Raw genomic sequence first — 288,358 nt, forward strand, 5'->3', positions numbered from 1 at the left:
ACTGAGGGGTGGAGCTTAGTTAAAGGGATAGTTCACCCAAAAATGAAAATTTGATGTTTATTTGCTGTGGACCATTGACATTCTATCTACAATCTGAATTAGGAGTGTCAATGGCCCATTTGAGAGATAGGTGGCGGTAATGCACTTATTAGTCTGCGATCTGCCATAAAACAAGAAGAAGAAGAAGACGCGTCATGCGCCGGCTGTTGTGTGAACGCGCTCAGGAGAGTTGGACGGGGCGGCGTGTCAGAGGTGAAAAAAAAACTATTTAAATACTGTTCAATTTCTTGCACAGACCGATCGTTTCGTGTCTTTAGACCTCAATGTTTCATCACGGGCTGCAGGGTTTAATTTGGTTTTGTCTGTGTATGTTTTTTTTTCTCTCAAAGCCTTGAGTACCTACCATTGACTAACATTATATGACTGACAGACTGCAACGGTTTGAGTTAAAAATCTTTGTGTTCTACTGAAGAAACAAAGTCACCTACATCTTGGATGCAGATAAACAAAATTTTCATTTTTGGGGGGGGGGGGGTGAACTATCCCTTTAAGAGCAATCATCAATTAATTAATTATAAAAAAATTTAAACTGTTGGAAAATTGGTCCAATTTTTTACAACAAATATTATATTCGTAAACTAAAATTACATGCTATTTCAGTGTCCAAGTAAAAAAGATGGCAAAATATTGACCGCGTTAAAAACACAATTTGTCAAGAAAAACCCTGACAATGACAAAAAGGGAAAATTAACAGTTTACCCTTACGATGTTTTTGCATTTGTTAGGAAAACGCAGTTGTTTTGTATTCCCTTATCCAGACGGTTACAACAAAATAAATAAATAAATAAAATCATGTGAAAGTAATTCCCTGTCATGTTCGTATGTGTTTCAGCATAACAACATTGACATTCTGTAACAACACAGTCAAAATGTATCTATTCTACAAGAGAAGCGGCACCAGACAAATGTGTAAATTAAGACAACAATGTCATGCTGCTGTGAGCTCCTTCCAGGGAAATGAAAAGTTGTCAGGGTTCAATGATAAGCTACAGGCCTGATCCCTGGAGAAGTGTTGCATTGAAGATATTAAAGACGATGTTTTTTCTCCCTCTTGCCTTCCGGCCAACAACATCTCTGCCAACAAACACTTTTAGTGCAAATTGCAGTGCAAGGCTGGCGAGGTAATTCGCACTTACAGATAATAAAAATTATTTAGCTAAACCTTAAAAGTGGTGCAGGAAACCAAGGTAGAGTGTTTATGTACCTTAATTTTTGCAGAATGCATCTGTAAGACTATACTGTCAAAGGATAATTGGATCACTTCCATATATGACTCTTATGAACACTATGAATCATTTAAAGCGGTGACATCATACATCTTACTGTATATAGATTGCTTATGGTGACTCTCATGCAATTATGTCATTACTGACAGCAGGAAATTGCTGAAGAAATTGCATCCACCTGCATCAAATGCCCCTCTGGATGCCTTCAGCTTACTTTCAACAGTGCTCATTTCATAGAAAGCATTCAAATCTTGAAAGGGGCGTAGTAAAGCAGCTTTTTTGCATAAAGCTGATGCTGATTTTCAGTAGCTGACATGGTGAGCAACAGGTGTTTTTGTAGTCTTGCGAATCAAGATTTAAATTTATGATTTAAAATTGGGATAAATATTATCTGTTAAGGGTTGTTGTATAATTTCATGCATTCAAGCCCCTAAAAAAATCCATAAAATGCCGCTATTGTGTCTTTGAGCAAGACAGCTCCTCTCAGGTCGCTGCAGGTGGACTGACTTTGGACAAAACTTTGGGAAAAGTGCAAGCTGAGTGACTAAACTGCAAAGGAGTACTAGTGAGTTCTCTGCTGTTAACTCTCTGCAAGTGGGTGCCATTTATTATGCTGCACAAACATTTTGTAAGTTCATACTGAGACCAGTGGGGGATAAAACACTTTTAAGAAGTCCTTTTTGGCAGTAAACAAACCAGGCCTGAATTAAATCAACTTAACATGAACTCCAAAAAGTGAAGTACAATAATGCACTTATTTCCCTGCAGACCAACTGAATTAGTAAGCACTTACTGCCACATTTATACTATGATAAGAACAGGTGTTGCACCCACATACTTTGTTTACATCACTTTGCAAGGTCAAAGAGTACAAGCAAGAAAAAAGGAAATGGAAGAAAAACGTCAACAGCTCAGAATCAGTTGCTAAATGTCTGAGGGTGAATTGTGTTCATTTTACCACCTTTGAGTTCTGCATTCTGCAAAGCAATGTCATGTAGTAATTATGCACTCTTTTGTAATGTGACTTAACTTAATAAATTAGACAAATGGGGGGGACTTCAACAAAGCCAACTTCAGAACAATAGCTCCAAAATACTTTCAACACATCACCATCAACACGCGTGGTGATCGTGTACTTGATCACTGCTACTCTCCTTTCCGGGACGCCTACAAATCGCTCCCCCGCCCACCTTTCGGCAAATCGGACCACACTTCCGTTCTGCTCCTGCCTGCTTATAGGCAGAAACTGAAACGAGAAGCACCCGCCCTCAGGACAATTCAATGCTGGTCGGACCAATCAGACGCTATACTACAGGACTGTTTTGATCACGTGGACTGGGACATGTTCCGGGCAGCGTCTGATGACGACATAGAGGTGTACTCAGATACTGTAACGTGTTTCATCAGGAAGTGTGTAGAGGATGTAGTACCGACAAAAACAATCCGCATCTACCCCAACCAAAAACCGTGGATTAACAGCGATGTTCGAGCAGCCTTGTCAGCGCGGACATCTGCCTTTAAATCCGGAAACTCTGACGATCACAAACAAGCCAGTTACGATCTCAGGAAATCAATCAAAGCTGCCAAACGACAATATAAAAACAAAGTTGAAGAACAATTCAAAACCAACAACGCAAGAAGCATGTGGCAGGGTATCAACAACATCACAGATTTCAGAGGGAATAAACCAGCTACTGTGAACATTGCCGCCTCTGTACCGGACGAACTTAATCACTTTTATGCTCGTTTCGAGGCTCACAACACCGCCCACACAGAGCGCGCTCCCGCGGCTGTGGCAGAAGAGGCGAGCGCACTTTCCTTTTCTGTCGCAGATGTAACCCGATCCTTCCGACGGGTGAACATCCGCAAGGCTGTGGGTCCCGATGGCATCCCAGGCCGTGTGCTCCGAGCATGCGCATTCCAACTGGCCGGGGTTTTCACAGACATTTTTAACCTTTCCCTCTCTCTGTCTGTGGTTCCCGCATGCTTCAAAAAATCCACCATTGTGCCCATACCAAAGAAAAATAAAATCACATGCTTGAATGACTGGAGGCCCATTGCTCTGACACCCATCTTCAGCAAGTGCTTTGAGAAACTCATCAGAGACTACATCTGCTCTGTGCTGCCTGACTCACTGGATCCCCTACAATTTGCATATCGCAGAAACCGTTCCACAGACGATGCTATTGCCTTCACCCTGCACACTGCTCTCTCCCACCTGGAAAATAAGAACACCTATGTGAGAATGCTGTTTGTGGACTACAGCTCAGCATTCAATACCATAGTGCCTGCCACACTGGTTGAGAAGCTCCAGACTCTGGGACTAAACGGATCTCTGTGCAGCTGGATCCTGGACTTCCTGACAGGCAGATGTCAGGTGGTCAGAATGGGCAACAACACTTCATCCCCGCTGACCCTCAACACTGGTGCTCCTCAGGGCTGCGTCCTCAGCCCACTCCTGTACTCCCTGTACACACACGACTGTACAGCAACACACAGCTCCAACGTCATCGTCAAATTTGCTGACGACACAACGGTGATAGGCCTGATCACTGACAACGATGAGACGGCCTACAGAGAGGAGGTGAGAACCCTGACTAAATGGTGTCAAGAGAACCACCTCTCACTCAACATCGACAAGACCAAGGAGCTGGTGGTGGATTTCAGGAGACAGAGCAGAGAACACACACCCATCACCATCGACATGACACCTGTGGAGCGAGTAAACAGCTTCAAATTCCTCGGTGTTCACATCACTGAGGATCTCACATGGTCCGCTCACACAGATGCAGTGCTGAAGAAGACACACCAACGCCTCTTCTTCCTGAGACGGCTGAGGAAGTTTGGAATGAGCCCCAGCATCCTCAGATCATTCTACACCTGCACTGTGGAGAGCATCCTGACCGGCTGCATCACCGCCTGGTTTGGAAACAGCACTGCTGGCAACCGCAAAGCTCTGCAAAGGGTCGTGCGAACTGCCCGTCACATTGTTGGAGGTGAGCTTCCCTCCCTCCAGGACATCTACACCAGGCGGTGTATAAAGAAAGCTCGGAGGATCATCAGTGACTCCAGCCACCCGTCCCACAGACTGCTCTCTCTGCTGCCCTCAGGAAGACGTCTCCGCAGCATCCGATCCCGCACTAGCCGACTGAGGGATAGCTTTTTTCCTCAGGCTATAAGGCTAATGAACAGTCAAAACTAACACACCCTACAGCACACTCCCACTTTACAATATACCACGCACTGCACTTTAATTCCACACAGTTCAAACTGGACTACCAGTACACTACTGCACAAATACAACAATCTTTTTGCCAGCACTGGATACCATCCAATGCACATCCATGACATTTGCACATCCGGTTTATATATAATCTGCTGCATCTCGCATATTACTGTGTGTATATAACGTAGAATGTGTACTGCATACTGTGTATAATGTGTATCGGTAACTGTATGTCTGTCTAATAGTACACTGTGTGTACTGAGTATATGTATGTGTATATTACACATTGTCATCTGTATAAGTCTGTACGTATGTATGATAATGTCTATATGTAAATTGTTTTTGCAGTGTCTGGAGCACGCTCTCAAGAATTTCACTCACGAAGGCACACGTGCTGTGGTGATGTGACAATAAAAGTGATTTGATTTGATTTGATTTGAAATGGTAACAAACACCAATATAACCCCGTGAACACACTACTTAAAGTGTGATTTCAGGTATGTCTCTTCTGTATCTCATCTCAATTATGTTCATATAATAATAATAATAATAATTATTATTATTATTATTATTATTGTGTGTGTGTGTGTGTGTGTGTGTGTGTGTGTGTGTGTACATTCAGTTTTAAAGCTGTATAGATGTTAGATGTGTATAAATGTTGGGACATTTTTTAACTTAACTATATATTTTCAACATTTATATTGCCTTCCAAAACATGTAAGCTGCCCATACTGTATGCACATTTGCACCCCCATACCATCAGAGATGCTGGCTTTTGAACCGAACGCTGATAACACGCTGGAAGGTCTCCCTCCTCTTTAGCCCGGAGGACCTGGTGTCTGTGATATCCAACAAGAATGTCAAATTTGGACTCGTCTGACCATAGATCACTTTTCCACTTTGAAACAGTCAATTTTAAATGAGCCTTAGCCCACAGGACACGACTGTGTTTTTGGACCATGTTCACATATGGCTTCCTTTTTGCATGATAGAGCTTTAGTTGGCATCTGCAGATGGCACGGCGGATTGTGTTTACCGACGGTGGTTTCTGGAAGTATTCCTGGGCCTATTTAGTAATGTCAATGACAGAATCATGCCAATGAGTGATGCAGTGTCATCTGAGGGCCCGAAGACCATGGGTATCCAACAAAGGTCTTTGGCCTTGTCCCTTATGTACAGGGATTTCTCCAGTTTCTCTTGGAGAAACTTCAAAACTTCATCTTTTGATGATGTTATGCACTGTAGATGATGAGATTTGCAAAACCAAAAATTTGAAGTTGAGGAACGTTGTTTTTAAAGTATTCCACAATCTTTTTATGCAAGACTCAGCAATATATGTATGTTTACATGCTCATGCACTACAAATCATCCTGCACTGTTGTACAGTATTTGTGAAGCATTCGTATAGTTTGTATTTTTTACATTTATTTACATTTATTCATTTAGCTGACGCTTTTATCCAAAGCGACTTACAATTGCTATATATGTCAGAGGTCGCACGCCTCTGGAGCAACTAGGGGTTAAGTGTCTTGCTCAGGGACACATTGGTGTCTCACGGTGGATTCGAACCCGGTTCTCTCACACCAAAGGCATGTGTCTTATCCACTGCGCTACCACCACCCCCACCCCTTTTTATCTTCTATTTTTTAGTTTGTATAGGGTAATATTTATGTGAAGCATTCATATAGTTGTATTTTTTATCCTTTATTCTTTTAGTTTGTATAGGGTAAATACTTATATATAGTATACTTATAGTTAAATCTGTCAGTAGGTTAGTAGTGTATAGGTTTATAGTGTTTTTTACTTCATTGTTGTATGTCTGTATTTATGTAGCACCGTGGTCCTGCGAGACACGACATTTCGTTCCACTGTATGTCCCCACATGTAGCGGAATGACAATAAAGCTCAACTTGACTTGACTTGACTTGACTCTTTCAGAGATTGGAGCTCCCAGCTGAATCTTTTTTGAGACCTTTAGCAGGCATCAATTTTGAAATGAGCTCATTTAGAGGATAAAAGTATAGAATTTCTCTGTTTAAAAATGTATGTTCTCTATGTTCTATAGTGAATAAAATATTGGCTCATGTGATTTGAAAGTCTTTTAGTTTTCATTTTATTCAAATTAAAAAACAAAAAAACATCCCAACATTTCCGGAATTCAGGTTATAGATAGATAGATAGACAGACAGACAGACAGACAGACAGACAGACAGACAGACAGACAGACAGACAGACAGATAGATAGATAGATAGATAGATAGATAGATGGATAGATAGATATGGCAATGAATCTGTCCTCAATGGCAGGAAGTGGTGTCCCTGTGATGCGTTGGGCGGTTTTCACCACCCTCTGCAGTGCCTTGCGGTCAGCAGCTGAGCAGTTCCCATACCAGACTGTGATACAATCGCACACAGTAGAATCGGTAGAAGTTCACCAGGATGGCTGGAGACAGGTGGTTCTTCTTCAGTGTCCTAAGGAAGAAGAGGCGTTGGTGAGCCTTCTTGACTAGGCTGGATGTGTTGGTGGTCCAGGTCAGGTCCTCCGAGATGTGGGTTCCCAAGAACTTGAAGCTGGAGACACGTTTAACAACCATCCCGTTAATGTGGATGGGGTCATGCGTCCCACTTTTCTTCTTCCTGAAGTCCACAATAAGCTCCTTTGTCTTGCTGGTGTTGAGGAGCAGGCTATTGTCAGCACACTATGCAGCCAGGTGCTGTACCTCCTCCCTGTAGGCAGTCTCATCGTTGTCTCTGATGAAGCCAATCACTGTGGTGTCGTCAGCAATCTTGATGATGGAGTTGGATCCATGCACAGGCCTGCAGTCATGGGTGTAGAGGGAGTAGAGAAATGGGCTCAGCACACAGCCCTGTGGTACGTCGGTGTTGAGTGTGATGGTGGTGGAGCAGGTGTGGCCTGACCTAATATGCTGAGGTCTGTTGGTCAGAAAGTCCATAATCCAGCTGCAGTGGGAGGTGTTAACACCCAAGTCACCAAGTTTAGTGATCAGCTTGGAGGGAATGGCGGTGTTGAATGCTGAGCTGAAATCAACAAACAACATCCGTGCATATGTGTTGTTGTTTTCCAGGTGTGTGAGTACCGAGTGCAGTACTGTGCATACTGCATCCTCAGTGCTTCTATTGCTTCTATAGGCAAATTGGTGTGGGTCCAGTGTGGGTGGGAGGAAGTTCTTGAGGTGTGCCAGGACCAGTCGCTCAAAGCACTTCATAACAATGGGTGTGAGTGCTACGGGGCGGTAGTCATTCAGGCACGTTGGGGAGGAGTGTTTTGGCACTGGATGTGGACTTAAAGCATGTTGGCACCGTTGCTTGGGTGAGTGACAGGTTGAAAATGTCTGTGAAGACCTCTGCGAGCTGCTCTGCACATGTCCTGAGCACGCATCCAGGAATGCCGTCGGGGCCAGCAGTCTTGCATGCATTGATCCGGCTCAATGCTATGCAGACATCTGTGGAGGTGAGTTTGAGGGTCTGATGGTCTCCTGAGAGTGTGATCTTGGTGGCTGTCTCCTTGTTGTTGTTGTCAAAGCGAGCATAAAAGTCATTTAGCTCATTAAGGAAGGAGACGTCTGTGACCGTCAGAGTGGAGTTGCATGGCTTGTAGTCACTGATGACCTGGATGCCCTGCCACATGCGCCGGGGGTCAGAGTTGGAAAAATGCTCCTCTACCTTTAGCTTGTAGCAGTGCTTGGCCTTCTTGATGCCCCTCTTCAGGTTAGCCCTGGATATGCTGTAGGCCTGAGCGTCATCTGATCTGAAAGCAGTGTTGCGGGCTTTCGGCAAGAGCCGCACTTCCTTTTTCATCCATGGCTTCTGATTAGGGTACGTTGTGATCTGTTTCTCTGTTGTAACACTGTCAATGGAGGTATTGATGTAATCCAATACAGAGGTGGTATAGATATCAATGTCCGTGTGAGACCCACTGGCAGCCTGAGAAGCAAACATACTCCAGTCCGTGGAGTATATTTAATCATATATTTCATCCCAATATTTCAATATAAGCCATTATTCAGCTATAAAAAATAATTACCAGAATTTAAAATATCGGTGCATCCCTATTTAAGCCAGAAACATCAAGAGCACTCAACCACCACAAAGCAACACACCTTTCAACCTACAAATAGATTTGCTGTCTCTACATATTAAACCCGAGATGAGAGAAAGTGTTTAAAAAAAAATCTAACTTTACCTTAACATACAAAGAGCACTTATAAAAAGACAGAAAACAACTGACCTCTAACAAACCCCCGAGGCTAATGCTTGCTATTCACTGTCTGTGGTCTGACTAGTCTGCCCTCATTTTACACTCTTTCTGCCCGGCAGCACGTTGCAACTGACCTTAACTACAAAATCATAAGAACTAGTCATCTTTAACTCCCCACAGAGGCAGCGTGGAGCCTGGCCAGGGTTGCAGTGACACCATCACACCTGCTTCTACAGCGGGTAGCTGGCAGTTCAGTGACTCATAGTCAGATCGCCAACAGTTACGACGGAAAAATACTTATCTATGCCAAAAACGCAGATACAGAGCCACAAGAGCATCTCTGTGAAGGTAAAAAGTGAATTATGTGATCTTTTGTAGTAGAGATGAGTGGATATAGTAGCTTTGTCAGGCTTTTGGGATCCACCGTTGCAGCCATTTTGCACTATTCTGAAAAGATTTCACACATCGTAAGAAGTTTATGTGTACATGAAGAGCTGGAGTTACAATTTTCACGCCACAAAGCAAGAACTAGTAGATATCCACAAGTCTGGTTTATAGTAATATCTACATTGCAACGTGTCAGTTGAAGTGAAAGTGCTTTGAAATGCTTTCTTCTTTTTTACTGTCAGATTTGCCCGCCTGTACACCTCAGATGTCTCAAACTAAACCTCTTTCATGGAATGAAGAGAGCATTTATTGCAGTTCCAGTCTGAAAGGGAGGGATAAATTGTCAATATGATGTCTGAGGTATTTTCCTGTCGAAAGAGTTTAATGGGAGAGCTTGTGGGGAGGCTGATGGCTGGCTTGTGTATCTGACTCACAGGCGTTACACAATGATCAGCCCACGTGTGTTTGCAAAAAAGCCGGACCGTCACACGCATTGCTAAATGATTCCTCGGATAATCGCACGAGACTCCAACTGAGTGCATTTTGCCTCAGTGTAACTCAAGCTTATAATTTCAAATGGATGCAGCACAAATTACAGCACAACAGTGTCATTCTCAAATCTATGCCATTCAGATTTCTTTGAATGCAGGAGAACTGAAGGAACAGCTGGAGTTTAGAACTCTGCCGTTATTGGTAGAATGTGGTATGTACAATGAAAAATACCAGAATTAAAAATTATAATACACAGACATTTTAGAAAATTGGCAGGACAGCATCTTCAAACATTTTCAGTTAAAGGCTTGCAAATTCACTGTCTTGTGACACATCGTACACTTAATTGCTTAGAAACCTTTAAAACTGACTTGCTAATTTGACTAGATTGAAAAAGACTGAACAAAATGTCATTTCACAACAGGAGAACACCGAAAAAAAAGAAAGAAAATTATGAGGTAAAAACTCTCAGACCTCATTTTCAGTATCTCGTGTTGGCAGCCATACCTTGATAAAGTTAGAATTAAGAAAGCTATCAAAAAAATAGCCCTAAATATTCAAAATATTATGGCTGTCATTGTGAACATTTACAATAAATTTATTAAAATTATTTTTACAGCTAACAACAGTTAACAGTTCAACAGTTGATTCAAGTTGAGCTAATGAATCAACAAATGCCATATATGTATATATTGAATTAATTCAATTGTGATACATATGTAAATACATTTATGCAGCATCTGTGCATTAAGTAGTCTTTATAAATTATGCATATATGCTGTTTTAGATGCAAAATTTTCCATGTGGACAAAAAGGCACCCATATCCACTGATTACCGACCTCTGGAATATATGCAAAATAGCAAGACAAGCTAATGCTTTTTCAGAGATAACCCAAAACTCTCAAAAGTTCTTGTGTTTGAGAGACACTGACTGTGATAAAGATCGTGACAGATAAAATCAGTGTGGCAAAATGTCATCTTTTTAGTTTTAGATGCTTGAGTTGCCGCAGGGGTTACAGAATCAGATAAAGACACATCCTCTTATTAAAGATTCATCAGCCTCTGTCACCGAATGAAACTTGCGGCAATAATTCATTGTGGGGCAGAGTGAAAGAAAAATTATTGTTATCTCAACCCAGCACAGACAAAGGTGCCAGTTTTAAACTCCCTCAAGGAAACAAGCATTCCCTCCAGATTATGTTGCTGTTTCCCAGTTCTCTTTGTTATTGAGAAAGAGAGACAGGATGGCTCGGTGGGCAGCCAGTCCATGATTTACTGTTAGTCTGGCCTTTGTACCTTTCCTGTATAGCAGGATTGTGTAAAACAGCTTTCATTAAAATGACAAAATAATTGTTTTTCTACAGTACTTATAAAATGCATCAAATTATCAAATTGTCTGTCTTGGCTGAGTGTCATAAATGCTTCATGCTCAGGAACATTAGACCAGCATGAAGAAAAACAGAATAAAGAGCAACAGTGACCCCTGGAGTTTAAAAGGATACAGGTGGGAATTCATCTCTGTGCAATCACTGACACAAAGCAGGTGTGGTTTTATTTATAACAAATAGTGTTATTTCAGGGGTCAAGCTTTGGCTGGTTAGCAGCAGTAGTTAACCCCTGCTGGTAGATTCCATAAAATACATTATGTGGCCAAAAAGCTAACCATTCAAAAGTAGCCATGTTTTCCAAATTAATTGCAAATATTTTATTACAGTATAGCTGATGTTTTACCAGTTTTTGAAGGGTTCTCAATAGCATCAAATGTACTTACGGGGCTGTGTACTCTAATACCTTTGCGTACCTGTGGTGTAAGACCTCTTGGTTTTCACATTAAAAGACTATAGTTCTTGTTGATCCAGTCTCTTCTGGACCTTCATGTAACTCCTTTTTTCTCCTAAATTCAAAAATAGCAGTTATAAAGGCTAAAACATTATTATAGACTAAAATACTCAGATACTCAGCAATACACTCTACAAAGGTTCCAAAAATTAGCTTTCATAGCAATGCCATAGAAGAACCATGTTGGTGTTCCCTCTCAAGCTTTCACGAGACATCACAGAGACATTTCTCCGTTATGGGAACTCCTTCCCTTCAACCTTTCCTGAAGTCCTATTGGCTCACGCCAGTCCAAATTAATCGCATGCAAATACTGAGGACCTCAAGAGGCAGTATGAAATGTGGTGCCTGCGACAATTACATCAGAATCTTTTCCTTCACAACTGATTCCTGTTAGAAGATGACGTCCTACTGCCGTATTTGCGCGGAACCAAGCGACCCGTCGGATAGCCACGACCACTGCGTCGCCTGCCTGGGCCTGGCCCACGCGGAAGCGGCTCTGGAGGAGTCTGACTGCATGCACTGTGCAGACCTGCCGATGCGTGTGCTGAAGACTCGCCGGAATGTGGCCCGTGGCCTCCTTGGGGTGAGGCACACTGCCGCCAGCAAGCCACTGGTGGGCCCCCCTCCCCTACCCGAAGGTGAAAGCGACAATTTGGCGCGAAGCCAGCGTTCTCAACGGTCGCCTCGATCCCCAGTCATCTTCTCCGATGATTGTTTCCGTCCCCCTCTGTCCATCGCAGACTTTGTTTCCTTCAGCCAGGAAGGCGAGGAGGACTCTATGTCCGTTTCAGCCTCAGAGAAGGAGGACTGGGCTGAATCGGAGCGGGATCGCTCCAACAGTGAAGGAATCACGGACCTCCAAGAGGAGCACATAAGTGTCATGAATAAGGCTGTCCAGGAGTTGGAGCTCTCTTGGAATTCTCCAGGGGAGCCGGCCAAGAGCAAGCTAGATTCCTGGTACTTAAGGTCCAGCCGCCACCAAGTTGACTGGAGAACATGCCGTTCTTTCCCGATGTCCACGATCAGCTCGTCAAAACATGGTCTGCGCCACAATCGGCGCATGTCCACTCAGCGACGCATTTTTTTTCTCCTAAAACTGTTATAAATGCTAAAACATTATTATAGACTAAAATACTCAGATACTCAGCAATCCACTCTATAAAGGTTCCAAAAATGAGCTTTCATAGCAATGCCATAGAAGAACTATGTTGGGTTCTCCAAAGAACCTTTCTGTAAACAATTACTAAAATAACCATTTTAGTTTGAAGTCAATAGTCAATATTTTCCCAGTTACATTTTTCAAGGGCTCCTAAAAGCTTGAAATGTACTTACAGGGCTATGTAAGAACCTCTGTGGTGTAAGATCTCTTGGTTTTATCTTTGAAAGACCAGTTCTTGTTTATGCAATCAAAAACATTGCAAAAATAGGACAGTTACAAATGGCTAAAACATTATTTTAGAAACATTATTTTAGCTTCCAAAAATAGTTTTTCACAGTGATGCCATAGAAGAATCATTTTGGGCTCCCCAAAGAACCTTTCTCTGGACAGTTATTAAAAGAATAATTTTTCTTTGCATAAAGTCAGTATTAGTCAATATTTTACCAGTAACATTTATCAAGGGCTCTTAAAAGGATGAAATGTACAAGGCTGAGTGCACCATTGCTTTCAATGGAAATCCTAATGGATAGCTTTCCTCGGGTAAATTAGACCTCTTCATTTCTTCTTGATCCAATAATTTGAACCTAAACGCAAAGATAGGACAGTTACGCAAGACTAAATCATTAGACAAAAATACTGGGGCACCTTTTTTTCATTATAAAAACTTTCTGTGGAATGGAAAATTTCCATGGATGTTAAAGGTTCTTCATGAAATCATATATGCCAAAAAAGAACCTTCATTTTTAGGAGCGAGCAGAGATATACCATACTCTCTACCTCACCATCAGGGAGCTGCAAATTGATTCGCAGGTGTCTATAGCCATATTTAGACGATAATTGTTTTACATGGATACGTCATTTCGGCATTTATATGAGCTAGCAGGCCATTTTATAGCTGTGCGAATCTGAATCTGTTTTTTTCTTACATTACCCAGGTAAATGTTCTCAGCTGAATTGTTTTTTGACAAACACCAGGGTCGTATGGTTAATTCAGTGTATTATCATCTCGGAGTTGACAAAGCGGAAGTGGCACAATAGTGACTGTGAAAATCCTACAGTAACTGGGTATATTTTACATGTTTGCAGATAATGAGAATTTGTGTGCTTGGCGCATGCAGTACTGAATCTCCCTTTAGTCAGAGCATAAAGTGGTGTTATTTTAGTTTTATTTACACACTAATATTTTAAATTAGCTACTATTTTTATATATTCAGTTTTTATTTTAGTGTTTTTCCTATTCTTTGTCATTTTTATTGTTTTGTTCCATTTAGCTTTAATTTTGTTGATTTAATTTTGATTTAATTTAGTTTTATTTTTTTCTTCTTATTTTCTTTGATTTTTTTTATTTATTAATTATTTTCCTTCTATATTGTTATTTTAATTTAAGTTACTTTTCTAACATTTCTCTTTTTTTTTTAATTAGAAACATTCTGCATCAACATTCCAAAGTTTTTACATTAACATTCTAAAACGTTTTCATCTATATTTTATTTGTTATACTTTATTTTAAGGTGTCCTTGTTAAAGTATAATTATACATATAAGTATTTAGTAATATTAATTAACTAAAAGACTTTCAAATCACATGAGCCAATATTTTATTTACAATAGAACATAGAGAACATAACAAATGTTTAAACTTTTAAAATTTTACACTTTTATCCACTAAATGAGCTCATTTCAAATTTGATGCCTTCTACAGTTCTCAAAAAAGTTGGCAAGAGGGCAACAAAGGGCTAAAAAAGCAAGAAATTTTGAAAAGATTCAGCTGGGAGAACATCTAGCTACTAAATAAGTTAATTGACATCAGGCCTGATTAGCTACAAAAGGGATGTCTTAGAGAGGCAGAGTTTCTCAGAAGTAAAGATGGGCAGAGGCTCTCCAATCTGTGATAGAGTGCTTAAAAAGATTGTGGAATGCGTCAAATTGCAAAGGTTTTGCAAATCTCACCATCTACAGTGTATAACATCATCAAAAGATTCAGAGAAACTGGAGAAAACTCTGTGCGTAAGGGACAAGTCTGAAGACCTTTGTTGGATGCCCGTAGTCTTAGGGCCCTCAGACGACACTGCATCACTCATCAGCATGATTCTGTCATTGACATTACTAAATGGGCCCAGGAATACTTCCAGAAACCACTATCAGTAAACACAATCTGCTGTGCCATCTTCAGATGCCAACTAAAGCTCTATCATGCAAAAAGGAAGCCATATGTGAACATGGTCCAAAAGTCCCGTCGTGTCCTGTAGGCCAAGGCTCATTTAAATTGGACTGTTTCAAAGTGTTCCCAAAATTTTCAACATTTCAGTGGAAAAGTGTTACCAACATTTCCGGAATTTGGGTTGTAAAGTGTTACCATTTTATATTATTTTATTCCAGCTTTATTTCAGTTATCGAAACCTATTTTTTTAAGTTAAAAAAACAAAACAAAAAAAAAACATCTTAAACCACCATAAATGAGTTTGCTGGTGTAGCTTAAACCAGTTAAGACCAGCAAACCATTTTAGCCTGGTTTCTATTTAGCAGGGTGAAAACTGGAAAACATGAATGGCAACAGTTTAACCCTTTGATATAACATATTGTTAATTAAAGTAATATTAGCAATCAAATGTGTATTACAGAGGTGGTGTCTTTTAATTATGCAGTTTAAGCTGCCTGATTTTCAATATCATGCTCTCTCTGGACCGTAATGAAGGCAAAATGTACCTGGCCTACAGTATATGAATATGAATGAAAAATTACGATGCAACTCCATCGTTCTTGTGAATTAATTGCCCCACGAATGCCGTTTTATCACGGATGAGGCATGCAAATGTTCTTTTATACACATCACCCTGACAAACAATTAGCATCCAAATGTGCTTATGTCATAATTCTCATTCCAAGAGCCATTTGAGTTCAGTCTGTGGGGAAAAAAAGTCGGGTGACATAGATTTATATTGACTATGTCCTCATAAACCACAAAACAGAGCAAACTGGCAGTTACAAAAAGAGTGAGGGCAATACGCATAACCTTTACATCCTGACAATTCATACTAATGTACAAATTTAGTGCTTCTAATTTGAATATATTGCCTGATAATATGAACTGAATAAGATGCAATGCAAAGTTGCAAACAATATACAGAGCATAAAAGCCTGTTAGTGTTCATATTAAAGTAAACCTCAAACATCAAATGCAGTAATTTTACTATATAGTCTATACACCACCAATGAAAAGTTCTGTTAATATTTTATGTTATTTTATTTGTATTTATGTAATCTCATGCTTAGCAAAGCTGCATATATTTGATCAAAAATACAATAAAAACAGTAATTATGTGAAAAATAATTACAATTTAAAAGAAGTTTTCTATTTGAATATATTTTCAAATGTAATTTATTACTGTGATGCAAAGCTGAATTTTCAGCTTCATTACTCCAGTCTTCAGTGTCACATGATCCTTCAAAAATTATTTTAATATGCTGAATTGCTGCGTAAGAAACATTTCTTCTTAATATCAGTATTGTGCTGCTTAGTATTTTTCATGGAAATTTCTTTTCAGGATTCTTCAGTGAATAGATAGTTCAAAAGGCCTTTTGTAACATTAATGAATTGTATTGTCTGAGTATCTGCATTGTCACTTTTGATCACATTAATGAATGAATAAAAATTAATTAATGAATAAAAGGATTCATTTCTTATTTTATCTTACTTACCTGAAGAAACTAGCTATACATTTAAACTCTTAAAATTCCACCAAGATCGAAAATACATCCATATTTGGTACTAAATTTTGCAAATGCCAAGTAAACTAGCTAAAATTCAGTCTTCAAACCAGTATATTTCCCATAACAAATATTGAAGATTAGCCAAACTCCGTTACCACCATTCCAAGCCATATTCGTCGATGATGGAGTCATTTCAGATCTGAAACTGATTATTATAGCCTGCCCAGATGGATATTGCCTTTGATTGTTTTAAAGCCAGGAAAGGTTACACACAATTCCCCGAGCCGGTCCCTCTCTCCGGCACCCTTTGCTCCAGAGCTAGCGAGAACCAGCGGAGGAGACCTTGACACATCTTTTCTAATATCCATCCCCCTGAGAGCTGTCCCCATTCGGAGTTCAGCCACACTGGGAATGAGAGATGATAGGCCTTATTGAAATCGTTACTTCTCTCTCCTCTGCAATATTTTCACTCAGCAGCCTTGACTGAGAGATTCTTATTGCCCTGCCCCTGGATGAGGGTGAAAAATAGCAATGATAGAAAAAAAACAATAACCCAAAATGAAAAAAAAAGGTGTGCTATTCTTATATGGCTGCCAACACATGCCTTTCGTTCTAGTTTGCTTCCAAAGGCTAAAAACAAGGACCTACATAAAACTAGGAAGAATCTAAATTTGACATTATGTTTCTCTGAGACTCAATGTAAAGTTTTTTTAAAGCACAACAGAGGCTGCCATCCATATCTACTGTTCTACACCATGAAGCTTTAAGAGGACGGGATGAGACAAAGGAGAACATCACAGGAGCCCAATCTGGTGGTGAATGTGTGAAAGCTTGCCACAGAACATGGCATGTTCCTCTTCTCCCTCATTACAGCCACATCAGAGGATGGAACCTGAATGTATCTCCTGATGTTAGCTTAATTACCCTTCCTAATGAATGTATCCTCGTTTCAGAAGACATCTGTTGGAGTGACATTCTCCAGTCACCGCTATTCTAACAGCAAGACAATGAAATGAACTTTCTGTGTCAAGTCTGAACTAACCAGATAAGGGTCACTACTTTGTAGATGTTCCTACATTGGTGGAATGACACACCAAGTAAAATCTCTAAATGTATGTTGCAAGTTAGGGAATCTTCAAAAACAAACAAGAAACATAAGAAAAGTTCTATGCGTTGTGGACCCACCCAGAAGAAAATGAAATTGCTCAGGAGTTGAGTTTTCATAGCTCAGGAGGCTCAGATTCATCTAGGTGTCAAGGTTTGCTCAGATGTTTCTTCTTAAATCCCTTTGGAGAAATAGAAGACATATGAGGCAATTGTTGACATACAGCAAGAATACAGAGTTATGAAAATGAATATGGATAGAAATGCTATGGATAATAAATTTCCTATTGAAGAACTCATATTGAAATCAACATGTTGAGATCTCTTTTGAAACTCTAGAAGAGACACATTTGAGAGTTTACTGTGATATTGTTCTCTAAAGAATTTCATTAAACCACATTTCAGTCTAGGAGAAGCATTTGGGATGTTAAAGAGATCTAATTTGTGATTTCCTTTCCTACAAGCATCTTGTTGCTTTAAAAGCAAACAAATATTGTCATTCTGTTCTGAAATGCTCAGGTTTTGTTCAATTGTACTATTATTTGTCAGACAAAACAACATATACTGTCAATTTTCTGACCTTTTACTCTTGAAAACAGACCTGCACCTCTGTGTCCTACATGGGTACAGCATTAGACAAATCAATGAATTGCCATTGGCTGCCGTGGTTCCTTTTCTGAAATTCAAGAGCTCCTTCAGCACCTTTAACCTTAAAGATTCCTAACAACAAACAGACACCCACACAGGATAAAAACACCATATATAAACAGACACATAAAACTATTATGGATCCGAACTCTGTAACCTCAGATAGTCAAGTGAGTTTACACATACAGAATGTGAGCAGATGGAAAATTCAAAGAGAAAATATAATCTTAGCTGAATCGAGAATAGTCTTAGATGGCACAGGTCATGATCTATATGATCTTCTCAAAAGATCTTAAAGTGAAAAAAAAAAAATATATATATATATATATATATATATATATTCTAGCATCATTTACTCACACGTATGTTGATTTCAGACGTTACAATGAAAGATGCATCATAAAAATGATCAGAAATGCTGTCAACCTGATCACTGAATCATTGAGTTCAATCAACAGTAGACTAAGTCAGCAAATTTATTTATTGAAACAATTTGAGAAGTTATCCACATCTCTTCAAGTCCTTTATACGTGACATGACCCATCCACTGAGAGACGCCAAGCTGGCAGGGGGAGACATTTGAAAAAGATTATATCGCAATGAGATATTTTGGAGCCCTGAAAGCTGCTGTGGTAATTTGCCCATCACTCTGAACTTTATGCAAAACTTGACATTTAAAAGATGAAATGAGGAAGATGCGTGTACGGGATAGAGACTGTGAGACGGCATTTGGACTCTAAATCAAAAGGTTGAACAGCCTCATGGACACGCAACAAGGCCTGAAATCTAAGACACAACAAAGTAGTTTTTTTATCTGTCAGTTTATTAGAGATCGAGTTGCACAGACACTGTTTGAGTTTCTCCCCTCAGTGCCGTGCACAACATGGGCTTGAATTTTCACATACTGCTCAAAAGTTTAGGATCTGTTATGGGGGGGGGGGGTAATGTAATATTTTTATTACGCAAGGATGCATTAAATTGATCAAAAGTGTAAGTGTAAAGAAACTAATTTTGAAGAATCATGTAACTCTGGAGACTGGAGTAATGACTGATGAAAATTCAGCTTTAATATCAAAGAAATACATTAAATTTAAATATGTTAAAATATTTTTGGACCAAGAAAATACAGTCTTGGTGAGCATAAGAGACCTCTGTCAATAACATTTATTGACCCTAAATGTTTGGGAGCAGATGGTCTGTTAGATGGACCGTAAGATGAAAAAACAATAACAATTACTAAGGCGTGCCTTTATGAATGCTACAGCAATTGATTTGAGAATTCACACAGAGTAGCAGGCAGACTACAACACTGATGATTTTACTGATAAACTTAGAATGTAATGGAAAAACTTCCATATAATCTGCAAGCGAGCAAAATGACGAAACTAGAACAGTCTTGTTATAATCCAAAAATCTGTTTGTACTGAAAGTGCTAGGCGTAGATAGCTTCACGGATTATAACAAGACTGTTCTAGCTTTCATAAATCAAAAAGATCTGTTGGTTTCCTGCTGTATTATCATCATGAATATTAAAAACAGAAGAAACTGACTCAGTAAAATATTAGCACAAGATTTTCTAATGGACTCTTGTAAACTAGACTAGTCATCTCTACATTTTAAAGGCATAGTTCACCCAAAAAATGAAAATTCTCTTGTTTTAAATCTGTATGACTTCTGTGGAACATAAAAGATTTATATATATATATATATATATATGTATATATATATATATATATATATATGCAATTATACAATAAAAGTCAATGGCATCCAATGTTATTTGGATTTTTCAGAATATCTTCTTTTGTGTTCTGCAGAAGAATGAAAGTCACGTAGGTTTAAAACGGCATGATGCTGAGTAAATAGAAACCGAATTTTCATTTTGAGGTGAAGTTAAGAAAGCAAGTATTTTAACATTGTTTTGCACACAGAGAACTACAAAGAAAATGCTGATCTATTCAACTGGCACCTACAACTTTCAGGCACCACCTGAAAACCTCAGGCCAGTTGGACTTAAACATCAAGCGTTTGCCACAAATGGCACATTTTCAAACGAGCTAACCGTAGCCACAAAGCCAGCCTTGGAAGATCTGCAGATGTCTGCCACCAGGTGCCTGAACAGCCTGAAACCGATGAGAATTATGGAGCAGACTCTTAAACAGAGACCCGACGTGAGCGTTTTCCCCCTCGGGTGGCGGAAAACTTTTGTTTGAACACGTGGATTCCCCTGCCATATCCCACATCTGCCATCACGAATGAGATTGGCTTTGTTACGAGTGCTCCAATAAACTCCTGGCAGCACTTTGTTTGTTTGCGAGGAGAAAATGAGTGGAATTTATCAGCGGGTTCATCGGCGGGTTTAACTCTCGGTCAAAAACTGTTTGTGTTGCGGATGTTCAAATGTTTCCAAACGCAGATAAAAACTGTGTTTCAGATTATAACTCGCGATAGTTCAATCTCAATTTAGAAATGTGTTTTTGCCTGTAACCTCTAAGAGTTTTCAGGGTTGTAAGATAAGATCAATTGATCAAAGGGATGTTTACGTCTTTATAAAAGCGGAGGTTGGAGGACTGAGGAGGAGAGCGCCAGTTCAAGTGCTCTAAGAGTGTCTTATTTGGAGCTGTAGAATCTCGTCTGGGAGGCGAGACTTGTTTCTGGATTGGCCGGGGCAGATCACATGACCTCTGGCCACCAAGATTAATAGAGCAGCAGAAATGGGGTCGATCAATACACTGCTGCCTGAAGAAAAATAGCATGGTTTCAATCCACCATTAAATTTGCCCTTGTTGAACTGCTGTTGATCAGAAGGAACACAAACGGCTCTTCGGACTCCATACATGATTGTTAAAGCTTCATTCAGTACACACTTCTTCATTCGAGGGTGACTAATCATGCTCCATAAAGATAGATAGATAGTCTGTGAGGTTTATCTAGTGTCTCATTTCATGACTGGCATGTAATTTAGCATATGGCATCGAACTGAGTGGCATGTAGCTAGATCATCAGTTTTTCTTCAAGGCAGAAAAAGAAATTCGCAAGAAAAAGAGGAACACGATTCCCCTCAGGCTGAAAGTCTCACTAGAGCGTGACAGTCTAGGATGCTTGGTATAGACAGCGCTGTTGATACACAGACATGTTACATATCATATATACTTCACAGATTTGTGAAGGATGCAACATCTAGTGTGTACAGTACTAAATGCCAAGGAATTCATGAATGAAAGAAAAAACTATTCAGTCACATTTACTGAACCTCATGTCATTCAAAATCTGTGTGGCTTTCTTCAGTGAAACTTAAAATATTATGCAGTATCTCCAAGCTGCTGTTTAGCATGAAATGAAAGTAATATATAAATCAGGCCTGTGTTGTTCATGCAGAGGCACAATGACTGGATTAATGATGTTATTCAGGTAGTTTTGGCTTGTCACTGTACCATTCACAAGGTGTAGGGCAGTTCTGTATTGACTAGACACACCTGACCATACTATAACACCAGACAACAGTGGCTGAAGCATAGAATTCTCCTTGACATCTCCAACAGCGTTGGCGGCCGTCATTTCTGCTCAATGTGAATTGAATTTCATGAGAGAACAGCACTGAGGCCCACTGGTTCCTTGTCCAGTGCAAATGCTCCCTGACGATGACGCCTGTGCCTGGTGGTGTGGTCAGGTACCCTTGCAGGTCATCTAGCACACAGACCATGCTAATGTAAGCGGTTTCGAATGGTCTGACGTGACACTTGGGTGCCTCTCACTTCCCTTAAACGTGCCTGGAGTTGAGTGGCATTCATAATCCGGTTCCACAGTGCACTGTGCAATGAAGCGGTCATCAGCATGGGATGTGGCCAAAGGACGTTCACTTCTATGCATTTCTGTGACTCTTCCAGTCTCTCCGTGTCTCTGTTGCAACCTGCTGATGACACTCTGTGACACTTTAAGCTCAGTCGCAGCTTCCCTCTGAAAACATCCCATTTGAAGCCTCGCAATAGCCAGGTACTGTTGATAAATTGTTAGGTGTCATCTTGGTCTCATGATGTCAAAATGTGAACAGCATGATGAAGAGGACTGTTTAAATACAAACTGTCATTGAACCAGAATATTTAGTGGTCAATTCAATTCATTGTTGTGGTTAATCACCTCGTTAGCGAACAGCATGTTATGCAATAAGTACATGTGCATTCAAAAGTTTAGAGGTCAAATTAAGTTCACCTATATAGGTTATACAATTTCACCCAAAACTTTTTGTGAGTAATGTGTGTGTGTGTGTGTCTATGTATATGTATGTATGTATATATATATATATATATATATATATATATATATATATATATATATACTGTGTATATACATACTGTATATATAATCTTATATATATATATATATATATATATATATATATATATATATATTTAATGTTCAGGAATGTTCATACATATATATCATTTTTAATGATAGTTAATTTAGGAATCACAACATTGTAATGTACAGTATGAAAAATGGATATTCATATTGAGATTTTCTAGATTACATTCAACAGTATTATTAAAAAAAATCAAAAATGAATTTGTATGTGAGCGTTTGATGATGGCAGAGGTATCTGAATGCAGAAATAGGGGAAATGAAAATGAACAAATAAATATACAATATTGACTGATATATATGCATGTATAAAAAAATAATTAACAATAACCAATATGTTCCTCATATATATATAATTATTTTATAATTCAACAATAGTTTTGTGTAAGGAACTGGATAAAATTTAACCCATTAATGACAAAAACAATCTTGGCAGTAAACAGCAGCAAAAAATAAAAATGTAATTAAATAAAAGAAACACTTTTTGTGTTCCACAAATCGAAGAAAGTTGAGTAATTATCGCACAAAGCAAAGTTCACAAAGCAAACACTTACACGAGAAGTAGTTTTACACCTCAATATATAAACATATCAAGTCTTACTTTACATATTCCTATCTCATGTTCCTGAACACATGCTGATCTTTCACTACAGAGAGAGTCAAAATTTGATGATGTCTCTTGTTTTACATTTTTTACATGAATAGGTACCTTTACCACAGCCAGAAAACCATCAGAGCATGTAGTTCCCTTTTTTCTTAATAAGTTGTCATTTTTACAGTTAACTGGTTCAGCTGTTACTTGGAAATGAGACAATTCACTTCCGAAATGTATGTTTGATTTAAACAGATCATACACACTTGCATGAGCATGCACACACACACACACACACACACACATCTATTCTCACGACAGACTGAGGCTAATGCCTGATTCAGAGTTTCCTCCAATGCTGAAAATCAATGTTTTCTAAGCATTTTGAGATGGAAGAGAAAGGAGACTATAGGGGAGAAATAGATCCCTAGAGCAGAACACAAATACAGAATCCTGGTGGATGATTTCCAATCTCCAAAACATCTGCTTGGTATAAGCATGAGGGGGAATGTCATGCACACTCTTGTAAAATGCTCGTAACACCAAGAAAAAAGGTTTCTTGTAGGAACTGTTCTCTGCAAGGCTTTTCTGAGTTGAATTCATTTGCATATATAAAAATCAAGTTACCATGATTTAAAATCTAATTGTGCACATTTGTTCACACTACATGGATTTTCATTGTCCAATATGTGCTTCAGCTCATGCTCACTATGACAAACATCTTGAAAAGCAACACACTTGCTGTCTCAAACTATTAACTACATCACAAGAAACTCACAAGACAAAACTGATGAAATACCTTGAAACACCACAGAGATCTCAAGACTTACAGCAAACGGGAAACAACAAACTAACTCATCCTTTTGAGTAGTGAAACAAACTCATCCTGACATCACAAGACAACAAGTTACTAAATGTGACAACAAAAATAAACAACAAAGGAAACAAAACTATCAAACAGTCAATTCCAACATATTAAATATTCATGCCCATGTGCATGCTGGGAAGAGTGGGATTGAACAATACTATTTCTGTAGGCCTATTTAATGCATTCATTTAACCCACCTGCTATAAAACAAAAAAATTATCATAATTGAAAAGCTGCATAAAAATGAATCACTTAAAGGTGACATATCATGAAAATCGGACTTTTCCCGTGTTTAAGTGCTATAATCACGTCCCCAGTGCATCTACCCAGAAAACATGAAAAAAACAAGCCAGTACATTTTTTAAGCCTTTCTCTGCAAGCTTGTGAAAAAAAACGAGCCGCCCAGATTTCGCTCCCCCGTGACGTAAAAAGGGGATCTATAATGTTACCGAGTTTTGCAAAGCATGCTATCTGTTCTGTCTTTGGCTGCACTGACCAGCACAGAACACTATTCAGAGTCCCAGCCTCAGAGAAGACAAGAGAGCGGTGCATTTATTGATTTATTTGCTGTATATTACGCTGCAGCCACACAGATCTGATATAAACATGCATTTTCTTTCCCAGCTGTTTACCTTCGCAGACATAACCGACTGTTTTTGTAACTCGTGTATTTTTAACATAAACTTGTGTATGTTAAGCATGTATTTGACAGTTTAAGCGCAATAACACATGAAAGATAATTTTTTAGTGCTCACATGTGCATGCTTAAATGTGTGCACTCTGAAAATTTTAAACTAATATGGTTTAAAACGTATAATTTCAGCGTGATAGACAGCTCATTTGCATTTAAAGAGACATGCGCAAAAACAGCCTGTTTCTGCTTCCTACCAAAATAGACATTTTCAAAATTATATAATAAATGATCTGTGGGGTATTTTGAGCTGAACGTCACAGACACATTCTGGGGACACCTGAGACTTATATAACATCTTGTAAACAAGGGCATAATAGGTCTCCTTTAAAATCTCCTAATGTGCTGTTCACACCAAACAGATTTTTACATTTTACTGCGTTGCTCTTCCATTGTTTCTGTATTTAAATATACAATGAACAGGCATCTATCAGTTCAACTTAAAGTTCAATAATTCATCTCTACCTTGCCCTTGTTTTTCCTCCAGCCCTGCATCAAAAACGTGTTTTGTCGTGAATGACCCTTAAATTGTTAGAACATTGGATTAGTAAGTAAACCAAAAAACTACAATAATCATACATGTCTATGGTTAAAGCAATTCCATAAGATTTTTTTTTTTCTCATTGCATATTCAGTTTTGTTTTGGCTCAGAATTACCTCATACAAATCTAATCCATTGTTCATGTGCAACAACAATCTACACTAGAACGTTTTGTGACTATCAGACAATCAGATTCAGCTCATTTACCAAAACTACACTTAACACCGACAATCAGTGGGCAACTCCTTTGAGCGTTATGGCCACATTACATATTCATTACACCAAACTGTGCAGAAGAGTGCAATTTTTGTGTCCCATACGAGTCTAATCCTGCTGCACATTGTATCTTTGATCTCAAAATTTTTACATACCCAATTGCACAGCTTAAACAGTGTTTAGCATTTAATTGTATTTTTTTTTTTTAGATAAACAACAGCAGAATTAAGCTAAATGTACTTAACTTGCAATATTGAACGTGTGCAATGTGTGCTTCCCAAAACATCAGGGACACTCTGTTCTTGGCGGCAACACAAAAGCACAGAGAGTGACCGCACTCTGACCGGTTAAACACGCAAAGCAATGCGGCAGTTAAAAGAAAACGGCCTCAACCACAAAGCACAGCGGCCACACTGTGAGACAATCTCGCTTTTATGGAAGGAAGGGGAAACATACTATACCCACTGATTCAGCATTACATCTCCAGTCCTACTGCCTACATCCAATGTGTAGATTTTTCACCTAGTGACAGGCAAGCAATTAAAGCCAACAGCCTTAGCCAGTGTTGGCCCCCTGGCAGAATCGGTAATGACAGCACTGGAACAGCAGTGGCAAAGAATGGGAAGAGTAATGTGATTAGAGGCCAGAATTGCAATCTTGTCACATGGAGCAGTCCCTGTATCTCCGTCTCTCTCGGCGGCGACAGAGAACCTGATTTATTGGGCCAGGAAGCCTAAGAACAAAGTGCAAACAGAAACGCAAAGCTAGTTTTGTTGAGTTATAACCACAGAAAATTGCAAACAAGCAACCATTTTTCTCCATGCAGGACCACAGACGATTGCGTGGAGCGGCCTGGAAAGTTTGCTTCGTAGTCACTATACCCAAAACGCAGGTCTGCTGGGAGAGGCGTCAGGAAGATAGCGCTTTTGTGAACTTGCACTCCACAAAGAAACAAGTGTGAGTGTGTATACACGTGTTTGTGATTTATAACCTGAACGGAGAGCGGGTTTCCATAGCAACTGGCGTTATCTCTTTGATAGGAGTTGGCTGACTGGAACCTCGTTCTGCAGGAATAAACCTCACCTGAGGCTCTGAGGCATTTAAAAATAGAAACCATCGAATTAGCGTCCGTATGTGAAACCTGTCGCAGAGCAGAAAACAAGAGCTGCAGAATCTGATCTTAATGTGAGTGAGGTTTGTGGATGAGAGAGAAACTGTGATTTTGGTGTTTGTCGTGAGCAAGCTATCTTGTGGAAAGTCAAAAACTAAATGTCTACTTAATAAGCCCTATTATGAGAAATGACAAAACTCATTAGTGTATGACTTACACTAGCATCCTTCTAGGTTACTGTGGTGAATTTATCTTTGAATCTCCTTGAGAGTGTTCTGTTTTTCTTCCTTATAGCCTAAATACTTCCTGGTGACAATTTTCAAGTTGTCTCAAAGGCTGCTCTGAAATCGTATAATAACCTATTGCCTTACACAACAATTCAATAAACAAAGAGCTAATATTGAGAACCTGACATTTCATAGGCTTCACAATCTTGACTGTTAATGTGCGGTCATGTTTACCATTGTTTTTCGTGGGTGAAATCTAAACAACAAACACATAACAGAATCAATCAATGTTTTGAATGAATCATTAAGAAAATGATTCATCTCATAATAGCTTTCCACCAAAACCCTCATTCACTATTTTTGTTGAAGATAATATTTCTCTGGATACAAACCTTCACAACTACTGTTACATAGTGCACTATATAAGGGAATAGGGGGTAATTTCGGACAAATGAAGGTGTTTTTGAACTAACCAGATGAGTGGATGAATCAATAACCCACACACAATGAATTGAATCAATGTTTTAAAGGAATTGATTGAATGAATGAACGAACGAATGAATAATAAAGACAATCAATTGTTTCGTTCCTGAATGAATAAGTCTATTTGAACAAATCGGTTGAATGAATAAACTACTGACAAAATTAAAAAGGCATTCAAGTGTCACCACCTACTGACGTAGTTATGTAATCTGCAGAAAGAGTCACTGAAAATCCTGTCCACTCATGCAAACAGTCTACTATTCAGTCGCTGTTACGTGTATAAATACTTAAATAAATAAAAATCTAGTAGCTTCAATGCAGTGTGCATCTCTGTCAGAGTGCTTCAGTGGAAGAGCAGAGCATCCGTCTGAGTGCTTTTCCTCCACCCAAAAAGACGAGCAGTCCACTTGGGGTCTCCTCCAAGATTGAACAACTGCAGCACAATTGCTCTGGCCCTTCACAGAGATTACTGTACTTCAGAACAAATGACAGGCTTGTCTGTTTTACGGCTCGAGGGACTGCGGAGGGTAGTAGGTGCAAGATCGGGGTGAAAGAATTGGCCTTTCAGTAGCCTACCACGGGATGCGTGTCAGCGCACATGGATCTGGAGACCCGGCAACTGACTGTGGCTACTTGAGCCAGTGGCTTTGGAGTTAAATCCAGAGTCTAAGCCTTAGGCCAGCATGGAGAGGAGGCCAGAGCTTTGTAGTAGGATTTGTCAGAAGAACAATATAAGCATGAGTTTGTCCTTTGCTCTGCAGGCCCGTGTGGGAGAGAACTAGAGTTTCAGACTCACTTCAGGCAAAAAAGACAGATATTTAGGTCTCAGCGTGCTGGATGTGCATTTGCTGATATTATTCTCTTATTTTCTGTGTGAGCATCTGTGGACATCATGTGGGTGTGTGTGACTCTTGAGGATGTATATAAATACATGGAATCACTTGTGTATTATTAGTACATGCTCTGATTTTCTAAATGTGGAGGTACTGCAAATCTTCTAGTTAAACAGCCAGCATTAAAAGTTTAAACTGCATTTAATTTCATTCCTCACTTGATGCCATTTCAAACACATTTTTGGGAAAACGGACACAAGGTTTCAAGGTAAAACCAGAGGATTTCATGTTCACAGATAAAGTCTCAGATCACTTCCCTGACAGCATTCAAAGTAAGGTCACTTAAGCAAATCAGGAAGTGATGACATAAGTGTTTTGATATTTTCAAAATTCTGTGCATTTGCTTGGATAAGTGTAACTTGCATTGCAGATGTGCTAAACTTGCTGTTGCCATGGCGCTTCACATGACCTCTAAATCTGTGAGCTGCATTCCAAACCGGTTCAAGGATCTCAACCGGATGGCGGTGCAGCAACCCAACCAAGCCAAAAACTAAATCTAAAAGAAATATAAAGGGAGCCCTACAGAATAGCAATTAGGTGGAGGACTCAGCATTGCATTTTATTTAACAGTTTAGGGTAGTCTTTGAGGAAAACACACCGAATCTTTCACAGCATTTGAGATCAGAAACCGCAAAGCTCTTTGGTGGTGCAAACATGGTGTAGATTTCTGCTCTGTGCCTTAGGGCTTTCCACACTACATCAAAATGAAAGATTGAATGCCATCTCCCACTGGAACACAACTGCCGCAGCGCCACACTCAAATGATTGCAAATACTAAGATCAACAGTGTATCTCACATAAATCTAAACATAAAAATGTCACTTGCACTAAATTTCTGGTCAAATTGACTGAATTTGGAATAACACACTAGCATATTGCTCTTACTATTTCTGTAATATCTCTATATGTAAGAGTCTAACTTTATGAAAATGCACAGCAACTACCATTGGGAATGTTGAAAGCCACTTGACCTACTAGACCCAACTGGTCAGTGACCAAAGCCAGTTTCCATTTAAAATCTCAGAACTTTACTGCCAAGAGTTTTATCTCAGCATTTTATGATAATGCAGATTCCCTGTATTAATTCTAGAATAGATATTTGTTACCAGGGGTGTGGTTTGAACTCACAAGGATATTTGTCTATAAGATTTTAAGCTCAATATCTTAACTACTTAAACTGTTTTTTTGCCAGATCGTAGTTGTACAACTTCTAATATGGCTTCAAGTGTGTGTTTTACAGTTTTTTTCAATTGCTTTGGCACATTTTTCGAAACATTCTCTAAACTGTGAGTGCAAATGTCACAACTGTTTGCTGGAACTTCAGAACTTTATTGCATGCCTGCAAAATGTAGTTACTCACCCAAAACATTTCATTCATGCTTCAAAACCTATTTATCGTGTAAGTAATTTGGCCAAGGCCACCAAAATCTAAAGTATTTTTGTCATCGTGTGAGCCACACTGGTCAAAATGTTTAGTTGTTTTTTCAACCATGGAATTTTATAAAAAAAAAAAAAAAAAAAGTGATATTTGTTGAGAAGAGTCAATAGTACATAGAAAAAAAGTATATGAACATTTGCATTTATACAGTACATTTATTTTTGTATGAATGTATTACATGTAAAGTAGTGTGAAGTGTAACAGTGCACTCTGTTACGGTAGTATTACCTGATGTGAACTATGGATGACAGCTATTGTACTGAAATGCAGAAGGCTGCACTTATGTATGCCATATTTCCTATCAAAAGTACAAATTTACACATTACTGTATGTGGGATTTTGATTGAAAGAGACTGTTTCAAAATGTTTGAATTATTGAGGATATGGTCGATCTCCCAATTTTTAGCTGCACCCTTCAGCCACTGTAAGGCCATGATTGACAACATTATTTCATCTGCACCTCTGTCCTTGGCCTCTTCCTCTGTTTTGCCTCTATACACTTCCATGCATCCTTACTCCTCTTCTTCCTCTCGGCTCTTGACCCTGATTGTTTTCTGAATGTTCATCCATTGTCAGAATATGTTCAACACTTTTGTGTTGTCCTCTGTCTATACATGCTTTCCAATTGAAGGGTCATGAAATGCACCTTTGAGCTATTTCAAATAGTTGGTTTATAATTGGTTGATCTATATTCTCTTCATTAGTGAGAGTCAAGATTCACTTGCACAATTCATGGCAAATTTGCAAAAAGTCTAATAGAGATGTGTAAAAAATATGCTTGACAGTTTATGTCAACTAGATCAACCATTTTGCATTTAATGACTTCTACGATGAACTAATGAATAGATGTTTTGAGGGGAAAGACAATAGCACAGAGAACTATATAATACATTTTGAGCAACATGACAATAGCAACTGCTAATGTAGGAAACAGCAGACAAGTGTACATAATCAGTTGCATGAATGTACCAAAGCAATCCCAACTTGTTCAAAAGAATGAGAAACTGCTTTTATGATGTGCACAAGTAACTCGATGTGGAGGTTGAACAAGTAGTTTTGAAAATTTCATTTCTGTTCTGAAAAATGCACCAAAACAACCGAGAAAAACTGTATCTCATCATTATAAGACAAAGCAGACTTCCTGTACTAGCTCAGGTTAGAATAGGCATTTGTTACCAAGAGTGGGGTTTGAATTCACAAGGGCATTTGTTTATTGGATCTTAATTCCAAAACATTAACCACTCTGCCAAACTGGCTGGGACACAATGTTACTACTGTAACAGACCCTCAAATTTGATGATTGACAAGGCCGTCTTACCTTAGACCCGCCCTGAGTGAGCTGTGAGCTGTCCGCCATTCTGTCGACTTGGGTGCCGGGGAAGACCAGGTGTCTCCGATTAAGCGATTGAGGTGTTTTGTTGTTGGATGTAATAATGAATATAGCAGTCGTCATTAACTCCCGACATCTGAGCCGCTGAAGATGCAAGGATTAACGTTACTTTCGGTTTTGAAGTCAATGTGCTGATCCCGATCTGCCTAAATGTGTTTATGTTCGCGCAATCATTTATTGATTTATTTATCAATCATTTTATTTTTCACGCTTCATCTACAGAAGTTAGTATGTGTTTTTTATGAATCTTTGCAAATCGCCTTTCCTAATAACGTATTTAGCCAGTTTTGCGGCTGAAGTTTACAGTCTGCTCATCGCCCCCCAGAAGAGAGGGGCAGTGTCAGCAGAGCTCATTAGCATTTAAAGCAACATAGACTAGAATGGCATGCTGAAAACAGAGCTGATTTTGACAGGGTAAAAAAGGTGTTTTTTACACTACCATTGAGAAATTTTAACCAAAGTATGTTATAGACTTTTCATTAAGACCCTAAAGAATCATATCAACTTATGGAAAATGGGCATTCGATGACCCCTTTCAGTCCAACGCCTTCACAACTCAGCCATCCTGGTATTTCTTGGCAGTTTGTCGTTGTAGAAATTGCTCTTCTAATATGGTTTCAAGTGTCTGTTTTAGCTCATCATTATAAAGCAGATTTCCTGTGCTAACTCATATTAGAATAGACATTTGTTATTCTAATGTCATTCAAACCCCGCTCTCGAGTTGGGTTTGAAACCACAAGGACATTTGTTTATTGGATCTTCATTTCAAAACCTCAATTACTTGGCCATCCTGGTTGTGACACAATATTGCTAGAGTGGTTTTCAAACCTGTCCTGGAGCCTAGCCCTGCACATTTTGTATGTCTCCCTAATCAGACACACCCAATTTAGTTCTTGCAGTCTCTACTAACGAGCTGATGAGTGGAATCGGGTGTGTTAGATGAGGGAGACATACAAAATTTACAGGGCTTGGGGTCCTCCAGGACAATTTGAAAACCACTGGTGTAACAGACCCTCAAATTTGCATATACCCCTCATATGTTGTCATTTAAAATGCTTAATTTGCACACAAACATCAAATTGAAAACATCCACTTAATTACCAGGAGTGGGGTTTGAACCCTTAAGGACATTCGTCCGTTGGAGCCTTAACCACTTGGCCATCCTGGCCCGGACACAACATTGCTACTGTAACAGACCCTCAAATTTACTCCTACCCCTCATATGTTGTAATTCTAAAAGCTTAATTTGTGTTTAAACACCAATTTGATTGCCTCAAACTTAACACAAGGAGTGGGGTTCGAACCCATGAGGGAATATGTCTATTGGATCTTAAGTCCAACACCTTAACCACTCGGTCAGTTGGATTGCTGTATCATTTATAAGATACAAAATTAGCACCAACACTGAATAATGAACAAATGTACAGGCTTAAATATACAGACTTAATGTGCAAATGCTTTTATTTCTGTGTAAATACAAGTTGCATAATGGATGTTGACATGAAGAGTGAAAATTAGCCTTGATCAATGCAGTAGCAGATGTCTAGTTGAAACTCACCAGTTGACCGAGCTCACCAAAGCAAACTTAACACCAATCCAGTCAGTTTAATTTCTCCATTACAACAAGAGTCACGGACAGATGCACTCCTGAGGCTGGAGTCTGTTCCGATCCCCTGTGAGCCTCACAACTCAGATTTTGAAAGAACAAACTGTTAAACTAGCCTTAGTGACACACAGTAGTGTCAGTGAACAAGTCAGTTAAGCCATTTATAAGGGACTCCCACACCTGCTTATTAAAAGACCCTGGTTTCATTGAGCTGTGCTCAATCATTCTGCCTTTGATGCTTGGGGGAAGGAATCTTGCTATTGATCTAAAAATCAAACTGTTCTCACATGACCGCTGAGAAAAAACACTGACCACTGACTAGCGCTGCACGATCACTCACAGATAAAGTGTGGAACAAAATAATTTATTCATGTCCTAAGAGTACTATTCAACTATATCACCATTATTCAGACTCATTTAGTGAATAAAAGCTAGCATTACCTGCACAGCAGTTCACAATCCCTTATTAAAGAGGTAACACCTTTATATTATTTAAAGTAATTGAATGAGGACATTTATTCATCTATTATCATGTTCTTATTGCTACTCTTATTAGGAGCAGGTGCTATTATGACGCACTTCTTCTAAAATAAAGATTCTTCAATAGTTCTGCAAAGAATCCTTTCCTTATGAAGAAATATTTCTTCTGTATAGTGTCCTTCGCTTAGCCATTTGATTCTATAAAACTTCTAACATTTTAAACTCAAACTACTTAAAAACTTCAAACTGGGGTCTGGGGACTCTTACAGAGTGCAAGACAAAATGTCAGACAGAAAGAAATGAATAAACGTTCTGCTTTCTAAATTTCAACAGTACTTTAACAAAGCAGCACAGTGGCTGTATAACCCAACAGATAACAGCTGTTTACTTGGGTTATACAGCAATGTTCTCAGTAGATCTGCTTTTAAACAGTAGTTATTGTAAATTGTTTATTTTTCAGAGCTTACATTTTCCAGATAATATTATAATGAATATTTTTGACTTTAGTTGAATGATGAAGTCCAATACAAGTCAGTTATTTAATTTTACAAACATTTTGTATTGTATATTACAAAATACAAAAAAGCCTATATTTATTTTATTTATATTATATTTATTTATTATAATATAATGTATATATAATTTATTTAAAATTTTTATATTACATTTAACATTATCAATGGGTAGAAAAATAAACTTTAAACAAGAGTTTACATTCTCCAGATAATATTTAAATAAATATTTTTGGCTTTAGTGTAAGGATAAATTCCAATATAAAAGTCAGTTACATCATTTTATAAATATTTTGTATTTATTTAAACCGTTTAAATGCCATTTTACACTCACTTTTTTAGTTTAGGATGTGGGAATCATCATTAGTGCCAAAAACCCAGCATAGGTGTTCTAAAAAAGAATTATAATATAGAAAGAAAAGTTTCTGTGTGGAAATTTTAAAACAAGGTTCACCGCAATGAACTTCAATAACAATTGCTCACAATAATTGGATAAGGATTTTGAAGGAGATGATTTTAAAGCGATATCACAGAGGGGAAAAAATCTATCTGATTAAGTATTTTAGGGCTGACCATAAGTAGAAAAAACTTAATTGGTTATAGAAAGCTCCGTGACTTCTAAAGATTTATTGGTTTCCATGACCCTTCCAGTCCTAAAAATCAAATTCCCTAATATTTCCCAGCTTTAAATGAGCATGGGAACCCTATGAGAAGTTCAGCATCAGACTGTAAAACATGTAATTTACATTAATAATAAACACATTTACATTCAAACTCCCAAATATCTTCACATTCCGATGTGCTATAAAGGATTATCTGAATTGTTACAGGTGTCATGACCTTTCACACAAAGTAATGACTGTACCACACAAAGGCTGTCTACATCTCATAAGTTCAAATGAGATGTAGACAGCATGATAAAGTTTTTCCTCTCTCCCCTGCATAACCTCTGTGAGCTCAGTGCCCGAGCCCGTCCCCTCTGAGCTGTAACTCTGTCCTGTTTACCCAGCACTTTTTCCTCTGGAGACGGATCAATAGAAAGGCTTCATCATCCCGCTCATCAGAGACAGACACCACTAATAAGGCTCAGAACAGCTGACTGCTCACTTTCCACTGAGCGGGAAGGACCAGGGTTAGGAAGATGAACAGTGATCCAAGAAATTGTAATGACCACTCGTCAAAGCATGTAACTTCAACATGAACTGCTACTTTCGTGAACATATTTATAGGCTTATATATTTATCCTTATCCACTTATCCCTAACAATAACATCATGAATGTGTATTAAGAAAGCAAATAGGGTAAGCTGTGATTTTATGTTGTCTTTAGGATGAAGATATTTCATACATTTCTACAAACTTATTTTTCTTCTACTGTGAATGTTGAGAATAGTTCTCAAATGTAACAATCCTCAAACAGATTGTTACATTTGAGAACTATTCTTTTTAATTTGTTCTAGAGTTAATTATCTAGAAATCAGTTTAGCCAAAGAAGGCCCATACTGGAAAATGGAAGGCTAGAGTGCATATCCATTTACAAACATAGTTACATATCCATTTCAGTATGGCCATGAGATGAGAAGAAATTTTATGCACAGTTGCATTGATGTTGAGTGTAACTGTGTGGAAACAACCGGATACTCATTCAGCTGACAAAAACACTGCAGAAGACCAGGGGAAAGACAGTATGTTCTCATGGAGTTTTGCAAAGCACTACTGCCACCATGAGGTGAGGAACAGAGCATGTTACTAAAATTAATAAATGTATATACATCGACTCTTCCTTAAGGCTCAATTTTACAAGTTCGTGACACAAGCAATTACTTTTAACTTCTGAACAAGAATAACCTTTCCTCACTGGGTTTGAACCAACAAGAACATTTAGCCACTGGATCTCAAGCCCAACACTGTAACCTCTAAGCCATCACGACATAGTTCACTCTGAAATTGATTGTTCACATGTTCAGCTGAAGACTTAAACATGCTTGTTCAATCATAAGCAGCTCAAGAAACAACTGTTTGCATCCTAGGAAGATTTTTATACTCTGTGCACCAAGTACAGCACGTGTAGCTCAGCTGCAGCTTCTACCCATTTTCCCCAATCAAAAAATAATTAATCATGGGTGTATAATAAATGAAACCATCTGTTTGTATTGACTTTTGTATTCTTTCGTATCGAGTATGTTGTGATTATCTAAATAAAACCAGTAATTGGTCTTAAATAGGATCAGAAGTCTAAATTTGCTCAGCTGCTCATTAGAAGGGTTGCTAACAAAGCAATTTACAAAAAAATGAAAAGGACATCGTTTGAAAAAATTAATTTTAAACCAAGAACACATTAATTTCTTTAGCTTGTTTCAATTAAATGCACCCCTTTGAAATCTGCGGTTTTAAAACAAGACTTAATGGCCCGGTTTCACAGACAGGTCTTAGCTGAAGCCAGGACTAGGCCATAGTTCATTTAGGATTTTATAGACATGCCTTAGAAAAAAAACAATACTGGTGTGCATCTGGAGACAAAACAAGGGCACTGACATATTTCAAGTTCAATCAGTACAAGTTTTTCAAATAAAACAGCTCAGACTAAGTCCTAGTCTGGGACTAGGACTAAGCCTTGTCTGTGAAACCAGGGGAATATGTTCGGGTTAAGAAGCTAAATTTGTAGAAATTATCATGTTCAATTAAGTTTAAAATCAGCATAAATTGTTTTGTCATTATACTGAAAACTTTCAAAGTGTTGTCTGCATACACAATTTCAAGCGATAAAATTACAAAAAAACGCTTCAAATATGCTAATATGAAAAACCAAGAACAGACAGAGAAATTTGTCTTTAATGTCTTTTTTTTTCTCTGTTAATGGCCGATTTATACAACATCAACAGACAATTTTGCTTCACCAAGAAAAGAACTGCACCACTGTAAGATACTGTCAAAATGGATGCTTTTACTTTTATATTTACTGAATTTAAAAAAAAAAAAAAAAAAAAAAAAAAAAACATTAGTATGGCGTCGCATAACCGAAAACATCAGCAGCTAAGCTACTGTATGACAGGAACTGGCAACTCCATGGTGGAACAGATGAAAGATCAGCACGAGAAGCACATTTCGTCATATAACGTGGAAGGTCTGAAGGGGATTTAGAGTTTAAAGTGATGGTTTTAAAAAGCAGTTTATAAATCTTAAAAATTCCCAGACACAGAATTAACTGGTTGCCAGATGAAACTAGAAAAAAAAAAAAAAAAAAAAGATTGGAAGGAGAAAATCGAAAAGTAAAACCCACTCAAGAAGAATAGCAAGGCAACTGCACCTCAAAAAACTAGGGTAACCACACAATAGCCTTGAAGAAACTATGCAAGAATGGCATCTTTTCAACGTCGTTCCTTCCGATCAGACTTCCGATCCCTCTCGCTTCTGGATGACCTCCTCCCTTCCGAACTCATTCTCTTCCTGTCAGGTTTGGAGTTCTTGTCTTTGGAGCCCTTGCTTTCTCGTCCGCTGCCTTTTGAGGACTTGTTTCCCCTCTCACTCCCACCCTTTCTGCGCTCCCTGTCCGACGGTCTCCGGCGGCGTTTGTGATCTCGGCCATCTCTATCCCTGCCGCGACTACGGGAGCGTGAACTGGAAGATGACGACGAGGAGCCAGAAGAACTGCTACTGGAGCCACTGGAAGTGGAGCTGGATCCACTGGAGGAGGAGCCTGAAGAGGAACTAGAAGAACTGCTGCTACTTCGGCTTTTGCTCTTCTTGGTATGGACTTTGGCTCGTCCGCGAGCCTCATCGGTTTCCTCATTAGCTTCCTTTGTGTCTGCTTTGGCTTCTTGTGGTTGGACTGATGGCTCTTGGCTTTGCTCTTGAGGGATTTCTGGGTCAGGTTCAAGCTGTGTCTGTTGAGTCTCAGGCACCGTGTCATCTTGTTTGGTGTCATGTTCCGTCACACTAGGGGTCGGGACATCCAGTTGAGGCTCTTTACACTCCTCAGGCTGCATTTCCATGTGGCTTTCGGGGGTTTGCTGAGAGTCTGTTATAACGTCCTGCTGAGTCTCATTCTCGGTCTCCTGCTCTTCCTCCTTTTGCACATTACCTACCTCTTCAACTGTGGCTTCTGGACTCTCAACCTGCAACTTACCCTGTGCCTCATCTTCCCTCACAACTTCTGTAACCTCCATCTGCTCTTCCCCCTCTTCTTTAGCCTCACTTGTTCCTACATCCTCCTCATCCTCATCTTCCTCCTCTGCCTTCTGCTCACTCTCCTCATGTTTATCCTTCTCCTCACTCTGCTCCTGCTCTTGATTCCCCTCCCTCATCTCTGAGCTCTCCTCTCCTTCCTCCTCGACTACATCTTCCTCCTCGTCCTCCATCTCTACATCATGCCTGTTACCTGTCCGCCCTACTCCAGCCTTACCCTCCTCTTGATCTTCTTTCTTCATCTCTTCAGCCCGACGGCTATCCTCCATTTCTCTGTCACCTGTCCTCTGGGACTGACGCCTTGGCCGAGCCTCCATTTTGTTGAGTTGCTCTGCAAAGGCTTCACGTCTCTCATCAAACACACCTTGGAAATTGAGGAAAAAAAAAAAAAATTTAAAAATCAATGGTGGAAAAAAGGATATATCTATCTATCTATCTATCTATCTATCTATCTACACACACACACACGAAATCATTTAAGATGGAATATAGCATGTCCATGGTACGTCAATTTCTGTGTTCAATCAGTAAAAAGCACAGCTTGATTCATTTAATCTTGTTAAATACTAGTGGTAGATTTTTCTGTTACCCGGGTCCAACATCTTAAAGCATGGTGGCCAACATTAAACCGATACATACAGTAGATCACTCATTTAATTTAAGAATTGCAATCAACATGCTAGAATAAAATATAAATATTTACTAAATTGTTTGAAAAATATTTTTAGATGGAAACTTCTTAAAAAAAAAAAAAAAAAAAAAAAAGGGAACTTAAACTTATCAAAATTAAACTCACCATTTAATTTTTTCTGAGACTCCTCCAGGAGCTTTTGAGTAGCAGAGCACATTCGCCCAGGCAGGTAGAAGATCGGGGGCTTGGTCTTCGTGCGAATGAACTTGATGAGCTTTGAATTATGTGCATTCCACTCTTCTTGCTGAAACGCATGAGAAGACCATAACGCATGGAAGAGCCAGACCAAGAACAGTCTATCCAAATAAAACTACTGCAGGTATACATTAAAAGAGCTGCTGTCTGCCTGCAGCTGCGAGACATACCAGTTGAGCGAGCTCCACTTTGTGCTCCAGAAGACGCAGCTCTGTTTGTTTGGCACGTCTTTCTTCAAAGAGCTCTCTCCTTTCACCCTCAACTTTTTTACGCTCCTGTTCTGCCTGCACTTCCAATTTCTGCTCAATTTCTTGGCGTCTTTTTAACTGGAGGGGAAAAAAATTAAAAATCATTAAGTTTTAAAATTAAAGCAGCACTTTGTTTCGGATGTGGTTTGACTTAGTGTGGTGTGCAATTCGCTGACTCGGATCTCAACCTGAATTGAATACAAATAATGTAAGTTGGGAATAATTAAGCTCTGAGGACCAGATAAGAAAAGTAATACTCTTTATTCTAGACAAATATAAATCAAAGACACTGCCTCACAAAAGGAAACAAACAATAGGACACAAAGCATATTTTTTTAATTCATAGCATATACCCACCCGCTCTGTGGACACAGTAGACTCCTGCTTAAACTTTTGCAATGTTCCCATCAATAGGCCAAACATGCGCCGGTTCCTGAATGAGCAAATAAAACAGGTAAAAAGAAAAATATAAAGTTTAATTTGTCATTCAAGTAAGTGTGGTGAAACAAGGATATATATATATTTTTTTAACTTTTCAGACAAAGCCCAAGCCAATAGCAGTACCTCTGCTTTCCTCTCTCATCCATTGTCTGATCTTGAATAAGGTCACGGCGCGTACGTTCTTTGGAGGTAGCAACCACAGATGACTGCAACGCTGGCTGTAGATTAAAAAAAAAATAGAGCAAGAATATTTTAAAAACATAAGCAGACAAATCTATGAAAGTGGAAAAAAAACAAAACGTTTATAGTCTGCATACTTTTTTGACATCGTCATCATCCTCAGCGTCGCTGTCATGGCGTGAATCTCTCCTGGCTCGCTGATCCCCTGCCAGCCTAGCTTGGCATAAACAGATTGTAAATACATTTGGAAACACGCTAAACACAAATGAACTTGTTTCATAACATATAGAAATCAGGTAATTGGTAAGTGATACCTCACCTCAAGAGTGCCCCTTCAATATCTCTCTGTTTGGCTGGGGGTCCTACACCACTATCTGAGAGTCCACGCCTGGTAAGGGTTGACAAACATTAAGAACAAATCCAACATGAAATTACTACAGGCATTTGCTAACATAAGAACAGATTCTTACCTCAGCAAATTGATTCCACGCCCCCTACCTCCACCTGGGCTTGTGATGGAAAGTCTCCTATTTTGACCCGGTCTAGAAAAGGCAAAAGGTGGAAGATGCAGAGTTAATAATTATACCTTTATATAAAAGAACAGACCTAACTGTGACTGTAGACTTCTTGCTCAGCTACGTACACAAGCTTCTCAATCACAGTCTAGGTCAGTGGATATTCATTTTTAATATGGCCGTTTCTCAAACGGAAGGCTGCATCCTCCGGAGGTCGCATTTGTAGGCAGCATACGTCATCAAGCCTGGTTTATTTCAGTTAACCAAGCATTATTTGCGAGTCAAAAGAATAATGGTCAAATTTATAACTGTTAATATTCTAAAATAAGATCTTCATGACGCATCCAGTCTACAAATGCGACCTCCTGAGGATGCAGCCTTCCGTTTCAGAAACGGCCTTAATATAGTCACAGACATAGACAACACTAAATATGGATAATTTAGTCATTCCGGACCCAATTAATTGGCGGCTTACGCTTTGGTTGAAGCTGTAAGCCTGTATCACTTCAATTTATTATAAATTATCAAGTTCAACAGCAAAAATAGATTTTTATCCAATCAAATCCTCCATAGAATGAGACCTGCCCCTTAATACCGGTTGACATGTAGCAAATCACATTGCTGTGACTTAGTTAAAGCCTATTGGCTATTAAAAAAGGTAATGTCTTTCCAGTCCTGTCCAAGCAACATGTTGCAAATAAACATGCACACCTGAAGCTATATGGGGTATCTTGAAGAACATTTGTTACTTTCATAAGACAAACAATTCCGGTACTGTTTTGCGTCGCTGTTATCAAAAGCAAAGCTCTTGAAGCAAATCCACTAACACACATTCAAACAAAGCAGGAAGTCCCTGCAGGATTCAAGCATCACCTTTGCAAACGGTTAAACTCTAAACACCCATCTTTGAAGATAACCTTGTTTTTAATTTGATTAACACGATACCGAGGCTAGATTTAAAACCGGCCTTCATTATGAAAAATTAAGGCGGACTCGGTTTTATGAGGCGTGTCATTGTGCTTTCAAACACAAGCTGCAGACGTGCTGCTAGCTCTCCAGCATATTTATTTATGGCGGCCTGGGTGATATACATAGCTGTGAGATATGACTGCACAACTATACAGACTAATTAGTGAAATATGTCGTTGTTTTAACCCCTGAAATTAAACACATGTGATTCTTTAGCTTGCGAGCTAGCCGCAGGCTAAGCTTGCTAATAGGCCCTGGCTTTTTTCCTCCAAATAGATAAGTTACTGATTAAAACGCTTCATTGAATAATACCTTAATTCGCTCGGATCTCTGCCGGTTAGTTTTCGAATATTTTCGTCCACGCTCTTTAAGCTTTCCTTGGCTTTTTCCAGCTGGTCTTGCAAACTTCGCACGACCACCGCCATCTTGCTCTTCGTCTTCCAGCAGTGCGTGGAGCGTCGTGCGCGCGCTCGGCTCAATGAAGGCGCGAAGCACTGATCACGTGGGCGGTCCTGTACAGGTGGCGCGCAAGAACCGCCCCTGTGATTGACAGGATCACTGTTAATGACAAATTAATTCATTTCACTGTCAGACTGTTGGATGTAAATATGTTTTTGTGTCCCAAAGTTAATTTTTTAACCCTTATATATGCAACATTTGTTAGATCAGATTTTCCTATGGCTGATATAACACTTGCCATTTCCACATTTAACAGGGTTACAAAGGTCCCTTGTTTTTCATTCATGAAAAATATTACTAATCATAATAATCATTATTATTTTGGACAGACAGGTTCTTGAAATATCTTGTCTCTTTATCTTGCGTACCACATCTATGACATTTACATACCTATCTATCTGACAGACAGACAGAGAGACAGACAGACAGACAGATAGACAGACAGAGAGACAGACAGACAGAGAGACAGACAGACAGACAGACAGAGAGACAGACAGATAGACAGACAGAGAGACAGACAGACAGACAGAGAGACAGACAGACAGACAGACAGAGAGACAGACAGACAGAGAGACAGACAGACAGAGGGACCGACCGACCGAAATGAGGATGATTTTTATTGAGTTCTTTAATAAATCTGACATGGTTTTATTTAGCAGACATACATAGCACAACAACACCATGACAATGAAATACCAAGAAGCCAAATATGTTTGCATTTTATATCAGAAATTAAGTTTTATTTGACAATAACGATGCTTTAAAGGACAGTAATTTATAGTTGTAACAGGTGTACTTCAACATTACATGGAACTCAATGCAACTGGCAAGATATTGTATAGTCTTTTACAAAATCTCCTGAGAATCTCTCATGATTCCTTTCACGCACATGAATTTTCTTCACAAAGGCTCTTCCATCTGTTTCCAAGTTCTTCTCATTCTTTGTCAGCCAAATCATTTTGCTCAAAATACCTTTAATAGACAGGAGTGTGATTATACTTCATAAGGTCACCTGCACATATTTCAAGGAACACTAAATCTAGCTATAACAGCACCATGTCAGTTACCTGGCAACAATACAAATCATCAGGTTAAGAGCTGACAAACGATCATCATCTCTGCTCTCCTGGAAGAGAAAAATAATATACAGTCTATTTTAGGCAACCTATTTTAGGCTGTCAACAAACAAGCCTTCACTTGTGCAACTGCAACGGAAGCCAGGGAGAAAATAATGATACCCCAGCTTTTAATTCAGGTGTTTACCAGATTGGCACGCACTACAGAGCACCGTCTTGCCAACTGTCTGATAAGGGAATGTGCTTCAGGAAGCAGCGGTTTCTCAAGGCACGCTAGTAATGCATAAAGCCATCTGCCCTGTGAAGATAAATGTGCAATGTACAGCTAAACTGAAATACAGTTCAATAATACCATTACATTTCATAGGGCAAAAATGCAAAACATACAATTTATTAGAGACAAAGACATAAATATTTGACCTTTTCTTTAAATATATCAATGTACATTGGATGTGACACACTAGAGAAATTGAACTTACCAACTGTGGTACAAAGTCTCTCTCCTCAAACCAATTGATTAAATACTCAAGCACAGCTGAAATGGTTGACTGAATAGGGAATGCATTGAAAGGACAATTAAATATTAGAATCTGTGATTTATGTGAATAATAATCACATCTGCTGTCAAATAGCAGATACCTGGTTTAGTTTGCTGACAATGCTTAGGAAAGGTGGGAAGCCAGTCTGATAAAAAGAGATTGAGGGACATCAAATCATGACAGAATGCTCACATTTTGTAATAATAAATATACTCAATGTAACTTAATGTATTCTACTTACAATGACAACCATTATCACAGTGTGTTGTTAATCTTATAAAGGGAATTATTATTATTACCTTGATGTAATCAAGACCTGGATTAACTTTGTCTTCTTCTTTCAGATGGATGTCAAGGCAAACATTCTCACCCAAGCAGAACCTCTTCCATCCATCCTCATCCTCCATTTCGGGCTAAAGTGAGGAGAGGACTTTGCTTTTAAAGCTTTACCTTTTTCATAATTTAATCAAAAATCAAAAGTACAGTAACTGAAGGTACTACATGATTGTAACGTACAAGTATGTTTTATGTGAGTGTAATGTTTAATATCTGTGTAATGTAATGTTTATGTGAGCCTACTGTATAATGTGTGGAATTTTGTATTTGTGATTGTAAAATATATTGTGTGGATTGAGTGTATGCAACTGTTTGTGTTCAATGGTATGTTGATTGTTTGTTGAATAATTGCAAACAGTTCAGTCTCAGGCTGACAATAAAATATCATATGATATCATATCATGTCTTCTGTCCAGATACCAATTGCCTTACCATGACAACATTATCATCCAAAAATTGAGATTTCCAATGCTGACGATGTTTGTTAACACTCTGAAGAAAAGAAAAAAAAAAAAAAGAGTTATATTAATAGTTCTTAATTAAAAAGCAAACAGACAAATGCTAGATACTATTGTAAAAGTACTTACAGGTAAAAGTTAAAATTGCACACCTGTCTGACTTCTGAAAATTTGCTGACTTCTTGTTGCTGCCATTTCAAGCTAGGAGAGAAACCCTGAGGCGCAGCCAGACAACCTGTGATCTGTGAAAAAAATAATATGCAAAATTATCACACACATAGCAAGTTTTACAATTTAATAGGCACTTGTCACACTCACAGATACATTCACAGATTGTTTCTTCTTCAGCTTCTTTGGATCAATTTGTGCCACAACAACATCTGGGCACAGAGACGCTTCCCTCCTGTAAAAAACATAATGTAACTTTGTAAATTACGTAAATCATAATGTAAATCATTAGACAATAAACAAAAATATTAAAAAATAAAAATAAAGAAAACGTCAGAAGGCAAAGAAAACAGAAAACCAGTAGATAAAGCACAAAGTTTTGTAACCAGATTTGTCTTTTTACTTTTGCAATGGAATGACTAAATATGCACAGGCTAAATCATGCATATCATTCAATTTAACTTGAAAAAAAATCTATATTTAGCTTTATTTTGTCTATACTTGGTTTTGCATTTTATGAATATTGATTTAATTTCAAATTTATTTTCTCTTTCAATACGAGTAAAACTTCATATTTATGTACAGTATACATATCATATTTATGTAACCGTATGTAAAGCACAATGGCGCTTAAATAAAGTTCAACTTACATCTGTTTTAAAACCTAAAAGAATAGATGAATAATGACTTACTGGACCTGTCTGAGATATTCTTGAGGGTTTCTGGGCGGTTCGTTTGAGTTATAGTCCTCTGTGTCGTAGGTCTCCACAGGCAGAAGTCTGGGCATTAACTCCTCCACGTCTGACTTCATGTCTTTGTGTTATTTTCTATGCTCAACTTTCAAAAATAAATCAATATTCACGAGTCGCTGCTGCACGTTCTCTATGTGCTCCTCAACCTCTCCATTTTGAAAACATTGGCCATGATGACGACCAATAGATGCGACGGTTACCGTGGTGACTCTTCTTCGTTCAGATGGAAAGACGGAAAAGATGTTTAGTGACATCTGTTGTTTAGGAGAAATATGAACAGGATAATACGATACAGAAGAATCATTTTCAGTTCTATGCATGCAGTGTATTAGTGTCAGAATTGTACGTTTTAAGTTGTCTCCTGGAAGTGATTTTAGGGGCATCTTGATGAGGTAATTATTTCTTCATGAGGGGGCCACGGTGTGTCAACAATGTTATATTATGTCATATAGTGAAATGAAATTAAGCATGGAAATATCCACCTTATTTATAGCCTGATATCTCAAATACAGTTTGTAGACCTTTGCTCAGTCAATCACTCCTATCAGTAATCTCTCCTTTAACAGCACTGAGTGAGCTGATGTGTTACCCATATACATCTTATTTGTCCTATTTAGTTACTCTTGTACTGGTTTACTCACTATAATATCTCAAACAATGTAAATAATACTACTGCTTCAAGCAGTCTAATATCGTGAAACCTCATCTGTTTGAATGTGGCTTTGGTCCAGTGTGAGTTTGTGATGTGGCGTGTGTTGATGTTAATGATTTACTGACAGTAACCTCTAATCCAATCTCTGCTTGTCAGACTGTGATCTCTTTGGATTGGCTCATTCTGTGACAAGACCAAGGGAATGACATTTCGCCAGGACTTTACTTGTCTTTCCCTCTGACTACTGGATTTGGAAATGTACATAAAGGAACTGATCTAATGAGATGAAGGATAAATCCAAACATGGCAGCTGTGCATGCATTCATTTTGTTTCATATTGTCTTTGGATTGTTACACCAGGGTTTGGGTTTGATTTCAGACTACAAACTATGTGGAGACCCCGAATGTGAAAGTAAGATCATCATTTATGTTCATATACTGTAAAAGGAAAGATGAAACTGAACCTGTGATGTGATTGCTGTTTATCTAATGATTATATGGATTCATGCAAAATTATGTGATTCATGTTCAGGTTATTGCTTTCTTATCTTTAAGTTGTTGTCCGTTTCTTTAGGCATGATAAGTCGGGTGCAGGCACAGAGAGACCATAGTGCTAAAGACTGCCGCTTTCTAAACTTCAAAAAAGGGGATATCATCACTGTTTACTACAAACTTACTGGAAAAAGAAATGATCTCTGGGCAGGGAGTGTGAGTACTCTTTTCTGGTGTTTTCTGCATGTATAAATCAATAAAGTAAAATCAATATACAACATTTGTGCTTTAATCTGACATATAAACTCTATTATTTGTTAATTTGTTTAATAATATTCACAATATTTTACATAGATAGAAAAGCTGTCTGGATTGTTCCCAAAAGATTCCATCAAAGTTGATCAACTGTTTATTGATGAAAAAAAGGAAATCCAGGTGCCGACCCAGGTAATGTACTTTTTTTTTTTAGTTTTTAACGTACTTTTTTTAAAAACTGGTTTGTCAGGTAACCTAAAAAATGTGTTTCATGTTATACATCTACATCAACTGATTTAATTTATTTAAAAAGATCAGTTTAACCTCAATACACAGTTACAGCAACAAAAACTTGTTTCTGATAATGTATGTCATAATACAGAAGAAAAGATCTGTTACAACTTCCCTTACATTAGATCCATACATTAAATCCATACATTAGATTACAATCACGTCTTTAAGGCTTGAATCAGGTAAAAATAAAATAAAATCACTTTTTACAGTGTACAGAATCTGACTTAAATAAGCTGGCGTAGTTTGTGTTAACTCCAAAGAAATCTGAATTATATGACAGAATTCATTCTTCCATGTATGCTGATTTGGTAAATATTAATGAGTGTAAATTCTCTCCTCAGGAATATGACTTCATCTGCTTTGATGATAATGGTTTAGTGATTGAGCGCAGCACTGAATTTGATGATCTGGAAGATTTGTCACAAGAAACCCAAGAATCCGATCTCAATGAAGTCCAAGATAAACCTACTGAAACAGAACAGAATGAACCCAGCCAGATTTCTGTTAAAGATGTTTCTGATCAAAACAGCCCCAAGACAACAGAAAAAGGTGGGTCTTCCTGGGTAGGCTCTGCTGTTAGTGGATGGTTTGGCAGGAATGAACAAAGCAATGATGAACCACAGGATGAGACCAGTGAAGTATCCTTCAAAAGCAGAAAAATTGTGATGGATATTGAGGAGAACCATGTGGAGGAGAAGACAGACTCTGGAACTTTTGGGTGGATCAGGGGTGAACTCAATGCTTTTGGGTTTGGAAACAAGGATCTAAAAACTGATATTCAGGACAATATTGAGAACCCAACAAATGATGAAGATACATCATCTCAGCAGTCTAGCTCCTGGATAAGTATGGGTAGAGATGTCATGGACTTTAGTGAAGATAATTCTGAAGCTGCGACAAAACATGAAGCTGAGGAAGTAGATGAAATCACAAACATGGAGGACGATAGCATTCTTAACCCGAGTCAGAACATGGATGTTGTTGACAACATACAGAGAGCTGAAAACAACCCAGATGACAGTGTGGAAAACAAGGACAGTCCTTTGGAGGACAGGAGAACAGAAAAAGAAAAAGAAGAGGAGCAGGCGGGGTGGTACGGAAATATGTACAACAGAATCACAAACCTTTACAGAGAAGAGCAAACTAAAGATGATGAGGATGACAAAGACAGTTTGTCAGAAAGCCCTGGATCTGCTACAAATACTGAGAACATTGAAACCAAAGATTCAGAATCAAGTTCACAGTCCATATTTTCAGTCAACGGCCTGACATCAATGCTTCCTTTTCAGGCAGACACAGTAGCAAAGAGAGATGAGGAAAAGACAGAAAAGGAAGAAGATGCAGGTAAGGAAGACTTTGATGAAGAACAAAATAATAATGAGGATCGAGAAGAAGAAATGTTGACTGACATTGATGAACAGGACTCAAACCCAATAGACACTGATGTACTTACCGTTGCATCTGATAGCATTGAACATCTAGATATAGAATCTAATATGACAGACGACAGCATAGATTCACAAATCCTTGAATCCAAGTCAGCAGATAATTTAAATGAAGAAGTTAAAAGTGAAAACAATGCTGATTTTTTTGAGGGAAAGGTGGAGCAAGATACAAGAGATGTGCAAAGTGATGAGGAAAAGACAGAAAAGGAAGAAGATCCAGGTAAGGAAGACTTTGATGAGAAACAAAATAATTACAAGGATCAAGAAGAAAAAGTGTTGATTGATATTTATGAACAGGACTCAAACCCAATAGACACTGATGTACTTATGGAAACTCAGTCAATGTCTGATAAAATAACGACTTTAAAAGATAGCATTGCATCTGATAGCATTGAACATCTAGATATAGAATCTAAAATCACAGAACACGGCATAGATTCACAAATCCTTGAATCCAAGTCAGCAGATAATTTAAATGAAGAAGTTAAAAGTGAAAACAATGCTGATTTTTTTGAGGGAAAGGTGGAGCAAGATACAAGAGATGTGCAAAGTGATGAGGAAAAGACAGAAAAGGAAGACGATCCAGGTAAGGAAGACTTTGATGAGAAACAAAATAATTACAAGGATCAAGAAGATAAAATGTTGGCTGATATTTATGAGCAGGACTCAAACCCAACAGACACTGACATACTAAGTGAAACTCAGGCGCTGCCTGATAAAACAATGACTTTAAAAGATAGCATTGCATCTGATAGCATTGAACAACTAGATGTAGAATCTAAAATGACAGAACACAGCATAGATTCACAAATCCTTGAATCCAAGACAGCAAATGATTTAACTGAAGAAGTTAAAAGTGAAAACAGTGCTGATGTTTTAGAAGGAGCTCTAGAGAAAAATATGAAAGATGTGCAAAGTGATGAGGAAAAGACAGTAAAGGGGGTAAATTCGGGTAAGGGGGACTTTCTTGAGCAACAGAATGTGATAGATGAAGACATATCTGATGTTGTCAAGCAAGAATCAACCACAAAGGATGTTGATTTACTTGGTGAAACCCAGGTTCTCTCTGATAAAACAATGACTTTAAAAGACAGCGTTGCATCTGATGACATTGGAGATATAGATGGCTTTTCGAAAGAATTTAACGCCCAACATGGTGAAGTTAAGTCTGTAAATAATACAAACGATGAAGTTATTCAGAGCACAAACAGCTTAACTGATTCAGCTGATGATATTTCAGTGGGCAAGCTGACAAAAAGTCTGTCTGATCAAGGCAATTTAGACACTATCAAACAGCAAGAAAATGATTCTAATGAAATTAGCACAGATCCTGTAACTGGTGCTAATACATCTGAACTGTCAGAGTCGGATATTCAAACAGATACTCAGTTACATTATGAAAAAACCCAAGAATCAAATGTTACAGATTTGTACACTGACTCTCATATTGAAACTCTCACAACTGGTCAAAGTGTAAATCCAGATGTAAATCCAGAACCGACTATGGATGCATTATCAGAATATAATAATGAAAAACAAGTAGCTGAAAGCGACCTAGGTATATCAAAAGAAAATGATGAGTTAGTTATAGACAGAAAAGATGAATTAGTTATGAAAAAAAATGAGGCACAATCAGATGAAGTACTACCAAAAGACATCACATTTCATGAAGAAAAGTTATCAGATTCAGAAACTCATGCAACGCAAATGAGCAATGAACATAAACAGGACACAAACATAAATCCTCTTGATGAAAGATCTTCTCATACTCTTGTAGCAGATGAATTTACTGTAACTAGTGAAGAAAATCTGCATTCAGAGCTTGAGTCAAATTCATCCCTAAACGTCACAGATTATGAGATGAATATTACCAGTGAATCACATCATGAATCATTGGTGATAGAAAACTCTGGTATAAGTATTGTTAAGGATACTGATTCAGTAGGTAAATATGAAGATGAGGTTGTAGTTCATGAAGAGCAAGAGGAATCAGATACAGTTTCCAAAACTACAGAGAATTATTTTGAAAAAAAAGAGAACGAGGATGACACACAAATCACACATGAAATTCAGACACAGGAAACACATACAAAAAACCCATCGCTAAACACATCTGATGGATCTATTGATTTAGAAGAAGCTGGTCACGATCCCAATTTACTAGAAAATGCAGACATTAATAATATTCGTAACGCTGAAGACCCAGATGGCTATACAACTTCCACAGAAACAGAAATGACAAATGATTTCTTCTCAAAGAATGACTCAGTTCAGGATGGCAATATTAATACCATGCATGATCAAAATCAAAGTGCTGAGCAGAAAGAAGAGACTGACACAGCAGATAATGAGGATCGTCAAACCGATTCAGAAAGTGTCACGCGAAGGGAGGAAAGTGACACAGGTGCCATCTGGGATCAAAGTGATGATAGTGACATGGCAGTGAAGTCAGAAGATAAAGAAGAACATAGTGATGAAGAACAGCCTGGAAGCCTTGAAATGCAAGACAAAAAAACTGTCAATCAACCTACAGAAACCTCTAAAGAATATACAAACTTACATCCTCATCTGAGTGAACAGAATATTAAAGATCTTTTAGATTTATTTGACGAGCAGAAGCTATCATGGCTGGATTCCAAAATGGGAAATGTTAATGCAGGTCAAGATAATGATGACATTGATGAACTTGGTGACTTTGAACAGCTGTTGGATTACCATATGAAGATGAACACCAAATTGGGACATATTCAACAAGATAACGGTTTTCCTGGCAAGGATCATGCTAAAGAATATCCAGCACTACAAAAACTGTTAACCCTCTTATCTTCTCTAAGAAAGAAATATTCACCAGTGATAACAGATAACAGTTTAGAAAGCCCAGGTACTGATGATTCGTACTGATCATTTTCGAAAATAATAAGAGCATGACAGATAATGGATTTCATAATTTTGGTGAATACTACTACATGGGACAAAAACTGCTTTGTGATGGTAATGTAAAAGTTGTCAGATTTTCTGTAATGTTCCTTCTCTGTCCTCACAGGGATCAGAGAAGATGACTGTGTTCATGAGGCATGTCTAGATGTGAATAAGAATACACAAACTTCCACAACAGAGGCTGAAAATAATCAAGTTACTGAAGACAGAGCTGATATAAATGACTTGAGCAATCCTCAAAATGAGCCAGTGTCTGAGGAAAAGGACCTTTCAGCAAACAGAGCTAATGTGGAGGATGTTCAGACTGATGAGCAGAATATACAAAAGCATGAGGATTGGACATCTTCTGAAACCAAGAAAACTACTTTCCAAAACCACGGTCTTATCTCTGAGGAGTATGTTGAATCACAGAAAGGTAATCACTTTTTTTCTTTTTAAAGGAGTAGTTCATACGGTCCAAACCCATCATGAAAAAAAATAATTTTAAATGGTTACATGATTTCACACATTACAGATACATTGTAGATGACGTGAAGTGAAGTGACATGTGGCCATTATGGTGACCCATACTCGGAATTTGTGCTCTAGTTAAACCCATCCAAGTGCACACACACAGCAGTGAACACACACACACCGTTAACACACACCCGGAGCAGTGGGCAGCCAATGCTGCGGTGTCCGGGAGCAGTTGGGGGTTCGGTGTCTTGCTCAAGGGTCTCACCTCAGTCGTAGTATTGAGGGTGGAGAGAGCGCTGCATTCATTCCCATTCACTGCATTCACCCCCACCGACAATTCCTGCCTGACCTGAGACTCAAACCCGCAACCTTCGGGTTACAAGTCCAACTCTCTATCCATTAGGCCACGACTGGCCCCTTGTAAAAACATAACATGTGTTTGTTGTTGTTTTTATGACAGGTGAAGGGCAATTTCATCAGATGGCAGTTTTTGTTGCAGACACAATTAATGAAATTGCATCTATAGTGGACAAGGTGAGTGTCTCAGGAAAAGTAGCCTGCTAAAAGTAGCCTGTCCCATGTTTATATATATATATATATATATATATATATATATATATAAATCACAATTTGACAGCACTATATTATATATATAGTGCTGTCAAATCGTGATTAATTGCATTCAAAAAATGTATATTTATTATGTGTACTATTATGCATTTATTCTGTGTACATTAATTGTGTAGACATACACATACATACAGTATATGTTTTGAAAATATTTATATGTATTTACATGTCTGTGTTTATATTCATACAATTTATATTACAAATAAATATATTTAATATATAAACATAACATATTTTTCTAAAAATATATACATGCATGTGTGGGTATTTATATATAGATAATAAATACACACTGTACACACATATATTATGCAAACAAAATTTGTTTACGATTAATCGTTACTGCTAATATAAAATGATGAAATATCAGTCATTTGGACAATTAAAATCACTCAATAATGTAATATTTTTTATTAAAACATTGATTTGATATTCAACTCATTCTAGTAGTCTATATTAAAATTATTTTTATTAGCCTATTATTGACTTTTTAATTATGATGTTTATTTTATGTTTATGTCTAGAAAATTACACTTAAATGGGTGTTTTTACCTACATGTGAATCTAAAATAGCTTACACATTCCTCAAATTTTACACGGATAAATAAAACACTTCATATAATATTTTGTTTAGCTCCTGAGGATTTTCTGAACCCACTTTATGTTCAAAATATATTTGATTAATTCATATTAATATATATTTTTTTGTAACCTATTTGTGGAAACCTCCGACGATTACAGTCTATTTTCTGTCTTGACATGTCGCCAAAAAGTGTCCTATTTTGCTGTCAAGGCAATTGATTGATATTGAAAAATACTTTCTGTCTCTACAACTAAATAGCCTATAAAAACCTACATAGGTAATAAATAAATAATTAATGCAGACACAAAGGTAAATTAAGTAGTAATTTTGAGTTGAGTTGAATCCAGACATACTTGAGCTCTGGATCAATGACCTTTGTTTGTTTATAGATATATATTGAACTGACAAACCCACTAATGAAACATACATACCCATATTTTAAACTATGACGTTTCATAACTACCTCATGGGAAATATTTTTGCGTGTATGCTTACTGACTAATTTCTCAGTGTCTGTCTCTTTAAAACTCGAATGGAACGTTGTGGCAGTCAGCAATTGGTGACGTGTGGAAGAAACCATGACCCTTGTAGGGGTGTTCAATGTTGTGGAGTTTACGTTTTTCGCATAAAATCTAAATATTGTTGTTTTATATAGCAAAATACGTATTTTAATACTTCAAATTAATATTTAAACAAACATCACTAAAGTTCGGTTTAAATTGTCGAGACCCCAGATCATATGCTTTACAAATCCTCCCAAAAACACAAGAGTGCGCTCTTCCTCTCAGTGCAGTGCGCACTAGCAGTCAGAGTAGAGCAGCATCCGGCACCATGGCATAACAACAGATAAATTAACAGATTATAGAATATAGAATAACTCAGTTTGAATATAATCATGGCAGACGAATTTAAGGCCGAGTCGGTCGTCACAGAAGCGACTGACATGAAAGGAGCAGCGAAGATTTACTACACACTCGCCGTGGAGAAAATCAAAGATGTATGTGGCACAGTGTGTTTGATGAAACAGCGTTAGTGTGTATGGCAGGTGTCAAATATATTTCTATTAAGTCATCTATCATAGGAGACAGAATTAATTCTAGTGCAGTATTTAATTAGATGTATACTGTGTAAATCGTTTTGTATTAAGTCAAATAGCTGGTTAGCATTAATGCATATGGTACTGTACATGTTGCTCATTTCATCTTAAGTTATCATTGATTTGTGTGATTGTGTTAAACTTATTGATTTATAGATCTACAATGACTTCAGCTGCCCTTTACTGGCCTTGTTTACCAGTTTGTGACGGTTTAGCTTTAGTGTATTGAGAGGTGTAGTGTTTATTGTCTTTCATCTTGGCTTTGGTCAGTTATTGACAGAGGAGGAATGTCTGAGATTGTTTTTTAATCTATTTTAAAACGTTTAAATTGTTAATTTGTTAGAAACCTTTGAATGGTTTTGATTTCTTGACTAAAAATAATGTAGCAGTAAAGTTAAAAAGTGCTCAAATGTTCTTTGCAAAAATGTGTGATATAAATCTTCATTATTATTACTGTTAGAATAAGAAATAATAATGAACATTTATGTGAAACTACTAAAAATTGTATGGTCATGTGAATGTGGTTTTAGGTTTATAGAACATCCTGTTTAAAAGCATCTGTCCACTTTTTTATGTGTGTGTGAAAGAGAGAGGAGCCTTATAATGTGAAAGCTTGTACAATTGTTTAATTTAACTTCTGTGTCTTAGGTTGTGTCATCACTTCCTGATGATATCCAGCCTGGTCCTGACTTATATGGACTGCCATGGGAAGCTGTGGTTTTCACTGGATTTTTAGGTTTATTCACACTGCTTCTGTTCAGCTGCAGGTTCATTCATTCTGTAAGTCATGCATTACCGCTACATAAATAAATGCACATGTTATGAGTGTTATCATTTCACTAAATTAAGTTTTCTGTTTTGTTCTGCAGATCAGAAGTCGACTATATGCAAGTGAGTGTTTTTCCATCTCTTTATCTGCTTTAAATCTATCCTCATTATCTGTTTTAACTGATCTCCACTGTCAGCTCTCAACTGATCCTCTCTGTTGATTTGTTTGCAGGTAAAGAGAAGCAAATGGCGCAGAAAGTGGCCGAACTGCTTGATGAAAAATGCAAAGTGCTGGTGACATTCAGTGAAGTTAAACAGAAGGTGAGAAATGCTGTTATATGCTCTAAACACAAAATATACATTCATACTTGTGTAAATGCACTCTCCTGAATCAGTCCATCTAAACCACATCTGTCTGTCTCAAAAGTTTGACAAACTAGAGTCCACTCTACAGAACAATGGCGTGTCTGCACAAGCTGCAGAAAAAGACAATTTAGAGGTAAAATGCTCATAGTCTCAAATCTTCCTGTTAAAAAACATGCAGTTACTTAGTTTACTAATGTTTATAAATGTGTCTCCCTGTCCACTGGTTACCTAAACCAATTATATGCCCTTAGGTGGCGTCACAGAAGCTTGAACAATCAAATGCACAGATGAAAAAGGAAATTGAGAGGCTGCAAGAAGAGCTGTCCCAACAAAACAAAGCAAGAAAACAGCAAGAAGATCAGGTGTTGTCATACACACATATACACTCACTTTACATATCCAAACTACCCTTTTCATGCTTGATGCCCTTTATGTTGTCTGTATCTGTCCTAAAAGCTGTTATATTTCTTTTACAGCTTGCTGAACTTGAGCAGATTTTAAGAAATTTAGAAGTGGAAGCTAAAGAACGAAAGTCCCAGTTAGAACAGGTATTGACTATATATATGATGCATGTTTCAGTCATATTTTCTTTTAAAACAAAATCACATGTAATTCTATACTGTTATCTGTTTCTCCTGTAGGACAACACAACACTGAAGATCCATGAGATCAACACAGAGCGACTGCAGAAGAACCTGCAGGCGGCCAAAGAAGAGCAAGCAATGCTGCTCGAGAGTAAAGCACAGGTGAGATCTGTTTTAGAGTGCTTAGTTTGAAGATGAACAGATCAATAACATCACTGTAATGCATTTCATGGCTTACTGCCTAAACATATATTTAACATGAGTACCTATGTGTTCATCTCTCATACAGCAGGTGCAGGAGGCAGAGGACTGGGGTGAACGTCTCGGTGAGCTGGAGGAGGAGATGAAAATGTGTGAAAGATCTCATACTGGCATGCTGGAGGACTGTGCTAATAAAGATGATCGCATCAAGGTAAAACACAATCACACCAGACTCATAGAAAACAGTAAACTTACTTTTTTCATATATATATATATATATATATATATATATATATATATATATATGTATATATATATGTATATGTGTGCGTATAGATAGATATATACACACACACACACACACATTGTATAATATATATATATATATATATATATAAGATAGATAGATAGATAGATAGTAACAATGTAAATGTCTTTACTGTCACTTTTGGTCATTAATGCATCCTTGCTGAATAAAAGCAATAATTTCTCTAAAAAATTATAATTTCCTGACCACCAGTGGGTAGTGAATGTGATATGATTAAATAATATCTATTATATAATAATTAAATAAATATTAAAATATTTACTTAAATGGACAATATTTAATCAAACTTTACTCAAAAGTATGTGAAAACAGAATTATTAATTGACGAGGCAATATATTGGTCTATCACAGACAGTCTAGTGCACAACATGGTAAAACTGCATTTCTAAAAGACTGTTTTGCCTTTTCTTATATCAGTCACTGACGGAGTGCCTTTTGAAGATGCGAGATTGGGATTCTGAGGACGAGAGCTGCGTTGATGGCAGCACTAATACAGCTGGAGCTGAGAATGGAGACAGTTCAGGTACAAACTCTTGAGGTTCATTTGGGAATATTGTTAGTTTGATTTGAAGTCAGGTCTTGAAATATCATCTCATACGTTTTTTGTGCTTGCAGATTTCCATCAGAAGCAAAAAGTACAGAAACTTATTGAAGCTGCCAAGGTATTCCTACTCAAATCTGAAACCTAGAGAAACACCTAGATGCCACATATGACTGCCAAACATGCTGTCACGTATGGCAGCTCACTGGGGTTTGAAACACAACCCTTATGTATCAGATTAAATTAATAAAGTCTGTCTACATTCAGAATATGCAGATATGCTGCTAACAGATACAATGCTGTAGATAAGTTTAGTCCTCTTCTTTGTCACAGATGAGTGCAGACTTGAAGTCAATGGAGGAGGACAAGAACAGGGTGTTCGCCAAACTCGCAGATGAAATTAAAGCCAAAGAAGATCTCCGAGGTAAAACTTTGGTTCCACTAAACAGCTGCTGATGCATTAACCTTTTAATTTGATAAATGATTACATTTTGATGGATTGTAGAAAACGGTGTTACTTATTCATCCATAGTGGGAATCTTTAGACACATTACAATTTTATTTTCAATTGATTTGTACTCTTATCTTGCTTAATTAATCATAATATCACAACATGTTTACTTTCCTACATGATTTTATAGGAAAACACCTGTTATGCATATATTATGAGCAATAAAAGTGGATCTGATTTGCTTTGGCCTGATTATATCAAACGTGATCGATCAGACTGTCAAGGAAGACTTGTTTTCTTGTTTCTCTGTATTCTCAGAGGGGATCAAACAGCTTGAGGAGCAGAAGGAGGTGTTAGAATCAGACAGTGCCAACTATTCTAGTGAAAGCCAGAAACTCCAGCAGAAACTCCAGATCATGACTGAAATGTACCAGGAGAATGAACTCAAACTACACAGGTTTGGACCATGGAAAATCTTCATCTTCCGCTCATTATACTTTGCAGTGTCTTTTTTATTGGAAATTCAAATACTAATGCTAATAATTCAATTGTTTCTTGTACTGTTGTTAGGATGTTGACAGTGGAGGAGAAGGAGCGCTTACAGAAGGAGGAGAAGCTCAACAAGGCAGGCAAGAAGATCAGTCTTGCTGCAGAGGAGCTCAGCACTTACAGGTCAGAGCAACTTGAATCGCACACATGAGGAAGTTAAGTTAAGTATGATATAGTATGTGATAAAATCAAAGGAAATGGTCTCTGAGAAGGGCAGGAAACATGATGCAAGATGAATGTTCACCAAAACAGGAAGTTTACATTATAGTCTCTTTCAATATGTTTATATAGACAACGAGGCAAAGACCTAGAGGAAGAACTGGAAAGGACTTCACAGGCCTACAAGAATCAGGTTACACACTAGTAATGCTATATACAGTAGAGTTACAACATCTCTACATGATTTATATTGATAAAAGTTCTTCAGTGACACATGCTGATGATACGCATACTTAATAATATAATGTTTATTATAGCCTAATATTTTTTTAATACAAAATTTACTCAAAATACTTTCATATAAAAAATATCTGAAACCGCAAAATGTGCATTGTCGATTGATGAAATTGTTGGTAGATATTGGAACTGACATTAGGGGGAGACATACATCCATATATCAGTCTATCATTATGATATAGACCTATGTGACTGATATGAGGATGTATAATTCATAATTAAATATTTATTATATAAATTATAATTTTTTCCACAAATAAGACTTGTATGTATGACCAATATGAGAATGTATAATAAATAAAATTATATTAAAATATAAAAAAATACAAAATAATAATTTTATATAAATATTTATTATATGAACTATTCTTTTACCACCACAAAAGAGAGTGAGGTCTCTTAAATATTGATATAATATCAGTTTATATCATGTGAATATTTATTATGTTTGTTCTTTTTTCTACCAGATTACTTCTCATGAGAAAAAGGCTCATGATAACTGGGTAAGTTGTTTTCAGACCGCTTATATTTGATCCATACCAGTCATCAGTAGCTTCATTGTGTCAGATGTTATTTTTATACTGTTCCTATTGTCTGTGTTATAGCTAGCTGCTAGGGCAGCAGATCGAGACCTGGCTGATGTCAAGAGAGAAAACGCTCATCTCCGCCAAAGGTGAGATGGACAACAGAGTATTTTACTGTAGTGTTGTATATACAGCAGAAGCTGTATTTATTCATACATATTATTGCGTTTACTATTGCAGGCTGACTGATGCCCAATTCAAGTTTGAGATTCTTGAAAAGGATGTACGAGAAGGCAGACCTTTATTTAGAGGTCAGATACTTTCCACTTCCCTTTGGCTAGTATATGTCTATGTTGAAAATGATGTTAACCTTGTAAAGATGCATTTCCCCATCTCACAGGTGAAAGATCTCCATATGGACCCTCTCCTCTTAGCCGACCATCCTCAGAAACACGGGCCTTCCTGTCCCCTCCTACACTAATGGACGGCCCCCTTCGACTCTCACCGCAGTTTATGGGTCCAGGCAGAGGTGATATACACACATCCCTCCCTTTTTTAATTCTAGGGAAAAGTCTTCAAGCTAGTGTGAAAAATTTGATTTTTTTTTTACATTGTCAGTCTGTAGTTTAGCATGGTTATCTAGTAGTATCCTGTGTGTGTCTGTGTAGCACATGCATGAATCTTGTTCACTTCCCAAGATATATGTTTGCATTAGGGGTGTAAAGGTTTGGTTTGTGTCACAGTTTGAATATGGTTTGGTAAATAAACGCAGCCTATACACTATTGTTCAAAACTTTGGGGTCAGTAAGATTTAGATTTTTTTTTAAGAAATTAATACTTTTATTGAACAAGGATGCAAATGAATTGATCAGAAGTGTCAGTAAAGATATTAATAATGCTGCAAAATATTTTTATTTTAAATCGATTCATTTCATACTTAAAACAAAACAAATTAAGCAGCACAACTGTATGGAGCGATTTTTGTGCCAATATTTATCAAACAAATCCAGTGTTTTGCAAATAAACACAATCTGCTTTGCAAAGAAAAACTCGACTTTCAAACAAACGCAAAGTGATTTTCAAATACAAAACTCTTTGAGAGAAAATGCAGAGGCAAATATATGTATTGTGTGTTACAACTGTGAGACTCATTTGCCTTTTTATGAGGAAACTTGGCTTGATTTTCTCACAAATGCGACAGGCTGATTTTCTCACACGAGTGCGGGCTGATTTTCTCACATGTGCAATTGAGCAACTTTCTTTTCCAAAACAGCAGATGGCGCTGTTGGTCAATTTACTCTAGTCTCCCGAGACCTGAAACACCTCTTTACCTTTTCAGACCAATATGAGTGAGGAACAGGTGAGTTTCTGTCTTACTAGATCTATAATTAACCATTTAGATGTTTTCACAAAGCGACCCTACTACAGTGTCAGTGAAATTCACAACAAGTGCTGTAAAGTTGTTAACATGATTGATTAGTTCAAAAATCAGAGGTGACATGGCTAAACATTTAACTAGGCTGTCTTTCCCTATAAAATCTGATCCATTCTCCGTACCTCTTATCCTCTGTTGGATCGCGGGATATAGAATATACATATTTAGTGATACAATTGTTCAACATTCAAAACAATGCAAATGAGTCTCACAGTTGTAACACAATGCATATATTTGTCCATACCTCTGCATTTTCTCTCAAAGAGTTTTGTATTTGAAAATCACTTTGCGTTTGTTTAAAAGTCGAGTTTTTCTTTGCAAAGCAGATTGTGTTTATTTGCAAAACACTGGATTTGTTTGATAAATATTGGCACAAAAATCGCTCCATACAACTGTTTTCAACATTGATTATAATAACAACAATGTTTCTTGAAAAGCAAATCAGCATATTAGAATGATTGAAACTGAAGACTGGAGTAAAAATAGAAAACATTTATTTTAAATCGTAATTTTATTTATGCTTTACATTTTCAGTACTGTACTTTTGATCAAATAAATCTTTTGCTTAGCATAAGAGGCCACAAACTTATATTTTCAAAGAGCCCCTTTTATTTTACAGCAAAATGTACCATACTGTAATATCAGAGACAATTGACATTTTATTCAGTGTTGCACAGTGTAGATGCATTTAAAAAGATAATCTGAGTTTTTTATTTACTTTAGGTTAGTTACTGCATATCACTAATAATTAAAGACTTGCAAGATGTTCCATTACTATTTTTGCAGTTTAAATGCATACTAAACCGTGAGTAGCAAATCATCACACAAGTTTGCATTTATATGAGTCTTTTTGTGTTTCATTACCCTCGTTAATATTTTGTTGGTTGTCTCCCTTTTCTATTCTTAATTTCCTCAAACATTTTTATGTGCCGTCTCTCTCCACTACATTCATCCTTCTTCACTCTCACTGTCACATAATCAGCATCCCGTGGCGTGGTAGAGCCCCCAAGTGGTGGGCCAGACTTTGAGCGGAGTGGCCCTCACTCTGATAGTGGCTCACTGTCTCCCTCCTGGGACAGGGAACGCAGGGGCCCTCCCCCCCCTCCAGGTACAGTGATGTTCCCACTGCTGTGGCTGCCCTGTAGCAGGAGGAAATACTTCTCTAGCTCTCAATGATCAAGAATTATTGATGGAAGAACCATGAGCACATTAACATAACTGCCCATTTTTACAACATAGCAATAGGTTAGCCAAATATAACAGGTCTTTTAGTCTTAAAGGTACAGTAAAAAAAACACTGTTTATTTCTAATGATCAGAGAGGGAGGAAACGGTTGTGTAAAACTACATTATGATGCAAGAAATATACTAATATTATAAATGCTAGAATATGCAGCCTAGGAGGCTTATTTGCTTGATTCAGTATTAATTTATGAATACTAATCACTCAGCTGTCTTGTGCTTGTAATTTAGCCAACAGTGTGAGGTGAGAGGCGTTTCTGTTTTCTGAGAAGCTCAAACTCAGTTATTCAGAGGTGGCTGAGAAGCGCTGACTCAGCCGCACATCTCATTGAAGAGTCACAGAACTGGGCCTTCTTTGTTCTAGACGTTTCTGTGTTTTTGGCCTGTACGTCAGGCTTTGTCCCACTGCTCCTCACCGTTGGGCCGAATGCTGTGGACTAAATGTTCAGCGCAGTGATTAGTTATGGCATACTGTGGCTGTGAATAGCACAGAACATCACTGTATTTTTGTAATGACATTATCATCATGACCATTCTTTTTTTATGTGTAGTGCATCATTCCTGTGTCCATTGGCCAATCATTCTCAAATGCTTAGTTTTGTTTTTATTGTATCACATAGTTCAAAAGGGTCTTAAATTCGAAGTTATATTTATAAATAATCACTATATATTTAAAATGTATAATTTAATTTATGATTTCATTTTTTAAATTACAATTTCTTAAATAATTATTTGTAAGTTTTTGTTTAAATTACAATAAATTATACATTTTGTGATCCCGTATAGATTGAGGATAATATTATAATACAAAATTATTTATATATGTTTCTGATTCCCTATTAAAATGGAAAGGCTCTAGTTTATTTATAATAAATAAATGTATATAAAAATATAATATTACATAACAAATTATGATCTTGATAATAGATTTATATATGTAAATGTATTTTATTTAAATATTCTTTGTTATAAATATGTTTATGAAAAGTCACCCTCTCCCAGACCCAGGTTTGCCCTTTAGGAGGCCTCCTCCGGGTCCGTATGCTATGGGTCCTTTGCCTCCTAGACCTCCACTTCCTCCTGAGCCATACTTTGGTGAAAAATCAGGTGAGTCATTCCATGTGACCTCCTCTACAATATGACTTCTCCTCTGCTTCTCTTAAAGGTCATTTGTACCTGTGGAATTAGAAGTAGCCCATATGACTCTCATATACAAGCCTAATAGTAACTTAGTAACTAATACTGAATAACTGAGGTACTATTCTCATAGAAAATGGAGCAACATAATGTGGCAGAAACTCCATGCTAATTTGTTTTTATGTAGCTCATGTAATAGCATTACCGAGGCATGAATGAGCGCTCTTTTTAGCAGTCTTCAAGAATTAAATGAAAATGTAATAGGAGTTTGGCTCAAAGATCCTAAGAGTATTTTTCCTCTCTTTTTTTCCCCCAGATTCATCGTTTCTAAGAAACAGCTCATCCATCAGTGAGAATGAGAGCAGAGAAGTGAGTAAACCTTCTGACTGATGAGAAAAGCCTGTCGTTTTTCGGCATACCCATAACTAAGATGTGTCTTCTCACAGGGTCCTCACTCGATGCCTGGTGATATGAGATTGCCCCCAGATCCAGATTCAAGAATGGGACCTCCTCCTGGCCCCCCATTAATGGGAATGCCCCCACTGATGGACCCTAGGGACCCACACTTCCCACCCAGGGGCCCTTATGGACCTCCGGAGTTCTTTTCCCCTCGTGGTCCCCCTATAGGCAGTAAGTTAACCGTTTCCATTTGAAATGTTTGTATTATCACAGCTTGAAGAAACGGTGAAAGTGCAGCACATTTACCTTCTGCTATGTAACTTTCACAAATTAAATACACTTTTAGTGGGACATGATTTAGGAAAAGACTTCATTTAGTGATTTGATAAAGTTGATGATATTTGATAGTTATATTTTAAATATTTACTATATAATTTATTATTATTATTATTACACATTTAAATTTTTGTAATTTATTAATGTATTTATTAATAGATAGGGCTCAGCTACTTAGATTTTTATATTTAAAAATTGAATTAAAGCTAACAATTAAAAAACCATTAACTTCATGGTTCCCACGAACATTAACATTTTGGGGAAGAAACATGAACTTGGAATTATAAGTGTTATTTCCAGTAGTGATGTATAAATGTTAAAATTTTGGTCAATTTTGATTAGAGTTGTACGGTTTTTGCGAATAAAAAGCATGTTTAATGGGACATAATTTAGGGAAATACCTTATTTTTGTGATTTGATATTTTTTATTTTATGTAATTTCTAATCATTTTTATAATTACACATTATCTAATTTATTATTATTATTATTACACATTTTAATTTTACCATTTACCTATCACAAGATAGGACTCAGCTACTTTTTTATACTTGCATATTTATGAAATTTATTAATTTATTTGTAGACTTATTTATGGGAATTTGAGGTTGCATCATTTCAGAATGTTCTGTCTTAATTCAAATTGATTTTTTTATTTTATTATTAGTAGTAGTAGTAGTAATAATAGCATTACAAGTTTTTATTTTATTTTACTTAATTTTTTTTTTCTATTTGATTTATTATTAGATAGGACTTGGATTTTTTAAAAACATTAAGGTTATTTAATTACTTAATATATGCACATATTTCTAAGAATAGGCTGCATCACTTCAGGGTTTTCTGTCTGATTATTTGATACTGTGTCCTAGTACAAACTGATAACCTTTATTACTGTTTCCATTAGTGCGAGGGCTACTTCCCCCGGGAATGTTTCCCAGAGCTCCAATGCCACTCCCTCAACATATGGGCTATCTGCCACCAAGACCTCCATCTGACAGCTTCCCCCCCGGACCGCCACCCAGACCCTCCCCACCGGGCAGCGAGCAGCCCCCCAACCAGTCGCCCTCTCCTCATGATGTCATCTGATCTCTCACGCTCTCTTCCTCTCCTGCAGACTGTTTCCGACTTCCTGTTGTTGTGCTCAGGGGGTGTTTCCTTCAATATGTAACCGCAGTAGCCTTGTGGTTCTCTCTTACTTCTGTCTTAGTTGAAAGCGCAAGCATGGCAAAGGGTGCAGCACATGCCACAGATTATAATATTATGAGGAGGAAGTTGATTATAGGTGCTCAAGTTTGTGATGTTCTGATGCTTTTTTTTTTTTTTTTTTTTTTTAATCGAAGGTAGTTGATAAAAGGTCCTCATTTGTCAATCTGTATATATAGAAAGTCTACTAAGTATATATTGTGAATAGGATGCGGTTGAAAAGACTTTGGTAACTAACTTGACAAATCCAATAACTCCAGAGAACCGTCCATGTAGCGCATATATATTTATAGTTTCCTCTAATAACATCTCATGCCTTAAAATAGGTGGTCTGATGAAATAATGTACATTAATAATAAAGATATAATTTGAAAAATATTAAATTTTTTGCTAATGCGTGAGAATATCACCAACAAAAAAAATCTTTCCCACGAGAGATGCACAAATATTAAAATTCTGGTTGATAACGAAAACTATTATGCCTGATAATTGAATAAAATTAAACTATTAAACAAGAATAAATCATGTAAGTGCTTCAAATGAATTTAGGCATCACAATCTACAGTATGAAAATTAATATTATTCATTATTTTATCCGAAATGTAAAAAGGGGACTTAAGTTTCCACGACTAAATCTAATGTCAGATAACCAATATGATACCAATATATTGTGCATCCTTGACAAATAAGCAGAATTATGTATTAGTTTTATGCTGCAATCAAAAGTGCTTGTTTTAGGACTTGCAGAGTATTAAATGATCTTTGTGAGTAATATGGTGCTTCAGGAATTACTCGGGAGAAATTATTTTCATAACTGAGCACAGAAGGTACATTGTGTTTGTTTTTGGAACATATTTTACACATTTTAAGAACATGCCTACATATGCATCCCTAATTTCCAGACTTGGAAAAGCAAGGCCAAGTGCTAAAATCTTTAACTCAGTAGAAATTGAGCTTTACAAGTGTAAACTCTCTGGCTAAAAAGAGTGAGAATCTACTACTTTTCCATTCAGTCTCGCATTTTGAAGCATAAAGAAAAAAAATGCACTATACATCACAACTGTATAAAACAGACAACATTGATTTTTTTCTGCTTTTATTTTACCGATTAAAAGAAAATGCATTCGTTCAACATTAATTCAAATCAACATTCGGCTGGTTTACCCAATATCTGTCAGTTAAGTTTTTCAAAGGTTTTCCTTCTTTATCGTGGAATCTCAAGATCACTTTTTCTCATTAAAATCTTCCCACCTGGCATGTTCACACCTGTGCCAGAGTACTTCCTGTTTGAAGATGTACATATAAAATCCAATGCTATGTGCTCACCGGAGACAAAAAAGTAGACAGAACACGCCTGCCCAAATATTAAACATTTAAGATGGTAAAACCATTTTTGCAAAACAACGCTTATAAACTTTTTTTCAATGTTCATAAATAGAACCCGGACATGTGTGGCATAAAAGTATATACGTTGATATATACGCATATGCACATTTATGTTATCTTATTTAACTCACCGTTAAGTTTATAAGGTAGCAGAGTGGTCTTAGCACTGCTGGTGCCCCATGATGGCCACTTCTTTATTGCAAACTGTCCTGATTTTAAACAAATGCACAACATTCGTACCACTTATAACTGGGGCCTTCTGGCCAGTCTCATAGAGACCATGTCTGTAACCCACGGTCGCCCTTGAAACTGAGTTGGCTTCCGAAGAATCAAGATCTTAAAACAATAATAATAACAATAATAAGGCCAAGTATCATTGCAAGTTAGGTTATTTCCATTTGAGTGACAGAAAAAGAAAAATCCAAAAGAAAGAAAAACGAGTTAAGAGCCATTGGATCGTATGCATTCCATTTGCATAGTTTTTGACTTTGCCGTTAACGCAAGCCGACCAGAGAGAGAGAGAGGCCTGCATTGGACCTGCAGTGGAAACTGGGACTGTTCGTTTTATACCAAAGGCTGGCATGAGGTCGATAATCGGTAAGGTAGCGGTCAGAAAAAAAGCTGTAAAACACTGTCTCAGATGGGGTCATAGCAGCCCTCTTTCTCTTTACGACGAGATTGTGAAATGCATATAACGTTTCCGAAAGGAAAAAAAAAAAACACGGGGATCCAACTGAGTTGTAACAAGCGACTGGTCGCATCGATCGGGAATAAAAACCTACGCATGCTCGCTCTCAAATGGCTCAAGAATTTCATCGTAGGACCAGTCGAAAGCTGATTACAGGATCCCGCCCCTGCCCGAACCGAAACAGAACAGAATAAGAGAGTAAAAAAATAATCATTTCATGCAGACATTTGGCCATTTTAGTTTGTTTTAACTCCCCAGTGGAATGTTCCTAACACGTCTCATAGCAGCTTATAGGTCTGATAGAACCAACCTTGATTTTCAATAGTTAAATTACATTCACTCTTCACAGTGAAACAGGTGCATTGTAAGAGAGATCTAACGTATGTTGACCAAAGCCACAGCACAGCTGTGGATCACCGCCCATGTCCAACCATTAGTAGATTTATCTAATAGTAGTTGTCGTAATACGATAGTAGTAGTACATCTCGGCCCATCAGCCATTGGCCCTGCCCTCTGCCAGCATGCGGGCACTTTGAAAACAAACAAAAAATAGAATCGTATCACCGTTATCTTTGGCAGATGATGCGCTGACAGAAGTTAAATCCAGTGACTTTGTTTAGAAGATTTCTTCATTAATAGAAACTTTCATGGTGAGAGGCCTGAGCTATTGGACTCCGTTTTGTTTCCTCCACATGTCTAACAGTAACCCTGAGAATGGCTGTTTCCTGTTCACTGCTGAGGAAGTGGTACGCTTTGTACGGAACACACACCTCCTTCTCTGATGGATGCACTTTTTGAACGTTTACACAACACACTCGCACGCACACACAGAGATTGCAAAGAAAACCGAGACGAAAACACTGATGCTATGTCTTTGTAACACTTCGCAGACTTGGTCGACCGGGAACGTACGGTGACTTGGGTTTGAAATGAAAGCTATTCTGGGTTTTAGGCACGGTATGAATGCTTTAGCAGTTTGTAACGTGTCGTACGCGGTCATTCTCCGCCAACTCTAGTCGTTCGGCAAAATCGATGCATGACGAACAAGCTCCGAATTAAGAACACACTTATTGAAATTGTTTGTTGGTTCTGTACTAAGTAGAACTTCTTGAAATGAACTAAAAAACAGAATCCTGGCACACGTTTAAGAGCATTCCGACATATTCATTACAGCGTGTTTGGCACCTATGTCAACGCACCTGAAAACAGCATTTTTAGTCTGTGGTTTATTCAAAAAGGGAGTGAATTTAACAGATTTTAAACCACAACGACCCTTTTTTGCGTTCTGTGCCACCAACCACGAAAATCTGCCGTTTTCACCAATGTTGACATGGGTACCGCGATAGATTGTAAACTTGTCAACATTTAGTCAAGCCGGATCTCTGCTTCGCACTTATAAAACATCAAATTACATTAACCCTGTGCACACGCCAAGAGTTGTTCTCATTGGTTAACTGCTTCAAACCTTTTTTGGACCACAAATGACAAATCACGACAAGATTATAAGCTAAATTGCTAAGTCACCCCTCACTTGATAAGCTTGCATATAAAGATGGTTTTCATGCTGCGAAGGTTTGCTTTGGCTGTACATTGTTTTTGTCATAAGCGCAGATCTTCCAGGAAGATTGGGGCAATGGCTTCAAACCTGGTTTGGCTTCAGGTAGGAGATACCGCCAAGTAACAGGAAGTTCTGAAGCCTGACAGAGTAACGGTTAGCGAGGCAACTTAACGGTTTTAAAAAGTACTCCGCTCTTCGATAATTCACTTCAATATTCGAGCACGGCAAAATAAAGATATGCTCACTAAAGAGGGGATTCTGCAGAGCAAAAACAATGCCGCTTTCAAGAAGGCTTAGTTTGACATTCACTTTTTCAGCTATGCAAGCAACCACGACCTCCTTCGACTATGATTTTCTTTAAAAAAAAGAGGCGCAAATAAACAATATATGTAAAAGCAAACAACACACGGAGAACTTCAAATGTGAAACTAGGGAAATTAGACACAGGAAGAAAGAATAAAAACCAGCAACTTCTAAAGCGCATTCTTTTGGAAGAGCTCTCTTTCCCCCAAAAACACTACAAAGTCTTGCCCATCGAGCACGCCAACCCTTTGAACGAAGCTTCAACAAAAGCTTTCGGCTGGAAAAGTACCGCAAGTGCAGGAATCCTGAGATATGGAACAAGCAAACGTCTGTCTCCCGCCATCTAATGCTTTACAGATGAAATACCACGGCCTGGATTCAATCCGTTCGGAGCGTGTTCGCCCTCAATTACGATCGAGTTGACGCTCTTCGGTAGAGAATTACGAAGACGTTAACTCCGAACCGACTGAGGCCAAGGCCAAAATCACATTGATTATGAAGTAAGGGGAGTTCAAGGCAACTGTGACTCAAGAAGAACAATTAAAACTGACGGAACAGCTGATTGTTTTCACTCTTACCAAAATATCTTAACCTTCATCTTAATCTTCCTTGTCATATAATTTTTGCCTACCTGAGACAGACGGGAAGGACTTCTTAAAACAACAACACACAAGAAAACAAGAAAGAGAACAAAACACCTATGGCTGGGCCCAGATATTGTGCTGCAGGGCGGTCAGCATGCAGGTGTCAAACACCAGACTGAAAACCTCTACGATTGGTTTCACCAGCAGAGGTGCATCTACTTCCAGGATGAGAAAAACCAGCGGGATCTGCGTCCCGAACACGTCGTTTCCACCAATCCTCATTTCTGAATAACAATTACATACTGAGGAACAAAGAGGAAGGGTCGTAACTGCTGTGGATCAGTCCTGTCCCTTGGCTGGAAGACTAATCTCCCTATAAAAAGGTCAACGTGAACGTGGGATTTCGTCGTTGCAGAAGCCAAGAAGGATCAACTGATAGTTTGAGGTAACTCCACACTTTCTAAGGAGAAACCAACAAACAGACAAAGCGAGAGAATGAACAACTCACTGTACAACTTGTAAGCTAGCTGTATAAAAGCCCCTCTCTACCATTCACTCAATTAGCTACTAAACCAATACCCAACTATACTTTCCTAGTAATAAGCAGGATATATAGATATAGATATAAATATAGAGCTAATACTGATTAAACACAGCACATATAAAGGATTAAATTCACACTACAAGAATAAACAAAAACAAAATCAAAAAGCAAAGAAAGAAAAAGAAACAATATGTAAAATGAGAAGGGCCCATTTAGTGAAAGATCACCAAGCACAGGGTTAGAGAGGGCGTTTAGTAACGGGCCCTTGGTGCGTCTACATGCCCGCGCTGAAACTCTGCATCTCACGGTGGAAGTGCTGAGTGGGTTCGTTCAGGACCACGCTGTTGTCTATGGAGGGATGCCAGACGCGGCCCAAGCCCAGGGACACCTCCTTGACCAAGTTGTGGACGGGGTCGCCCTCGATGTACACCGACTGGTCCGGGTCAAAGTCGATGCTCTCTTCGGACACCTCCAGGACTTTGAGGTTGGACCCACGCAGGCGAGAGATGGCCACCAGGTTGTGCGACCACACGGTGTAGCCTGTGGTGCGAGAGAAACCATTGAACCAAGAGAACTAGTATGGTAAAACAGCTACAGTTTATTGACTCACTGATTCTTGAGACATGCGACAAACTACAAGTTAAATAAAAAATAAACAGAACGTAATATTTTTATTCAAATTAATCATTAGTGCTGTACATACTGTCAATATACAAAAACATCTTGCAAATCTAGTATTCAGATTGATGAATGGATAAATTGAGATTACAGGATGATTTCGAATTTCAGCTGTGTTTATTGAATTCAGACAGAAAATCTGACATAGTTGATGGCTTACAGTCATGACAAAACAGTATGTTGCTTAGCACGTTTTAAATGCAGGACCATTTTGTTTCCCTGCTGTTATTGGCTACTAATGTCACCGATTTAAAAGGAGAGAAATTATCTAAAAAATGGTTATGAAAAAAGGTTATGGAGCTAAAACATCAAAAAATTATTTTAAGTGTTAAATATTTTTTTCATTTTTAGATTATTAAATAAACACTTATTTTTCCCAGACATACATTATTACATAAAATATGAATAAAAACCTATCTAGATAGATAGGTTCATGTATAGAGGAAAAGTTCAATTTTGCAATTCTATTAGACTTTTTGTAAATGCTTTGGAAAGGATAAAACAATACAGTTAAAAATTAAACAAAAACATACATTAAATAAAAGCTACATGATAAATAACAGCAACAACAACTTCCCAAAAAGACACATATTACCTTTCAGTTATTTAAATTTTTTAATAATATTAACTATGTTTCTGAATAAAAACGTTTTCTGGCAGTATTATAAAAATTACAGTCCGTTTTGTCCCATGTCTCAAATCAGTGAATGATCAACATCAAGTGAAAAGTTGAAAATCTCCACTTACCATGGATGATCAGGACAGCGAGGTGCACACAGCGCCAGGCGAGGAGAACCAGCGGGTCCTCGTTGCGGTTGACGCTGAGGTCTGGGAATCCAGCATCGTCTCTCATCAAGATGAAATGGCTCAGGGTTTTGTGGTACTGCTGTGAGATGAGCTCCACGACACCATCCGTCACCAGCGTGCTGTAGCTGTCCAGATGGATCCGCTCCAGGGGCACGCTGGGCTTCAGCACACGCAGAAGATCCTGGCTGCACACATCCATCGCCATGATGTAGACACGCAGGTTGGTGCTTCGACGGACCAGGGCTTTCCAATCGTCCTCGGTGGTGGTACCATCCAAAGGCTTGACGTCCAAAGCAGCGCCGTTCAGCAAGAGGGAGAGGCGGTGGAGGGGTGCTCGGTCACCGCCGGCGAGGAGACGGCACATGTCTGAGGTGAAATCGCAGAAGTCTAGCGACAGAGACCGCAGGTTAGTGAGCCTTTCTATTTCGACGGTGGAAATCAGGCTGGGCAGCTGATTGTCGATCAGACTGAGGTGCTCGAGGGAGCTGGTGCTGGGGTTGGAGAGAGAGGCCAGAGAGCAGGGGGTCACCACACAGAGCATGAACGCAGACGACAACCACTTCAACTGCCTGCTGTTGGACAGGATCTCTTCAAAGAGCTGCTGGATCCTAGAACCACAGAACATATTATAAATAGTTATAAATCTTTGCAATAAGAAATTAATTTTTAAAAGTTAAATAAAGGCAGCACAATGAGACAATGACATTCACTACCATTCAAAAGTATGGGGGGCAGTCTCTCTCTTTTTTTTTAAGAAACTAATTTTTCTCTTCAGCAAGGATGCATTAAAATGATCAAATTACAGAAAAGAAAATCAAATAAAAACCGTTCTATTGAACTTGTTCATTAAAGAATCCTGAAAAACCTCAAATATTAAAAGACTGTTTCTGAAATTTATGAAAATAAGAAATGTTTCCTGACAATCAAATCAGCATATCTGAATAATTTCTGATGGATCATGTGACACTGAAGACTAGTAATGGCTGCTAAAAATTCAGCTTTGCTGGAATACATAAAATAATTTATTTAAACAGAAAACAGTCATTTTAAACTGTAATAACATTTTACAGTATGACTGTAAAGCATAAGAGACTACTTCCACAATAATAATAAAAAATAAAAACTTATCCCAAACCTTTGAATGACAGCATAATTAAAGATGAAGTGCTTAATTTCTATGCCACTACTAGTATCAGAAAACTAAACACTGAATTTAATATAAAATGTAGAATTGACGTACACAGTTTTTAAAATATTGTTTCCAACATCAATACTGTATTTTTAAACAGTAGGAAGTGTACAGTATATACTCTGTGCAATATGCCAGTTTTTAAATCTGAACACAGCCTGTGTTTTTTTAATGCTATGCTAGCTTCTGTGGCCATTTCCATGGCAAGACAATTATGGAAAAACGGGTTTTTACAGTCTATTTTTGCTAAAAATTCAAAACTGTATTTCGTTAAGTGTTAACCGATTAAAAAAAAAAAAAAGTTTCTCACAGGGTTAAAACAAGCACAATCTATTAAAACATGCTTCATGAATCAGCCCAAAACAGACTGAGTGCCTAATACCTAGAACTAACAAGATAGTCAGGTTATTTGCAAAGCCAGCTTCCTCTATTAGATCTTCCCCATTGAGTGTGCCATTTCAGTATAAGATTACAATCAGTTTACATGAGTGGAAGGTAGCTTTAAAACATACTCTTTCATTTTCTTGCCCCCTTGGTCGAGCTGGCTGAGGTAAGAGCTGTCCAAAATGCCGTCATCCTGAAGAATGCATGTGTCCCCATAGAGACTCAGCTTCTGGAGGTTTCTGTAGAGGAAAAAAAAGAGGAAGTGTGAATCTCATGTCTTGCAAATGTAAACAAACTAGACCAGAGCAAACAAACTGATAGATATCAAATATTCCATTCTCAATTCATATGAAACTTTAACAAAATCATATGAGAACAGTGTATAAAGAATCAGTCAATTCATTTGAAGTAAATTCTCAAACTCTCACCACACCAAAGAACCTATACTCAGCTCTTTTTTTCTTTTGTTTGTGCATTTTAAACTAAAGCCTGTTGTTTTAAAGGCAAGTGCTGGGCTATGAGTCCTTCTAGTTCCTTTCTATTGTGCATAAACATAATTGTAGGTTCAAATCAGCATCAGGAAACATCACGAAACACAAAGCCAGTCTTGTTTAAACAGTGTTTTGTAAGATTCTGTTAGAATGTTAACAATGCAGTAAGGCTTGTGGGAGTTTAGACAGAGGTTGTAACATTTGCTACTTAGAACTAGCATTTATTTTTTGTTAAAGTGCTCATTCTTTCCAAGTAAGTCTCGATATAAAAATAACTAAAATTTCACTAACAAATATTCATTACATACAAGTACTGTTTGTACTCCCAATACAACTGTAACACACTGCAAATTCTGCCATCAAAATTCAAGATGTATGCTTTAGATCAGAATGCATTACACTTTTACTAATAATTATGTTTTTTTAAGCTGCTACTCAAATACTTTCTAATATATTACAGTTCACCAGTAGCTACTTCATATATTATACTAAATACTATAAATATTAGATAGATATATACAGATCTTGGTTATATTAGTATATATTTAATGATACAAATGTAGCTAAAATAACATGTTTTTTATATTTTATTTTAGTTCATTTTAATTTCAAGCCACTTTTTTATCATTAACATTTAGTGTACTGTTACTAGCAATATTTTTAATCTTAGTAGTCTTATTACATTTTTAATTTACCTATAAATTAGCTTTTCTAACTCATCACTGCATGTGACAAGTAGGACATTATAAACACACACACTAAAAAAAAGTACTTAAAAAGTACTAGCAACCATTAAACGTTATTAGAAGTCAATCAGATAATGCTGAGGAATTTCACTAGACTAGATAAAAGAAAAAACACAGATCCCCATACAACTCAATGGTATTTAAACAAAAAAGGCCATTTGTGACCAGTTACCTCGCACTAAAGGAATAACTAATACTAGCATCCAATGAATAAGTGCTAGCGAGACTGATAAAATAAAATGCTAGTCGTTATTGGATTACTTACTAGTAAATAAAGTATTTTTAGCAATACACAGTACTAGTAACAAAAAATAGGCACTGGTTAGTTCGGCTTGTTAAAGGAGGTGATAGCAGTTCTGCACAAAGCATGCGATGCTTCAGACATGAGCGTTACGTAATGCGCAGGGTTTGTTTATGGCTGCTGGTGCTCATTAAATGCAAGCAAAACAAAGCAGCCCGAAAGGAGGTGCCCACATCCATATACCTGTTATTACGCAGACTGCCGAGCACACACAACACCTGGTCTAAATATGTCACCATCGCTTCTTTCGCGAACTGCGGGTCGCTCTCGACGGCTTCCACTCCGTGCTGCAGCGGGCTTAAACAGCCGTCCAGCGGGGCGAACTCCAGCTGCAGCTCCCGCACGAACGAGCCGAACTTGCGCATGAGGAACTCTAATCTCGGGGTTTGTTCTGATCCAGATCCGCCGCCGTTGGTTCCGCCACCGACGCGCAGCTTGAGCTCCGTCCACAGCGCAGGGTAGAAGAGGCACTCCCTCCAGCGAGAGCATACGGCCGAGGCCCGGAGCTTGTCTCGGTCCGACAGGAAGGAGAATATGTGAACGATAAGCTCGCTGGGTAACGCCAAGGCTCCGACGCTGCTGCACAGAGCCATGGCAGGAGGCTGGAAAGATGCAATGAAGATTAAAAACGTAACCGTTACACAACTCCGCTCCTCTCCTCTCTGCTACTGCGCTCAGTGAAAACAAACAACTGCGCGATGAGCTTTGCCTTCAATACTACTGGATCACTCCACTTCCGGTTTCATAATAGGGGCGACAAGAAATTTATCAGGAGATCATGAGCACCTGCGAAAATGAGATGTAAGTATATTATATTGAAATATACATATTAGTAGACAGAACTAGTGTCTGGTAATATTAATTTAACTGTTTATTTCGTGTAATGCATGTTTAGTGAATTAGGTGGTTGCAGTGGTTCCTTCCAAAAATGCCTTATTTTTGCCATACATCGAGTGGCTGAAGGAGGGCGCAAGTATTTTCCTTTTAAACACAGCACCAATTTCTGATCTCTTTTATTATTGAAATCAAATAGTCATGTGCACATTGTAATATGGGAAAATAATGCAATTTAAATTCTAACCCTTTATGGGAAATATTATATGCATAAATCAATACATGGGTCAGCTGTACCAAATGGTAGGCTATTTTCCTCTGATTTAAAGATTTAATGATTTTTTAATATTTAGATGCAAGATGAAAAGTTATACTGTAATTTTAATGACTTGTATTATTTATTTTTTTTTTCATTTATTTCCCTGTTGGAATTACAATTTAATAAATACTAGAAAAAAAAAACTTTTAGAGACATGAAAAGAATACAAATGGCATAAATGGAGACTTCTAGTTTGGACTCCAAATATTATTTTAGCTGTGAAACACAGGGGTTTTCAATCAATCTGATGCTAGGGACCCCTAAAATCATGACCCCTGCCCCTTCCTAAAATAGAAAGACTGCTAAGTATTTTTACTGTATGAAGACTATGCTAAGTGATACAAAATTATAATAAAAATAAATATGTAAACCATTGGTTGTATGCTGTGATTGTGTTTAAAGACAAAATAAATAATGAATATAGTATGATTCTAAAATAATCCACAAAATATTTACTTTGCAAACAGTGTATATTTAAAAAATCGTATTAAATGTATAAAAAAAATGCATAATAGAAATACACATAAAACAAGAGAAGGCCTGAGTAAGGTGGTGCTAGCTCTCATTTATTAGTCATTTCAAAAACACTACTGACAAGTTTTACGGGGAATACAGGCAACACTAAGCCATTCTTTTTTGATTGAACTTGATCTGGGCGAGGAAAGAGAAATCTTGGTAATTGTTTTGTGTGACATTATAAGCTTGTAAAAGGTTAATCATGCTGAACAAAAGGAGTCTCATTTTTGCACAAATAATCTGACTTTTAAGGAGCTATGTATTAAGATATCATAATTTGTGTCAATAATAACACATTGATGAAAGAAGAAAAGACTAAAGAAAATATTTCAGTTAAAGGGTGAAAGAAGAAAAGAAGCAGTGGCATGTAGTGATGCCTAAAACATGAAATTACAGCATAACTATAGTTCATTTTGTAGTGAATACTCCAGAAGAGGCTACATATTATAGATTTATATATGGAATTATATTTAACCCTTGTGCACCCTTATGGACATTTTTGCCTGTTAATGCTAACTGCATAAATTTAGGCTCAGGTGTGTATTTTTATTGGAATTTTAATATTCCACCCTCATTTCCTTTAATAAATCTATTTTACACAAGGTACAAAAAAGTGAAACACTCAGCACCTTTTGGACAAAAATGTCCCCATTGAAACCCATTAAAACTGCTATTTTTAATCGCAGTGCCGTTTAACTGTAAAATGATGCAATTTTTGTTAATAGGCTTTCATTCTGTTGGTGAGGCTTCAAAATATATATATTTTTAATGTTTTTTACCAGATGGTGCCATTTTTTTCAGGTTTGGCCTATAAAGCAAATACTCACTTTATTCATGTTTTCTGCTTCTGCATATTATAGAGCCAATTGGATAAATAATGCAGCTATAATTGTGTGGGTGTGTTGGTATAAATGTCAGAGTGTGGTTTGTATGTGTGTCATAAAAAAAAAATGTGTGTGAATGTGTGTGTGTTCTTGTAAAATTTGAGAGAGAGAAACTCTACTGTAAATCACAAATCCAAGCACTGTGTGCACCAGCGGAGTTTTGCTGGCATCTAATGGGGAAAATGTGGTACTGCGTCCAAACAAAATCTTACTGAAAGCTCATTTTTGGAGATATCAACCTCAAATTTGGAATACAACTTGTTTAGATTTATGGCTTTGATTTTCTAGCAGGTTTAGAGTTCAATGTTTCATATATAAAATATTCATAAAATAAAATATTGTTCATAAATCATTTTCATAAATTTAAATTTTAAAATTTAATTGTTTTTTCACTTTTTTCACTTTTTTTACTTCAACAATAATCTGCCATGGGTCTTCTTTGAAATGAGACCAAACTTAAGTCTGTGCTCCCAAGCTTCCCATTTTTATGACATGGACATTTTGGTCCACTATGGACCTAAATGTAACTTTTTTTAATTGATGCACAAGGGTTAAGCTTTTTTCATAATTCTTGTAATCAGAGGACCTCACATGCTTGAAACTACATTGAAATGCATTTGCAATGTTTAAGTCAGACCTCTGCTCTGCATCAACTCACATTCAACAGACTGGAGTCAGCTTGAATAAAAAATAACTTTCAATATAAATTTGTATAGATCTTTTATATGTAGTGCTGTCAAACAATTAATCGCATCCAAAATAAAAGTTTTTGTTTACATAATATATGTGTGTGTGCTGTGTATATTTATTATGTATATATAAATACACACACATACAGTAAATATTTTGAAAATATTTACATGTATAAATTTATTTTCATATAATTTATATTATATATAAATATATTTAATCTATAAACATGACATTTTTCTTAAATATGTACATTCATGTGTGTGTATTTATATATACATAATAAATATACACAGTACACACACATATATTATGTAAACAAAAAACTTTTATTTTGTTTTAACGTTGTTTTAATTACGTTTTCTGTTCTAATAATCTACTTAAATAGAGTGGTGGAACTATGATGTCACTTTGTAGGCGAAAACCCGGAAGCGAGTTAGCATTTTAGCACTTCCGGTTCCATCATCCCAGAGTCAATGGGTTTTTTGAATGGGATTTTGGTTAAATCCCTTAAATAAGGTCCGTGGTTTACACAGGCTCAAGATACTTTCACGTTTTATTCTACGACATAAAACACACCAGTTACACCCCACTCGTGATTTTTTAAAGCTGTTACGTTTCTTTAAAAAGACGGTTGCTAACAAGTTGCTAAATGGGACTACAGGCGCTGTCGGAGACATTCAACGTCATCACGCCGAACAGGAACTCATTCTAACCCGCTTTTACAGGATCGTGCTCTTTTGGATTAAAATTCATCCAGAGTAAATAATTATCATGGAAAATGTTTCTAAAAATAAGTTTGAAAGTGGTCGGAAACATGGTGGTGGTGACGTTGAAGGAGAGCGACCGTGGTGCTGTAGTTCGTTTATAGCCTAATGTTAGCTTTTTAGTTCTGGCGCTTGTATTTAGGCTTCAAAATTCATACAATTTGTATTACTTTGTAAAGATTATCTCGATGGTCAAAACGTGTAAGTTTCATGAACTATGATTGAACACAGAGCTTATTTTTTGCGATTATCCAAAAGCCTATGAGAAAATCCTATTGGGTTTTTGTCGAGGGAACCAGTTTCATGCTAACAGCCGATCCGCCTACAGAGTGACGTCATAGTTCCGTGTGACGTCACTTCCTGGTTGACGCTGCTAGGAGGAAGAGCTCGAAGAAAGGACTGAAGAAGACATGGCTGAACTGTCACTGTACCTCACAAACGTTAACGTCTCTCTGGGACAAACTATGGACACAGAAAAGGTAAAGTCATTTTTAAGTATAATAAGTGAGGTTATGGAATTAAGTTACATACTTCGAGGTATATCATTCTACTTCCTTGCTCGTTACTACATCTTAGTCTAGCGATGAATCTAGTTTGATAATACAATAATGTTAGATATAAATATGTAATTTATATAATAATGTGATTTACGGAAGTCTATCTAATTTAATTTACACAATGATAGTGTAATATAGCTAATATTAAGATCTTGTAATGTAGTTTATATAGGCCTGTCTACCTCTCTGGAACAGTGTTTAGTGTTCTTGGTAAATTCAGTTTAAATGTAGAAATGTATCTGCTGGGTTAGAGTCCTACAGTGGTGAAGGAGTTTGAAAACGTGGAACTTGGAGATCTGGGCAAAAATAAGCCAAAGATTCCTCGCAGAACAATCTACTTTGCGTCTGGTGAAACCATGGAAGAGTACAGTACTGACGAAGAGGAGGAAGAAGAACCAGAGAAAGCCAAAACTTTAAGCACAGTGGATACGGTGAGTTGCATCAAATGCATTAAATATAAGTGTAGTTTCAGATGCTTCTTTTTAATAATCTGCACATCTTTGCATCTCTGATTATAGTCAAAGTTGACCTGGGGTCCATATGTCTGGTTCCATATGTGGAGAGTGGCTACCTCAACCATCTCAGGTAATGAAACACTTTCCAGCCTGTGACATTTAATCATACAAAAACAGTCCAAAATTAACATTTCAACCCAAATATTTCAGTTTGTGACTATCTTGGAGAAAAAATGGCCTCGCTGCTGGGAATCACGACGCCAAAATATCAGTATGCAATTGATGAGTACTACAGGATGAAGAAAGAGGCATGTACACCGCTATTATAATTCTACAGCTTCATTTATTAGCTGATATTCGCAAAAGTAGCATGTATAATTACTATTGCACATGCTTTGAACAGAGACCCCAATAATGTGTAATCCACAGGAGGAGGAAGAAGAGGAGGAGAACCATCTCTCTGAGGAGGCAGAACGTCGTTTTGAGGAGCAGCACAATCAGGAGGGCCAGCAGCCAAAGATCGAGCAACCAGAAGGAACTGCCTCCTTTGTGAACGTGACCTTTGAACTGGAGCAGGAATCACATGCTACATCTGATGCTAATAAAGTGCCTGCCCCCATTCCCTCCTAAAATACTGTTTAGTTGATCGAGCATATTAGATGGTTTTTACCATATTAACCTTAGGTGTGCTAGGTTTCTTTTTTTGGAGGGGAAGTTTACATGAAGTTAAACATGAAGGTAACGTTGTTTATGCATAGCTGACAATGGTTCTGCTTTTAATGCAGAATTATTTTAATAATCATTTTACAAGCCATACATAAAACTATGGAAGCTTATTTCTGGCATGGAATTAAAATATATAATAAAAAGTACTTGTGAATTTACCTCAAATTCAGAATTTCTCTCAGAATTTTCCGTTTATATCTTGCAGTTCTGTTTTTTTTAGACACCTAAACTGAATTTAAAGAAAAAGAAAACCTCACAACTGAAAATATATAAACTCACAATTCTGAGAAAAAAGTCAGAATTTTAAATATATAAAGTCACAATTAGCAACCAATTAGAGGGCAGTTTAGCTAGACCTATATCTCTGCATCAGAATATAGTGTAGACATGGGCTCTTTTGACTCATGTTAGTAAGCAGGACTTCCAACATGCATAGTGAATAGCTGCATGCTAATAGTGATTAGCCACATTTTTTCAGAAAATGTACATATTTTTAATTCTGTGGTGGAAATAATGTTCCATAGTCACTACAACAATTCATTATACATTTTAATAATTATAAACACCTAAAAGCCACTAACTATAACACTATAACAACTGCATGGACTACAAATCTTTTACAATGCTGTAAAATGTGAGTAATTATATTAGACATTTCTATGTTACTGGTAATGCTAGCAGTTGTCGAAAATAGAGTAAACTGTCAGATGGGAATATTCCCTCTTCCTTAAGTCAGCGCTTTCAGAGCTGACAACATTTCAAGAAGTTATTTTTGTAACCAAATAATTCTTTTTATGTGAACACATTATTTTTGGTGTGCATGTAAATATGTGTGCTTTACCCAAGAGATTTGAGTTCAATTTGTCCACCCCTCTGACACACAAACAGAAAAAAGCATTTCATTTTGAAGAGTGTGTAATTTATTTGTGTACAATTGTATTATTTTGGTGAAAACACACCTACCTTTCTATAATGTAGGTGAAAGAAATACAGTTTGTTTTGTACATATTACTTAGTAAACAGTTCAATATACAAATGAGCTATTGTGTGTATTCCTCTTGGCTGAAGTTTTTTCCTTGTTCAGAGTAGCTCAATTGGTCCAATAGCACAACTTGATTTGGTAACAGTATGTGATGTCATGTGTCATCTAAATCAGCTGTGTTGCTGTCAGTGTCATTAGCCACCAGCACCTCTCTGTTCTCGTAAGTCCAGAAGCCATTGAGGTCGATGAGGATACTAGTGACGGTATCACCCTGGCCGCTGTTCACCAGGTCCTGTAGTGTGATCTTATACGGATCTTTGGGCTTCACCATATCAAAGATTTCATCCTGTAGACACAAAATTTTGATCACCATTTTATGACTCAAAACACCCACTTCCCTACATGTTAATAGATTGTTTTATTACAATATAAAGGCCGTTTACCTTAACATCCTGGAAGGAAACTGGCTCCTGCCCATGGATTTTCATTTGTTCCTGAATGGCCTGATATCACAGATGAATAGGTTCATTTGTGCTTAGTGTAAATATATAAAATGCATATTTATATAAAGGCTAGCATGTATTGTTGCTTGATTTCAAAAATGTTTCCTTACCCTGAAGAAGTAGTTGAGGGCAAATACATTGAGATAGCCTTTGTTTTCCATGTCCAGCAGTTTGAATATATACTGGAGGGCCGCAGGCTCTTTCCTGTTCTCTAGAGCCAGCACAAAGTCTAGATAGGTCTTATAGTCCTAAATGGGGGTGTTAAAAAAATCATTAAAACAATTGCATGGTTATGTTTTTAGATACTGAAATTCCATGCATATATATATATAATATTATAATATTATATGCTTATTTTCAGTGGCAAATATCTGCTTGGATGTATTTTTCCAGAGTAACATCATAACATTCAATTCTTTTTATGTTGAAAGGTACACAAAGGTTTAAAATTTAAGTACGATTTCAGTAAGATTTCTTTTAAAGAAATGAATCATAGTTTCCACAAAATTATTAAGCAGCACAACTGTTTCCAGCATTGATAATAAGAAAAGTAGTGTACATGTATATCTGAAAACAGGACCACAAAACTATCATTTTGACAGCAGACAACTAATTTTAAGGGATTTTCTCTCATCTAACTCTTAGTCTAATGCAAATTATTCATTAAGACCGAGGGTTATACCATTTCACCATCATAGGTTAAGCATTCCTGGTAGACGCGGTCTAGGAAAACACTAGTTAGAGTTCCTGTGCCATATCGAGACAGCTCTTCCTTACTGAGCATCCCATTATGGTCCTTATCCAGGTTGAGGTACTGACCTGTAAACAGGACATATGATGATTAACATATGAGATTTAACTTGCATAACACTGATTAAGTGTGTTTTGCAGGCATACCATAAACTCGAAGAGCAGAAGGTGCAGAGAACCAGTTAGACTCCTGACTCTCTTTGGACAGCTCCTCGTCTCGAAGCTATAAATGAATAATTCTGATTAACACAATGTCCCAATTCTTTTGAACTTTCTACTAATCCAAAATATATCAAAATTTTCACTAAAATATTAAGTAAGCAGAATGATTTCTGAAGGATCTTTAAAAACTTTTTAAAGGAAGTGTATATAGATATTTTCATATTAGTAATAAAGCTTCACTTGAGCGAGAATCTGTTACCTCAAGTAGGTCATCCAAGAAACTGCAAGCCAGAATGTCCTGAATTTTTATCTTCCCTAGCAAGTACAAAACATGAGAATGATTCTTTTCATTCCAGTTTATCCACAGGGTAAAATCAAAATAATGTCTGCAAAAATTTTATTAAAAGGCAAATTGTAACAGCACAACCACAGGAGAATTACCGGTATGTAGAGGATCAAGGAAGAAGAAGAACTTGCGAACGGCAGTGCAAACATAAAACGAGTAGAAAGATTTCTCCAGGCCATCTAGTTGGGGGAGTGTGGGAATTAACTCAAGAATGTAGTTCTCCAAATCCTGCAGAAAGAAAGTCTTTAAGTTAAACAACACAGCTTTACACGTAAGAAGATACTGCGAATACTGTGATTTTTCCTGTGTTTCTGGGGGTAAAATGAGATTACTTACAGACTCACGGAGATAACCCTGACCTGCTACATCATAAAGACTCAAGCCAATCCTGGTCTGGTGCAGCCACACTGCAAGAGAAGAAAAGCAGAGCAACATATGATTCATCTACACTTCCCTATTATTACGTTCAGAGTCATTAAAAAGAGCTTAAAGAGAGATGAGAATGCAATACCTTTTCTCATGACATAGTTGAAGAACTGCATGATTGATATCCTTCCATATGGATCATTACGAAGTAGTTTGGCGTAGACTCGGGCGGTGAAGAAAAGCCTGATGGAGTGTAATGATTGTGAAAGTGAGTCATGAGCGCTGTCCACTTACGAATCACACTGACTTCGAATACAGTTTCTGTCTGTCATACTCATGGTTTCGAGTGAAAATCATTGATCACTATACACTTTTCTGTCATGCACTTACTTGCATTTGGCGCCTGCTTTTTCTCCAACCTTTAGGAAACTCTCATAACTGATCATGGCCTCGTCACCGGTCGTGAGCGGCACTTGATGCTTATCGAGAAGAAACCAAAGGTTCTGTAGGAAAGAAAAAAAAAAAACATTTAAAAACTTAACTAAAGCAGATAATCAATGTTTAGTTTGGGACACAGGCCCAATAAAATGCTCTGTTACTTGTAACTCTTCATTGTCCAGTAGTTCCCGGCTTTTCCTCTGGAGAAACACTGCCCTTGATTCTTCTCTCAGCTTCTGCAGCAAGACTTCATCTTCAGCAGGAAGCTGATATGAAATATTGGGAGTGTTAAGATTAAGAAGATGAAAGAAATTTATACTTCTATTAAGCAAGGATGCATTAAAGTGATCAAAAGTGAGTGTTAAATGTTTAGAAACGGAAAAAAAGCTGTTAATTTGAACTTTGTTCATCACAGAATCCTAAAAAAAGGTATCACTGTTTCCAAAAAAATATCAACTGTTTTCAAAAGTGATAAGAAATGCTTCTTGAGCAGCTAATCAGCATATTAGAATGATTTCCGAAGGATCATGTGATACTGATAACACTTTCATCGCAGGAATAAATTACATTTTAAGATATACATTAAAATAGAAAACAAATTGTAATAATATTTCACTTTTTTACTATATTTTTGATCAAACAAATGTGATATCACTGTGTTCTCTTTCCTGATTAGATCGTGATCAGCTCACCCTGTAGTAGAAGCGTGGGATGTGTTTAAATGGATCATCTTCTCCTTTTTCACCTTCTTTCCATTCACTGTAATACTTGGTGAACAATTCAGTTTCCTCTGCTTTCTTCTCCTCCTCTGTCCTGCCATCTGTTCAGATTTTAACACACATTATGATTATTCACACAGTACAGGCCTCCTCCATATGTTACTATTCATAGTAAAATCAAAGTAATCATTAGCAAAACCATTGATGGCTCCTCATTATGCAATAATTTTCATGTCCATTATTTTTTATTATATATACCAAGCGTTACTTAAACGTTTTACCTCGATTTTACATATGAAAATCATATTAGCCAAGTTTTCATTTATCACAATATTACAATTAAATAAATACAGAATTTATAAAGACAAGCTTAATTGTCCAAACTTGTTTAAGTCTGGTATACCCTTTAGAAGTACTTCTATAAAACTACACACACTGGGTTATTATGGTTTCTAATACAACAAACTATAATATTGGTTATAACTAATCCCTAATCTCTTAGTCCCTAATATAAAATACTTAGTATAAAAAACTAAAACATTTCCATTACATCTAATATTTAGCACATTTAGTGTTACTATAGTAAAACCACGGTACATTTTCTTAAGCGACTTTTAATGCTTTCTAGCGTGATTATACCATTTAATTGGGAGATTTATATACAAATTTATGTTATTTAAAACATCGCTCCTTGATCTTGTTAAAAATCGCCATAATTCCTGATTAACGTTAGCTAACATCTTACCTTGTTTCGCAGAAGCGAGTCTTTTCCGCAGTAAATCTTTCCAATGTGCGGTTTTATCGTTTGCCATTATTAACTTTATTTGATCATAATATATTTTAGACTAATTATTGAACAACTGTAGTATGTTTGAGCAGCCTGTGCGGTTGATGAACTGTTTACATCTCTGACCTAATGGCGCGCGATTGACGTAATCGAAGTGCGACCACACAGGAGAGTGAATGGCAGCTCGCGCTACCTTCTGGTTAGATTTCATGAACTTTTCACCAGATCCTGTAAGTTAGGTGCTCTTGTTTAAATTACCGATGATTGTATTGATAAAATTTGGTTTAAAAGAAAATAATGCCATATATTAGTGGGTCTGAGGAATGTGTGCTTTAAATAAAAACGACATTTCTTTAGAAGATAATTTGCTGAATTTATATCTATTGGTTTTAGATATAAATACTATTTAATATAACTCTATAAAGTTACTGTGTATTATTGTATGTATGCTGAACAGTAAAACGGACCTTAATTCACAAACACAATGAGCTTTTGAGACAGAATAATCATTTATTATACTTTTTACATAAACCACCTTTAAAGTAGGAAAATGGGATCTGTTGTTGTGTCCAAATCAAGGACTTGCATAAAGCATCTCTGCACAGCATGGGTTGTCTTGTATGTCAGGCCTGCTTTGGCTTGCTTACCACAACAAAACATTATGCATGCTGTCAGGTTTATCATAAATCCACACACACAGTATTACAGCACAAAAGGAGACAAACAAGCACCTAGCCGAGTTGCCAAAGAAAAATGTTTCACTCCCAGAACAAGGCCTGCATTCCCCAATTCAGTATTTACAGCTGGAACGGCCAAAAGAACTGCTGAATATATGAAAAAGAGAGCTGGGGCGGATATAGAGGATGTGTAAAAGTTGCCCTTCCTGATCATCCGCTGCCCGCATCCGAATGGGCAAAGTTCAAAGAGAGTTCCTCCAAACCGGAACGCTTCGAGATGCAAATGATGGAAGAACTGCTGGCAACTAATGCAGACATCAACATTGTCAAATCTCTCTTGGCCTACGTGGTTCAGGACAAAGGCACCCTTTCCTATGAACTCCTTTTGAGATACCTCACGCTGTATGTCTCGGGTGGCCACCACTCGGAGGTGTTTGACACTTACGACATCATGAAAACTTGCTTTAAGACTCTTGACACTGGAGCTTCGTCCCTGTTTATTAAAGGTTTCAGTCAAACTGAACGCTGGAGGGAGGCGCTTGTGGTGTTGGAGGGGATGAAAAAGGCCCTCCTGCCGTCTCCTCGTAACTATAGTGATGCCATCGCTGGGGCGGCGCTTCATGGTGACACTGAGACGAGCTGGATGCTGTACGATGAGCTCCTGGATCTGGGTCTCGTACCTAATCAGGACACCTGTTTCAGAGCGGCATCACTCAGCGAGGACAAACTCTTTTCTGTTCTGTCATATATGAGAGATAATCAGATCTACCCTGAGGAGCCGCTGATTCAAACGATCACAGCTTTGCTTGAGAGGTAAAACATAAATACATGAAAATATTATAATATATAAAAGTAAATAATTTAACTATATTTTTTAATTATTGTAAATACTTAATTTAACTATTTTATTTTCTCCATCTGCACAGTTTACCTGATCTGAAATGGAGTGGGAGGTTCTCATACGTGGCCCCCAGGTAATAATTTCAATTTTACATTTTAGCCAAACATATTGTCAATATAACCTATTTTTAACTGATTATTGGTGTGGAACTATCTTGTGTTTTAGTGGAGAGTGCAAAAATTGCAAGGCATCGCTTGAATCCATTCAATTGACTGAGGAAGAGTATGCTGAGCTGAAGGACAAAGTGATGAAGAAAGTGATAGAAGGAAGTGACGTCTTCAAGAAAACCACCCCAGAGGTCTGTCTCCAACATTATAGCCGCCTTCTACCAGAGTAGATTTACCAAATTTAATGATCGATAGATAAATAGATAGACAGACAGACAGACAGACAGACAGACAGATAGACAGATAGATAGATAGATAGATAGATAGATAGACAGACAGACAGACAGACAGATAGATAGATAGAGATAGATAGATAGATAGATAGATAGATAGATAGACAGACAGACAGCTTAACTGTCATGAAAATCATTTGACAAATAATCTTAAAAGTTTTAAAACATGTTTAATCTTTATGCAAAATATTTTTAATCTTTTAGATTTTTTGGTGACCTGGGGGTGTTTTTATGAAATTCGCCTTTATGTAGGATGGATGTGTCTTTTTTTTTTTTAGGGAAGTCGTGGCCTAATGGGGGGAAGTCGTGGCCTAATGGTTAGAGAGTCGGACTCGTAATCGAAAGGTTGCGAGTTCGAGCCCCCGGCCGGCAGGAATTGTAGGTGGGGGGAGGGAATGTCCAGCGCTCTCTCCACCCTCAATACCACGACTGAGGTGCCCTTGAGCAAGGCACCGAACCCCCAATTGCTCCCCGGGCGCCGCAGCATGGCTGCCCACTGCTCCGGGTGTGTGTTCACGGTGTGTGTGTGTGTGCATTTGTTCACTACTCACTGCTGTGTGTGTGCACTTGGATGGGTTAAACGCAGAGCACCAATTTCGAGTATGGGTCACCATACTTGACAATACCTCACGACTTTTTGAAGTTTAGTGAGCTTTGTGTAGTTCTGTTTCACTCCACTAGATGGCGATAGGGTGCTATACACCCTATAGTTACATTTCCACATGACAGATTAAACATGTTACATATGTTATCCATGTTAAATATTACCCAATTTTTAAATGCTTTTAGATAATTTTCCCATTGAAAATGATAAAACAATAAGGACACAGACTAAAAACAAGCTACTTTCTGTGTTGCACCAAATAGGCTGCAACTTCATGATAGGCAAGTTGGGTAGCCGTCCAGAATTAGATGTTCCATGCAGTTTCGAGCTCCGTCTTAAACGGAGTCTGCCCTTGAATTAGATGATGTTGTTGTCCGGAGGGCTGCTTTTTTCAGGCCGTGGGGTCTATAGATGTCAAAAGCATGTGATCCTGTCTAGTTCCACATTTAGATATGATGCAGGGGCTTTCCAACATGTGTTTGTCGGGTCCCCGTTTAGAAAGCTCATGAATGCAGTCCAACTGAAGACACAAGGTCACAAGGCAAGCAACTCCTCTGAAATTCCATTTCCCAGAGAGAACAGTCATGTTTGTTTGCAAACAGCATTCTCACGGTTCGGAAACACATTCAGTTTCCAAGCACAGTCTCAGAAAGGGACATTTTTATACAGTACATCTTGGAAAAACAAAGCACTCGGTATAGCCATAAACAATCTCTAATTTGGTCGTGCTCATGATTGATGCTGAGACATGTGTACTGCCTATGTGCTTTTTGCTGTCGTTAAACGCAACACAATGGGCTTTCACATTTCAGCCCTCAAAAGCCTCTCACATGAGTGACCCTGGAAAGTCCCTGCCTGTCTGTCTGCAGCGCTGCATGGACTCCAGCCCCCTGCCACCGCTGCAACAGCGCCTTATGAAATGAAACTAGTGCAAGACAGTTAAAACACCCCCAGTCAAAACTCTGCAGAAGCATTTAACAACCCCTAGACTATCATTTTGCCTTTAAAGGAAAAAAATATGGTGCTTTTGGGTGGTTGAAGTGACTTGCCAAGCAATGACAACTGTGTCCTGCTGTGTGGCGTGCTATACTTCATCAAAAACAACTTTTAAATGTTTTAAACAATAGCTTTAAAATATTGCATAGTTATTATACTTGACCTTATAGTAATTGCAAGATTACATGGAATATTTGTACTTTTAAACAACACTGTCTTTTTTCCACACAAGTCTCAAGAATTATTACAAAAAGAAAAAAGTATTATTACAATTTCAAATAAGTTTTTCTATTTTAAGATATTTTAAAATGTAATTTATTCCTGTGATGTCAAATTTTCACTTCAGAAATCATTATATATATGCTATTTTGCTGATGGTTTTTTGCTTTGATGGATACAAAGAAAGAACAGCATTTATTTTAAATGGACTGCCGTTTATTTTTTATCAATTTATGGCATAATTGCGGAATAAAAAATATAATTTTTTCCAAAAAGAAAAAAAAATGTATATATGTAATATAAAGTCCTAAAACGTTGGTGTTAAATGTGGCCAAGGTGTTCAGTTAATGCACTGTATAGTTATTCACACATTCAGAAATCGGAAAGTAAGTATAATATCCAGATTAGCATATCAACCATGAGCAAAAAAGCCCCTTTTTTAGTTTCCTTACATTCAGTGGCCTGCAGTTTTTCAGGTCAAGTGTGAGCTTGGGGGAGCCTGTTTGTCCTGTTTCAAAAACAGCAAGCTTGTAATGATGAAAAGTACAGGACTTGCATGCTTTTTGATTAATGTCTGCCGTGGGGAACGGTGTGGTTTTCACATACTCTAATTCATCTCATTTCTTTGTTCTCTGTCAATTTTGTGCATGGCTCCCTTTCATTTTATTGGAATTTCATGCTTGTTTTGAACAAAATGGAACAGACACAGGATTTACGAAATTCTGTTTTAAATGATTCAAGCAAAAGCAAGGCTGAAGGAGCGTGTTTTAATGTCATGGGCTATTGTGTATATTCAAAAAAAAAATAAAAATAGGCTGTGATCACTATCAAATCTGGATTAAACTTGTTTTGAATGCGTGTATTCCTGACACACCCATTTTGTAGTTAGTTACACAGAGTTCTGCACGGCGAGCCGGTACCGCATGCACGTGACCTCTCGACACCATTGGGGAATCCCCGGTGTTCCTGTTCCCACTCAACATAACCTCTCCATGGCCATGAGAGGATGCAGAGTGAAACAAAAACACTATAAAAATGCACTTACAATGCTAGATCTTTGTCGTCAACATCTTATTGCATGCACATAGTTAAAACCAGTTGAAATTGCATGTTTGGATTCATTTCGTTCCATGCCGAAAGTACTAACCCTACTCAATGCTGCAAGATTTTTTAAGAGTTGAACAACTGATCGCCAACCGCTAACCCCCACCAAAACCAAAAAGGAATTCCCCAAATATCCAGCTCCCCTTCCCCCCTCTCTCTGTCCGAGGCACTCACCCCTCCCCCAGTCATGCATCCTCTCACCCACTAGCACAGACACGCTACTTAACACATACTTAACAGGACTTTTTAGCATGTAAAGTAGCTGCACTTAGTCGTTTTTGGTGTCTTGTTTTCAAATGTGGGTCGCAATCTTCTGTTTTTGCATATTAGCCCTTTGGAGGAGCAGAAATGGGAATTTTAGAAGGAAAAATTCTCATGCTTCAGGCAGAACTGAAAGCGCTGGTTTCCAGCCATCTGACAGTCCAGGAATACCTGTGGTTTTGACAAACACAGTTTTGTGTGTATTAAACACAGGCTTGTGTATTAGCTTTTGGACTTTACTTCACCACATTATTGTTGTTGTTTCCTCAACTTTGAGGAAGAACTTGCAAAGTTTGCAATTTGCTCAAAACAATGATACAAATAGTGTTTTTTCCTCCATTACGAAACTTCATTGTTTAAATATCTTTAATTGATTGGAGAATTTAAATTTTGGGAAACTTTACTTGACTGCATTTCAGTGCATAATACATTTCTTTTTACATCGCTACATTTCAGAAGAAATGTACTATTGCTCGTTATTTAGTTTTAATTTTAGTTTTAAGTTTTAGCAATATTATGTGCGTTTGTCATTTTTATTAGTCTATTTTTGTATTTCAGTAAGTTGCAAACTGATTCAATGATACTGTAAGAGCAAAACTTGAGTTAAGAATTCGCTTAAATACACTCTAAATAATACACTAAATATTGTAATTAATATGCAACATTATTAACATTATTGCTTGCTTAATTGTGGATTATAATTGTCTGCAGCCACAAAGTTTTTATTTTTCCGGCTAGTACTTTTACTTATGTAATATTTCATCGTATATTAACTCAGTATTTGTGTACTTTGTTCAACACTGATGAACTCTAGGCATGAGTGTGCATGATTTAGCTATCACACTTTGCTATGGAGCTAAAGTTAATAAATCAAAAGCCATTTGCTGCTCTGAGGCCTGAGGACAGACAGGTGAGGGAGTGACCTGGCCCCAATCCAGCTGGAAATTCCCTTGTTTTGTTTACATGTTGTGCCAAGGACAATTCGGGAGGTATTTCAACCTCTTCTTAAACAACAAACAAAGAAGGAGGAAGTTCTTGTTTTTTTTGGCCCTGCTATTCAAGGGGCCCATATGCTCTTGTGTTACTCAGCTAAACACAACCTGATCATGCTTTTGAAGGTGAGCCAGGTGTGGTCAAGTTCTGTTTGAAGCTCTATTGTACGCCGCTAACAAATGCTTAAATATCCCTTAAGACAGATAGGAAAAGTCAAACATTTTTTGAACTGTCCTGGGATGAATTAAATGCAGTTAAACAAAAGTTGTGTTTGTACAGTGTTCTGACAGAACGATTGTAGTATGTTCAGTTCTTGGCCAGTACTTGTCAGACTATCTGTGAACACACTGCTTTATCTCACAGGTGCATGTTTTGCTCTTATACTTCCTGTACATTCATGACTGCACATAGCTCAGCTCTTCACTTAATCTGATATGTTGAGTTTCAGGCAGGATCACTTACAATGATATCTCTGTTTGCTATGAATGTCACCTGCCGGGCCTCGTGATTTTCCAGAAACAATAATCTTGAGTTTAAAGGTGAAATGTGTAATTTCTGTGACACTAGAATCACCGAACGGAAATGCAAAAATAATGATTGTTTTCTCAGCTGTTACAGAAAGCTAACATCCTAATTTAATGTATGCAATCCTCCTTTGCTTGCTTTGATAGTATTTTTATATACTATGAGATTTATTAATATTTTTGAATTAACTTTTATTTCTACATTTTTTTGTAATTTTTGTGCTTTTTAATTTTTATTAGTTTTTTTTATATTTAAATTTAATTTATTTAAATATTTGATTTAGTATTTTGTTAATTTAGATGTAATTTTAGTACTTCAACTTGTTTAAATGTTACTGAATGTGCTTAAAACATTTTATTTTAGTTAGTTGTCCATGCAGCATTTATAATTTTCATTTAAGTGTTTGTAAATCTAATATTTACGTTTTATTTCAGATATTTTAATGTTTTGTTAATAGTTGTAGTTAACAATAACACTGGTTTGATATTAATTCTGTCCATTCTAAGAACTAATTGTAATGTTTTCAGCTGTCTTGTGCAACACTGGTTGCTTTTCTCTTGTGCAATGTTCTGCACAACACCAAAATGAGGAAATATACATACAAGACCCTCATACATCCAGGCAACCGTCTGTTCCTTTAGGTGAAAAAAAAACTGAAGGACGGTTACTAGAGTGCATGATGTTGCGTCTTTGCAGCCCTTGGTTTTTTTTGCATGGAGTTTTAAACTCTGACTAGTTTTAGCATCAGAACACCATGGAAATACTGCAATGTTTGACTATATATCTAAATTGCTAAATTGTGTTTTGTTTTTGCAATGCATATTGTCAAAATTTGACAATATATTAACTGTATCACCATTTGAGAATAACACGATTGTTTGTGTTTTGTACAGGAGCTTAAAAGCTTTAAGTGAAGCAGAGACCTCCCTTTGATATTGTCATTGACGGTCTTAATGTGGCTAACACTACACCCAAGGCCACCCACTCCGAGACGGTAAGTGATGGTAACTTCACTGCTTGGACGTTCCAAGACAGGGCAGGTTTGTCTGTGACCTTTTAAATCACTTATTTGACTAGACAGTAAACCTACTCTGATTTAAAGCTGGAAAAATTGCCCAAAATATGTTTGTTTACCTTCACTAGTCGGCATTCTTAAAAAAAGCACATAAAAAGAGGCAGAGGTTCCACCAGGGGGCAATGCTAGGCATGGTTACTTTTAATGCAGCAGAACAGATTTAGGGAACGGCCCCAATTTCTCATAGTTTCCAACCTGAAAGACCCCCAAACCCATGAAACCCACAGTTACTCAAATGAAAAATTAGGGAAAGTTCAATGTCCATGTAATGTTAGAACGTGTTACACATTCTACCTCCTACAAGGTGGTGGCAGTCCCAGACAGAAATGGCTTTGCATTTGGTTATGCTCCATTATAATAGTATCTAAGGGATTTTTTTGCCAACAAATAGGCTAACGTTTTTAGATAAGTACCCACACCCACCCATCTAATCTTTAACCACCCATTAACCGACAACCAATGACTTTTCAATGACTATCAATAGCTTACCATTGAGCAACATTAAAGAGACAGCTCGCCCCAAAAAAAAAAAAAAAAATGCATTCATCCCTCTACTTGTTCCAAACTTGTATGAGTTTCTTTCATCTACTGAGCACAAAAGAATGTATTTTAAAGTTGTTGGTGACCAAAAAATTGGCGGTAGCCATTGACTTCCATAGTATTTTTATCCAGTCAGTGGCTACCACAAACTCTTTGGTTACCAAGATTCTTCAAAATATCTTCTTTTTCAGGTTTTGTACAGGTGAGTAAATTATTACAGAGTTTTCATTCTTGAATGAACTATCCATTTAAGACCATGGGTAAATAAACATTTTAACTACCATTTTATAGCCTAAATAAACTGTTTAGACTACAAAGAGCCTTTTGTGCAATGGGAAGGTTCTCCAAAAGAACCATTTGAAAACCTTCATTTTTAAGAGCATAAATCACCATACTTCCCCAATGAAGTAATCACAGAACTTTGAGACAGTTGCTTTGTATTACAAGCTTCTTGAAACTTTTTCAAACTTTTTGTTTTACTTTGTTGACGTGTTGTAGGTTTTACAGAGGGGATTTTGGATATCTACTTTTATCATTCTATAAATCAGAAAAATTATGAAAGCCTGTTCCCACCAGCTTGTGAGTAAAAAATAAAAAAAGGTAATTGCACGTTTTTATCTCACAATTCTAACTTTTTTTGCGCAATTGCGAGTTTGCATCTCACAATTCAGATTTTCTTTAAAAATTGCATAATACAAACTCGCAATTCTGAGACAAAAACGTCAAAATTGCAAGATATAATGGTGGTGGTGATGGCGCAGTGGATAAGACACATGCCTTTGGTGTGAGAGACCCGGGTTCGAATCCACTGTGAGACACCAATGTGTCCCTGAGCAAGACACTTAACCCCTAGTTGCTCCAGAGGCGTGCGACCTCTGACATATATAGCAATTGTAAGTCGCTTTGGATAAAAGCGTCAGCTAAATGAATAAATGTAAATGTAAATAAACTCGCAATTCTGAGAGAAAAGTCAGAATTAAGTTTACATCTTGCAATTCTGACTTTATATTTATATCTCTCAATTCTGAGAAAAAAGTTAGAATGGCGAGTTTGCATTATGCAATTCTGAGATAAAAGTCTGAATTGTGAGACGTAAACTCGCAATTAAGAGAAAAAAAAATTGAATTGTGAGATAAAAAATTGCAATTACTTTTTTTAGTTTTTATTCCGTGGCGGAAACGGGCTTCAATATACAGCAAACACTGTCAACAGCAAAAAATAAAAATCACCATGTTTTTAGAAATAAAATGTATAAATCATGACATGAACAATTTCCTCCATAAAATCCTTCAGAATATACTATTGATAGGAATAAAACCAGTAAGTTTGCTATAAATAAATGTGCTACAGAAGATTTCTGGCTTGGTGCTTGAGAAGAAACTCATTTAAAGAAAACGGCCTTTAAACACAATGCACTTTAATTGAAATCTACATACACAAATAAATTAACACTTAAATGTGTATTTAACATATTGTCTTACATATGTTAACATATTGTTCACTTGACATTGAGCTACAAATTCTGATGTAATACAAACTCCCTTGACCTTCGACCAGATCCATTTTGTTCTCTGTCCACTCATCCATGGCTTCCATCTGAACGTCACTCAGTCACACATTATTAACACAGACGCTCCCCATAGCAATTGTACACGGGGCAGGGGATTTTACGCTCATTTTGCTATGACTAACCCTGTGTTTTAAAGTCAGACATGTGCCTTTTGTGGTCAAGTTTATTTTTGGTGGTAACATTTACCCCACTTCCTCGCTTCATTGACATGCTTGTATTAACCAGATTCGTCTGCACACAGTCTGAGCAGGGTGTGAAAATGAAGGCCTATGTGAACTTATGGCCAAAGTAAGCCTATATGATTTGTTTACAGGCTAAGTAACCAGACTGTATGCAAGAAAGTGATTGTAAATTTACAAGATTAACATGCTGGAAGGAAGTGCATCTCTTTATCTAGAATTTCTAAAGCAAAGGTGACTATAGGCAGAGGTTAAAAGTGGATTGTAAAACAGGGCGCTACGGTATACGGTGTGTACGGTGCTTTCCAGAGTGAACCAACCCATCTGTGTGGCTCACCATCCACTTCCTTATCATGAATTAGCAGAAAATGATCACACCTGCAATTCCACATTTAGCACTTCCTCATGTCTGATAAAGCTAAATAAAAGATACAAGATAAACTGGAATTCATTGGGACTCACTTTGCATATTCAAACTGTAGATGACATTAGAGTAATTAAATTTTAATGAGGAATATATTTAGAAAGTTAATGCCATTGGTTTATGCAATAGTGTTATGCATGCATATACACACGCACACACACATATATATATATATATATAGCATTTATTTTTTAAATGGATTTTTTGTATTTGCATGTATATATACTGTTATTACAACTAAAATCTAGATACAGTTTAACTCTATTGTTCAGATCTAACTTTTCATAATAATTGCATTGTTTTCTAACCAACTGGTTCTAAAGTGAATGTTATTTTTTTTAAATGTTTTGCTGAAAAAGTCATCTTTAAAGAATATTATTTAATTATTACTTTTTTATTTTTATAATTTCATATTATTTAATTTAATACGTAATATTAAAAAAGATACAATTATTATTACATTTACACCATATCATTTATATACTGTCAATATATTTTTTTAAATTATAATAAATCCATTATAATAAAAATGAAATGTTAATTAGTCATAACTTCCTGGTGCTAGTTATAATAGAATTTTGTAACTCCTGGAAGTAAGAGTAAGAAAAGCAAATACCGACACACTATATTAAAAATAATTAGGCCTGTCTTATGAATAGTTCATGCAAGTACGGGGTGTTAAATCTGAACATCTACATACAAAGACCCTTGGATATTTTTAGCAAGCAGTTTTACTGCCTGTACTTTGTATAGGGGGTATTGGAAAAACAACTTCCTGTGTAATCAGGAAACTCCCCCTCTTGGTGTGTGCGTGGGTGGGTGGTACAGAAGTAGGCTAAAACAATGTGAGCAAGAATAATTTCCCTACAGCTGACCTGCTAAAGGTCCCAAATTTATCTGTAATGCCAAGGGAAATTCCTCCAAAAAAGTCATGAGTTGCAGCTCATTTCATAGAAAACAATCTGAATGAACTGAGGTCTCTCATTCATTAAAAAAATCATGAATGACCTCATTCATATCTAATATCTAAATAGAAATGGTAATAGGTCACTAAGATTGTGAATTATCTCCGCAGTTGCTTGCAGTCGTAGCGGAGCTGGAACAGCAGGGTCTGAACATCCTGGTCCTTGGCAGGAAGCACATGCTACAACCTTCCCGGAACTGGGACCGACAAAACATGAACAAGATCAAGCAGAAAGCCCACTGCTTCTTCACTGAGAACATGTTAGTATGGCCCCACTTTCCTCAATCACATACCACACATGCTCTTCCAAAACCTAGTGAGCTGCCTACATAGGCTGCATTTTAAGGGATCACAGGGATCATAATTAAAACACGAAAGCTGTTCTAAAACATTGGTGACTTGATTATGCTGCCTTTTATGATCAGATTAGGTGCTTTGTGGAGACAACAATCCCAAAATGCATTGCGGTCAGTTCACTTAAACAACTCATGCAAGCTTGGTATTGATAAAACTAGTTTAATCTGGAATATATTTCTTTTATGCTAATTAGAGTATCATAATATAAGTTTAGCAACACACTAACATCACACTCTATTAATTTTGCAGTTGTTATGCTACTGGGCAGAGGTTTGGACTAATTAAGATTTTGATGTTTTTAAAAGAAGTCTCTTATGGTCACCAAGGCTGCATTTATTTGATCAAAAATACAGTAAAAACAGTAATATTATTACAAAATAAAAGAACTGTTTTCTGTTTTAATATATTTTAAAATCTAATTTATTCCTGTGATGACAAAGCAGAATTTTCAGCATCATTACTCCAGTCTCCCATGATGCTTCAGAAATCATTCAGATATGCTGATTTGCTGCTTAGGAAACCATGATATGCTAATTTTAAGTAAGAAAAAAAAAATATTTTAAATTATTTTATTTTAAAGTAAAAAAAAATCAATCCTTTTATTCAGTATGGATGCATTGATCAAAAGTGACAGTAAAGACATTTATAATGTTAGAAGATATTTCTATTTTAAATAAATGCTGTTCTTTTGAACTTTGTATTCATGAGAGAATCCTGAAAAAATAAGGTTTCCACAAAAATTTTAAGCAGCAAAAAGTTTAACATTGTTAATAAGAACCATTATTAATAATTGAACACCAAATCAGCATATTAAAATTATTTCTGAAGAATCATTTCACATTAATGCTTTTACTGTATTTTGTTTGTGGTTTTTTTATTGTATCTTGGTGAGCATAAGAGACTTATTTTATAAACATAAAAAAATCCTAACATTTGAGCAGTAGTGTGTGTGTGTGTGTGTGTGTGTGTGTACATAGACCACACTGTTTTGTTACAGTTTGGTAATGTGTTCTTGACGCATGTACCGATTACTTCCCTTCTCTGCGCAAGTCAATATAAACCCATAATGATTTCATTCACCAAGTATGAAAGGCATTTTTGATAGAGTGCACTGATTTTCTTGGATGGCTGCCACAGAACTGAGGATGACCCGTTTCTGCTGTATGCTGCTTTGCACTCTGGGGTTCACTGCAACTTTCTTAGTCGTGATCTCATGAGAGATCACAAAGCCTGCTTGTCAGACAACACTACCAGACGCCTCTTCTTCAAGTGGCAACGTGGCCATCAATTGGTGATCAGTCATTACGTCCCAGGAAAAAGAGTTCGATTTCAGGTAGGTTTATGAATGGAGAGATCTTATATAATCAAGATTATTAGGATGACTGTTGGCTTTGCTCTGTGTTTTTCAGAGGATCTTGGCTTATGACACCATCGTTCAGACGTCTGGCAGCTCCTGGCACATTCCTTATGATGAGAATAGAGGAGATAGAGCCACATATGAAGTTCCTCAGAAATGTCTCTGCCTCACTCGAGAACATTGAGGCTGGAGTTAATTCTAGTGTGCTTGCTGAGGAATATCAAATAAATAATGCATTGAAAAATGCCCAATTGCGTTTCCTCTACCCCTTATATATATATATATATATATATATATGGCTTATGACACAATATATATAATTACATTTTAATTGAATTTCTTATTATATTAATAAGACTTTTCTTCTGTAAAATCTGCTATATAAATTGTCCATTTCTGTTTCTTTTATTGCACATCTACATTTATATTATTTTATAACAGGTACAGTTGTAGGTAATGTAATGTTGACTGCTCCTTGTATAAAATCATCCACAGAGGCCTGTATTTTTAAGTCACAAGGGCTATATCTTTAACTATAAGGCTATGAGTCTAAAGTCCAGTTGCATAAATGCTTAGTTTCCACTAGCATAGGTTAACCATGCAGGTTTCTAGTTAATGGTACACATTAAGACAAGGTTCAGCAATATTATAAAGGTAGATTTCCGAACTACAGGCAGAAACTTAAATCTGCAAAACCTGTATTAAGAACTGTTAAAAGATGGACTAATGAAACAGAGCGGGATTTACAAGCCTGTTTCTCTCTCACTGATTGGTCTGTTTTTGAAGCTGCTGCCATCGATCTGGACGAGCTCACAGAGACTGTAACATCTTATATCAGTTTCTGTGAGGATATGTGCATTCCTAACAGGACTCTTCTAACCTACAACAATGACAAACCATGGTTCACTGCAAAACTCAGACAACTCTGTCAGGCCAAAGAAGATGCTTACAGAAAAGGGGATAAAGTCTTGTACAAACAGGCCAAATACACACTGGAAAAGGAGATCAGAGTGGCAAAGAGGAATTATTCTGACAAGCTAAGGAAAAAATTATCTTCCAGTGATCCTGCTTCAGTGTGGAAAGGTATGAAAGATATCACCAGTTACAAGACACCATCCCCCAGCACTCTGGAGAATCAACACCTGGCAGACGACTTAAACGAGTTTCGTTGTCGTTTTGAAAGATCACCCTACACCCGCCCTGAACACCTCTCCACACAAACATTCACACCTCCAGCAACCCCTCTCTCCCCCACACCTACAATTCAGATCAGTGAACATGACGTGTGCCAGGTCTTCAGGAAGAACAAAAGAAGGAAAGCACCAGGCCCAGACGGTGTGTCACCAGCCTGCCTAAAAACCTGTGCTGATCAGCTAGCCCCCATCTTCACACAGATCTTCAACAGATCCCCTCATGCTTCAAACGCTCCACCATCATCCCCGTCCCAAAGAAACCCAAAATTAGTTATCAATAGTAATAAAACATGTATTTGTGCACTCTTTACTAGTGCTGTCAAAACGTGATTATTGCATTCAAAATAAAAAAAATTGTGTACATAATAGCCTGGGGGCTGTTTCATAAAATAAGCCTGGTTTATTTGGTGAACTTGTTTTATGAAACAGGCCCCTGGTTTCACAGACAGGGTTTAAACTAAGCCAGGATTAGGCCGTAGTTCAATTAGGACATACAAGTAATTTTTATAAACGTGCCTTAGAAAAAACATTACTGGTGTGCATTTTGAGACAAAATAAATGATATATTTTAAGATCAATCATAGCATGTTTCTTTCAACTGAAACAGCTCAGACTTAGATTTTAGTCTGGGATTAGGTTTAAGCCTTGTCTGTGAAACCGGGAGAATATATGTGTGCGTACTGTGTATATTTATTATGTGCATATAAATACACACACATGCATATATATATATATATATATATATATATATACAGTATATATATTTAAGAAATATGTTACGATTATATATTAAATGTATGTTTATAAATTATATGAATATGCATGTATGATTGTAAATATTTTCAATATATATACATGCATGAATATACATAAGTATACACACATATATTATGTAACCCAAAACTTGTTGGATGCGATTAAACTTAATCTAGTTGTGGGACCAACAAAATATGTACAGCACTTGAATTGTGAAACACCTGTGCTTACCTTGCCCATATTCACACTCATAAAAGACATTGCCATTATGTAAAGTATTTGCATGAATTATTGCTAGTTAGCGGCACAAATTTGGACCAAAGATCATAGCACAAATCCTTGTTTGCATAATATTATGAAAAAGACTGAAATTAACTACTCCATTTAGGGGCAACGTTTGGATTTGGACGTTTTTACTTTACCATACGTGTCAAATACATCAATTTAATCAGTTATTTAACATTAATTATCAATGTGAGTAATTAGACTAATAATTCATTACCTATAAAATGAAATATAATATTACACGACTAATATACTAAAACAATCTAATGGACAGCTTATTGTAAATATTGTACTCTTTGCAGAAGGTTTGTATTACAGAAACATAAACTATTTCCCAAAATATAACTGTTCTTGTTAACTACAGCTGACCCGGATATAAACGCTGGAGCCGGTGTTATCATTTCCGGTGTACAGCAGAGCTGTGTGGTTAGATCTGTTTACAAACTTCAATATTAAACAGTAAATCTCTCGCATTATGTCCCGAGGCTCAACCGCGGGGTTTGATCGACATATCACCATCTTTTCTCCTGAGGGGAGACTCTATCAAGTCGGTGCGTATCGATGAAAGTGTGTCTTTATTCAATCGAGGGAATAAATGCCCAGTCATTTTGCACCAGGATCATTCTGCACCTTTTTCTTGCTCAGGTTTACGAGTTTATGGGAACATTGTACATTAATTTGATTAAAACGGATGCAAAAAAGCATGAGCGGAATGTTTTGCTAAAATTAATTAGCGTTTTGATATTCATTTGTTCTCGTATGTTTCAGTTTTAGGTTACATGACAGATCCATCTGAATTCATTGTTTATAATAACAGTATGGATAAAAGCACTTTCGGTTTCATAATTATGAATATTATGCATGCAGAGATTTATTCAATTTTGTTCACGTTTCACTTGAGTTCTGTGTTTTACAAGTCACTACATTTTATGAATTATTTACACCCTTATATTCTGTAATGCACATATATACGTGACCGTGGACCACAAAACCAGTCATAAGGGTAAATTTTCCAAAATTGAGATTTATACATCATCTGAAAGCTGATTAAATAAGCTTTCCATTGTTATATGGTTTGTTAGGATAGGACAATATTTTGCTGAGATGCAACTACTTGAATATCTGGAATCTGAGGGTGCAAAAAAAATCTAAATATTGAGAAAATCGCCTTTAAAGTTGTTCAAATTAAGTTCTTAGCCATGCATATTGTTATATTTACAGTAGGATATTTACAAAATATCTTCATGGAACATGATCTTTACTTAATATCCTAATGATATTTGGCATAAAAGAAAAATCAATAATTTTGACCCACACAATGTATTTTTGGCTATTGCTATTGATATACCCCAGCGACCGACTTACTTTACTTTACTTTTAGTCATTTAGCAGACACTTTAATCCAAAGCGACTTACAAATAAGAAAAAGTAACTAAAACTAAAAGTTAACTCTCTGTAATACTCTATACACACCCATTTAAGAAAATACAGAAATTAAATAAAATTGACAAATGCCTACAACAACATTTCAATAGAAATGTTATGTTTCAATGTTATGTCTTAGACTTAAGACTGGTTTTGTGCTCCAGGGTCATATATATATATATATATATATATATATATATATATATATATATATATATATTTTTTTTTTTTTTTTTTTTAAGTAATAAAAAAAATAAAATTAGATAATAGTAAAATATTTTATGTATGGGTTGGATATTCTCTTGTATATTAATAAAATGCCAATAATAAAATAAAGAAACACTTGGTTGTCAAAATTGAGCGGCATTTTATGATCAATTTATGATCATAGTTAACATGTTCATTTTATTTTCTACAGAATATGCATTCAAGGCCATTAATCAGGGAGGTCTTACATCAGTAGCTGTTCGAGGGAAAGACTGTGCGGTTGTTATTACTCAAAAGAAAGTTCCAGTAAGTTTGTTTTCACTCTTTGTCAACGACACTGTTAAATATAAACTCAATTTGATTTCTATTTAGCTATGCAAAAAAAATGTCAATGGCAGTCGTATGAGCAATATTTGTGCATGCTCTTATTAAGTTTTCCTCTTTTAATCACCCAGGATAAGCTTCTCGATGAATCCACTGTCACTCATTTATTCAGAATAACAGAAAACATTGGCTGTGTGATGTCTGGCATGACAGGTAAACTCATCTCAGCAATTGTCCAGCTTAAGTGAATTTTAGAATATCTCTTTTGACTCTTTTGTATGGTGAAATGTAAAACTATGTATTATTTTACACCACTAATGTATTATGTTTCTCTGTGAAGCTGACAGCAGGTCGCAGGTGCAGAGGGCGCGATACGAAGCTGCTAACTGGAAGTATAAATACGGCTATGAGATCCCTGTAGACATGCTGTGCAAGCGCATTGCTGACATCTCACAGGTGTACACACAGAACGCAGAGATGAGGCCACTGGGCTGTTGTAAGTATACGGTCTGATTCAGGGCGAATATGAATGGAATCAAGTCACATTTATTTGAATAGAGGTTTATACAGTATACAGCTACACAGAAATAAACAGGAAAATAACTTCTTCAATTATTGAATGAATTCAATTTCAGCTCAAAGCAGCTATACAGAAGACAATAGTGTTGTAATTCAGATCAGTTTTGGTAAATAACAGTGTCAAGGTGGCAGAATTCATAAATTCTGGGGGGGAAAAAAGCAGTATCAATATTCAGCCAATTTGTCAATGTTGATTCAGTTCAATGACTGTTCCAAAGTTCATCAATTATGAATTAATTTCATTCAGCTAAAAGCCAGCTCTACAGAAGACTGTCATTTTTCAGCTCAATATAGTTCAGGGTTGATTCATTTTAGTTTAATAGCCGTTTCAAGGTTGCAGTTCATAAATTATAGCTGAGCTGAATTTATTTCATAAGCAGTTCTATAAAAGAGAAATAGTATCAAAATTCAGTTTGAAGTCAGTTCACTCTTAATTCAGTTTAGTTAAGTGAATCTTAATGTTGCAAGGTTCATCAACTATGAATTAATTTGATTCAGCTCTTCAGAAGACAGTGCCATTTTTCATCTTAGTTTAGATCAGTGTTGGCTCAGATTAGTTCAATAACAGTGTCAAGTTTGCAAAATTCATAAAATGTAATTATTCAGCTCAAGTCAGTTGATTCAATTCATTAACTACATATCCAGTATATACTGTAGATTGTAAAACAATCTGTTGTATGCAACAGTAAATATTTAAAGTGTAGTATTGTTCAAATGCTGGGGGAAGTTGTGGCCTAATGGTTAGAGAGTCGGACTCGTAATCGAAAGGTTGCGAGTTCGAGTCCTCGGCCGGCAGGAATTGTAGGTGGGGGGAGTGAATGTCCAGCGCTCTCTCCACCCTCAATACCACGACTGAGGTGCCCTTGAGCAAGGCACCGAACCCCCAATTGCTCCCCGGGCGCTGCAGCATGGCTGCCCACTGCTCCGGGTGTGTGTTCACGGTGTGTGTGTGTGTGTGTGCATTTGTTCACTACTCACTGCTGTGTGTGTGCACTTGGATGGGTTAAACGCAGAGCACCAATTTCGAGTATGGGTCACCATACTTGACAATACGTCACGACTTTACTTTACTTTACTAAATGTTATCATGTGACCTTTGAGCAAGAGATGCACAGTTCCAATAATCCAATATGTGTGTAAAACACCTAAACTTTTAATAGGCCAATGAAATAATGAGCCTAGAAATAGACAGTATCTAATATTAAGTTTAATGCATTGTACTCTGTGATATAACATTTGCATATCATTACATAACATTTGCATAGATTTATTTACATATGTCGTGTATGTCAACCACCAAACCATACTTGATAAACGGTAAAAAATCCCCTCTTGGTACCACCAGTTAGCAGTACTAGGCTAGTACTTTTAGACTATATACATACACTACCGTTCAAATGCGGTCAGTGAGATTTTATTTTTTTTAAGAAATTAGTAATTTCATCCTTACTATTTTCATTTAGTAAGGATGCATTAAATTGATCAAAAGTGACAGTAAAGACATTAAGAATATTACAAAAGATTTCTTTCAAATAAATGTCAAGTCTAAAACATTACATTGTGTTCTCCGGCTGTATATGTAATATTTTGGGAAATTTAGTATGAAATCCATGTACTTTAGGCATGCAAAAATTATGCACACATTATAATACTGCATGCCGAATAAGAAAAGACATAGTAGTAGGTCATTCTCTACATATCAGAATTCATATTAAGGAATGTTATATGTGGCATCAATGTAAAGGCATGCTTGCTTGTCAATATTGTTTATTATTCTAAACTGTCAGGTATGATTGTGGTTGGTGTGGATGAGGAGCTGGGGCCGCAGGTCTATAAATGCGATCCTGCAGGTTACTACTGCGGCTTCAAGGCCACTGCTGCAGGGGTGAAACAAACAGAAGCCACCAGCTTCCTGGAGAAAAAAGTGAAGAAGAAATTGGATTGGACCTTTGACCAAACAGTAGAGGTATGATCCGTTCACCCCAAATGGAATTAATACCTTTTGTTGTGCTTGTATCCTCCTGCATTGAGTTCTTTTGTGCACTTTTCATCCCCACAGACTGCAATAAGTTGCCTGGCTACTGTTCTGGCCATCGACTTCAAGCCTTCAGAGCTGGAGATCGGGGTTGTTACCACAGAGGAGCCCAAGTTCAGGTGTGTTCGTACATTTCAAATAGAACAGGATGTAATATTTACATATCACTAAGTAGCATTTACATATGTCCTGTATTTCAACCACCAAACCATTCTCTATAAACTGAGAAAAATCCCCACTAGGCACTCGGAGTTAATAATACTACTAGGCTGGCAGTTTCATTCTATCTACATGCAGTATAGGTTAAACTTTTGGGGTCAGTAAGAATTTGTTATTTGGAAATTTATAAGCAAGGGCAAATTAAATTGATTTTAAGTGACAGTAAAGGTATTTATAATGTTATAAAAGATTTGCATTTTAAATAAATGTGACCCTGACCACAAAACCAGTCTTAAGTCAGTCGGGTATATTTGTAGCAATAGCCAAAAATACATTGTATGGGTCAAAATTATTGATTTTATTTTTATGCCAAAAATCATTAAGACATTGAGTAAAGATCATGTTCCATGAAGATATCAAAACTTAATTTTGATTAGTAATATGCATTGCTAAGAACTTCATTCGGACAACTTTAAAAGTGATTTTCTCAATATTTGGATTTTTTTTGCATCCTTAGATTCCAGATTTTCAAATGGTTGTATCTCGGCTAAATATTGTCCGATCCTAACAACCCATACACCAATGGAAAGCTTATTTATTCTGCTTTCAGATTATTTATAAATCTCAATTTTGAGAAATTGGCCCTGGTTTTGTGGTCCAAGGTCACAAATGCTGTTCTTTTAATCTTTTTATTCTTTAAAGAATCCTGAAAAAAAAAAGAAATATGGTTTCAGAAAAATTATTAAGCAGCACAAATGTTTTCAACATTGCTAATAATAAATGTTTCATAAGCACCAAATCAGCATACTGAAATGATTTCTGAAGGATCATGTGACACTGAAGACGAGTAATGTTGCTGAAAATTCAGCTTTGACATAAATTGCATTTTAAAATGTATTAAAATTAATTTTAAAAAATGCAGCATTGATGATCATAAGAAATATCCCTCAAAAACATAAAAAAATCTTACCGACCCCAAACTTTTCAAAAGTAGTCTGTGTTTCAAACAATTAGGTCATGTAACCTTTAGTGGTCATTTGTTGTGTAAAATGATTGAGTACATTTATGATGTTCATTTTGGTAGTTATGTGCATTTCTATATTTTTCAGAATTTTGTCAGAGTCAGAGATTGACACCCACCTCATGGCGCTTACTGAACGGGATTGAGAAGATCTGAGTCTTACCCTGTGACAAAAAAGTCTGAGAATTACAATCGTCATCAATATTCAGGTCAACTGATGTTCTTTGCTGTTTATGTAGCTTTTTCTTGCAACAGTACAATAAAAAAATAATGTTTTGGAAAACACTGTTTAATTCTTTCTTTTTTTTAAGCACGTCAGATTTAAGTGTAGTGAAAATGCTTCTCTCTGGTATTTTTGTAATTGTAATACTTTTTTCATTTACAAATTGCATTATATGAGCTGGATCTTCAATATTAATTTTTAATTATTTTTAATTTTACATTATTACCATTCTTTATTAACAATATGTGTGTGTGTGTGTGTGTGTATATATATATATATATATATATATATATATATATATATATATATATATATATATATATATATATATATATATATATATATATATATATATATATATATATATATATATATATACAGTGACCTCCAAAAGTATTGGAACAGTAAAGACAAAATTGCTCTGTTGACTGTGGAGTCAAGACATTTACAAATATGATTAAAAGATGAATATGAGACAAAACTACAGAATGTCACATTTTATTATTGGGTGATTCAACACATAGATGTTTTACCAGCTTTTAGCGTTTCATCCCTCTATCTGATGTGAGCATAAGTATTGGAGCAGTTGCCTCACAGGTCTTTCTAAGTGATCAGCTGTGTCCTGTTGCATTAATTCTTCAGATATTAAAAGCAGGGAATGTGCCGTATCAGTTATATCCATTACTTCTGTATTCTGAATCTTGCATTTGATGATGACGCACACAAACCAGGATGAAGATAAGGGAGCTGACTTTGAGAGAGAAAAGCAAGCAATTTGGATGCTAAAAGAAAAGAGGAAGTCAATTAGAGCTCTAGCAAAAACAAAGGGCATGGAGAAATCAAGAGTTTGGAAACCACCAGCGATACCAACAACTACCTGATTGGCTGAGAAAACAACAGTAGTTGATGACAGACAAATCATAAAAGCTGTGAAAATGAACCCTAAAAGATGTGTCTGTAAAATCACCAACAACTTCCAGAAAGCTGGGGTGATGCTCTGACAATCTATTGTCCTCAGGAGACTTTGACACAGAATTACAGATGCTACACAGCAAGATACAAACCTCTGACCAGCACCAAATCTAGAAAGGCAAGATTAGAGTTTGCAAAAAAGCACAAAGGTGAGCCAGAAGAGTTTTGGAACTGTGTTTATGGACCGATGAGACAAAGATGAAACTTTAAGTGATGGAAAAGCAAAAATGTGGAGAAAAAAAGTAAACTGCAAATGATCCTAAGCATACAGCCTCATCTGTAAAGCATGGTGGAGGTGGTGTCATGGCATGGGCATGCATGGCTGTCTCTGGAACAGGCCCTCTCAACTTTACTGATGACTTAATGTATGATGACAGTAGCAGAATGAATTTGGAAGGGTACAAAACCATCTTGCCTACCAATATTCAAGAAAATGCCACCAGATTCATTGGGAAGTGCTTCATATTGCATCAGGACAATGACCCAAAACACCCTGCCAGTTCAGTCAAGGAATTTATAAGGGCAAAGAAATGGAAAGTCTTAGATTGCCCAAGTCAGTCTCCAGATTTAAATCTGATTGAACATGAATTTCACCAGCTGAAGAGGAGAGTAAAGGCAGAAACTCCCCAAAACAAGCAACAATTGGAATTGGCTGCATTAAAGGCTGGGAAAGCATTTAATACTTATGGAGGGCACTGTATATATATATATATATATATATAAAGTTCTTTAAAAAACATTTAATTAACATTTAAATTAATTAAACTTTAACTTGAATTTATAAATCACTGTATTATTTTGCAGATTGTCAACTTTTATGAGGTAATGTGTTGCTGCCTGAATCCGTTTCCTGCTTTTTACATTTCATTTGGCACCAATAAAATATCAGTAATTTATCTTTTCAATCACCAGGAAGGGTCTCACAGTCGCCTTCATTTATGGGAAGCGGTGTAAATCTTTTCTCACACTCTCTTAAAAGATGTAAATAGGATTTCCTAAACTCTCACTTAAGAATCCCCTCCAGACATAGCATTTGCATAGCTGTAGTGCTGCGACAATTCATAGAGAGAGACACCAAAAAAAGTCGGATTTTCCAGGTGGCGGCCTGCTGTCATTTCTCGGATCTGGCTGAATCATATGAGTATTCTCCTATATTTGCAGGAGCTGTCAAGGGCCCTACGTGTCCTAACCTGACTCCTCAGGGCTGAGAAAGCGAGTGCTATGACTACATCATTTGCATGGAACTTTTCAAGAGGTGTCTCAGGGACTGAAGATGCACAACAGTATCTCAAAATCAAAAAGGCGTGCAGTGCGGATTCACGTTCGGAAAAAAGCAAGGTTAAGATGAGGGTGGATTCCCTTTAGAGATCTCAGGTTTGTATTCAAATCATGAAAACCACATACACTTCTTGACTCTTTTACTGTAAAGAGCAAGACGAAAGCAAGGTGTGACAGCGAGTTGATGCATGACTTGTGAATATGAAAGTTTGAGAATTTTCAAGGAGTTTCACTTAACTGTTGGTTTAAATGTGATTTTAAATGGCAAACACTAGGAATATTTAAACCATGCTAATGAAGGATGTGAAAATTTAAGTTCAGAGTTCAAGATCAGAGTTGTAAACAATGTTCAAATAACATGCTAAATGGACACTACACCCTTTCCCAAGAACATCAATGTTGGGGGTACTTTCTAGGAATGTAATCTCAAAAAGTTCCCTGTGGCCAAACTGTTGACTAATCTTCATAAAGCAGCATTGTGCAATTCCACAACGTTCCTTATTTTGGGAATTCAGGAAACTTTCAGCATTGCCAATTTAATCTGAATGGCCCTTCCTGTTCAGGAAATTCCAGTGAACTCAGCTGACGGAAAACAGTGTACAAGTTCTGCAGTTACAAACACTTCTCCTCAGTGACATAAAAAGGATATTTAACTTCCTCATTTCTCTTGTAGAACCGTTCTCATGCATTTCCAAGGAAGGACACAGTGTCAAGTTGAAGGTTTTAATTTAAAATGTTATATCTTTCCACAAAACAAAACAAAAGTTTCACTATTTTATATATACACATGTACATGTTAATATAAAAATAAATCTGTCTATATGTACAATATTTTACATCACAGTATAACAGAAACATTGCTGTTTATTTCAGCTGACAGTACAGTCTATCATCGAGAGCCGACGGTGCACTTTAGTCGGCCTCTCTCCAGTGTTGCTCTAATACATCCTTCATTTCTGGGCCTCCTTTTACAGCTGTCTTGTGCTGCCAATGAGCCACCGGAGACCTCGCGAGCTCCACTGCGGACTCGTTCCTGGACACCTTGAGTGAGAACATCAATCTCTTTCTCCTTTCACCTTCAAGTCCTTCTACACTTGCCCCATCACTTTAATATCATCATAGATCTGTGAAACGAGAAAAAATGACATTAGGACTTCATAAAACGTGCTTCTTATTTGAAAGGAATCAAATGAACACCAGAAAAGGAATGCTTACATCTTCATCATCAGATATACATTGGTCTTCATAATCCTCATCGCTATCTTCTGACTCACTATCTGGAAGTTCCCTTAGGTGTGGCACCGTGAGCTCATACAGGACTTTTTGGATGTCTGTGTTGGCCCGACCATAGGTCAGGTGATAAGGTGTGTGACCGCCGTACGTGAAGCTGTGAACATCAGCGCCTTTGGCGATTAGAAGTTTAACCAGCTCAAAGTTCTGGAGGTCGACTGCTAAGTGGAGAGCGGTTCGTCCATTACACAGCTCCTAAAGACAAATACAAGTATTTTTAGCCATTTGGTTTCACAATGTACAAACAGAAAAACATTTATTATAAAAAAAAAAAAAAAACATTTATTTTTCAAGAAAAAACAACTAATTTTTACCTGTGCGTTAATGTCTGCGCCAAGCTGGACGAGGCTTTCTAACAGCGACAGGTAGCCTTGTTTGACGACCACGTGTATGCATTTCTGACCTGGACAGTAAAATGAGATTCAAATCAGATCAAAAATGTCCAAATGAAGGTCAGCGATGATCATCGCAAGCAAACGCACATGGAAAACACCATCTTACCGTTATAGTTTGGTGTCTGGAGGATGCCTGGGAGGTGCTGCTGACAGCCCTGCGTTAGGAGGCTGAAGCAGGCCAGATAACCTTTCCTGCAGGCGATATGGAGGGCCGTGTTTCCACTGTCATCCACCAGAGATGCATCACAGCCGGCTTTCAGTAACTGCTCCACTAAAAGAGGCTGCTCTGTGACTACGGCCAAATGCAAGGCAGTCTGAAAGCAGAGGAGAGTGGTTTAGTATGAGTTAAATACTCATAATAGAGGGAATATAGAGGTATTATTATATGCACATGTTTGTAAAACTAATCTTGATGTACCTGTCTCTGGTTGTTTTGCATGTTGAGGAAGGGGTCACCATAGGAACAATTAATCATTTTTATTGCAGCATCTGTGGCCTCGTGAATAATGGCAAGATGTAGATACCTTTGAAAAAAAGTAATAACATTGTTATGCAACTGTAAAACATTGTTATTTCTAAAACAACTTTTTTGGTGTGCAGAGAACTGTATTTTTCCTAGTAGGGACATGCGCAGCTCTCGCGCGTCTGACTGTCTGGCGAGCAGCCCGGGACTTTCCGAGCTCGCGAGGCCTCGCCCACATTGACGCCAATGCCAGAGACCTGCAGAAGCCCCGCCCACATTGACGCGGCGCCAGAGAACAGTCCGTACTGATGCGGCGTTTCTGTTTACATAAAGCCCATTATGACTGTAGGGTGTCTGCGCATGCGCAGTACGGTTTGTGAATGGAATGAGCAGGACTTTAAATGTGCTCAAGAACGATCATAACCTTTGAAGATTTTATTTTATTTTTTGCAGTGCAATAAATACTTAAAAAAATAATAAATAAACGTATTAATTACATTAAAGTTCTTTACGAAACTAAAATTGATTATAGTCTTTCTATGATTAAATTACTTAACTGTCATGAACCTCAAGTAGTTTTTGCATTACATTAATAACTTGCTAAGAAACAACAATAGGGGTCTAAATAAATAGTTCTCTGCAACCTAAAAGTTGTTTTTTTTCATGCATTATACTTTTATGTGCATTACTTAAAAATATCAGATGCGCGTAAATGGTTTGCATGAGCTGCATAATATATATATATTTTTTTTTTTAATACTCAGCGCACTTACGTGTCTCCGTCTTCGGTGAGCTCTTTCTTCCAGGGCTCGTCCTCGGCCACTTTCATCCGCTCGAAAGCAGACTCCACGTACATGCATTCGTCCTCTTTAAGCGAATCCAAACCGCTGTCTAAACGGTCGTCGTTGCACGCAAGCATTTTCCCAGATTTGGGTCCGCGGCCATCCTCATTATAATCCATTTGGTTGGTGTTGCTGCTTCGGTGAAGCTCCATGCTCGAGTCGGAAGTCTGTGTAGCTCTTGTGGACTGTGAGAGAGTTTGAGCTGCGTTAAAAGAGACTGAAAAAGAGGCGTAGCTTGACTGAGGGTGGGGGATTTCCAGTGTGATTGACGCCTGAGTTTTTTCTGGAGTTTGGGTAATTTTTTTCTGCTTCATTAAACACACTATCAGATCAGTAATACTGAAAGTCTTTTCCCGAACCAAATATTCCAGAATCCAGCTGGGACCGGCTAAAATAAAAACATAAATAAAAAACTTAACATTGTGTGTCAGAAAAGAAAATATTTAGTGCACAACATCACAAACTGTACTTTGGTGGTTTGCGAAAAAATCCCACGTTCAAACATCTCAGAATTTTTGCTGAAAGATATTGAATCATGCATATAGATTTCAGATATTTCCCATAATTCTGATATTGCATAATTTGGACAAAAAATATGATGGTGCATGCATATAATGTATAATATTAAAAATCCTAAAATATTTATATTTATAATATTTTTTAATAATTAAAAAAATCTAATTATATTATTAAAATATACAATAATAGTAATTATAATAATTATAATTTTATATATTATGTTTATATATATATATTAATTCATTATATTATAATTTTAATAATTTTATAATTACAATTTTTGAATAAAGGTAAATATTTATTTATTTAGCTAAAAGATATTAAATCAGCCATATAGATTTCAGATGGTGACTTTGATTCGGACATTGCAACATTTGAACATTAGTTTTTAAAAAATGCTTGCTAAAAGATATTGAATTATACATAGATTTCAGACTTTTTGTATTTTTTTTTTTGTATTAACAATTTGAAATATTAAATGTAAAAATTAAAAAATCTAAATGAATTTCCTAACATTATTATTATTTTTTTTAATAATTAATATAGTAAGTTAATGCATATTAATGTAAAGTCCAGGAAGTAGACTGTGTGGTGCCAACAAAGTAGTGCTTCCTCATAATGTGAAGATTGGGAAACTCCTCTGTGTGTATTTCTACCGTGAGCATTTGCCCACAAAGGCATTTACACAAAGGAAGCAAAGAATGCGTAGTTTTCGCTCAAGACGCATGTGTACAATCCAAACCAGCCTGTTCTCAAACACAACTACCATAGTAACAGTAACCAAGCGTGGTAAACCCCAAGGGCAGAGGGTGCTCCACTAAAACGCAACTACATTTGCACATTGTGCAGGAGCACGACAGAAAGTGACCTCCCAGGAGAGAATGCTTTTACTGTTGTAAACTTGTATCAGTGTGACTTAGAAACAGGTTCAGTAACTTGTCTCTGATCTAATTAATTCAAGTAAGATAAGATGATTATGAGTGGAAATGTAGGAAAGTGCCAACAAATCACAACAATGCAATTGCTTTGCAGTGCTATCAGGAAATCCCAACTCATTTAACCAGATCAAATACTGGAATCTCTGAAAATGTTCCTTTCCGGTCTCATGTGATCAGTGTGGATAGGACGTCCTGTCCAGCTCTGGGTTCTTACACAGATAGGTGACGAAGGCTGTGATCAGCTTGTTTAAGAGTGGGAATGTTTGGTGGGAGACTCTTTGCTGAGGCAGTTCTGACACCAGCATAAACACACACACACACACACACACACTTCCTCTGAGTTCACAGGCTAAACATCAGGAACAAGACCATCCATCACATTTAAACATGATCACTGACTCATCACATACCGTCTCATATACTTAATATGTAGCATTGTTGCCATGTGAAATAACACAATAAAATATCTGGATGTGATGCTTAAGGAATAATTCAGCTACGATGAATCAATGGGTTTTTGTGTAACATGTGACCATATTTTAATATAATCTTTTGATTATGAACGAAGAGTGACTTACATTTCAATTATTTCCTTGTAATAGCAATCACATGGCTTCAGAAAGCTTGGAATATTCTGATTTTATGGTGCATTTATGATGCTTGTTATCATTTTTGGAGCTTGATGGCGTCACTCATCATTCACTTGCAGTTCAGTTGATAAGAGCCGTGTGAACATTATGCCGAATCTATCTTTTTCTTTTCCATGGAAGCCATATGGACTTCCTTGGAACAGGATGATGGTGAAGAAATTATTTTTATTTTATTTCTGAATTAATTACTCCTATAAGTTTAATACGTATATTCATTTGTCATTAATTGTTGCACTTTTGTGTTTATGCAGTGCTGCAATATTTAATATAGGCTAAATACAATATACAAACACTTGTGCAATTAAAACATTTTTATATATTAATATATAATATATATATATATTTATTCAAATTTAATATATTTTTAGTATATATTTTACATACACAAAAGTTTGGACTTTTTTTTTTTTTTTTTTTTGAGAAATATATCCTTTTATTCAACAAGCATTAAATTGATCAAAAGTGACAGTAAAGACATTTATAATGTTACAATTAATATATATGAATAAAAACGCTCTTCTTTTGAACATCCTATTCATCAAAAAATGTCAAAAATGTATTACAATTTCCATAAAAATGTTAAGCTGCTCAGCTGTTTTCAACATTTATTTATTTTTAAACAGCAAATCAGCATATTAGAATGATTTCTGAAGGCTCATGTGACACTTAAGACTGGAGTAATGATGCTGAAAATCACAGGAATAAATGACATTTGACAATATACTCAAATAGTTCTTTTAATAATAGCATTTCACTATATTACTGTATTTTTTATCTAATAAATTAAGCATTTGTGATCATAAGAGGCTTTTGAATGGTAATGTATGTAAATTCCTGTAAATAATTTGAGATGCTATTTCTTGAACCTGATTAAACAAGGCACCCGGTATCCTCTGATATATGATGGTGACCTACCCAGTGGTCCGTCAAGCTAAATAAACACTATATTTTCACTCATGTGTGAAACAATTTCATTTTTATATGAAACTTGCTCACATGAAACAGCATGCTCTGACACACCACCTGCTGACTCACACTGAATGACACTGAAGGTTTAGATGTGAAGTGAAGGACGTGTGACCCACCCTCTCCAAACACCACTGGAATTTCCATTTTCTTCCAGACTACTTTAGTGTCACTTACATTTCTTATACGTTACACATAAAGCACACTTTTAAAACATGAAAATAAGGTAAATCACTAACCTTTTACCTTCAGGTTTCCCCCATCTTTCCATCACGAGACCTGTTGTTTAAAGCCCCAGAGGTGTTGAGTGGGGATTCTGCAGTGTGTGTCACTGCACAGGACTTTTAAACAAGTCATCACAGTTTTCCCAGTTTCAAGCAGAGGACATTTGAGACAGAGGGGAATCCTGAAGCTCGGTCCATGAATCACACAGAATGAATGGAATGTGATTCCACACCAATCTCACCTGAAAGGGTGTAGCAGTACAAGTTATGTAATGGTTATGAGTAGTTTTGTAGCTTTTATGCAGGAGTCTGTATTGATTTTATAGGGCCAGTGTATTCCCTGCATATTTAACTTACAGGTTTCTCTCTCTCTCACACGCAGAGACAAAGCATGTGCATGTAGTGTAGGTGGCATTTCCCCTTTTCTGGTTTTTTTTTTTGTCTGGTGAGACAATTCAGTTCTACAAACAATAAAGTGACAAGTGTTTTTTGCAAATTACATTTGTTCATTTAGCAGATGCTTTTATCCATGCAAACACAATGTCTTGTAGACGCAAAACAAATGTGAAAACTCAATCTCATGGAATTTGTGTGTTTTTTTGTAAAATAGTGACGCAAGTTAAAGCTCCTGTAATTCCTAGTTATCATGGGATGTTAATCCCGTGGCAGAAACAGAGAAACAAATAGAGACATAATTAGCGTAGCTGCCGTTCCATCTAAGCAAAAATGATTTGTTCAACCCAAGCAAAAGAATAATAATAAAGTACATTTCAGATATATCAGATATAACTGCAGTACAAGATTATAAGATGCATTATGTGAATGCTTGGCTAAAGAGATGTGTCTTTAATCTAGATTTAAACAGAGAGAGTGTGTCTGAACCCCGGACGTTATCAGGAAGGCTATTCCAGAGTTTGGGAGCCAAATGTGAAAAAGCTGTACCTCCTTTAGTGGACTTTGCTATCCTAGGTACTACCAAAAGTCCAGAGTTTTGCGACCTTAGGGAGCGGGTTGGATTGTAGCGTGGTAGAAGACAAGTTAGGTACGCAGGAGCTAAACCATTTAGGGCCTTATAGGCTAGAAATAATATTTTGTAAATGATACGGAACTGAATAGGTAGCCAGTGCAGAGACAGTAAAATTGGGGTAATATGATCATATTTTCTTGACCTGGTAAGAACTCTAGCCGCTGCATTTTGGACTATCTGTAGCTTGTTTATTGAAGATGCAGGACAACCACCTAGCAGTGCATTACAATAGTCCAGTCTAGAGGTCATGAATGCATGAACTAGCTTATCTGCATCAGAAACAGGTAGCATGTTTCGAAGCTTGGCAATGTTTCTAAGATGGAAGAATGCTGTTTTTGTAACATGGGAAATATGATCTTCAAAGGACAAGTTGCTGTCTAATATAACACCCAGATTTTTGACTTTAGAGGACGTAACAGTGCATCCGTCTAGTTGCAAATTGTAATCCAAGAGTTACTGTGTACCGTTTTTTGGTCCAATAAATAATATCTCTGTCTTATCTGAATTTAATGGTCATGCATTTTTTACACAATCTATTAGCTTAGATAGCTAGTTGAGAAGTTTCATCTGGTCTTGTTGAGATATATAGTTGAGTACCATCAGCATAAAAATGAAAACTAATCCCGTATTTTCTAATATTACCAAGGGGCAACATGTATATTGAAAATAGCAGAGGACCTAGGACAGATCCTTGTGGTACTCCATACTTTACTGGTGATAATTGAGATGACTCCCCATTTAAATAAACAAAGTGGTAGCGATCGGACAGGTAGGATCTAAACCATCTTAAAGCCTGCTCTTGAATACCAGTATAGTTTTGTAATCAATCTATGAGTATGTCATGGTCTATAGTGTCGAACGCAGCACTAAGATCAAGTAATACTAGCAATGAGATGCAGCCTGGGTCTGAAGCAAGAAGCAAGTCATTTGTAATTTTAACTAATGCAGTTTCTGTACTATGGTGAGGCCTGAAACCTGACTGAAATTCTTCATAGAGATCATTTTTTTGCAAGAAGGAGCACAATTGAGCAGACACAACTTTTTCAAAAATTTTAGACATAAACAGAAGATCTGAAATGGGTCTGGAATTTGCCAGTTCATTAGAATCTAGTTGTGGTTTCTTAATAAGAGGCTTAATAACCGCCAGCTTGAATGGTTTTGGGACGTGACCTAAAGATAACGATGCGTTAATAATATTGAGAAGCGGTTCTTCTGCTACAGGTAACAACTCTTTCAGTAGTTTAGTGGGTACAGGATCTAATAAACATGTTGTTGGTTTAGATGCACTGATAAGTTTATTTAGCTCTTCCTGTCCTATAGTTGTACAAACCTGTTCCTTCAGTATATTTACACAGACACCACAGTGACCATGCATTTATTTGTGTCTTCAAACCTAGACACACTTTTATTTATTTATTGAAAGTTCTGTGTTCTTTAAATGCTTAGGTCCAGTTTGTTTGTTTTATTTATTTATTTATTTTAATCTATCTATCTATCTATCTATCTATCTATCTATCTATCTATCTATCTGTGAAATACCTCTATTACACAGTGGGTTAAACATTTTTTAAATGGCTGTTTATATATAAATTGCAAAGAAAGAAAGAAAAAGAAAGAAAGAAAGAAAGACACATGGTAAAATAATGAAAGAGAGAGAAAAGAGGGAGGGAGAGAGTGAATGAATAAAAGAAGGAAAGGTCTTACAATTAAAAAAAAAAACAAAAAAAACATTAAAAGAGCAATTACTCGAATAGTCCACTAGATGGCGACAGATTGTAATAAACAGTAGATTCAGTGACTGAGCGATTAGTTCACATAAACCACACGCAGCCATAAATAGTCATCATCGTTGAATATGTATTATACATTTGCATATACATTTACAATAATGACAATTATATATTTTAATAATAATCAAACATTTAAGAATCTAAATAGCCTATTAATGCAAGTTTTTAAAAAAGCATCCTGTACTAAATAAACTAAACCGGTTATGTTTTTTTGTTAAAGTGACTGATACTGCCAGTGAAACCAGGTCTGTACAATTATTAATTATTTTAAAAAAAATGCATCAATGGAGAGGACCATTCAATTCCTTTTTTTGTTTTCAAAAAATAAATCAATTCTAATTATATTTATTTGTTTACACCGGTGTTTTTCAGTTAAATTGATGTGACGTCCATGTCATAATTTTAAGCTAATGGACCAAAACTGTGTTAGTGATAAATGCAACACGAGCCCTAATTAAATATGATTAAACATTAATTATTCAACAATCTGTCCGTATAAAGCTGCCAGAGTCTGATGCTGGAGCTGATCATCTCCTGCAGAACGAAATCAAGAGCCAACCATGATCTGTCTGTCTGTCTGTCTGTCCGTCTATCTGTCTCACGCTCATTTGTCGTCCAGATGAGTGTCCTGGGAGGAGAATCCCAGCTCAGTATAATGGGATGCTTACAGGTTTGTGGCTTCAGCAGCATCCATCCGCCCCCTGCTCCACAGAATAAAGAGCCGCGTCTGTTATCAGCGTCCGCGGCTTCTGCAGGTTATCAGCAGCCTGACTGACCCCAAACACCCTCAACATGGGAAAACCAGCGGCGCATATTCCCAGCGTTCACTGCACACTCCTGTTTGACCACCAATTACAATATGATCTATTCTTGTATTGTAGCCTGTTGTGTTGTTTAAACACTGCGATAGATTAATTGCGTTCTTGCTATGTAGCTATAAACGTGTTAACCTTAAAGACAACACATTTAAGCAAATAGATTGCGATTTCTGTATATGGACATTTCACTTAAAATAACATTAAGAAACAAATATATATTTTTTTATTTAGGGGGAATTAATCATTAGCATATAAGATACTTGAATAAGCTTCTGATATCATTAGAAAAATGACTATCAAAACTGAAATTTGCTTCCCTGTCACCATAATACAGTATTATTAGGAATAATAATATTCTTATAATTTCATAAAAAAAGAATATTGATATAACAATGAAATGAAGAAAATAATGAAAATGAAAACAAAACAAAAAGCTAATAACATTAACATTTGCTGAACTAGGCTATATAAATAAATAAATAAATAAATAAAACGTTTAAAAAAAAAACTAGCCTATTTGTTTTAAATCAAATAAAATTTTCTAAATAATTAATCATTTTATGTAAGAGATGTACAAATAAGTACTAATAAATAAATACAAATTAGGAATATAATTTCTAAACGTTTTATTTAAAATTGACAAAAGTTGATTTATATATATATATATATATATATATATATATATATATATATAGTTATTAATATTATGATTCTGAAAATAATATTATTTTGTCTTGGGACAGGGTTGCATATTTAAAATTGAAGCTAATTTAAGTATAGCCTGATAAATAATTCCCTCTATATAGTCACATATTCTTTAGGTTTAAGCTCGGTGGACTGATCTCGCATTACTGAACAGGAAACTGTAAAACATGGGAAGGTTAAAGAGCCCATCGATCCCTTGAGACCTTTGAGATAACAATCTGCTGCCCATTAGAAATGAATCTGTAACTGGAACAGCTCATTAATGCTCGCCCCGCCCCCTCCTCGTTTGAATGTCAGCACTGATTGGGCACAACTGCGGCACTGACAGTGACCTCACACAGAACCTGAAGGCGACCCAAAGGATAAAACGCGCGCGGGACGCATCACGGCAACAGTATCCAGCCCGCATCTTCTCCTCAGTAGTTTCATCTGGACTTTGGGTGAAGATGCCACGAGGATTTTTAGTGAAACGGAGTAAACGTGCCTCATCTGCATCCTACAAGGTGCGAGCGCAAGAAGAAAAAGAGCCGCGCACAGAGGACCTGCCTACCCAAACTGCAAATGCAAGTGTGCCAGATGTGCTGGAACCTATAACGGAATCATGGACAAGTGATGTAAGTTCTAAACATCTTCTGGAGGACTCTGGAGGGGTTATTGGAGGGAGCTTCGATTACGCACAGAGCTACTTCAGCCATCCGGAGCAGAGTGCGTCATCTCCGCGCAACAGCACCGACTCATACAGCCCGATCAAACCCATCAGCACGGAGCTTTTGGACAGGTGTCTCAGCTCACCAGCCATGGCCGAGTCATTCCCCTTGGCCACCCCGGTGTCTTCAATCGAGCGTCTGCTAATGAACCACTCTGACATGAAGTTTGGCACACCGGTGCCCTCATCGGTGCCCACCTACCCTGCCTTTCACCAGTGCGTAAAACGCGCGTTCATGGACTCAGAGCGAAAAAGCAAACCACCCAAAAAGCCTAAAGTCATCAGAAAGCTCAATTTTGAAGACGAAGTCACCACCTCACCGGTCCTCGGGCTTAAAATAAAAAAAGAAATTCCCGAGTCAAAACTAGCACCGCAAAGTGGTAGAAAAAAACCGCTCGGTGAGTTCATCTGCCAGCTTTGTAAGGAAGAATACCCTGATCCGTTTTCTCTAGCCCAGCACAAGTGCTCCAGGATCGTCCGGGTTGAGTACCGCTGTCCAGAGTGCGACAAAGTTTTCAGCTGTCCTGCCAACCTCGCGTCTCACCGCAGATGGCACAAACCTCGCAACCTGAGCACTGGAGACGCGAAGAAGTCTCCGCTGGAGGCGCACAACCACGAGAAGACCTCGGTGGAGGGGAAGGAGAACGCTAGCAAGCTGAGACTGAACAATCAGCACCAGCTGAGTCCGGACAGCTCCCACCAGCACAGATCAGCACCGGACAGCAACATGATGCACAGGGGATCCCAAGACCCTCCTCTGGACCAAAGGTTCCCGTCCTCGGAGAAATGCTTTGAGATGCGTATCGGCTCCACGGACAGCTCGAGGTTGTTCGATCACTGCCCCGAGGAGCCCGACAGGACCAGCACCCCATACCTGCCCTCGTCAGGTCCGGAAGAGGTGTTTGAGTGCCACTACTGCAGCAAGAAGTTCCGCAGGCAAGCCTACCTGAGGAAACACCTGGCCGCGCACGAGACGATCAAAGCATCCTCATACGCTCACATCGAAAGCGGACAGATCACTTTCCCGTGTCAGCTGTGCGGAGCGCACTTCCCCTCCGCGGAGATCAGGGACAAACACCGACTCTGGCACGCGGTCAGAGAGGACTTACTCCTCAGACCTGATCTGAGTCCTGGAGAACAGCAGATATACTCATGCAAACACTGTCCCTCCACGTTCTTCAGTTCTCCGGGTTTGACCAGACACATCAACAAGACTCATCCCACAGAGAACAGACAGGTGATGCTCTTACAGATGGCCGTCAGGCCGGGATGCTGATCTCACAAACACTTCAGATTGGGTCTAACGACTCGTTGTCGATATGATCACTAATAATAGGTCCGGTGTCTTTATGTGGGAATATAGAACTTGCAAATTTTCTTTGTCGACAGCAGAAACAGTTTATGTAACCTTTCATAATCTTGGGTATCACTTTAAAACTTCCAATAGTACAGCAAGTTATTAACGGACATATACAGGGTTCCTTCACTTTTGAGCATCAATTTTCCAGTTGATACTCTCTATATATGTATATCTATATACACACACAAATACATATATAGTCAATCAAATCAAGAGATGAGAACTATATTAACTATAGAAATAGTTAACATTATAGAATTTTCTCACAGCTTTTATTATTTTAAATCTTAATTACAAAAAAGGATTTTTCTCATCAAGTAAATGTATCAGAACTGAGAATAACAAGAAACATAGATGTTAAATATTGAAAATTCAAATTACTTTTATACATTTTAAAATTAATTTGAATAATTTCTTTTCCAGGCCTTGAAATCTCAATTCTTTGACATTTTCAGATATTTCCATGACCATGTGAACCCTGTATATAATACTTTGCTCGTTATATATTTAAATTTGATTATCATAACCACTTTCAGGTTTGATTAATATCTATATAAATTATTATTGAAGGTTATAAACTCTTACTCATTAAAGGTACTTAATGTTGCTGGTTTAATTTATTTAATGTTTATAGCGGGGAAAACTCTAAATCTATCAGGCTTGAGAATCAAGGCTCACAGCAGGTTTTTCATTAATATGTCCTTATAATATGGGAAAAGTGAAGAAATATATTTTGTGTCTCATTGTAAAAGTAGCTCCCATGGAAAGCTTACGTAATCTCAATTGTCTTAGAAGGTGCTTTGATTTCTAGATCATAAATGAAGGTACTGTACATTTCAATATATTTTGATTGACAACAGTAGCTGCAAAAAAATGCATTTATATCATAACTGGCAGGAAATGCCATAGCATACATCAAGAATATTAGAGGCCAACATGTAATAAACCACAAGTGTCATATTTATATTTTCATATGTAGTCATTTTCAGCTGTTACGGGGGAATGAAAATGTCAATAAATCGAATTGTCTTCAAATATCCTTTTAAATGTAGCACGTGTGTTATTTGCACAAATCCACTGGAGCTGCTGCTTAAAACTGAAAAACAGAAATCGGTGCACTTAAAAGAATCATAAATGGTGAAACATTTGATGCACCCAGTAACTGCACAGGATTTGATATGTTGTAAGAATACTTTTATTCTTAAGTGTAGTTGCACATCCACTCTCCTTCGACATCCGATACATACGTATAAAGATACTAGCATATGACATTATTGTGGATCTGTGCGTGTGCTTGTGTGTTGTGCAGCTGTTATATCAACACATGCAGTTAGTACTGGAATCATGCAGCATTTGGTCAGTAGTAACATACACAAAATCTACCCATGAGGATGTTTTTTTCCTCTTGAAGTTACGCACAGGTCTCAGTTGCTTGTGTGCAGGCCTTTAATATACACGTTATAATTTCACTCCAAAAGGGTGCTGCATGATTTCAAACTCCACAAATATATATATTTTTTTCGGATAAATTTCTAAATGATATCAAATTAAAAAGAAAAATAATAAAATCTGACCCTCATGAAGTCTCACATAGCTTTCAAGAAAATATACAAACTGGATTTTATCTTAAACATGGCAACAGTTATATAACTTGCATCCGTAGTCTACAGGGCCAGATACCCTCATAAACGGAAAAGTGCAGACCAAAGCTAGTGTCAATGTTTTTTGTACACTTCCACATCTACACGTTAAAAAAAAAAAAAAAAAAAAGGCTGTTCAAATGTCTCAAAACACGCCGTTCACTAGCTCGAAAAGTCCTGAAACGGGTAGTTCGGTTCAATTTGGCAACGTCGCCGTCTCCCTGCAAGACCTGTTAATGTGGCAACTCATTCACACTTTCCTTAAAAATCCCATCTAAGATGAGATAAATCAAAAAGAACGTTGCAGTCAAATGATTTATGCTGATAAACTTGAACGGGATCGTCTCTAATGCTGCTGTGCAACAAAACAAAACAACGGGATAGAGTCCAGCAAAAATCTAGCCATACAGACAGACATTCAAGCTGAAGACTTGCTCTTTGACTTGTTCTAAGTGGTCTTTTGACTTTTTTTTGGTTGATTTAAATACTGTTAAATATGTACACAGATCAGATACTGTTCATACACTATACACATACATTAAATATGTATATATTTTATATTTATAGATATTTACACGCACAAATAACCATTACAAATGACAAAGGGGCGGTTCAGTATAACATTAACATGAAAAAAAAAATCAGTAACATTCTAATGAAGAGAAAACTGAATATACAAATTGCAATAAACCGTGATCCATAAAGAAAACCAGCAAATAAACAAACAAATGTGAGTGTCAATGTTATATAAAAACATGTTCCACATTAGGAGAGAAAACTAACTGAAATGCGTAACAGCAAGAAGTGCTTCGGGTTAAACGCAAATCTGCTCCACAAACATGTTTTCGAACACCTTTTTCCCGCCATCAATTTGTCGCGTGTTCTGTACAAATATAAAAAGTTGTGGTTGATACGATGGCAAATCAAAAAGAAAGATTTTCATAAGCTTTTTTTTTTTAATGATCACTGAGTAGTGGGCAGCTTCAGTGGCACCAGCTACGACAACAGCAGAGGAAGTTAAGTAAAACGCAACGCGATATCCATCAGCGATCGACAAAAATAAAAATTTTAGTCATCTTTGATCACTCTGGCTCTGAATGGGAGGAGTCAGACAGCATATGGGGCGTGGCTACTGCAGGCAAGAGGGCGTGGTTTGTCTCTGACAGTGCAGTGGGCGGAGTTCCGGAGTGAGCGCGAATGGAGTGAAGTGTGTGTTTGCTCACTCAGGTCAAGTCTTGTTGGCGGAGCCTGAGGAACGGCGAAGCTTCATGGACATCCGGCTCTTGCTAGCACGAGGTGACATTGGCGAGGCTAAGTCGCTCCCGCCTACTTGCATTGCTGGACTTTCGGCTAGCTGACTCTCGAGGCATGAGCCTGTCGGGGAGGGATGGGGTGGAAGAAAAAGGAAAGACAGAGATCAGAACGTCACAACGCAAGATCGTTCACACGCTAAACACACCTACATCTCGAATGTGACATCTCATTACAGGGTTACATTTAGATTGGGTTTATGAATTAGAATATGAAATACATATTGGGTTGAAATGTAGGAAATAAATGTCTATATTAAAGACGTTTTTTGTGATCATTGTGAATTTCACTCAGATTGGAACGGGAAAAACCTCTCAGTTAGAATAATTTTGGCAAATGGTACATAAAGGCCAGGAGTAACCAATAGAGAGCAAAATAAGTGTGAAAACCCCTTCCTGAGAGGCGTGAGAGGTTAATGCACCAGTGCATTGTGGGTGAAGTTCACAGAGCGAATCACAGGGGATGCTGGGACTAATCAACGCCGAGATCTGACACCTCGTCCCTCGATGAGACCAACAGGGGTGCAGTTACAATATCACAACACAAACTACATAGTAAGAGTAATGGGGAGGAAAAAAACAGAGAAGGTACTTTGCCGTTTTCAGTTCCTGCATACCATTCACAGCTAGCGTGAAAGACCTTCCGTTTCAAGCCTTTTCCCTTTACCTTGATGAGCCCAATGTTTTCTAGTTGAGGTTTGGGAAGGAGCAGAAAAATCACAGCATTTCTCTCTTGGGGTGCGAGAATGGACAGAAATGGGAGATAGAAAGGACGACAAGAGAGAGAGGCGGGAAAGATGCAAAGTGATGTGGAATGTAAGAGAAAGCAGAGAAAGAATACAGACAGGAGGAAGAAAAAGAAGAAGAGATACAAGATAAAGGTGTGAGCAGGCTGAGAGGGAAAACAGTAGCAGGTGCACAAAATACAAGACAACAAATGCAAGAGCTGATCTCTCCATACGCTCATGAAGGTTTATTATTCATACACACACTCGCTCATCCACTTGACACACACACGCACACAAGCACGCGCACGCACACACGTTGGTTTTTGTGGTTTATGGGGACTCTCCATAGGCGTAATGGTTTTTATACTGAACAAACTGTGTGCTATTGCCCTACACCAACCCTACACCTAAACTTAGCCCTCACAGGAGACTTTGTGCATTTTTAGATTTTCAAAAAAACACCATTTAGTATGTTTTTTAAGCCTTTTGAATTACGGGGACATAGGCAGTGTCCTCATAAACCACCTTCATATTGGAATACCTCTGTCATACCCATGTCATTATACACATTTGTGTCCTCATAAACCACATAAACACACACACACACACACACACACACACACACACAAAGATGTCAGGATTACCACCCACTAGTAGCTAAAGTCTAAAAACGAATGCTGTGACACCAACCTCACTGAAACGATACTGCAACACCACATGTAATACTCTCCGCTGGTTTTGAATAATACAAGGAAATCATCTGCAAAAGTTGTACCTGAATGACTTCTGTAAATCGATCGTGCTCAGCAGTAGGGTTCCAGAAGTAAAATGCCATTCACATAATGCAGCATTATTTATAGAAGGATTTTAAAAAAGACCTACACGAGTTCTGCGGCTGTTGAAAAAGGGATAACGTACACTACCATTCAAAAATATAGGGTCGGTAAGATTTTTAATGCTTTGTTTGGTCAAAAATACAATAAAACAGTAATATTGTGAAATATTACTACAATTTAAATAACTTTTCTACGGAGCCCCTAAAGGGACATTGGCAAAAAAATAAAAAATTAAGACTTTCGCGTGCACACGAGAAACTATCGCGTGCGCACGAGAAACGTTCGCGTGCGCACGAGAAACGTTCGCGTGCTCACGAGAAACTTTCGCGTGCGCACGAGAAACTTTCGCGTGCGCACGAGAAACTTTCGCGCGCTCACGAGAAAGTATAGTTTCTCGTGAGCACGCGATAGTTTTCTCGTGAGCACGCGATAGTTTCTCGTGCGCACGCGAAAGTTTCTCGTGCGCACGAGAAAGTCTTCATTTTTTGCCAATGTCCCTTTAGGGGCTCAGTACTGTTCTCTGTTTGAATATATTTTAAAATTAGCAGTAATTAAATTTATTCTGTGATGCAAAGATTTTCAGTTGTGCAGCTTAAGGTGTTTATGGAAACCATGGTATCATTTCTTCAGGATTCTTTGCTGAATAGAAAGTTAAAAAGAACAGAATAATTTTTTTTAAACAGAAAACTCTTGTAATATTATAAATTCTTTAACTGTGAACTTTAATTACATTTTGGTAATTAAACGATGTCTACTTTATGAATACAAAAAATCCTACAGACCCTAAATGTTGGTAGTGTACAGTCAAATGATCATTGTTGTAAAGGCAATTATTATATGTTCGCATTGCAGCACAGTGGTAGTAGTGTTTACTGAAAAGAATGTATTGGTAAAATAGTCAGGCACAAAAATCTCAGATTAGATTATGATCCTCAGTGATTTGTGTGACATAGTTAAATCCACTCCTAAGAGACTTTACACCTTTTTTTTTTTTTTTTAATGTTGTGATTCAATCAAGAGTTGGTTGAAGAACTCTTTATTAAGAATCTTCAAAAACGCTTACTTCCAGAACGAAGGCTGCTAAAAAAGCTGAGCTGCTGAGCTCTATTATCCACATGAGAGCTGTTATACTGTACCATTCTGGTGATTCCATTCTATATTTACACAGATAGACAGACATATGTGTGATATAAAGAACAGAAGATGAGGTGAGTGAGATCGTGCTGGACACACACATGAATTCTAGAAACCTAGAGAGAGGTGAACAGTGTGAATCTTGTGTGAACATGCCATGCAATGAATGCTCCAGACTTCCCACTGAGCAAAACACAGAAAACATGGAAAAAGAAGGGAACACGATTCAGTCTAGAAAGGAATCGAACAAACAAGATGAAGCTTATAACGTTGTTACAAGCCAAACAAACGCAAAAGACAATCAGGCAGCCTCAGTGTACGGCATCTTCAGGAATCTTACCTTTAGATACACACAAGTGAAAGATTATGATCTGAAGGGGAAACATAAAATAAAATAAAAAATAACAAATTAAATGGGAATGAAAAGAAAAATGATCATTTGGGTTTAGAAGGTACCAGGAGCCCAACGCAAAAGCCAGAATAAAAGCTTTGGGTTTGAAAAACTCAATTTGCATAAAATACGAAACTAAAGAAAGTTTTTCAGCCCGAAAGCAAATGTGTTGCAATAACTGAACTAAAACACAAATTAATTTGTGTATAGTCATGCATGTGAACGAAAGGCTTGGATAACGACTCTTATTTGTGTATTACATTCTCAGTGAGTGATTGGGGGAAATGATCAATGAATTCTCTTGAAATTAATTTATCTGCAATAGTTTTGTCGGAATTGTCTTCCACAAAAAGGGCTTAAGGCTACTTCTGGACTGCCTTTGCTTCAAGTTCAGCTGTCATGTTCATTTTAAGGTGCATTCCTGTAGCTTAAAATAGTAGAGCATGACAGTAGCAATGCCAAGGGCATGGGTTCGATTCCCAGAAAACCAAAGTTGATGTTCAGAAAGATTTTGTTTTGAAAGAAACTGTATTCAGCAAGGATGCATAGAATTGGTCAAAAGCGACTGTAAAGACATTTATCAAATCAAATAAATGCTGTTTTTAAATTTTTTATGCATCACGGTTTCTGCAACAATATTAAGCAGCACGACTGTTATCAACATGGCAAGTCCAGTCGGTGTTTGAATTGTAATAACATTTCACAATATTAGTCTTTACTGCATTTTTGACCAAATAAATGCAGACTTGGTGAGCATAACTGACTTCTTTCAAAAAACCCCAAAAAAATAATAAATCTTAATGACACCAAACTTTTGAATGGTAGTGTTTATGTATATCGAATGCAGTGTTGCTTCTTATAAAAGCATCTGCAAAATGCATAAAAATGTAAATGTAGTGACTGGACAGAAATTAAGTGTGCATGTGATTCTATAAGCCTGGAACTGAATGAAATTGCGAAGGTGTGTAGTGAGTGGTGTAAAATGAATTAAGAATCAATTCATTAAGTCAATGCCCACCTGCTTCAGAGAGAAGATGGTGGAAAGGTGCAGGGCAGAAAACACGAGCCGCGTAGTCCTCAAACGTTGTCGGTTCCAAGTGGTGCTGGACTATCGTCTCCAGATATCTCGCTCTCTCTTCGTAGCTGATAAACATACGAGTTAAAGTCAAACAAGATTGGTGCATCGATTTCATAAGCGACAAAAACACATCAATAGGGGTCAAACAGTTAGCCAGGATGCCATGGGTTAATAATTCTCCCATCATACTGTAAACTGCATTACGAAGCTGTCATTGCTTTACGTATGGTGACATTGGGTATCAATGGACATCTTACTGTCTGTGTTATTCGGTTAAGAAAAATTATGGTATTGAGTAAATGGAAGGGATTGGATTATATCGCTGTGTATGGGTTTAAAAACGGAGGGATTCTGTAAATGGGGACGATTTGATTAAGTAGACCGGTGGCATATGGTCTGTGCTGCATTCATAACTTAGTAAGCCAAGAGCACACGGTTCGGATAATGACGGATGCTGATGGAGGAGCGGTGAGAAACGGAGCGAGAAACTGAGGTCCTGCTGGGACGAGGCAGGGGGAAGATATTCTCGGCTCTAGTTCTTTGGGTGTTTCTGCCGGTGAAGAGGAACACGTAGGAAGCGTCTCCGTTAGGCAACGCAACACTCACGCAGTTCTGTCGTTTGCCTTTTCCTGTCTCCAGCAGACCTGTTTCCTGCCGACGGGTCCCACTGTTTTAGAGCGAACCCTAGTGTGAGTGGGTGAGAGGTTCCCACAGAGGAGAAGAGAAAGCAGCTAGAGAAAGTGTCTGTGGGTGAGACGTAATTAGACATGCTGTACTACAACCATAAGCAGAACATGACAGAGCCGGTGACGGTCTTGACAGCCTTGTTAACGGCTCAGAATAGCATTCATATAGTCTCACTGACTGAAACATTCAGTCACGACTACTACAAATGAAGTCAAAGCTTCTGTTTGTAGACAACAGCTGTGGCCTCCTTGTTCTGCACTTCCAAATTACTAAAATGAACCACTAACAGATAATTCAGCAGACACAGACTAATTTATATTGCTCAAAACTTGCCAGCCAAAATACATACACAAAATCCTATATACATAAGAGATTAATCAGATATATGTACAGAATAAATGTAATATAACTACCATTCAAAAGATTCAAAAGTTTGGGGCAAGTACATTTTTTAAAATAAATTATTACTTTTATTCTGCAAGGATGCATAAATCAACTGTTAAAGACATTTATAAAGATTTCTGTTCCAAATAACAGCTGTTTTATTTGAACTTTCTATTCATTAAAGAATCCTAAAAAAATGTGTCAGTTTCCGTTATTAAGCAGCACAACCGCTTTCAAAACTGATAATACATTTTTTTTTCTTGAGCATGAATGATTTCTGAAGGATCATGTGACACTGAAGACTAGATTAATGGCTCCAGAAAATTCAGGTTTGCATCACACCAATAACTTGCATTTTAAAATATATTCAAGCAGAAAATAGTTATTTTAAAGTGTAATAATATTTCATAATATTACTGTTCTTACTGTACTTTTGACAATAATGTGAGAAAAAAAATCTGCACAAAACAGAAGTTAAAACTTTAGATGCCATTTCAGTCAGCATACAACTGACTACCACTGAATATGACATGAAATATTTACATCTAAAATATCTCAAATCTATATTTAAAAAAGTACAAATACACAAAAACTTTGAAGCTGGAATTAAATCAGCTTTTTCTGAATTTCAGGACACTAAAATGAAGAACCTGATTTTTAGACTAAAACGTCTAAGACTCTTGAGAGGTCTTGGTTTTGAATTGTTTGGTATTAGTCAAGATCTGGATGCATGCCTCATGACCAGAATAAGCTGCAAAGTGGAACAGATTTTATGCCGATAGTCCGGCTACAACCGGGCAACCATTCCAACCAGCGAGAGCAGCAACGCTGTGCGTCTTAATAGCCCTCTCAGAGCCGCCCAACATGTGGTCACCATCCTGAAACTGAGATGAGCCTCTAATGCCACCCTGTCACCAAGACAACAAATCCTCTCCGCTGTTGACTTCAGATGCTCTTTGTGTGTCACAAAGAGAGAGGTAAAGGGAAAAACAGTTCTTCTTTTTTTCCCCTTCTCTCTTTTTTGCACCATGTATTCACCCAAATAACCTGGGCCTTGCATCCACTGTAATTGAATTTTTGATGGGTTGTGTTTTTTTTATGACGGCTTGTTAAAAAGGAGAAAGTCCTTTTAAGAGAGTGCGCGCCGGGTTCTCGCGCCCTCTCTAGCATCACATGCTAGAAGAGGAGAGGAGGATAAAAAAGAGCCTTTTGTGCATTACCAGAAACTCATTTTCCCTGTGGATGAAAGGCAGAAGGGGGGAAAAAAATACTCCTGGCCTCTCCCCCCCCTCCTAGGGAGCTTTTCATTGTCACAGTGGTGAACTCCTGGGTTCTGGAAGGAAAGAGAGAAACTGCCACTGAAGAGACCGCAAAAGTGAGCTTGTTAGCACATTAGGAGTGAAGGGCTCGTGGTGGGCTCCAGGAACAGTCCCTGGTGGTGTGTTAATTCAGCACTCTGAACATGCTGGTTCTGATAGCCTCCAAATTGATCACTCCTGCTACCCTCGATTCTGTTCCCTCCCCCTCTCGAAGCCGGCGGCAGCGCTGGAGAACAGAAGCACACCTCTGGAAAGGAGGAGAAGCTTTTCACGATGTCAAAGTCATGTCAGCCACCTTGAACCTGACAACTCCTCTATGACAACATGGTGTTTGGCGAACACTTTTAGGCAGACCGCAATGACATGTGGAGCAAAGCAATTTTCAACATTAATAATATAAGAAATATTTCTTGAGCACCAAATTAGTATATTAGACACATTATTTCTGAAGGATCATGTTACATTGAGACTGGAATAATGATGCTGAAAATTCAGCTTTGCCATCACAGAAAAATTTAAATTGCATTTCAAAATATATTAAAATATAAATTTGTTATTTTAAATTGTAATAATATTTCACAATATTACTGTTTTTATTGTACCCCCCCCAAAAAAAGCAGCCTTAAGCATAAGAGACTCCAAAAAACATTTGAAAAAATCTTACTTTGCATTCAAAAATCTTGTTTACATTCAAATTTTTAAATTTAAGTTAATTATGCATCCTGTTTGTCACCTCAATTAAAATCCAGTTTTCAATTTCAGCTACAACCTATTCATTATACTGAACTGATGTCTAAATAAATCTTAAAATATAGCATGAACTCAAATAAAAACGGGGCATCTCAAAGGACATTTGTGCCTGGAAACATCAGTTCATCTGAGAGTTCTGGGACAATCGAATGTGTGACAGTACAAGGATGACACACAGCCAATATCTCCACTCTCCGAGAGCACAGCTATTCCCTGCTCTCGCCTTGCAAATTAACACAGCACAGTAACTGATGCGCCCTGTGAGAATACTGTCCCAAATCGCACACACACACGCCTCATTTTAATTACACACATGAACAGTCATTTTCTCCACATGGTGTGCTTGTTATTATCTGTGCTGAGAATTCCTCTGTAGGACAGCATTGGCACCTTTCAAAAGAAACCCAGAACAGGATCCGCAGCCCCACAGAGCGAGCCACTGTCCGGCTGCCGAACAGCTCTCGTATCCTCACACAACCCGATGGTATACGCACAGAGGAGTCCGCTCACTCAAACCACAAACCGCAGGGTCTCCACAGGTGCTTTTGTCAGGACACGTCTGTCAAACCCTGTGAGAAATCACTTAGCCAATATACAGTTTCAGTGACGCTGCTTAAAGGAATAGTTCGCCCAAATATGAAATTTGCTGAACATTTCCCACCCTCAGAACATCAAAAATGTAGATGAGTTTCTTTCTTTTAAGAAATTTAGCATTACATCACTTGCTCACCAATGTGAATGGGTGCCGTCAGAATGAAAGTCCAAATATCAGATAAAAACATCACAATAATCCATAAGCAATCCACTTCAGTCAATCAATTAGCCTCTTGTGAAGCAAAGATGATAATCTTTTGAAGCAAAATAATAATGCTTCCTCCAGTTCCTCCCCTGTTGTCTTTTCTCATCAAAATCCACCAAAATATTAGTTTAGAACAGTTTTAGACTGTTGTTTTCACTTGTAAACTGTGCTTGGTGTGGATATTTCTTTTCTGATTCAGATAAGACAACTTCCAATGAAGAATGTAATATTAATAAAGGCCTTGTATTCTATTGCAGATTATTGTGATCTTTTTATCATCTCATTTTCATCTCAAGTGATGTAATGCTAAATTTCTCAAAAACCTGTTCCAATGAAGAAACAAACTCATCCACATCTTGTAGTCTCTGTAGACAGACCTTCAGACTGACGGCTGAAGGTCTGGAATATATGTCCGCTTTCATTGGCCATGAGGCCGTTTGACCGACATGTCAAACAACCAATCATAGTTAGTTTCGTTTAGCGTCACGTTTCGGGGCACGGAAATGTTGCCACAATAACAAACCGGTGTGTGAAACTCTCGGATGTATTTTAAAGATTCTATGCCGCGAAATTTAAGTATTTCACATACTTTTGAAAATAAAACCGAAAATAAACGCGACACTCGCATCTCCCGGAAATCCGGTTTAATTCAACCAGTCAGATTACGACTTCAACATTCCTGAAGTGTTTCCAGAAAAGTGTGCCATAAGCATCAGACGTTTAGCCAATGTTCCGTGGGCGTGACGTATGAGGCTGAGACTACATCTTGGATGGCCTGAGGAGGAGTCATTTTTCAGCAAATGTCCATTTTTGTGTGAACTATTCCTTTAAACGGATTGCTTCCATGTCTACACTTCAAACTAACTTTTGCTATAGAGATCTGCCGTCGATCAAGAAATCTAATCAGATCTACCTACTTGTACATACTGAAAAATTCTGAATCAAATATTAAAATGTTGATCAAACCAACTTAAAAAAGAAACCTTAAAAATTAAGATATGAGCTGCCAAAATCCGCCAATACAAATACATTCGCACCAACGCTAGAGAGACAGAGAGAGAGAACGAGATCAGAAAAGTGACAGAGAAAAACATCACACAAATAATCAAATTTGAGGAGTTTTACAGAGTATAATTACAGAAATCTATGTGTGCCCTGAAGTGCAGGCTAATCGGTTTATTTTTCCATCTGATGCCTGCTGATATCGTGGCCCTAACAGTGATTTTATTAGTGAGGCACGGTGCTGCGGCTGGCTGCCATAGCCCCGTCATTACGGCCAATGTCTCCACGTGGCACAAGCAGATGAGAGGAGAGATAGCCCAGGCTAATGCACCGTTGCCTGGGGCTCCGAGACACTGATCTGGGCCCGGGCTCCAGCATCACAGCCTCTCCTATTAATCTCCGCTGAAACCAAATTGAAGGGCTCATGAAATACAGCCCCGAGAGCGGCCGGCCCGATTTATCGCCTTGCATCCTGTCCCCACGCCCCAGGGGGAAAGTGATGTGCGTGCTGCCGTTGCAAATGCAACATTTATTTAACATTCACGACGTGCAAGTCAGCGCTAATGTTATCAGAGAGGGCTGTGTGTACGCCGAGCCACACGTACGTGGCAGGCCTGATTAGTATGAATGAGTGAAGGTGGGCTTGCCATCTGCCTCCTGTGCATGTCTTTTTTAAACAGTAACCTGATTTTGTGGTTTTAACGAGTGGAGATTTTTCACCACGGCTTTCAAATGCCATGGCTATTAATTCTTTAAATCACATTTAGCTTCACAGAAACAGTCGAGGTCTGAATTCGCACAAGGAGTGTTTATCTACTAACATGTTTCAGCAGGTTCTGATGGGCCGCTGGACAAAACTTGTAACATTTAAGTAAAATAATACATTATTATGCAATTCTGTGGATAATCTTCACAGCTCTACCAGTCAAAACAATATCAGATGTGAAGATGTTATTACTTTTTTTTTTTTTATTTAGGCCCTTATTCATGTAGAATTAGGCAATTCTAGACACTTCTAGAATATTCCACCCTCCCTAAAAATAAGCGATTGTGTAATTTCTCAAAGAACAAAGGCTGCAGGAATATTCTGGGGGTACTTCATTCTGAATTCATCCCTTTCAAGTAATTAAAAAAGTAAAGTAAAACGTTCATAAAACTAATAAAAATTAATAGAACTAATTAGGAAATACATGCAAAAAGATGTTTTTTAAGTCAAACTTTCAAACATAGACAGACAGACAGATAGATAGAACGACAGAATGACAATAGAATACATGAAAGACAATATATAGACGATAGACAAAGACATACAGATCAGACAGACAGGGAGACAGAACAATAGATATAATGGTAGAACGAATGACAGAACGGCAGACAAAATGAGACAGAATGACAGATGTACAAATAGACAAATAGATAGACAGAATCATAGACAGAACAATAGAATGTTAGAACGACAGACAGGATGATAGAACAATACATTCTGAATTCATCCCCTAAGTCATTAAAAAAAGTAAAGTAAAACTTTCAAAAAACTAAAATAAAAAATTAAAATTAGTTCACAGAACTAATTTGGAAATACATGCAGAAAGCTGTTTTTAAGACTGCTTTCAAAGATAGATAGACAGACAGACAGACAGATAGATAGACAGGAAGATAGACAGGAAGATATAATGGTAGAATGAATGAAAGTGACAGATAAAAATGACAGACAGGCAGATAGAGACAGACATGTGTCTCTGCTACACAATCCACAAACTCCATGAAAGAAGCCTGCAGCGCATCCTAAACACTTCGTAAGAGTCAGACCCACATTCCCCATCGCCATGCACCCCCAGGGAGCTTGTTGTTTACCAATCTATCCCAAGCCGGAGGGGGCCACACAACAACTTTTTTTTTTTGTTAACACACCCTGCACCTCAATCATTCACACACGGCCTGTGTTTGACTGACTGGAAAGTCTGGGGATGAAGCTGTCAGTGCTAACAGGTCAAAACAGGAGAGAAGTTAGGAGGAGTGGCTCAGTGATAGACATATTAATGCCACTGAGGTGAACTGTGCTGGAAAAAAAACAGCGACGGGTGTCGCTTGTGCAGTTACAATAATGAGTAATGCACAAAATAAAGAGATAAACAGACAGAAAGAGAAAGAAAATGGCAAAAGCAATTAAGCACTGACCCCACCAATACCCCAAACCCCCCCCTTAATCCCCTTTTTCGGCACTGATGGGACAATTAGTGAATAGTGCAACCTTCCATCCCCCTTCACACACACACACACACACACACAAGCAAGCAAACCACGTTGTTACTAGGACACAATAGGGCCCATTGTGAGAGCTGGCAGTGTGTGGCAGCGCTGCCTGTTAGGCGTTTGGCTGTGGCTACGTCGAATGTGTGTGTGTGTGTGTGCGTGCGTGCAGGCCGCTCAAGCATGGGGACAAAAGGGGAAGCGCTGGCCTGCTGCTTCCATCAGCTCGGTTGCCCTTGGAAAAGCCAGAGTCAGAAGGAAGGAGGCTATGACCCAAAGCTCTTCCACTCTCTCCGCTATCACACCCTGCCATATGCTGACCCCAGCAGCCCGGCACTTATCGCTGCCAATCAGCAGCCAGCGGGCCTGCCCCCGCTGTCACGCCGGAGCTGGAACGGTCCCACACACACCACTGGACTGGCACGGCCAATGGGGAAGCCGCTTAACACGTCCCCTCTCCCCCTGCGTCCCAATCGACCACTGACAGATGGAAGATGGCCGTGACTCTTAGACTTGCGTGTTTTTTTTCCCCCGCAGAGTCCAAGCCAACAACACCCAATCTCCCCCCGGCCAACTCGCAGCCGCAAGCCAGACGGATCAGATAATGTGGGTTTCTCTCGCCGTGCAATCACGGCTTGAAGGACCAGATCTAGATCCACTTCATTCCAGGATGCGTTACAAGAAGACTAGCAGCTGTAGCGATCCGGTAGCCTGGGGGCGAGACAGGTCAACTAGCTCTAATCGAAGTGGGGTGTTTAAAACGCACACACACTTCCACATATGGCAGCCCAGAACATTTTATCACTCAGACCCAACATGGTGCCCTCAGAGACTAAGGCTGCTTGGAAGGCCCCGAGCTCGGGCTCTTTTTCCACACATGGCCCTTTGGATTACTCCTGTGCTATCTGTGGTTTAACCCTGTTATTTTGTATGCCCAGCATTCATAACACTGACCCACGCCAGCTACCTGCTATCTGCTGTTTTTTTTCCCCTTTCAATCCAACAGACATTAAGACCAAAGAGGCCCCTTTCTCTCCATTCCAGGCCCTAATTTCACAGTCATGCCGAATGAGGGATCAGTGTGCGGGGAGGCAGATGGACGCAGCCCGGGGCCAAGAGAAGGAACTGGAACTTAGAATCAGGCACAAGAGAGGTTGAGGCGTGTTGGCTTACAGAATGAGAAAAGAGAAGAGATGAAGGGGAAAAAAAGTGAGAACAGTGAATTAAAAAGTTTATAGTTTCAGGGCAAAAATTTGGGGGGAAAAATTATTTTGACATTGCTTGAAAAAGGCATAATGCTGGTCTGTCTTTCTTAAATCTAGATCATTTACCTCACAACGCATGTCTCTGCTGAGCTAAAGAGGGGCTGCTGTGATCATGCGTCATTTGAAAATTTCTAAATGAGGACCTCTTCAGCAAGAACAGCACCTTACATTTGCATCCAGACCAAATATAATTTAGTTTTTCTGTGAAACTAAAGGTGGTAAACTGGGGCTCAGCGTGTAATGCAATTCAGGTGGAAGAAAATGAGTATGATTATATGGATGGAAAGACTTGAAAGCCAATGTATTCTTTCCAAGTGTACTTATTGTAAGTACATCCACTTCTTTCAAATTACACAAATCAACCGAAAAAATGTGACTGCAACCAGTGCAGTCCAATTCATCCAATCCTTGACTCTTTGATTCACTTAAAGTATTGAATCATAAAGCATATAGAAAGACCATTGTAGCCTAAACATTTAGCCTAAAAGAAATATTTTTTTGATCCGGTTCTTTTAGATACTTAAATAGCATACATTGTATTATACGACCAGTGAAAGTGAATCCCAAAATGAATGACTCTTACAAGTTGGTTCTTTTAGTAAAACAAAAATGTACATGACCAGTGCAGCCTAAATCCAAAATGATAGGATCTTATGAGTCGGTTCTTCTAATGAAACATACAGCATGATCAATATAGCATATTTAAATGAACACATGACTCTTAGGAGCTGGTTCTATTAGTGATTCAAAAACACAGTGTAACCAGCATATCCTGAATCCAGAAATGAACCACTCTTATAAGACGGGTCTTTTGGTGAAAAACATACAATTCATGAGCAAATAACTCTTATAAGTGTGACCAATGTAACTCGATTCCCAACACAAATTAAATAATGTAATATATGTGTTGTACCATTTACTGAATTAGCAGTAGAAAACCTTTTATAAGTAAGCTATTATAAGAAAAAAATAATTACTACAATATACTCAAATTAATCAGAATTGAACCAGAGTGAATCAAATTTGAGAGCTTGTGAATTGAAATCGAATCAATTTCGGAAAACTCTCAATACCCAACCCTAAAATTCTAGATATCTTATAAGTTATGAGCTTACGGTGAGGGTGAGTGGAACGACATGACTTGTTCCTTATGGGTACCGAACCAGCGACTTTACCAGCTCTGCACTTTAACTACTACACCACACCTCCCGTTAGTGACTGATTCAGAGATACGAGGATGTTAGAGGGACAATTAGGCTACATCGCTTTCTCTCTCTCGGCAATGACTGCATGTGGCGGCACCATCAACAGGTAAGCAGGAGATACTGTGACTTCCTTCCTCACATCCCTGGGGTCCTCTCAGTCTCATGGCCCGTTTTCATTGTAGGAGAGCAGCTCGTCTGGCACATAGATCTTCTAATCACTACTAGCCTGCCATCCATCCCTCACAGTCATCAATTATTCGCACAGGACAGAATGAAAAGAAGGTGCGAGGGCACTCAAAGGAAGAGAAAAAGAGGGAGGTATAGTTTCAAAATAAAGGGAATCAGACTGAAAGAAAAACAGACCAAGAGAGAGAAAAGAGAAAGACAGAGAGAGAGAAAAAAGGTTTGGAGAGACATCCGTCGATAATGACAGATTACTGTAATTCAGGCTGTCAGGAGCATCGACCTGTGCAGCTCACGCCAATCAATAGCTCAGTCCACTATCGAGCTCCGCGCAGGCACACAGATGGGCGAGATTGCTGCAAGCGAAAGACTCAAGCTGAGCCAAACAATCTCTCTGGCTTGGAGGACATGGCAGATGAGAATCGCTTTCCCCCCCTTTTCTCTCTCTCTCTTCTCCCCTCCTCGCTGACTTCGCTTTGTTTTCTGGAAGTAGCATCTCTTTGAGAAGAAAAGAGCACTCTTAAAGAAAGGTTAAAGGTCTTTGGTGCCAACGAGACAAGAGAGGCTGAATTTGGACTTGGAAAGGTTCGGATACTGAACATTATCCAAAGCATACAGTGGCTGTAATTAGTTACCAATAATTGTTTTTGGACAAAACAAAGCAGGCTGTCAAAGCAAAAGAAACTACATTTTTTTAGTGGCACTTGACCATGCAAAAATTATGGAGGATGGTTGGTCGCTTACAAGTTCAAATCCTTTCCTTCTCTCTTTAAAATAGCTTTTTTCTCATCAAAATGAGGATCCTTTAAGGGTCAAAAGAGTCAACCATCAATGATATTCTGGTCTCTAGATATGGCTCAGGTTCATCCTTCAATATAAAACTATGGGATTTTTCCCATTCGCAAGTCTAATCACTTAAAGCCATAGCTGAAGTTTAATACTAAAAGTCCAAATCATTAACCCTTGGTAAGCACTACTAATTATTAGGGCTGTCAATTTATTAGATTTAGAAATTGCAATTAATCTCATAATACAATGCAGTGTTAAAAAGGATCAGAATTAGATGAGAAAAAAATAAAAACATGACCAAGTCAATAAAAACATAATAAAAAGTAATAAACATTATTGTTCAAAAGTTTGGGGTCAGTAAATTATTATTATTATTTTTTTAATAATATGTTTGTTCAGCAAGGATGCATTAACAATCAAAATTGACAGTAAAGAAATGTATATTGTTCTATTTTAAATATATATATTTGCCTTTTTTTTTTTTTTTTTTTACAATATTTGTACAATGTGTATGTGTGTGTGTTATATATATATCCTGAAAAATATTCACAATTTCCACAAAAATATTAATAATATATGAGAAATGTTTCTTGAAGACCAATATATTACAACAGAATTCAGTTATTAAAATTTGCAATATTATTTCACAATATTAGTTTTATATTGCATTTTTGATCAAACTGCTGTCTTTATGTGCAGAAAAAATTCATATCAGTTTCATTTATAAAAACTGATTTCAGTTAACTTTTTCCACATTAAAGTTGACAGCCCTAATATTACATAAAGGTAAACAAGCCAAAACTACTACTATTTAAGCTTATTTTAAGAGACAATGCATGTTGTCTATGTATAATAATAACTTGAAGTTGAAAAAGCCTAAAAAAAAAAGATTAAGTACAACAGCAGAGGTTTAGATCGTGTGACAGAAAAAGAGAGACAGAAAAGAACACTAAATTGCCAGAGAAGCATTTCAAAAGCAAACGGCTGTGCATCACGGTTAGCAGGCATTGAGGAGTGATCAGAATGATTCCATCACCCGCCTGACTGGGTGAGCAGAGAGCGGTGCTCTACATGTGCAGGGCTGAGAAATAAGACATCAATAATTATCGAGCGGCTCTACCTGCTCCCATCAGAACCAACCTGACTGCTCACAAGTCAATACGTACATACGTGAGCCAGGTCTGTACGGCATGAGGAGAGAGCAGAAAACCAACCAAGCAGGCTGTAACAATGATACCAAAGCCACCTTAAACATGACAAAAGCTCACATGTGCACTCGGTAAAGTCTGGAAAAGGATACAAATTTTGGTAAAGAGGGATGAGGGATTTCAGAGCTCTGCTGGCGTTGATGGCTGTGGCTCGCACTACTGTGGGTAAGATATTTCCGTCCACTATGGCTCCATCAAACAAGGGACCAAAGAACGGCACCTGTGGAAAGTGAGATTACATGATATATGTCCTATATCATAACACTTAATGGCCTGTGAAGAGCAAAATGTGAGCAGCTCCAAGCAGGGACAAAACACACATTTCAATCAGTATTAAGGCCTATTCACACTCCCATAAGTCTACATTTTCAATTACAAATTACAAATGTCATTTTTCAGCATCTTACTCCAGTCATAACATCAGAAATCATTCTAATATGCTGATTTGATGCTCAAGAAACATTTATTTTTATTCAATGTTGAAATCATTGCTGCTTAATATTTTTGTGGAAACCATGATACATTTTCAGTATTTTTTGATGAACAAAGTCTAAAAGAACAGCATTTATTTGACATTTTTGTAACATTATAAAGGTATTTATCTATATTTATAGAAATAGAATGTGTCTTTGCTGAATAAAAGTATTAATTGATTTTCTCCCAAACTCTAGAAGGGTAGTGAATTCAATTTTTCTCAGATAAAGAATATTATATTCAGGTAAACGTTTGTTTTCAGAATGCATACATTGTTTGCATTGAAATACTTAGTTTCAGCATACTTTTTTGTGAACAGGGCTTTACACATCCTATAAGCTAGCAGCTTTATCCTTCAAATAAAAGGAGGTATGGAAATGTCAAAACCTCCGACGTATTTCACCCTGTTACATGAAAAAAATCCCTGACATTAAGCAGAAAAGACACAGTGAATAGCCCTCATGCACTGAAATGGGGTCTAAATGGACTTTCATAAAAGCCAGGCCTCGTCTTTCTTTATCTCTCCATCTTTCTACATTTCCTCAGACTGCATGAAAGACTGAGCCTCTTGTCTCGGATCCATCTCCACAGCGGAATTCGATTCCGAGAATCCCATTCATTCAATTAGCCCTGACATAACTGAGCAGGAAGCAATGGCTGGTAGTGCCCAAAGACAGATATGCTTCCACTGTCTCCTGTACGAAACATTGAGCTCATTTACAGAAAAACAAATGGATGTGATGCAGAAACTAATATCTCTGCTTTACTGTATAACGAGCTCTTTGTTCAGCAGCCGTTAAAATAGTTTTTTCCTGCTCAAAGTATGGACGAGGGTTTCAGGGAATTCGAATGTATTTAGCCTATAGGCCCATTCAGACAATTTGCTTCAATTAACTCGTTCAAAAAACTAATTAACAGGTGTCAAAAAGTTAAAAAAAAAGTCTCAGGTGTGATGTTCTTTTGGTAATAAAATAAATATTTATACAACGCTGTTGATTATTAGTGTTTTACACTACCCTTCAAAATTTTGAGGTCGGAAAATTTTTGCCAATATTTTTTAAAGTCTCATATGATCACCAAGGTTGTAAGTATTGATCAAAAATACAGTAAAAACATAATACTGTGAAATAGTATTACAATTTAAAACAACTGTTTTCTACTGGTGCTTTAAATATGTTTTACAAAACTATTTGAATAAATGAAAAAGATTAAAAAAATATATATTTCATTCATAAAATTATTTGTTTGTGACGTCTCTAGTTGCAGACAGGAATCAGAAATAATTAAATGACAGTTTGTCCTAATTGGTTCCTCCGAGAGTGCTGAGCTCACCTCGGGTTTTTTGATGATCTGGATGCTGTACATGTGGTTCTTCATGGGGTAGATGACGATGAGCACATCTCCAAACTCAGTAGGAATGATGCCTCTCCGGTAGTCCCGCGAGTGCTCGGACCAAACGATGTGTACTTCATCATTACCCAAGTGTCTTAACTGTATGGAGAGAGAGAGAGAATATATAGAATACATGTCATTATGCTGTTGGCCAAACAGATTTAAAATATTCTTATTAAAGATATGGTTCCTCGACAGGAACTTAATGCTGAATGGTGATACCTCACTTTCATTGTGGGGTTCACATGCATACACTTGTATGCATTGTATACTCTGCAACAATACAAGCCTTGAGCTTGTATGCTGGTCATATTTTATGACCGTCAAGTTCTCCAAAACAAATGCAAAAATTTAACTGGTTTGAATTGAATCTTGACTGCATACAGCCGTGGTACAGTGCTATCCACTCCAACGTTATTAACCTTGCGCTGTGACAGTTGAGTGAACGGACACTCGGTCCGTCTCTCCTCCTCTCATCTATCTCACACCGATCACTTCATCTTCCTGGGACCCGCTCAATCACTGCCACAGCCATGGGCGCAGCGACCGGTCAACTGTCCCGGGCGACGGCCACAACCTTTACGCAACCAATGACAAATTCTGTCCTTTGCACTCAACAATGGACATTGTTTATTTCTTTAACTGCAGAGTTCTACTTCGCGGTTACAGCTCAAGTTATTTAAAACAGCAAGGATCATAGGAACGTGAAGCTGAACAGGTCCAAAATTAATACTCTCAAACCTTCAAATGTATATAGCAGTAACTAGTTTTTATATGATGCTAGTTACTGCTATACTATCAAAATAATTGCCATAACTGTCATGCGGTAATATAACATAATAAATTAATAACAATACATAAATAACAAATAAGTAGTAGATAAACGTAAAAAAAAAACTATTCAACTATTTAACATTATGATATTTTATAAATATATTGACTAAATAATATATTTAATACAGATATTTAATAACATATGTACTGATTTATTTTGATGGACTATAAAAAGTTTTAAAAATTATGGCCGTTAAAATTTCTCAAATCACTATATAGTGCCCTCCATAAGTATTGGAACAGTAAAGACAAAATTGCTCTGTTGGCTGTGGAGTCAAACATTTGCAAATATGATTAAAAGATGAATACAAAATGTCACATTTTATTATTAGCAGTTTCAACACATACATGTTTTACCAAATAAAAAGAACAGCACTTTTAGAGTTCATCCCACTCATTGATGTGAGCATAAGTATTGGGACAGTTGAACATAAGGCAGATATAAAAGATTAAAAGCTATTATTTAGTTGCAGATCCCTTGCACACAATCACAGCAGTGAGTCTGTGACCCATAGACATCACCAGACGCTTGGTCTCATCCTTTGAAATACTTTCCCCAGCCTTTAATGCAGCCAATTTAAATTGTCGCTTGTTTTGGGGAGTTTCTGCCTTTACTCTCCTCTTCAGCTGGTGAAATTCATGTTCAATCTGATTTAAATCTGGAGACTGACTTGGGCAATCTAAGACTTTCCATTTCTTTGCCCTTATTAATTCCTTGACTGAACTGGCAGGGTGTTTTGGGTCATTGTCCTGATGCAATATGAAGCACTTCCCAATGATTCTGGTGGCATTTTCTTGAATATTGGTAGGCAAGATGGTTTTGTACCCTTCCAAATTCATTCTGCTACTGTCATCATACATTAAGTCATCAGTAAAGTTGAGAGGGCCTGTTCCAGAGACAGCCATGCATGCCCATGCCATGACACCACCTCCACCATGCTTTACAGATGAGGCTGTATGCTTGGGATTTTTTGCAGTTCCCTTTTTTCTCCACATGTTTGCTTTCCCATCACTTAGATAAAGGTTCATCTTTGTCTCATCGGTCCATAAACACAGTTCCAAAACTCTTCTGGCTCACCTTTGTGCTTTTTTGCAAACTCTAATCTTGCCTTTCTATTTTTGGTGCTGGTCAGAGGTTTGCATCTTGCTGTGTAGCATGTGTAATTCTGTGTCAAAGTCTCCTGAGGACAGTAGATTGTCAGAGCATCACCCCAGCTTTCTGGAAGTTGTTGGTGATTTTACAGACAAGTCTTTTAGGGTTCATTTTCACAGCTTTTATGATTTGTTTGTCATCAACTACTGTTGTTTTCTCAGCCGATCAGGTAGTTGTTGGTTGCTGGTGGTTTCCAAACTCTTGATTTCTCCATGCCCTTTGTTTTTGCTAGAGCTCTAATTGACTTCCTTTTCTTTTAGCATCCAAATTGCTTGCTTTTCTCTCAAAGTCAGCTCCCTAATCTTCATCCTGGTTTGTGTGTCATCATCGAATGCAAGATTCAGAATACAGAAGTAATGGATATAACTGATACAACACATTCCCTGCTTTTAATATCTGAAGAATTAATGCAACAGGACACAGCTGATCACTTAGAAAGACCTGTGAGGCAACTGTTCCAATACTTATGCTCACATCAGATAGAGGGATGAACTCTAAAAGTGCTGAACTTCTTAGCTGGTAAACATCTATTTGTTGAATCACCCAATAATAAAATGTGACATTCTGTAGTTTTGTCTCGTATTCATCTTTTAATCATATTTGTAAATGTCTTGACTCCACAGCCAACAGAGCAATTTTGTCTTTAGCGTTCCAATACTTTTGGAGGGCACTGTATATATACTGTATATAATTGACTACTGTCATGGCTAATAAATACTCTCAATGTAGTCGCAATTGTGTGCCAGAAATATAATAAACATATTTTAGAATAATACATTGATTATAATTTTTATGGGCAATAATGGCTGACAAATTTTCTCAATTCACTTGCAATTGGCAAGAATGGAATTTTTTTTAATCCTTCAGAGAGCACGTTAGATGATAAACAGTGCATAAAACAGCAGCCGCAAGAAGAAAAAAAAGTGTGTGTGCGCTGTGGCACCAGTGGCCGCACTGACACGCTTTAGTGTCTAGTTAACATGGTTTAGAGTTGCTATCGGAAGATCGTGCTCTGGATAGCCTCTCCACCAGCCCTTGCAAATCCAATTTGCCTCTGAGAAGTCATGATAGGCAATGCAGTACAGGGACAGACCCAATCTAATTTGGGTGGAATAGAACCGTGTGTGGCGTGGAGGTCCCCTCAGCTCCCCTGCAGGGCAGGGACGGCAGTCCAAAACCCCTTCACCGGCCCAACCGCCCCACGTCACTTCACCTCACGCCTCATGCTCAAATTACAGCCATGAATTACATCCAGCCTTCAGCTGCACTACCGCAGACCAGGGACTGCCATTTCCTTCCAGGGTGTGTGTCTGTGTGACAAAATGATTGGAGTTTTATTGGACGATAAGGTGGTCTGGACTGAGAGATTTCTTTCATCTCTTAGCCATCTTTGTTTAATCATGTAATATCATTCTGAGAAATGCCATATTCGATTGGCGGCCCGTAGTGCAGATTGTGGCAACATACTGGTAGAAATTCAAAGGCCTGTCCTCATTGTGATAAGAAGATATAGATCTGCATTAAATTTATTATTGCAAGATGTGCTTAGTCACTTCAATGACACAAAAACAGAGAAATGTTTGTGTTATAGAAGAAAAGTGATCTGGCTTACCGCAGTTATGGTAATAAATGCATAAATCCATGATTTTACGGTGTTAAAAAGATACGTTTCCTCAGTTCTGCATTTTATTTTCCTCCAAAAAAACCCATAAATATGTGACATACTTTAGATGACTTTATCCCTTTAACAGTTTTTGCAACTGTACTTTAACTACTGCTCAGAGGTTTAGGGTCAGAAAGATTTTTTACAAAATAAATGTATACTTTTATTCAGCAAGGATGCATTAAATTGATCAAAAGATACAGTAAATGAATTTACACTGTTAAAAAGATTTCTACTTTCTATAATTTCTGTTGTTTCAATGTAATCAAAGAATCTTAAAAAAAAAAAAAAAATTCCACAAAAATATTAAGCAACACGACTGTTTTCAACACTGATAATAAGACATGCACAAAATTATAATTAGCGCACTAGAATTGTTTCTGAAGGATCATGTGACACTGAAGACTGCAGTGATGGAGTATTGGAAAATTCAGCAAGACAGAAAACAGTTATTTCAAATTCTAATAATTCACTAAATTACTTATTGTATTTTGATCAGATAAGTGCAGGATTGGTGAGTATAATAGACTTTCTTAAAAAACATTATATTACTAACCCCAAACTTTACGATAGTGTGATGTGAAATGTGAAAATTTCCTGATGAGTGAGTGACCAACCTCTTCTCAAATAAAATGAGTACAAATAAAGTAGTCAGGACTGAAAGATGCTTTTTCATCTCGACTATCTTAGTTTAAATCATATATCATCATGAAAAATGGTACATCAGTTTGTAGCATCACATCAGAAATTCATTCAACACAATGGCCTTTTCTTCTGATAAATATCTAAAAATCTGCATTAGATTCTTTTAAACACTGTTAAAAAAAATTAAGAAAAAACAACAGAAAAGTGTCAGCAATGAGAAACTGTGTTACAGGAGCTACATTGTATACCTATGTTGCATTTTATTTTTCTCTCTGAATTTCACTCATTTAAGATCACTTTCCACCCTCTCGCTGATCTGTTTTTACTACTGTACTTTCTATAGAATCTATAGATCAATCAAATACTGATTCACAAATCTACAATTCTACATTTCTTTATGATTGAGTGTCTTCAGAGTTTTACTCAGAAATATGGCACAGAAGTAAAATCATGTTGACTTTGATGTGCATGTCATTCATCATCCTCCATTTCTCTCAACAGGGACAAACATCGGTTTAAAAAAAGTGGGCCACGAAAAAGGACCTAACATCTTGTCATCCTTCTGCTTAAAGCCAATTACAGTTCAACATCTTCCCGACAATATCCCACAACCCCCACTTTCAGCATACCTGCCCAGCTCATAAAAACAGAGTAGACACAATAAGCTGTAGGCGAGACCATTTCAGACTAAACGTGGTAATCTAATTAGAGCCCCCCTTTACCACCGAATAAGCGCTCCATGAAACGTCCCTCTTACGGTCCACTGTAGCCCACCCTCCCTCCCCATTCTCCCTCGCCGCAATATCACATTTCTATCTGCGTTCATTAATAAGTCTTTGGGGCGCATTAGCACCTTATCGCCTCGTCTCTGCCCCAGAAGACGTATGAGTGAGGAAGTGAGGGGACAGCTCTAATGACAAGCGATTGGTCATTCAGCATGGGACTGGCCGCTCCACAAACAGCCCCATATCACAGCCTTCCAGCCAAGCTCATTAAGGATAATGCTGCACATTATTAGATTTGTGCTGCCCATGTGAACGGAAAAAAATACCCATGCAGACAGATATTTGCAGCTGTTTCTTCAAGTACGGACACTTTAATGTCCCAGGGGGTGATTTTTATTAAAACTAACAGCTGTAACACTTCTTTTTGTTATATGAAGGTCACAATAAAATCGACTTGGCATGGCAACTTTTTACCATGCATTTATTTTTATTTTTGCTACTATATTTTATTGCTTACCTTTGTCCCAGTTTGTTTGTGTTTAACGCCATACCAAAATATTTGTGCATATTTAGTATACATGTTTGCATCGAAATTAGCCTTAGCAAGACAAAGTAGTTTTTTTTTTTTTTTGCCATCGTCATTTCCACCATTGAATACTATAAAACAGTACATCATTTGAGATGTGTGTACACTGTTGGATTTTATTAGTAGACATATAATAAACTAGTTAGAATGTAAAAAGTGTGTTTAAAGAGAGTTTAATTCATAAAAGCCCACAGGGCAAAAAAGTGCCTATAATTGAAGAAACACCCTTACAAAGAGAAAAACTAGAGAGCAATGTTTCTCCATAAGGTCACATCGACTGCGAGGAAGAGTGAGAACAAGAAAGGGTGCGACATCCCTCTTTAAATAAAAGAGAGACAAGATAAAAGCCAGTGGGAGAGGCAGAATGAGAGAATAAAGTACAGCTGTTAGGAGTCATTACTTTCTCCTTTTCTCTGTTCTGATAGCAGATAGGACCTTTTCTCTCTACGGGGAACTCTGAAACACAAAAGCGCAGCTCTCGGCAGGTATAAGTGTCCCACCCCTCAGATTAGCCTGGGTTAGGTTTAATGATGAGGTGTGAATGCACAGGTCAGTGAGGTTCTGTGTCCCACTTCACCCACTGCACAGGAGGAGCAGAGCCGCACTGCTGAAGACAACTCGAGACAGAAGAGCTATGAAAGAAATGGCACAGACTACAATCTAAAAGGCCTGCCACAGGTGAGCTGGCAGGGGGAACGTTTAACTCTTTAGAGAATCAGCAGCTTTTGAGTGAAGGAAACCAAGATTTCTAATTGTTTTTTGAGACTGGTGTACTATGCAGATATGTGATCATGAGGCAAAGCTCCAGTCTAGTTGGATAATCTGCAAAATGGGTTATTTAGATGTTTTGAACCCCTTAGACTTTCATTTGTAAAAAAAAAAAAAAAAAAAAACACTTCAGAAATATCTTCTTCGTGTTTAGCAGAATAGTATGTCATTCAGAATGCAGAGGTTATTTACATAAAGTCCTAAAGGTCTAAGTATCAGTATGTGATAGAAGTTTTGTTATTGTTAATTAAACCTAAAACTATAAAAGAGGATTTTCACTAATTGAAATCAAGATTAAATTTAAAGAAAGAAAATCGTTTAAAAAAGTTAAACTTCATAATATTGCCTTGACAACTAACTGAAAAAAGTGATGATTTAGTAATAAATTAAATTTAAATTTAAACTATATAGAAATAAAAAACAACTAATAAAAATGGCATAAGCACATAACTAAATTACGAATTCAAAATACGAATAAATTCTAAAATAGTATCTAAATAATACTAAAGTAACTAAATTTGTCATCTAACCTGACTTCTAAAAGTTTACCTTTTTAGTGAGCGAGTCGTCTGAGTCCGGAGGCATGCGTGTGGAGACGTGGAACATCACTTCAACTGTAGAGGTGGCGAAGTAAGGCATGGTCAAACCTGTGCTCTTGTTCCTCTGCAGGCCGCCCATGAAACCACAATGACTCGCTAGGTTCACCTGAGCATTGAGGAAAGAGTTTGTTAGGGCCCATCATATAAAATATTACAAGTAACACATAAATATATATAAAGGACATTTATTAATGAGTTGGCACCCAGCAATTTATTATCAAGATTTTACCTCCCAGCCCAGGCCTGACACAAAGTCTTCATAGGCCTGACTCCCAGCTGTGTTGGACAGAATTGAGTGCTTGTCCTCCTGCCCCTCTGCCACGTAAAACACAGCAATCTTGTGCGTTTCACGACTAAAAAAGTAAATAGAAAAGAAAGAAGGAGCAAAACAGGTGTAAAATTTTGTCAGGTGGTCTCACAGACTTTAGAAAATAATGTCCCTTTGCCCTTACAAGAATATTCCTAATAGCTTTAAAAGAAAAAACACTGGATAAAAAGTGGCATAACATACCACTGCCTTGAATCCAGATTCTTCAGCTCTCTCAGTAGTTTTTCATTCTTCTTCAGCAGGTGGAAACTGTTCCTGGAGACAGGACATTTAAACATAAGAGCTAAGGAAGAGAAATATCCTACCAGGTGACTCATCTTTGATCACTTCAGGTTAATTAGCTTACACTTAAGACTGGCAATCAACAACAATATCAATGTAATAAAAAATATATCTAGATGGACAGATATGACAAGAAGAGAAGAATAGACTAATAGACATAGAAGATGCATAGAGACATAGATAGATGGATATTTTTCTTTTTTGCGAGGACACTCTAGCTATTGTTCACAGACCCTATTTGGAGAAGTGCTGTTCTAGACTGTGCATTAGATCTCTTTCATTAAGTAGCCACCTGCTTAATTACAGTCTTCCTTGTTTTTCTCACAGTCTTCCGGAAAATCTGACCCCATGACAGAAACGCAAATGAAAACAAACAATGGAAGATCCCGCGCTGAAAAACATCTTATGACACGATGAGCCATAAAACAAAAATTTACACGTCATGAAAAGAAAAATAAATAAATCTAAGATAATGCGACTTCTTTCCGTCTGCAGCTTTTATAGTTCAGAGTTCAGTTACTTTCTCCCTCTCCCCTCTCTTTATCTTTCGCTCTCTCCAAGTGGCCGTGTGAGTCATGTGGAAAAGCCACACGATGCTCTCTAAAAGGACTTTTGTTTTGTTCTCCTTTTCTTTGAGCAGGGGTCTCTTTATTAGCTTGTTGCAATGTAATGGTCTTCATTTTCTCCATTGAAAGTGAGCCATTTCAGAAGGCGAACGCGCGAACGGCATAAAAGGCCGACATTAGGCGCGCGCTCACACACACAATGGCCCGACGGATTGCAATGCCTTAGTCTCTGACCACGGATAAATGATACATGAATGCCCGGAGAGCGGCAGCAGGACAATTCCTCATTAAACAGCCCCTATGCATTTTCTCCCAGCTCTCCAACTCATAATAACCCTCCAGCCACATTCGAAAGGTAGCAGCCTTTTATTTTCACTCGGCATATCAGGCAAGAATGAAAAGTACCGCCGCTGCTCGGCAGATAACAGACCCCTCAAGAATTAATCCCCCCATAAAAGCTGCGTGCGTGAACACACACACACACACACAAAAACACCATTCACCCAGAGCTGCTGAAGAAAAGCTTTTTCCCTCCTGATGACTCTATGAGGGAATGGTGAAAAAACAATTTTCCTTCATTAATCTCATAACACAAAGTATGTATATCATGAAAATTAATGCCATTACATTCAAGGTGAAAAATAACCCCAATTTTACAATTATTTGTCATCTGGAAATATTTAACCATTCTCTGTAATACCACAAAATGGAATAGGATTGAATCCTCACAGTCAAATGCAATGAGGGGAACCATTAGGCAATTTGGAGTGGGACGGAAACTGAGGTTTGGGCAGTAAGTGAGCACCACTATAGTCTCTATTGGTGGATATGATAATCAGAAAACTGTTGACTGTTTAAAGCAGATTAACATGGCTCTGCGCAATCAGGGAGAGGTGCGAGCAAACAGGATGTTTACATGAATTATCGGCCTTCAACAACAGCATCACCCAGATAGTGCTAACAATGTAGTGATTCTTTTGGGGGAAAAATGGCATGATGATTTGATGAAGTGTTGCTGATCACTTAATTGCTAGACCAAATGATTAAACTGTCTGATATGGTGGTTAAACAATGCTAAAAAAGACTTGGCAGAATTATGGTTGGTGGAATTGTTTCTGTTATTAGTAATAAACTGCCCAAAAACTCAATATTAACCAAAAAAGTGACTAGCTTTGGTAACACACTCTAACAACAAATAACACAATTATGTTCTCTGTTGATTTTGACATGGACATGATGAAATTAACAACTTGGAATTTATTATATGGATAACTGCGATAACCCATTCTTGAGACATTTTAAAAATAATGAACAATTAAAAAAAAAAATACACAGTGCATTAAAAAACATGACTTCGGGTGCTGAACTACTGTCAAGCCAGTTGCAACGCAAGCAGTGAGCACATTTATGATTATCATAGGTATATCTGCAGTAATTTGCAGGCAATCCCCCCCCAAAAAGTCCTGATCTTCCAAAATAATTTATAAAATCAGACAATAAAGCCTGTCATTTTCAAAATGTTCTTAAAAAATATTAGTATTTTTCAAAGAATTTCCAAAGAACATTCTTATGAATCTAGGCCCTGGAATTTTTTTTTTAAATCAAAAAATCTAGCATGGGGAAACTCCATTGGCTCTCCGTGATGCCTGGTGTTTGGATTTTTTGAAGGATTACTCCTATACATGTTTGACATTGCAATTTTTAGGTACTATTGCATGCCTGTAACCAGTGTTGTCCAATCTGTTCCTGAAGGCACCCCAATAGGCCTTTTTCACACTTCCGTGTTCGAAGAGTGGAAGTTTTAAATAGTAGCATAAAAAAGCTTCCGCTGCAGCTTGTATCAATGGCAGTGCCCATAGCACGGGATTGTTGTGATTTATTTATGTAAAATTCAGCACGATACATCTTATAAAAACATCAAACTCAGTTTAAAATCATTTAAAAATTGTGAAAACAATGAAGACGGTTTAATGTGCGCAAGCCGTACTGTATGTGCAATACTTTGTCTGAGCACCTTATTTTGTTACAGAGCTGCAAGAAAACAATACAAACAGCATATCACATTAAAGAGCATTTAAATTAACCAAATCTTAAAATATTAATTACGAATAAAGACCGTTTTAGAAGATTAACTTAATGGTTTGGGGGAAACGTATTGCATTAAACAATTATGTTTACATATTTCATGCACTTAGTTTACAATTCAATCCTCAGTAATTACATCAAATTAAAGCTGTAGAATAAACTAATATTTCCAGCCCATAGAGGATTATTTAAAAATAACTACATTGATCATCTTAATAACGAGTCTGTGATTGAGTGCAATTGAACAGCATTATATTGTATACAAAAACGGGAGGTTAATCACAATAAACATATTACAAATAATATTAAAAATACATTTAAATCAGCCCGATTATTCCTCTGGGAGTAATTTGAGCAGCATGCTGCTATTCATTAATCTCATGACCGGCAGCAACGCCGACAATTGCGTCGATCAGATAATATTACACATTAAAATGAAGGATGACATACATGGTAGGGCATCAGTATAATTTAACGGTTTCAAATATTGTCGTTTATTGCTAAGTCCAACTAAATTAGTTTAATTTTCTTCAAAAAACTGACATCTGTCCATTCCTTTAAGCTACTAATTGGAGCCGGATGTGACGACACACGGATTGTGAAAAAGGTCTACACATTTTCAAACTTCCCAATCAAACACACCTGAATCAACTCTGCTCGTTCGCAGGGACTTCAAGACCTGAAATGAATGGCTCAGATAAGGGACACATCCAAAATGTGTATTGCTGGAGTGCCTCTCATGACAGGACTGAGAAACGCTGGGGTACACCATCCCAAAACACGTTTGTTACAACTACGATTTGTACTTATGGATACTCTATATCAGGGGTTTTCAAACCTGTTTTGGCCCCCCAGCACTGCATATTTTACATGCCTGCCTCATCTAACACGCCTGATTCAACTCATCAGCTCAGCTAGTAGAGACACTGCAAGACCTGAATTGAGTGTCTGCTAATATAGACCTACAAAATGTAGTGCTGGGGGGCCTCCAGAACCCCTTCCCTATAGAATTCCCAAGCATTTGCAACTGTAGTGTGCGTTCAAGTGGTCCGAGTCTTACCTCTTCTCCCAGGAGTTCATGCCTAGTATGTTGAGGAGCAGTTTGCAGTAGTAAAAGGCCGACTGGGGTCTCTGTGGGCTTGGCTCTTGCTGTACTACGGCCCTCATGTTCAGGTCATTCCCACGATGCAACATAAATTCCCGCTCTTCGGCGCACTGCTTCAGGATGGCGTTGATGACGTCGTTCTCCTGCTTCTCAGACACACAGGTGGGTGGTGGGGCTGGAATGTTGAGCGGTGCGCCAGTGCGTTGCAGGCACTCTGGGCTGGAGTATCCCAGGTACTGCAACATCTCGTCCAAAGAGTCCTCCCCATCCTGCAGGGAGTCCCAGCTTGGGATCACCTCTCTGCACCGCCGTTTGGCCTGTGGGGCCATCAGTTCCAGCCCTGCCTCTTCCTCCTCGTCCTCTTCCTCAAGTTCTTCCTCCTCCCTGTCTTCTTTCACATCCTCCTCGTGCTCATCCAGGTCCTCCTCGTTCTCTGGAAAAGGACCATCCTCTGGTTCTTCTTGACTGCCTCTTTCTAGACTGTCCTCATCTAGGGCATGTTCTCTATCGCCCCCTGCTTGATTGGAGGACGAGTAGAGGTGCAAAGTTTGACTTGGAGTGATGTAATGAGGTGGACCATACAGTACAGCAGAGTCCCAGGAGTGTTTTCCAGAAATGTCCCTCACAATCACCCGAACGCAGGCACTGGTGGTGGTGAGGCCAGCTGACATCCCACCACCGGGCAGGCCGTCCTCTGCCCGGATCTGTAGATAGGACAGCAGGGTGGTGCCATTGAGCACAAAGAACTGTAAGTTGGGTGCGTCGAAGAGTTCAGGGGTCAGGTCTGCGCTCTCGCTGTACGGGTTATCCTGGTTCTCGCATACCTGGCTGGTCAGAGTGGCTGGACCACCACTCATCGGATAGTGACCCAGGTGGTTGACCAGGTGGGATATGACTGTGCGTGCCGCAATTGAAATCAGGCCTTGCTGAATACGACCCCTCACTACAAACAGAAAGACAAAGATGTATTTAAAGGAGTTGTATGTGCAGACATTTCTAGAGATTTTCAAGGACAAGTGCCCATCATTCATAAGGTTCTACATATCCCTTAGGTGTTCATTTATGAAATAGTTTGACTAATTTGATGACGTTTTAGTAAATAATAACAGTGAAGTACTCTCAAGTTCAGTTTAAAACTATTTGGAATGCTCTTTTGGAATTAGATCAACTTGATCGAACATCTTATTAACAATCTGTTATGGGAGCCTTGTACATTTATTATATAAGCTGTTTCAGGTCATCTGGCATAATCAGCCGTGTTTCTTACATAAAATGGCATTTCTACATGAAGATTTAACTAGATGGAGCAAAAAGATTATACAGGCATTATGGTGCAATTTTAAAAAGTTTTTAAGTTGACATGTTGGCCTAAAAATGCAAGACACACGGCAATGGCCAGTTATCTCTCTGAAAGTTCATTTTTCTAAACATGAATTTAGGTTTTACTGTGCAAACTAACAGGATGCTGTTAGCACACTAACTAAACCACCATTAAACATACTGAAATAAAATAAAACATCTAAAAAATTAAGAAGGAATTAATAAATAAAATAAATCAAAACAAAATTTACATTTAGGTAGTTGACCTCACTCTCAACTAATCGGGTGATCCATCCCTAAATCTATCGTGCAGAATTTAATCAAAACTCAGAAAGTGAGAGAGATGGAGAGACTGCAGTGATGATGAAAAGGTGTTAGAAACAAGTAAAGGAATAGAGTTTAGGCACTTGTTTCTTCAGGGATGTAGTGATTTTCAGATCTATCAGTGTTAAACTCCTGCGGAGCTGAGATGAGTGAAGGTGCAGACGGTTCGTGTGAATACAGGGACATTAGGGTGTGATGAAGAATGCAGGATGCCTGGTGAGAGGTACAGATGCCTCGATGCTGGTAAGAAGCTCCCGATGGAGACACTCCTTCTTCACACACTGCCAGAACTCACAAAGAAACCATGCAGAGAGCAGCCCAATACCAGTACACTCGACGTGCCAGAGGCCCACTCCCCCCAATCAACACAGCACACCAATCACATTCAGCGACACTCAACCGCTTTAATGAGCCAAAACATTCTTAGACCGGAGCTCTCAGGGGGAGGGATTTTATCCTGATGAAGCAGTCTTCTGTACGGACCACCTCAGCCGCCGAGTGCCCTCCGATCTAGCAAGAATCCAGCGCTAGGAGTAAATTCAAGAGTAATGGAGGTAGGAAAGTGGTGGACACATGTCTCACTCAGGGTTGTAATGATTAGTTATTTTCGCCTGATGGAGAGAGACACAGCAACGGCAGCACAGGAAACCAGCCCCCTGCTGTCAATCTCAAACCCGTCCTCTCCCTGATACACACTGAAACTAGCAAGAGAGAGCAAACAGATTTGGTAATGAAGACATTTAACTAGTTCATTCCTGCTTCTTCTGATTTGTTCTGCTTGTTTTAACTACAGAAGGTGATAAAGATAGGAGAAATGTGGTGGGTGATGGATAACACTGTGCGACAAGCTGTTTTTTTTTTTTTCATGTTTTTGTCTTATCATGCAGCAACAGTGAGAAATTATCATTTTAGTTCTACGTTAATCCAAGTAAAAAGCTGTTATTTAATAATATTACATGACAAATAAATTTTTTAGCCCACAGTAACGTCTCACTGGTCCAAAATTGTGCTTTGCATAACTGCATATTAAACAGTCAATCATTCTCAATGGCTTTCGGTGAGGACAGAAAAATTACTTGATGCTCAAAACTTGCCATGTCACAACTGGTTAGGACAAGGCATAGGAAATAGAAACTGGAGAGGTCAAAACAAGTACAAGAGAGAGGCAGAAGACATGCGCTCACCTTCAGTGACGGGCTGCAGTTTAGAGGAGCGTTCAGAGTCGGGTGAATGAAGCGGCTCTGGCTCCTTCAGGTTCTCCAGTAGTAGGAAGGGGTCGTAGTCTGGGCTGCTTAAGTCTGACAGGTGAATGGGGAAGTAATTGGGATTACTGAAGCTCTGAGCCCCATATACACAGCCATGGAGGACCTGAGGGGTGGACAAATGGGTTAGAAATACAAAGAAATAAAGAGTGGGGTGCACTTGTTTATGTGTTTAGCTGTTCTGAAAGGGGAAAGATAAAAATTAAAGAGCGATGCAAAATAAAATTATGCATATTGAGATTGTTTAATATCAGATGGCCTCATACTTTATAGATGCAGCTGAGGACGGACTTGTCAGTTTTCTCCTTGTCTGAGGCTCCTTGGACCGGCTGCAGGAGAGTTTTTGGAGGTAGAGCCATCACCCAGTCCAGCAAGCATAGCAGTAGAGATACAACCAGCTGGAAAGAGACAAAGTAAAAAAAAATCAATAATTACGAAAATTATTCAAAATAAATGCTTTCTATTTTGATATATTTTAAAATGTAATTTATTCCTGCCAAAAAACTTTCAGCAGCCCCCACTACAGTGTTAAGTGTCACATGATCCTTCTAAATCATTCTAATATGCTGATTTACTGCTCAAGTAACATTTCTTATTATCAGTGTTGAAAACAGTGCTGCTTAATATTTTTTTGAAAGAGTGGTACATTTTTCAACTTAACATTTTTTTTAGTGCTGTCAAATGTTTAATTGCGCTATTTTTTATAAATTACAATATATTTTTTTGGTAACAGTGTAAAAGTCTTTACTGCCACTTATATACAAGTCAGTCAATCTGGTGACCAATTTAAAGGGGAGGTCAGATGCAAAATCCACTTTTACATGGTGTTTGAACATAAATGTGTGTTGGAAGTGTGTGTATACACCCACCCTATAATGACAAAAATCCACCCAGTGCTTTTTTTAAATCCCCCAAAATCATTAGCACTTTCTCAGATCAAGCCATTCTCAGATTCTGGCCAGATGTACGTCACATAGGCCAAGGCCACACCCACGATTGTTGACTGACACGGCCGTTTTAGCACAGACCCACCCTGAGTGAGCTGTCAACAGTCTGCCATTGTTTCAACGCCGGAGCAGGGGTAGACAAGATTGTCTCCTTTGTTGTTGGATATAATAATAAACATAGCAGTCGTCATTTACTCCGACATGTGAGCCGCTGTAGACGCAGTGGATTCATTTTGTTTTTGAAGGGAATGCGACCCCCGATCTATCTAAATGTTTCTATGTTTGCACGAATCATTCATTCCAGCTTCAACTACAGAAGAAGTGGATATAAGGGTTTTTTATGTATCTTTGCAAATCACCTTTCCTAATAATGTGCTAGCTTGCAAGTTCCCCAGCTAAATGCGGCTAAAGTTAACAGTCTCAGAGAACTGCTCGGCACCCCATAGAAGAGAGGGGTGGGGTGCACAGATCTCGTTAGCATTTAAAGGGGCATGCACCGAAACGGGTCACTGTGAACAGTGCTGTTTTCGACAGGGTAAAAAGGTGTTGTTTTACACTACCATTGAGAAATTTTAACCAAAGTATGTTATAGACTTTTCATTAAGACCCTAAAGAATCATATCAGCTTGTGGAAAATGGGCATCTGATGTCACGTTTAAAGAAACAGTACACCCAAAAATCAATACTCGGCATCACCCTCATGCCACCCAAAACCGTTATGACAATTTCACCCTCTTCCTCACAAAAACCCATCAAATTTCTTCAGAAGACTTACAATGTAGCAAACACGTTGTTTAGTTGCTTTATAAAGTATTTCTATTTTTAGGTAGAACAGGAAAATTACTTGATGTGCTGCATCTAGACAGGACAAAGTGTTCTGTTTTTTAGGTGTACGTTCTATTTCATAAAAACCATCATGAGCTGTTGGTTGACAAAAAGCATTTATTTCACATGTACATGAGTGTGTTCTTTTATAGTGTTGGGGTGCATTTGTTAATAAGACATACCCTCTTGTCCAGCTCATGAGGGGAGGACTCTGTGGCTGGAAGAAGGTAAGTGATGGTTGCAATAAGGACCTAAAAAGCATAAAATAAACATCACAAATCCAAACCATGCTTAATTTAAAATTCGGCTCACTTGTAGTGTGACTGACTTTACCTCCACTATTTTCTTTGGAGTGTCAGGTGGGAATTTCTGCAGTTCATCCACATAATTGATGAGCAGGTGCAAAATGTCTGAGGCCACCAGAGCAACGGTTTTATTTGAGAACTGGAAGAAAGGTATTAATGGTTAAAATGGAAGCAATCAGCAACTTTAATGTGTTCAGACATGTGTGGAGCAAAATGGAAAAACTGTGTCGTGGGCCTCATCTGAGCTGATTAAGACGGGATGAGTCTGTGTCTAATTCTGCTTCATGGAACCCACCCAAAGAAGAGAGACCCTCATGTCTAACCCTCAACTGACACCAGATTCTCTGAAAAGCCAATAGAATCAACCCGATCACAAACAGACTTTTCTGATTGGACCAGAGTTTGAGTATGTATGTGTGTGTGTGTGTCTGTTGGCCCTAGCCTTCATTTCAGACAGAAATGCAATAATTCCTCGAAGTCTCTGAAGCGTGCATTCTTCAGTGGATTAGCCTTCTGTCTGTGAGAAGCAGAGAAGCCAAACATGTTGACGGTCCAGATTTAGGAAGGATGGTAGGGGTGGGTGCAGGGAGTATGGAATAATCTTCTTCTGGATGAACAGAACACACTTGTGCCAGTGCAGTGAGCCCAGGCATCAGGAACGGCTTCAGAAGACTCAGGCCAAGGGCAATGCCATCATTTCTCTGCTGTGCTCACTTATGTTGCCAGTGAAGGTTCTTTTACAACACAGATGCTTCTATTCCGTTCATAATCAATCTTTAACAGCAGGATATATGTGCATTTTGTTGTATAATCAAGCATCCATTACCTTGAGAGTGACACAGATGACATTAAGCGCTTCTTTGATCTGCGGATGCTGAGTGCCATGAACCAGTTCTTCACAGAGCCAAATACCCAGACTACAGAGAGCCACACACCTCAAAAAAGAAACAAAGACATAACTTTAAATTTAAAATCAACTGCTAACTTCCAACACATTTAAAATAAACATCCAAACAATTTACAGATGCACAATCTCTTTAATAATATTTGTGCTTTAGATATGGAAATGCAAATGTTTACATCTGCCATGTAAAGAATTTACTTCAAGCAAAAACATTAGCATTAAAAAAATAAAAAATAAATATAAAGTAAATTAAAGTTAAAATTGTGTGTAAATATTTGTTTTACTTTATTTACATTTATTTTCATTCTTTGCCTTTACTGTCACTTCTGATCAATTGTTGAATACTTGTTGAATTTTTTTTTTTTTTTAATCTTTATCAGCTTCTGCATCTATACATACATTTTGCACATTAAAAACAAAACAAACTGACTCAAATTTGCATGGCTTGAATGAGGCCCACAGCTCAATGTGTTGGGGCACGTGCACTAACCACTAGACCATATAGATCTTTAATCCTGCCTCCTGTCTGCCCCTTCTATGATCTAAGGCTTCCTCAAGCTTTTCCCTGAAAAACACCCACACTTTTTCCACCGGGAGTTATGGGGGCTTCTAATGACTTGAGCCCCATCAGAATCCACTCTAATCCTACTGAGTCCTTGATTACTTTAAATGACACTGCTCCTAATCTGTCTAGATATGACCAGACACATATGACCAGCCCACACTGGTCTAACACTGACCGTAATGTACAGAGTTATTAAACTGTCTGCCATGGGGTTTGCTTGCTTCATTTTAAAAACCAAATCTAAAAAAGGAGGATGCACTGACCTGGAAAAAACAACCTGACTTTTCTTTTCTATTTTAGGACTAATAATATATTCCTGATGATAGATACTATACAAGCTACATCAAGGGATCAATTCATTAATTATACAATCACCTGTTAAAATTAGATTTATGTTTATGGAATTAGTATAATGCATTTTAATGTGCAATGACATGAAATGTTTTCTGTCTGCTGCAGTATGCTCTGTATTATTTGTGTGTTCATGTTAGTGATGTTCACATTTATAGTATCTACAGTATCTTTTTTGTCATACCCAACGTTTTGTCCTCTGGTTGAAATTTCATACTGTCTGTTCAGCTGTGATTTAGTTGCTTCATTCAGCATTTTGCATTCAGCAAGAACAGGTAAAACACCTAGCTAAGATGACATTTTTTCCACACATTTTTTATTTATTTTTTTTATTTAGAAGAGGAAATGATGTGGAGAGTGTAGGGGAATGGGACCAGGTACGCTGCAAGCCAAATTCAAACTTGTGTCGTTTACCTAAGCACCACAAGGTGTTTGTATGGTGAAAAGCGCTATACACATAAACTTGAATTGAATTTGTGTTCAGGGCTTGTACCTTGCTGGTGCAGAAGGCTCATCTCTGGCAGAGGTCAGGATGTGCTTGATTATATGCTCCTGAAACAGAAACACAAAACAATCACTATTAATGGGGTCATATCATACTTCTTTTTTTTTTTTTAAGTTTTCTGTGAATTTCACACCTAAAAATGTAAACATTTTCTTTATCTGTCTATCTATCTATCTATCTATCTATCTATCTATCTAGTTTTTTTCTTCAAAAATACAGTAACTAATAAACACTAATATTGTGAAATATTATTACAATTTAAAGTAATGATTTTCTATGGAAGCTTGTTTATATCTTGTAATTTTGATTTTTAGTTTTTACCCTCAAAGATTTGTTTTTTCTCAGAATTGGAAAAAAAGTCAGAATTGTGAGATAAGTTGCAATGACCTTTTATTCGATAGTTTTTGGCTTTTAATTATTTTAAAATGTAATTTATTCCAGTAATAACAAAGCTGAATTTTAAGCAGACTTTACTCCAGTCTTTACACAACCATGAACATTTCTTATTATCAATGCTGAAAGCAAAACAAAAGAGCAGCATTTATTTGAAATAGACATTTGCAACATTATAAATTTCTTTACTGCTGCTTGTGATCAATTTAATATACCCTTGCATCAGAACAAATAGACGATTCTGAATGGCAGTCAATGAAAATACAGGGTGCATAAAATCCCGTTCAAGGATCTGGCGACATCCTGATACCGATCAATTTCATTCCATCTAGAGTGTGTCAGATAATATGCACCCATTTCTTAGCCACACAGGACATTCGCTCACAGAAACATACACAATACCCCACACACTGCCACCAGAGACACAGATGCACAGAGCGAGATAATGCAGACAGACAAACAGATAATGATCAGAACCGCTCAAAACAGACACAAAATCTGACATAAAACCAGCAATCTGGCAACTCAGAATATGACATATCCAACCATCTGGAAAAGAAGCATCTGTCAGCGCGCACACACGCACAGAAAAAGGATCACGTTAACCACGGTCTTGTCATTCATGGGCTGCTCCTGGTTATCAGATGCCATCATGTGAATTTCTGCATGCGAGTGACGGACGCCTCCCCGCATGCCATTAGCTCCTTACTGTTGCTCGGAACAACACAGCAACACAATAACAACAGCCCTATGGAGCTTGGCTCAATGCAGCCTGCATTGCTGATCGCCCATTAGCACATTAGTATCGGCAGGGACAATTACAGCAGATTTCCTTGCACTCTAAACAACTGTTGGAGTGGCATACATTCAGCCACTTGGATTTGCATAAGGGCAGACGGTGGATCAGAGGTTAAACGCAGACGACAGATACAAGCACATGAGGAAGTCCTAATTGTGGTCAAAGTGTAGCTGCATGAAATCAGAGATTATTCGTAGGAAAGATGCACAAAACTGCATATTTTCCAAACGGTTTAGTTGATGGAACAACTAAACAACTATTGTAGAAGGCAGAGCAAACTTACTTCACCATGCGCAAAATATTGGAAGAATATCCTAAATACTGAATTGTGGGTGGGGGTTTATATGAATGTATCTTTGAGGGGGAACTGACTGTCATCAGAAAAATGTACATGGTATTTTCTTTTTATCTTACCTCCATATAATGCATATTAATGTAGCATTTAAAAGCAGGTGCTTTGTTTACAGCAGGAACCAAGGAAAGGCTGTATCATTGCTGTTCCATAAGCGCCACCTGCTGTCAGAGAGTGAATTTGCGTCTCATTCAGCCCGTCTGCTGCTTTTGTTTCATGCAGATGTTTTTATGTAGCATAATTTCACAAAGCTAAGGTCAGACCACTCTGTTTTTGCTATATATTTTGAAATTATACAATCTAATTTACATCAAAAACTGCTCATGTCACATGTTTGTTTGGATCGTGATTAAAATGCAGTGGTTGTGCAGTCAGGGAAAAACTGCTAATAAAGTTTGAAACCATCAGAACGTGATACAGATATACCACCCAGCTCAGCTCAACAGCGCTCAAATGTTAGCAGGAAATGGACGTTCATTTTTTAAATGAAAAATAATAAAAAATAGGGCTGTGCAATTCATCGAATTCGATTATCATGTGCATATCGTCAGTAAAGCCGGTTTCTTGATTAGCAGTAAATCGCCATCACCTGCTTTCAGATGGAGCGGCAATTACTACACAGAGCAGTAGTTCACTGACAAGCTACGCAATATCGCGTTCATAATCAAAGGCGATTCATCTGCGATTATGAACGCGATACTGCCTAGCTTGTCAGTGAACTACGGTTCCGTGTAGTAATTGCCGCTCAGAAAGCAGGTGATGGCAATTTACTGCTAATCAAGAAACTGGCTTTACTGACGGGATAAATAAAATTAATTTAAAAAAAAATATATATATATATTATTATAGAAAGGGAAAAAAGGTAGACAGATAGCTGACCTCACTACTGTACGTGTCTTGACTCATCCATCATTTTTTGCTATTTATATTTTTTGTCATTTTTATTTACACAAAAATTTCCTGGGACAGGATGTGATACCTTGACATCTGTGAATTTCGTCATGAGGATGTCAGCCGTTGTAGGGTGCAGGGCAGGAAGTTCGTTGTACAAGTTTGGGAGGCACACCAGGGAGCCCAACAAGATCTGAGCCTCCACGCGTGGAGCCTGGGAGAAAGACAGAAAAGAGAAAGACAAAAGCAATTAACAACAGCAAGTTAAAGGCACATTGGATGTAAAATTTACAAGCATGTGTGCATAGATGCTAATGCATGTAGAGGCAGTGATATCTGGAAGCAGTTTGGTGGTTTCTCACATTGAGGGACGAGCAGGCAGTTACACGACTTGCTGCCACGATGAAGTCCAGGATGAGCATAGTGGCACCCGGAAGTCCAATAGAGAAGAAGCGTGGAGAGCAGTGCTTAATGATGGTGTTCACAATGTCCTGTGAGTCAAAGAGGAAGGGGTCAACACAAAAGTTGTGTGCAAATTTGTCAATCCACATGGTGACCAGGTACACACAAACACACCTGGTCTTGGTGAAGCAGGCCGCAGTGCATGATGTTGTAGAAGTGCGTAAGGAAGTCAGAGTTGGGTGAAACATCCTGTCTTCTCTTCATTATCTTACAGATGAGCTTATAGGCGTGGAGTTTGCCCTGCTTATAGCGTTCGCCCAACATAGTGGCCTGCACACAGACAGCACAAAACCTTTATAAACAATCGATATATCAATAGATCGATAGATAGCCAGTGAGACAGAGAGATAGATAGCAAGAGAGGCAGATAGATAGTCAGACAGACAGACAGAGAGATAGCAAGATAGACCGATAGAACAACAGAACTAACAATAGAAAGATAGCAAGAATGACAGACAGAACAAATGAATGAAAGAATGATAGATAGAACAAACAACAATGACAGTTAAAACAATAAATAGAATAAACAAACAAACAAACAAAAAAATACTGTTTTGGATATGGATAATGATATTGCCATTTACCTGTTTCAATTTTATTTCATTTTGCTTGCTTTTGAGTTGATGTCATATATGCTTGAATAGGAAAGTACCTAAAATGCTTTAAATGTGCATGACTTCCTGTGTTTATACTGTAGAACAGGTGTGAACACTTCATGTTTGTAACTAACCCCAAAGGTTATTAAGAGGGTACATGGGGGTGAAGAGATGGTTTAAAACCACAATTGGAGGTAAAACAAACAAGACTACAGCAAAGAAGGAGAAGAGTGCTAAAAGAAGATGACAGCGTAGGAGAAGACGAAAGGACATCTGGCAATCGTACATGAGTCACAGAGACATTGGAGTTTCCAAAAAAGGAGTATACAAATTCTGAGGAGCCATTCTTCAGATACTGCCTGCATCAAGCGTGAAGGACAGTCGCTTAACAGTATCTCCAATATTGCGGTTTAGAGTTTGATTGTAGAGCTTGTAGCTTAGCTGATTTTGTTTCATTTTTGCATTAACTGCTTTGTATTGTAACCAATAAAATAAGAGATTTTATTGTTACTATTGCCTCTCGTGAGACTTTACTTATAACTACAAACTGAGCCTCAAACAAGAACAACCACAAGGGAGTCTTGTACGTCATTCCTGAAGAACTTCAACCTGTGGGCGTGTGAGTGCTTCATGGTTTAGGCTAGAATTGACTATCCTTACCCTACCTGAATAATCATAGGATTAAAGGTGTAAGATAAAAGGACACACCGAATAACAATACAAATGAATGACAGATAGAACAAACAGTAGAATAACTGAACAAACCTATTGTTTAGACAGACAGACAGATAGATAGACGCATATATTGATGAACTCACTTTAAAGAGCCAGGGAGTCAGAATCCGCAGAGGTGGAATCAGATCCGGCGGAGGTGGAGACGACTGGTTGTCAAGGGAGATCCCGAGATTGTCTCTGATCTAGAGAGATCGAAAAACAGAGACACAAGGACATTTTAAACTGGAATTTGATTAGTAACGGCACTGTAAATCATCCTTTCAGAGCACTCTGAAGGACTCTGAGTGTGTGTGTGTGTGTGTGTGTGTGTTCACCTTGGCCAGGTTCTGCCAGAGTTCGCAGAGGTAGTCAAAGACCTGCGCATGGATCTCAGGGTCCTTGATGGAGTTGACATCTCCCAGAATGCCTAGCATTCTCCTCCACATCACTGTGGCAACATCAGCGTGCCAGCCGGTCAGAGTGCCGCCAGCCATCACACTACAGTCCTCTGTCGGAAACTCACTGGTTTCTGAAAAGTGCAATCAAGCAGGCTCATTATAAAGATGGCAAAGATGCAACAGATAGAGTACTATCTTGCATATTCATAGCCAAGTATGTCTATCTATCCATCTATACGTTACCAAGGTCATCAGGGGTCTGCAGCACAGAGTGGTGCATTTTCTCATCCAGCTGTAGATCTTTATGCTGGATGTGTTCGGCAGTCAGCGTGGCGGGGGACGGCGTCTGCGATCGTGAGCCTCCCAGAGAGTGCATTGGAGACGCGCTTTCAGAACCTGAGGAAATATCAAGAGCATCAACACTTGGATCTCTAAACATGTCACAGAAATGTGTTGCAATGTGCCATTGACAGTAATACAGCATATGGGAACACTGTGACTGATACCAGAGTGTTCTGAAGCAAGGAATAAAAGCAGCAGATGCTTTTACCCAAAGAAACTTTCTGTACACTTAAAGGAATAGTTCTTTTCAAAAATGACAATTTTGTCATCATTTACTCACCCTCATGTTGTTCCAAACCTGCATGAGTTTCTCTCTTATGTAGAACACAAAAGAAGATATTTTGAAGAATTCTGAAGAACCAAACAGTTGTTCGGGAAACTGTGGAAGTCAATGGGGACCATCAACTGTTTGAAATGACATTCTAAAAAATAGCTTCTTTTATGTTCAGCATAAGAAAGAAACTCATATAGGTTTGGAATGACATGAGGGTGAGTAAATGATTTCTAATAAATTGAATAAATAAATTTCGGGATGAACTGTCCCTTTAACATGGGGAATGTTCGTTGGTTAGGTTAGTTTGGATACTGTTGGATTTACCAAACAACACCCTAGTGCTCTTGAAAATATGGGTTAGAGAGATTATGCTGTTTGTGTGGACTTAAGTATGGTATTCAATCGGAATGAAAGCAATCTGGGTTAATTGCCTGAGGAAACCACTACTGATGATGAATTATTTGCCTATTACAGTATAATGTGTTTCTCATTGCTGCTGGTTTCTGCAGAAATTACACTCGGTGATCAGTTCACATTCTTTGAATTACATGCAATGCAACGACAACATGTGTGTTGTTCTGGGCATGTTAAAATTGGAACTTTCATTTAAAAAAAAAAAAAAGAAATCTTGTGAATGGTTTGGAATCAAATAGTACAATACTGAAAATTAATCAAATATGCATTAAGACCAGGAAATCAAAACAACTTTTAAGTATTTGCAAGTTTTTAAATTCAAATTTCAAACCACAAGAGCTTACGTTGAATTAAATGCCAGATACAGTTTAATATCCAATTTATTTATTTATTTTACCTATTAATTTAATTAATTTACTTCTATGCTAATAATCACAGACCGTATTGCGATTTACTGTCTTTCCATCCAACAAAAAATGAAATCTCTTAAAATGATGACTTTTTGTTATCCATTTAAGATCGTTTCTTATAGTGATGATAGCAGTTCAACGTACAAACTTTTATTTATCTGTCCTCTATACCCTGTTGTATATGAGTGTGAATGTGTACCAGTAATGGTGACAGTGTCAGCTGACAGTCCGTGCTGACTGAGACTACTGGTCTCTGAGTCAATGTGGAGTGTTGTGAGACTGGAAAGCTCCTGTTCCTCTGCGGTCTGACCTGCTCCTCCCAAACTATCCTGATCCACAGAGGCCAGAGCACATGTTTCAGGGGGAAAGCTGAAATCTGCAGACAAACACACGTGTTCATTATCAACCTCTTTTAAAACCCAGTACTGGTTTGTCTCTTTAACCCTCTGGTTGTGTTCGGGTCAAATTGACAAGAATTTTTTTTTCTTTTTCCTGAAAATACTAGTTAACGTTATCGCATTGGACTCAAACTTACTGACTTTGCGCACATAGGGTACAAGTATTTCTCATAAATTTTTTTAGAATTTTCGTAATTTTTTGTGGGTTTTATTTCACCTAGTCACACTCGTTGTGTTCCCGGTCAAAAATGACCGGACTCCGAACAACTGCTTATAAATCTGTCATTATGCTATATTATCACTAAATATTGGATTCATTCTTTTTGTCAACTTGTTTTCTTTCATTTAGGACTGGTTTTGTGTTTCTATTTGCTTCTGATTAATCGTAAGCCTCATTTATCTGAGAGTAGGCACCTAATTTTTTGAGTGAAAAAATTATTTTTTATGAATAATTTTCACAATATTAAACAAAAAATTATAAAAATTTGCACTGTTTCTCACACTAGTGTACTTTAATGTTTAATCAGGAAGTTTGCTTTTAAATGCTTTTATTTTGTACAAAATTGCAAAAAGTCACACTCGTGGTGTTCCCGGTCAAAAATGACCGGACTCCGAACAACTGCTTATAAATCTGTCATTATGCTATATTATCACCAAATATTGGATTCATTCTTTTTGTCAACTTGTTTTCTTTCATTTAGGACTGGTTTTGTGTTTCTATTTGCTTCTGATTAATCGTAGGCCTCATTTATCTGAAAGTAGGCACCTAATTTTTTGAGTGAAAAAAGCATTTTTTATGAATAATTTTCACAATATGAGAGAAAAAATTATGAAAATATGCACTGTTTCTCACACTAGTGTACTTTAATGTTTAATCAAGAAGTTTGCTTTTAAATGCTTTTATTTTGTACAAAATTGCACAAAGTAACACTTGTCAAAAATGGCCGGCCATTGAAAGTGAATGGGGAAGAATGAAAGAAACAACTAGTGTTCAGGAGCATGTTGTGCTTGCAAACAAAGACCTTGGACCTTTGCATGTGTGGATGCATTTATACTCAAGCTATCACACACACACATGCGCACACACGCACGCGCACACACACACACACACCCATCCATCCATGCATACAAACTATTTTATTACACCTATTTCATCCTACCCTGAACTGCATGCAATATCCTTTTATGAATAAAAAAGGATCTCTCTCTCTCTCTCTCGCTCTCTCTCTCTCTCACACACACACACACACACACACACACACACGCTCAGACTGCCTTGTCTTTAGCCTGCATTGACCTCAAAAATAATCTTTTCTTTCACCACATATTCTAGACTACGGAGCCCCTTAGAGCTCATGGTGGTGGAAAGATTTCGGGGTGGGTGAAAAAAATTCGGGGTGGGAGGAAAAAATATTTTTCAAATCTTTTGCGTTCTCTCGCAAAGATGCTTGCGTTCCCTCGCAAAACATTGCGTTCTCTCGCAAAGATGTTTGCGTTCCCTCGCAAAACATTGCGTTCTCTCGCAAAGATGTTTGCGTTCTCTCGCAAAGATGTTTGCGTTCTCTCGCAAAGATGTTTGCGTTCTCTCGCAAAACTTTGTGTTCTCTCGCAAAGATGTTTGCGTTCTCTCTCAAAGATGTTTGCGTTCTCTCGCAAAGATGTTTGCGTTCTCTCTCAAAGATGTTTGCGTTCTCTCGCAAAGATGTTTGCGTTCTCTCGCAAAGATGTTTGCGTTCTCTCTCAAAGATGTTTGCGTTCTCTCGCAAATATGTTTGCGTTCTCTCTCAAAGATGTTTGCGTTCTCTCGCAAAGATGTTTGCGTTCTCTCTCAAAGATGTTTGCGTTCTCTCTCAAAGATGTTTGCGTTCTCTCTCAAAGATGTTTGCGTTCTCTCTCAAAGATGTTTGCGTTCTCTCGCAAAGATGTTTGCGTTCTCTCGCAAAACTTTGTGTTCTCTCGCAAAGATGTTTGCGTTCTCTCGCAAAGATGTTTGCGTTCTCTCGCAAAACTTTGTGTTCTCTAGCAAAGATGTTTGCGTTCTCTCGCAAAGATGTTTGCTTTCTCTCGCAAAACTTTGCGTTCTCTTGCAAATATGTACGCAAAGTTTTGCGAGGGAACGCAAACATCTTTGCGAGAGAACGCAAAGTTTTGTGAGGGAACGCAAAAGATTTGAAAAATATTTTTTTCCTCCCACCCCGAAATCTTTCCACCACCATGAGCTCTAAGCGGTTCCGTACTAGACAAAACATTATGACAATATGTTTAGAGGCTTTCATGTTCTCTCAGAGTAAACGAAAGTTTACAATTAAATGCTAGAGCATACAAATGCCTCACAGTGCCTTGCTTGTCATTTACACGAGGAAAAGACAACTGAAGAAGAATTTTACAGTGACGATGCATTGCAAGATATATTGGAAGATAAAAATATCACTGGACAAGCTGAAAACCTTGCAACAACTGAAAAGAAGCAATCTTCTGATTTTGAGGACCCAGCTGAAGTTGATGTAACGTTCTGGTCGAAGGATGGAAAAAAAGTCAATGCAGGCCAAAGACAAGGCAGTTTGAGCATTTGTGTGCATTGTGTGTGTGTGTGTGTGTGAGAGAGAGAGAGTTATAATATGAGATTCATAAAAGCATATTGCATACAGTTCAGGGTAGGATGAAATAAGTGTAATACAATAGTTTGTATGCATAGATGTGTGTGTGTGTGTGTGTGTGTGTGTGTGTGATAGCATGAGTATACATGCACGCACTGGTCCAAGGCATTTATGTTTGCAAGCACAACATGCTCCTGAACACTAGTTGTTTCTTTCATTCTTCCCCATTCACTTTCAATGGCCGGCCATTTTTGACAAGTGTTACTTTGTGCAATTTTGTACAAAATAAAAGCATTTAAAAGCAAACTTCTTGATTAAACATTAAAGTACACTAGTGTGAGAAACAGTGCAAATTTTCATAATTTTTTCTCTCATATTGTGAAAATTATTCATAAAAAATTATTTTTTCACTCAAAAAATGAGATACCTACTTTCAGATAAATGAGGCCTACGATTAATCAGATGCAAATAGAAACACAAAACCAGTCCTAAATGAAAGAAAACAAGTTGACAAAAAGATTGAATCCAATATTTGGTGATAATATAGCATAATGACAGATTTATAAGCAGTTGTTTGGAGTCCGGTCATTTTTGACCGGGAACACCACGAGTGTGACTTTTTGCAATTTTGTACAAAATAAAAGCATTTAAAAGCAAACTTCTTGATTAAACATTAAAGCACACTAGTGTGAGAAACAGTGCAAATTTTCGTTATTTTTTCTCTCATATTGTGAAAATTATTCATAAAAAAATATTTTTTTCACTCAAAAAATGAGGTACCTACTTTCAGATAAATGAGGCCTACGATTAATCAGAAGCAAATAGAAACACAAAACCAGTCCTAAATGAAAGAAAACAAGTTGACAAAAAGAATGAATCCAATATTTGGTGATAATATAGCATAATGACAGATTTATAAGCAGTTGTTCGGAGTCCGGTCATTTTTGACCGGGAACACCACGAGTGTGACTTTTTGCAATTTTGTACAAAATAAAAGCATTTAAAAGCAAACTTCCTGATTAAACATTAAAGTACACTAGTGTGAGAAACAGTGCAAATTTTTATAATTTTTTGTTTAATATTGTGAAAATTATTCATAAAAAATGCTTTTTTCACTCAAAAAATGAGGTACCTACTCTCGGATAAATGAGGCCTACGATTAAACAGAAGCAAATAGAAACACAAAACCAGTCCTAAATGAAAGAAAACAAGTTGACAAAAAGATTGAATGCAATATTTGGTGATAATATAGCATAATGACAGATTTATAAGCAATTGTTTGGAGTCCGGTCATTTTTGACCGGTAACACAAAAGGCGTGACCGGAGTCCGAACACAACCAGAGGGTTAAATTCCATCTGAACTACTTACTTTCAAATTTGTTGTCATACTGAAAAGCATTGAAGGAATCTGATTGGCTGTCAGAGCTTATGAGGTCGCTTCCACTGGCGCTGGCTGGGGAGGTCCACTCAGAGGGCACACCGGGGTCGTCTGCAGGACGCGTGGCATTCTGACGGTTCAGGAGCTCTGGTAGATCTTTGGGGATCTCCAGACTTCCTGGGCTACTGCCACGCCTCGTCATTGCCTAAAAAGAACATAGGAAAACCATAATGTACATTAAAAATAATATACAACAGCAGAATAAAAAAACTGGATTATTAGTTAAGGTTTATGCAGCATTCAGCAGACATAATCATTTAGTGTGATTAATTATAAAGAAAATACTGCATTAAATCGACATATTTGAATCAAATGGGTCATCTAAGCAGTTCAAGTTCACATAGAACTATCCTTTAATTAGATGTAGTTTTAGAGACTATGCATACTGAATGTTTGCGTGGACATACAGAAGTGCCTCTGGCCCTCAGTCTCTCCTGGATGAATTCGTCCATGAGGTCACTGACATTAGGGTTGCTGCTGCCAGCATCGTTGTACATAGGCCTCATCTTTGGCGTCAGCTCATCTTTATTGGCTGAGACAACAGGCACAGAAAGGCACATTAGTATTTTACAGGGACCTCCCAAAAAGGGTGCAAACACAGATGACCTAGCAGAATGACAAGTACTAACTGACTCTCTCTTTGTAGTGGTGCCTGACTCTCTCTACAGCACTTGAATATAATTATGAATTAGTTTATTTGAGTTTGGGGACAGTGAGTAAATAAACACATTTTTCTTAAAGGACAATAGTGCCATTAAGTTTTTTTGCTCATGTTTTACATTCGCCTTTTTCATATCTTTTTTTTTTTTTTTTTTTACATAATGGCAATCTGTTCACATACAATTAATAATAAAATATATATTTGCTTCATATGTTTGGGGTGGGTAAGATGTTTTAATATTTTTAAATTAAGCTACAAAAATATAGTAAATTTCTGCAATTTAAAATAAATTTTATCATTTAGTTTAAAATGCAATTTATTCCTTTTTCTTATTTTTGTGAAAACTGTGATACATATTTTGTTCAGGATTCTTTGATTAATAGAATGTTCAAAAGAACACCATTTATTTGATAAAGAAACCTTTGTTAAATATAAACAACTTCACTGTAACCTTTTATCGATTTAATACGTGCTTATTGTACGTGCCCATTAAGTATTAATTTCTTTCAAAAATAAAACAAATAAATACATCGTACTGTCCCCAAACTTTTGAAGAGGAGTGAATGTTTTTCACATTATGGTAAAAATGTAATCTGTAAAATCAGCATGAAACCAAATAATCATGGATGTGATTCTTGAATCCATGTTAAACATTGACAAGACAGTAAAATAGTTTGTGGTGAAAAACTTGAGCGAATGAAACTCAGCACTATTGCCCTTTAAACACAACCAAAATCCTTTGACATTAAACTCATATAACACTAAACCAGAAAAATAACATACAGAAAAACAAAATCTTTAATGGAAGCCAACCACAAAACTGATTTCATCCAGTGAAGCGATGCAGTTACTCACAGTTCATGCAATCCCCAAACAGAGACAGACAGAAAGAGAGACAGAGCAAACCCTGGAAGTCCAAATCTAAGAGTTAGTGAGCCTTATGCTGACTGAGGTTAAAGTGAGACAGCAGTGAGTATGTTAGAGGAGCCACCCACAGCAAGACGAGGCAGCCTTCATCCCAAAGCAAAGGGTTAGGGAGCCACTGGTTAGCAACAAATTATACCAACATGGCAGCACAACATGGTGGGGTGGTGACTTTGGGCATTTGGATACTTCTAGAAGTCTGGTTAGTTTAGACTACAAGCTGTGTTTAAGTCACGAGGGCCCTAATAGCTTGTGCAACTGAACTGTCCACAGCCGTTCTAAGGTGATTCCTGCTACTACACTACAGGCAAGCCGGCAAGCTTTTAACACAGTACCACAAGACTTCAGCTTAGAAAACAGTGCTCTTTGAGAGTGATAGTGCTGCTCTCTACTGGCCATACAAAACACTGCAACTACACCAGATGTATACTGTTAAATTCTATCATCAGAAACTGTTCAAAAATGACAACAAAAAAAAGCCTCATAGTGGCGTGCAATATATATTGTCTACAATAATAACAATTGTTGTTTTAAAAATGTGCAAGCTAAAACTATTATGTCACTCACTTTACAAAAAACAATCAAAACGTGCCTTAAGAGTCCATGCATTCACTGCATTATGCAGTTAGAATGCCGACAAAAATAGTTCCAAATTGTCTGGAGCAGAACCATAGCACAATGTTTTTTTTATTGAATGAATTATGTTTATGAATGAATCATTTATATGACCGACTTATGGCTCTTTTTTACTTGTTTTTTTGTTCATAATTAAAGCATCATTAAAAATCTTTTAAATAATTTCATAATGTGTTATTTAAAAAAAAATAGTATTCTATAAACACATACAATTGTAATTGCAGAGTAAATGTATTCATGCTCTCTCTTCATACTTCATATATAGTATTCCTTTATTTAATCGCATTTGTCTCTATACACTTATGCATATATAGTCTGTGCAATCACACTATTGCACACTCCTGTCATATGACTAAGAAAGCCTATTTCATGGTGTGTTTTTTTTGTCATTTTTGAAGCCCTAGTTATCATTACAAAATAAAAATAAAAAAGGAATTAGGAAATTCCCCCTAAAAGATGAAAGCATTATCATTTATGGGTGCAATATTCAGTAAAATGATGTTAAGAATTAAAACACATAACATTAGGTTGTATTAAAGATCACTGTGTTTTATGAATGTGTCAGTGAGCTTGTGTGTGCATGTACATGTGTGAGAGATTGACAGAGGGCGGGGAGGTAGGCATGAGGTCGCATGCAGCATCCAGGGAAGAGGGGCAACAGAGATTAGGTCCCAGAAGCTTGAGGAGGAGGGGAAGCCGTCCCACAGGTAGGGGACCGATGGTCTTTTGGGAGTCTTTTTTTTTTTTTTTTTGGAATTGAGCTACTTTGAAAGAAAATACAAAAAGATGCTTCAATTCAATCCACATTCAGCAAAAATCAAACAGTCACAAGAAAAGAGAGAAAAAAAAAGGGAAAACGCATATGCGCTTTGGTCACATTTTTCATGTCTTCCATGTTGACATCGAGCCAACCGAGTCCTCACCTGATGTTTTTCTTCCAAAATAGCCCATAACGTGAGAGCACAGGTCCTTCAGGTGGGCCTCAGTGGCAGGCGCTTTGCTGTGATGCTGGGGCAACGCCGCCTGGGCCTTGGGTTTGGAGAGAGCGTGGACCATAGACTTATACACTCCGCCCAACAGCGCCACCTGCTGCTGCCGTGACGGGCTGCACCCTGACTCCTGAGACCTAGAGCGGGACCCCCGCGGGCGGAGTGTCGGGCGGCCAAGACGGCCGCGTCTAGCCCCGCTGATGGAGCCTCTATCCTGCTCGACCGCCTCGCAACAGGTGACCCCCTCCCCCACGCCCTTCACCGCTGCCCCGCTCGCCCCAACCGAGTGGCTGCTGAAGTGGCCGAGACGGCGGAGACGGGCCTTCCAGTGCGCCTCTTTGGGGTCCAGAGGGTTGTGAAACAGCACAGACTCTGTGGATGGGCGGAAGCTGACGTGGACACCACCGCTGTGGCGTTTTTTGGGGTCCAGATGGGATAGCTTGGGCCTCGGTGCAACCTGGGAAGCCTGCGGACTAAGCTCGCTCTCGCTAGCCCTGTCCGTAGCGTTCTGCCGGTGTAGCTGCATGACTTTGTTGCCCTCTGCTGGCTGCGTACTAACACTTAAATCCCAATCACATTCTTCTAAGCACTCGTAAAAACTTTTCTCACTCTGCTCCATCTCTTTATCCCATTCTAGCGCCCAATCCCCACTTCCCCCAAACTGCACCTGCCTGTTATCTACACCTGCTTCCACTTTCACATCCTCCTTGCTACGAATCTCTCTAAAAGTGCTGAAGACATCCTCTTCCCCTTCTCCCTGGATCTGATTGGTCGAGGCCGCAGCTGGACAGGACCAATCAGGGATAAAGGGGGGTTGCTGCCCTGGCATCTGGCAGAGATGGTCATAGATGCTTTCGCCCACCTCCAGGGATGCCTGGCTGTCGGGGGGGTGGTGTGGGTCAGTAAGCTGGTGTGGGGTCGGGGAACTGTGGGGGGACTCAGAGGTGGTGGTGGTAAAGTGGGAGGAGTGAGAGGGACTGTCAGAGACAGGAAGTGCACCTTTGACCCGTTCTGCGATGAAGGGTTCCATGATGTCAGAGGCGCTGCTGCTGCGGGGGAGCGGAGGCTGCTCCAGCTCACCGGAGGCGGAAAACACCTCAAACGATGGGGTTTCCTCACTTTGAGAGCAGTGGCGGATCCGCGACCCGTGCTGGACAATGGGAGGCTCCTCCAGGTCTGTACACGAACAGATTTGTATCGATCAGTACGTTTAAAGATGCAAGTGTGTTTATTCAAGAATATGGTCAGTAATATTATCTTAAAGACACAAGTTAACATTTTAAGTCTTAAAATTTTAGATACCTAAGAGGTGATGAAAAGACCTAGAAAGTATTATCATATTAACTGACCAGTGGCCACATTTTACATGCAAAAAAACACATGCATACATAAAACAATTAAATCTAATGAAATTTAAAAAAATAATCTCAAAGGTAAATGAAACACATAAGATCACAAGCAAAAAGAAAGCTAATCACTTTAAAAGACACATAAATGAATGCTTCCATTTTGACATTCTCCAAGTTGTTCTAGATAAATATTATGATCATGAAATGCAGACAAAGGTAAATCCTGTAGAGGGTATTTTTCTCAAAAGTTCTGGGTGTGAAGAGGGATTATATTGGATGAATAATAGTGATGCAAGAAGGATACTACTGTAGCTTTTCAAAGACGAGGAAAAGAAACCAGTACAGATGCAAACGCACACATGCAGAACTCAATATTTCTGTTGGGTGAAGTGCACACAAAGAAATGTCTGGGTCATATTCCACCCCAAAATCAAATGAAAAGGTTGATTTAACATGGATGAATTTCATATCCTGAACTAACAAAGAATAAGCTTTAACTTGCATTATTATAAGCTGTAAATTGATAATTTTCACACATATTAATAGATGTTTTAAGTTAAAACTCAAATTTAACTAATGAATTTACATTAATGTACAATTAAAAGGGTATATTAAGAAATTAACATTAAATCTAGACTAATAAATGTTACAAATTTTATCTATCGTTAAGTTTGATAACTACTACATTAACTATTGTTAACAAATTGCACCCTACTGTAAAATTGTACCAATATTATTTAAAATTTTTATACTATTTCTAGCCAAAAAATAAAATATAAATGGCAAAAATAGGATAAAAATGCATTTTTATTTCAGCAAAAGATTATTTATTTTCTATTCTTTTGAATTTGTGGATCAATTCCAAAACATTGACCAAAACATTTCTTAACATTTGTCTTGAGATTCATCTTGTCAGAAAGCATCTGCATCAATGCATGAGGCTTCAAAGCAATGATGAATGAGAAGGAAATCTTGCACATTAAACACAAAAAACTCATTCAGGTCTATTAAATGAAAATTACTATACACATAGAACACACAGGCAGGGGACGCTAACTAGAGGAAGTGTGCACACATTCATATACATGCACATCCATAGGCCAGGATGCAGTCAGAGGAGAGAGTGCCGATACGGGCGTAGAGGGCTCTACCTGACAGCTCGTCAGCTAGGGGAGTGAGGACAGAATCAGGCAGTAGAGGGTGTACGGGTTGGATCAGGACAGGTGCGCTTTTAGCACTGCGGATAAAGGCTGAGGACAGCAGACTGTCCCCCGTAGAGCAACTACGCAGAGCTATAGACCGCGCACACACCCAGAAAGAGAAAAAGAGAAGAACGACAAGAAGACGGAGAGTGTGAGAGAGAAAGGGAAATGGGGCAGAGAGAGATAAGGAGTGATGGAGGGACACAGGAGAAGTTAGGGAAGAGAAAGACATGATGGAGAGAGAGAAAAAGAGAAAGTGATGGCAGAAAGCAGTGAACATTACAAACAAGAGGTAAAGAATTGACCTTCTCAGTGCATATCAGATTAGCACTGACATACACATCAACATCATGTCACTGGCAAATCTAGATTGTGAAGTTTATAGGAGAAACATGACGTGTTAAAGTCATTCCATCTTGTTTTGGATGAATCACATGGCAGTGTTTTTTTAGCCTAAGGCTGCATTCCCCTTTACATACTATGTGTGTACTATGTTGTCTGCTAGATTAGGTGTTAGGTGACATATATTAAGGTATTAATATTACATAATATAAATTTACATCATCACAATGCTATGCAGTACATACACAACTATTCAAAAGTTTGGGATCAGTAGGATTTATTTATTTGAAGAAAAGACTTTTATTCAGTAAGGATGCATCAAGTTAATCAGAAAGTTAAAGACACTTTAATGTTACAAAAGATTTCTATTTCAAACAAATGCTGTTCTTTTGGACTTTGTATTTACCAGCCTGAAAAAATGCATTACAAAAATATTAAGCAGCACATCTGTGTTCAACATTGATGATAATCATAAGAAATGTTTCTTAAGCAGCAAAGCAGCAGTGATTTTTGAAGGATCATGTGATACTGAAGACTGGAGTAATGATGCTGAAATTTCTGCTTTGACATCTCAAGAATAAATTATGTTAATATATATTATATTAGATATTAAGAGACTTATTTAAAAAACATTTTAAAAATCTTAGCAACCCCAAACCTTTGAACAGTAGTGTATTATTGTACATCAGTGCATGCTTTATGGGTTAATATTACCCACAAGGCTCGCACTATAAATAAGGAGTCTGTGAGTTATTCAGTAATGAGTTTAACTCGAAGCTAATGCACAATGTATGCAATAGAGTATATGGTATCAAAAGCAATTGTATTATATTATACTATCATAATTTACTAAAAAAAGTGTCATACTGACAAAAAAAGTGCATGCCAAGTATGCAAATTGTGATGTAATAAATCCAGCCATTTCAACAGAAATCCACTCGATCTGAAATATTTTCCAGAGCAAATTTTGCTATAGGTTCAAGTTATTTACGCGAATACACTATGTTGAAAAGCTGCTTGGTTTGAAAGTGATATCTGTTTAAGCGGTGCTTCAAACTTCTCTACACTATTGATAACAGACATTTTTGCCCACCAAATTTTGCCGAAATTACACTAATGTGACTGCACCTTAAGAAAGGACATCGTTTAACACAATCATGTTCTCTCCTTCAAAATATCTTCATCTTTGCCTTTCTTAACCAGGATAACAGAGTAATGCAGATAAAAACATAAGCAAAGGTTGCACAATTTAAAACAACCTAAAATAGGTTTAAACTGACAGGAAGAGAGGACAAAAAGGGTTTGAAACACTCACCCACTGTCTTCTGTCTGACGATGCTTCTGGCCTTCTCAATGCCTGGTGAGCCAGCAGTGGTAGCGCTGCGCTGTCTCATGGCAGCAGCCTGGCCTGGTGGGTCTCGACTCCAGCCTTTGGAGAACGACCTATCCACAGTGATTTTCTGGCACTCATGGGCGCCACCTAGAGGTAGCAGGGACAAATGTATCATGTATACGCATGATAGTGAAGCTGGTATGAGAGCTTTTGCATGTTGTGCAACTACCTCCATCTGTGTACAAGCATTAAAAGTATTCATTGTGATTTAGTATTTTTGTAAAAACTCACCTTTGCCTTTGTGTTTTTTCTGTTTCTGCTCACTGAGCTTGTCCAGGGGCAGCTCGTTCAGGTCCAGGCTGTAAAGGTTGCGTGCTAGTACCTTGGTAAGTGTCTCCATGGTGAGGGACCACTCAGTGACCAGCTCCTCCCAGCAGGTGAGAGATGAGAGTACAGACAGCAGGTCATCCCACAACTCCCGAGAGACGTACACATTCAGATTCCCTTTGATCCAGGCCACAATCAGAGTCTGAACAGGAAGACAGACCAATCAGAGTATGGACTACATCAGACACTTAAACATATTAACTAGAAGTTATTTTAATTAATTATTAATCAAGAAATTTATTTCATTAATTTAATTAATTATTATTTTAGTTCATTATTTATATATTATATAGTATTTCATAATATTCTAAAATAGCTTTTATTTTTATATTTTCCGTTTTAATTATAGATTAAGTTTTAGTAATTTATACATTTTTTATTTAAAAAGCTAACTGCTGTGGTATTTTAGAGGGTGGTACCTGAAAAATGGCCCCAGCCAAACGGCCCGATAAAGTGTTACTCTTCTTCCCATGAGGCATAATAGATGGAGGCCTCTTCATCACACACTCAGTTACTCTTAGCAACATCAGCAAGATCTGCTCCCTGTGACGGACACAAATACAATCAAGATGAGCACATATTACAAGCAGACACTTGAGACCAGAGTAATGAAGTGCAATGTCATGGTCATACCAGGTCTTCTGGTTCATGGTTTCATGCATGACCAGACTGCGGTAAATATTGAGCACACGCTTGCACATGTCAACATGCTCTTCCAGAAGTGACTTCAGCTCATTGGCTGCCTCCAGAAGGAAGACGTTGGAGGAGTTGGTGATGAAAACCTGTAAGAAAAAAAAGATTGTAGTGGTGAACTGAGACTGGAAGGAGAAATGTTTCACAAACCTTTCCACGAACTGAACTCTGCTTCAACCAAAAAATAAAATAAAATAAACAGCCAGTTATTTGTGTAGGGTTTGAACCTACAATCTTTCAGTTTCCAGACTAGTTCGTAAACTACCTGTACACCGACACCTAAACTTACCTGTAGTGTGGCCTGGACACCAGCATGGACATTATACTCCAATACCTCAGAATCACAGGATTTACTCCCAGAATTCCTACTACACCAATTAGGGTTTCGATTGTGAACGGACACTGTGAGCCCAATATCCTACACACAAAACAGAACAGACATTGACTGGTAAACAACAGCAGTACAGTATTAATAACAGATAATTGCTTAGATGGTCAATATAAAAAGAGATGCTCACATCTCTTTTTATATTGAAAAAAAATCTCACACTAAAATTCCAATGTTGTTTTCAATGTACTATAATATATTATAATATAATATTATAGACAGTAAAAAAGTTGGTGACTTTATTACTACAGTGAACCATTTAATCCTGTGTTTTTTTATTAATACATACATACAGTAAATAAATACTTACTATTTTTATACATTTCATTTAATACTTCAGAAACTTGGCTTAGAAAAGGTGCACACATTTTGAATTGGGAAAAAATAATCCTTGATATAAGCTTCTTACATCAATTTAGCCAGACGGAAGCCAATTATTCAAAAAAGTGGATATTAGCCAATACCACCGCTGATATGCACTGGTGTAAAAAAAACAGGGACCAAGCTGTTGTGCAGGCTGACTCAGCGTGTAATAACTGCCTTTGCATTCCTCTGTTGTCAACTTCAGAGACACCTACCACCTCCTCTTTATCAGTTCTCTGCTCGTGGGTGGAGTCCAGCTGGCCTGGGAATCGGTCTTCCTCTGGCTCTCTCATAAACACAGGTTTATCCTGCTGAGAGATCCACTCTTGATACACCCGCACCACCTTACGCATGGCTGCAGCCTCACACATGGGCAGCAGAAACGCCTACAAAAATATAATACACTCTTATACTCACAGACAGAATCAGTGTACAGATAGTATATGCTTGGAGGTATCAGTGACTAAAGAGGTCACAACAAAAAATGGCTTTTGTACGCATCTAGTGCACCATTTTGAACAGGGCCTTTGAGATCTTCAGAATATGGGCCATTACAATCCTTATTCATGTTTAACAATTCTCGCACATAGCAGTTCCTCTTTGTGAACTCCAATCACTCTAGGACAAAGAAGTCCCTGATCAGAACAATCAACCTCTCTCATTACAACTTCTTCAAAACGTGCCAAACTTCTTCCTCTTTCAATGACATTTAGATTTGCTGAAGTCCCTTTGTTCCTCATGATAGAATTACCTGTCGAAAGATCTCAGTGATAAAGTTGACATTGGTTCTAGAGGAGCACAGGACCCGGCGCACCACCTCAATGTCAGTGAGGTGTTCTTCGTCCATGCTGCAGAGGCTGGAGGAGCTGGGCTCTCTCTCCGTCAGGGTGCTGGTGTTGGAGTGTGACTGCTCCGGCTCGCCAGCTCCACCCCCATCCAGACCATCTGGTCTCAGGCCGCCATTCTCCCCTCGGGCAGCCAGGCCCGCCGCTGCTCTCTGAAACAGCAGCATCATTGCATAAATATTCAACCCGTTAAATGGCGTTGAGACAACACTAGGAGCTACCTGGGATTAAATGTGTAGCTCAGCAAGACTTTAAACTACAACCTCCCGGTTTCCAGTCCAGACCTTAGAGGGGTTGGTTCACCCAAAAATGAAAATTCTGTCATCATTTACTCACCCTCAGGCTTTTACTTAAATATAAACATATATACAAGGAGTAAATTACATATGTTAAATGCTAAATGCTTACATATGGTAAAATCACATGCTAGAAAACTTTTTCTTTTGCAACATGCATGCACATTTGAGCTTAGTTTACCATATATGATGTGCTCTGTGTGTGTTGATCATTGTTTAGATATAAATAAATGCCTAAATTAAATCTGTTCATCACATGAAGCAAATGCATCTCTTCACAAGTCTTGGACTAAAGTGCTTGATTCATAAGGATTTGTTTTTATAAAGGCCTTTATGGACCTTATGGAAGTTTTGATAACCTGTAGATTTTCATTTTTGGATGAACTATCCCTTTTAAAAGTAACGCCAACCCTAAAGCTACATTAAACACCATTACTGCATCATACATGTGAAGATCTGCGTGTTGCTACCTGGATGTTCTTTGGCACATTTTCTCCTTCCATGCCAGGGATGTGTGTTCCTGTGTTTGACCGCGGCTCCAGCCAGAAGGAGACCAGCCAGCGGATAAATATGACTCTGGCATTGAGGAAGTTCTCTTTAGTGCAGTACAGGGCTTCATTGGTCTCTGGGTCTCTTTTTACAACTATGTAGTAAGGCTTTGGTCTCATGGGTGGAACCTCTATTATAAAACAGGATACAAATCCAAATTAGACATCTTATCATCCTAAGCAATTATAATGGGCTAAATAGTTCCTCAAAAACAAGGAGAAATAAAACTTAGGTTTGCTTTGACATAAAGGATGATCATTAACTCTTACCCAGAATAGGATTGTACAAACTGGTCTCCTTGGAGAAGTTGGGGAAAATATGGGGCAGGTAATACTTTTTGAAATTGGCGAACAAGAAGGCAAACCCCTTCTCGTGGTTCTCCTTGCACTTCCACTCTAGACTTTTGGCCTGTAGGCAGACAGAACACACATGGAAAGCTGAGCACATACACAGCAGCTGGGACAGAACAGCCTGTTTGTGTTTGGTGGAGAACAGTGGGGTTGGTGGAGGCAGGCAGTGCGTGGTGCTGTTGTTTATGTTAGAGAGGGTGTGAAGCAGAGCAGCCGTTACAGCGCCAGGGAAACACACCGCTGCATCAAGGGTATCTGGCAAATGCATGCAGATCTGGGGTCAGTGGCATGTAAGTTTGGTTTCCGCAGCTTTAGAGTTGGGTCTGCGCCAGCCGTGTTAGCATCAGCAGTGTTAGTAGGAGGAGGGGAGTACCTGGTTTACCATGTATTTTAGCAGAGCCTCCAGGAAGTAGCCAGTTAGATCCTCCTGGGATTTGTCTCCTGACTGGGGCGGCACCAGGGGACTGATCTCCTCTGGGGTCACTTGAGCTGCAGAAATTGACAAAAATATGTTTACTTTGAAGATACTTAACACAAATCTTCCTGCACAGTCCACACAAAACATTTATTGAAGCTAAACTGCAGAACTTAGTCCTTCAGAATTAGTTGTGGTTATGATATCACAACGAGCCAGTGTTGTTATTTATTAACAACTAAAACTATTACAAATAAATTGGCAATCTAATCAATCTAATGCAAAATTAAATTTAAATATTTGTTAAAAATATAAATGAATATTAGAAACCTTGCTCTGGCAACTAACAGATAATAAGTACTAAAATTATAATTAAATAACTAAAATAAAAAATAAATTTAAGCTAAATAGAAAAAATTAAAACTAGAAAAAAATACAAAAGCACACAGTAAACTTTAAAATGAAATTGAAATTAAAACAAATAATTTGAAACATTAATGAACATTTTAATATAGCCAACAAAGGTCATTTAAATAAGTCTTAAAGCTACAGAGGCAAAAAACATCCCGTTTAATTTTAAATGTCAGAGAAAGGATGGAAAATAGTCATGAAAAATGAAATTGACTATTTTGGTGAGAGAAATCTTGAATAACATTAAACGTCCTTTAGAGACTAAATAAAAATACAACAAAAGTGTAAAAAGATACATAAGATGTGAGAGACTGCAAACAAACACTCACGCTCCTGAAGGTTAAGGGGAGGGCTGATCAGATTATCCAGGGTTCGAGGGCCTAGCTCGGACTGTGGTGCAGGGAATCCTGGGATTAGACAGGCGAAGATCCAGAGCTGCTCTCTCAGAGCGTTGTGCTGCAGAGCCTGCATCCACAGAAGGAAGAGACGCACCCCTTCCCTCCGGATCTATACACCAAACATTCAAACACATTATTGGTTAAAATTATTTTTAGCAGCCCTCAAATCCATGGTTATACCCTTAATAACATGTACTGAATAGTTATGCACTCGAAGACAAAACCTTGAGATTTTTTACCTTTAGGGAGTTTCCAGTGTGTAGCAGTTTCTTCAGAATGAGACCTATGAAGCAACACAGTAGTTTAATCTGTGGAACAAATTCATAGTTTATAAATGAGCTGGTTTACTAGACAATTCAGGAAAACATGTTTGCTCTGGTCTCTTGCTTATAATCTGTCAGTGATGTTTATTTGTTTGTATGGAATGTGGGGTTATTAAGAAAAGAGCAAAGTAAAATAAATCTGAAAATCCTTTGTTATTGTTTTTGTCACATATTGTTTATCTCACTGATGATGGACTGTAATGTCAGAGTTCTCGGTCAGATCTGGGTGTTTCTGGGCCCCAGGTCCTTGGCATTCTCTGTGTTTATCTTGGTGGTCTGTGTATCCTTCTGCTAAAAGACTTCAGAGCAGAGGAAAAGGAGAGACCACCGGACAATACAAGATCTTAAGACCACCCCAACCAGGCACAAAGTATCATCATCAGATCTCTTCCATGTTAATTTGAGTTAACTATATGTGACTTGGTTTCTGTTTTAGCTCCATCTATAGCGAAAGCTCATTAGTCCAAAGCCACACTCCATTTACACTACCGTTCAAAAGTCTGGGGTCAGGTATATATATATATGATAACAATAAGAAATGTTTCTTGAGTAGCAAATCAGCATATTAGAATGATTTTTGAAGGATCATGTGAAAATTCAGCTTTGCATCACAGGAATAAATTACATTTTGAAATATATTCACATAGAAAACAGCTCTTTTAAATTGTAAAACTATTTCACAATATTACTGTTTCTACTGTATTTTCAATCAAATAAATGCAGGCTTGGGGATAAGACACTTCTTTCAAAAATCGTATCTGTCGGCGGCGCACCAACATATAGCGGCGTTGTGCTACGGGTTTCCCCGAGTTCGAATCCCGGCTTGAGGACCTTTCCCAATCCTGCCTGCCCCTCTCTATCCCAGTTCGCGTCCCAGTCTACACTGTCCAGTCATAATAAAGGCAAAAACACCCCAAAAAATAAATAAAAAAATTGGTATTTACCCCTAACTTTTAAACAGCAGCATTTACAAAAGTAGAAATGTTCACCTATGCTGTGGAACTGCCATCTTCCTTGTATTCGCTCTGGTAACAGCTGTAGGATTTTCTGCAAGGTAAGCACATGGATTTGACTACAGACATGCCTTTATATATACTCATGTTAGCACATGCATTTAAACAACTCAATGTAACAAGAGATGAAAAAATGTTTTGAGTGTAGCACAATTTTATATTTCAAAACAGATGAACAGATTTGTGCAAACACGCATTACTGGACTTCCTTGTGATAACAGGCTGGGATGATGCAATAGCTCTCCGACACGCAGACATCACGCCTGTCTCATCATGACGGGGCATCTAAAGTGTCTCCAGCCTTCACCATTACAAACAGCCCATAGGGGCATACCAGGTGATCAAAAGCTAAAGCGTGACTCATAAGAAGCATTTAGGGTGTGGTAAAGAACACCTGTTTTCTGTGTGCAAGACTCACAGTTATCTGTCAGGTGCACGTCAATTTACTAATGAAACGGATGCCTCAGTAAATATGAACTTAGTGGATCACGTAACAGTGCGAACAGTCATATTGTGCCAGATGTATGTGAATGAGAGTTGAGACAGGAGAGAGCATCACAATGAAATCTGATGAGGTTGAACTAATTTGTTTAAATAGCCATCAATGATTATCTATATTTCTTACCTCAAAAATAAAAATAATTGAATCAAGCTCTTCTCGTTGAGATTTGTGACCTGTAGGGAAAAAAAAACAAACACAAAACATACTGAACGTCAACAAGGGATCACAGAAACCCACAGGGCTGCTATTAATAGTTCAACAAACAAGGATTACATATCTCTGCTGGAAACACGGGACACTCAACATGTGGCATCAGGACCAGGAGCTCAAAACAATCTTTTTAAGTAAATTTTATTGAAAGATGCACAACTGTTAAGTAAAGCAAGAGAACAATTTTTTGGTTTTCAAGATTTTATAAATTTAAGCTGGCATGTTTATAAACCCTATCTATTTTCAAAATGCAAGTTATGTGTCTTATTGTGAACAATTCATTCTCATATATAGTTTATTATTTGTTTTGTAGACCTTGTCACTTTTAATCAAAATGACTTGATATTCTAAAATGACAGACTTTTACCTGGTGACTTATGTCATCCTTTTGTCCACTTAAATCTGCCTTTCTTCCACACAGACTAAGCTCGCATCTGATCTGCTTTCATTCAATCAAGAACCAGTGGATAAAACCAAGATCTCATCTTATATGTTTTTCTTTTTCAATAATGCATTTCACTGAGATAGTTATCACAAAACAGAAGAAAATTTCTGACATTACTATCATTTCATTGCAACCTTAAGAACCTACTCTATGCAAAAAACATGAACACTGGCACTTCCAGATACAGAAGCTAGATTTCACATGTCACTGAATTAAGAATTGCATCAGAAATTAATTGATAATGCAGTTCAAATGTTGTCAATGCAAGCTAGGTCCTCCTATAGTTATCTTTTTCTTTCAGGGGTGTACAGTATTCCAGAAAGCACGGTTAACTTACCTTCAGTTAAACCCTGAACTTTGGGTTGATTAACCCCAAACCTTGCTTACTCGAGGTATGTGGTTCCAAAAACGCGTCCGGGATTAAGTTAATTCAACTCAGAGTATGTTCCTGGTTAAGACTCAAGACAATCTCAACAGAGCGACGAATCGACGAGTCACTATGGAAACGGGCGCTAAGACAAATCGTTTACATGCTTAGTGCATATCGCCACCTAATTGATGGTTGTGTAATCATTTTTTCCCCCCCGTTTAATCTTAAATCCTTGAGAATATGACTTATATTGAACTAACCCTGGAACATAACCTGCACCAGAGCAGGTTATCTTCAGAGAGCAAGTTATTATGGTTACTTACATACCCTAAAAGTAACCTCTGATTTTGGAACCGAAAGCCGAGTTTATCCTCTCGCTTATCCTCAAACTTACCCGTTTATGTCACATAACCTGCTTTCTGGAATAAACCCCAGGACAGCTACTGTAATGGTGGTACAACAAAGACTGAAAAAAGTCTTGCTGAACAAGTTAGTTAAACTTAAACTCTCAAGGTTTCTAGCCAACTATCTGAATAATAACATATCTGTTTTTATTGGCACAAAGAGTAAGACAAGAACGCATATTAAGTAAGTGGCAAAAGTTAAAGCACCAAATCCATTCCACCTCTCTCACCCTTTCTGTCCTGTCCACATTTGAGTGTCCTGTAAAATAAAGGCAAACTACCTAAAAGAATTTAATTATAAAGAAAGTATGTGGGGGGGACTGGGAAAAATGCTTGTAGACAGCAATCTGAACAACCTGAACCGTAGCTGCAACAGAACAAGATGAAATGTTAAGACATCAAATGAGAGGTCAAAGGCAGTGAGCAGCTCTCTGAATACTCAATGAGCAACTGTGCAGTGTTCCGAGACACTGGCTGCACTCTCTGTGCACTATAATGAGCCTGTGTGACCGGACATGGCTAACAGGGGACTGGCTAATTTTCGTCATAAGCCATTTCATGGAAACTTGCTCATTAACACTGTGACTTCTCAATGTGTGTTTGCTGAGAGCACACAATGAGAAGGCCAGCTGAAAAACAACGCAATCGAAACCTGAAAAACATTAAACTAACATACAACAGTGCAGAGAACATTCTCATGAGACAGTGGGTGAGAGATAAAATGAGGCGCCGCAGGTCTTACCTTTCTGTTTCAGGTTAACCTCGATGGTGACGAAGTTTTCAAAGAACACATAGTAGATGTGGGAGTAATTCTGCTCGAAGAGGTGTTTGAGTTCAGCAGGCTCCGCATTTTCTACAAAAACAAAAAACAATGAATCAACTAGTGATTTTAGCAGATGATTACTTTTGTAGAGTTGTACAATTTAAAACTGAATGATTTGCCAATACTTTAGTGTGCAATCAGTCAACACTGACAAAAACTCTCGGAGAAGTTTTGTCTCGTTTTGTCTAGATGCCAAGAACCCCCAAATATGATGATCCCACTGCAATGGACCCCACTGAATAAATGTAAAGGCAGGTACATATTTTCATGCATAACAGTCCATTTATACTGTGTGTGATAAAAATATTAAGAGTGTTATTAAGCCAACATTATCTGGAATTTTTTATTCATATAAATATAGAATTTTTTTTAATTCACAAATTCTATTTATGCAGCACTTTTCACGGTAAATATGACTCTCGATGGTTTTTACAGAGAACCATGTCCTACAAACTGCAATGAACAAGATAAAGACAACAGCAAGAGAAGAACCTCTACAAACGTACACAAATGCCCACTTGTTGCTGTTTTCCTTCACTATCTGATCCAACTCGTGCTTAATATCTTAAGCGTGGCTTAATTACAATGTTAGTTTTATGAAGAAAAGCATGCAAAATAAATGCATACTTTATATTAATCTACAAACCAAATTTCATGCATTTATGCATAAACTTTTAGATCAAAAGATCTCCAAGATCTTGAGAAAAAAATATTAGGCCCATGTCATTGTGTACAGTGTAAAATGCCCCTTTATGCTTTGTCTCTCTTTCATGAACACAATCTGTCCAGCTTCAGCTTTGTCTCTTTCAGAAATCAGGATGTGAGCAGGTCTCTTTACTGATGCTGAAGTCTATTGCAAGCCGCAACCCAGCAACACAAGTCAATATTTGTGCTTTAAAGCTCCTCCACGCAGTCCAGCTCGACTCATCACCCCTGATGCAGCTGGTCCTGGTCGCACGCTCACGCAGCATCCAGAGACCTCAGTCAAGTGCCCGCTCCAGTCTGTTTATAGATCTGGGAGCCAGCATGAACACCAGAGCCAACACAGAGACCTGGTCCAGATAAACGCTGATAAATATTCAGACCAAGGGTTACTTATGCCATCACGGAGACAGCATAAGCAGTTGAGGAGTCATACTTGTTCAGCAAATCACTTTGGGATACTAGAAATACTGTGAGAGTAAAAATACTGTTTGAACTTCTCAAAATGATTCACTCTTGCCTTCAACCCACAGAATGAGGATTGTCTTTTAAAAAGAGAATACAAGGAAAACAGAAAGAAATAGGAAACATACTGTACAAGAAAGCATGCACAATTGCACACTTTTTTATTGCCATTTTCAAAACCTGATGTTTTTATTAGGGCTACGAACTACGGCTCTGTGTATTAAGAATGGAGATTTATTACTAATCACAGAACCAGCTTTACTGACGAGATGCGCATAACAATCGCATGCGATATATCGTGCAGCCCTAGTTTTTATTAATGCATTTTTTTTCATGTCGCTTTCAAAAACACCCTATTTATAAGTGCATTATTAGTGATGTGCAAATAAAACAAAATATAATTTTTTACATACACATTACTAAACTCATTCCTTTTGTTTTTGGCTTATTTTTTTTATAGTAATTGACAACATTATTATATAGGGATGTGAAAAATAATAATAATGCTATAAAATATACTATTTCTAAATAAACATTAATAATAATATATTAAAGTTATTTTTTATTTAGAAACCATTTGAACTAGGGGTGGGCGATATGGGAAAAATATCATATCACGATTTTTTATAGAAATATCACGATTCACGGTTTTTATCACGATTCTTTGTTAGTTTTACTATTTTGGTTTTACAAGTTGTCTGAGCATTACAGCCAAACTAGAAAGACAAAGATGCATGGCAGATATTTAGGCCAAAGTGGGCGAAGATAAAAAATCTTTGTCATTATTTTATTTTTCTTATTAAAAAATAAGAACAAAGATACACATTACAAATACACATAATATACAAATAAAACAAACAGTGCTTTATTTTCAGGTACAATAGGTGTATTTAGCAGAGTATTCAATGAAATTGAATGAACAAATATCAAAATAAAACACTAGATAGACTGATTCCTAAAGCAACTGTATTAAAGTTTTTCAGTCAAGAATAGTGAGTGATTTTTCTCTTTTGCGTTTTGTTGTTTTGTTAACGTTAAATGAATAGTTCCCCCACAAATTAATATTCTGTCATCTGTCTGTCAATTCTGTCATAATGTTGTATTTTTATATCATCATTTACTCAAAAGTTGTTTTAAACCTGAATGAGTTTCTTTCTTCTGCTGAACATTTATAAATGCTATTTTGAAGAAGGTGGAAAACCAAACAGTTGCTGGTCCTCAGTGACTTCCATAGGATTTTTCTTTCCTACTATCAAAGTCAATGTGGACCAGCAACTGTTTGGTTTTCCACTGAGTAAATAATGACAGAAATTTAATTTTAGGGTGAACTATCCCTTTAATGACAGTCGGCAGCATGTTTAGTGTCCTGTCCCTTTAAGAGCTGCACGCATCTAACAGGCACGCATCCGTTTCTCTCTTAACTATTTACTTTCATTTTAGAGATAACCAACTCAGTCTGTATGTAAACCTTGTGTGTTTTGACAGTATTAGCGCAAAAGATAAGTTAGTTGAGTAATCAGGCGCTGTTAGACAGGCTTTTTAGTGTGTGCTTCAGGTGTATGCGCTCAGAAAAAGCACACGTCAGACCAGCGCGCGAATTAAACATTTAACCAGCAAGGCTTGTGTGCAAATAATGTACTTTTGCGATCATGAATAAGTGCAGTGTCCTGTCAGAGTAACTCTACTGCTGTATGTCGTGTTGTACAGTATATAGAGACGGAGGAGCCAGAACTGTATTTGACAGAATGTGTGCTGTAGCGCGATACTACGATATTTCTTAAAAAGCAGATCGTGGAGACATTTTTATCGTCCACGATCAAAAATCGTCATATCGCACACCCCTAATTTGAACTTTGATTTATTAATAATTTGATCTCTTTGGGTATCCTCACAATGTCCATCCCTTATTCAACCTGACAATGACTAACAGTGCAGTAGTGAACCAGAGCCCTACGAATTTTACAGATTGTGATGTATTTCAAAAATCTTTGAGAACAGACAGACGGAGGGGAATTTTGGCTGAAACTGCACAACATGAGAAAGAACAGACCAACGGATGGTGCTACACTGGCTGTCGGAAATATTTGTGATCTAAAATAGAACACAGCAGCGAGCCCAAGTGCCTGACGGTGTATTAGAATCACTCAAAGATAATGGCCCTACTCTTTAAAGATGAATTGAACGCCAAGAAAAGAACAACGCCACAGATGCTCCCAAACTGTCAATCTCAAAGAATGCACAATGTATGAGGGTGCATAACTAAATACAATCCTATTGATGCCAGGATGTTGCCATGTGGTTACTAGGTAGACACTTTCTAACCAAAGAAAAAAGAATGTAAGTCTTTTTTATGAGATACTTTTATTATCCATAATACAAATGGTGCAGGTCAAAGTACATGCACTTTTTTAGTTTGTTCAAATCTCTAACCCTATGTATGTGCAGTAGTAATGTGCAGTAGTAATAGTGATGCAGTCATTTCAATATCGGAATCAATCAACCTAAAGATCTGTGGTAGTTCACAAGTTATTGAGTGTGCGGCAATCTGTTGAGAGGCCATTTAACGATTGACTTCACATAAAATATGACTGTTGTTCACATCAGCAATTCTCAAGCCCAGCATGCTAAGGATGCCGATTGATCTAGTGCACAGAAAGGCTAATGTGATGCAGAACTTCAACAGACTACAGTCTGAACTAAATACACATTATATTCACAAGTTCACACAGTTCAAACAGTCCAACTCGCATTCAAATAACAGGTAGTTCTTAAAATCTCAAACAGTGTGTTTCCTATGAGAGCAATTTCGCTGCAAACACACCCATCCGTTTATTTAGGCTACACTTCACTTCCTCAGGTCCCCCAATGCACAATAGCTTTTGTGCACAGGGTCTGATCTAGGCCACAATAAGTGAAATGAATAGTGTTTCATATGTGAATGTCGAGCTTATCTTTTTATAGAGAAAAACCAAAATGGACCAAACATAATACAAATTCCCCGTTGCTGTAAATTCAGGGTGGAATCAGCAGTGACATGGTGATACAACATTAAATCAATATCTGGGTCATGATACCATAATATTTAACAATTCTTCATGTTTAATGCATTCAAACTTATATGTAATCTTTTTCACACTCTTTGGTGATTTGTGAAGGTACATTATTGTTCAAAACTAAGATTTTATTCAGAAATTAATACTTAACATTCTGTTCAAGAAAGAACAGTAAAAAAATATATCCTCGTTTCCATAAACTCCATAAACTTAAGCAGAACAATGTTTTCAACACTGATAATAACAATTAAAATGATTTTCGATAACCAAATCAACATAATGTACAGCGCTCTCTCCACCCTCAATACCACGACTGAGGTGCCCTTGAGCAAGGAACCGAACCCCCAACTGCTCCCCGGGTGCTGCAGCATAAATGGCTGCCGGGTGTGTGTTCACGGTGTGTGTGTGTGTGTGCACTTTGGATGGGTAAATGCAGAGCACAAATTCTGAGTATGGGTCACCATACTTGGCCGTATGTCACTTCACTCACTCTTTATTAGAATGATTTCTGAAGGATCATGTGACACTGAAGACTGTAGTAATGGCTGCTGAAAATTCAGCTTTGCATCACAGAAATAAATTACATTTTAATATGCATTAATATAAGACCCTGTTATATTAATTTGTAATAATTTGTCAAATTTTACTTTTTTTTTTTTTTGTATTTTTAATAATTAAAGTAATTGCAGAATTATTTTCAAAACATTGAAAAAAAAATAAAAAAATCAAATCTTACCAAGCCCAGACTTTTAAACAGTAGTGTATATTAAGCAATTTTTTTTTAAATAAAATATACATGTAAAAAATATTACTCAAAAGTGTTACTATCAAACAATCACAGACACAATGACATTTTAACAATTCCCGTTTCTCTGTGATGGCAGCAGTTTCCTTGCCGTTCATAGTAACATCACATAGTTTTCAGTTTCTAAACAATCATCAGCGTAACACAATGGCAACAGGAAGCCAGATAACACCACAGAAAGCAATTCAGGAAACGGGGTCGTGATTGGACAGTAACCACTCCAGGGCAGGCCAACATCTCAAACAGGACTCTTTAACCACGGACACCGCACCTTCACTAAAGAATCTGCCATGTTACATAAAGCATCCTCATGTCCAACATTCAGGAAGTCAGTGCAGCTTTAAAGCTAAATAACTCTGAGGGAACCGGCCTTAGATAGACTCCTTCTCTGACTTCCTTCACAAATCCCAAAGGAAGTGCTGGTTTATTTCTGTTATGTCCCACCCAGTCCTGGAGAACCATATCTTTGCTGTCCCCCACCCAAAACATGAACTAATCGCCAGCAAATTTGACCTTTTTTGTTTTAAGAATGACAGACCATAAACCTGTTCTTGTTGATATTGATAGACAACAACTGCATAGTTTTTCCAAATTGCTTTCGCTCAGTTCTTGAATGGGACTTTTTATTTCAGATCTCTGAAAAATTAGTTTTTTGTTTTTTGTAATTTAAGCATATTGCATGTTTTGGCAAATGTGTGTAAAAGAGTAAATATAATTGTTTACAATTTGCAGAATGCACATGATATGCTGATAATAACTGATTATTTGTTTCTCAGTGAAACTGTCATACAAATATATATATATATATATATACATATAAAGCGTATAATACATGAATACACAGGTTAATATACCTAACAAGGGAATGTCAATTATTTATTTGAATAACCATTAAACTTAATATAAGTCAAAATGTGCATGCATGACATCTAAAGAGCTTCTAGTGAAACCAATGCATGCATCATATCAAAACAACACCACTACACAGACATAAAACACTCAACCATACTAAAGAACGACACAAAACCCCTGCATATCTGGCCACGATTCTAAATGCAAACTTGTCAATAATTGTTAAATGTTTTCAAACTAAAAATACGGGTAAACACCCCATTCCTGATGCTGCCTTCATTCTCCTGTCTAGCATGCTAGCTCCCTGCAAGGCAACATAATATGAGTACAAATAATGTTATTTCTCACCGATAACGATTCTCAGATGTTTCAATCTTGTCAGCACGTCCTTCTTGGGGTCCAGCACTTTCTGTGTCGATTTCCTGACATCTCCATGAGGTTTTTTAGAGAACATTCCGAGATGTTTTGAAGAGCTAATGATAATCTTCCGTTAATTCCCTCAAACATGGGGGGGGTTGTCAAATTTACGGCTCGAAAGGTGTTATGGGTTGTAAGGAAACTTGAGGAAATAGAGGTGAGGCGTGCATTTTTGCAGAGGAGGTCAGACAAAAGAAAAGAGCAGCCCTCCTCTGTGTGTGTGTCTTGTGAACTACACACCTCTCTGAAGATCTGAAAACATGGCGGAGGACGAGACAAGAAAAACACCTTAATCGAGGCCAGAGTCATTCAACGCTCAGACGTCACCTACAAATATTTCACATTCATAAACCATATTTATTCATTAATTCTTTAAGTATCAATAGATGATGACAAAAAAGTGTTAAAATCTGTTTATTAGCCTATATTTTTGTTTTAGCTGTTTTAATTAATATACAACGTTCTGTTTTTCATTGTATGCTTTGCCTTTGTGGCTCAATAAAACTGAATTATATCCATTTATTGTGCTCATTTCTTCAAGACTGAAGAAAACGACTTTCTCAGCAGGAAAAAAACTTGCTAAATAGACAGAGGTTGACTTAAAAAAATGCATAAGGTTTTATTACGTATTTAAAAATATAAACACAATTAAATGTATAACTTAAATATAACATATACTTGACAATGAAATACATTATTTAATGAAATAATCAATTTAAAACATCTTTTTAATTTTTGTTGATTCACGAGGAAAATATTGCACCCCTATAATTTCCAGATTTTTAATAATCGTAAAATAATAGTGATATAAGTTGTAAGCTGTTTCTCTGCCCTGATACTGTTCTGTATTAATTAGTATATTCTAGCAAACAAGTAAAATAATCGAATGAATGAGTGAGTGAATGAATGAATGAAAACACAATACAACTTAAAACTAGTTTTTCCAAAATAGAAAAAAAAATGTACTTGTTTTCTCCATATGTTATAAATTTTATTTTGAGTGAAATATTCCTTTGAGAATTAATCAATAAAAAGAAAAAAAAAACTTGACAAGTAAAAACAAAAACAAAAAAAAACATCAAAAGAAGCAGGATGATCATATTTGTAGATTCTAAATTATTGTTGCATTGTGAAATTGTCTGAAAATAAAATAGGTTAAAATGAGTTAATAATAAATGAGAGTTTACTTAATACAGCACTTAAAACAACACAATCATTTCATCCAGTCGTCCATTGATTTATAAAGCCTGTATTTGTAGCCGTAAACAAACTCTCCACAGGATGAGTGACGACTGTAGTTCTTTAGTCCACTAAGAACAATAGTACCGGAAGGATCGGTGTCTCCATAAAAACTACAAATCCCAGAGAGATACAAAAGCTCACATTCCGCGCCAGTGTACGAGCTTTCCAGAGGGTAGCATGGCTTAAAAAAAGCAAAACAGAGGGGTTTTGTGGTTTGCGAAAATATTAAAATAGGTTAAGCGATTTAAGGAGCAAGAGGTGCCCTTTTTCGTTTCATCATATCTAGACAACTACTGGTAATTTGCAGGATTTGAACGTTTGTTAGCATGAGACATTTAGATGTGTATTTGTCTTTTAGCAATAACATCAAGCTAACAAACACATCTGCTCAGTTAAATTATTGATTTAAAGTTGAGAATTAGTTCAGTAGATTTCTCGGTAGTCTTAGTTTTAAAAAGACGGGATGCCAGTGCATTCGAGGGAAAAGAAGGAGAGCAACCATGAAGAGATGGAGGTGGATTTCGCAGAGCAAGAGGGGAGCAGCTCAGAAGATGAAGATACAGAGAGCTCTTCTGTCTCTGAAGATGGGGAAAGTTCAGGTGCGAATGAGACCTTTGATTTTCACTGGGTACATATATAGGAATTGATAGATACTTGTTAAAATACATTGCTATTAAAATTGCAATATAAGAACCATGCAAATTTGAAAACTGAATTAGAAAATTTGATGACAAATTCAGGCCATTCAATACGTAGAAGAGTTTGTTTCTTTATATGAGCAGATTTGGAGAAATTTGCTCTGCAGTGAATGGGTGCCATCAGAATGAGAGTCCAAACGGCTGATAAGTCATCCACAAATCTTCCATGTGACCCAAGCCCATTAATTAATGTATTGTGCCTACACTCTCATTCTGACGGCACCCATTCACTGCAGAGAATCCATTGGTGAGCAAGTGATGTAAAGCTAAATTTCTCCATATATGGTTTGATGAAGAAACAAACTCATCTACATCTTGAATGGCCTGAGGGTAAGCAAATCTTCATTTTTGGGTAAACTATTACTTTAAATGAATAAAAAAGAAACTTTTTTTACTTACAGAAATGGATGATGAGGACTGTGAAAGGAGAAGGATGGAATGCATTGATGAAATGACAAATCTAGAAAAACAGTTCACTGACCTCAAAGACCAGTATGTACCATCCTCTTGTTTGTATTTAATCTGTGCATGAATATGTGTTGTTTACAAGTGAATACAAACTTTTCCACACCGGTCACAAAGCGTTCATAATTTCTTTAGTTTATATAAAGAGAGACTGAGTCAAGTTGATGCCAAACTTCAGGAAGTGATGTCAGGAAAGGCACCGGAGTACCTGGAACCCCTTGCAAATCTTCAGGAGAACATGCAGATTAGAACTAAAGTTGCAGGTCGGTCTGAGGTCCAAACTGAACATGGGATTATTGTTGTTTAAAATGTACATTTACACAAGTTTTATTTGCTAATAAAGTGCATTGTCAAATAATACATTCATGCATAGGTATCTACAGAGAATTGTGCTTGGAATCAGTGAAGAATAAATACGACTGTGAAACCCAAGCAGCGTTACAGCACTGGGAGGTGAGCTTTACAGATGTAATCTGCTATTACCTAAACAACGGTTCATCATGTCTAATGTCTTAAGTCATCATAACAGAGCCATACAGGAGTATTTATATTACTTGAAGCTGTTTTATGCTCTAACAGCACTAAAAGCCTGCCAGTTACCACATTATACCACATGCATCTATTTAAACAAATTTTCAAAATGAAATACAATTCTAATTTGGTTTATTTGATCCCTTCTAGAGTGAAAAACTGTTACTATTTGATACGGTGCAAAGTGAACTAGAGGAGAAGATCAGACGTTTGGAGGAAGACCGTCACAGTATAGATATTACCTCAGGTAATGAAATTGTGAATACTGTCACAAATAATTTAGTTTTTTGTGTGTTATTTATACAATCTTTGTCATATTTCCCCAACAGAGCTCTGGAACGATGAGTTACAATCAAAAAAAAATAAGAAGAAAGATCCCTTCAGTCCAGACAAAAAGAAAAAGCCTGTCGTTGTGTCAGATATCCTTTACTTGTACATACCTATAATCAGTCTATCAAGAATTTGCTTAAAGTCTGTCATTTGTAAGTTTCTTAACACGTGCACGACCATATATAGTTTACATGCTGCAAGACTTGGATATACTGGAAGACTGGACTGCTATTAGAAAGGTTAGACTGTCATAAACATAACCCCTTTTTTCTCTGAAATTATTATTGTAAAGTAAATGATGTGTTATGTTAATATCTTGTAGGCCATGGCAACATTAGCACCTCACAGAGTAAAGACTGATGGTAAGATCATATCTATTACTGTGTTTAATTTTCATAACTATACTGAAGTAAATTGCTCTTATATATTTAAGCTTTCCTGTAGCTCAGATAGTAGAGCATGGCGCTAGCAACGCCTAGATCATGGGTTCGATTCCCAGGGAAAGCAAGAGCTGATAAAATGTAGAAACTGTAACTTGAATGCAATGTAAATCTCTTTGGATAAAAGCGTCTGCTAAATGCATAAATGTAAATTAAATATTACATGATTTATTAGTTGAATACTAAATACTACAGTTCAAAAATTTGGTGTGTCTTTTTGGTCTCTTATGCTCACCAAGGGTGCATTCATTTAATCCAAAATACATTACATACAGTAATGTTGTGTGAAATATTATTGCACATTAAAAATAATAGTTTTCTATTTGAATACATTTTCAAATGTTATTTATTCCTGTGATGCAAAGCTGAATTTTACTCCAGTCTTCATCATTCTAATTTGCTGATTTGCTGTTAAAAAAAAACATCACTTAATAATAATCTGTGCATTTTTGTGGAAATTGTGAAATTTGTAGGGTTTTTTGATGAAGAGAAAAGTTAACAAAACCAGCATTTATTTAAAATGGAAAGCATTTGTAACATGTCTATACTGCCACTTTTGGTTTAAAAAAGTATTCATTACTAAACCAAAAAGTAAACTGTTATAGAATTTCCCTATGGTGACCTTGAACAAATACTTCTGAGTGCCTTTTGCTCTGGGCTACTTGTTGAGTTTTGGTGCATAATGACCCCAATTAACTCTTAAGTGGTAACCTATTAACAAATGCCAGTTAAATATAGACACATCATGTTTGTGTAGTTGCTGCAGCTATATTGGTTTATCCTATAGGTGCTTTATTATGTAATGTTTAAGTTGTTACATTAGTAACAGCAGAACTTGCATAATTTGTTCTAGTCTCTTCAAAGAGTGACAAACACCAGCACAATGCCCGCTCAGAGGATGGACGCTTGTTTTACGACGGGGAATGGTACAGCCGTGGACAAGCCATATGTATCGACAAGAAAGACGAGTGTCCTACGAGGTGAGGGATCCTGAAATACCAAGCTCATATTGATTATTTTGCAGCACATTTGTGAGTTCTTTTTCTCCTGTCTTCTGTTTCAAACAGCGCTATAATAACTACAATCAATCACGATGAAGTCTGGTTCAAACGAGTCGATGGGAGCAAGTCAAAACTCTACATCTCACAGCTTCAGAAAGGCAAATACACCATAAAACATGCCTGATCTACCTGAGATCGGACCAGTCTGATATGTTTAACAGTGCCATTTTATGTACAGTATATCATGATTTAAAAACCTTTATTGGTGTTTAAAAACAGATACGTTGGTGTATTGTCTGTCATTTAAAATATGAGGAAAGTTGATGTTATTTTATTGTATATTCACCATTTGAAAGATTATTACACCAAACAGGTCAAAAATGTAGTATAATTACAGGTGTAGGTATTACCATGAAATGTGGTGCTTTTATATTTTGATGACTGGGCTCATTTTCCATTTCAGTTCTGTTCGGTGCCATTTGAACCCAATTCTGATGTGTGTAGTCATTTGTAATTCCATGTCTGGCTAGCAAATGGTTTCCTACTTTTTGTTTTACATTTCTGCCTCATCACAGTGTTCAGATACAAATGATATGAAACAGTTTGTTTGCATTTTTGGTGGCTTTTTTCCCTGAAAGTGTATTGAAACGGTCTTGCTTGTGCAACATCTTATGAAATACAGACATTTGAAGTATTTTAGGAGTGAATAAGATGTTATCACACCTTTTCAGCGGCTCAGCTCTTTGAACAGCTGTTTATTGTGTTCTAGGAAGATGCGATCTTGCTGCTCTATTTACAGTCTGAACAATTGAATCAATAATTTATTGTCATTGTTATAAATCAACGAGCCATAAATATGGTGAATACTTTATATAAGTCACTAATGTGCATTTCAGTTCTGGTCATTTTCAGTGTCCTTTTCTATGTTGGGTTATAGCACCACCCTTTGGTTTTTGTTGTACTGTGCCTGTTGGTTTTTGTTTCTTTATTTTCTTAATTTGTACATATTTTTGAAAATTCTGTACTGAATATATTTTTCAGTTATTATGAATTTACAGTGAACAAAATTTCAAATACAGCATTCAATATCAGAGCTTTGTTGTCCTTTTATATATGACAGTTCAATATATGTGACCCTGGAGCACAAAACCAGTCTTAAGTCGGTCGGGTATATTAATAGCAATAGCCAAAAATACATTGTGTGGGTCAAAATGATTGATTTTTCTGTTATGACAAAAATAATTAGGATATTAAGTAAAGATCATGTTCCATGAAGATATTTAGTAAATATCCTACTGTAAATATATCAAAACTTAATTTTTGATTAGTAATATGCATTGCTAAGAACTTCATTTGGACAACTTTAAAGGTGATTTTCTCAGTATTTCGATTTTTTTGCACCCTCAAGATTCCAGATTTTCAAATAGTTGTATCTCGGCCAAATATTGTGCTATCATAAACCATACATGAATGGAAAGCTTATTTATTCAGCTTTCAGGCTATGTATAAATTGACCTTTATGACTGGTTTTGTGGTCCAGGGTCACATATGTCCAATTAGAATAGAAATATCATGGGTTTATAAAGAGACACAGGGAAGTAGTTCTGTAAAGGAAAGGTGTGTTCATCTAAAGAAAATGAAATGTACTCACCCTCAGGTCATCCAAGATGAGTCTGTTTCCTCAGCCAAACAATTTGGAGAAATTTAGCATCACATCACTTTCTCATCACCAATGGATCCTCTACAGCAAATGGGTGCCGTCAGAAAGAGTCCAAATAGCTGATAAAAACATTATAATAATCCATAATAACTGAAACTAACATTATTAGACAAAGCAAATCATATGAATCATTGATATGTCCTGTGAATGGGTGCCATCAGAATGAGATTCCAAAAAGCTGATATAAACATAATCCATAACATTTAAAAAAAAAAGTTTTTTTAAAACATTTAAAAAAATCTTATAGCAAAAAATGTGAATCACTGATATGTCCTGAGTTGTGTTCTTATGCACCACACTGTTTGATTGTATCAATAATCACGAGTATAATAATACTGGAGGTAGACAGATAGATGTACTTTATTCATCCTGAGGGGAACATTCAGGTACAATTTGCTTGATGATGCTGTAGTTTTAATACAGTGCAAGCTTTATTCTGTGGCTAAATGTTGTAGCATAAAAATAATGTAGTGGCATAGTATATTGAGAAGAAGGAACATGTATTTTACAAATGCTGCCTTAGAGTAAAAGTCACTCATGACTGCTTTTGGGTAATATGTTATATTTCTGATTATAAAATTCAGATGTTTAACACATTTTAATTAATGTGCATATATTCATTCACTGAGAGAACACTTGGTTAAAGAGATAGTTCACCCAAAAATGAAAATTCTGTCAACATTCCACCTACTCTGGAAGTCAATGGGGACCAGAACCGGTTTAGTTACCCACATTCTTCAAAATATCTGCGATTGTGTTCAGTTGAAGAAAGAAAGTCAACTTTAGGCTGTGTAAATGATCAGAGAATTTTCATTTTTGAATAAATTATCCCTTTAAACAGATAATATGCCACTCAAGTGTGTAAGTAATAGATGGATACATAATCATGACCTTAAAGAACAATAGATTTAGATCTCAAAAACTGCATGAAAATACACAATCCTTCACTAAAATGCTTTTTGAGTTAAACACTTTTATGGTAAGAAAACATGCAGCATGTATCAATGTGTAAAAGCAAATGCACTGCATTAAAACTGAATGTTGTGTTATAAATATGAATATCCACTGGCATTTCATGGACCGTAATCAACACTGAAACTCATGCAGCCTTTGTTGTCAGAAAAAAATGGCTACTTCATAAATATCACAGCAAATATTCTTTAGCGGAAGTTTTGAGATCACAGTTCAATCAAAATAGTGTTAAACAGATAAAACCTCATTGATGCCCAAAACAATGTTCAAATCAAATAAAGCAGACATACAAAGTCTCTAATGCTTTAAAATAAACAAATCAATAAATGCTGAGCAATAGCACATATTATAAGGGTACAAGACGTACAATATGTTAGGTAATGGTTATATTAGCTTCTCTGAAAGAATGATGTTCTATAGACAGACGTGGCATTAGTGCACTTGAATATACAGAATAAACCAGTGTAAATGTCCTCATGAAGCCGAGTCTGCATTATGTTTCGGTTTATAAAATCTCTGCAAACGAAAGAGCGATGCAAGGTCCATACACTTCTGTCTGTACTGTAAAGCTATGAGCAGCAGGGCTAGGGTTTCTGAGCCATCATTCTGCCGAGTTGTGAAGCACTCTTGACCATTTTTCCATTCTCGTCTTGCCATTTTCACGAGCAGCCCCAGCTAAAACCTTTCTGTGGTAATCCCAGTGCAGAGGACAGGTGCAGCAAGCCTCTGACTGTTCACGCAAATTTCTTCCTGGTTGCAGTGAAACGTTCCATGTACTGAAAAAACAAAGATTAAAGCAAGTCATTATGTGACTATGCAAGAAAGGAGGAGTATAAAAAATGATTTTAAAATGTCTTTTTAATGTAGATTGGCATTAGGCTCCTAAATTACATGCTTAAGACTATTTTCAGAATGTATGCTATAGGTCAAATGTTTGGAATAATTAGGTTGTTTTTGAAATGCGATCTTGATTTTTGTATAGCAACTTGGCCCTTTTTACACCTGGAAGTAAGATCTGTTTTGGGCAAAGTAACAACAAGTGGACTAACTGGATGTTTAAACTGGCTTCAAAATGCAAAATGTTTTGAGATTTAATCAAACTTCATTCAGAATCGACAAACACACACACACAAAATAACATCTACAGTGTAAACAGCACTTTCCTTGAAAATAACTGCTTGAAACATTAAAATTGCTCTTAGATCAATAGAGGATTATATTTAGGGGAAATTCTGTTTGACTTTTTTTTTCTCTCTCTTTTAATCCCTGGTGTAAATGTGACAAGTGTGAAACAAGAATAAATCTGAATTGCACTTAAGTGAATTGCTCAATTCAGAGCTAGATTTCAGCAAAAAAGTATCCTCTCTTCCTGGATTTTTGCCGGTTCTAAAATCCTATTAAACCTTGCTGAAATGACTGGTTAGATTTTGGGGGATTTGACTTTGTTTCAAAAACAAATAATTAGACCAGTTTTGTTTTACATTCAAACTTAAACTGTGGTATTTTCCATCTTGGAAAAACATGTGATATTTATAGAAGAGGATGAGACACACAAAACTGACTATTAACACTGGACCTGGAATATAAACTAAAAAGAAAAACTAAATTTTTATGTCTTCTTATAAAAGGCTTTAGAGCTATAAGAGCAGTCTAAACTGACACAAACTTACTTTATCATATCCTTCTAAATCACGCAAATTTCTAACTTCAAAGAGGTTGCCCTCCACGGACAGCAGGGACACCTGGGAGTCTGAGAGGATGGAGAGGGGGATAGAGGAGATCTCCAGACAGTTCTCCTCCAGCCGTAAGACCTTCAGTCTGGGAGCACGAGACACCTCTGGAGACAGGGTTGAAATCTGAAACAGAACAAACACAGCAAAAAAAGTTACCCTGACACATCTATATATGACATTTCCTAAATGCAGTAAACTAAAAAAACTCACTTGGTTCTGATTGAGGTTGATTTCAATGGCTTGCAGTTCGGCCACCACTGCAGGAACCACCTGGATCTTATTCTTGGACAGGTCCAGAACATCGAGCTGGCGAAGGGTGCTGAGTCCACTAGGGAACTCCTTGAAGTGATTCCCAGACAGGCTTAGTGTGCGCAAGGACTTCAGCTGACCCACCGATGAAGGAAGCTGATACAACTGGTTCCCATTTAAAATAAGAGTCTCCAGCTTCTTGAGTTTCCCGATGTCATTTGGTAGACTGGCTATATGTAAAACAAAAAAATCATGCACTAATGGAGTGCTTAAGGGTTCATATCATAGAATACAGGCTCCAATGCAATAATATGACTTTGATTTACTATGTAGATGTAGACACTACAGTAAGACATGTTTAAAGAGCAGCAAATCAGCATATTAGAATGATTTCTGAAGGATCATGTGACACTGAAGAATGGAGTAATGGCTGCTAATTTGCAGCTTTGCATCACAGGAATAAAGTAAGTTTTAAAATATATTAAATTAGAAAACTGTTATTTTAAATTGTAATAATATCCCAAATTATATATACATATACACATGCATATTTATATAACATATATATATATATTCTATGATCATTCTATGATCAATTTTAAGTGTCTGTGTTTTTCCAATTAAATACAATTATAATTTATAATTACATTTTTATTATTTATATTTAAATAATAATATTTAAATTACTATTTAATAAAAAAGATGACCACAAATTAATAATAATAAGTTGATGGCCATATTTAGCCATATTTAACACTTACTCAGTTTATTGCTGCTTATGGTAAGACTCTTGAGTTGCTGGAAGCCTCCTATGAATGCTGGAAGCACCTCGATTTTGTTGTTGGACAGATCGACTGTCCGTAGGTTTCCGGTGAGTTTCTGCAGCTCCTCTGGGAACTACATATACAAAGACAAGTGAGCTGTTAGTAATCCATGAAGACATGGCAGCTAAGTGCATCAGAGTGGTGAATATGATTAGTACCTCTGTCAAACCCTTTCCGGTCAGCTGAAAGACTCCGGTCTTCTGAGATGTTTCCAAATGAGCTTTGAGCGCACTGTTCCCCATTTACAGGATATGGATGCTGCGGAAGGTGTCGAATTTGATACTAGTAAATCCACTGGAAGACTAAAATAAAGTTAGACAAAAAAAATTATAAGTTAGTTAGTTACCAAGGTTATTGTGTAGTGACCATTATTTAAAGGGATAGTTCACCCAAAAATAAAAATTCAGTAATTTACTCACCCAAGCTGTGAGTTTCTTTCTTTTGTTGAAAATAATAGAAATAATTTGAAGAATGCTGGTAACCAAACAGTTGCTGGTAGACTTCAAAAAGTTCGAAACAATATGACGGTGACTAAATGATGACAGAATGTTCATTTTTGGGTGAACTAACCCTTTAACTCTTGCCGTGGTTAGATTAATACAAATATGCTTTCCATAAAACATAATAGAATGACTTATGAAAATAGCCATTTAAACACGGTTTAATCCTAAGAGTTGTAATACTCATTCATTCACAAATGATTTACTTGAAATCTACTTGAACATTTAAGCTAAAATCTTATAGTTATAATAGTTGTTACCATAGTAAGTTAAATAATATAATAATTACATGACGTAATCATTTCTGAGCTAAAAAAACACAGCGTTGCAGAGCAAAATATAATCTTTAGCTAAAAGTCTAACGTTAATCAGAAAAGAGTTGTCAACAGTGACTGAAACCCATGTAATTCGGCATTGAGAGTAATATTTACCTTAGCCAGCTAACTGTTAGCTCGACTGGCTATCTGTAACAAATCCTCAGTTTGACAATGTGTACAGCAAGAATCCCGCTAGAGCTAAAGAACCTTCATCAAGCGCTTAATAAATGTGTAAAACAGTAATAAAATATTATCGGATGATGATCTAAGGAGCTTAAGGTTGCTGTTTGTTTATGTAGAAACCGTCCGCTGGCTGGCAGTAAAAGACCATGTATCTTCCTCATAATATTCGGTATATCGCCACTTAGTGGTTTGGCTGTGACACGGCCTCAATGATTTTTAAAATTACAATTAAATTTGAAATGCATTCATGTCATGCATTATAAATAATTGGTCTCCCTTAGAAGAAGTCCATAGGGTTAGGGTTACCATATTTAAGTGTCCAGCTATTATTATTTTAAAATAATAATAAATTATCTTATTCATTCACTGTTCATAAATACAGGTGGATCTCAATAAATTAGAATGTTGTGAAAAAGTTCTTGTAAGTTATTCCAAAAAGTGAAACTTTCAAATATTTTAGATCCATTGCATGTAAATTAAAACATTTCAAAAGTTTTTCTTTGTTTTAATTTTGATGATTAGAGCTTACAGCTCATGAAAGTCAAAAATCAGTATATCACTCAAAATATTAGAATATTTACATTTGAGTTTCAATTAATGACCATCCCTACAGTATAAATTCTGGGTATCTCTTGTTCTTTGAAGCCACAATAATGGGGAAGACTGTTGACTTGGCAATGATCCAGAAGACGAACATTGACGCCCTCCATAAAGAGGGTAAGTCACAGAGGTTCATTACTGAAAGGCTGTTTACAGAGTGCTGTATCAAAGCATATTAAATGCAAAGTTGACTGGAAGGAAGAATTTGGGTAGGAAAAGGTGCACAAGCAACAGGGATGACCGCAAGCTTGAGAATACTGTCAAGCAAAGCTGATTCAAACACTTGTGAGAGCTCCACAAGGAGGGGACTGAAGCTGGAGTCAGTGCATCAAGAGTCACCACACTCAGACGTCTTCAGGAAAAGGGCTACCAAGCCACTTCTGAACCAGAGACATCATCAGAAACATCTTACCTGGGCTGTGGAGAAAAAGAACTGGACTGTAGCTCAGTGCTCCAAAGTCCTCTTTTCAGATGAAAGTAAATTTTGCATTTCCTTTGGAAATCAAGGTCCCAGAGTCTGGAGGAAGAGTGGAGAGGCACAGAATCCATGTTGCTTGAAGTCCAGTGTGAAGTTTCCACAGTCAGGGATGATTTGGGCTGCCATGTCATCTGCTGGTGTTGGTCCACTGTGTTTTCTGAAGTCCACAGTCAACGCAGCCATCTACGAGGAAATTTTAGAGCACTTCATGCTTCCTTCTGCTGACAAGCTTTATGGAGATGCTGATTTCATTTTCCAGCAGGACTTGTCACCTGCCCACACTGCCAAAGGTACCAAAAGCTGGTTCAATGACCATGGTGTTACTGTGCTTGATTGGCCAGTAAACCCGCCTGACCTGAACCCCATAGAGAATCTATGGGGTATTGTCAAGAGGAAGATGAGAGACACCAGACCCAACAATGCAGATTACCTGAAGGCCGCTATCAAAGCAACCTGGGCTTCCATACCACCTGAGCAGTGCCACATGCTGATCACTTCCATGCCACGCTGAATAAAGGCAGTAATTAAAGCAAAAGGAGCCCCTCCCAAGTATTGAGTACATATACAGTAAATGAACATACTTTCCAGAAGGCCAACAAGTATTCTAATTTGTTGAGATAGTGAATTGATGGGTTTTTGTTAAATGTGAGCCTAAATCATCACAATTAAAAGAACCAAAGACTTAAACTACTTCAGTCTGTGTGCATTGAATTTATTTAATACACGAGTTTCTCAATTTGAGTTGAATTACTGAAATAAATGAACTTTTCCACGACATTCTAATTTATTCAGCTGCACCTGTAAGATAGCAAGATTGCAAATTAAGTTGTCTGACAATTCTTTACAAGCTACTTTTGGTACTTTTATGTTAGATGATATCAAAAATTACCAAAATATCTACTCACTAGAGAAAAAACATGGAATCTGCACATCATATATTTAAAAATTATATGACACTAAGCTGTAGAAAACGTACTGTATGAAGCTTTCAGAATAGCTTTGATATAGTTATGTTCTTTTTGGATGACATTGGTGGCAATGATTTGTTGTAGTAGCAACTAATATTGTCTGTAACAGATATGGTTACCATAGTGAATGTTTGTCAGGGCTGTACAGTGTTGAGTGCCAGAGACCACATCCACATCCTGACATGTATGTGGTAAAAGATGCAGTTGTTACGTTATATACAAATTAATAAAATAAAAATTAAATTAATAAACAAAAATATATGATATAGCTGTAAATCGGGAACTATTTTGTCTACAAAATAACATAAAAATTACAATATACAATACAAATTGCAATACACAAGTGAAAGCACAAGTCTTAGCTTCACTGAAACAATTAATTAGGCTAAGTATTGTAACATTGAAACAAACAAGATATTTTAGGAGTTTTGTCCCACACACACGTACAGCTCACTATTACTCTCACAAAAGTTGCACTTAAGCATTTCTTGTCTTCCGTATACTGTTTGAGGAACAGGGTATTCTGATAAAGAGTTGAGAGACAATACTGGCCTATTATAGTCTGTGTTTAATGCAAATATAGTACAACAGAGGCCACCCAGTTAACACGGAATGTTCTCAGAAGAAGTTTTGATCAAATGTTCTTCCAGCTATCTGGTCTTTAAGAACGTTCTCAAATCGTAGCACAAAAATTACTTATGCATAATTTATAGAATTTTTTCCCCTTAAAAATGCATAGTTGGATGCTCTTTTAACATTTTTTAAAATGTTAAAAAGTAAACTTTTTCGTCGTTTTTTTAAACTTGTTTCAGAATGTTCAGAGAAAATTCAAACGTAACATTCCTGTAATGTTTGCAAAATCATAAAATGGAATGCTCCCTTCACATGCACATAACCAAGAAAAGTATTTTTAAACTATCAAAGAATTCCTTTTTTTTTTTTCGAAAGGAAACATTAGCAAAATATTATAACAGATATTTATTAGCCGGACAACGTGGTTTTTATTGAGATTTCTTTATTTTTATGGTTTTTCGGCAAAATCAATTACCATCCAAACATTTTTTGGAAAAACTATATGATGTTTAACTACCTCAAGACTTACAGAGAGTTCACAATAAATGTTATGATTAATAAAAAAAAACATCAAAACATGTTTAAATATTTTATTAATACTCAATACATAAATATCATAAATGTCTGCTAAATGAATAAATGCAAACATTTAATAAAAAGTTAATTCAGGAACTATTTTGTCTCCAAAATAACTTAAAATCTGTTAAAAGTCGCAGCTTCTTTGGAACAAATAAATACGTCCATTCTAACATGGAAACATATGAGTAATTTTATTAAGATTTGGCCCACACACAGGTACAGCCCACTATTACTCTCTCAAAAGTCGCCATGAAGCACTTCCTGTCCTCCGCATCCTGTTTTAGCACCAGGATCTCCTGATAAATGGGCAACGAGTTCAGTCTCGTATCCACGCCATTGGGAAGGGTGCAATATTCTGAATTGCACTGGGCTTCAAAGATGACCTGTGGTATTCTGTGTGGTGAAAACTTCGGTCTGAAAGCAGAGAAAACAATAATTGCTCTGATACAAACCCCACAAAACTAACCAAGACCTGATTTACTTTGTTTCACACTGATGTCACATGACCTGCTGTATGCTTACATAGTAGCATGACAGCTAGCTTGATGTTAACCTCCCAAACAATACATCTGATTCCAGATACATCATTAAACTTTACGTTTGTCATTTTTGGCGACAGATTTCAACATCATTCTATGTCTGTAATTCTAAATCGTAGTACTTTTTGATGCACTTAAGAGTTTGGTGAATGTATCGTCAGTTTCTGTGACTTTGCAACTCACATCCATGTCCATGCAGATAGTGAGCGGTTGTGGATGTTGCCATTTCCCTTTGCGTCCACATCCAGAGAGGCATGAAAGTCATTGGAAATCGTCAAACTAGCGTCACATATTTTTTTCTGTCCTTGTTTGGCAAATGTGAGGTTCGCCAGCGCAAAGCTCAGCAAAACCTGAAAGAAAGATCATTATCTGTTATTATATTTCATTCAAATCAAACCATTTCTGAGCGGGGGCCTCTTTTCATCAGCACGTTACATTTCAACTTAATCTAACAAGTTTTAAGATTAATCTCTGGTAAAGCAAGCATTTAGTGCTAGCATAACTTGAAGTTAAACTACTGAATGTTTCGGTCATCTCACCATGTATTTAGCGTTGACGAAGCTCAGAAACATCTTTAATGCCCTCTTCTTATTCTCTTGCAGTGTGAAAATGTTTCTCGTTCACCTCATCTATTTATGCAATGCTTGTTCGTGATTGCATAGATAATATGGCCTACCTCTGACCTGGATTCCCTCATCAGATCAATTGATAGGTGATTGCTGCTATGTTTAGACCTACATTTTCCCTCTCATTGCCAGTAATCTGACCTACGGATTAAAGATCAGTCTATGTTGGCACTGTTGCAGATCCATTTCACCGAATTTCTGTGGGAAAAAAATGCTGAATCATAATAATCAGGCTCTTGGGGTGAGTTATCAAGATTTTGGATTCTGTTCAATCTTTAAGTCACGCTTCAGAACTTTATTTGGTTGTGTCTTGTCTGATTAGGTTTTACACATGGAGAACCATTTACAAGTTTTTATTAAACACAACTTGCATTCATTTCATGCCAGTTTAGTACACTGAAAAATGGCTTAAGAAATTTCTAGTAAATCTCATTAAAATTTCTAAGAAATTAACACATTGAATATAGTAACATTATTTATTTCAAAGTTTTATTTACAACTTTGAAAAATCTTTTTTATATATAGTGACACTCTAGATGTTCTTACATGATGAATTAATGTTTTTATCTGGTCTTTGTGATGAAGGCTTTCTACAGTTATCCTAATGTGCCAAATGGATGAATGAATATATTTTCCTATTAAAAATGAACATGAATTTCCTGCTTTCTAACTTATTGAGAAAGCACAAAAGACCAGCACCTTGGATGCTTGTATTCTACCATGGTTGGTTGGTTTGCACCATTAGACAACTAAATCAAGGAGACCACCTTTGTGAACCAACTACACCAGAAAGACTTTGTTGGTTGTTATTTAGAGGGATAGTTCAACCAAAGATGAAAATTCTTTTATCATTTACACACCCTCATGTAGTTTCTTGTATAACGTTCTTTCGTGGAACAAAAAAAGAAGAAGCAATTTTGAAGAATGTTGGTAACCAAACTGTTCATTCTATGAAAAGACATTTCTAAATTTATCTTCTTTTATGTTCCATAGAAGAAAGAAAGTCATACAGATTTGAAACAAGAGGAGGGTGAGTAAATGATGACAGAATTTTTTGAGTGAGTTATCCCTTTAATTTTACTGGATGGCTTGTCTATTCCTTCACCAACTAGACATGTACTAACCCATCTAACAGGGAACTTAGTGAAGCTAACATTATGGCAAGATTATCTTAAAGTTATGGACAAACATTCTTCCAATAGCATTAATAGAACGTTCATTCAAAGTTATCTGGTCTTTAATAACATTCTCAAAATGTTAGCAAAAAACAAAACAAAACATGTTTACTTTATGGAACGTTTGTCTGAAACATTTTAGTTAGATGTTCATCTAAGATGGTTTAGAGAACATTCAAAAGAAACATTTGTGACCCTGGACAACAAAACGAGTCATAAGGGTACATTTTTCGCAGTTTATGCATCATTTTTCGATTTATGCATCATCAAAAGCTGAATAAATAAGCTTTCCATTGATGGCTTGTTATGATAGGACAATATTTGGGCGAGATACAACTATTTGAAAATCTGGAATCTGAGGGTGCAAAAAAATAAAATAAAATCGCCTTTAAAGTTGTCCAAATGAAGTTCTTAGAAATGTATATTATTAATCAAAAATTAGTTTTGATATATTTACAGTAGGACATTTTCAAAATATCTTCATGGAACATGATCTTCACTTAATGTCCTAATGATTTTTGGCATAACAGAAAAATCAATAATTTTGACCCATACAATGTATTTTTGGCTATTGCTACAAATATACCCGACCGACTTAAGACTGGTTTTGTGCTCCAGGGTCACATTTCAATAATGCTTGCAAAATAATTAAATGGAACGTTCCCCTTAATGTTGTCTCTAATGTTCACGTAACCAGAAAATACGTTTTTTACACATATAAAAAACTGGACATATGGAACATTCAGAGAACTTTCTGAAATAGCAATTTTATTACTTAACTGTAATCGTAACAAAACATTCCTAGATGCATATTTTTGTTAGCTGGGAACCTGGAGCAGGGTATGCTGGTTAGAATATTTAACCATTGCATAAGGGTCAATTCACATGCACATTGTTGAAGCTGGGTTTGTTCTCTCCACAAATTAAACAGAATGTAATTGTATAAAGCTGTAAATTGAATGTTACAACATTACTTTTCTCATTGTCTTTGAATTATTCTCATTTGATTCAGATCAGTACGGAACCAAAACAATGCACGGATGAACAGGCTACGCCAGTGTATCAACAAATATTTGTTATGAATATATACATAAAACTATATGAATAAGCAAAAACTTTATCAAATACATGCCAAATATCAAAAACGAAAGTTGATTATCTAAAGTGATCAACTATCATTAAGCTTTTTGCCATCTCAAGAGTCTTTCTGGAAATTCCGTCATGTCGAAAGTGTAAATGCAAAATCTTAATTATGCTTATTCTTATATAGACGCTGTGGCTGGTATGTACTGATGCACGGGAGCTTATCCCACCATCAAAGTGAGACGTGTTCTTGATAGATTGTTTTCACTGATACCGTGTCTGTATGCGGTGAGATCTATAGCACTTTTGTGCTACAATGCAAACCGGCCTATTTTCACCACCCACATAACCATTTACATTTGCAAAGACAGCTCCTTTTTTGGTCAGTATTCTGAATTTGGTGTAATTGTTCTTTCTCTTTTATTACCTATCATTTTATTATGTATAATGTGAGTTTGTTTGGAAAAGCGTGTCTTAAAACTAACATTTATATACACAATAAAAAAGAAGAAAATGCTTCATTTAGTAATAATTAAGCAGCCATTCAAAAATTATGAAACCAGATTTTGCAAAGTTGACAGTTAATCAGTCTGTGTGTGTGTGTGACGTCCATTAATGGGCAGTTTTATCATAGGTGCCCTGTGGCTTAACCCAAAGTTATGTCACTGTTATGCCTTTCTTTGATGTGGCAGCTCCCAATGCGGGAATCCTCTCTGTGTAGGTTTTTTTTACTTGCTTTCAAATTGACTGATGACGAACCATTTACACAGCGAGCGGAAGCCACTCAGCAAATCACTGACCTCATTTTACCACTCTGCTTTTGGTGAAAGGAAAATATAGCGAAGATCTTTTGAGACATATCAGTCGGCCTAGTATTATGTAATTTCACCACAATAAAATACACTGGCCAAAAGAAAACCATCAGCATGACCACTGTGAAGAAATAAGAATATTACTAATTGCTTTAATACATTAAAAAAGCCTTAGAGCAGCTTATACATTTTAGTTGAACTTCATCACGGTCTAATTCAAAGATATAAGATGAAACTATAAGATTCTCCCAAGTTTGTAATTAATCAGCTGGCAATGTGAAATGAAATATCCATAATAGATCATAGCAGTTTTGTAACTCAAAAAAATTTAAAAGTATAATTAAATAAATACTTATATATACTGTATCTCTCTCTCTCTCTCTCTCTCTATATATATATATATTATTAATATGAACACTAGTAGAAATATTCACAATATGCCTTCAGTAGTAAAAATCCAGAGTAGGATGTGGAAATAATCTCACAAATGATGAAACTATGAAAATGATGCAACTAATATGTAGCATGGAAATTTAGGTTATTGATTTCAGCTCTTTTGAAGATTCTCCAAATTTGTGGTCTTATTTGGGTCACTATAAAAGCCCCTGTTTTTGGACGTTGAGTAACTGAAATCATTTTCATGAGTAATAAAGCAGGAGAGCTAAGATTCCTGGACCTTTTGAAACAAGAAGTAGGTCAGAGGCCTGTGTCACATTTCCAACGGCTTTTAGGTAACTTTTGGGGTTTAATGGTTTAAGATGATGAATCAGAGTATTTTTTAAAGGCATATTTCATCCAAAAATTTAAATTCCATCACCGGTATTTTTAACTCATTTTTGTGGAACATTTTTTGTCCATACAATGAATGTCAGTGGGGTCCAATGTTGTTTGGACCTCAGCGTTCATCAAAAATGTTTAATTTTAATTTTTTCACAAATGTGAAAAAAATCATACTGGTTAGAAATGACATGACAGAATTTTCATTTTTGGGTGTGCTGCCCCTTTAAATTAAGTATTTTTAAATCATAAAACACAGTATACACTGAATAAAGTTTCATTTTTGATCTTCACAACAAGAACACTTTTGGAATGCATGTATTTAAAGCTGTCATACTGTTTTGGGGGATTACTTTTATTGTATTACTGTTATTTGCATGTGCATCGCCCTCAATTCTGTGTCATGAAAATATAACCTTCTCTTTACCCCACAATCCTTAGAAATTTTAGAGTAAGAGAGGGTAAAACCGCAATTGCTCTGCAACTGACGCAATCGTAAACCAGCACCGGTGGGAAACTGTGCATCGGAGAGATGCATGCCATTACAGACACTGGGGCGGAAGTCTCCATGTCGATATGACTTTTTGCAAACTATGTCAATTGATGTCACTGGCATTAACAGAAGGCAATGAATAGTGGACAGAATCATACCCAGCAAGATTTTATTTCATCATACTAATATATTCCTTCTGATCTGAGAGCTTATGAGATGGCGGTCAATGAAAGTAGGTTATGTTGGTATGTAATGGTTGCTATGCTTAGATGCAATAAACTCAATAATATGTGGGCACAAAATGTACTTAGACACTTCAAAAACACAAAATGTATGAATTTCTTTGCATTAGGTAACACAATATAAAATCAAATAGCATTTATGTGAAATCAAAAGACTTACTAAATATTTTACCAAAACAAAAAGTTCAAAAAGTTGTTTCTGGTTGTAAAATGTTAGTAGAATGTGTCCATTTGACATCAATGAGTTCATACATCCACTAAATATCCCTTTGGGTCCAGTTGGTTAAGTTTAACAGAAAAAAAAAGAAAGAAAAAAAAGGTAATTTCGCCCATGGGACAATAAATAAAGATGGTAATTGTGAAATGTTTGTCTGACAATTCAGACTTTTTTTGTCAGAAATGAATTGAATTGTTAGATAAAAAGATAGAACTGTAAAATATAAACTCTTCTGGGAAGAAAAATCTGAAGAAGACTCTGAGATTCTATTGTGAGAATTGTGAGATTAAAAATCGCAAGAATATTGTGAGATAAATCGCAATTACCTTTTTTATTTTTCATTTCATTGCAGAAACAAGATTCTATATAATTGTGCTATATAAACTCAAAACTGCAAGAAAAAAAGTCAGAATTCTGAGATTACATCTCACAATTATGACTTTTTTTTTCTTAGAAATGCTGAATATGAAAACCGGAATTGTGAGTAAAAAAGTCAGAAGAGTGGGGTAAAAAGTAGAGATAATTTTTTTCGTTTTTTATCCTGTGGTGGAATCAAGCTCCATAGGGTGGTAAAGTGACGTAAATTCTGAGAAAATCTCTAAAATCATTTATTTGCATATTGCTCCCTTATACAATGAAATTAAATATTGTGTATTTATGAGTTCATAATATTTCATATTTATTTAAAACCCATTTGTCAGCCACGTATTGGCAAACGGAAATAGCATGTGATTGTAGTGACACAATGCACTACACACAAAGTGATTTTTGCTGACACATTGAATATGACAACATAATATACCATCAAAGGGTAAAATTCACAGGAAGTGCTCCTACACTGCCGCGATTGCACAAACAGGCCTCTCTATATAAACTGCACATACCACTTCAAATGTAGAGCAGCAAGACTTAAGACTGACAGAAGACATCAGAAAAAACTAAACAAAACAGGTCAAATGAATGCAACTATGTCATCAGCGCTGAACATCCAGTTCCTCGTGGTGAGTATTGCTGAAATGTTCAAAGACGACTTGCTAACTATCTCCTAAGGTTTTTTGTTGCTCAAGTCGCAATGCTACTACGATTGAGTCTGAAATGACAGTGTCTGTGTTTCACAGGTGGCTTGTGTGATGGGGCTCCTTTTAATATCATTTGGAGCTGAGGGGGCACCATCAAAACATCCTCAGAAGAAAGCAAACCACAAGTCATCAGAAGAATCCCATCCATCCTCATTCCGGTTGATCTTGGATCCTGAGTTCAAATCCTCAGCCAACCCGATCCAACCAATCAACAACGACTCCATCTCTCCATGGACCTACACGTAAGACCTTGTCTTATAAACCCTTAAAATTGGCATTGAAGAAACTTCAAAATCCATGGAACCCTTCCATTCCACAAAATGTTCTTTATCGTGGAAAAAGGTTCTTTCGGTTACTATAATATTCTTCACACTAAGAACCGTGCACTGAAAAGTTCTTGGCGGAACCCGAAATGATTCTTTTATGGCGTCACTGCCAAAACCCCCTTTTGGAATGTAAATTTTTTATGATTTAATGTCGATGAACTGTCATTTCTGTATCATATTCACATACACCTGTTTATTGCTTTTATATTTAGAAGATGACTGTTGCAACCCGCTAACCTAAAACTTCACATGATTCATTTTGTTTCATAGGTTTACACATGATGACAGCCTGTACCCTTCTAGCATCGCAGAGGCGAAATGTTCGCTGACTGGATGTTTGCTGGAAGGCGCAGAGGATTTACATTCCAAACCGATTTACACCCAAATCATGGTCTTGAGGAAAATTCGAGGAGAAAAGCACAACTACTCCTTAAAACTTGAGTACAAAACCATCGCAGTGGGATGCACCTGCGTTCGTCCATATGTACAATATGTAGATGCTTGATCATTAGTGTTACAGAATTACAAATCCAGAACGTAAGGCTTAAGACTTATGACTTTATCATTTATTTACGGTATCATATACATGTTTGCAAAATGTAGGATATATATTTATGTTTGTGATATTTGATGGATTATATATTTGAGATGTTTTGCAAATAGAAGAATTGGATCTATCATCATCATCATGATTTTTTGATAATGAGTTCAACACTTCATCCAACTTGATCCATCTAATAATCTAATTTATTTATGTCATGACATGTGATTTCAAATGCAGGATATTTATTTTCACTGGATTTTTATTATTATTATTTTGTACCTAACTATTTATTTATTGATGCAAATGTGTTTATAATGCAATAAATAAGAAAAAAAAATACAAATATTGTTCTGATGGTCTATTATTTTCTATTTTGGAAAAAACTCAAAATCAATAATGAGAAAGTCACAAGGACAAAACTATACCAGCAGTCCTTTAATTCCTTCTGCGTCTAAAATATATCACAATTTCTGTACAGAATTATATATAGCCAAATCAGACACCAGCTGATCATGAGGCAAGTGAACATATGTACAGCGGCAAAAGCTTAAGCAGTTTACCAAAAATAGAGCCTTAAAGACAGGACAGAGGACAAACTGACTGCATCCACATGGGCAAAGCACATGAAACCGTCCACATGTCATCAAAACACACAAAGTTACCACTCACATTCACTCTTTTTTGGCACTATTGGCATAAAAGCTCATCGCGGAGATAAACACGTCTCTGCGTTTCTCAGATTAAGGTAGTAAAGATTCTGTCCCAATGTTTGCTGGCCGGCCAGTTCCGTTCATCTAACATCATGGCCATCGTACCTTACAATGATATAGCGATATCATAATCTGGTTTCAGAGTCAGAATCTCTTATGATCCAAGCTAATAAGCTCAGCGTGATAGTCAGTCCTTTGGTGAATGGTCTCCCATATGATCAGCATGTGTTGTGAGAAGATCTCAAGGCACCTGGAACATAAAGTTCAGAGATATAGCAATTAATAACAGGACAAAAATCACACGGTCACACACCAAATGGCTTTTGACAAGTTTTTATCAAGTGTATCACGGCATGCAAGCATTAAACGTTGATTTCGGCCACATTCGGCCACTATTTGTTGTCAGGTAACTAACAGATATTCTACTAATGATTCTTCCAAGAAACCAACACTAAGACACATAAATACAAAGCCAAACTACAGTACTTAGTACACATCACCACACTGAATTACAATGTTACAAACAGCTAATTCACAGCAGTACAACACAAATACACATCTTGGTTGTTTCCAACTGTCATGACGTTCGTTATTATTATCCCATCAGTACATGCAAAGCCGTTATTAAAGACTAAAGGGATGGATGACGACTCATGAAGGCTGTTTCAAACACAGTTTGGTGGAAAACAACTCAAACAACTTTTCTGCATTTTCTAATTGATTCCCAATTCAACATCCATGATATACAGTGCTTTGCCTGGCAGCAGACAAGAAGAATCTTTAGCTGCAAATATCATATGATAGGCCTTCGAATCATTTCCAATTCCAAAAAACAGCCTCTCTTAGCATGACTATGATCAGCTAGGCCTTATTTTGTTGTTTTTTCTTGAAAATTCTGGACAAGAAACGCTCTTGATTCATGTCATTCTACTGCCAGTCCAGCTCCATATGTTCCTTGTTTTTCCTCACCTCCTCAGCATGCTTGTCCTGGAAAAACACAAGACAAAAAGAAGAAGAACTATTAAATAATAGCCCAATCTTAACTCTAAAGTGTTTGAAAAAATCTACCTAGTGGCACCAAATGGAATTGCAAAACTGATGCATATTTTCAGGTCTGGTTCTAAACTCATGCCATCTGTTGAGCATTTTATTACTATATTGGGCTGCTCAAACAAACATATTGCAATTCCATTTTGTCCCACTAGTGGTGCAGAAATCATAAATAAGCACCTTTAAAAAATGGAACTAAGTTAGGATGTCAAAATCCACCGTACCTTCTCCTGAAGACGTTCCAGCATGGCAGTGATGTGGGCCTCCCGGTTCTCTTTGTTAATCTCCATTCTTTGCTCCAGCTTTTCTTTGGCCATCTTGATGAAGTTGTTGTGTTCCTCTATGGCTTTCTGGACCACCTCTCGTTCATGCTCTCTCTTCTCAGCCAAGTGCTTCAGAAGTTCAGCTTCCTGACACTGTGGAGATAAGCATATCCATTATCGGTACTGTTGCATTATCGATACTTAAAATAAAATATAAATATTAGATTAAAAAAAAGGAATATTCGAATGCTGTCTCGACAACCAAAAAAAAAAAAAGTGCAAGTCGAGGCACTAAAGTTATTAAAACTGAAACTGAATAATTACTAATTACTGAGAGTATCCTCCACAAAAACATCTCTGTTCCTTACCTTTCTTCTCTCTTCAGCTGCATCCAGTTTCTTCTGGATCTCCTCCAGTGAGGGGTCTCTGCGAGGTGGGAAAGTGGGATGGAATTCCCTCTGACCGTCAAAAGATGGAGGTCTGAGGATCACCTCAAAGGCCTGGCCTGATGACCGCTTGTTTAGCTCGATCACCTCCATGTCTTTAATAATGCCCAGGTTGAGGTCCACAACATCTACAACAGAAAATCAACAATGACTGATTTGAATGATATACTGTATATCAATGCAACGAATTTTAAACTACTTGATTGAGAACTGATGTGAATACAGTATAATGTTCCATTTAGCTCACTGGAATATGTAAAAACAGGGACATCTATCTGAAACCATGCAAGATTTTAGATTTGAGACCTTTAAAAGTGCCTTTAAGGTACCTTGTGTTTTCTTGGTGGGCTTCTCCCGAGGCTCTGGTAGGAAGCAGGAGCAGAAGAGAGACACTAGAGGGAGCTCCTTCATCTTCTCTCTGTATGCTGCAAAAGAGAGACAGAGTTATTCTGAGGTAACATCATCTCTGAGGCCATGTGCTCACACATCATTCCTTCAGCTCCATTAAACACTCCCAAGTTCACATGCGAACAAGCAGGTGGATGTACATGTACCTGCAAGAGTCATCTTTCCTTCTGAGTCCTCTGAGGCGTTTCAAACTCAGCTGATCCTACAGGAGAGAGAGAAACGATGATGTAATCAGAAACCACATTCAATCGATTCCTCTGGATGTCTTTGTCCTCACATAAAGGTCCCACAAGGTTTAGCATCACAAGCAAATGTAGATTGTGAATAACAAGCACAAATTAAACCTTTATAATGCAAAAAATGTAAAATAATCACACAGCTACATCTAAGCACATAGTAGTATGCACACTATATAAAAATCTATTCAAATCCACAGAACAAAGCAAGCAACAAATAAATGCAACTGTAATATACTTGATGGCAATTGTTCGCAGAAGAGAGCATGAATGAATTAGGTTTGTCCAGGGTATATGATCGTCTCTCAGCCTACGCGCCTTCTCTATCGGTCTCTCATCCTGCCTCTGCCCTCGCTGTGCCCCCTCATTTCCCACGCTCACGAGCGCTGCACCCACTAACACCTTTGAAACTTTCTGACATTTTCAATGCATGGGCTTATTCTATAAAACATTTCAACACTTTTAGGGGTCAATTGATAACATAAAAGGCAAAAAATGTTGATTCTGTAGGCCATTACAAGACAATGTATCATTTTCCCTATTGCACTGCATGCACACAAACTGAAAACCCTCCTATTTTATTGATGCCAGCAACACAGCTGATATAATAAATAATATATGCTTTGGTACATAACCCTGTCAGCACTATCATTTACATTAGACAAATAAAAATTTCACAAGCATTTGTTTGCAGCTCACAAAGCAAGTCATTTTTAACCTCCCACTGCCTTCTGATCTGAATAAACGCTTGTTGTTTTGAAAGCAAAGGAAATGCTGCTCTATTAAGGCACCGTGGCCTTTTGCACACCAACATGCTATATATCACCTCTCAGTACCACCCACAGCACAGACTAGCATGCTCACTACAGGACCTCTAAGACCATTGTGTATTCAAATACACACTTTGCTCTACATCCCTTTTTAAATTTAGCAATGCACTTTTTCCGCTTAGCAATTTTTCACCTTGCACAAATATGCAATGCACTTTGCACAATACGATGCACATCTTTTCTTTAGACTATAACATGGTTTCAAGCACAATATCATATGAAGTGAAGTGAAGTGACATACTACCAAGTATGGTGACCCATACTCGGAATTTGTGCTCTGCATTTAACCCATCCAACGTGCACACACACAGCAGTGAACACACACACACCGTGAACACACACACACACACACACACACACACACACACACACACACACACACACCGTGAACACACACCCGGAGCACTAGTAATATGACCACTTTCTAAATTGATTCTGATATGCTATTAAGACTCTTAACAGTTGCAAATCCCCAAACAATCATGCTGATATATGCATTTATGCACATATAGAAGTCCAATAACCTCGACTGCATGCTCTAAATCTTGCAAACATGCAAATCTGCAATGCAACAGAATCTAAGGAATGCCAAACTAGATTTTTGCACTATTAAAAACAGATTTTGACTATTAAAAACTTGCTACAGTGAATAAAAATTTAGTCCAACAGATCACCAGTCTCCTTTTGTCCTGCAAGAGAATAATACAGTGAATAACAGATTATGATATACAATATTACCTTAACTCACCGACAGTGTCCTGTGATCTTCTGTCAGAGTCTTTCCCTCGCGTTCAGTCTGACAGTCTGCTGCTGTTTGGATGCTCAACCTGGCAGCATCAGCACCACCTCTGCTAGATAAAGCATGACATCACCTCCCAGCACTGTGATTGGTCGAGAGGGATGCAGGCTCCTGATGGGCTGGAATCGCTGGGAGTGCAGATAGGGGGTGGTTAACTCTTTGTTGAAAGCTGGTTTCAGAGAAAGAAAAAGGATAGATTCTGCAGCTTTATGCAGAGGAAACATTATTTCTTCTTAAATTTTTCAATATGGTAAAAATGGTATGGCTATTGGAGCCATAGCACAAAGATTATTTTCATTTGCTTTCCTACATGTCATTCCTTAGCAAATAAAGACTTGGAATCCATGCATTCCTTTTTTAGTTCATTTCAATTTAGAATTGAATTACGTGCAGCATCGTGTGCTAATCCAGTTCTATCTGGTTTTGGGAGCTGTTCGAAATGTCATGTCTAAAAACGGAGGAGGACAGGGATTTATGTGTCATCTTCTCACTCACTCATGGCTGGAGTCTTGTTGATGACTATGACACAGTAACCTTGCCAAAATGCTCATATGGATACGGGCAGACCTGGCCTGTTTGAACAGTCTGTCAATGGCCCATCTGTTGCTCTGGTCCTGTGCCAAATCAATTACTGGTGTTTTAACAATTTCAAAGACAGCTTGTAGAACATTGCGTTCCTTTTATGAAGAAAAACCTGATTTTACAACCAAAATTATATTTTATATATGCATGTTGCATCTCTAATTTCAGGAATACATAGTTTCTTGATGGATTTTATGACATTTTAGTATGGGATTTGTAAAAGGCTACATGCACTGAGTCTCAAAATGTCCTGTTCACACATATGTTTATGATAGAGGCTTGAATACGGTCTGTATGAACATGCAATGTGCAAAACTGTGAAGTCTTATCACATTTGACAAGACAAAAGTTCAGTTGAGGCACAGCTTCATCTATCAAATCTTAATTAACTGATGGAAGCTTTTATACCTCAGTAAAGAATGGAGAATTTGTGTCGCACACAGACAACAAAACTGACGGGAGCAGTTCCGGTTGAGGACAATGACTGGATCTAAACCTTCAGTTGACTTAGTAAGGTGCAAAGGTAAGTTACCAAAACCCCAATAAAGCAATAATCCCCAAGAATCCGTGGTTTACAGTGAATTTATAACAGCTAAGGGGCATTGTTAGCTGTTATAAAGTCAAAGTAAACCACAGCTTCACTGGGTTTATTGCTTTTATAATACGGTTATTCCATATAGCAAGGTTTCACAAAATAAATAAAAATAAATAAAATAATGATATTAATAAAAACATTCTTCTGCCAAGCAATGTAGTTCCTCTGAAACGGTTGTGATTGCAACAAAGTGATTGCTGAGCAACACACAGGCGCAGAAACAAAGAGGTGTATGTTTGTAGAGCAATTTACAACAGCTTCGAATGTGGCTCAACCAATCAGAATCAAGGACCAGAACTATCCGTATTATAAATGGAAATTGGAAATACGCCAAAGGCCTATGTGCAGCAGAGTGGTTTTCTCTCACTGTACAGCATGTGACAAACAACTAGCTGTCCAGAAAATGTACGGGTGTGAGCTGGGTTATAGAATGCGGTTGTCATTTTGGTAAATAACTGAAATGTGTGTGAACCTAACCGTGTTAAAAGGATAGTTTGCACCAAAATGAAAATCCTGTCATCATTTACTTACCCTAAAGCTACCCTAAAAAAACAAAAACTAAAATACACAGAAGTGTACCATCCTAGTGACAGCTTTTTTACCTTGTTTTTCTGAGACTGTGGTAGCCATTGACTTCCATAGTTTTTTTCTTCATACTATGGAAGTCAATGGCTACCAGCAACTGGTTATATAGTCTTCCAAACGTCTTCTTTTGCATTCAACAGAAGAAAGAAACTCCTACAGGCTTGGAACAATGTGAGGCTAAGTAAATGATGATAAAATGTATCCCTTTAATGACTCAAATACAGGACTGGCAACTGTACTCTGCTGCTGTGTGAATGTGGCCAGTAATGTGCAGGATACTCTGATGATTTCAGCATCCACATAAGGCCCTTATATGAACCTGTTTGCAGTTTCAAGGTCTCTCGGGTGAAGTGGAAATATTCCCAGCGGTTTGATATGGATGTTGAATATGGCGGAACAGAACACACTGTACCTACTTTATTTCCTAGTGGCGTCAAGAACACTGACGTCAGGCACTTACCCTACCAAACAAAACGAAATTACCTGCCATACATCTCCAACCAAGATGTAAGTGAATAGAACAAAGGACCTCAATGCACATGGGTAAATGCAAAACAAAAGATTGCATTAAAAAAAAACATTTTTGCAGTTAACAATACAACAAAATGATATGTAAGCACATAATTTGTGCGAGAAAGGATCACCCACCCATATAAACTGGAGGGGAGCGTTGGGTTTTGTATATGCTGGATGTGCTCACTGAAGGGGGCCGCAGGGGGAGGGGAGACGGCAGTGCTCTAGCGATGATGTCATCCAGCTGTCTGCTAGGTGGAGAGTGGTGTGCACACATGCAGGATTTTTCACATGGCAACAGAGCAAAGAATGCAGTAAACGAGGTCCTGGAATGGATTAACACAGACATGAAGGACAAAAAAGAACGCATACAGGGGATTGTTTGCAAAAGGTGCATCAAAAGGTGCATCAAAATCCTTTGCTGAGTGACAACGAGGGACTGAAAAGACAAGGGTGGGGGATGTAGTGAAGGAAAACAATGTGCCTGCAAGGAAAGCCTGATCATCACTGGTAACCCTGCTATGATGTCATTTCTAGCCAATCAGGAGCTGGATTCTCTAGTCAGAATGATGCAGTTTCCAGTTCACATCTGACCTGACAGCAGTGAGGATGATGACGATGATGAAGCTAATCATGCTTGCGAGCACAAGCCATACAGATGTTTTTTGCTTTGTATAACTACATTTTTACTAAATATATTTTTTAAAGAGAATGTTGTTTGGACTAAATGCAACTTTGCTCAAATTTGTTTGTTTTTTTAACTTTTGGGATTTTTTTTCCCCACCTTGTTACATTTATGGTGTTCCCAAAATGACTGGCCTACAAAAAATGTTTATTAATTTCTCAATATGGTATATAATTGCCAAATATTGGATGCAGCCTTTTTTGTCAACTTATTTTTGTTCAATTATCACAGGTTTTGTATTTCTTTTTGGAACTGATCATAGTTGTTAGCTGAAAATTGCTAAATTATCTACACATAATGCTGTTCAAAAAGAAGTTGAAAAACAAAACAAAAAGACTGAATTCAAGAATTTGTTATAATAGAGCATAATAAGAGATTTACAAGCTATTATTTTAAAAAAGCTGGTCATTTTAGACTGGGAGCAAACAAATATAGAAATATATGACTAGGGATGCTGGGCCTAACAAACCACTCTTATTAAATAAAATAAGCAAAATTCACCATTAATAATTTCAAATCCTTTTCTGCTGTATTAAAACTACACATTTTTCAAAATCATTTTGTACATGTTGTACTTCATACTAAATAGACAGTAAAGCACCGTTGCAGTTCAGTATTCTGACATCAGTCACATATCAGTCTAATGGCTTGTGATACTTGTGGCAGAATGGCTGATGGGCACACTGTGCTTAAGAGGAATATTAGTGTTCCAGCTGAATTATATTAGAGCATATTGTGATGAGCTCATTCTGACACACCCCTTGTGAATAATACAGACCAAAACAGTGAATAATTCATAGTCATGCTTTGTTTTGAGTCAAAAAAAAATGCACAAATGCTTGTCTTTTTCTTGGCAGTGATGTGTTTTGGTCTCAAAAGTGTCTACAGTAGCATACGTCAAGGTCAACAAAACAATGTAGATTTTTCACTCAATTACATTCTTAGGACAAGCGTTGTTTTTCTAAATATCAAGTGGATTTATGCTGCAATAAATGTACAATTTATTCTAGAGGCATTTTCTTCTGCAGCCTTGATATTCAATCCGAATGTCCAAATGTTACGATCTATTAGGCATCATTTGTAGCATTTAATCGTATTAGTCAAAGCTTTACGTGATCTGATTCTGTATTCTAGGTGCGAAACGCTCTGGAGAGTAGGTCATATCTGCAGGCTCTAAACTCAGGACATGACATCACTCTAATGGTGGCATGCTGCATGACTCATAGCTTTTAACTCTGGATGTCAGTATCTCTCAAAACTAATCTACATAGACATGCTGTTTACTTGAAGTAAACAGAGAACAAAAGATGATGACATCACATACAGTCATAAAAAGATAAAGACTTCAGGTATGTTGAAAATGGAATATGGTGTACTGAACAGCACCTGCTATTTCTTAAAAATAGTATGTGAAGCAGCATGCAACATGATGAATGTTTTAAACAGAGACATGCTGTTATTGTTGCCACGTTTAATTCAGTGAATGACATCCATATATCAACCTGTATATAAATATGTTTTATGAATTCTTAATTAAATTAGATCACATAATTGGTATGAGCTTGGAATAGCATACTACTTACTATTAAGCATAACACTTAAAATTTCAAAACAGTGAAATATTTCACTTAATTTTAAGTGTAGCACTTGATTCAGTGAATAATTCATAGTCATGCTTTGACTATGACTAAACATGCATAAATGCTTGTTTTTTTCCTTGGCATTGATCTTGTAGTTTGGTCTCAAAACGGTCCACAATGGCATAGATTAAAGGACTAGTTCAACCAAATATAAAAACTTGCTGAAATGTTATTCAGGACATCCGAGATGTATATGAGTTTGTTTCCTGATCAGAACAGATTTGGAGAAATTTATCATTGCATCACTTTCTCACCAATGGATCCTCTGCAGTGAATGGGTGCCGTCAGAATCAGAGTCCAAACAGCTGATAAAAACATCACAATAATCCACACCACTCCAGTCCATCAGTTAACATTTTGTGATAATTCTGCACTAATAAACTTACATGTGAAATTTATTTATGCACCAAATGCAGATTATCTACTTTGTTTTCTAAAATGTGTAGTATACACTGAACTAATACAATGAACTGAAACGATTATCAGCTAACATTTCTTTTTTTGATTCTTATTAAATGATGCAGCTTAAGACACTGACATAAAAAGGAATTAAAATGCTAATTAACATTTTCATATCGGAGATAACTAGAAAACACATGCTTGAAATAAATGTGTAAAACATACTAGTGTTTGAAAAGCATGCATTTCAATTTCATATATTTCATAAAATGATAGTATTCAGTATTCCTTGTATACCACACAGTATACAGCAAGCAGTAAAAATGCACACTGTGCACTATACGCATAAATAATAGTATAACATTCCAATGCTTCAATATGCAATATAGTAACAGATTCTATTCTTTGCTCACTGGGAAATCATTTGTTGGCCATCAAGTGCATGCACAGTACAGTATTTTACAGTAATACTGTCATCCAAGCAGTGCAGTGGTGTAAGTGAATGAACAATTACAAAATACGTCTTTGATCTTTAACACTGATAAAACAGAATAACAACCGTAGACCGGTAAAAACCAGTTATGACTGACTTTTGCATCTCACCAGGCAATGTTCTTCCTCCCAGACATGCAATTATAGTAGGCGTCTTGACACTTCCCGCTTCCATTCAACTCATCCTTTCTCCCTTTATGTTTGGCTACCGAGAATTTGTATGTGTGTGGTAGCAGCATGCAAGGGTGTTAAGATTGAGCGCTGGTAAACTCAACCACATAGTGACTCACGCTCTGTGAAATCCAAAGGCATCTGCCATTGTTAGGTTTGCCACACAACCTACACGCCTCAGAATGATGAGTCACGCCACACAGCGAAAGCGTGCTCGCATCTGTTCACGACTACTCTTATACTAGAAACTTACAGACTAAAGTTAGAGTCTGCAGGACTTGGATGCACTGAGTGTAGCTTTTAACAATGAGAACATGACCTTTCGTTGTCTTTAAAAGTACAGACAATTACTGTTAATGCAATTCCTCTGAGAAAATGCAAATCGATGATGCAGAGTTTTGAAAAATACAATCAATTAGCATAATCTACAAAAATTCTTATCTGTGTGCAGGATTTAAGACCAAGCTAAATTAATTTAATGAGTAAACAGAAGGGCACATAATACAACAATGTCCTCTAAATGTAAATGTCCAGGCAGCACACAATAAATTATATTAGCAACACTTTAAAGTTTGAAAATACAGATCTTAAGCACTTAATTAATTTAACTAAAATAAACAGCTTAGGGTTTGAATACTTCTGCTCCTAACCACTAGAATATGGAAATTACTTTTACCTTCTAATTAGTAATTTTGTTTTGTTTGCAAATGTAAATGTCTAAAAGATTCTGAAATAAAGATTGATTTACTTGAGAAGTTTGTGATTAAAACAATTTTTTTTTTTTTTCAGTTTTAGACTTCATATCTTCATTTTGCATCTCCAGTAAATGCATCAAAGTAAATGTACCAAAATACTGAGCAAGATATTCATTTTTGCAGTGCATGCAACATTTAAGTGACAGTGAAAGTGACATGACATACGGCCAAGTATGGTGACCCATACTCGGAATTCGTGCTCTGCATTTAACCCATCCAACGTGCACACACACACACACACAGCAGTGAACACACACACACCGTGAACACACACCCAGAGCAGTGGGCAGCGGGCAGCCATTTATGCTGCAGCACCCGGGGATCAGTTGGGGGTTCGGTGCCTTGCTCAAGGGCACCTCAGTCGTGGTATTGAGGGTGGAGAAAGCGCTGTATATTCACTCCCCCCACCTACAATTCCTGCGGGCCCGAGACTCGAACCCGCAACCTTTGGATTACGAGTCCGACTCTCTAACCATTAGGCCATGACTTCCCATGTCACGCCTTTATGAATTTACGATTTTCTGCACCTATTTTAAGGCCTTGATTTGTGGAAAGGTGAATTAAGCATAGTGCTATATTTCTGCAACAATTGGCCCAAAAATATAGATTGATCAATCTTAAAGCAGCACTTGGCTAATTCAATAGCTGAATGTAATTTCAGCATGCAAATTATTAAATGAAGGTCATTCTAGCACCTATACTATGAACAAAAGCACAGGAAATAAATGTTTGAGTTGTTTCCTCTAAAAGTTGACTTTCTATGACCTCTTCAGCACTCACATTCAAAGAAATTGAAAGCTGAAGGTTTCTCCGAGTGGTATTTCACACATGTGAAGGTCTACAAGAATCTTAATTCATGAAACAGAGGGGCTGAAGGCGTGAAGATGTATCCCAGTCTCACTACACCCACTGGATCTCTCTGCCATATGGCTGCAAAACCACTACTGCCCACCCGTCATCTCAGCACACGCTCGGCTCCATTCGATACGAACACTCTGAACACTTCTTATTCACTGAACATTATGAAAAGACAAAGCAGAAAGCTCGCAGCAAAGCAGATCTTGTGTGTGTGTATATATATATATATATATATATATATATATATATATATATATATATATATATATATATATATAAAATATTTTATTTCCCATCATAGAAACATGAACTTTAAAAGGTACAGGAAGTCAGAAGAGAAACTGCAGATTTTGGTTTCTGTTCCAGGTTGTTAGGAAATACTAAGCATTTTTATTAAAAGCCAAATAAGTTTGTAGAGTGTACATAAATATATTATGCAAAAAATAAACAAGTTATGTTCTGACATTTTTCAGAGTGTATTTGTTTGAATACATGCTCAGTGGAGACCCAAGATATTCAACTCCATGCTGATGTTTGGTTTTGAACGAATGCAGTCCATAACCTGTTTTTACTTTCTAATACAAATTTCTTTACTTGCAGTTCTGAAATCTCAGCGCAGACTAGCTAATGTGGCAGCAGGATCTATAACAACTTATTTTAGAGTCTTTCAATGTGGAACGGTCAACGTTCGGGAACAGTATACATACATCGTGACCGTTTCCTGCTCTCACTTTGACTTCCTGTTGCGCACCTGCACTATTTCCTTTCTCTCCTTCAGAAAGTTTCTGAAAGCACCGGCCTCTTTACTTTCTTCTGTGACTGTTGGGGAAAAAGTTACATAATAAACACGTGTGTTACATGGTGTGACAATGATTACGGTTCTTTAAGAGCCATCTGAAGTATCCTCACCTGTGTGATCGATATCGTCGGTATCACTGTCTAGGTCTTCCTCAGCTTCATCAGGGTTCCCGCGAGTAAAGATGAGGTCACTGGGCCCACCAAGACCTGGGGCTTCTAAAGAATAAAATAACCAGATGTGCCAGTGTATATAGGATACATGCATAATTTTTGGAGACAATGCTAATGATAAATCACTCTCAAAGACCAGATGAATGCAGAAATAGGATATGTATCTGTTCTAAAAAGCATTTAATGTAAAATAGACATTACTGTTCAAAATTTGGGGGCAGTAAGAAATATATTTATTTTATTCTGCAAGGATGCATTTAATTACGAGTGACAGTATATACATATAACATTATTTTAAATCAATTGCATTCTTTTGAACTTTCTATTCATCAAAAAATCCTGAATAAAATATATTATAAAAATATTAAGCAGCATAACTGTTTTCAACATTGATAATAATATGCAATGTGTCTTGAGCAGCAAATCAGCATATTAGAAGGATCATGTGACACCGAAGACTGGAGGCTGAAAATTCAGCTTTGCATCACAAACAAATTACATATGAAAATATATTAAAATAGAAAAGATGTTTTAAATTGCAGTGATAGTTTACAATATGACTTCTTGCCAACCCTATACTTTTGAACAGCAGTGTTACCAAACATGTTAACCCACTCTTTTCGGAAAAAAAAAAAAGACATTTGTGTTCTCCTCTAAATATCAGATCTTACGTTACATGTGAAGAATTCAGAGTTGATTAATGACTTTCAAATATATTTTTCTGAATGAATGTACCGGTAGGAACTGCAGTTTCCATGGGAACTGCTCCCATGTCCTTCCGAAGGCGTTCCAACTGCTCCTGTTGTTTCTGACTCCTAGCTTCAGCCTGAGTATGAGACAAAAGCATTAATAACAGTCAGACTTGACCTTTTCTCATGGAATGAAAAAGGGACATTTTTATATGCCTTTCAAATAAAAAAATAATATACATATGGTTTCAAAATATATGTAGTTTAATAAGTGCTGGTAATATATTTGTGGAATGGCCAGTTGATTTATGACTAGTACATCAGCCTACATCAGTGATTACTCACCAACTCTCTGTGCAGACGTTCATATTCAGGGCGATACTCGCTGCAAAATAATATAAGCATTTATTTATTTTTAAACATAAATGCATATTGTCCTTAACAACACATACGCCATAATAACTTCACATTAAAATGAATCTGCTCCTATTTCCATTATATTACACCAAGTTGGAAGTGCTATTAAAATGGATGTCTTTTGACCAAATCCAGCTAGTTAGAAAAAAACTATTTATAACTTTATTAAAGGGATAGTTCACCCAAAAATGAAAATTTGATGTTTATCTGCTTACCCCAAGGGCATCCAAGATGTAGGTGGCTTTGTTTCTTCAGTAGAACACAAACAAAGATTTTTAACTCAAACCGTTGAGTTAAATGGTCCATTTAAATAGGCAGTAATGCACTTAAGTCTACGATCCACAGTAAAGCAAGAAGATGAAGAGGCATCACGCGCCGGCTGTTGTGTGAACGCGCTGAGGACAGTTGGACCGTGCGGTGGATCAGAGGTAAAACACGATATAAATACTGTTCAGTTTCTTGCACAGACCGATCGTTTCGTGTCTTTACACCTCAATGTATCATCACAAACTGCTGGGTTTAATTTGGTTTTGTCTGTGTATGTTTTTTTTTTCTCAAAGCCATGAGTCCCATTGTATGACTGACAGACTGCAACAGTTCGAGTTAAAAATCTTTGTTTGTGTTCTACTGAAGAAACAAAGTCACCTACATCTTGGATGCCCTTGGGGTAAGCAGATAAACATCAAATTTTCATTTTTGGGTGAACTATCCCTTCAAGTTGTAAAATTAATTCAATATTCTAAAACGGTCCATTCAAATTCAATTTTACACTAATTTAAAAGCCCAAGAAGATTGATTTTTTATTCTTTCTGAAGTGCAGCTTCTTGGTCCATGCTGAGTGTTTTCAGTGTAGCAGTGCTATTTTAGTATTATTTATAGTGTTTACGAAAATTTTAGTCTACAGTCCAAGTTTGAATTTCCTCATTACACAGTGTTGGGATACATACGTTTCATACTCTTTAGCAGCATCAGCAACCTGTACAAACAGCTCATCAAGCCCAGAACCCGTGACTGCAGACACACCGACAACCTACAGGACACAAAAAGAGTCTGTAACGCTCCTGCAAAGGCACTTAACCGAGAGAAAAACAACCTGTCACAAAAGACTGATTGCAACTGTGACCTTAAAGCCAAAAAATACATTTCAGACACTGAGAGTTATACATCATCTTTTCTTTTTTTTTTTGGTGGTGCTAGATTATAACTCTAAGGTATTACATTTTTTCTAAGGAATTAGATTTACAAATCCAGGCTCTTTGGCTTGGGCTATTAAGCAACAATCTAACAATCATCCAGATCATGTGCATGCAGTTTAACTGGACCAGAGCTTCAGGCTCACCCTCAGGTTGGTGTAGAACTCATCCAGGACCAGACTCATAGAGCGGGTCAGGTTACTAACGTAGGACGTCTCTTGATTCAAAGCATCCTGGAAGACCTCAAAGTCCTGCATCCACTCCACCGCAAAACTGTGATCAATGATGTCAGTCTGATAAAGAGTCAGAAAAATACATAGTTTAACATAATGAAACAAATAACTTACATTGATTTTTCTATTTAAAGCTAAAAACATAGGATAATGGATAATACCTTCTGTTTAATCTTTGAACAGAAACTGTATTCATGAATTAAATACATATATTGAATGTGAATAAAATAGTAATAAACATATTGATCATTTGCCAATAAAATATATTTGTTAATATTTATATTGTTTTAAAATTCATATGAATTAAATAACTTAGTTTTATTTAGAAAATACTACATCTAATTTGTATCATCCAATGTATATATCAGTCATCCTGCTTTCTAGATATCAGTTATCAGCATTGGCCACTGTTATCAGTTGACTGTTTTATTATTATTATTATTAATTTTACCTTGTTCATGGCAACTATGAAAGGTAGCTTGGTCTTGTACAGAATGCTGGGAAAAAACAAAACAAGATATTTTAGTAAGATCTACTGAAATCATGACATAACTTTCATGCTGCTGTTAACACTGAATTATACCGTGTGAATGTAACACTAAGAAGTGCAATGAAAATGTTTAGTGCAGTTTATATATCCAACATATTGCATAAACAAGAAATAAGAAAACAAGTCTGAGACACTGACCTGCAGGCATAGAGCATGTTGGACATAAAGGTGACCGGATTTACACTCCGAGACGTGTCCATCACATAAATAACCACACAGGGAAAAGAAGAGGCCTAGAAAGGAAACGTTATACTGTTTTATATTCCAAATTAAGCAATGCAAATATATCCAAGTAACAATAAACCCGACTAAGAGTGAGTGTCACATACCAGTGCTTCAGTTATGATGGTTCCAGATGCAGACCATGTGAACACTTCTATTTGTCCAGGAGTGTCAATCAAAACATGTCTACAAAAAACAATACTCAATGCATGATACTGTAGCAATAAGAAATTAGTAAAGATATCAGCAAATCTACTAAACACCAACTTACCTGTGGTTACTTTGCTTTTTCTCAATAAACTTCATGACCTAAAAGAGGACACAGAACTGGTAAGTTAAAACAGAAGTATTGTGGACATAAAAGATTAAAACAGTGACATCTACTGGATCCTTCAAACCTGATCAAATCGTGTTGCAAACAGATTGAGAGATGTGACGATTCCTCCATTTGGACCTAAACCATATCTGTACTAGAGTCAAAGACAATCCACACACATGACATCACATTTATCCAAGGTTCATACACTTTTTGACCGATAAATTTCCATAACTTTTCCAGTCATTTGTGATTCACTGGAAAAGGATCTAAGGAAGAGGTCAGGAATCCAAAAGCAAAATGATTTCATAGAGAACACACTCACAAAAAGAGCTGCGCGTAACTACATTATTAAAAATATTTAGAAACCGATTATGGGCATTTCCATGCATTTTTAAGATATTAATATATGTAACTTGTCCAGGCCTGGAAATCATAATCTTAAAATTCCCTGATATTTCAAGTTTTCCACGACTGTGGGTTGTGAAGAAGCTTAAATTGTAAAGAAGGTTAAATGTTTAGTAAAACTATCCAAATTTCGGCGAACATATGCATGATAATTATGATCCACAGCACAAGGCACTCAAACTGAAAGGATACTGTTTCATGACTTCCTTGTAATTGACAGTGTCTCTGATGTCTGTAAGGAAAAACTCAATCAGATGAAGATGCTCATCAATCATGAACATTTATCCACAATACCAAAGCGGTCTTGTTTTTCAGCATTTTAATCAATACATGAACCCTGAGTGAAACTCCACTGCTTTTGCATCCAGTGCCCAATCTGTTATATCAAAGCAATCAAATCAATCTGAACTTTAAATATGTTCTCAAAACGTGCATAAACATTATTTTCCAAATCTGTCCATAAATATTTTCCAACTCATTTGGCTTTTAAAATCACTTTCATCTCATATTTAGAATTTGACATTTTTTATTTTATGCTAACAAAAACATGATTAAAGTGACGCTTGTAAAATCACTAATATTTATGAATTAAATTAGCTTGGATTTTTTTTTTACTCACGGGCAGGTTGTGTATTAACGACTAGTTACGTGAGGTTACCTGCTCAGGTAACTGTTAACAGTGACATACCAATGTTGGCTGGAAAAGGGACCTCGTGAACTGCAGGATCTAGATTGATAACATATGGAGGAGTTTTCTTGGAGTGCAGGTAAGCTGTGAGCCTCTGAGAAAACACGAAATAACATGTAAACAGCCAAGTTAATGTGTTTTCAATTTCTTTATGATCAGAATTACTTATCACATTGAACGCTGACAAAATCTTATTGTAATAAAGGAAATGTTATATAATGTGATAGCAGTCTTACCTGCACAAACGTTGTTTTTCCTGACCCTGCCATGCCTAAAACTATGAGACACACCGGTTTCGATTCTGTGTTCTGTTCGTCAGATGAACTCTGGCTCGGTGTTGGGTTATTATCTCCATCTTCTTTACATATATCACTTTGATGTGACGCTCCATCGCTTCTGTCTGCTGCTGCAGTCGCCATGCTGCTATTACTGGGCACTTAACGTTACCGTAAAGTAATGCGCACTGGCGTAAAATGACGAAAACCATGCTGTCACACACGACCACTAGATGGAAGCAGATTTGTTTGATTTAGCATTTGTTTATAAAACGTGACTGACTGAATAGATAGAGACATTAAAATTGTTATTAAAAAAACAATGTCTGCATCATATTTCATTCCAAAATAAAAAATGTGAAATTATTAGTATTTGAAGTACATAATACAATAGAATAGAACTGTTATTCAGACCATTCATGTTTCATTTTTATTTTCATAACAATTAATCCCCATCCCACGTGTCAGCAGTCGTTGTGTAGATGAATATAATTTTTTCGTGCTGAATTTAGTATTTTGATTTAAAAACGTTTTCACATTACAGTAATGGGAGTGTGCTTAATTCATGAAAATATTTAAATTTAAAGTTTTGTATCTTGATTTGGGGGTGGAATATAACTCAACTGAGATTCCCCAAGTATTATTTCCATATGTAAACGTGACATGTGTGTTTTCTCAGTTACTGCTTTTCCCTTCAGCTGAGAAACCGGAGTCAAATCAAAAGCATTTGCTGGCACTGTTTGTGTATGCTAAAAATAGCCTTTATATCTTGTCTGTATGGACACAAACATGAACCCTTCGTGTTTTTCCATACGGCTCTGCTCTTCCTCAGTGCTGTATTCAGTCTTCTGAGGGCAAACAGCTAGTGTGCACAGGGCCTTCAGATGGTTTACACTAGAAGAGCCGTGTTAACATGGTCTGTGAGTATCATTTAACAGATTTATTCAACTGTGTCTGTCTAATACAGTTTCTTTGCATGAAGGTGGCTAAGCTACAAGGCACTGTGTAAGCTTGCCTCACATTCTTAGAGTAGACGATGGACTACATGAGATCAAACATGGTACGCTCACAGACATTTTATATGCTGCACTTTTAGAAAAAACAAATTCCCAACCAATCGGAAGAACTGTCAGTGAAACCGAGTGAAAAATATTCCAGTGTTAAGGACTGTTCACACTTTCTTCAACCACTGACAGATAAACTTGCTTTCCATTTCAGCTGCTTCCTTACTAGTCTTTTCATGGTGATTCTGATGACAGATTTATTATTGTTTACCGATCTCTTTAAGATGGCAAGAGTTGTTCATACACTCTCAGAAGAAAAGGTACAAAAGCTGGGGCGGTACCTTTTCAAAAGCATTTAGGTGCTAATAGGTATATGTATGTACCATTAAGGAACAAAAATGCATCCTCTAAGGGTAAAGAAGGTTCAAAGATATATCTTTTGAAAGGGTTTGTCCCAGTGACAGACAAATTATGTAAAAAATCCCAATGGTGTAGCCATTGTTACTGGGTGGATTCTGTCTCGTGCGAACTTTGTCTCTTTTGGCCAGTATTCAGCTGAAATGTCAAGAACATGACCTGCCATTATCTATTGTGGGATTGTTTTCTTCCATAAATAACCATGCTTTTTGCACAATATCTATAGATATCATTTTTCTAAATAAAATGCATTGTTCATAGAAGACATTTCAGATAAAGGACGTTGTTCGTACAAGATACAGTTACCTTGAAGTTTTGTCTTGTTTTCTAGTTAAAATATCTAAATATTCACAACAAATTCATTTAGGCTAAATTGGCAAACCATTTCTTTCTTTCTTTCTTTCTTTCTTTCTTTCTTTCTTTCTTTCTTTCTTTCTTTCTTTCTTTAACAATATTTAACTTTTTTAATCTTTATTGTTTTATATTTAGTATTTATTAATATTTAATATATATATATATATATATATATATATATATAAATATACACTGTAAAAAGGATTTTTAAAAGTTGTAAATAAGTATGTTTGACAGGAAAATACTATAAATATTCTGAAAAAATATTCTGCTTCAAAATTTCATGTTTAATTCAGTGTGTTAATAGTATTTTTACACTGTAAATGGATTTTTAAAAGTTGTAAATAACAGGAAAATACCATAAATATTCAGAAAAAAATACTCTGCTTCAAAATTTCATGTTTAATTCAATGTGTTACTTGGATTTTTATTTTTTTGGTGTAATGTACAAGCGATTTCTGAGAAAAAAAAATCGATGCCATTTTGTTCAGTGTATATATAGTTTTTAAATAGTTTTAGGCCAATTTTGTGCTAAATCTTGAATGACGTTTATTTTTCTTAGCCCACTAGCAAATTGTTTTCTGCTTGTTTTAAACATAAACATCACAACATTTTGTTTTGCTGATATCAAATTTGGTTTGTTTTCTCATGGAGCGCATCTTTAATTTGTTTAACACACTGAGATATATTTCCTTTCCCTTGCACACAAACCTGATCCATGTTGCATCCAATACTGGCAGTTTATCCTCTCTAAACACACTGAAAATCATAAATACATTAAATTAATGATTTCTTTTGGACTTAATACATCTGTAGCTTTGTTTAAAAGATAATTTGCACTCTAAATGTGCTTTGCAGATGTGCACGAGACAGATACTGATGGGTCCTCTCAGAGACCCCCTCTGGTCTCCAGCCTCTTCCGTAATGCTCTGAGTAATGGAAAATGAAATGTGGATGTGGTTTAAATTCATTATGAGCAATTCAGAGTGGAGAAGAAGATCCTTCTCGAGTGAATCTGATACTGTATTCCTTTGTTGCTTATCATTTATTTCATTTGAGGCTGCTGCATGTAGATCTAATGTGCCTAATAAAGCATGGAGGATACTGACAGTTGTTTTATTTATGCACAATACAAATATGAGAAACATTAATAGTAATAATTGTCATTGCAATATTATAGCACCAACACAATGTGGTTTAGAAAGCCCTAAACCTAAGTGTGAGCAATAGTGATGCTTGCCTTGGTGATAAATCTTGTGTTGGATGCCAATATTGGTTTGTGGCCGGCATGGCACTCGTGCAGGGTTGACTTTATGGTTCCAGGTCATGAACTTAAACCCCATTTAGGTGATGTCAGTTTCTGTTTGATCTCAGACTTATGGCCTCTACGGGAATATTCTCAGTGCTCAAAGGTCTTGTCGGTTTAATCAGATTTTGGAGACAGTGAAAACAAACATGTTGTCTAGTGAAGAATCTAAGGGAAAATGAAAGGCTTCTGCCGGTGACCTTTAATCCGCGATCAAAGAAAGACCTCAAAAAGACCCTCAAAGACAACAGACATATATCAACATGAGTCCACTAAATGTCATAGTCTCAAGCATATTGTAATATGATTTTACCTTTTTGCTGGAGTAAAATACTTTTTCTGTTTTTCTACCTCAAAATTGAAAGTTTATTTGTAATTATTTGTGAAATTTTTAGAGAAAATAGTTTCAAAGTAAATCCTACATAGATTTTTTTTCAGTGCAGTGAAAATATGTAATATAGGCTATATCTCATGTTTTTGTAGCAAACAAATTACATTACATATGTTAGATATAATTCTCTGTTGATGAAAAAAATCTGATTTCATTACAGTATATTAAAGGAATTTCCATATCAAGAAACCAGAATATCTTAATATATTTGAGGATGGATTCTTTTGGCTCGAGTCAGTACAAATACATCTAAAAACCACCTGGAAAACACCTTACTTAAAAATCTAGTTGTAAAACTATTGGTTCGCCACATGAGTGCATTCAGAAACAGCAATATATTCAAATCCGTGATTTGTGTATTTTTCGCCCACTGGGTATCATTCGATAATGATGTCAGAGGGGCGATACCAAAAGAAGGTACAAAAAAAACACCCATCATTATAACCTCAAATATGCCGTATTGAAACAAGTTCATACTTATGTCTGAGGCAGGGGTTTCCAAACTTTCCCAGCTATGATGGAAGCACTGAAGTCATAGTCGGCAAACAGCCAAATGCAACTGTAATAGAACTGCAACGAAAAGAAATATGCCATCATTGCATACGGAGGCCCTTGCACCGTATATAACGCATTTGTCTTCATAGTTTGGTGTATAGTGTGCACTCATTTTGTTTGACCCTGAGCGTTTTGAGAAATCACAGCATAAAATATGTCTAATTGCTTCCTTAAGAGGTGCTATTTGATACTGGACTCCCCCTATAGTTGCATATCCTTACATGTAAACACGTAATTTCCTCTTGATGGCAGGAGGCACTCGTCCATGGAACAGTAGGTGTCAGATTCATGAGAAACCTGCTCCATTTGTTTTTCTAAAATGTTGTTTTCACATTTCAGAGCAGCTGTTACATTTTTTCCTTATGCTGATGGATCTGAGAGCATTACAAGTCTTTGTCTTAATTCAGCGGATGATATTACCACAAGATGCTCCAAGGAAAACATGTACAATTTAGTTTATAAATATTACACTATACATTTGGCAAAGCTTAGCATAGCTTCTTTTTTAAATATTATGCACCTATCTTTTTTTTTTTTTTTTGAAGGGGCACTAGTAAGAGTTTATATGTAATAATGCAATTAATATTTCAAGTGTAATAAATCATAAATTATCTGAAAAAAAGTATCTGGAAATAATTTAAAAAATTTAAATTACCTGACATTATATAAAGTATTATATTTATAATAAACATTTATATATTTCTGCTAAACATATTATACTTCAACTCTAGAAAAAAAGTGTAATACTAGCTCTACAAAATACAACTTTATTTCTTTAAATATTAACTAACTAAATAAATATTTAAAAACATTGTAGATAAATGTCATAAATCAATATAAATCCCAATTATAAATTCCACAGTATTTGCTATTGGTATACACAAAAGACCATGAATAAAATTAAATAAATAAATAAAAACATTGATGACAAATCACATAAATCAAAATAAATCCCAATTTTAAATTCAACAGTATTTACTATTGTTATACACAAAACGGCATAATCTGTTAATTAATTAATTTAATTTGAAAACAATTTATCTAGCAAGAAAATCACAAAATCCTACAGTTCATCATCAAAGAAACACTATTAACCAGTTGCTTTTTTTTTTTTTTTGGACAAATAGACAGATATAGGGCATTGAGGAAGGAATGAAAATGACTGATTGTGAAATATCACAATTTGTTAGCAGTATGTGTGCATACCAGCCCACTGAAGCTCTAAAATCTCTCATTCACGTCCACATTTACATATAAAAATCACCACCGACAGCAAAAGGCATTGGTTCTCAAATGTGTCATAGCTACACATTTGTATATGTGGAATAGAGAATGATATTTAAGAGCCAAAAGTGAGGATATTAGGTGTACATTGACTTCAATTTTGGCTTTATGTTTCTCACACAAAGACTTGGAAATAGTGCACAATTAGTACATTTATGGTGTCCTGTCTGAATCTTGACAGTAAGTCTTGGTCTTGGTCACCATGAAATGTCACAGGCTTGTATGTGTGTTTACAACATCTCATTGTACAATGAAAGATACAAACCACAGCTAGGCTGCATGTGCCAGATCTCTTTCTGGCTGACTCAGGGCTTTTGTTTTGCAGTAAGCATTTTTGTCGGAAACGGCTGCAAAAAAAAAATAAAAAATGCCTGTAATAATGACACATTTATTGCCGTCTGCTCGGTGTCCGTTTCAGCATGTAGCCTGATTTTAAAATTCCTGTACAGGATAGCAAACCACAATTCCTTCTCTTCACACACTTAACATTTGATCAAACAGGATATTCAATGAAACTATTGCCCTCACGTGATGATTGGATGCTATAGAGAAGCCACATGCTTTTCAACATGGCCTCTCTCTCTTCCTCTATTACTGCACCTTCACAACCTCTTTAAGTGTTTCACAGTGACAGACAGGAAGCACTCAAGCTATCCAAACAGATGGCGAGGCAGAGATGTAGATGGAGTAATGATGCAAACTTCATACGCGAGGACCTTTTGTTAATACCAGGGAATTTCCTCACAGCTGCTAGAGAGGGACTTTCTCCACACTTTAGCAAAAGAAAAACACGACACTCACCTCATTTTGCTCTGCAAGGTTTTTTTTACAAACAGATTGTGTTTAATGTTAAATAGAAATGTTTTGACTGAGCTTTCCCTCGTTTTTTTTTGTCTCGAGGGCTTCTCGGATCTCATTTTCTGAGCTTGGGAGGGCCGGAAAATTTGACTGTATCCTAACCTGCGCATGGATTTCCAAAGGTTTTCTTACTTTTACACCAGACCCTGTTCTATAAAATGTAATTATTTGTGTTCAAACACATCTGACATCAAGGAAACTCCCTTAAAGGTGGTTCAGATTCAATTGTGTTTTTTATTTTACCATCAGATATGGTGGTAGGACTTTGTGTTTAGTTATTTAAGACTTTCTAATGGCGCTTAAAGGCATAGTTCATCTAAAATATGAAAATTCAACAGTTCTGTGTGGGTCAGTCCATTTAGTCTAAATTAAAATAAAAAATTAAAGCTTAGAATTTTAGACTGTCATTCACAGAAGACTGACAAAATCATTTTAAACTGCTTTTATGGTGTTTTTAATGTTTTTTTCAAACTTTGAATCTCTGGAGGACATTGTGAACTAATGACTGAAGTTTTATCAAAATTTGCCAGTTTATATTTCACAGACAAAATACCATACCTAATGCATTTCCAAACATGTAAATAAATAAATAAATTTTACTACATAAATGTGTATGTTTAACAATGAAAATATAAAGAAATTGCAATCATAAGTTCAAGATTCATAATATTCTGAAGGTTTTTATATGTTTACTATAATAAAACCATGGGGAACTTTACCTTTATGTTTTACCTTGGTTTATAAAGATAAAAGAAAGTTCCATGTTTTAGTATATTAAGAGCTATAAAATATACCTTTTAATGTTTATTTAAACTTGATCTCTTGAGGACATTGTAAACTAATGACTGGAGTTTTATCAGAAAATGCCAAAAATACTTTACTCTACCCATGTGTTTCCAAACCTGTAAAAAAAATTATATATAAATATGTATTTTTAATAATGAAAATAGAAATGTCAGTCATGATTTTTTTAAGATTAATAATTTTCATAAAGGTTTTACATGGTTACATACTGTATATTTTATTATAAAACTATGAGGAACTTCACCTTCATATATTTTTATCTTGGTTTATGAAGGTAAAAGAAAGTTAATAAGATCTATAAAATACACATTTGATACAACCTTAAAAACCTAGAATATTAAGATTTTTTTTTCATTTCATTTATATCAGTTCCATTTTAAAAGGTTGAAATCTGTTTTTTCTCTTGATTAAAAAAGAACTCTGTGTGAACTGAGAACCAGTGATTCAGATTCACATCAAGTCAACAAGTTGTAGGAAGTGATATGTGTGTATATGGAAGTGAGAGAGGGATGGCTACCAGGAGAAATCTGAGAACAATAGATGCTGAAATGTAAGACATCCTCCTCTGCAAAAAAAGCAGCAGTACCACACCTCTGCTGGGAAAGATGCTCAGGTCATCAGTGCTCACACACATTCACCAGGATCCAACGCGTCCTTGGATAAAAATACTTAATTGTCACAAAGGTTGTGGAACACGTCAACGGATGTCCTCATGCAAACCAGAGATCTTGGGAGTTGCTTCCACTTTGTGCAACAGGCTTTGATAACAAAATACGAAGGAATTAACTTCCATCTGGTGTTTTGTTGTGATTTATTGTGTAGCAATTCCTGTTGTTCTGGAAGTAATCGTTCTTGACGCATGACCCCAAATTGATCTCATATGACTCTATTCATTGACAGTTTAGTGGTTCCCATTCATTGCAAAATGCTATGGGCATAATTTCATATATTTATTCAATAAGCATCTGAGTTTGAGACAGTCCTTTTTTATTAAATTTTAATGTGACTCTGTTATGTTATTGAAGAATAGTTCAACCAAACAAAAAGAAAAAAATGATCATTTATGCTTCATATGACTTTCTAACTTCAAAATAAATAAATAAATAATAGTTAGTTTCAAAGTTCCATAAAAGACTGTAAAAATTTAAAAGCATCATAAAATCACCACAACAATTCTCATGCCCAATGCATTATATTGCCATTGTCTTCTAAATACAAACAATAGTTTAAGAAACCAAATTTGTTTAATGTTGTTAAAGTTTTAATGTTGCAAGCAACTGTAATGCACAAGTTTGATTGTGTAAATAAAATTTGATAGCTACAGCATTTAATTTAGTTTTTATAATTTTTGGACAGTATAAATTTAGATTGCCAATTTAAAAATATATTATATTATTATATATTATTATATTATAGATATTTAGAATGACAATTAATTTTTTTTTGACTAAATACAAGTAACAAAAACTTATAAATTATATTAATTTAAATATATTTAAAAATAAGTATTAGCAATATTTGTTTTAATTCTGTGTGTGTGTGTGTGTGTGTGACCAGACAAATACCAGACAAGTTTAAAAAGTTTTTTTTTTTTTTTTTTTTTTTATCTTTTCGGTGTAGAAATTACTGTCCATAATATTATTCCCAACATTTCTATGTGTTTTTAATGGCAGAAAGAATGGGTTTGAAAGTTCACAAAGATTAGCAGAATTAAATTTTCAGATGAACTGTTCCTGATCTTTCACTTTTTAGTCAATAATTCTAAAACTTACACAAAGTGGATGAAGGATGGATATCTTGGTGGTTAAAAAATGTGGGTCGGTGACCCAAAGGTTGTAGGTTCAAACTCCAAAAGATGTGATTCATTAGCTGCCACTGTTATGCCCTTGAGCAAGGTATTTAATTTCAGGTCACTCCAGAGCAATACAGTAGCAGAAAATGTACCGTATGTACTGAAAATGTAAGTAAACACAAAAGCAGTAATCAAACTATGAGTGGCAACACCCTTACACAGTGTTTTTTTTGCTGTAATATCGCACTATTGCCATTGCTTCTTAACCGCACACCATCGATTTCCCATAGACTTCCTTTCTGGAGTGATGATGTGAGCAGACCTCCCTGGTTGCCTCATTGTTTATAAGTGGTGGAAATCCTATATGCTGCCCATTGATGAAGGTCAAAAAAAGGACAGGCTCTGTTTATTTTCCTTCCAGCCAGCCTCTCCACATCATCTCAAGAAGCATGGAAGGCACTCACAAAAACACGATGGTGCCCGCTGGGATGTTTGAGAGTGATGCCTTGTCTCCCGGCAGCCAAATGTGGAAAAGGTGATGTTGCAATTCAAGCGTTTGATAGCTGGCTGTAGTAGTTTTCATCAAATCCATCTCCATGCAAAACTATAGCAGTGCATACAAATATTCAATGCAGTGGACAAACCAGAATTTTCAAGAAAATAGAGTTGCTTATAATTTCCATTTAGTGTGTGTGTGTGTGTGAGAGAGAGTGTGCATGCACATTGCACAACATATCGTGGTCTGTGCATAGTGCCAGATTCATTGCTATTGTCAGAATCATTATGAATGGAAGGTTTAGCACATTGCCCACTGCAGCCTTAATCAAAAGCAGCTTTGCTCAAAAGTGGCTACATATGAAAGCAGGAGGAGTTTTATGAGAGTCTTTGTTTAAAGGAATAGTTGACTCAAAAATGTAAATTTACTCACCCTCAGTCCTTCCAAGAGTTTTTTTTTTTCAGAATTTGAGAGATTTAGTAACATCATTTGCTCACCAATGGATCCTGTGCAGTGAATGGGTGCCGTCTGAATGAGAGTCCAAACAGCTGATAAAAACATCATAATAATCCACACAACTCCAGTCCATTGATTAATGTCTTGTGAAGTGAAACGCTGCATGTTTATAAGAAACAAATAAAGACATTTTAACTTTAAACTGTTGCTTCTGGCCAAAATACCAGTCCACAATCCATAAAAAAAACGTTTCCTTCAGTAAAAAAACTCCATTCCCTGTTGTCTTATTTTGTCTTGTTTAAGGTTACAAACATCTTAATGATGGATTTATTTCTTGCTAATTTTTCGCTTCACAAGATGTTAATTGATGGACTGGAGTCATGAGGATTACTTGTAGATTATTGTGTAAGTTTTATCAGCTGTTTGGACTCTCATTCTGACGGCACCCATTCACTGCAGAGGATCCAATAGTGAACAAGTGATGTAATGCTAAATTTCCCCAAATTTGTTCTAATGAAGAAGAAAATTCATCTACATCTTGGATGGCCTGAGGATGACTAAACTTTTAGGAAATTTAAATGTTTGGGTGAACTACAGTAGTCAACATTTGAAGAGGATCAACAAAGTTCATCAAAGTTGTCCTAAGATAAGAACGCGTTTTGGTTTTAGGTTTTAGGACTACTTTGATGAAAGGTTTTGATCCACTTCAAATGTTGACTAGTGTATTCCTAAAGAAAACTCTGACAGTTAGGAATCCTTTTAGATAGCACAGAAAAAGTAAGACAGTCTTTCTCACTATGACCCGAAAGTCTACAAAAGTGAAGTATAAATTGAGCTGACCATTGTCTGAGATAGACTTTTGTTCTTTCTAGTCACATAGCCTTTTTTTTTATCCAGCTCTCAACACATCAACTGTAAAAGTGGTGTAATGATATACTGTACCTGAGATGTAAAGGCCTTCACTAGAAACAGGTTGGAAAGTCACATCTGGAGAATAAATAAGTCTCTGCTGCAGATACTGGATTTGCACTCAGGTCTAGTGCAGTATATGTCTGAGGCACTGCTCTGTCAAAGTTATAGGATAAAAACGAGACTCAGACGTGAAGAAATCCATTTTGACAACAGCAGCCACCACTCAACTCCCTGTCTGCATTTGACATGCTGCAAATTACTTAATATTACCACCCGCCATTCCTTAGACAATTTTGTTTTGGTCAAACTATATTTCATATATATGCTAAATATATTGCAGATTAATATTTTAACATTTATATTAGCAATATGCTTAAAATTATTGCATTTTTGCCACAGTTAAAACAATCCATGGAAACTAGAATAAAGTCAGGACGTTGTTCTATTATTTTCATACCAGCTGGTTGGTATTAATTATGGATAGTATAACAGTCACCATCTGCATTACCTAGTTTGAAGCCAGTAGTCTTGGTTAAAAGAATGCCTTCAGTTCAATCTAGGGGCTCATAGTAGCAATGATTTCCTTGGAGGAAAATAAAAAGAAATGTTTTCCTTTAGTTTGACTGTAAAGAGTGAAACCATCGCTCATAGTGGTCCCCGGTGAGAGCTGCCTATTTATCCAGAGGAGATGAAGCACATGGATACAGAAGGAGAGAGAGTACAGGGTTCATGGAGTTCATATCCAGGGGATAACTCACAATTTTAACCCCTTCATGTAAAGAAAAGGAAGTGGGCATTGTGAGTATGAGCATTGGAATGATTGAGAATGGAGGCAGCAGGTTTAACTTTCCTCACCAGAAAAGGGGATTAAAAATGGCGGAGTCCCAGTGTGGAGATAAAAAGTTCCCCACTTTTGGCTGAATTTCATTCCATTGTGTGGTTTCAGATTTTCCCAGAGCATATTTTCACAAGGGATAAGGACAAACAGGGCAGTCAAAGGTTTTGTAGTATTGAAATATTTAAAAAAAATATTTTACATGTTTGCCGTTGTTAGATAAGATCATATCTTTAGAGTCACCATTAGAGTAATGTCTGCAGTAACTAATTTCTGCTGTATATAATGTTTCTGCTGAATATAAAGTTATATAATAAATATGGGCTTCCGGTGCACACTCTACAAGCTTTAATTTAAGAGTATTCACATCAAAATTGGAGGAAAGGTTAATGAATTACAGCTTTTTAATATGTACCTCCCCCCTCAAGGGACCATAGGTAATTGGACAATTGACTCTTGAAAAGCTGTTTCATGGACAGTTGTGGGCTATTCCTTCGTTATTTCTACATCAATTAAGCAGGTAAAAGTTCTGGACTTGATTCTAAGTGTGGCATTTGCATTTGGAAGCTGTTGCTGTGAACCCACATCATGCGGTCAAAGGAGCTCTCCATGCAAGTGAAACAGGCTTCAAAAACAAAACAAATCCATCAGAGAGATAGCAGGAATATTAGCAGTTGCCAAATCGACAGTTTGGTACATTCTGAGAGAAAAAAAGAATGCACTAGTGAGCTGAGCAACATAAAAAGGCTTGGATGTCCACTCAGGACAACAATGGTGGACAACCCTTTGTTTTTGCTAGAGCTCTAATTGAATTCCGCTTTTCTTTTAGCATTCAAATTGCTTGCTTTTCTCTCAAAGTCATCTCCCTCATCTTCATCCTGGTTTGTGTGTGTCATCATCGATTGCAAGATTCAGAATACAGAAGTAATGGATATAACTGATACGACACATTCCCTGCTTTTAATATCTGAAGAATTAATGCAACAGGACACAGCTGATCACTTAGAAAGACCTGTGAGGCAACTGTTCCAATACTTATGCTCACATCAGATAGAGGGATGAACTCTAAAAGTGCTGAACTTCTTAGCTGGTAAAACATCTATGTGTTCAATCACCCAATAATAAAATGTGACATTCTGTAGTTTTGTCTCATATTCATCTTTTAATCATATTTGAAAATGTCTGACAGCCAACAGAGCAATTTTGTCTTTACTGTTCCAATACTTATGGAGTGTATATACAGTGGTGTGAAAAAGTGTTTGCCCCCCCCCCCCCCCCCCCGTTAAAACATAACTGTGGTTTATCACACCTGAGTTCAGTTTCTCTAGCCACACTCAGGCCTGATTACTGCCACACATGTTCGCAGTCAAGAAATCACTTAAATAGGACCTGCCTGACAAAGTGAAGTAGACCAAAAGATCCTCAAAAGCTACACATCATATTGAGATCCAAAGAAATTCAGGAACAAATGAGAAAGAATGTAATTGAGATCTATCAGTCTGGAAAAGGTTATAAAGCCATTTCTAAAGCTTTGGGACTCCAGCGAACCACAGTGAGAGCCATTATCCACAAATGGCGAAAACATGGAACAGTGGTGAACCTTACCAGGAGTGGCCGGCCGACCAAAATTACCCCAAGAGCGCAGCGAAGACTCATCCAAGAGGTCACAAAAGACCCCACAACAACATCTAAAGAACTGCAGGCCTCACTTGCCTCAGTTAAGGTCAGTGTTCGTGACTCCACCATAAGAGAGAGACTGGGCAAAAATGGCCTGCATGGCAGAGTTCCAAGACGAAAACCGCTGCTGAGCAAAAAGAACATAAAGGCTCGTCTCAGTTTTGCCAGAAAACATCTTGATGATCCCCAAGACTTTTGGGAAAATACTCTGTGGACTGACGAGACAAAAGTTGAACTTTTTGGAAGGTGTGTGTCCCATTACATCTGGCGTAAAAGTAACACAGCATTTCAGAAAAAGAACATCACACCAACAGTAAAATATGGTGGTGGTAGTGTGATGGTCTGGGGCTGTTTTGCTGCTTCAGGACCTGGAAGACTTGCTGTGATAAATGGAACCATGAATTCAGCTGTCTACCAAAAAATCCTGAAGGAAAATGTCCGGCCATCTGTTCGTGACCGCAAGCTGAATTGAACTTGGGTTCTGAGCAGGACAATGATCCAAAACACACCAGCAAATCCACCTCTGAATGGCTGAAGAAAAACAAAATTAAGACTTTGGAGTGGCCTAGTCAAAGTCCTGACCTGAATCCTATTGAGATGCTGTGGCATGACCTTAAAAAGGCGGTTCATGCTCGAAAACCCTCCAATGTGGCTGAATTACAACAATTATGCCAAGATGAGTGGGCCAAAATTCCTCCACAGCGCTGTAACAGACTCATTGCAAGTTATCGCAAACGCTTGATTGCAGTTGTTGCTGCTAAGGGTGGCCCAACCAGTTATTAGGTTTAGGGGGCAAGCACTTTTTCACACAGGGCCATGTGGGTTTGGATTTTCCCTTCATAATAAAAAAGTTCATTCAAAAACTGCGTGTTGTATTTACTTGTGTTATCTTTGATTAATATTTAAATTTGTTTGATGATCTGAAACATTAAAGTGTGACAAAAATGCAAAAAAATTAAAAATCAGGAAGGGGGCCAACACTTTTTCACACCACTGTATGTGTTTTTATGTGTAGGATGACCACACATCCTCTTTGTCCTGGACGTCTCCTGGCTGGGTTTTTCTAAATTGTCTAAAATGTCTGGTTTTGGGTTTGTTTTCCTACTGATGTGCTCTCTGCTATCCTCTTACATTAAATGTATGCGTATTTGCAATGCTTTGGCCAATCTTTGTAGATCTCTCTTGCATGCCACAATTGGTAGATTATATACAATGCCTGAACGCTACTGGTCAAAATAGTAGGAAGTCAAAACCGAAACCTAGACATTTTAGGCAATTTAGAAATGACACGAGGACATATGGTCACTCCGTTTATGTTCTTGTCTCATCTTGAATAGACTTTGGATATCAGATATTGTTGTCCTGTTGAGTAATTGTCATGAAAAATAATTGTATTAAGATACTAATTTGTTTCACTGTACTAGTGAAGGCTATATGTATGTAATGTGTTCTAGCTTTTATTTTGTTATTATTTTTTTTATTTTAGTCTGAGCATGGCAATATCATGTGACCTTTTAATCATGTGACATGCAAGATTCAATATGGTTCCTCCTTGGTGTTCATGCTTCGTGGAAAGCAGCTGTGGCCTGTTTGAACACATTAAATTGACAATGACATCCATAATTGTGGAATAAGTAACTTGTGTATTTTTCTACAGCAATGATATGCAAACATAATGGATATTTCATATTGGATTGCTTATCTTTCCTTTCGTATCCTTTGGGGAACCTTTTTTATTTATTTTTTTGCATTCTTTTTTGATTATTAACCTGTTAACTCTTCACTTGGACTCCTTAATTTCAATGCAGAACTTCATTGTCTCTTTTGACTATTGATACTCTTTAAGTCAGAAGCCTGAACATAGCATTTTATAGATTGATCATGTTGTTTATCCATTGTTTTTTGAAAGTCATTTTTGAATTTGTGCTTTAGATATTCCTCTTCAAAAGAAAAAAGTATCATCTTTATGCAAAGTGACCCACATTTGGTTTTTGACCACTAAAAATGTGAACAATTTACCAATTTAATCATGGAGCATTATGATCTCCATATCTCCGGGATTAAACCTTTGAGGACCTTTAAAATGAAGATACCAAAAGGAAGGTTGACTCTGTAAATACACATCTGTGACATTTAATATTTTGTCTTTCATCACTATATATGTTGTCTTTTTAGAGAAAGACATGCTAACAAAATCCAAAATTTGAGCCGGGGACCACTTTTTAAGTCAAAATCCTTAATATAAAACAACATGCTATTATTTTAGAGGCAGATCATGATGTTTCCAAGTTGTTTTATCTTACTTTTGTGTGAAAGTGTTAAGGTATACATAATGGTATTTAGCTGAAACACTCAAAATTGTATTTTTTTAACAAGCTTCATCATCCTGAAGAATGTATGGTTTTTCCCTGTGGCTGAGTGTCGTTTGCCAGTGTGTATGAGTACACTCGCATATTTCTGCTGTTACTTAAACACAAGCGCTGGTGTCTATGTCAGTGTCATGATTTGAACTGTGTGAGGAAATGTAGCCAAGGATGTTGTGGGGAGGAAAAGAGCTGAAAATGACAAATACACGGGTAGAGGCAAACCAACATAGAACCATAACAGCTGAGAGGATGGTGTGGCCGATTGAGATCGGATTGTCTGAACCACAGAGTGACAGTAATAGACATATCCTCAGTCGACTGATCGAAGCTGGGCTTTTTTTGGAATGATTTACCGTGAGTCTCAGGCCTCGTGGTCATCCTGCACGAAGAGATTTGTAAGGTCACTTCCTTTAGCAAAGCCAGAGGAGTCACTGTCTGACCAAACGCCGCCATAAATTATCGGCTTCCGCGTGTATGTGCGAGAAAAGTGCATAACCTTGGGAAAAGTGGCTGATGTCATGGAGTGCAATCTTGAAATGCTCAGCAGTTGATGGGATGTGAATTTACCGCTGGTTGACCCGTCTAAACATGTTTCTAATAAACCACGACCTGCCACTATTGCTGTCATAAAATTTGTCATGTCACGTTGCCCCCCTCTCGAATGTGAAGGGGTTAGTGGTCCTCTGTAAAACTTAATGGTCACGTCAGTCTCTTGTCCCCTAGAACCCATGTAGTGAAAACTGAAACTTGTGGAATTGCATGAATGTCACTTTTTTGTGACCTTGATAAATTATTTTTTTAAATGGAAAAAGCCAAACTGAAGACTCCCACCCATAAGCTTAATAAAAATTATAGTTATAGGTTCTTTTGGTGGGTCATCTCACATGAATGTAAAGTTTTTGATTAATGGTTTTAATTACTCATTCCTTGGTGGGTCCCTTACAGAGTTCAGTCTTCCGTTATGTACTCTACACTACCATCCAAAAGTAAGTTTTTTGAAAGACATCTTTTATGCTCACCAAGACTGCATTTATTCAATTAGAAATACAGTAAAAACTGTAATATAGTGAAATATTATTATAATTGAAAATAATTGGTTTCTATTTTGATATATTTAAATTTGTAATTTATTTCTGTGATGGCAAAGCTGAATTTTCAGCATCATTACTCCAGTCTACGATCCTTCAAAAATCAATAAGAAATGCTGATTTGCTGCTCAAGAAACTGTTATTTTTCTTCTTATTATTATTTTTATTATTATCAGTATAATAATAATAATATCAATATTTATGCAAATATTGATAATAATTAAAAAAAATTAAAAATCGGAAGTTTGGAATGGAAATCTTTAGTAATATTATTCTTTACTGACGGTTTTAATCAATTTAATGCATTCTTGCTGAAAGTATTCATTTCTTTAAAAATGACTCAATTTCTGACCACAAACGTGAACAGTGGCACGTGCATTTATATTCTTATGCATTTTTAATCATTTATAGCTCATAGAGAGGCCAAGTTTTGCAACAGAGTTTGTGTGCACTTTTGTGTATTTAGTCAGTGCTTACTATGAACATAATGAATAAATGTATAATGCAAAATGAACAAATCTTTCAAAGCTGAAACTACACCAGCTCTTAGCAGTAAACAGTAATTGTCACAAAATCCAGATGATTGCCCTATTAGAAGAAACAAGAGGTGTTGCCTGCTTAAAGACCTTCCGAATAATTGTTTCCTTGGCCTACCTTGCTGCTTGTCTTTAATAGGATTGATGATTTTGTAAAAGGATGTTGTGATTTCTCTACCTAGGGCATCGGGCCTCGTTCCAGATGGTTTGCTGCTCCATATGATAAACAGATGCATGAGATGCCGTCTAAAAATGATCCACATCTTCACTGCTCTAGGCAGAAGTACACATGTAAACTCAATAGTGATGCCAATGGAGTGCCGAGAATAAAGTCTACAGCTCTTTTTTCTGTCCTATTTGAAGTGAGAAAAAAACAGCTGTCTTACAGCTGAGAACACTTGGAATAAATAAACACACACAATGATTTGTCAGCCTAAAAGCAAATGAACTGACTTAAGCATGTTTTCTGCACCAAAATGACTGTAAGAAAACAAGAAAGGTTTATGCTTAAAACCAGTGGGGGAAAATCTGGCAATGCAGCAAAACAAAATAAGACTGCTTAAATGGTTTACTCACCTTCATGTCTTTCAAAACCAGTATGATTTTCTTTCTTCCATGAAACACAAGCCGGGGACGATTTTCAGGGAATTATGACTCAGCTGTGTGAATCACTTTCCTTTTTGATATATATGGAAAGGACTTGGACATCCAGCTGAACCATCCGTCTACTTCTGTGTCTCATGGATGAAAGAAAACCATGCTGGTTTGGAAGGACTAAATGATGAGAGTTTTCACTTTTATGTGAACTATTCCTAAAACAAAATATACAAGGCTGTAAGTGTTGTTTGCTTTTAAGACTTGGCTGGATTTTTTTTTTTTTTCTTTCATATTTTTGTCCCCACCACTGTCACGGTGCACACACGAGGGAGGAGCAGGAACACGCAGACGAGGATATAAACTCAAATAACATACTTTACGGAGGACATCAAGGCAGGGCAAGACAAGGCAGGGCAAGACACAGACATCAAACACCGGGGAGTAACGAGTAGACCAGACCAAATCCAACTGAACAAACAGAAATATAAATACACAGGTAAATCATAGATAACAAGACAAACACAGCTAGACAAGAATTAACTAATGATTACGCTTAACAAGGACAGGAAACAAACCAAATAAGGACACAAGGGGCAGGAACACATGACACACACGACAGAACCCTGACAACCACTTTATGGAAACATAATTAAATGTTAGGTTTTTAATAATAAATAACTCAGATTTACTACTAGACCAACAAGACATGGTGGTGTTGGTTGATTGACTGATCCATCTATTTCTCCACTGAGCTTCAGAATCCCAAGATTGGCAGAGATGGATGTGATATTTAACATATTTGAGCACTTGAACTGGTCTGCAAGAATGAATGTTAATGTAGTTGATGTAGTTAACTGTAGTTTACATGATTTTTGTACATCTTGTACTTGTATTGTTTACTTTGAAATGAGGGGAACAATCTGCTACAGACCTTATTAGCTATTAAGAGTGAAAAATATTTATTTACAAATTATTTCTGAATAACCTAATTAATATTCATGAGCTAGATCTTTGCCATTTTATTACTTCACAACCAAATTCAAGGACAATTTTGCTTTTGATTTTTATTGTTTACGGATTTTTTAGTGTTTTAACCAGAAAAAAAAGATGCTGATGAATTTGTTTTTTTTTTTTTTTACACAGAACAGTGTTGTTATAGTTAACTAAACATACAACCATAAAGTTTTTTTTTTACTTGGCAAAAAACTGAAATAAGATTAAATTTATCTAAATAAATAAATGAACAAACTAATTAATAAATAAACATTATATTTCAGCTATTTGCCAATTTCAATGACTCTACAATATCACTGACACAGAGGCATGAAAGGTTATTTTATTTTATTTTATGTATTGCTGGGGGTCATTTGGTGCATGTCTATTTGAAATGACCCCAGTAATTGTAAAGATTTTTTTGTACAAATGCTTGATAAAACATCTGACAACGTTTAGCTTGACCCCACCACCACCCCACCCGTAGCATGCTTTGGAAATGATCTGATACTTTCTCTTTTCTCTTGCTAACTATTTTACATCTAATTGTTCTTGTGTTCCTAGAAAAACCACACAAACCACGGTTTCTAAGTGATGTTTAAACATTATAGAGAGAAAGACAAAGTGTGTGTGTGTGTGTGTGTGTGTGCTCATGTTTAGTGTGTTAGCACCGCACATGCTGTGTGTGCGGTGGGGGCGAGGTGACTGCTGCTCCTGCTGCTGCTGCTCAGCATCATGTTTGTCAGACGTGGCTGGGGAATAGAGTGGGCAGAGCTTCAGCATTCCCCACTGCAGAGGCAATGCTTACAGCGGCCAGGAGTGACGCACATCGTCCTCACTGGGGAAGATCAGACACTATCAAGCTCACCAAACATTAGATATCTGCACTAACAAAAACCAATGTCAAATATCAAATATTAAATCATACTTGGATCAGTACTTCAATAAAAAAAAAAGAATATTTTTGTCAGTGTTTTTCTATATATTGTTTGGTTTGTATTTCAAAGATTAACACAAAGTTGTTTATATGTGTTTATGTTTGTATTTATTTTATAATGTGTTGATTTTATTGTCTATATGTATTATCTTTTCGTGCATTGAAAAAGGTCAAGTGCATAATATTTGCAAATATATATATATTTTTTGGAAATAACTGGACTACATGGAACTATAAAAATAATTATTTATTTTTATTTAGTTAATTATTAGTTGTTTATTATGTGTTTTCCTATGAATGTAAATATTTAATGTCTGTATGTAAAATATTTAATTTTATGTTTTATGTATGTGGCCATTATTTATTTTATTTTATTTTATTTATAATTATTTGCCTATGTATGTATTTATAAAAATTGTCAGCCCAATGAAAATGTTGACTTTTCTTGCTGAATTCACAGGACACTTTTCTTTTTTTTTAGTAAAATAATTGTAAGTAAAAAAAATCATTGTTTCCAAACAATCTTCGAAAGCTCTTAATCCCAACTGTCTTCCATCATTCTAAAAAGTAATTAGTGTTTAAGTTAGAATTTGACATTCAATACAATATTTCATACAAAATTCATACAATAGCAATATTGTAAAAGTGCCATAGTATTTGCAGTTTTTATGGAAATCAACCTTAAATTGCTTACTTGCGGTTGCCTCTCTGCACATTTAAGCGGCAAACTAAAAAGTATTTTAAGCCTGAAAAAATACACGCTTCACCTTTAAGGTCACAAATCTGTAAAGAATTACGGATAAGTCATATTTTTGGGAAGAATAATATTTATAATTATTACCCACCTGTTAAATATGTAAACCTTTCATAAACAGCTGCAATTTTTTTTTTAACTGCACAAAGCTGCTACTGTTCTTTTACACTGAGCTCTGAAACTCAAGTCTCGAGTGCCTATTTTTAGTGTGGAAAACATCCCTAAAGGGTACTAGGCTTTTACGATTTTTCATTCATCTCCACCCTGTCAGCTTAAAGTGACCAACGGTTCCCATGACGTCTATGAGTGACCAACGGGTGGTGTGTGTCTGTAATGCCATCAGTCTGCCAAGTAGTGTTGCACTTTTGAAAAGCATCTCATTGCATTGTTCCAGCCAGTTCTATGGATATCCATATGATGCTCCTCAGAGAACTTTATCCTTTATGTAATTTCTGTAAACCATCCCTAAAGTTAGCATAACACACTGGCATTGTATCTGTGCACAAATAAACCTCTCAAATTTTCATTTGGTAATGTAAGAATCTAGTTAGTGATCTTATATGCTGCCCATTTGCTTCGTTTGATCTTCTTGAAGGAATAGTTCAACCAAAAATTAAAATTTGCTGAACGTGTACTCACCTTCATGCTATCCAAGATGTAGATGAGATTGTTTCTTCATCAGAGATTTGGAGGAATTTAGAATTTGGAATCTGGAGCTGTTTGGTCTCTCATTCTGACGGCACCCATTCACTGCAGAGGATCCATTGGTAAGCAAGTGATGTAAAGCTACATTTCTCCAAATCTGTTCCGATGAAGATACAAGGCTCACAGTGTGAACATGCCCATATGTTCTATGTATTTTTGTGATAAGCATATGGACTTCTAAACTGGGTGTATGCATATGCATTGAGATGATCATAAACTGAATAAATGACCATAAACTATAAATCAAAAGTTGCTGGGGAACCTATTGCTTGAACCTATTGCTTGTCCACACAACCCAACCCAGCAACAATGATTCAGACACTTTGTTCAAATTTAAGGAAATTATTTTCAGTTTTGGGGCTTTTATTGTCATAAAGGTGTTTTAACATTAAACAAGTTAACTTTATATTTCAGTGCCTCTACACGGTTGAAAAGTAAGAACTGGAGAGGGAAGAGATGGTTGAGATGTTTGTAGTGTGATTTAAAGTAGCTCTGAGATGACCTGAGATCAGTTTCTGTTTATTCTGAATTGTTTCATGTTGAGGGCTGGCGGCCACCCACATGTGTGACAGATTTAGTTTGAGCTTGTAGGAATCTCTTGAATATGAGGCGAGAAACACCATTACCCAAGGTCTGGTTCTCGTGCTTGGCCAGATTTTCAATTAGACATTCACATTATTGACTGTGACTGGATACGTTGTACTATTGCTTGTAAAATATACAAAAAAAGTACTTTAATGACTGAAATTTTATAAAAAATACATTTTCAGTAGACCGGGTAGACAGGGTAGATGACATATACATTTTTGCAAATGAAAACAAGGCTGTGAAGGACTAAACTTTTCAATGGGTCCAGTACAGTCTTATGCCAAATCAAAACAATTTTATGCTTTGGTGAATTGGTGACTAATTCATATAATTTATTTGATCTTGTTTATAATTTTTTTATATGATCTGCTTATGCCCCACTGATGGTTATGGGGTGGACTTTCATGATTGTTTTTTTTTTTGCCTAAAATCTTAAGTTTCCCTGAATCATATTGTGCTAATTCAGAAGAAATCTCAACCCCAAAGTAATCATGCTTTCTCATGAGATCGAGTTGTAAGTCTTGTGTTATGCCTAAATGTCACAACACATGTTTTGAAAGGCATATTTAAGGGTTGCATAAGCTGAACAATTAACAGCGAAGTTAAAATAATTAAAACCCATTCATCAGACTGTCAGTATCTACAGTATCTTCTCTTGCCGAAACACTACATAGGGTCTTAGTCACTAAAATTCTTATTTTAGTCTTAGCGGAACACAAATGGGATATTTTTGATATTCGAACAAGGTGCTTCGTTAAAGTCTGGCTTTAGAGTTGCGTACTATAACAGAGGATGCCATGTGGAGGACGGCCTTCGGAGTGTGAAAAACTGACTAATGGACTGAAGAGTTCCTCTTCAGGAACTCGAGCTGCATCAGGAGACGCTTTGGGGAACACCTACAACGTAACCGGCTCTGAATACCAATGAAATCTGTCCAATGGATGGGAGGGACATCAAGGGCGAGGTGACGTAATGACCAGCTGGTATAAAAGCATGTGCGGTGAAACCGACGTTAGCTTTCTGTCATTCAGCTAGTGCTCTGTGTTTCTGTCAGTCTTATTTACTGTTGTCTGTCTTTAGCTATGTCTAAGAAGAGCCAGTTTAAGGCTTGGAATATGGGAGAAGCGCAATACGAGCTGTGTGTTCCTCCCTGCAAACGTTTTTTTTGTGTGCGGGGGATACACACAGCTTGTGTGTGTTTGGCGTTCCCCGCGGCACTGCCCCGCTTCCGCTGAGGCGGAGCGAGCACAGTGCTCGTGGGGTTCGCATCGGGATCTGATGGAGGGATCGGAGACGAGCGAGTCTCTATCTCCATCCTCACCTGTCAGATCCCATGACCGCTCCTCGAGTTCGGAAGCCCGCCTTGCGGTTACTTCCCATAGGGCAGCGGTAGCGGCGTTTCTCTTGTCTTCCTCCGAGGAGGTTGACATAGGAAGCGTTGAGCATGTTGCACCCACTCTGTCACCCCAATATGAGGAGCTTGTGGAGTGTCTTGTCAAACCACAGAGAGGGTTATACGAGCGTTTTCTGCAGTTTTCTGTTCTCGCTCACTTAAAAGTGTTGCGGTTAAGACTGAACCACAAGAAAAGTGTGCTTTCTCCATTACAGAGAACCACTTATCTTGGGGTGGTGGAGATTCGACCACGGTGCAGGCACGTATGTCTCCTGCTCGGATCGAGTCAATCCTCACGAAAGTCAGGAGGGTGAAAGAAGGCCAGTCACTCACTGTCAAGCAGTTTCAGATACTGCTGGGTCTGGTGGCAGCTGCGTCCAACGTGATACCTATTGCCTACGTGCCTTAGACATGTGGAGACAATCTTGGCTCTTGTCCCAGGGCCCGGTGTTGGGAGCTCCGTGTCGCCGCGTACGCTAGCGACGGACGCATCCTTCACCGGTTGGGGAGCGGTCATGAGTGGCCACCCTGCCCACGGTCTGTGGAGGGGTCATCATCTCGCCTGGCGCGTGCTCAGGCTCGAGATGCTGGCCGTGTTTCAGGCTCTGAAATACTTTCTCCCAGACCTAAGAGGTTGCCATGTGTTAGTTCGCACCGACAACACATCGGTGGTCTCTTATAGCAACTACCAAGGTGGTATGCGGTTCGCGCCCCCTGTACAGGCTGGCGCACCAGATCCTTGTGTGGGCTATGAGGCCGAGCTCTCCTGGTTGGTCGAGCTGGCATTGCTCCCCTCAACTTTGAGGGTCACCTTTGTGCATGCCGCTCCCTTCTGAGCGTCTGAGTTCCCTCTCATGCTGAGGGTTAAGTTCTCCGCTCTCCAGAGCTCTGCCTTGGTAGAGCTAGCATTGCTCCCCTCACTATAGAGGGTCACCTATGAGCATGCTGCTCCCTCCCGGCTCTCCTGTTGGTCGAGCTGGCATTGTTCCCCTCAACTGAGAGGGTCACCTTGAGCATGCCGCTTCCTTCTGAGCGTCTGAGTTAGCATCTCAATGTGGGAGCAGACATCCTGTCGAGGCAGGGGCTGTTATCCGGGGAATGGATGCTTCACACCGAGAGTGGTGAAGCAGATCTGGAGAGTGTTTTGCCAGGCTCAGGGGGACCTCTTCGCTACTCAGACAGCGCAATGTCACCTCTGCTACTCTCTACGTCATCCAGCTCTGAGGGGCTGGATGCCATGGTACAGACGTGGCCGAGGCTTCGTCTGTATGCCTTTCCCCCGATTGCTCTGCTCCCCGGAGTTCTGGAGAGAGTGCGCCAGGACGGACCCCAGCTGCTATTAGTAGCCCCGTTCTGGCCGGGCCGAGTATGGTTCTCGGACCTGATTTCTCTCCTCGACGGCTCTCCATGGGGGATTCCAGTCAGGAGGGATCTCCTCTCACAGGCAGGGGGCACCTTTGTGCATCCCCGCCAGGAGTTGTGGAAGCTGTGGGTGTGGCCCCTGAGGGGGGGTGGCTCATAGCTTCCGGTCCCTCAAACGAGGTTGTTGAGACCATTCTCCAATCCAGAGCTCCCTATACGAGGAGACTGTACGCCCTGAAGTGGAGACTCTTCACTTCATGGTGCGGAGATCGCCAGCTCGACCCAGTTAACTGCCCGGTTGGTACAGTGCTGGAGTTCCTGCAGGATCGACTCTCCGCAGGGTTAGCCCACTCCACCTTGAAGTTTTTTGTGGCGGCAATTTCGGCCTACCACACCCTTCTTGGTGGACAGTCAGTGGGCAGACACCTGCTAGTTACACGTTTCCTCCGTGGTGCACTGAGGCTAAGGCCTCCAGTACGGTCCCGGGCCCCCCCTTGGGACTTGGCTGTGGTATTGATGCTCTCTGTAGGCCTCCATTCGAGCCTATTAAGGAGATCTCAGATTGGGGATTTGCGTTGGGGATTTGCGGCCTGTCAGTGGCCCCTTCTCACTTAGACTTTGCGAAGTTCCTTCGGTCATGCCACAGTCTGTCGTACTGCAGGCCTTTAGTTGCTGCCTGACCAGCAAAAGCTGAATCGTGCGTGTCCAGTGTGAGCATGGCCACATGGCCACAGAACTGCCATGTGGAGAAGGGCGGACCAGTTGCTTGTTTGTTACGGTCCCCCTAAGAGAGATCTTCCTGCTTCCAAGCAGACCCTCAGTCGGTGGATTGTGGATGCCATTCAGATGGCCTATGAGTTTTCTGACCTCCCCTCGCCGATGGGAGTCAGAGCTCATTACCCGAGGCCTCCAGGCCTTTCTCGCAGGTGTCCCTATCCAGGACATCTTCAACGCTGCGGGATGGTCTACGCCCCTGACCTTTGTCAGGTTTTATGAAGTGAAGTGTGAAGTGACATACTGCCAAGTATGGTGACCCATACGCGGAATTCGTGCTCTGCATTTAACCCATCCAACGTGCACACACACAGCAGTGAACACACACACACCGTGAACACACACCTGGAGCAGTGGGCAGCCATTTATGCTGAGGTGCTCAAAGGCACCTCAGTCGTGGTATTGAGGGTGGAGAGAGTGCTGGACATTCACTCCCCCCACCTACAATCCCTGCCGGTCCGAGACTCGAACTCGCAACCTTTGGATTACGAGTCCAACTCTCTAACCATTAGGCCACGACTTCCCGAAATGGAAGACTATGGCCTAGACATGCGAGCCACTCCAGGTTTTTCCGATCTCTCGCCCTAGCTGTGCTCCGTATGGATACACACAGGGCAGGGACTTGGAAGTCTGGTGCCGTGGGTATCTTGTTCCCCAAAGCGTCTCCTGACGCAGCTCGACTTCCTGAAGAGGAATGTCTTAGGTTACGTATGTAACCCCAGTTCCTCGAAGGAACGAGACGCTGCGTTGCGAGGCCACACTTCCGGCATCCCTGCCAGCGCTTGCTTCAATTTAGAACCTGATGCCGGTTTCACCGCACGTGCTTTTATACCAGCAGGTCATTACGTCACCTCGCCCGTGACGTCCCTCCCATCCATTGGACAGATTTCATTGGTATTCAGAGCCGGTTACGCAGTAGGCGTTCCCCCAAAGCGTCTCCTGACGCAGTGTCTCGTTCCTTCGAGGAACTGGGGTTACATACGTAACTTAAGACGTTTCCTGGATGAAGTGCAGTGAAACCGACCACAATGTAAAAAAAAAAAAGTAAAGCTGGCTTGACCCCCAGAGTCACATTTAGGCTCTCAGTGAATTATTTTCTGGAGTCCATTTCCAAATTCCCACATTGGCTGCTAATATTTTACCATTGTTTATCAGAACTGAACTATAGCTGATCCCTTTTTGAAGGGCATTCTAAATAAAGTCTTGTAAATGAATTTAGAAGAACTTTACTATTTGGCAGAGACGTTTGGCAAAAAAGGCTGGGATATTTTAGCTTTATACTGGAAAAAATCCATTAGAAAAGTTATAAAAATAAGACATTATGGTTTTAGAGGTGAATGTGTTCCTTTACAGATTCCTTGACACGTTCATTTCGATTAGTTTGGTTTAATGTAAAAAGAAGATTTTGTCATCTCATTGCATATTCTGTGAAATGGCTTAAGATTTCAGTCTTGTGTCCTGATATATTTTTGTGTGATTTAGGAGCATATGGAGCAAATTAAGTAAAATTGTCAGCATCAGCAGACAATTTACTCAAAGGCTCAAAACTGCAGTTTTGATTTCATAGGCTCTTTAATTCTGTTGCAATTCATGTTGATACTTGCTTGGTTGAGGGTACTAAAAGTCATAAACTTTCATGCTTTTCACATTTAAACTTCTCTTTCTTTCAGTGAAATTATGCTTTGGCACAAACCTACTTGGCAAATGTGTTCAACTTTACTTGAATTTCTTCATGCTCTCCTTGTACAGTAGGTCAGTAAACATAAATTTTCCATGGATTTACCAGCTTAGTAAGTTCAGAATGGCCACTGCTTGTCATAATGCAGTGCTTGCTTCCAAATTTGACCTTCCATTTCAGTTACAGCGAATGCAAAAGAAAGTGTTATCTGGTACCATTTTTCGATTTCTTTTGACTAATTATTTGACTGGACTACCAACAGTTAAAAGGTTAACTATTAAGTTATTTAAATTTTTGAGAAAATAACTGTTGAAACAACTGCATGTTTCAAATTTTTTCTATGAAAATATTAATAGTAAAAAAGAGTCTACACTGTGCAGTTTGCACTAAGTAGCATGCTATAGTTCCATCGCCAAAATAAACCTCTTTAGAGATTGCTCCCCATTATACAGTGCACTCAACTTGCATTAAACATTATCGACCACCATTTTTAACCTTCTCACTCTGATTATTTGATTGTACTACCAAATGTTTTGAGATATTTGAATTAACAATTTGATTAATTTATTTCTCAGAAAGTAACTGAAACTGCATACTGTTTCACATTCTATTTTTTAAATGAAAGAAAATGTTTAAAATAGTATCACGTTTAGCACACTGGTGTTCCATTGTAATATAATGTTTGTTTTTGAAAATGGCCAACTGCTTTCATAACACAATGCACTGAACTTGCTGTATGCATCAGTGTAACACAAATTGTATCAGCCAGCATTTTTATCATCTTGACTCATTTGATTACGCTACCAAAATTAAATTAAAATTGCTTCATTTATTTTTGAGATGATATTTTCTGAAACAACTGTATACTGTTTCACATTCTATTATTCTTCTATGAAAGAAAATGTTTAAAATAGTATCACGTTTAGCACACTGGTGTTCCATTGCAATATAATGTTTGTTTTTGAAAATGGCCAACTGCTTTCATAACACAATGCACTGAACCTGCTGTATGCATCAGTGCAACACAACTTGTATCAGCCAGAATTTTTATCATCTTGACTCATTTGATTACGCTACCAAAATTAAATTAAAATTGCTTCATTTATGTTTGAGATGATATTTTCTGAAACAACTGTATACTGTTTCACATTCTATTATTCTTCTATGAAAGAAAATGTCTGATATAGTAGTAACCTGTACTGTAGTATGCACTAAGCAGCATTCTAGTGTTCCGTTTCCAATATAACCCTCATTTTGAGTTGTTTGAGTGCTGACAGTGGTGTCATAGACATTTTTATGGGTCGTATCTGTTTCGAATTTGTCTCTATATGCCCATATCTGTTACAAGTGGACAGCAGAAGATGCAATCATCAGACAAACTGCACAATACCCAGTTGTGCTGCCATGTTTCTGGCAAATCACTCAAGTAAATGTTGTGAAACTTTGTTCCAGGCTAGCTGCCCGTCCCTTGGTTTTTACTAGGGGGTTATGTTGGATTAAGCCAGAAACTGTGGTTTTGCATTTGGATGGGCAGCCGGTGGGGCAAGTTTAGAGATGAGTTGTGGCTGAGGGATCGTTTTTAAAGAGACTGGGATGAAACAGGGTCTGAATCAAGCTAACGCTCCCATAGCTCCCATTTTTCACTCTCTCATTCTCCGTGGTGTGTTTGAAGAGTTTTTTGTAGTATTAAAAGGCCATTTGCTGGACCCGCACAGTTTGAGAAGTATTATGAATGCAATATGCTGTACTTAAGGTGTTCGGCCAAACATTGCATGACTCTGTGCTTGGGCTGTAACTCGTCTTGCTATAGACTTCAAATCATAAAGCCTGTTTAGGAGAATGCTGTGTAAAGCATGTCAGACTGGATAAGTTCGATGTCTGATTCTCTGAGCAGGGCAGACATAAACTTTTCTTCTGTAAAACTGTGAGCGTCTGTGCCAACAGAAACAGCCTGAAGTCTCCTGCCAGTTTATAGGCCTCTTCTTAAATTCTGCTGCTTGAGAGGACGTGAGAATTCGCACCTACGTTTTTTTATTGTTTTTTTATTTTGCAGTTAAAATGTTGCTAGGAGGATATCTCATTATTGTATTGTGACAACATTGTGCGTTTTACAACAAAATACTATTTCAGGCTTTCTACTTCAAAATTTCATGTTTAATTCAATTATTTAGTTACGGTTTCTGTGTCATTCTTTGTGAAATTTAGAAAGTAAAATTGGAAAGTACATTAGTCTCAAAGTAATCCCACACCAATTCTTTTCAGTGTAGGTTAGATCAGTGGTTCTCAGTTGGTTTTATCTCAAAACTCTGATTTTACATTGAAAATCAAGTGGCAACACAGCAGCCTACAAAGATTGTTGAGAATACAAAAACTGTTTTTTTTTATATAATACCACAAACTCCATAGGCCCAATAATATGCAAAATCATTAACGTGGCATAGGCTAAGAAAGCAAGTTTTATATTACATTTATATTTTATATACTTTTAAAAAAAAGTATATAAACATTTAATGTAGTCTAGGTCATATTTTCTTTTATTTTGAGTAGTTTTGTTCATGGTTTTAGAGGAGAAGGGCATTTCAGATGAATATGCAAACTGTGGAGATTGATTGGCCTTTGATGTCACCAACAAACATAAGATATGGAAAGGGATTTTTTTCTTTCTCTTAGCCTATTTGGTTAGACTTTAATTTTTTGCCATCCATGCATTGATAATACAGCTGGTTGCATTCATTTTATTTTATCTATTTTGTGGCTGTGTCTCACCAGTCAAAAACCTACAAAAGCAAACAAAAATATCCTTAGAATTGTGTCAGTTAGAAATGTATCAATTTGAACTGACAAGCCCCAACAATAGGCCTATGAAAAATGATTACCATCACTGACTAAGAACATTTCATTTTTCTAAATGTCTGTTTAAAAACCAAAACTGAACTCTTTTAAACTGAAATTTTAGTGCTCTCAGCACACAATAATTTAACATATTGTGGTTTGCTCAAACCATGTTTATCCTTGCTGACGTGAACCCATATTTAGTGTAGTCTAGGTCATATTTTCTTTTACTTTGCACAGATTTGTTCTTTGTTTTCAAGGGAATGTCATGCAACCTGTCCATGTTGACATTCACGTATTTTTATTTATTTATGACATTTATGCATGATTATTTGGTTAGTCATGTGCTATTATTCACTGATTAGCACTGATTTGAGGTCTTAACAGTTGAGAATATCTAACTAAACTGGCTGCAAAATATTGTTTATTATGCATTATTTCATGATTTATTGCACTAGATATGTACAAAAGTGTGTTACTGAAAGACATTTAATGAAAGACAATAAAGTCTATGCAACAGCGTTATTTGGTACCATTGCAATATTATTATAGTTTTATTTCATTACTATTTTGAATTCATTTTTTTAATTCCATTTAAATGGGGGGGGGGGGTAGTGATTTTGTTGTATGTTTTTATTTATTCATTCATTTATTTATTTTGTCTATGTAGTTTTAAATAATAAATGTTTTTTTATGGTTTTAATTTATGTTAACGACAATAACCCTGGTATGTAAACGTTTCATTATCAATTTACATGAATATATAGCTCTCATTACATCTCTCTATATAATAGAAAAAACGTCTCGGTTACGTATGTAACCCTCGTTCCCTGAAGGAGGGAACGGAGACATCACGTCGGATGACCGACGAAATTGGGATCTCGCCAGAGAGACCAATCCACTTCGAGTGTAACTAAACGAGCCAATGGACATTGGCATCCGGTCATTGCATCCAGCTGCCGCTGATCACAGCGTGAGCATAAGAGGAAGCAGGTGCACCGCATTAATTCATGCTTTCGCTGAGGAGCCGAGCCGGTGACCCGGCAGCTCAGCGGTGGTACAGCGACTGTGGCGACGGGACGTGACGTCTCCATTCCCTCCATCAGGGAACGAGGGTTACATACGTAACTGAGACGTTCCCTTTCAGTCGGTCACTCCGAGTCACGTCGGATGACCGACGAAATTGGGATCCCTACCAAAGCGCCACAGAAGCTGCCCCTTCCAGTGCCCTGTGTAGGCCTCCTGATCCTTCCTATAAGGCAGACGATAGGACCGGGCTCTTCACAGAGAAGGTCAACTACTGTTGTTCCTTGAGCAACCCACCAGTAGGACTTGGATAACACTGGGAAGCGTGCCCTTCCACTTGAAAGAGGCACACTGCGGAGTCACCTCCTCCCAGAGGGGGTTAAGTGACATTTAGACATGTGAAGTAACCCCGTAGGGCCCTATAGCACATGGAAGTCTCTGAGATGGCTTAGGCTGCATCATCAGAGATGGCAGAACGTGGTCTGCCAGGGGAAACACGGCTCTAATAAGCATACCGTGGGACACACATATGGGATCCCGACAGGGTCTCTCATATGGGCACTAGCCTCACACCAGTTTTCAAGAATTCATTGGCTGAAAGGCCTGGTGCCGGATGCTCCGCCACGTCCGGACGCCGGAGTGCTGGAGGACTCGACAGGGTTTGCCTGGTTAAGGAACTCTCTGGAGAATTAGGCGTAAGGATACCGCAAGCCGACTCTGAGTCAGGCCTCTCAGTGCCACTACCCGTTTGAGGTGAGAACACAGGAGGAAACTGGTTCGACACGTAGGCTATAAAACCTAGCGAACGTGTTGGGAGTCGCCCAACCCGCAGCTCTACAGATGTCTGCTAGCGAGGCACCACGAGCCAGCGCCCAGGACGATGCGACCCCCCTAGTGGAGTGAGCACGCAACCTGAGCGGGCAGGGCACACCTTGTGCTTCATAGGCCAAGGTGACGGCATCCACTATCCAGTGGGCCATCCTCTGCTTGGAGACAGCCTTCCCTTTCTGCTGTCCTCTGTAACAGACAAAGAGCTGCTCTGAGTTCTATCCACGTACTGTCGCAGTGCGCGTACAGGACAGAGCAAAGCTAGGGCTGGGTCTGCCTCCTCCAGGGGCAGCGCTTGCAAGTTCACTACCTGGTCCCTAAAGGGAGTGGTAGCCAGGCCGGGGCCTCAGTGTTGCACTGGAGTCAGCCGGCCCAAACTCAAGGCACGATTCATCGACCGAAAATGCCTGCAGGTCCCCCACCCTCTTGATCGAGGCCAATGCAGCAGGAGTAGGGTTTTCATAGAGAGAAACGTCAACTCAACTGACTGCAAAGGCTCAAAGGGGACAGTGTGTAGGGCTCTTAGCACCAATGCCAAATCCCAAGAGGGTAGTGAGGGAGGTCTGTGCTAGTAGGCTCACTGGGGGAACGCATATTTGCACAGGCCCTGGGGCCAGCTGTGCACCAGTGCATCCGTGCAGAGCTTTGCCTCGGTTAGGGAGCAGAACCACTGGCAGTGGGTGGTTTCCGGAGATGCAAACAGGTCTACCTGAGCAACTCCGAACCGACTCCAAATCAGCTGGACCACCTGGGGATGGAATCTCCACTCCCCTGGAAGTGCTGCTCGAGACAGCTCGTCGGCTGACCGATTGAACACTCCCGGGATGTGGATGGCACGAAGGGACCTCAGATGCTTCTGACTCCAGAGGAGGAGGTGGCGGGTGAGTTGCGACATGCGACGGGAGCGTAAACCGGCTTGCCGGTTGACATACGCAACGGTCGCAGTGTTGTCCGTATGGACCAGAACGTCCTTCCCCTGAAGGCGCCCTCTGAGGTGGCTCAAGGCAAGGCGTACTGCCAGCAGCTCGAGGCAATTGATATGCCAACGCAGTTGGGGACCCGTCCAAACCCCTGACACTGCATGCCCGTTGTACGTGGCTCCCCAGCCGGTGGCCGAGGCATCTGTGAATACCACAGCATGCCTGGATACCTGCTCCAGGGGCACTCCTGCCCGAAGGAATGAGGGATCTGACCACGGGCTGAAGGTTTTGCGGCAGGCCGGTGTAATCTGAACCCAGTGAGTACCGCGTTTCCACGCCCACCTCGGGATTCTGCCATGGAGCCAGTGCTGAAGCGGTCTCATATGGAGCAGACCGAGCGGAACTATGGCCGCAGCTGCAGCCATATGTCCCAGGAGCCTCTGAAAGTGTTTCAGTGTGACCGCCGTCCTGCCTGATAAAGTCTTGAGGCAGTTTAGCACCGACTGAGCACGTTCCTGGGTGAGGTGTGCTGTCTGGTTGACCGAATCCAACTCCATGCCGAGAAAAGAGATCCTCTGCGTTGGCACGAGTTTGCTCTGGGACCCTGGGGCCTGTGACGGCAGGGGGCGGGGTCTCGAGTGCTACCGCCCTTACCTGGTTCCACGAATGGGCAGGAGGGGTGCTCTTGGGCAACCACCCGCTGCCTGGCGAGAGAGGAGGAGGGAAGTGATCCCGTGATGCACGGTTCACCACTCTCCTCCTCTTGAGACCCAGAGATTGAGGAAATCGCTCTTTTATAGATGTTTTGGGAACAAAAGCAAAACAAAACAAAAGATTCTCCACCCGGCCCTCCTCCTGGGGAGGGAGTGGTGCGATCACCCTCTCCCGATGAGCAGTCTCCTCCATCTCTGGGTCGCCCGTCTCAGGGCCTCTTGCACTTGCGCTTACCGCCAGGTTTAGCGGGGGCCTGGACGGGCTGAGTGTCCTGCCAGCAACCGACGAATACTTACAGGCCCGTGAGGGGAGACACGGGTCACCCCGCAGGGTGGTAGCGGCTGTTGGACATAGTTGCATGGCCACAGACCGCTCCACCAAGTGGTTGCCCGCGTACCCCAAAGCGGCCCCACCATCGAGGACAAGATTTGTTTCGGGCAGTAAAAGGTGCCTTCCACGATCTTGTAAGCTGCTCATGCACTTCCGGAAAGAATGGCACCGGAGGGGGGCGCTGAGAACCAGCACGACCCCCACCAAGAAGCCACTCGTCCAACCTCGAAGGATCGGGACGCGGTGGAGGATTCCACATGAGCCCGACATTCTCGGTGGCCCGGGAAAGCATAGCCGTCATCTCTGGGTCTGGCTCGGACAACGCTACCACACCCGAAGGGGGCAACGCAGCCGAGTCGTCATCCCCGGAGAGAGAGTGCTCACCCTCCGATGCAGCGATCGACATCTGGGCGTCAGAGGGGGCACCGAAGGAAACGGACATCACCCGTGTAGCTCTTTTAGAGAAATTTGCTCTTTCAGTGCTGAAGCACGCAGGGGAGCTGGTCACCGTACACTCCTAGTGTGACCGTCTTCACGGAAATCGCTTTTCCTTCCCGTGGGATCGCGACCACCGGTGCTGCACTGTAACGCCAACACTCACTCACTTGCTCGCTCGCTCGCTCGCTCTTTCTCACTCGCAGGATAGGAGAGCAGCAGTGATGCACCGCCGCTCCGCTCCGAAGCGAAAGGATGAATTAATGCAGTGCACCTGCTGCCTCTTATGCTCACGCTGTGATCAGCGGCAGCTGGATGCAACGATCGCATGCCAATGTCCATTGGCTCGTTTAGTTACACTCGAAGTGGATTGGTCTCTCTGGCTAGATCCCAATTTCGTCGGTCATCCGACGTGACTCGGAGTGACCGACTGAAAGGGAACTAACTATCCCTGTAAAAAATGAAACAATATTCAGTGCTTGTGTAGTGAATCAGTGCATAGGAGCAGTGTTTGCCATTTAAACATTAGCACTGGCACTGTTCAAAAGAAATCCAATATTTGTTTAATCTGCTATGCTTTCAGAGTTGCTTATCACTCTAGGTACGCTTATTAGAATAGTTTATTTTCTCTAGATGTGGTCCTTGTTTTGCATTAGAACCAGTGCTTTCTGAAGAGAGCTGTAAAAATATGAAAAATATAGATCTATTCTCTATTATCTGAAGAAATGAAATGCATCCACCATTGCTTGACAGATTTAATTTGAGGTAACAAAAACATTCCAGGCGCTTCTTGGCAACAAAGTCACATTCATTGCATAAATGCAATGTTTATTCAACAGCCCCCTTGAGGCAAAATTGACTGATTAAGATGAAATATTTTCTGTCTTAAAGTAAATATCTTGTGTACTACTTTCAGCTTTCTCAATCCTGGCTAGGTGTTTCTTTTCTGTTTTTATCATTTTCACCAAAAACAAACATCTGTATGAGGTTCCGCCATCGTCACAACATACTTTGAAAGAAGATGGGGCGAGATCATCAAGAGCAAGCGATTTTCCCAGGAGATATTAATCCAGACTTTGGTGTCCTTAAACGTTCTGAGCGCCAACTACTATAAATCCACATTCAAAAACCTTTGAAAAAAAGCACAACGAAAGAAACCAGAAAAATGACGCTCTCTTGCCAGAGAAGAAACCACACAAGTCCTGCTTCATGCTGGAATTTAAGCATATCTTGGCAGGACAGTTGCTAATAGAGCCTAGCCCCCTCGACACATAACGGCCCCCTCTGTTCTGGCTTTGCACTCTTCACCGTACTCGAGAGACGCCAGTGTAAGCGCACATAAATACGACGGCCCTCTGATTGCGGCTTGGGCCCACCGTTGAGCTGAAACATGTTGTGTAGCTAATCCTCCTCTCTGAATTATAGCGCTGGCATGCTTGTGCTATTAGCCAGGCCTGATGACAGCTGGGAATGTGACAGCATTTCAGGTTAATGTTCCAGGCGCCCATGTCACGTCGCTGGGATGGTGAGCGTCGCTGAATGACAAAGGGCAGTGGGGTGGGGATGAGACTGTTTTTGGCATGAATCTTTCAGCTTTCATGTTGCTGCCACTCACTGACTTGGTTTTAATGGAGCAGAAGAGATATTGTGAGAAATTTTATAGAAGCATGTAGGATTCATAATTAATTTTCAGCATCTTATGTATCATGTTCAGCCTTGAAAGTGAAACAATAATGTATGCACTGCAAAAATGTGTGTAATAAAATACCACCTACCTAAATTCAAACACTTACGTTTGGTTGCCACTTTAAATTTTTAAGTATCATATTCTAACTTCTAATTGAGTTGAATATTGTAAAAATTAATTAAATTAATTAAACATATTAATTAAATTAATTAAACATATGTTTCCATGATTTATATAGTTCTTTACATTACAGCGGTTATTGGTTAACTGTAAGTTACTTTAGCATGTACAATGTATAACATTGTATGTGCAACGTGTAACATTGCATAATATGTAATCTTACTGTAAATACTGAAAAATATATAGTTTTGGGAAACAAAACTGTATAAAATTGTAAAAGATGTTCTCAGTTGTTTCTTCAAATTTTTCATATCTATAGAGTGCGTCAGGGTGTTTTAGGTAATGTTTATAGCATTATTTTAGTGCTTTACCTTGATGGTGATTTTTCTTTGTTTGTCTTGGCCATGTTTTATAGGCTCTGATTCCTTATGTGGTTTTCTTTTTGACCACCTGTATTATTATGATGTTTATTACCACACTATAAGGTAAAAACAGATTTTGGTGGTTCCGTAATCTTGGTATATTAACATTATATTACTTAATAAAATATACAGTTATAGGGTGAAAAACTACAGGCACCAATATGCCATTCCGTAATAGACACATTGTTACAGTGAATTTCTGACATCCACTGATTTTTTTCTAATGCCATTTTTTTACAGAGTATGATAGTGTTATTATAGTTAACTAAAACCAGAAAAAATGATACTGCTAAGATTTTTTTAGTTTGAGTTTATTTCCTTGTTTCCATGATTTTTGTAGTGAATTGGTTGCATTTAAATGACTCTATCATGAGTTGCAATTTATTCTTAGTGTTACTGTATATTTTTGCATAGGTACTTAAATGCCATGTACATAACATAGCCCTTGGGTTTAATGTGAAGTTCTCCGAGTCATCTTTATTTGAACGTTCAGAAATAAATTAATTCTGTCAGTGAAAAGAAAGGGAATTCATCCAGTCTAAATATCTTTCTTGGTGTGGGTGATAAATTCAGAGCTGTGTAACTGCCCCTCAGTTAAATAGCTGACATGGGCCAACTTTTCCAGACAAAAACACTCCGAGCAACTGTGGATATGGAATAAAGATAGTAGCCATCTGGACAGAGTTCAGAAATTAGAATGTGTAACCAGCAAAACTTCCCAAAGCAAACACTGATCTGAGTGTTGATGCGAGTCAGTTCATTATCTCAGCTCTTGAGTTCATACTTATCTACTGGTCTTCCACAAACAGAGCTCAATGAAGCGTTCCTTAATGAATATATCTGAAACTGATCTGCATATGTGGAATACATTTAGACACGTTTACACCACTGACTGACCTAAAACTCATTTGCTCCAAAGAGGAGCTCCAGCGTATAAGGTCACAGTCATTCTAATACCAACGGGCGTCAAACTTTTGGAGTGGTTTAACTATCCCAGCTAGAATAACTTATGTGGTGCCTATCCGATTCTAACAGAATGTTTTGGATAGGCCTTATTGGGAAGATAGCAGCCAAGATAATAGAACACGTTGTTCAGCTCCAGTAAGGCTTGAAAAATCTGGTATGACCTGAAAGACTTTCATTTTTCATAAAAAAAAAAACTGAAACATATACATATACTCTATCAGATCTTGGAAAAAAAAAGATCTATAGGCCTACAGTAAATTTTCTATATTCTTTATTTTTCTGGAAAAATCTGGTTTGTATTTTTTTAGCTGTTAGCGAATAAAAAAATGTAATATAATATAATGCTGTCCATGTAAATACAATATATATTATCTACACATATTCTAAAAAAAATGTTTTGTTTATTTTTCTGGAAAAAAAGATTGGTATTTTTATTATTATATTATATTATATTTAGTGCTGTCAAATGATTAACTGCGATTAATCGCATCCATAATAAAAGTTTTTATTTACATATTATACGTGTGTATATTGTGTATATTTATTATGTATATATAAATACAATCACATGCATGTATATATTTAAGAAAAATATGTCATGTTATTTATAAAATATAAGAATATGACGTAAATATTTTCAAATATATACTGTATGTGTTTGTATTTATATATACATAATAAATATACACAGTATACACACGTATAATATGTAAATAAAAACTTTTATTATGGATGCGATTAATCGCAGTTAATCATTTGACAGCACTAATTATATTATATTATATTATATTATATTATATTATATTATATTATATTATATTATATTATATTATATTATATTATATTATATTATATTAACCCACTTTATATATACATATATGTATTATATAGAATTAAAGAATTATAGATTTGTCTATTTATTTTTATAAATATAAAATAATATTTTGTTAAATGAAACATGTTTAATAATAATAATATAGACAGACATACAGAATGTAAAATTATGTTTAAAAAAATAATATATATATATTTTCATTCCATTTGCTAAATGACAAATAGCTGCTTCCCATTAAACTGTGAAAGAAAACACCACCACCAACAACAGCATATTGTTCTGTCACTATACGTTTCTGTCTCTGTGGTGAAATGAATGAGGTGTAGACAGTTTTAAATGTGAAAATGTTTTCCGGAGGTGCGAGTGTAGGTGAGTGAGCTCAAGGAGTGCAGGTGCAGTTCTGGTGAGGGTTTGCCGTGGTGATTGATGCTGTGCCGGTGTGCGTGTGTAAAGTGTCAGTCGTGGCTTTCACTGGGCGGGTTGTCAAGTGTTGTTGTCAAAGTTCTCGGCATCCAGTCTAGTATAGAGGAAATGAAATCATATATAAGTGGCGCAGTGGAGCAGTCACCCTACTGAAGTGCTGGATCTGCTTTGGTCAATAAGGAGCAGCTGTGGCCTGATGAACATGAGCCTGTGTTTTGGTGGTTACCCAGGGTGAAGTTAATGCATGCTCACAGTCTCTTTAGATTAAATCACAGCTGAGCTGTTTAGTGTTTAAGCAGGGTAAAGGAAGTTTCTGGCATTTTTGTTGATCTTTGAACATTATAGTACATATTTTAATGCATTTAAATTTGTATTGTAAAACTATTCTATTTTATGTGTGTTATACTTTTCATATTTAAAGCAACGTAGTTATGTTTGCGACTTTATAGCCCCCTACAGTTAATTCACTGTTGTAGCTGTACACATGTATTTGTTGCTGCCATAAAGCAATCTGCACTTTTCACAGAATTTCGTACCATTTGTTGGGAAAGAAACAGAAGCCATTCGCAAGTCAGTACCATATGAATGATTTTGCAGTTGATATTTCAAAGTAAAACGTACATATAGTTGCTTTAAACTAGACATTTCCTATGTTGAAAACAACAACATTTAAGCTATAACTACCTACAGTATAAACAAATAAGGTTCACTATATAACACTTTACATATTGTACAGTATTAAGCATTAGGTTTAATAAGTATACTATGCATACTATAAAATTAGCTGGACTTGATTTTATCCATCAGAAATTGAATCAGTTATTTAAAAAAAAAAAAAATAAGTGTGCATTGTTGGCAATAGGTGGTTGGAGAGAAGTGGAAAAATCAATGAGTCATCAACAATAAGGCCAGGGGAATGTGTTAAGAAAGTTTTGATTTCATGTTGAGTTTAAATCAGAAGAGAAGGTTGGTTATACATAAGAGTCTCGAGACGTTTTCTTTGGGACTGTGTTCATTGCGATCTTTGGCTTGAGGCAGTATTAGGAGAATCTGCGTGTGCATTTTCATGTAGTGTTTGTAAATGTGCACTTTGTGACACCAAATTGTACAATGTGAGATCAGCTGTTAGTGATTATTTTCAGCAGTCTTCTGAGTGCACTACAAAAGTAGTTTCACGCCAAACTCTGATCGACACTGTCTGCAATCAATCACGTGTACACTGTGATTTTCAGAAGAAATATTTAGCAAGAATGAATCACTCATCCTGTTCCTTTTGCACAACCGATCATCCTATAAACCTTCTGAGAACTAATTAATGACTCTTTCGTTTCTTAAGTTTAGTCATTTGAAGTTTTAGCTAATTCTTGGTACAGTCACTATTGTCATAATGAAAACAGAAGTCATAATGTCAGAGAAGTTACTTTGGTTTTGGACTCATGGCAGTAGATCCGCTTACGCATATTGATACATTTATGAGTCACTGTTTGATTGGAATTGTAAAAATAGAATCACTTCTTCTGTAGCTTCAACAGAAACAATGCAGATGTATTTTGAGACCAGAAGCCAATTCACAAAAATCCTAAGTAAAAAAAAAAAAAAATCAAATGACCCTAAGATACATTTTTAAAGTTCTCAGATATTAAGACCTTATTTTTTTCATAAGAAGAAAATTAAAGTCTTTGTTTGTGTTCTCTCAAGTAAATGTGTAATGTGTTTGTATTTGTGTGTGTGTGTGTGTGCACTGATGCACTGATTATGTCGTAATTATAGGACAAAATTTTTTAAATTAGGTCCCTATTTTGTCATTTTGTGAATCCTGCCCCAGCTGTAGGCAACTGTCCCACAATCCTCTACCTTATTTTACTTGCCTATGGGACCTTTTATCCTGTTGTGCTCCTGCACATCTTAAGAATCAGTGGAAAAAGAAAACATCCGTTGAGTCAATAAAAGTTTTTAAGGGGAGATGGTTTCTTTTGTGGGACTTGCTTGTCAAATTAGGTAAAGTCCTTCCTGTGAACCTCTTCACCTCTGTTTAACGAGACAACTGGTTATGCTTCTCAGTTTGTGCAACAGAACACAATCTCTGTAGAATACGGTATTCTGATTGGTTAATCTTATTGCAGCAGTCAAATATGTTTGTATGATGACTCTAAATTAAACGTTGTCCCCAGTTTCATGTCTCCCCAATCACACCGTCTTTGTCTTCTCACAAAATAAATTAAACTCAGCTTAAATGTCCATTTATTTATTTATTTTGTAAGTAGCCATGTAATAAGTGAGAGTCAATGATCATTATCACAAAATAACCTCCTTCAGGGTGATTCAAAACCCACTGACTATATATTATATCTCTTATTTTACAACTAAACAGTGCCTTGTCAATTACTTTTACCACATCTTTCCAATTCATAACTAATAAGCTCTGTGTTTATGCCATATTTTCTTCATAAGTACAGCCTTTATCTCTTGTGGACAGAAGAAAAACCTCTAAAGGTAATCATCAGCCAACATCCTGAGTCAATTAGCTGTGACTGGACACAGAATAATAGGAGATTACATTATAGAGTGGTGAAACACGACTCCATCACTGTTCTACGCTGAGAGTTTCTCCTGTATATTTTGAAGCTGATTTGGGGTCCCCAGGCTTTTTATGCACATAAGTAGTTAGCATGCATGGATTCACTTTTGTTGAACAGGCAGATAACCAGGTGTGAAATTCTGAAAGTTTACAATATAGAACTCTTCGTTTGAGGGTGGCATGCCAAACTACATTTTTACGGTTTTATTATGCATATTTTCTTTTGAAGTTGTTTTAGATAAAAACATCTGCTAAATGAATAAATGTAAATGTTCTTTTGTTATTTAGTTTCATTTTGCTTTGTTTGAATGGCACTTTATCACTAGAGTGTATCTTCACTTGTCTAGTTAGGACACTACTCTTTGCTGATGGTAGTTGGAGATCAAGGCCAACGCAGGCCAGCTTGTTTTCACAAGGCAGCAGAAACTCCATCTGGATCCAATCGCAGCCCTGAGGTGCCTCCAATTCAAAGCCTTCTGGGGTTGTGTGCCGGTTTTGGCGTGAAGCACAAACTAGCTGATAAAACCAGATAAGGTTTTGTTCTAGATTAGGGCCAGAGCTCTTATTTTAGACTAAATGGAAATAGCTCTCAGCATGACAGCAGCATGCATTTAAGCTGGGGTTTGAGAAAATGATAGCTTGGTTTAAAGGTAGTTTATAAAAACCTAGCTTTGATGGTGCTAACATTAACAATTAACTCACAGAACTGTTTTGGAGACCGTGTTAACAAAGCTTGAATCTGGGAGATTTCTGTTAACCACTTTAACTTTTTGTGTTTGCCTATTATACAGTGACTCTCGACCCTGCATTCTTGTTTCAGTTTTCCCACTGTACGACTTTGCCACTCTGGTCCAAACCCAAGCCAAACATCTGCTTTAATGCTGGAGGAAGTCGACAAAGCCTCTTTTCAGGTCTGTAGTTTACGTGACTCGATGTGAAACAGTCTTGGACGCCAGATCTCTTCCACCCTTTTCCTCCATGGAGAAGAGGGACAGCAGAGGAAGAGGCATGATTTGTTTTAAATATACAATAATTAGTTTACAATCACCTGCCAACCACCCAACACGGCTCTTAGGCTAAAGAGTGATGTCGCTGATACCGCTCTCCTGTGTTTCTAATTAAGGTGGAGAATTGGCTCCCCGTGAGCAAAGCTTTTTGTCAGCTTTTATCCTGAACTTGGATCAAACGGACGACTGCATTATTAGCTTTGAATCCAACTGAGGGCCGGAAGCCATGGGGGTCTGGTTTCCAGACCTGTGCACGTGGAAATTGTTTGGTGTGGTCCCTGCAGGTTTACTGAAGGTCTTCTTAGTAGTTTTTCTTGCCTAATGAGCACAGTTGAGGAATCTCTCTCCAAATATGAGAAACCTCGCGAATTTCAGTTCAGAGAGTCTCATGCTCTTAAAAATAAAGATTCCAAAATGTTTTTTTTTTTTTGCTGTGATGCAATAGAAGTTTGCTCAGTATTAAGAAGCATTTCCCACTATAAACTCTTAAAAATAAAGGTTCTTTATTGGCATTGATGGTTTCATGAAGAACCTTTAACGTCCATGGAACATTTTAATTGGACAAAAGGTTCTTTATAGTGGAAAAAAATACATTTGTTGAAATTTTCTTCATACTAAGAAAAAAAACATGGTTCTTTGAAAAATCAAAAATGCTTCTTCTGTGGCATTCCTGGGTCAAAACAACCTTTTAGAACCCACATTTTTTATAGGAGTGTAAAGAACCTTATGTGCAATTGAAAGGTTTCATAGATGTTGAAGGTTCTTCATGTAAGATGCCAATAAAAAGCCTGGCTGAAGTCTTAAGTGGTCTGTATGCATTTTATATCTGTAACGCAAGAGTTTGTGATCAAATATGTTGGCTACTCAGTAATAAAGCAGTGCAGATAGATGACATAAATGTGCATATGCCTCCTTAGGACAGAATGTCCATCCTTGCCAATATTTTTGCTTTTGATCCAGATTCTTGAAGCGTTGGCAGTGTGGCCTACTATTTGTACTACAGTTCTTCAAACACATTTGAAACTTTGAGATGGAACTGTATATTTTTTCCATCAATGTTTATTCTTAGACTTACTTTTCACCTCAAGGTGAGCAGACTTAACTATTCACAGATGTTTTTTCTTTTTAGCTTCAGCAGAGCAGTCTATGCAGTAGGTGTTGAAAAGCCGTCTGTAATCTTCATTTTGTTGTCCTCACTGGTTACACACAGCAAACAAATTCAGCGTCAGTAGTTAGATTCACAAATGACTCTTATTGAGCTGGTTCTTTTGAATGAATCGGTCTCAAACTCATGAGTTATCGCTTTAAAGTACTGAAAGAATTGTGAATGGAACCAGAAGTGTTAAGTGATATAATTTCCATCCCTAGTTGTAACATTACTCATTTTCAAAGAAGTGAAATTGAAATTGCAAGATGTTAAAATGATAATTGAAACACCTCATGATTTATTATGCTAGTCGCATTGTACTGCTGTACAGTAAAGTGCAGTGGCAACAGCTTTCTAGGATTTAGTTATATCCAGTTTACACTGCCTTATCTCTTAAATACTATGATTTGGACAAATGGGAGAGTAATGCTTGAGCCTCAGTCTGTGTCTGGATATTTTTACCCTGTAGAACCTCTGTCCTGTTTACATTCAGGGGGTCCACTGTGGGACTGTGATAGAAAACCTGCTGATAGATACAAAGGCTAAACCTAGCTATCAGTTACGTTTTCCAACTGTTCTCTGGCCCCTTTAACACAATGTTTGCATTATTTCATTTTAGGAGACAATTGTAAGCATCTGTATTTTAGACAAAAGCTATGCTGTTTCATATTTTAATTTGAAAAGATGGATGATGGCATACATGTGGAATTACTTTTTTATTTAAAAGCATTTTTTCACACTTTGTTACATTTTTAGACGTCTATTTTACAAAAAAGCAATCCAGTCCTGTCTTGCTTGAGGGTGATTTTTGGAGAGGTAACGACTTGTTGAATCAGCTTCTGATTACCAAGTTAAAGTTGGGCAATACTGTTTTCTTCACTGCTTCTGTTAAATACCAGTGCACAATTCTCAGTTGGCTTGTTCGTGTTACTTATTAGCCTGTTGACAACAATGTAACTCAGCTGTAAACTCCCACAGGTGGATGTTTGGTAGACCGGACTAAACAGGGTAACATTGGTAATAGCAGTTTACTTTATTCAGGTTAGTTTAGGTTTAGTTTAGGCGTGATCACTGGATGTTGTATTGGTCCTGAATGATTTTTTTTTTTACCTCAACATTTACATTTACAAAGCTTCACATTTAAAGTATATTAGTGCCTAGTTGTATTTTTTTCTCCTTTAGCTTGAATAGTTTGCTTTTATATTGCAAGTCCCTTAAAAGGAGTTTAATTCAGACCATTATTTTTTTAAACAGATATCAAAAAACCATTTAACATACAATAAAATGTTGTTGTTGTACAGTGCACAGGATATTAATCTAATAAATTGCATTACAGCAAAAAGATGCATAGGATACCAAAAAAGGGAAAAAATAAAATAAAAAGTAAGATATAAAATTATAGAAGAGGAAAATAAATCAATCAAATTAAATGCATTTCTTATTAATAGTTTCAGAAATGTTACAATTGTAGGTGTTAATTTAATACATTTGTTTATGAATATAGAATTACACTTCAAGAATGCAAAATTCAGACTTGTTTTAGTCAAATAGTCAAGTAAACATGTTCAGTTAATTATATCGCAAACTGATAACCCTGACTTTTCAATGCCAAAGACAGTGCATTTAAAAATATTAAATATTATATATAGCATGAACAATTTTTAAATTTTTGATTCCCTTGGCTGTATTGAGTGCAATTTGTAGTTCTGATATGTAAAAAACCCTATAAATGGATGTTCATTTTTGCAAACAGGCATCACATTTCTTACAGTCTGTGTATTTTGGCCTGTGATCTACCTAGTACTTATTTTCATTTCTGTATGAATGCCAAGGCAAAGATACTTCAGAAGTGGCTGGAATCTGTAATAATCAGTCATGATCCAGTGCCAGACACTAGAGAGTTCATCTTGAAATGAATCAGTGTTTGGGGATCAAATGCTGCTAGTGGACTACTTCTGTATACAATCTTAGGTTGCCATGTGTTTGCTAAAGTGTTCTGCTTGGGCGATTGCTGGAATTTTGCTAGGGGGTTGCTAGGGTGTTCTGGGTGTTTTCTAGAAGGTTGGTTACTTGCCCAAGTCTCTGAAATGGTTCCAGTCCCTATGTTTTTTTGTTTTGTTTTTTCACCAGTTTTTCATCTGCCATGTCTGATCACTAAAAACAGAAATGGCACACCTAGCAAGCGCCACTAATTATAGTATTTAAGATGAAACCTATCTACTGCATGCAAAAATAAATATAAAAGACAATGGATTGGAATACAGCAAGTGCAGCAACAAACTCTTAATCGTTGAGTAAATGCATAAACAATCAAAGTTTATTTACACAGTGAACCGGGTTTAGGAGAGGTTAGGGACCAGTGTACTGGTTTCAGACCTCTTTCTATCCATTCTGTCAGGACTGTGGTATGTGGACCTGTAATTAACCGGATGCTGACTGCAAATGATTGGTTTTCTGTGGACAGTTTTTGTTGTGAGTGACACAGGTTCTCTGAATTTCGGCAGTGGACCTCTATGGGCCCCCCTGCATTGCACAAAGACGATGGGAATCCTGGACCAGATGGTGATAAACAGAAAAGAACATGTTTGGGTCATATTTCTCTATAGAATGAATGAATGTGCATTTGTGCATTGGGCCATTTTTTCACAACTAAGCATTTTTTTCCGACAAATTGTTATACTGTGATCGATTAAATAAATAAATAACCTGTACTGTGTACTGTCCTTCATGCTGATAATAAATTAATAAATATTAATAATTTATTTAAAAAATACAATATTATAATAATAATGATTGGTAATGGCAAAGAATGGCAAACATCAGATCAGTGAGATTTTTTGGGTGAAATGTGCTTAATTGTCATAAAATATCACAATACAAAATGAATAATGATTGTGAATTTTGATTTTTGATGCATATTTTTTATGTGTTTGTATACATAGAATATTATTATAGTTTATAAATTATATTATTATTATATAGACCATTTAAAATGCTTCTTCTTTTTTATTCATTCATTCATTCATTCATTTATTCATATTTTTGGACATGTTATGCATCAACTATACAACATCAACTGTTTTTTTCTTTGGATTTTGGGGTGAAATGTGACCTGGACATGCTCTTAACAGGCTTTCGTGAGATTCACCCAATAACTCACCCCATCACACTTAAATGAATAACATCTTTGCTGATATGGTTTCAAGATTTGCCTCACACCCCCTGCAGTGAATTATAAATGAACCACTGAAAAGATACAAACATGGACGGCCGAGTCTGGTGCCCACTTTTCACTTATACAGAGAGAGATGCTTGTCAAACAAAGCCTTTTTCATGGGGGAGGGGTGCTTTTACCTTTGCCTCAAAATGGAAACAGAAGTTGAGCATGTTTGACTTGTATGGAATTACAGAGCTGGTGTCCCAGTGGACCCTGTGGTCAGGAGCTGAGTTGTAGAGGAGGCAGAGAGGAGGAGGTGGATGGGGAATCATTGAGGCCAAATGCTCTCAAACACAAAGAAAAGCTTTCTTCCAACCCTCTTGCTTTCTTTACTCTTTCGCCTATTAAACCGACTCTCTCCTCCCCGGCACAAATCAGCGAGGACCCTTGGAGTCGGTCAGGAGTCGAAGATACTGCAGAGGGAGTTTGACGCACATGCTCACAAGGTCAATCTGACATAAACAAGTGCTGTGTCAGCAACATCTGCAGATGATAGACTTATAACAGTGGTGGAGCGTAATCAATCACGAGCTATAGATGTATTTATCATACCGTTTTAGTCAGGATCCACATGCACGTTTCAGAAAAAGCAATAAATGTGATATTTATATCAACACTTTGCCTTATTTCTGTGTGAAAGCTTCAGCTGTGTTGTATTTTATGTGGTAACTCTGCAACTTGGTGCTATTTATGGACATTGCAGTGTTTTTCTGTAAACTTTTCCACGGTCGGCAAAGCATGAGCTCTCTCAGATATGTAGTTTATTCTCGTCTGTATTTCTGTTTCTGACGAGTCAGACCTCTCGAATGCTTTGTGCTGGGTCATTTAAGATGTCAGACCAGTTCTGAAGATTGGTTTTCAGCATGCTGTTATTGGTGGATAAGTCATCTTGTTTGGTTCTGCTTTTAGGGATGGTGATTTGAACAATCCACTAAAGCTAAATATTAGACTTCAACAAGTCGGTGTTATGACATGAATAGGTAACACTTTACAGTAAGGTCCCATAAGTTAACATCAGTTGATACATCAGTTGATACAATATTAGTAGTTTGTAATAAACTTGGTTAATATTAGTTAATACAGATGCATTTGTTCATTGTTAGTTCATATTAGCTCAGGTCCATTAAATGATATTAACAGATACAACTTTTGATTTTAAAAAGGGATTAGTAAATGCTGAAATTGACATCGACCAAAATTAATAAATGCTTTAGAAGTATTTTTCACTGTTATTTCTTTGGAAAAACTAATGTTAGTTGGAACCTTATTATAAAGTGTTATCCATGAATCATACCTCAATTTTTTGGTTAATTATAAAATAGGCAAAACAAGTCCTAATTAAGGACCAGAGATTTGATTTATTTATTTGATTGATTGATTTTGCTTGTTTGTTTGCTGTTGGATTTGTTTGATGGTGACATGTCCTGTCACTCGGCGGACATCTTTGAAACGTCTCTCGGGCATCCAAGAGCAGGTCCTATCACTTTGTATGGGGAAACATCAAATTCTCCAAAACTGTTCACTAAGTTTACGATTAAATTTCATATTTGAAATTACCAATGAAATCTGACAACAACTGTGTCATAAATGTTGTTTCTTTTGCTCAAATAGCGTTATAAAAACCTTATTTCTCAGGCTAGATCAGCCAGAGCGCGTGCGCAGTCCTGAGCGCGCGTCTCAGAGCGCTGACTGTTTCTATAGCAACCGGGACTTCTAACTGCAGCTGCAGTGAAGGCTGACTTTACCGATTAGCGATTGGCTCTTTCATTCAGAAGGCGGGGCTTCCTTTCCATTTTTTTGTTTGTTTGCTGTTGGATTTATTAGTTTGTTTGCTGATTGGATTTGTTTGTTTGTGTGTTTGATTGCTGATTGGATTTGTTTGTTTGTTTGTTTGCTGTTGGATTTATTAGTTTATTTGCTGATTGGATTTGTTTGTTTGTTTGTGTGTTTGATTGCTGATTGGATTTGTTTGTTTGTTTGTTTGCTGGTTGGATTTATTAGTTTATTTGCTGATTGGATTTGTTTGTTTGTTTGTGTGTTTGATTGCTGATTGGATTTGTTTGTTTGTTTGTTTGCTGTTGGATTTATTAGTTTATTTGCTGATTGGATTTGTTTGTTTGTTTGTGTGTTTGATTGCTGATTGGATTTGTTTGTTTGTTTGTTTGCTGGTTGGATTTATTAGTTTGTTTGCTGATTGGATTTGTTTGTTTGTTTGTGTGTTTGTTTGCTGATTGGATTTGTTTGTTTGCTGTTGGATTTGTTTGTTTGTTGGCTGGTTGGATTTGTTTGTTGATTGGATTTGTGTGTTTGCTGGTTAGATGTATTAGTTTGTTTGCTGATTGGATTTGTTTGTTTGTGTGTTTGATTGCTGGTTGGATTTTTTTGTTTGTTTGCTGTTGGATGTGTTTGTTTGTTGGATTTGTTTGTTTGTTTGTGTGTTTGTTTGCTGATTGGATTTGTTTGTTTGCTGTTGGATTTGTTTGTTTGTTGGCTGGTTGGATTTGTTTGTTGATTGGATTTGTGTGTTTGCTGGTTAGATGCATTAGTTTGTTTGCTGATTGGATTTGTTTGTTTGTGTGTTTGATTGCTGGTTGGATTTTTTTGTTTGTTTGCTGTTGGATTTGTTTGTTTGTGTGTTTGTTTGCTGATTGGATTTGTTTGTTTGTGTGTTTGTTTGCTGGTTGGATTTATTTGTTTGTTTGCTGATTTGATTTGTTTGTTTGTTTGCTGTTGGATTTATTTGTTTGTTTGCTGTTAGATTTATTTGTTTGTTTGCTGGTTAGATTTGTTTATTTGTTGATTGGATTTGTTTGTTTGTGTGTTTGTTTGCTGGTTGGATTTATTTGTTTGTTTGCTGGTTGGATTTGTTTGTTTGTTTGCTGGTTGGATTTATTTGTTTGTTTGCTGTTGGATTTATTTGTTTGTTTGCTGTTGGATTTATTTGTTTGTTTGCTGGTTAGATTTGTTTATTTGTTGATTGGATTTGTTTGTTTGTGTGTTTGTTTGCTGGTTGGATTTATTTGTTTGTTTGCTGGTTGGATTTGTTTGTTTGTTTGCTGGTTGGATTTATTTGTTTGTTTGCTGGTTGGATTTATTTGTTTGTTTGCTGGTTGGATTTGTTTGTTTGTTTGCTGGTTGGATTTGTTTGTTTGTTTGCTGGTTGGATTTATTAGTTTGTTTGTTTGTTGGTTAGATTAGTTTGTTTGCAGGTTTAATTTATTTGTTTGTTTGTTTGCTGGTTGAATTTATTTAATTGTTTTGTTTGTTGGTTGAATTAATTTATTTATTTTTGTTTAATGTTTTGTTTACTCGTTTGTTCATTTTATTTTTTCATTTATTTATTCATTTATTTTTTATGTATTATTTTTTTATATTTCATGTTTTTATATGCTTTATATATATTCATTAATTCATTCATATTTTGCTTTTTTATTGTTTGATTCTTTTTATTTTTTATATTCATTTAATTGTATTTGTTTATTTGGGTGTTAGGTAGTTCACATAGTCCACATGACTGAAGTAAAATAAAAGGCTAAATCAAAGATGAAGAAAACATGTACAGCAGGCCACAGTATATTGTGAAGGTATGCAGAATTCCTATAGAAACATGACAAAATATACTTTTAAGTTGTTATTTCTTTCAAATACTATTGAAGTCAGTAAAATGTACCATTTGTCATCCTTTAACATCAAACAAAACAAAGATTTTGAACTATAGACCATTTTTCTCAATGTCTTTGTTCAGTATCCCACAGGACCACAACTCAAACCAGAGTTAAAACCACCAGACCAACCAACATGGCCATTACCCTTCCCTGCTCCACTGAGAAACTCCAGCAGAACAGCTGGGAAACATTACGTACTGCAATATGGTCATACAACAAATTAAATCTAAGCATGTGTTGTGATTTGTCCATGTTAAAACCTCATTAATTTGTTCATATACCATGTGGGTATGAATATAGCACGTCAAAACCAAACTAATGGTATTTGCAGTAACCAAAAGAGCAGAACGGGCATCAATGACTGACTGCTTGGACTCGATAAACCGGGGGTTTTAGTGAGTTAGAGCAACCATAAACTCCTAAAAGCATCAAGTGGAACTTCTCATGGCCATATTTTAGTTTAATTGAGGCACAATCCATTGGGAGCACTTGTTTGCCTGTTGCTTTCAAATGCCAAGGGAAAATTTGTGATAGCCTTGAAAATCATAACTCACTCCACTTGCAAACCAGGTGGTTGCAATAGAACTGAGATTGACAGACTACATAGTTCACAGAGCCGGACTCAAATAGAAACAGTACTTTGGAGCTTTCTTGCTTCATCTGAAATTGCAATAACACCAGAGATGTTCCTGTTGCAGCAGATCAGAGCTGAATAGCAGAGCGGTCAACATGGAAAGTTCCCTAGAGGACACAGCGATGGTCTGCTACTCTCATTTTCACAACAGTTTGTTATAACACTTGCAGTAAGGACATGGACCCCCTCTGGGCTACAGGTGACCAACAGGAACTACATGTTTGTGGGTATTCTGGGTAGTGAAAAACCAGAGAATGTGCTTGTTTTGTTTATTCCGTATCCATGTCAGGGCCGGGAATAAGATCCTCCTCTCATCTTTGTCAGAGTCAGGCTAAGAAACATGCTCTGATTCTGTGCTGGACACTGGCCATGGCCACCGTGTTTGCTTGTTTGCTCTAGATATCAATTACCTTGTAAATACATCCTGTAATTAATCACAGGATTGAAAGAGCAGTTTGTAGGTCATCTCTCACCCAAATATAATTATTTAATTATATATTTATTCTGCTGACACAAGGCAGTTGCCCAATCAGCACACTGGATGTTCACCATTTTTACTCAGGAATCGATAGGAATTTCACAAGTAACTACAAAGCAATAACACATCGAATTAAATGTGAAATTTAGAAGTAGAAAGACTGAAATAGAATTTTCACGTAAAATAAACAATCATGTTATAATTACAACATCAAAAAATCTTTTTTTACAGGGCAGATGCATTTATAATAAAATTAAAAGCGCAAAATGAACATTAAAATATATTCACATTATAGATCACCCCAAATCAAAATAAAAAACAATACATAATATTTTGCATAAATAATTGAAGCATATTTTAGGACCATTTTCTTTTTCTAATTTTATTTTATTGTCATATTTTCTTTCATTATTAATTACATACACATCAATTCTCAGAAGTATTACAAATAATACATTATGTTTTGCATAAATAAATGAAGCATATTTTAGCACCATTTTCTTTTCCTATTTTTATTTTATTGTTAGCCTTAAAATATTTTTTGTTTATTTAAATTAAAAGCAATACAACAAATAACATGATGTATAAGTAAATTTCGATTTAATTTTTATCTTATCTTATCTTATCTTATCTTTACATAACAGCAATTAGAAATTCCCAACTGTTTTTAAAATAGGGTGCCAATGAAAAAGTGTTTATATGAAAAATCTTTTTTTTTTTTTTTTTTTTTGACAGTGCAGATGCATTTATAATAAAAGTAAAAGACAAAATGAACATTAAACATGTTCAGGTCACCCTGAAATCTGAAGAAAAAAATAATACATAATTTAATTTTTTGCATAAATAAATAATATATATTTATAAATAAATTTATTTTTGATTTCCGTTTTATTTAAAAGCAGTCCAACAAATGATAACATGATGCATAAATGCTTATGCTTTACAAATTCTTTTATTTTTGCATAACAATAAAAATTGCCTAACTGTCATTAAAATAGGGTGACAATGCTAAAGTTTTTATTAAAAAAATTATTATTTTTTTTACAGTGCAGATGCATTTGTTTCAAAGGAAAAAATAATACATCATATTTTGCTTTAAAATGTCTTATTTCTTTTCATTTTGGGGTGAAATATGATCTAGCCATGCAAAGACTGATATGTTTGAGCTTGAGTGAAATACACTGACATGGCATGTTTCATGTTTTTGTTCCACTTTTGAGGGTTTGTTTTCATTTATTCTTCCTCATACTGTGCCTCTACAAACCCAGAAAGGTATGAGGGCCACCTACTGCACAGAAACCGCCTTAAAGTGTGTCATAAAAACAAGCCACACAGCAGATTGCTCATATAATGCGCTGAAGAAAATTGTCCTGTTGAATTAGACCAGCATCTTATTAGAGAACTGCAGCATGTTGAAGCAGGGCTGCTGAGTTGAAACATGCTTGGAGATGTCCAATAAAACGGCACTGCCTCCAGAACTCCAGCTGTGGTATTCTGTAACGGTCATATAAAGAAAGCCTTTATTAAAACATGCCACGGTATGCACTGTCAGTCATGACAGGCCAGACTCTTGTGCCCTTGTATATTTATCCTGATCTAGGCCACATCGTCATGATGTTATCCTCATATTGGCAAAACAAACAGATGAGGTAGAGGAGTTTTTTATGGAAATGAATGGTGTTATGGATGGTTTGAATCACACTGAATGAGGTAGATAATGAATGATAATGCATTTGGTTAAATCACGTTTGTTGAGACATCAGCTGATGTAATGCCTCAGAATCCTTGAATTATAATTCTACATAATTATTGATATTACGGACCACCCACAGTCCATTCACTGACCGCCTGATGCATATTGCGCAAAAAAAGGACTGACTGAAATATGATTGGCTGACAACCTCTGGGGTGTATTTTTTTTTTTTTTTGCAGCCATGGCTGCTTGATATTTTTGTGGAAACCATGATTCATTTTTCTGGATTTTTTATATACAGTTCAAAAGAGCCGCATTTATTTGACATTTTTAAAATTACAAATGCCAGTACTGTTACTTCAGTAAAAGTATTCATATGTTCAAAAAAGAAAAGGCTTGTGAACATAAGTGTATACTGTATAAGAGTAATGATGCTCTTACAGAAGCAGCTGGTTCTCTCGGCTGACTCTGAGCCTGTATAAACACACAGGAAACAGCAAAGTTATACTTAGTAGTTGCCTCCTCAGACAATACAACTCAAATTAGCACCTATGACTTTCTATTTAATCCTCTTACTGTCTTCCAAAATGAGATTCTCCAGGTCCATTCCAGGGATCGACTGAAGTCCACAGCTGTACAGCACAGAGGAAGGTCAGCCAGTGTTACCAAAGCTTTTACCTTCAAATTTAACACGTAAGCAGAAAGAGATGCATTCCTCATCCTTCACTACCGCTCTGACTGACTGAATCCACTGGGCAGACCATCAGAGACAGGAAAATAAACATCCAGAGAGCTGAAACATTCAACTATCAGAAGACCTAGTGACTTTCCAAGCTTTTTGCCTCATTTCTCTTTGTTTCTTTGAAGTACTTGCAGTGGAAGTTAGGAACACACTTTTGGGCTTTTCTTAAAAAATAGGTTGTTCCATTTTTCACAGTTCACACAGTAAATAATTCTCGATATTCAGATTTGACTCTGTTGATCTGATCATTGGGCAAATTAGACAACGGCACTCATCTGTTTAGTATACTTTTGTCAAAAGTTTGGATTAAATTTTTTTAAAGATGTCTGTCTCTTATACTCACCAATTACAGTAAAACAGTAGTATTTTGAAATATTGCACTTTACATTTTTTATTGTAATATATTCAAATGTAATTTATTCCTGTCATGCAAAGCTGAATTTTCAGCATAATTACGTCAGTCTTCAGTGTCACATGATCTTTCATAAATCTTTCTAATATGCTGATTTGCTGCTCAAAAGCTTTTGTATTATAATAATAAGTAATGTCAATTTTGATCAATTTATTGTGTTCTTGATTAAAAAATGAGTCTTACCCCATAATTTTGAATGGTAATATTTTTCCACAACAATATGAAGCTGCAAAACTGTGTTCAATGTTGATAATAATAATAATAGATATTTTTTCTTAGCACAAAATCAGCATATTGGATCGATTTCTGAAGGATCATGTTGTGACTGAAAACTGGAGTAATGGCTGCTGAAAATTCAGCTTTGATCACAGGAAT

General features: G+C 37.4%; 15 protein-coding genes and 1 pseudogene across 36 annotated transcripts; 7 read left to right on the forward strand and 9 right to left on the reverse strand.

Annotated features, from left to right (window-relative positions):
* Nucleotides 1-36,451: 36,451 nt before the first annotated feature.
* Nucleotides 36,452-41,388, reverse strand: LOC306850764 (uncharacterized protein). The gene is made up of 9 exons (XM_079386617.1): nucleotides 41,214-41,388; nucleotides 39,888-39,959; nucleotides 39,737-39,805; nucleotides 39,555-39,630; nucleotides 39,361-39,455; nucleotides 39,154-39,229; nucleotides 38,719-38,874; nucleotides 38,459-38,597; nucleotides 36,452-38,026 (listed from the first exon to the last, which is right to left on the reverse strand). Exons 1-9 carry the CDS (start codon nucleotides 41,324-41,326, stop codon nucleotides 36,846-36,848), a joined length of 1,977 nt encoding a protein of 658 aa, XP_079242743.1. The 5' UTR covers nucleotides 41,327-41,388; the 3' UTR covers nucleotides 36,452-36,845.
* A 560-nt stretch (nucleotides 41,389-41,948) lies between these two features.
* LOC306850834 (gem-associated protein 2-like) lies at nucleotides 41,949-44,880 on the reverse strand. Its single transcript, XM_079386751.1, has 10 exons — nucleotides 44,630-44,880; nucleotides 44,088-44,172; nucleotides 43,922-44,011; nucleotides 43,744-43,803; nucleotides 43,275-43,388; nucleotides 43,076-43,120; nucleotides 42,916-42,984; nucleotides 42,624-42,734; nucleotides 42,428-42,486; nucleotides 41,949-42,332 (listed from the first exon to the last, which is right to left on the reverse strand). Exons 1-10 carry the CDS (start codon nucleotides 44,746-44,748, stop codon nucleotides 42,296-42,298), a joined length of 789 nt encoding a protein of 262 aa, XP_079242877.1. The 5' UTR covers nucleotides 44,749-44,880; the 3' UTR covers nucleotides 41,949-42,295.
* LOC306850832 (cTAGE family member 2-like) lies at nucleotides 44,881-65,308 on the forward strand. Of its 2 annotated transcripts, XM_079386748.1 has the most exons (30): nucleotides 44,881-45,081; nucleotides 45,498-45,753; nucleotides 45,916-46,049; nucleotides 46,188-46,280; nucleotides 46,724-50,708; nucleotides 50,871-51,179; nucleotides 51,681-51,754; nucleotides 54,178-54,309; nucleotides 54,399-54,420; nucleotides 54,530-54,618; nucleotides 54,725-54,796; nucleotides 54,915-55,025; nucleotides 55,140-55,211; nucleotides 55,305-55,409; nucleotides 55,537-55,659; nucleotides 56,194-56,299; nucleotides 56,392-56,438; nucleotides 56,651-56,741; nucleotides 57,087-57,225; nucleotides 57,339-57,440; nucleotides 57,609-57,669; nucleotides 58,241-58,276; nucleotides 58,379-58,446; nucleotides 58,538-58,608; nucleotides 58,698-58,826; nucleotides 60,715-60,840; nucleotides 61,976-62,080; nucleotides 62,427-62,479; nucleotides 62,557-62,740; nucleotides 63,748-65,308. In XM_079386748.1, the coding sequence occupies exons 2-30, from the start codon at nucleotides 45,645-45,647 to the stop codon at nucleotides 63,927-63,929; spliced, it is 6,930 nt and encodes a 2,309-aa protein (XP_079242874.1). In that variant the 5' UTR covers nucleotides 44,881-45,081; nucleotides 45,498-45,644; the 3' UTR covers nucleotides 63,930-65,308. The 2 variants fall into 2 exon arrangements, with proteins under 2 accessions (XP_079242874.1, XP_079242875.1); XM_079386749.1 differs by lacking the exon at nucleotides 44,881-45,081 and having other exon boundaries at nucleotides 45,543-45,753; nucleotides 46,724-46,931; nucleotides 61,961-62,080.
* On the reverse strand, nucleotides 54,135-74,427 carry LOC306850833 (F-box only protein 33-like). The gene is made up of 5 exons (XM_079386750.1): nucleotides 73,889-74,427; nucleotides 72,296-72,406; nucleotides 70,535-71,202; nucleotides 69,416-69,649; nucleotides 54,135-55,578 (listed from the first exon to the last, which is right to left on the reverse strand). Exons 1-5 carry the CDS (start codon nucleotides 74,296-74,298, stop codon nucleotides 55,529-55,531), a joined length of 1,473 nt encoding a protein of 490 aa, XP_079242876.1. The 5' UTR covers nucleotides 74,299-74,427; the 3' UTR covers nucleotides 54,135-55,528.
* Nucleotides 74,428-77,604: 3,177 nt separating this feature from the next.
* Nucleotides 77,605-81,002, forward strand: LOC306850836 (protein FAM177A1-like). Of its 2 annotated transcripts, XR_013782443.1 has the most exons (6): nucleotides 78,082-78,194; nucleotides 78,524-78,703; nucleotides 78,791-78,857; nucleotides 78,938-79,035; nucleotides 79,157-79,596; nucleotides 79,742-80,486. XR_013782443.1 is itself a non-coding variant. In XM_079386753.1 (5 exons), exons 1-5 carry the CDS (start codon nucleotides 78,126-78,128, stop codon nucleotides 79,355-79,357), a joined length of 615 nt encoding a protein of 204 aa, XP_079242879.1. In that variant the 5' UTR covers nucleotides 77,605-78,125; the 3' UTR covers nucleotides 79,358-81,002. The 2 variants fall into 2 exon arrangements, 1 of the variants encoding a protein (XP_079242879.1); XM_079386753.1 differs by having other exon boundaries at nucleotides 77,605-78,194; nucleotides 79,157-81,002.
* On the reverse strand, nucleotides 79,929-84,657 carry LOC306850835 (serine/threonine-protein phosphatase 2A regulatory subunit B'' subunit gamma). Its single transcript, XM_079386752.1, has 13 exons — nucleotides 84,465-84,657; nucleotides 83,693-83,820; nucleotides 83,162-83,266; nucleotides 82,953-83,065; nucleotides 82,708-82,805; nucleotides 82,533-82,603; nucleotides 82,292-82,424; nucleotides 82,110-82,165; nucleotides 81,836-81,911; nucleotides 81,621-81,757; nucleotides 81,049-81,186; nucleotides 80,879-80,938; nucleotides 79,929-80,781 (listed from the first exon to the last, which is right to left on the reverse strand). The coding sequence occupies exons 1-13, from the start codon at nucleotides 84,529-84,531 to the stop codon at nucleotides 80,590-80,592; spliced, it is 1,374 nt and encodes a 457-aa protein (XP_079242878.1). The 5' UTR covers nucleotides 84,532-84,657; the 3' UTR covers nucleotides 79,929-80,589.
* A 399-nt stretch (nucleotides 84,658-85,056) lies between these two features.
* On the forward strand, nucleotides 85,057-97,836 carry LOC306850837 (mitochondrial ribonuclease P catalytic subunit-like; annotated as a pseudogene). Its single transcript, XR_013786034.1, has 7 exons — nucleotides 85,057-85,996; nucleotides 86,110-86,157; nucleotides 86,250-86,382; nucleotides 92,080-92,180; nucleotides 96,050-96,198; nucleotides 97,433-97,628; nucleotides 97,705-97,836. The product of XR_013786034.1 is annotated as a mitochondrial ribonuclease P catalytic subunit-like (transcript).
* A 2,421-nt stretch (nucleotides 97,837-100,257) lies between these two features.
* Nucleotides 100,258-105,915, forward strand: LOC306850838 (proteasome subunit alpha type-6-like). Its single transcript, XM_079386754.1, has 7 exons — nucleotides 100,258-100,437; nucleotides 101,730-101,824; nucleotides 101,974-102,055; nucleotides 102,183-102,338; nucleotides 104,209-104,387; nucleotides 104,481-104,575; nucleotides 105,725-105,915. Exons 1-7 carry the CDS (start codon nucleotides 100,362-100,364, stop codon nucleotides 105,780-105,782), a joined length of 741 nt encoding a protein of 246 aa, XP_079242880.1. The 5' UTR covers nucleotides 100,258-100,361; the 3' UTR covers nucleotides 105,783-105,915.
* Nucleotides 105,916-108,818: 2,903 nt separating this feature from the next.
* Nucleotides 108,819-111,313, reverse strand: LOC306850839 (NF-kappa-B inhibitor alpha-like). Its single transcript, XM_079386755.1, has 6 exons — nucleotides 111,031-111,313; nucleotides 110,213-110,318; nucleotides 109,901-110,108; nucleotides 109,714-109,802; nucleotides 109,325-109,594; nucleotides 108,819-109,233 (listed from the first exon to the last, which is right to left on the reverse strand). The coding sequence occupies exons 1-6, from the start codon at nucleotides 111,249-111,251 to the stop codon at nucleotides 109,198-109,200; spliced, it is 930 nt and encodes a 309-aa protein (XP_079242881.1). The 5' UTR covers nucleotides 111,252-111,313; the 3' UTR covers nucleotides 108,819-109,197.
* A 7,869-nt stretch (nucleotides 111,314-119,182) lies between these two features.
* Nucleotides 119,183-120,718, forward strand: LOC306850775 (insulinoma-associated protein 2-like; the record flags this gene model as incomplete). Its single annotated transcript, XM_079386634.1, has 1 exon — nucleotides 119,183-120,718. The coding sequence occupies one exon, from the start codon at nucleotides 119,183-119,185 to the stop codon at nucleotides 120,716-120,718; it is 1,536 nt and encodes a 511-aa protein (XP_079242760.1).
* A 1,259-nt stretch (nucleotides 120,719-121,977) lies between these two features.
* On the reverse strand, nucleotides 121,978-193,962 carry LOC306850055 (ral GTPase-activating protein subunit alpha-1-like). 13 transcript variants are annotated; one of them, XM_079385466.1, is made up of 42 exons: nucleotides 193,599-193,921; nucleotides 187,293-187,403; nucleotides 185,245-185,294; nucleotides 184,596-184,653; nucleotides 183,523-183,566; nucleotides 183,215-183,392; nucleotides 182,433-182,548; nucleotides 181,979-182,117; nucleotides 181,631-181,839; nucleotides 180,771-181,016; nucleotides 180,235-180,405; nucleotides 179,558-179,686; nucleotides 179,209-179,357; nucleotides 178,995-179,118; nucleotides 178,480-178,717; nucleotides 178,171-178,335; nucleotides 176,463-176,603; nucleotides 173,897-175,138; nucleotides 171,160-171,284; nucleotides 170,684-170,897; nucleotides 166,518-166,694; nucleotides 165,122-165,274; nucleotides 164,816-165,009; nucleotides 164,585-164,683; nucleotides 163,285-163,440; nucleotides 163,071-163,199; nucleotides 162,797-162,922; nucleotides 160,262-160,320; nucleotides 158,775-158,883; nucleotides 157,977-158,087; nucleotides 157,826-157,894; nucleotides 156,138-156,269; nucleotides 155,794-155,977; nucleotides 152,921-153,908; nucleotides 149,111-149,182; nucleotides 148,829-148,952; nucleotides 148,550-148,705; nucleotides 141,567-141,725; nucleotides 139,853-139,980; nucleotides 127,860-127,984; nucleotides 124,370-124,484; nucleotides 121,988-123,816 (listed from the first exon to the last, which is right to left on the reverse strand). In XM_079385466.1, exons 1-42 carry the CDS (start codon nucleotides 193,702-193,704, stop codon nucleotides 123,729-123,731), a joined length of 7,608 nt encoding a protein of 2,535 aa, XP_079241592.1. In that variant the 5' UTR covers nucleotides 193,705-193,921; the 3' UTR covers nucleotides 121,988-123,728. The 13 variants fall into 13 exon arrangements, with proteins under 13 accessions (XP_079241590.1, XP_079241588.1, XP_079241599.1 ...); XM_079385471.1 differs by lacking the exons at nucleotides 121,988-123,816; nucleotides 124,370-124,484 and adding exons at nucleotides 126,315-126,633; nucleotides 126,791-126,821 and having other exon boundaries at nucleotides 174,962-175,138; nucleotides 182,442-182,548; XM_079385472.1 differs by lacking the exons at nucleotides 121,988-123,816; nucleotides 124,370-124,484 and adding exons at nucleotides 126,315-126,681; nucleotides 126,791-126,821 and having other exon boundaries at nucleotides 174,962-175,138; nucleotides 182,442-182,548.
* A 1,088-nt stretch (nucleotides 193,963-195,050) lies between these two features.
* On the forward strand, nucleotides 195,051-199,464 carry LOC306850450 (breast cancer metastasis-suppressor 1-like protein-A). The gene is made up of 10 exons (XM_079386104.1): nucleotides 195,051-195,508; nucleotides 196,009-196,099; nucleotides 196,208-196,335; nucleotides 196,446-196,525; nucleotides 196,754-196,850; nucleotides 196,933-197,035; nucleotides 197,091-197,172; nucleotides 197,256-197,295; nucleotides 198,227-198,353; nucleotides 198,441-199,464. The coding sequence occupies exons 1-10, from the start codon at nucleotides 195,373-195,375 to the stop codon at nucleotides 198,556-198,558; spliced, it is 1,002 nt and encodes a 333-aa protein (XP_079242230.1). The 5' UTR covers nucleotides 195,051-195,372; the 3' UTR covers nucleotides 198,559-199,464.
* Nucleotides 199,465-200,425: 961 nt separating this feature from the next.
* LOC306850796 (leucine-rich repeat-containing protein 57-like) lies at nucleotides 200,426-205,048 on the reverse strand. Of its 6 annotated transcripts, none has more exons than XM_079386663.1 (7): nucleotides 204,804-205,036; nucleotides 204,292-204,372; nucleotides 204,031-204,174; nucleotides 203,810-203,945; nucleotides 203,010-203,278; nucleotides 202,737-202,922; nucleotides 200,432-201,842 (listed from the first exon to the last, which is right to left on the reverse strand). In XM_079386663.1, exons 3-7 carry the CDS (start codon nucleotides 204,112-204,114, stop codon nucleotides 201,801-201,803), a joined length of 717 nt encoding a protein of 238 aa, XP_079242789.1. In that variant the 5' UTR covers nucleotides 204,115-204,174; nucleotides 204,292-204,372; nucleotides 204,804-205,036; the 3' UTR covers nucleotides 200,432-201,800. The 6 variants fall into 6 exon arrangements, with proteins under 6 accessions (XP_079242787.1, XP_079242789.1, XP_079242786.1 ...); XM_079386660.1 differs by having other exon boundaries at nucleotides 204,292-204,403; nucleotides 204,804-205,026; XM_079386664.1 differs by having other exon boundaries at nucleotides 204,292-204,310; nucleotides 204,804-204,927.
* A 9,888-nt stretch (nucleotides 205,049-214,936) lies between these two features.
* Nucleotides 214,937-216,301, forward strand: LOC306850798 (interleukin-17F-like). The gene is made up of 3 exons (XM_079386668.1): nucleotides 214,937-215,035; nucleotides 215,153-215,355; nucleotides 215,710-216,301. The coding sequence occupies exons 1-3, from the start codon at nucleotides 214,991-214,993 to the stop codon at nucleotides 215,942-215,944; spliced, it is 483 nt and encodes a 160-aa protein (XP_079242794.1). The 5' UTR covers nucleotides 214,937-214,990; the 3' UTR covers nucleotides 215,945-216,301.
* Nucleotides 216,302-217,011: 710 nt separating this feature from the next.
* LOC306850797 (stathmin-4-like) lies at nucleotides 217,012-220,755 on the reverse strand. 2 transcript variants are annotated; one of them, XM_079386667.1, is made up of 6 exons: nucleotides 220,675-220,755; nucleotides 219,007-219,062; nucleotides 218,782-218,877; nucleotides 218,375-218,580; nucleotides 217,968-218,159; nucleotides 217,012-217,680 (listed from the first exon to the last, which is right to left on the reverse strand). In XM_079386667.1, the coding sequence occupies exons 2-6, from the start codon at nucleotides 219,017-219,019 to the stop codon at nucleotides 217,621-217,623; spliced, it is 567 nt and encodes a 188-aa protein (XP_079242793.1). In that variant the 5' UTR covers nucleotides 219,020-219,062; nucleotides 220,675-220,755; the 3' UTR covers nucleotides 217,012-217,620. The 2 variants fall into 2 exon arrangements, with proteins under 2 accessions (XP_079242793.1, XP_079242792.1); XM_079386666.1 differs by having other exon boundaries at nucleotides 220,665-220,755.
* A 7,516-nt stretch (nucleotides 220,756-228,271) lies between these two features.
* gpn1 (GPN-loop GTPase 1) lies at nucleotides 228,272-234,140 on the reverse strand. Its single transcript, XM_079386658.1, has 14 exons — nucleotides 233,922-234,140; nucleotides 233,686-233,779; nucleotides 233,190-233,229; nucleotides 232,672-232,738; nucleotides 232,545-232,582; nucleotides 232,381-232,459; nucleotides 232,190-232,284; nucleotides 231,953-231,998; nucleotides 231,415-231,561; nucleotides 231,023-231,105; nucleotides 230,004-230,043; nucleotides 229,705-229,795; nucleotides 228,910-229,014; nucleotides 228,272-228,819 (listed from the first exon to the last, which is right to left on the reverse strand). The coding sequence occupies exons 1-14, from the start codon at nucleotides 234,102-234,104 to the stop codon at nucleotides 228,728-228,730; spliced, it is 1,200 nt and encodes a 399-aa protein (XP_079242784.1). The 5' UTR covers nucleotides 234,105-234,140; the 3' UTR covers nucleotides 228,272-228,727.
* Nucleotides 234,141-288,358: the final 54,218 nt, after the last annotated feature.

Source organism: Barbus barbus (genome assembly GCF_936440315.1).
Source record: "Barbus barbus genome assembly, chromosome: 30".
Classification (NCBI taxonomy): domain Eukaryota; kingdom Metazoa; phylum Chordata; class Actinopteri; order Cypriniformes; family Cyprinidae; genus Barbus; species Barbus barbus.

Excerpts from the sequence above, each read along its gene's own strand:
- LOC306850450 (XM_079386104.1), top strand. The coding sequence starts at position 195,373 with ATGCCAGTGCATTCGAGGGAAAAGAAGGAGAGCAACCATGAAGAGATG. Across the intron at positions 196,526-196,753 it reads CAGCGTTACAGCACTGGGAG|AGTGAAAAACTGTTACTATT; the intron begins GTGAGCTTTACA and ends GATCCCTTCTAG. Across the intron at positions 197,296-198,226 it reads TCACAGAGTAAAGACTGATG|TCTCTTCAAAGAGTGACAAA; the intron begins GTAAGATCATAT and ends AATTTGTTCTAG.
- LOC306850839 (XM_079386755.1), bottom strand. The coding sequence starts at position 111,251 with ATGGAGCTTCACCGAAGCAGCAACACCAACCAAATGGATTATAATGAG. Across the intron at positions 110,319-111,030 it reads CTCACCGAAGACGGAGACAC|GTATCTACATCTTGCCATTA; the intron begins GTAAGTGCGCTG and ends TTTTTTTCAAAG. Across the intron at positions 109,234-109,324 it reads GTATATCTGATGATGAAGAT|ATCTATGATGATATTAAAGT; the intron begins GTAAGCATTCCT and ends CTCGTTTCACAG.
- LOC306850798 (XM_079386668.1), top strand. The coding sequence starts at position 214,991 with ATGAATGCAACTATGTCATCAGCGCTGAACATCCAGTTCCTCGTG. Across the intron at positions 215,036-215,152 it reads TGAACATCCAGTTCCTCGTG|GTGGCTTGTGTGATGGGGCT; the intron begins GTGAGTATTGCT and ends TGTGTTTCACAG. Across the intron at positions 215,356-215,709 it reads ATCTCTCCATGGACCTACAC|GTTTACACATGATGACAGCC; the intron begins GTAAGACCTTGT and ends TTTGTTTCATAG.
- LOC306850764 (XM_079386617.1), bottom strand. The coding sequence starts at position 41,326 with ATGGCGGTGGTCGTGCGAAGTTTGCAAGACCAGCTGGAAAAAGCCAAG. Across the intron at positions 39,806-39,887 it reads CGTGGAATCAATTTGCTGAG|GCGTGGACTCTCAGATAGTG; the intron begins GTAAGAATCTGT and ends AACCCTTACCAG. Across the intron at positions 39,631-39,736 it reads ATTGAAGGGGCACTCTTGAG|GCTGGCAGGGGATCAGCGAG; the intron begins GTGAGGTATCAC and ends ATGCCAAGCTAG.
- LOC306850796 (XM_079386661.1), bottom strand. The coding sequence starts at position 204,114 with ATGGGGAACAGTGCGCTCAAAGCTCATTTGGAAACATCTCAGAAGACC. Across the intron at positions 203,946-204,030 it reads CCGGAAAGGGTTTGACAGAG|TTCCCAGAGGAGCTGCAGAA; the intron begins GTACTAATCATA and ends TTGTATATGTAG. Across the intron at positions 202,923-203,009 it reads TCAACCTCAATCAGAACCAA|ATTTCAACCCTGTCTCCAGA; the intron begins GTGAGTTTTTTT and ends GTTCTGTTTCAG.
- LOC306850055 (XM_079385466.1), bottom strand. The coding sequence starts at position 193,704 with ATGTTCTCTAAAAAACCTCATGGAGATGTCAGGAAATCGACACAGAAA. Across the intron at positions 180,406-180,770 it reads TCACTGAGATCTTTCGACAG|GCGTTTCTGCTGCCCATGTG; the intron begins GTAATTCTATCA and ends ATATTTTTGTAG. Across the intron at positions 163,441-164,584 it reads TGACTCCCTGGCTCTTTAAA|GCCACTATGTTGGGCGAACG; the intron begins GTGAGTTCATCA and ends GTCTGTGTGCAG.
- LOC306850836 (XM_079386753.1), top strand. The coding sequence starts at position 78,126 with ATGGCTGAACTGTCACTGTACCTCACAAACGTTAACGTCTCTCTGGGA. Across the intron at positions 78,704-78,790 it reads CTTTAAGCACAGTGGATACG|TCAAAGTTGACCTGGGGTCC; the intron begins GTGAGTTGCATC and ends CTCTGATTATAG. Across the intron at positions 79,036-79,156 it reads ACTACAGGATGAAGAAAGAG|GAGGAGGAAGAAGAGGAGGA; the intron begins GCATGTACACCG and ends TGTAATCCACAG.
- LOC306850833 (XM_079386750.1), bottom strand. The coding sequence starts at position 74,298 with ATGGCTCTGTGCAGCAGCGTCGGAGCCTTGGCGTTACCCAGCGAGCTT. Across the intron at positions 72,407-73,888 it reads GGCAGTCTGCGTAATAACAG|AAACCTCCAGAAGCTGAGTC; the intron begins GTATATGGATGT and ends TTTCCTCTACAG. Across the intron at positions 69,650-70,534 it reads CGCTGTCCTGATCATCCATG|GCTACACCGTGTGGTCGCAC; the intron begins GTAAGTGGAGAT and ends CTCGCACCACAG.
- LOC306850835 (XM_079386752.1), bottom strand. The coding sequence starts at position 84,531 with ATGGCAAACGATAAAACCGCACATTGGAAAGATTTACTGCGGAAAAGA. Across the intron at positions 83,821-84,464 it reads ACTCGCTTCTGCGAAACAAG|ATGGCAGGACAGAGGAGGAG; the intron begins GTAAGATGTTAG and ends AAATCTGAACAG. Across the intron at positions 80,782-80,878 it reads TTTCCTTCCAGGATGTTAAG|GATGAAATCTTTGATATGGT; the intron begins GTAAACGGCCTT and ends TTGTGTCTACAG.
- gpn1 (XM_079386658.1), bottom strand. The coding sequence starts at position 234,104 with ATGGCGACTGCAGCAGCAGACAGAAGCGATGGAGCGTCACATCAAAGT. Across the intron at positions 233,780-233,921 it reads GAAAAACAACGTTTGTGCAG|AGGCTCACAGCTTACCTGCA; the intron begins GTAAGACTGCTA and ends GTGTTTTCTCAG. Across the intron at positions 231,999-232,189 it reads AACATGCTCTATGCCTGCAG|CATTCTGTACAAGACCAAGC; the intron begins GTCAGTGTCTCA and ends GTTTTTTCCCAG.
- LOC306850832 (XM_079386748.1), top strand. The coding sequence starts at position 45,645 with ATGGCAGCTGTGCATGCATTCATTTTGTTTCATATTGTCTTTGGATTG. Across the intron at positions 51,180-51,680 it reads GTATGTTGAATCACAGAAAG|GTGAAGGGCAATTTCATCAG; the intron begins GTAATCACTTTT and ends TTTTTATGACAG. Across the intron at positions 54,310-54,398 it reads GCTGCAGGTTCATTCATTCT|ATCAGAAGTCGACTATATGC; the intron begins GTAAGTCATGCA and ends TTTGTTCTGCAG.
- LOC306850797 (XM_079386667.1), bottom strand. Across the intron at positions 218,581-218,781 it reads GCCCACCAAGAAAACACAAG|ATGTTGTGGACCTCAACCTG; the intron begins GTACCTTAAAGG and ends TTTCTGTTGTAG. Across the intron at positions 217,681-217,967 it reads TGGAACGTCTTCAGGAGAAG|GACAAGCATGCTGAGGAGGT; the intron begins GTACGGTGGATT and ends GTGTTTTTCCAG.
- LOC306850834 (XM_079386751.1), bottom strand. The coding sequence starts at position 44,748 with ATGAAGTCAGACGTGGAGGAGTTAATGCCCAGACTTCTGCCTGTGGAG. Across the intron at positions 44,173-44,629 it reads GAATATCTCAGACAGGTCCA|GAGGGAAGCGTCTCTGTGCC; the intron begins GTAAGTCATTAT and ends TGTTTTTTACAG. Across the intron at positions 44,012-44,087 it reads AACAATCTGTGAATGTATCT|ATCACAGGTTGTCTGGCTGC; the intron begins GTGAGTGTGACA and ends TTTTTTTCACAG.
- LOC306850838 (XM_079386754.1), top strand. The coding sequence starts at position 100,362 with ATGTCCCGAGGCTCAACCGCGGGGTTTGATCGACATATCACCATCTTT. Across the intron at positions 101,825-101,973 it reads TTACTCAAAAGAAAGTTCCA|GATAAGCTTCTCGATGAATC; the intron begins GTAAGTTTGTTT and ends TTAATCACCCAG. Across the intron at positions 104,576-105,724 it reads ACAGAGGAGCCCAAGTTCAG|AATTTTGTCAGAGTCAGAGA; the intron begins GTGTGTTCGTAC and ends TATATTTTTCAG.